The 288,358-nt window shown below is 38.6% G+C and overlaps 1 non-coding gene and 1 pseudogene across 1 annotated transcript; both read right to left on the reverse strand.

Moving 5' to 3' along the window:
- Positions 1 to 38,353: 38,353 nt before the first annotated feature.
- Positions 38,354 to 160,407, reverse strand: LOC118988781 (metalloendopeptidase OMA1, mitochondrial-like; annotated as a pseudogene).
- Positions 86,065 to 86,171, reverse strand: LOC118988994 (U6 spliceosomal RNA). The gene has a single exon (XR_005066898.1). It is a non-coding gene; the product is annotated as a U6 spliceosomal RNA (small nuclear RNA).
- Positions 160,408 to 288,358: the final 127,951 nt, after the last annotated feature.

Genomic DNA, 288,358 nt, shown 5'->3' on the forward strand with positions numbered 1-288,358 from the left:
TTTTTACTTTGCTAGATTACTTCAATTTTGTGTGTTTTATGACCAAAAATAAAACCACACTGCCATAGGATTCTGCAAGTTGAGCAAACAGAAAGAAGACTTAGTTGGAGATTTGGAAGAGTTCGGATATGTTAACAGCTATTCTGCTGAATTTACTGGAATGAAAAAAGCTCATGTTAATACAGGGAAATTTAGGGCACTTGTCCATTCCTTCAACAAACACACATAGAGCACCTACCACAGTACGGGCGCTGCTCTAGGCTCTGAGGGTACAGCAGTCAAAAAGGTGGAACGAATTCCCACCTTCATGAAGCTTATATTTTAACGAAGATGTAGAAGTAAAAAGTAAGGTAAATTCAATTACGATAGAGCAATGGGACAGAAAGGCACTAGGCAGGGTGGGGGCGGGGTGCAATTTGAGATAGGGTCTTCAGCGAAGGCGGTTCAGTGACTTCTCAACTAAGGCCTAATGTTCCTTTCCTCTGTTTAACCCCAGTTCTCCCTGCTTGTTCTGACACAAAACTCCTTTGTAAGAGCTTTCCATTCTCCCCCAGGTCATTGAATAATTCATCATTTTCCTCCATAGTTCACAGTGTACACCTTGGGGAAAATCCAAATTTTGCAGAATTTGATACATGCTCACTCTGGAGGGCCCTCTGTAGGAAAAAATAACACAATTAAAATTAGATACAAATATTTGCTTGTACTAAGAAAAATACAACAATGGGAATTTTAAAAAGCTGACAAGTCGCAAAGAAATCAGAAAACCCAGGAAAGTCACAGGCACTATTTTAATTAACTAATTGAGTAACACCCCTCTATAATCATTTCTTTTGGCTTTCCATATTTTTGATTAACTTGTCACAAATCAACAACTCTGTAATATCGCTTCTAGAAAGGTAATAAAAAGATAATTTAGCCTTACAGCTAGATAATTTTGTCTTAAAAGATAATTCTAGCACGAGAGGTTGATTTTTATGTATATTTAAAACGCATGAGAATTTTAAGTTCCCATAAATTTACTCTCACTTTATATTATAGATTATATTGTACAAACATAAAGCAATCTTATTATCATGAACATTAAGAAAGAATACACACAGAAGAGAACTTTGATTTTGATTAGTTATCAGATAACTAAATCTTCTCCTTATACTTCTAGGCATCTGCTGATTGAGGGATTGCCACAGACTAGTTTCCAGAGCTGTACCTGCTAAACCTGGCTTACCCTCTCATCCCCAATCTACTCCTCGTGTCTGGTGCCTTACGTCTATGTTAGAAAACTAACAACATCTACATTAACATTAGCAGTGGAACTTCTGGGCCTGCATGTCTGTGTCACAAATGAGCCAATCCCATAGGGGACAGCCTGCAAGAACTATATACCAGTGAGTAATGTTTCAAAAATCACATAGTTGTATTCCACTAAATTCAATCTATATGCGTCTCCAAACCAAATTCCCTTTAATCATATCCCACATATGCTAACTTGTGTTCTAATAGCTCCTTGATATAAAGGGGATTACGGCAGAAGGGAAAAGCAGTGTCCTGATCTTACAGTTTTTCCTTGAGCAAAGCCTTCCTTCTGTGCTCATTTCAGGTAGCAGAAGGTGATATCCCTATCTTTTGGGGGGCGGAGAGAGAGAGAGCCCTGTAGGATCCGTAGAAGCCCCTGGGATGCATATCTGACTCCTTGGCATTCCCTGCAGAGCCCTGGTGAAGAGGTGAGCACAAAAATGGGCAATTCACTCAGATTCCTTTGTTCTGGTGTTTGAATGAAAAAAAAAATAAACTCAAGTAGAGTCAATTACCTTCCCTTTCAATAAACTAGAATGTTTTGGATGTCAAGAAATAGAAATCTCAAATCAACTGGCTTAAAAGTATAAAAAATTGTTGTAAAGTATAGCAGGATGGAGCATTTTTAGTTTGTGTCTATCCAGGTGTCAGTGATTTTCTTGGCTCCGCCCTCAGGGTGCGTGACTTCGATTTTAAGCTGATTTCCTTCATGGTAGTAAAATTGTAGAAGCTTCAGGTTTTATGTCCACACCCTGTGCAATCTCAGAAAAGAGAAAATGTCCAGGTCCTAGACCTGCATCATGACTATATCCAGGAGAAAATTCTGTGCTAATTTTCACAGGCCCAGATATGGGCTGATCCCTGAACCAGTGTCTGAGGGAAGGAGAGGTACCGTTTCACTAATCAGATTAGGCCATCCGCTGGCTTTACAAAAGGGGCCACGGGAGTAAAATCTAAGGATGCAGACACTATTTCCTACATGTTTACAGGGCACTTTAAGCCCAATTGACAAAGTATCTTCATGTACAACTTGTTTGAGGCACATTTATTATATGCAATTAAAAAATTTAAAACTTAGGTGTTGTATTCTACCAATAATTCTTTGGGTCTCTTGATGAAGGATTTTAAATGATTTCCAATTACATCAACTTGAGCAACAGACCCCAGGAGACTACAAAAATGGCTTAAAAGGGGAATAGGGAATAAGGATATTTGGGGCAAAAGCTTGGCTTTTAGCTCTAGATGTTTGTCGCTTTCTGCCCAAGTCACACAACTTACCTAGGTCTCTCTTTTACCATCTTACAATAAGCAATAAGGAAATGCCCTATAAAGTCCCTAAGTTTTCAAACCTGGAGGTATACGACAGTGTTGACCTCGCTGTGGTGGAATGCAGTGAGGCTGAGAAGAAAGCGGAAGTACAAGACTGATGGATAGACAAGATAAAACCCCCTATTGACAACCACCCTTCTCTTCCTCTTTGTGGAAGCCCTGACAGGTACATGTCCTCAAAATAGATCATCCATCTCAGAGCTGGTTCCCAGAAAGCCTCATCCAGAGAGAGACTTGCTGCGCCTAAAGCTAAAAGATAAGAGCAAAATTGCATCCACAGTGATTGCCAAAAATTAAAATACGAAGAAGGAAGTTGAAACATGTCAAAATAACATGGGTTTACCAGCCCCCGATTCCCCTCTCACCCCAGCCTCTGGCAAACACTATTCTATTCTTAGCCTCATGAGTTTGACTATTTTAGATACCTCATGAGAGTATTTGTCTTTCTGTGAGTGGCTTATTTCACTTGGCATTATGTCCTTAAGACTCACCCATGCTGACACATACTGCTTTCCTACGAAAGGAAGAGTTCCTTCCTTTTATAAGGTTGAACAGTGTTCCAATGATACACAGCACTGTGCCTACAGATAACAATACTTAAAAACCAGTTGCAAGGGCAGATCTAATGTTAATTATTCTCACCAAAATATTTTTCAAAACCATAATAAGGGCTTAAAAGGAGACATTGCAAGGTGGATTGATGGGAGATATTAAAGAAAGGTGGAAGTGAACCAATGAGAGAGGCGGGAATCTAGATTGAGCAGATTCAATGGCATGTTGCATGGGTATTTTACATATACTTGCCAGCATGGGATATGGTATTGTTTTCTTAAATGATAAAACTGGAGGTGTTAGTGAAGTCAGCGTTTTATTGGGACATTTTGATATTTTGAATCATATTCAGTTTTCAATAGCATGCCTTTCAGTAGGTATGCAAAAATATATTCTACTGAGTTCAGAAAAGGAATTAATTTATATTGGGTTTATAATAGACAGACCTCCCCCAAAGTAGGATAAAAAGCAATATCCATTTGTATAGTTTTAGACCTTATATTAGATAAAATTTGTCAAGTGGTAGGCACAGCGTTAAATCTTTGATAATTTTTTTGCTTATGGTAGGTATATAATAGGAATTATGAAAATATGAAGCAAATAAGTACTCTTTATTTTTGAGGAAGCCACTGACAAGGCAAATAACCTAAATTAAGGTCCTTCAAAGTAAAATGTAAATAAAATCTTCAGCAATATAATCTGGTTTGCTAATGTAGGTAGAACTAGGCAGAACTATAATTTTTTCTTAATATTTTCTTTATTACCAAATATGTATGTTTGTTTGCCTTTAGTGGTATGTGTGTGTGTGTGTGTATGTGTGTGTGTGTGTGTGTAAGAGGCAAACTCAGGACTGGTCTTTCCTTCACAGTGGAGAAAAGTATATGAAAGAAAATGTTAGAGAGCAACAGACATGAAGCTGTTGTGTCTCACATGTTTAAGATAAAATTGCCCAGCCTTTGAGATGCGCAATGAGTCCATTGGTGGCTCCCGCAATGGACTGTATGGTCCCTGACAACAAAGAACATGTTTGTTCTTGTTGTCATTGTTTGTAATCACTGAGCACCCACCAACTCCCACAATGCCTGGTGCTGGAAATGATTAGATCTGTTGAATAAATAGATGAGATCATTTCCAATGAGCGAATACCCACCAGAGTATCTGCCCAGAGTAAATGGATATATTGTCATTGACATTCATCCTGGGGACAAAAATGAGTTGTTCCTGAGCATGTGGAAGGAAGTTCTTTTATCTCAGGGATAGAAGGAACTTGTATATGGACCTTAAGTAGTAGAAATTAAAACTGAGTCATCTTACTGGGAACTAGCTGGCTTCCAGTCCCAGAAATAGCAGGGGTTTGGAATGGACCTTGAGGGTGGAGCTGGTCTTTATTTTTAAGAATATCCCTTTGTGGTAGCACTGAGTTCAACTAATTGATTCATTAGTCTGTTTGTTAGTCTGTTTGATATATACCAAACTATACAATTATATACAGTTATAGTTATATATAATAGATATTTAAATATAGTTATATATTTATGTTTTACAACTATTACCCTAAGTAAGAATTTCTAAATACTATAGCCTTGAACTAGCAGCAATAACCTGAAGGCACAAATGTGCAGGTGATTTCAGAGAGCTGGCTCAAAGTAGGGGGGGCAATTGGAGAGACAAGTGAAAGACAAGATAAAGCCACAGAGATTGTACATATTTCTGAGCAGAAATGTCAGACACTCTTCTGGACGAGGAAGCTGGTAGAACCAGAAAGGATAGGAGTTTGAAGTTATTAAAATTTAGGTATAAAAAAGGATACCTTGTTTCTAAATACAAGTTGATGAGATCTGTGGATACACCCATTATATACACTGCCTCTCTAGAAAACCAGTGTTGAGCATATACCAGACTCTCCTACGGTGGTTATCAATGTTACTATTATTATTTTTATCATTATTGTTCGGATCAGTTACTCTTTTTTAATTATTACTCTGATTGGTATTGTGCCCAATCAAATAACACATGTAAAAGCACTTCTCGAATGCTCTGTACTTTTGTAGGTGTGATGGACACTGAAACTAGATAACATCTGAAGTAAGAATTGTAAATTCAACCCTTCAGTTAAGGCTCATATTCAGCAAAGATGTATTCAACAAAGAAATAAAGCGTACAGTAAAATAGAAATGTATTTGGTACTAACTGCTCAGGAAGCTCAGTCTGTTTCACTTAACGCTCTGAGTTGTGACTAATCCTGGAAGCAAGTGGCTATGGGCTTCCAGAAAAAAAGTCATCTTGTGCCTAATTGAGGCTAAGATCAGGATCAAAAGATTGATCACAGTAGTTTTGCTGCCCACCGAACCTAAGAGTTGAAGGAGGAACTAATCAGTGATGTATGAAAGGCAGAATATTGTTTTCAGTGTTTTTTGGTTTGGGGGGGGGTTGGTTTGCACCAAAGAAAAATGTCATTGTGGTTCCCCTTGTTTTTTATTTTTTAAATTATTTTTTTTAACAGACACAAATTGTAAGAAAACTATTATTGCTGCAGAGGGATTCAGATAGTGAAAATACATGGAAAAATTAGGTGTCTTTTTCAGGGGCCCTAAATTGCCAGTTCCTTTTCCAGGAGTTGAAGACAAAGGTAGTTCTTCAACGTGCTGGGTATCCTAATTAGAAAATGAGCTCACATTATCCTCTTGAGTAGCCCCTGTGTCACTGTTTGTCTGAAGCAGAAACCTTCAGGGAGGCCAAGTCTATGTTCATACGCCGTCGGAAATGACAACACAGGAGATAGTGTTTTGGACAATAAATTTGGGCCAAAACAATTTTTTGCATGAATAATGCAAAGAGAACATAAATCTTCTGCTTCCCTTAAAGGTCTGGCCAGCCGTCCTTGAACAGAAATATTTTATGTCTTTCTTTTGGATCATAGGTTTGTTCATGAAAAGCCAGGAAGAGACTCTAGAGATACAAAGCTTAGTATCTTTTTTCTAGTAAGGCTGATTTAGTGGTTTTTATGAAATTGCGGTTATGCTTCTTACTATCCTAGTATAAAAGGGAAAAATGAATTGACTTTATTAAGGAATGTTTTAAGAATAGCAAAGCTTTTCTAAAATGCAAGCTTTAACTTATGAATTTCCTAATGGAAAATGTGTTCTTCTCTGGTACCTAACAGGTGCTCATCACAAATGCTTACGCTGCGAGCTAAAGAAAATAGCTTGTATGGAACTGGAAATAATAAAAGGGAACCTATGTATAAATGTTGAACTCTGATATAAATAAGTAGTGGGAAAAAATTTAAAGGTAATCAAATGAGAAATTTGTATAAACAACTAAGGGAGAAGAGCAAGCCTCTCTTTCTGATCTAATAAGTACGAACTGAAACAGAAAGTTTTATTTAAATAGTTAGTAGGGAGAGAGTACACAATTTATAAAGAAGCTAATGTAAACATTAAAGAAGTATGGTTTACAAGAGGGTAAGGAGAGAAAATTTACAGTCATTTATTTACTTATTCATTCACCAAATATATCTTGGTACCTACTAGGTACTTAAAACTGTCCTAGGTTCTAGGAACAGTCTAGTGTGCCAAAATGATAGAAGGAGGCATTTAAAATTAATATCTAGGGCAAATAAGCTTTCAATGACTCTTCCGTATCTATACTGACTGTGAAAACAGAATCTAATGAACACAAGATGTGTAGTATAGAGGCATTCAGCCCTTCTCTTTCAAACTGGTAACCTGCTGAATACATCATATTTGCAGTTTGGGGGTTCTGTGACTCCAAAGATCTCAGAAGCAATGATAAATCAAAACTAAACTCTGGGCCAGATGCAAAGGGCAAGTTCTGTGTTCTCTTGGCCTAATGCATCAAAAGCATGCCATCAGGGATCTTTGACCTACGTTTGTCCACTTAAAAACAACAATGATCATAGAAGAAAACACACTATTATGCATTCTTCATAGCTACCAAATATTCTCCATATTACCTTATGGCTACAAGATTCTTGACTTTCTACTGTAATGTTGAATTTATTGTTACCAGATGCTTGGCCATGTGCCTTGGGTTACCCAGGTTCATTGGCCCAACAAACAAAACACAATTGGAATCATACTGAGTACATACATTTGATGAAATAATGATATGCAAAAGAAGTGAGAAGGACAGAGAGAAAAGGAAACAAAAAAATGAAGTGTTGTCTTGGAGGGTAGAAACACGAATGCCAAGAACCTTTAAGAACTGAACACAGCGTTCTAAAGAAAACTTTCATGTGCTAGCAAATTCCAGTGGCTACCAGGACAAACTGTGCTTATGGATGTATGAATCACCAAGCGTTGTTTTATGAGACTGGGAGAAGGACCGACCGTGTAAGTGATGAAGTACACGTTTCCCCCACGTTCAAAAACTTAGTGCCGTGATACGTGTCAAAGTTCGTCTGCATGAAATTAGATTTTTAATTCTTTTTCATATTTATGGTGGGGTGATCTTGGCAGATGGGTTTTAGTAAATCCCCACATTCTGTCAGCCATGCCAAACAACTTCCCTTACAGCACAGAATTCCCCCTTGCTCAGATAAGCAAGAGCCATGCGTTTTGTAAATTAAGAGAACACTCAGATGGTCCAAATGAACTTCACCACACAGTTTGCCATCTTTCCTGGCTCCTGGGTGCTAGCACTAGCAGCTAACTTCTTCAACTGGATCTCCCCTTGAGATCCTGCCTCCTTAAAGATGACAGATCGGAGCAACCAGCGACATGGGTAGGGTCATGGAAAGGAATGTGTCACTGGAGCCAGGAAACCCCAGACAGAGTAACAGCCCTGATATTTCCAAGGTGCAGGACCACCCTGCGTATCAGCTTCAGTATTTTTTATCTATGCAGAGGGGAATATAATGTATTCCTTGTCTGTCGAACAAGGCAGGTGTGATGACTCAACGGGAACTCGTGTGGAAGGGCTTTGTAAATTAGAAAGTGCCTCGCCACCGTGAAGTATTTGCAATGTGGGAAAATAACTTTGAAATCTGAAACATGGAACTCGAGTACATTTGATGGTGCACTATTCATATTTTGATAGAGATTTTAGGGGCTTTTGAACACATCCCGTCACATCCCTTAATGTGTTTTCAATTCCATCTGGTTTGAGAGAGCCCCGACCCCTTGTCCTAATGCCCATGCAGTTGCATACTCAGGAGACACCAGGGGCTAAGAGCAAGTGTGAAGCCCCTCCATGTTTCCACTGAGGGGGATTTCTGGGGAACAAAACGCACAACAAAAGCCAGAACGACGGCCTTTAACTTCCTGATTACACAGTCCATTTTCTTAGCCAGGATTTAGAATGGTGCTTAAATAATCTTTTTGCAGTAAAAAAAAAATGAGCATACTATTTTAACCATTTTAAGTGTACAGTTCATTGTGTTCAGTATATTCATATTTTTGTGCAAAAGACTTCTGTAAATGTTTAATGTTGCGAAACAGAAACTCTGTACCCACTAAACACTGATTTTCCCTCCCCTGTGCCTCCTAGTTCTTGGCAGCCGCTTCTCTACTTTTCTTTTCCTTTTTTTAAATATTTTATTTATTTATCTTTAGAGGGGGAGGGAAGGAGAGAGAGAGAGAAATATCAATGTATGGTTGCCTCTCATGCGTCCCCTGGTGGGAACTGGCCTGCAACCCAATCATGTGCCCTGACTGGGAATCGAACCGCGATTGTGTGGTTCACAGGCCCATGCTCAATCCATTGAGCTACACCAGCCAGGGCCACTTCTCTACTTTCTGTGTCTATGATTTTAGCTACTTCAGATACATAATAGGTATGGAATCATAGTATTTGTCTATTTGTGACCAGTTTATCTTGCCAAGCATAATGTCCTCAAAGTTGATCTATACTATATTTTGTGACAGGCTTTCCTTCTTTTTAAGGCTGCCTTACCAGATTTCTCTTGTCCATTCATTTATCTGTCAGTGGACACTGGGGTTGCTTCCCCTTCTTGGCTCTGGTGAAAAATGTTGCAAGGAACACAAGTCTGCAAGTATCTTTTTGAGACGCTGCTTTCAGCTCATTTGAATGCACACTCAAAAGTAGGATTTCTGGATCACATGACAATTCTCTTTTTAATTCTCTGAGGAAACTGTGCTGCTTTCCATGAAGGAAAGGGCTACACTGTTTCACATTCGCAGCAACAGGGCACAAGGGCTCCAACTTCTCTACATCCTTTCCAACGCTTGTAATTGTCTGCTTTTCTGGTAGTGGCCACCCTAGAGGGGGCAAGGTGGTAGCACATTGCTTTGATGTTCTTTCTCCTCTGATTAATAATATTAAACATATACTTATAGGTTTGTTGAGCATTTCTATATCTTCTTTGGAGAATGGTCTATTCCAGACCTTTCCCCATTATTTAATTGGGTTATTTCTTTATTTAGTTCATTCTTAATCTGCTGTTGAGCTGGATGAATTTCTAGAATATTTTTGACATTCATTTCTTTTCAGATAAATGACTTGCAATTATTTTCTCCAATTCTGTGGATTGCCTCTTTACTCTATTGTTTTCTTTGATGTGCAGAAGTTAAGTTTGATACTGTTAAAATATCCATACTACCCAAAGTTATTCACAAATTCAGTGCAATTTTTATATATCAAGCTATATCTACACCTATATCTATATCTATATCTAACTCGATGGCATATTTTGCAGACATTAAAAAAATAACTAGCCTAAAATTCACACAGAATGTAAAGGGACCCTGTAGCCAAAAGCATCTTAAAAAGAAGAACGAAATTAGAGGCCTCCTACTTCCTGATTTTGAAACATATTATAAAACAACAGTAATCAAGACAGTGTGTTTTTGACGTAAAGGTAGATACCTATGTAGAACTGCATAGCGAGCCCAGAAATGAACCCTGGCATATATGGCCAAATGATTTTTGACAGGGGTGATGAGACTACACAATGATGAGAGCATAGTTTCTTTGATAAACGGTGTTGGGAAAACTAGATATCCACATGCAAAAAATTAAATTGGACCCTTACCTTAGATCATACACAAACTAATTCAAAATGAATTAAAGACTTACATGTAAGACATAACTATGAAAATCTTAGAAGAAAACACAGGGGAAAGGTTTGGAACATTGGATTTGGCAATGATTTCTTGGATATGACACCAAATAAACAGGCCACAAAAGCAAAAATAGACAGATGGTACTACATCAAACTAATACACATTTTAAACTAACGAAATGCAGTGTCACGAAGACTGTGGTAGGAAATCTCACAATATGTCAAAGAACCTCAGTAGGAGGCGCTCCAAGTTATACAGGGGCCTGTTGATGAGGCGTGGGGAGAAATGTTTGTACTAGCTAAGTGAAGGTAGAGGGAATGGACAGAGGCTGAACCTGTATGTCATGGTTGAGACCCAAGTTCATGTGACTCAAGTGAGGAGGTTTAGGTAATTTGGTTTGGCTGGAGCATAGCAAGTTTGTGAGAGACTGCAACTTGCTCTACTTTTTAGGGGACACAATTTATCATGGCCCAAAGTAAGTACTCTGATTTTTGCTTGATTACTCTTTATCTTTATGACAGATAATGTAAAATTTTTATTCATTCTAATATTTCTCAAGTGCTTATTATATAGAAAGAGAAGGCTAAGGCTTTACTAAAATATAAAGGTTACAGCCCTGGCAGGTGTAGCCCAGTGGATTGAGCACGAGCCTGCAAATAAAAGGATCGTGGTTCGATTCTCAGTCAGGGCACATGCCCTGGGTTGCAGGCCAGTTCCCAACGGGTGATGCACGAGAGGCAACCATGCCTTGATATTTCTCTCCCTCTCTCCTTCCCTTCCCCTCTAAAGATAAATGAATAAAATCTTTTTTAAAAGATATAAATGTTACAAAATTCATGTTCCCTATTATGTCTATTTTATTAAATAAAAGCCTCTTTGTGTGGTTATATTTAGTTTATTCAACAACAATGTGAGTGTCTGCTGTCTCCAAGGCCACGTGAAAGGCACTAGGAGTACAGAGATAAATAAATGTAAGTTTTTTTATTTGTTTCCATAGATTACACTTGTCAGTGTTTTTTCTTTTCTCTGAGTCAAACTCATAGACTCTTCATGAACATGTTATACATCTCAGAACCAGATATAAGGCCCTTCTCAATGTCTTACAAATGGGGTCTTTACAATTGCTGGGTTCAGTACTCACTGGCTGAGCAACCCTGGATATGAGACATCAATGTAATACGTGCAGATAAAGAAGGTACAAGCCTTCCTCTCAAAATATAAGAGAACAAAACGAAGGTACAGGAATTTCCAGGGCTTGCCTCCCCGCCCCACCAACATCAGTTTAAACAACTATTTACATGCAAAAGTACCTTCGCAAGAGCCAAGGATTCGGGGTGAGAGATTACAGTCCCTGGGTGAAGCACAGTAATAAGAAAAGAGGCATTGAAGCAAGCAGACAGAAAAGTTAGATCCACACTAGTCCCATCAGCCCTTTCCCAAGCCAGGCAGGGCCCTGTGCAGACACCCTTCTTGTGGAAGAAGGAGAGTAACATGAGACCTGGCCTGGGCAGTAACAGGCTGACCCCTGTAACCCTAGGTGGTTCTCTACAGGCTCCACAAACCCTGACCCCCATCACCCCTAGGTAGCCACCAGGGCTCCAGGCATCATCCCCAGCACCAGACTCCCAATGGCTCTTGGGAAAACAGGCCCCCAGTTCACCCTAGTGCCTTCCTTCTCCAATGGCCCCAGGCAACTCTAGAAGCCCAGGAGCTCCTACAGCACCAGGCCCCCAGGGCCTCCTGTGAACGCAGGCTCTTCCTGGCACCTGGAGCATCAGTGGTCCCAGGAGGCCTCCACAGCTCCAAGCCCACCAGAGGGCCCCCATGAACACAGGCCCCGGCCCACCTGGGCCCTGCACACCTCCAGCAGCCCCAGGAGGCTTCTGAAGCCCAGGCACCTTTCACAGCACTAGACTCCTGGCCACTGCTGTGCCAGCCACTCCCATGACCCAGGGAAGCTTCTGTAGTGCCAGGCTCCCTGTCAGCCCCCGTGAACTCAAACTCCAGGCGGGCACCTGAAAGCATAGCCTGCCAGCCAGGCCAGGCACTAGGCGAGTTAACAAGAATGCATGCTTTAAAGTCATCCCAGCCCCACGTGGGTCTCACAGCTCCGGGTCTGCAGCCCACCCCAGGGCCAGGCCAGCCCCATGTACTTAAACTTCAGACTGGACCCTGGCTCCTGGCCTGCTCCATTTCCAGGCCAACCCCATGGTACCAGCCTTGAACTAAGCTCCTCCAGACACAAACACTAGCTTGCTCCAGAGTCAGATTGGCCCCTGCAGGCCCAACCTCCAGCTCCACGTCACTGGCCTCCCTTTCACAGTCTGTAAAGGAAAGACAATGCAGAACATTCTCTTCTCAGATAATTACACAACCAGCTGCTATGTATAAAGATTTTAGGATGGTGTTGGGCACTGCTAAGTGTTTGATGAATGTGCGCTATTATCTATTCTATGTGTGATTTTTTTCAAATTTAAAGGTTTATCAATGCAGGGATATTGGATATAAACACATATATTCCTCACTTTTTATTGCTGTCAGAGATTTGAAAGCTCATGCCTATTTTATTTGTTTAACACAGTTGTTTTTTTCTTAAGATTTTATTTTATCTTTAGAGAGAGAGGAAGGAAGGGAGAAGGAGAGAAACATCAGTGTGTGGTTGCCTCTCGTGCACACCCTACTGGGGACCTGGCCTGCACTGCAGGCATGTGCCCTGACTGGGAGTGGAACAGGTGACCCTGCTGTTTGCAGGGCGCTCAGTCCACTGAGTCACACCAGCCAGGGCTCGTTTTCTTTATAAGCACCATCCAGCTCTTCTCTTCACTATGAGAACCACTGGCCCAGAGGTGGAGTAACAGAATTTGGTACAATGCATGAAGGCTGAGACGCCTGGGATGATGTTTGGGTGATGACTATGTGTTTATTCACGTAACTTAAAGGAAATAGGAGTGGCAGGTTCCCTGAATGAAAGATACGTGACCACACAGGTGACATTAATTCAGATCAGGTGACACAAGAATACTTGGGTGCTAAATGGGGACTGGGCCTCGGCAGCTTCAAGACAAGTGGTAGAGTCCTGGGGTGGCATGGAGAATGGGGTGCCAGTGGGCAGCACAGAAGCTGGACACCAGTCCTCAAGCAGACCGCACATGCTTTGACAACACCACTCCTGTGGCACCAGAATGGATAGAGACACTGTAGGCTTTGTCTCTAATGTGCACTACATAAGGTCTAGCACTGATGTGCCTGTTGTGAATCATAGGGTTTGTGCACCCAGTGCATACATATCATATGATTTCTTCATTTATTTTCTGAAAGATCTGAGAAAGTTTTATTTTAATAAAGCAAAATAATACAATTTTTTTGCATCTGAGGATCATAGAGCATAATTATACCCATCATATTTAACTACTCAATTAGGCCTATGCCGACATCATGTTGTAGAACATGGCCAGCTTCTCTTTGTGTGTCTGTTTTTTATTGTGGTGGTGGGGTAAATGAGTGGAAATAAAACTAATAACATAAAATGTTCTTTCCACAAACACCAAAAAACAGAGATTCAATAAATTGAAACCATGTTGGGTCTAAGGTCATGCTTAATTAGCATAAAGAAAGCCCTGGAAGATGAGACAGACCCCCATATAGATGAGCAATGCAAAATTAAATGGTCACATGTGAAAAAAAAATTGACAACTCCAGCAAAATGTAGTCCTAGTGTACCAGGAAAGTGCTGCTGGCTAGGAGGAGAGAGAAGACCAACATGACACAGGGCCCTTCTAGTGTGAACGGGCGAAGGTGGGCAGCGTGCCAGAGTACGCCCTGGGTCTGGGTTCCAACTCTGTCACTTACATCTTTGGGTAAAAATATTTTATCATAGTTAGCTTCCATTTACTTTGTAGTAAAAATTGTGATAATAACCACTGGGGCAAGATTATTAGAAGAATTATATGTTAACCCACATATGAGAGTCCCTCACTTCACACATGGCCCATTTTACGGGTTCAGTTGGTTTGGTTCTGTTCCATGCAGAGTATTCAAATGGGGGGTAGAGTTTTTCAAACGTTGGTCAAACATCTGGCTATTGGGTGCTATCTAGACATGTTGAATTGACTCTCACTTTCCCACCAGATGTAGAACCTGGAGTCATTCGTCCGGATGTTTGACATGATGCAGCCACATTAGAACTGTGTGTTTAATTACGAAAAGGCAGCCAGTAACACAGTCAAGTGGACATGCGTGCAAAGACAAAACCGTTAGACCCAAAGCATTTTAGAAGCTCTGACTCCTTTTCTTTTTTTTAAAAGATTTTATTTATTTATCTTTAGAGGGGAAGGGAAGGAGAGAGGGAGAGAAATATCGATGTATGGTTGCCTCTCGTGAGTCCCCTGCTGGGAACTAGCCTGCAACCCAGGCATGTGCCCCGACTGGGAATCGAACCACGATCGTCTGGTTCGCAGGCCCGTGCTCAATCCACTGAGCTACACCAGCCAGGGCTGACTCCTTTTCTTACACATTGAAGTGTACCAGGAAATTTAATTTGTGGAGAAACCACAGAACACAGTTTGGTTTTAAAAGTTACTTGTGTAACATTTCTCCTGATAAACTCCAGGAATCCAACAGGATGGATGATCTGAAGGTGTATACTAATGGCTTGAAAGAAAAAAATACACATTGGCAGAAACTAATCAATTATAAAATGGCAAGCAACACAATCTCACCTCAGACTGGCTTGAGCCAAAAATAATTTAGTGCTCTACCTAAAAACAATAAAAAATTAAATGGTAGCCTTATGGTCAGGGTTGGCAGAAACCAAAAGCTCTATTACCATCACCAGGACTTGATCTTTTTCTATCAACTCTCTTTTTTCCATTTAGAACTTTACTTTTAGACATACCCTCCTTTTATTTTGTAAGATGACTACCAGAAATTACTCTCATATCACCAGAAAACCAGAATGCCATTTCTCAGTAGTTCCAATAGAAGTACTGGAATGTAGCTCATTGTCCAGATGCCAGTCATCTGCCTCCTCGCTCTGGGAGGCGGGGCTTCCTAACTGACCAGCTCTGATATTGGGTGGCAATAGATTGTTACTAGAATATGATGTCCACTCATACCAAATGGACTGAGAGTAGGGGGAAAAGATTCTCTAAAGAAAAGATAATGGTGTTATCACTACAAAAGGAGGAATAAATGTCCATTATAAACCTTTAACTCAGACAAAAAATCTTGGGTAAAACTTAGCATGTAAAAGGTACAGAAGTCCAGAGGAAAGGATGGAGATCAGGCATTCTGCCCATTGAATCTCCAAGATGCCCTTCTGACATCCTTGTACCTCCTCACATCAATAGAGAAGTAACTGCAAACACCTTATTTCACCTTATACTTCTGGCTTGATAATATTTGCCCCCAATTAAACAAGCTTATTCATGTAAATTGTTCAGAAAAATGTCTGGCATATAGTAAATTTTGAATGTTTACCATTAGTGTCATTAAATCCACATGATTAACTATATAATTAATTATAATAATCCTTCATAATAATAATCATGTTGTTTTATTATTATTTTACTCAAATGTCAATTCCAGTATTTCTATGAGTAACAGGTCATTAAGAGCACTCTTCAGCATCTCGGTAACCATCAGAAAGATAATGCCAGTTGGTGCCAGGAGAGCATCTTTTGAGAAAATACCGTCTAACCTTGACTCTACAGGTAAAATTATGCACTTGATCATTAATACAGGTCTTCATGTTTAAAGTTTTAAAGACAGAAACCCTAAAACACAATGCCTCTAACCTCCCTAAATGTTCATAAATACCCCATATTTTGTTATTCTTTGCTATACATTTTCCTCCAAGATCCTGTGCTTCAGTATACCTCTTCATAGCTAGCCTTGATCACTTCACAGGAAAAACTGGTTTATATCATTAAATACTCTAATACCTTCTGTTACCAGTTCTGCTGTGACTCTATAAAATAGTCATACTCATCAACTCTCCATAGTCTAAAAGGCCTATAAAAGCAAGAGCAGATGTTAAACAAAAGTTTTCCTGTTGTCTGGAAGTTCTGACTGAGGTCCCACCTTGGAAAGAAGTAGCACCAAAGTCTCTTACATTCTAAAGAGAAGCTCTCAACCGACCATAGGGACGGCTGAGAGGCGGCCCGGACAGTCAGTCTCTTTAGCCCAATACCGATCACCCACCTCTGTCCTATATACAAGCCAGGCCTTGCCATTCACAAAAATTTATGAGTAAGTATTTCTGGGGAAAATTTTTCAGACTGGTAGGAAATGCTCTGTTTCGGTTTTCTCTTTCCTCTGGGAGGAAGAATAGATAGGGCTTACCCCACCATCCAGAAAAGTAAGGGGCAGAATAGAGACTGTTAGAAAGAAGAAAAGTGACCATCTCCCCTCCTGCCTGGATCTTCGGTGATAAAGGAATTTGTAGCTCTGTTTCAAGTCACCAACAGAAAATCATAGGAAGATATTTCAGGGATCAGCCTGCACTTACAGGATTTTATGTGTAATAAATGTCTCTTCTTGGACTAGAGTAATCATGATAGAAATTACAGTGAATGAGTTTGAGGCATCTTGAAAGGACTTTGACCGAAAGGCCTGCTTCCATGTCTGGGTCACCTGTGCAAAAGGAGTCTGCACGTCCTGTGTCGCTGGAGTAGAAGTTGAAGGGGAAGTGAAAAGCATCGGTCAGAAATAGCACCTCATCTCAGGGGACGCTGAAAGCTCTCAGCTATGGCGGTGGTGTGGGCAGAGGGGCTCCACGGTGCAATGACTGTGCCGGTATCTGGAAGTCTGCTTGGCAAAAGTCATTCAAGAGGTGGGGGTGGGGTGGGGGTATGAATGGCGCCATACAAATAAAAAGACACGTTATCTTTTTACTTCTCCTTCCTCTTCCCTGCTCAAGACTCAGAGGAGAGTGGAGGAGTGTGAGATCAATCACATCTTCCTTCCCCACAGCAAGTGGCTGAGCTTGGATCAGATACATGCTGGGAAGAAAGTGGAGCGGGAGGAGAAAAAGAGAAGGGAAATAGCAAGGGCAGGAAATATACTAACGGGCGATTGAAGTGTAAGGATTAGAGCACGATCTCATAGGAACGTATTCCTTTTTTAGGACATAAAATGCAATTGTAACCACAACAGAAAGTGACTTGAAAACCTTACTACATTTTCCTGATATTCTGACCCAGGACACAGGTTAGGTCTAAGGGGCTGTATTAAAGAAAAGTAAAACCATGCTGATGAAACCTCATAAAGACGTTTAATAGCCACATGATGCCATTTACAAATATATTCCAGAAATTGTTTCAGAACTCCTCACTGCCTTCATAATTGTTTCCCAGGGATTCACATTCGCCCTGAACAACTTGGGCACATATCCAGTAATTCAGGATGATGGCAGGTTTTTGTGTGAAGCGGTGAGATTTAGCCATACTCTATGTCTTTAAAGCATGAAAAACATTCACCATATTTTAATTCAGTATTTGCTAAGTGCCAGACACTATTCTCAGGTACTCTTGACTTAACAATCAACTGGGTTGTCAAGCTTTCCGATTTCTTTGCACTTATATTTTAAATGGAGAATGAAACAATACATGAATAAACAAGAAAAAAGTCACATGGTGCTCAGTTCCAGGCAGAGAATTTAAACAGAGGGAAGTGAGGCAGAGCCACAGTTGGCTCCTTCACGTGGGTACTCAGAGAGGTCTCTGTGCACGTCGGAAGTCCTTTAAGTTGATAAAAGACAGTGATGGGTTGGGCGGAGTGTGGCATGAACCACAAAGAAAGATGGTGCCTGGTCCTCCCATCCTGCTCTGCCAGGATTCATTCCAGGAAAAATGTTCTGCCCTTCTTTTCTAAGAAAAGCACCAGCCAAAGCTGCTTAAGTCTTGCTTAGATGTGAATAAGTTTATATACATACCATTATGTTCCTAACGGAGTGAGACTGGATGACCCATTACACTTAAATTAAGAAGAGGAATAATTACTCAATCTCTTTAGAACTCTAGACGCCTACACCACAGCAAGCCGGGCACATTTCCCATTAACTTTAAGAGATGAGGAAATTGAGTCCCTGAAATAAATGAGTCATTTAAGGCTGCGTGTTGATTCTGGGGCTCAGCCCAGGCCAAGGTTAAGCTTTCTGATTCTAGTTTAAAGCATTGCAAGGGTCTAACTCCTCTAACTAAGCCAAAGTGACACTGCTGGCTGATTTTAAATTACATATTGAATGTCCACATTACAGTGGCCATTGGACAGACTGACACCAAGAAATTAGACAAGCTGTTAGAATACCCAATGACTAACCACTCAAATAGAATCAAGGAAAACAACATAAAAAAACACCTAGAAATACATAATTTGGACTACATTTTAAAGGCATATTGTGGGCACATTTCACAGAACCAAAATGGCAGCTCACGAAAGGCATACTTATTTGGGCTTTAGTCATCGAGAAAAACCTGGGTTCCAAATGCAGCGCAATATGGTGTTTTTACTCGAAGCACAATAAGGTTTTTTCTTCTTTGCTTCTAACCCTTTTCACCATCTGCTTAGTTATCAAAGGGAGCCGCCACCAGCAAAATCAAGGCCTTAGATAATAGGGAAATGCCAAAATTGTGCTCTCCAGATTCTTTAGAGATGGTGGAGGCAAAGACGATCTCTGCTGTACCAAAGGCAAGTAGTGCTTCAGGAAAGTTTGTGATGTCTGCTAAGAAAGTAACCTGATCACTAATAATCTGCAAGCCTGGCGAGAGGCTTTGATGGTACCATGCAGGTGCTCTTGATGTTTATTTATGCAGATTTCAAAGGGTGTTTAAAATTATTGACAAGGGTTTTGATGTCCTTGAAACAGACAAACAAAACCAAAAATTGGGCATTACCTGAAGCCCATCAGTATTATTATTATTATTAATTATTGGTTGTCAATGATCTTTAACTGGCAAGGCCTTCCACGGTCTTCCACAAGGGTGGCAGCCATCAACATTGCAGCCCCCAGACAGGGCAGTGCCCAGGATCTCTTCAATGGTTCCAGAAAGTTCTCTAGCTAAAGATCGATGCTGCATCTGTCAGGAAATGCTGACAATCTCATCAGAAGTGACATTTCTAGTGCGCTTGGTGAGTTTTTGCTTCTTCCTGTCTTGTGGCAGTTCTTTGAGGGCTTTGATGATCCGAGCAGAGGCAGAAGGCACTGCATCCATCTGGGCTTGTGTGTTCTGAGTGGTCAGTTTCACCGTCATCCTCAGACCCTTCTAGTCGCCTGTTGCTTTGGTGATGTCATCATCAACCTTTTTTGGAGACAGGCCCAGGAGGCCACGGAAGATGTCGCACCGACTTCCCCACGGGTGCACCTCAGGTGTATGACTTTGATCGCCTTGGGCTCAAACCTTAGCAGCCTGGTGGAGGTGGCTGGTGTTGGGTGAACCCAGATTCCAGAGACAACCTTGAGAAACTTGGACCTTAGCTTCCTCTGAGCCAAAAGCCAAAAGAAGCCCTTCATTATTGAAGAGAGTGAGAGATTTAAGCTGGTGATATTAGACAACATCGGATAACCCCAGCAAAAGGTATTCATGTTCCCGATTGAAATTATTTAAGCACCCTAAAGGAATAGAATTGGGAAGACAAGTGGTCAGCAAATGTATAGTCAGGGTTTATTGTGTGTTTATTTGAGGGTTTGTAATAATCAAAAAGATAAGACTTCACCTGCACCCATGGAAGCTTACAGCTGAAAGAGGAAGACAGGCTCATAAGGAGATACTTTGGATTACAGGTGAACGTGGGGCTAACAGAGGTTTGCTGAGATTGTTAGTGAAACACTGAAGGGAAGACATCGCTTAGAGAAATCAGGGAACATTTCCTTGGGAGGCTATGCATTATCATGAGGTCATTTGTTTTCCCTCAAGCTGTTCTTGTATATGTGATGGAAAGTAAGTTAAAATGAAATCAGAACGTTGGTCAGTATTTAGAACAGGAAAGAAGCTTCGAAATCATCTGTTGTCCTCACATGCAGGGGTGCTAGGTCCATGAACCCAAGAGAGTTGGTGACAATGGCCAAGACAAACTGAGCCATTACAGGTCACATGGGGCTCCAAACCCATGTTCACAGGTCCCTCAGGGTCGCCAGGTGAACTGCTCAGCAATGCGCTTTGTCTGATTAAATTTCCTTAGCACTGTTATGGAAAGTCGGGGAAGCTAGTGAGGCGAGAATTATCTTTCCCCACAAGGGGCTGGTTTCAAATATTTACTGGGGCACTTTGACTACTTCTTAAATGTGAATTTTTTCTCTTGTCCCCCTTAAAAATGTCCCTGTCTGCAGCCCTCAAAACTGACTTCACTCAGTCTTATTTATTTAGGTTTCTGTTAAACGCTCCCAAGTCTATCGGTCAACAAGTAATATTTTGGCATAAAAATTTTTTTTCAAATGATCTTGATCTAGGTACAAAGGAAAGCTTTGCAAATTTGGTTAAGATCAAGTAAATATACACATATTTTTTCTCAGTATACTAGTTCCCCAAGGATGATGCAAATGTGTTTAGTATTTGTGGGAATAAAGGATCCCTTCAACTCAAATGGTCAGGTAAAAAAGCTTGGTGAGAAGATGTGCACTTAAATGAATCAGCCCACTCTGATGCTTAAGGTACATCATTATGGTTTTTTTGACTTTGGAAACAATACAAAAAACTTATTTTTTAATACACTGCACTAGTGTCACATTGCTGCCATAATAAATTATGAAACACTTAATGGCTTAAATTAATACAAAGTTCACGTATAGTTCTGGAAGCCAGAAACCTCAAAAGTCTTGCAGGCCTGAAACCCAGGTGTCAGAAGTCTGTTTCTTGTCCCCAGGAGAGAACCAGTGCCTTTGCTTTATTCATCTTCCAGCCCGCACCCTGGGCTCCTGGCCCTCCCTCACTCCGAGCTCTGTCTGAACGACCAGTTCTTGGTCTTTGAGTCTGCGCCTCAGGCTTTCCTTCTGATTAAACCAGTGCACCCAGATCTTCTCCCCATCTCAATGGCCTAAAATTAATTGCATCTGAAATCTGGGGGTTTTTTGGCCATAAAATATAAAATATTCATTGGTTTTGGGGGATTAGAATGTGACCTCCTTTGGGGGTCCATTACTACAACACGGACCACAACACATACCAATAAATAAGAGAAAATAAGACAAATGAATAACTTTCAACAAACCAATAAGTTTGAAAGCAATAGCTGTGAAAGATTTCTTCTTTTCCTTTTTTTCCCTAAAAAACAAAAACAAAAAAGGAAACAAAGGCATCAGGGTATCTTTATGACCAAAATAATAGAAACACAGTACAAATTAAATGTGGGATTTTAAACTTCTTCCAAACGTTAAGTGAACTTTTGCCAAGAAACTCATAGTTTCAACTTTCTAGCGTGGTCAAGGGCAAACAAAAAAGTCACTCTGCTATATGAGGAAACTATTTAACACACACACTGAGAAGAGCTCATTTAAAAACATATTATCTGCCAAAAATAAAATTGCAATTTTAACCTACCAACCTGAAATTACACAGAAATTTCAAAAGTAATTGAAAGTCATGAGCTGGGAGGGATTAGAGGCAACGTAATACCCTAAATGTGCAAGGCAGATGCTGGTTTGGGCCAGAGGTCAGCGTTCAATTATGCTCCCTGTGTCATCAGCTGAGCAAGATAAAGAGAGGACGCTTCGGGGGTGGGGTGGGGATGGAGTGGAAGAGGAAAATCAGATATTAGGATACACACACAAGAAGGGGAAAAGTCAAATAAAAGGATCTCTAAAAGAAACCGGAGAGAGAGGGGAAGAAACACAGAACGAACCAAACCACCGATCTTTTCCGCAGGGCCAGTTTCTGAGTGTGTGAAAGCAGGTAGGACGCCGACACTTGCTGAGCATTCGGCCAGCATCTGACACGAATGCTGCATTATTTAATTTGATTCTTTTGAAAGTCCTGTGGGGTAGAACCTACTGATATCTATTTTATAAATGAGAAAGAAAAGAAAAAAGAAAAAAGAAAAAGAAAAGAAAGAAAAAGAAAAAATATACATGGATGGGATGAGGTTCACAGAGTAAATTCAGCAGTGGAGGAAAAGTCATAAACTGAGTCCTTCGCTTCTAACACCTCCTTTTTAGCAGGCTGTTTCTTGCTGCCTTATACTTTCTAGGGAAAAAAATGCCTCTATATTACATTTCCTTTACACCAGAAGACACAACTAAAACATAGTATTTTTCTCAAGGTGACTAAAACAACATTTTTAAAACTCTTGTTAGAGACGATATTGTGCTCGGTACACAAGATATACAAGATAATACGTCAAAAAAAAAAAGCTGACTCTTGCCTCTATTCTCAAAACAAATACAACTGTTCAGGAATAAAACAATAAAGCTTCCTACCAAGTGCCAAGCACTGTTTTAGGAGCCAGAAATTTCATGACGAGCACAGCACACAGGGCTCCTGCCCATGTGGTACCCACTGTTTAAGTGGGGAGCAAAGGCAAATGATTATACTAAAATTGATAGTAAGGACGGATGATTATTAGGACAAGACTGTTGTGGTGCTGCAGAGCAAGGGTGCCTAACCAATGTTCTAGAGAAACAGGGGTAGCTTTCCAGAAGAAACAAGGTTTGCACTGAGACCCAAATGATAACTAGGAATTAACTAGGAGGAAAGGTGAAAGTTGGTAAAGGGGTATTATCTAGTAAATCTTTGTATCTCAAGCATCTCTAGTCCAGAGCCTGAAACATTTAGGCCTTCAATGAGTACTGTATAAACTGATTTTAAGGAGGAGATTTGAAAGGACGAGAACAATGTATGTCGGTGGTGAAGAGGGTATGTGATGGGGTCCTGTGAGGACTCTGCAGCTATGCTGACAGGAAACTCAGAGTTCCTCCCACATCCTGGGGTAACAGAAATGGGGAGGGCCTGCGACAAAGCACTGTACAAAACACACAAGCAAAAAACCCATTTTTTTCTGTTTTTAGTAGCATAAAATAACTATAAACTTTGAGACACTATAGACCTTAGGCTCAATGAGACATACGTTATATACTTAGTTTAAATGTTTAAAAATTTTAAATTCCCTCTGCATACCCAGCACATAGCCAAGGGCTTGCTCTGGCTCTGTTGTGGTGTTTGCCGGCAGAACTTGTTGCAATGACGGAAATGTTCTGTAAATCTGCACCATCCTGTATGGTAGCCACTCACCACACGGAGCTACTCCACCCTTGAAAACTGGCTGGTGTAAATGAGGAGCTGAATTTCTATTTAATTTTTTAAATGTACTCAAGAAATGGCTTATTGAACAGCACATATCTGCAGTGTGAAGGGATGATAGAATGTAATCTTTCTAGGAATAGGCTTACATTAAAAATGTAAAGGCTATCAGATGAATTCATAGTTTTATTGTTAACATATTTGTCATTGAGATCAAGGGAATGAAGAGTCATGTTTTTCTATACTGGATTCCAAAGCATCAAAGTCAATGACAGAGAATTACCTGGAAGACAGAGTGTACGCAGTTCTTTGGCAATTTAGGAGTCCTACCACTTATCGAAGTGCAGGCAATGAGGAATCATCTTGGGTTGCACTCCGCAGAGACCCTCCACTTAGTCTCTATACCTTCTTAGCAAGTCTTTTAGTCTCTCTGAATATCAGTGCCCTGACCTAAGCATGGGGATATTAACAACCACAAAATATAGCATGTGTTATTTGACTAGTTTAGTGTCTGTTCTGTATTAGGCCCTTAAGAGAAAGAAGTCGATTATCCTTTCCAGAAGTATCTAACTCATTTGGAAGAAGGAGAACTTGACCTCTGGGCCTCATTTCACGTTGAGGATTCATTTACTGGTACTTTCTGACAAGTCAATGAAACACAAATAGGAGTCACCACCGAGACGTTGACTGTGAGGAAAGAATAAGGCAACTGGTTAATTTCACACTACCCTGAAGAGCCAAAATGGAACAATAACTGCATTTATCTATTACGACTCAGGACTGAAGGTAAGCTGCTGCTAATCCTTGGAACTATTCAGACTTTCCAAGGCCGGGGAGGGGGTGGGGGAGGATAAAGAAAGAGAAAACCCACACAGCTCTCGCTAGGTAAATCTTTGCAACTGTTTACGAGGCAAAAAAGAAATTCTCTATAGAAACCAAATATAAACAGCATATGTTATTAAACTCAAAACACATGAGGAAACAAAAGAAAGTCACATATATTTTCTCGGTGTGACAGGGTCTGAGGCAAGTTTTGGGGGAAGTTGAATAAGGCCACAAAAAAGGCCTTCGCTTCTTTTAAAGATCATTAAAATACCCTCCTCCCCCCAAGGGGTTTTGTCTCTTTAATATGGGTGCCTATCAGAAGCCCACAGAATACATTAAACCTGTAGAGCACACATGCGTTGTCATGTGGTGGAAAGCAACTATAGAGGCATCATGTAAATTTATACTTGGATAATGAAGAGCTTCCCCACTGAACCCCTTCGAACAGACGGGGACTCTTCCCCTAAATTTACATTTCATTTTAAAGACTTCATTACAACCTCATTAAAGAGGATAGTCAATATTGATTAATTTAGTATTAGTTCTCATAAAAAAGTTAACCAGCCTGTACATCAGTTTTCTACTGTTGTGTGACAAATTATCACGAACTTAGGGGTTTAAAACAATACCCGTTTACTAGCTCACAATTCTGTAAGGTTTTCTGCTTGGGGTCAAGGTTGAAGTCAAGATGTTAGCTGACTGCGTTGTCATCTTGAGTTTGGGGGTCTTCTTCCAAGCTCATTCCTGTCGTTGGCAGAATTCAGTTCCTCCCAGGGACTAAGGTCCCTGTTTGCTTACTGGGTGTCAGCCAGGGAACTCTTTCAAGTTTTTAAAAATATTTTTTTTATTTATTTTTAGACAGAGGGGAAGGGAAGGAGAAAGAGTGTGAGCGAAACATCAATGTGTGGTTGCCTCTCATGTGTCCCCTACTGGGGACCTGGCCTGCAACCCAGGCATGTGCCCTGACTGGGAATCGAACCAGCAACCATTTGCTTCACAGGCCCATGCTCAATCCACTGAGCTACACCAGCCAGGGTCTCTTTCAAGTTTTTAAGGCCCACATATCTTCTCATGTGGCTCCCTCCATCTTTACACCAACATTAATGAGTTAAGTTCATCTCAAGTTTTTTTTTAAAGATTTTATTTATTTATCTTTAGGGAGAGGGGAAAGGAAGGAGAAAGAGAGGGAGAGAAATGTGTGGTTGCCTCCTGTGTGTCCCCCACTGGGGACCTGGCCTGCAACCCAGGCATGTGCCCTGACTGGGAATCGAACCAGAGACCCTTCACTTTGCAGGCTTGCACTCAGTCCACTGAGCCACTCTAGCCAGAGCTCTTCTCCAGTTTTGAAACGCTCTGTTCTGGCTTCCTCATTCTACCACTGGCCAGAAAAAACTCTCTGCTTCTAAAGTGGTCTACATCATTAGATCATAATCATCAGACAATCTTATCTTAAGGGGATCTCTGCTATATAATCATATATAAACATAATCATCAGAAAGCTATCTCATGATATTTAGAGGTTTCAGGGCCCAAGGCATTCAATCTTGGGGATCATTTCGGCAATTCTGCCGGCCACACCCTGGAACTCACGAGTCATCTTCTGTGTATTTCAAGTAGTAATGTTAGCAGCATTAAACTACTGTCTACAGGGGTGCTCTTTCCTTTAAGCGAGCGTTGCTAATGTAACCTTCTGTTCTGTGCCACATCACTCCCAGAAAACTGAAGGTTGGCTCTTGGGTTAGTTCTTCTTTTCCTAAATATACTCACTTAATCAAAACATATCGAGCCACACGAGGGGCCAAGACATGTGCTGGGTTCTCTGATGCCAACTGGAAAACGACAAGGTGGGCTGCACATAAGGAAGCAACATTTTAGTGCGGAAACTGGCACCAGCCACTGTGATACAATGTGGTAAGTGTTGTGCTTAGGGTTTGCTCTACGGTGAGTACCCTTGATACCATATAATGGTGTATAAAAACATGCACCTTGGAGAGTGCAGAAAGCATTGATAGCTAAGTTCCACCACTTATTCAACCTTCAGGTGTTTATTTGCTTAACAATTGAGAGCCTTGATTTATTCAACTATTTTGTGGAGAAAACCAAACACACCTCATGTGCTCGCTGGAGAGTTCTGAATAAAATAACACGTAAAAGCACACGAGCGGCTCTTCGCACGTGTACGTCTGTTTGCCTTTCAGAGGAAGTCTGTATGACCTCCACCTCAGTGTCAGCCCCAGGAGTTCAGAGCGCAGGTGAGCCGAACAGCTATATTTTACGGCTCATGATCATTAAGGGGAAGATCTTCCCCCAGAAACCGCCCTACCTGTTGGCCTCTGGAACTTCCACTTGTGGGATTTTGACTAAGATTTAATAAATGGTGTTGCACAAGGTAATTAGAGTATAGGTACGGAACCGTATACAGTTGTACTGTTTTTTCTTTCAGAAGCTTGAAGATTACTCACAGATAATTACCACTTAGTCTGTGCTGACAATTATCTTGAAATCGCAATATACCAATTAACAACACAGATCCTAGAAAGGGACTTAAAAATAGTTGGTCTGTTCTTATATGCCGAATATCTCTTGAGAACTCTCATTTGCCCTATTGATTTGCTTATCAGGATTTTCTTCACAGGCAGATGAAAAGGTGTGTTTCACACCAAACACCTGAAGGACCCCAAGATTCTAAATGAATGGGCCTGAATCAGTAACAGATTCAACGGTGTACATGTTCTTTCAAGTACTTTTCACCAGGGTTCTTTGTGAAACTGCAGAATTCATCCCACTGAAGTTAGGCTTAATTCTAAGAATTCTGAACTTCCTGTGTTTATAGTAAACATTGGGAATTTGAGAGTACTGAGCATTTTGTCGATCTCATAATGAGTGACTTCGAAAAGGTGGACAGATCCAAGTGTAAGATAAGGCTAGGAGAGCTGGATCATATATCCTGGTTGCTAAAACTTTGTCAGTCTGTGAGATTTAACTATAAAGGTTATTCACAGTTAACCACAGTGGGAAGCTAACAGTAACTTGTGGATCCTCAATTCAGAGAGAACCTCAATTAGGAAAAAAATCTTGATTTCAATGCTTTGTTTTTCACCCATAATCATGTTTGAAAAAACCCAGAATTTTTCCAGTAGTATGTGCATGATCTGTGAGTTCCACTCTTAGTCTTAAAAGCTCCCCACAAGCTCACAGTACAGTAGTCTCCCCTTATCCAAAGGAGGTACATTCCAAGACCCCCAGTGGATGCCCAAAGCCACAGATATAGTGAACCTTATACATACTATGCTTTTCCCCCGTAGGTCTAAGCAGTACATTTATATATCAGTCAATCAGCCAATCAATCATACATATGTATAACTTCATTTATTTCTATGTGACCCAGCTTACTGATACATCTCTGAGTTCCAAAGGGAAAAATATGTATATCACCAATGTTAATTTTTATTGTAAGCCTGAGAGGCATGTTGTCCCAGCTGAGGCTGAATTTTAGAGAAAAATGCCCAGATTCTAGCAATGCTTAGTTATAGTTACTTTGCTATCAGAGGTTGAACATATCAGTGTGGCTTGCATGAGCCAAAAGCATCCCCCTTGCTTTTCTCTCATAAATTACGAGCATCTCACTGATAAGCAGAACATTTCCCCATAAATGTCAGTACTATCAATTACAAATATAAATTGGTAAAATTGTAAAATAACTTAGGAAGACAATGTGTCATACAACACTTAAAATGTCCTAGGTAATTTATCTGCACTTGACCATTTAGCAATACCAGAGATTTTCAACACAAATGTATATGGGCAGCATATTTGTATGTCCATAAAATGAGTTCTCTAATAGACTTCACATTCACTGCAATTACATAATTAAATGCTTTTCTTTTTGAAAAACATCACAGCATCACTCCTCAACCTAAAACCCTATAATTTTAACTCTGTGGTTTTAAACAATACCTCATAGCTTTCTATACTTCAGGAAGAAAATCAATTATTTATAATCACAAAGTTACAATAATGCTTTAGGGTAACTATAATTAATCTCTATTTTAAAGCTTAGTCATGAAAGAGCTGTGATTCAAAGAAGTCTGTTTTATATTTCAGCCTTCTCTCTTTCCACTGTACCAGCTAGAATATGGCAATAGCTAAGCTATTAACCTACTCATAAATTAAGATCTCACAGTTTTCAAAATTAAAAGCCATACAAATACATACTGCACACAAATCTTATTTTAGTTTCTTGGAGAAAGTAGTTCTTAAAGTAGTTTTCAAAATATATATTTGATGTTGAGATGGATTAAATATTCATCCACTAAAGATTGCAAACTCGGTAAGTTTGTCATATATTACTAGGAGTATATTTACACATTCCAATTTGAATTTTTTAATTTGTTATCTTAATTTTTTATTTTAATTTTCAATCTAACAATCTTTCAGTGACCAAGACACACTGTTAATTTAAAGCTACATTAACAGGAGCAGGGACATCAGTGCGTATTAGTCTTTGAAACGTAACAAACAAAAACCAATGTCTTCACCAGAGTCCCTGGTTCTTGCAGGAACTTTGTTGCCAGAGAACAGGAGATGAATTTGGTGGTTTTAAACACGCGTGGGAGTGGGCCCTTGACCCCCAAAAGGGGGGCAATCGTGATAGAGAAAGAACCTCTTCCGAATGGTTGGCATCTTCCCAGTCCAGGTGAAGACTAGCTCGTGAGAAGATTCAGATTCATCAGCAGAAAGAAGTGGGTTTATTTGGGTGGATAACTGTCTTCCAAGCAAAATAATTTCCCCACGGGGTTAGGTGGTATAGTGGTTGGTGCCATGGATATAGGTAGAACTTTGAGAATTTCTATTTTAAAATATTTTTTATATTCACGATGTTTACAAAAACCAAGTCACCATCTTTTTGAAGCATTTACATCAGTCTTATTCTACAGCTTGTTGTGGTTGAGCATTGTGGAGGAGGGGTTGCAACTGTTCCTCTCTTAACTCAGCCCAACTTCCCATTATTTATTTTTGAAAAAGCCCTCAGGACTCTCTCATCATTAAATATTATTGAAACCCCATGTAAAATAACTGGAACATTTGTATTCGGTTTCTCTATGGATTATGCAGAGGTTTCCAAAATAATGCCAAATACATTTGGCTAGCCTGTTTTGCACTTTGCGAACCTAAGATTAAAACAAACCAACAAAAATTAACAGTTTCTTTAAACAATATATAAGCCTAGTAGACATCTGCTTTGCCAATTAAGCCACTAATAAGGAAGAGCTATGGAAGCAAAAGCCCAAAGAATAGATCTTCTTTAAAAGAAAGCAAAATACTCATCTACCAAGTACAGAATGGTCACAACCAGCAAAGCACTTGTAAAACAAAGTGTGAGAAGCAAGGCTTGCTCTTGGGGTTAGAGAGTGAGTCATCGGAACTGCTCTCCCTATTGCTAACCATACCCCTACTAAATTACTTGTCTTTTGTAGCATCACTGTTATTTTGTTTACAAGTATAAAACAGGAATCACGGCAATTCTCATTCACTTAATTCCATGTCTGAGTGCCTATTATGATCTACACACTCTTCTGGTGCCAAAGAACTAGCAATGAAGAAAATAGACCAAGAGTCTTTGCCCTTGTGGAAACTAGGCATTAGGCAGGGTGAAAAACAATATGAACACAATAAATAAATGCATCGTATAATGAAAGATGAAAAAGAGAAAGGGTATAAGAAAAGAGTACTAGGGAAAGATGTTTTAAGTAGTATGGTTAGAAAGAGCTGTACTCTTACAGTAACATTTGAACGATAGCTTTAAAGGTGAGGGAGTGACTGTACCTTTCCTAGGAGAAGATACCCCAGGGAAAGGGAACGTGGGTCCACTTTTTTTGGCAATTCTATGCTGCTGTTCTCCAAGATGCAAACACTTTGCTCTCAAATGCAGTGTCCTATTGGGATCAAGTTGGAAGTGAGCCTCAGCAAGCCTGGATTCAAGGTTGTCTTTCCAACAAGGAGTGGAGGTAGGGGTTTTTTTATGTGGGAGATAGCATGTCGGTGTCAGAAGGAAAAGTCTTGGCCTGCGACCAACATAGCCATCATGTGCATCACAACAGAGAAACAGTTTAGAAATACCATTTCAGAAATGGCGAAATTGGATTTGAAATTTATAGACTGGCAATTCGCCTAATGGATAAATCAGTCGTGAGAACAGGAGAAAGAAGGAAAAAATCCAAAACTTAGTAATGCTATTCTGAAGAAACTGTTTAAAATGAAACAGAATCTCAAACATCAGGTTCTAGTGATTCTTTTTCCAGGTTTCCTCCCACACAAATAATTTTTTTATTCTCCATAAAAATCCATACTAAAAGAGGCCACATGCTAGAAAGTCTAGTTAATTAAAGTTGAATCTTAAATCAATTATTTAATATACCCATATGATGTAGTCATACTCTGTTTTTTACCTTCATTTTTGATAGGGAAAGGTTATGAAATGCCCCTTGACTTACATATAAGCATTCAATAAACTTGTTTGGCTATTTCCCCATTGGTTATTTCATGGGAACCTTCTATGAATGATTTTGTAAAGCAAATCAGTTGCAAGTCCTCTGAGTGCTTTGATATTTATATATAGGATTTTTCCAGTATGGGGAACACCTGTTTCTCCAGTAGGAAGGGCAACTCAGTGCTGCAGAAAAAGTAAGAGAATCGCTTTCTTTCTTTTCTTCACCCCTTCTGCTAAGACTGGTTCTTGTGTGGCCCAGGGAGGAGCTAAGTTGAAACGACAGTTGGAATACATTGCACCCATCACTGGGGAAGTGAATGAGGGTTGACCTGCGAACTGCTCTGTTTCAGCATTCTCATAGAGCCACTCAGGTGAATGGAAAGGGTAGGTAAGCTGTCCGAGTTGAACAGCTTGTGTTTACGACCTTGGGAACCCAGAGGAAGTCCACCTCTCTGTCCCACACGATTCCACACGTATATGGATTTTGCTTCCTGCTTCCTCATGGATTTGTCTTCCACCTATCCCTAGGATTATTTTTCCCTCCAAAGCATAACTACTTGATCCTGTCCTCCTCAACCTTAGACAAACTCTCTTTCCCTGTGCAAGCTAAATTTCAGGGAAGCTCTACTTGTGTGTGCAAATATAACCAAAGCCAAAGCAGAAGCCATATTCAAATTTGTACTGGACCATTTGTTGGCCCATGCATACAGCTCCCTGTCCACTTACACTTAATACATATCTGGCCACTTTTCACAAAGGATGAACCACAAATAGCACATCAACCCAGAAAACGCAGACTTGTACGAGTTACTATATGGATTGCTGGGCTGACGGCACATCCACCCATCCATCCACCCCACCTTTTGGATTTAAATGAGCCACTAGTGGAAAGCCAAATTCCATCCATGGACCGTGTCTCCAAGATATTACTCCAGTTTAAGCTTATTTATAATTTCAGGTTATAAGAATAATGCATGAGTGCAATTCTTAAATCTGACAGCTATGGTTAGAAGATTTTGTCCGTACTTGCTCTAGCCAGGGAAATGACACAGGATGCTAATGCCTTAATTTCGCCTGCCAGAAAGCTCATTTGAAAACAATAGATTGCTGGGAATTTGGGAGAATGACTGCTGGCTGTGAACTCCATAGAGAACGAATTTCCAATGCTGACACACAAGAGTTAACTGCGCAAGCAATATTTACAGTGTGAATTCTATTTCCAATCCATCAGAAAATGTTTTAAAACAAAAAGCTAAGGCAAATCCCTAATCGATTTTGAGTAGCCATTGAGTGTTCTTATTTCCTTCACGTCCTGTTTGGGCTTCTCTGGATGCAACTGATCTTTGTGATGTGTTGTCTACTGAGGAATTTGCAAATCCCCGAGGGACTTTGGTCAAAGCAGTGGTAAAAACGTGGCTAGTGCCAGGAGTAGTGATTTGATTAAGAAAATATTCAGGAAACATAAAAGGGAAAGAGAGAAGACAAAGCCAAAGGTAGCTGATCCATTTTTCTGTGCCTCTCCAGTTAGAGGGTCACGTATTTTCCCAGAGTGACACCCAGGAGAAGAAAGGACACTTTTCCGTTAGGTCATTAGTCTTTCTTCATAATTCTACTCATCACTTGGCTTTTGTTTGTATGCCTGTGTGCCTGCGTGTTCCCTTTTGAATGAATTAAGCTTAGTAAGTAAGGGAAAGGAAGGAAGCAGCAATGCTGCCTGTGAAGGGCAGAGCAAGCTCAACAGGGTAGGTGATGCTCAGGCTGGCGTCTAAAAGATGATGCTTCTAGCTGGCTACCACCGGGGAGAGATCATTTAGGCCGAAGGACTAGAGGTGGTGCGGGCACAAAGCGTGAACTTTCTAGGCTCATTTAAAAAAAAGGAAACTGAGCCTGAAAATATGGCTTTTAACTTTGTTGTCACTAGAGGAATAACTCTCTATTGTAATTTTGGTTTCGCCAAAAGAAGATCCTGAGGCAACGGTAATAGTGTACACAGTTTATGCGGCCAGTGATCCCAGGAAACACATTAGGAGAATATGGGAGTAGATAAGGAAGGGGAAAAGTCATAAAAAAAAAAGGATGAGCTATGTAGTCACTTATCACTGTGGACAACTGGAATCCTTGATCCTGTTGGCACACTTTAGAAGAACACATAGAATATACTTCAGAGGTTGCCAAGAGCTAAGCAAGCTGAGACACGAATTGACTAATCGCTCTCTCGTTGTTTGAGAAAAGTACCAGCTCTGGCACTTCCGGCTTGTTCTGTGCGAGGGTCAAGTATTCTGTAGCCCTTGGTCAGGGTCACAGGGGTGCAGTAGGCAGCTTCCTGTGTTTAGAAGTAAATCTGAGAGGATAGGAGTGAGGCACCTTACAGTTTCTGTCCAGCCTTCTTTCTTACTATCTTAGTGTTACTCTACTCCTGCCTTCCCCTCCCAATGCCAGCTCTCCACACCACTTAGAAAAGCCATGGTCAGGGTTCGGTACTGCACTATACGCAGATGCAGAGATGTTTCCCTTGGGTCCCTCAACACACTGGTCTCTCTCCGGAGGAGATGGAAAGACAGGAGTCCAACACACCCTAAACACTCCCCAGCCCACAAATTGCTTTGATTTTAAATCCTGCTACTGGATCGCCCCAAAGATCTGTTGGGGATTAAAGTAATAAAGTAACTGGTGAATGAGAAACAAGTAGAATAAGCTCCTCCCTTTATAGAAGGAAGGCCCCAGAGACTCAGAACTTCCTTTCGATGTGGTTTTTGACAGTCCTCTTTGAAACAACGTCTGGACAAAACACAGCAGCCCAGGTGCATGGTCTTGCAAAGAGCAAGGTATTTTATATCATTGTTAGATTTTAAAAAATCAAAATGAGAATTTACATTAACTTTAAATTTTGTTTTCTAGTCAAAGTGGGGTTGGAAGATTAAGGGTCCCTGCTTCCCTATTTCTTGAACGGGTGTTGAGGGACACTTTGCTAAAACACTCAGGAAGCTACCAGCTTATGTTTACTTCAAGTCACTGTCAACTGAGGTACACCCCAAGTTGAGAGTGTATTACTGAAGTGGACAGAGATTTAGAGATCTGAGTTCAAGTCACAAGTGGATCTCAGATCCTTTTCTCTTCTCCAAGTGAAGTTATTTACAAGTGGGAATACAGGTAACACACAAGTTAGTTGAAAACACAAGATAAGGTGTTTTATGTGTGTACAGAAACATGTGTGTGTTTACATACCTTTTATAAGTCCTATCTTTGATGCAATCACTGGCTTTGTTTACCTTAAGTAAATGATTTAACCTCACAGTTACCGAATCTGCAAAGTGGACTGGATTAGATCAGTGGTTCCTAGTTAGGAAATGTGAACATTTGTCATTGTCCAAGACAGTTTCGTTTACCACACTGGAAAGGGTGTGCCACTGGTATGGAGTGGATAGAGGCCAGAGATATTGCTAAATGTCCTACTATGCCTGGGACAGCCCCCACAAAGTAGACTTGACTTATTCAGGATAAAATATTAATAGTGCCAGGGTAGAAAAATCCTCGATTTGATGATCATTGAAAATGTGTATCAATAGGATTTTTCCCCTCTTTGAAATGTTACTGCTTCGATAAGTTACAAATATGTATTGAGTACAAATGGTTTCCCATTACAGTTGAAGAAAATCTAAAATCTTGGCCATAGCCTAAAAGGTGTATGTGATCTGACCCTGGCCTGCCTCTCTGGCCTCATCTCAAACTACCCTCATCTGCGCTCACTCTGGTTTGGCTATACCAGTCTTGACGCTGTCCCTGCCACACAGCAAATGCCTCAGGGATTTGGATGTTTACTACATTACAAATCTTCTCCCCAGTTGTCTGCCTAACTTTCCCATTGTATTCGCTTCTCTTCTCAGATCTCACTTTATCTGAATGAAGTTCTCTAACCTCTAATTTGAGATGCCACCATGCTTCAAGTTTATCTCCATATGTTTGGGTCATTTTATTTTTCTTCACAGATTTGTCTCTAGTGTCCAGTACAAAGAAGAGACTCAAAAGACTTTTGTCAAATGAATAAACCACTTAGGGCATCCTATGTCAAACATTTCTTTAATGGCCCATAATATTTTAATACTTTTCCATTTTTAAATATTGGTTGTAATTTTGTGATTGTAACACAGAAGATAGCAGACATTTTAATATAAATAAAATTTAAAGGAAAAAAAGAGCTTATGCTCATTAAAAAGGTTGTTGATTTTCTTCTCATGGAGAAAAAAGTAACAGTTCTTTTTGTACAATTTTCCTATCTGCAAGGATAAAGATCTTTTCATTAGGGAGATAGAAATGTGTAGGAACAGGCTAAAGGTTGTGTTTATTTGGAGATTAGTGATTGACAGAATGATAACTCTCTGTTGGTTTACTTTGCTTGTTTTATTTGGTTTGGGGTTGTCTCAGAGTGCAAATCTCTTTCTCTTTCCCTCTCTGTCTCTCTGTGGCATAGTATATAGACTGCCCCTGACTCCTAACCAGGGCCTGGCAAGGTAACAGTTCTGCATGTGTTAAGCTCATGTCCCTAAGGCAAGGATTTGACAGGATTAAAGAATTTAACAATCTTCCAAATCAGTATGATTAATTTGGTGTTTTATTTGCCTGCGTTATATACATGAGCTCAATAAGAGCTGCTGATTAACACACACAAAATTCCTGAGTGCCTGGTTAATAAAATAGTCCCAAATTATACTGAAACTAAAGTAACCCCACTCTCCCCTCCCTAGTTTTATTGAGAGATAACTGGCATCCACCGCTGTGTAAGATTCAGTCATACAGTACAACGGTTTGACCTACACATAGTATAAAATTGTTACTGCAATAAGTTTAGTTAGCATCTGTCCTCTCATAAAGATACAATTAAAAGGAAAATGAAAAGGAGGAAGACAATTTCTCTTTGTGATGAGAACACTTAGGATTTACTCCTTTAACAACTTTTTAAAAAATATTTTATTTATTTATCTTTAGAGAGGAAGGGAAGGAGAGAAGGAGAGAAATATCAATGTATGGTTGCCTCTTGTGAGTCCCCTGCTGGGAACTGGCCTGCAACCCAGGCATGTGCCCTGACTTGGAATTGAACTCCGATTGTGTGGTTCGCAGGCCCACGCTCAATCCACTGAGCTACACCAGCCAGGGCTACTCCTTTAACAACTTTTATGTATATCATACAGCAATGGTAACTATAGTCATCATGTTGTACATTACTTCTTTAATATTTATCTTCTAACTGGAATTTTTTTTGCCACCTTCCTCCAATTTTCTCTCTCCATATCCCACCTCCACATAACTCTGATAATGACAAATCTGATCTCTTTTTCTACCAGTTTTTAAAAAGAATCTTTATTTGGAGATTTTGTATATTCTCTGAGGTTTTAAGCTTGAATTTTGTATGCTATACATGTCTGACTGTTTTTATCAGTATTCCTAGAGATGTCAAGAACCCATACTCATCCAGTTTATTCCTCCAGATTAAGCCAGATCTACATATAACTGTAGGAATATCCTTCTGTATTATGAGATCTCCTAGCCTGGTTAGGTTTCTAGACTGGCAGAAAGAGACATTAACTAACTTCCTTTAAACTCAACAATAAGAAAATGGACAAAAGATCTGAACAGTTACTCCACTAAAGAAGATATATAGATGGCAAATAAGCACATAAAATGTTCTTCAAATCACATATCATCAAGGAATTGCAAATTAAGACAATGATGGGATCCCACACGCCTATTAGAATGGCCAAAATCCAGAACACCGACCACACCAAATTCTAGAGAGGATGTGGAACAGCAGAGGCTCTCACCGATTTCTGGTGGGAATGCAAAGTGGTACCGCCTCATTGGAAGATAGTTTGGGGCTTTATTACAGAGTTGAGTAAACTCTTAAATCATACTATCCAGAAATTGCCCTCTTTAATATTTCACCGAATGAGTTGAAAAGTTGTGTCCACACAGAAATCTGCACACAAATGTTTGCTGCAGTCAATGAACATACAGATTGTTATCGCACAAAATCTATAGTTTACCTTGGGATGCACTCTTGGTGGTGTGCGTACGCTGTTTGGACAAATGTATGATGACCTGTAGCTACCATTAGGGTATCATACAGAATAGTTCCACTGTCCAAAAAGTCCTCTGTGCTCTGCCCATTTATCTCTTTGTTCCACACCCCCCACCCGACTCCCAGGAACCACGGATCTTTTCCCCATCTCCACACTTTCTCTTTTCCCAGAATGCTCTATGGTTGGAATTGTATGGTATGTGGAACCATTTCAGATTGGCTTCTTTCACTTAATGATATGCATTTAAGTTTTTCCATGTCTTTTCATGGCTTGAAATCTCACTTATTTTTACTGCTAATTTTTATTGGATAATATTCCATTGTCCGGAGGTAACGGGTTATTTATGCATTCACTTACTGAAGGGCATCTCAATTGCCTCCGTGTTTTGGTAGTTATGATTAAAGCTGGAAAAAACATTGCCTTGTGGGTTTCTGTGTGGACGCAACTTTTCAGCTCATTTGATGGAATACTGAAGAGGGCAATTGCTGGATAGGATGATGTAAGAGCCTGTTTAACTTTGTAATAAAGTGTCACACTTGTGTGAACCTATATCTGTTCTAAAAAAGAAGGTCAATTTAAAAAGTGATACATAAAAAATAAAGAAAGGTGTAGAAATGGTGTTTCCCTTCCCCCCTCTTTATGCACAGCATTTGGGAGAGAAGAGCTACCGCCCATTGAAAAGTAATGCAAAAGGAATTTGGCAAACATAAGACGTAAGGAAAAACAGGTTCTGGTAAAAACTCCAATTAAATGATAAATATGGTCTCTTGAAGTAGTATGTTTTCACTAAGGTGGTCTGGTAATTGATTAAAAGCTTTAATTCTGAATGTTTTCTTAAATATCAAGCCAATACCCCAAGGTATTTTCAATTTTTCCTCCATTCTCATGCCAGATACATGGCATATCTTAAATGGGGGCTGTAGGCTGCGTTGCTTGATTTTCATGGCCATTGAGATGCATTCAGCAAGTATGAATTACTTTCTGGCTCACTCTCCCCTACAGACTTAGGGTAATGACTTGCATACAGTAGGAATACAATTAGTGATTTTTTAAACAATGTGTAATATAAATTTATTCTATGACATTTCCCTCATTGAAGATATTTTCAAATAGCTAATATACAGCAATGTTGCTTGAAAAATAAATGCCTAGCAGAGGAATTTAGACAATACCGGTAATATCCATGATTTGACCTGGATATCCATGTTTGCTTTCATTTCAAACATTATTTTATGAAAGATTTTATTTATTTATCTTTAGAAGGGAAGGGAAGAAGAGAGGGAGAGAAATATCAATGTATGGTTGCCTCTCGTGTGTCCCCTGCTGGGAACTGGCCTGCAACCCAGGCATGTACCCTGACTGGGAATCGAACCGCAATCCCTTGGTTCACAGGCCCATACTCAATCCCCTGAGTTACACCAGCCAGGGCCAAACATTATTTTTTTTAAAAGTAGCATAAAAATCATGAAGATCACTATGCTCTTCTTATGCCATATTTTTGTCATTTTTAAATCAACTGCCAGTTTTCCCCTCAGCTGTATATGTTAACGACATTGGTTCCTGATTTTGAACGGGAAGAATATCCATTTTCTGTTTCTTAACAGTGTGTGTTTAGGTCTATTTTCTCTAATTCTTTAAGAAAATGCTTCATGCTGAGTTTAAGTAGTCGTCAAGGGTCTAGTTCCAAAAATGGTGGGAAATTACGGCTCCATCTATTTTTGAGAGCCTGAGGTATGAGTCAGTCCAAGTGCTCAGCTCCATTTCCAGGACCAGGGTGTGTGAATACCCATTCTGGCAACTCACAATGACCATGGAAGCTTTCTGCGACTTTCTTCTGTCTATTGCCAAGACGCTGAACTGGCTCTGCTGAGCACACAGGCCTTTGCAGCAAGCTGCAGTCCAATTTTGTCAGCTCCAGCCTCCAGTGTTCTACTGTCTGGTCTATCAAACTCACACTCCTGCCATTTACATTATAGTTGCCATCCCGAAAGTTCCTACCTATCTCAAGGGCTAACGGCCCAAATCATTGTGGGAAAAAAAATCAGACCTAGGAAACTCAGTAAACGAACCAAGCTTGTCTTTTCTGTACCATGCCCTAGAAGTGCATGTGCTATTTCATAGCACAGAAAGAAAGTAGACAAATATCAGTTACACTCTTTAAAAGCCCAGGGAAGATAAACACATGTTTTATTTGGAAGCATAAAACATTTATATTTGGAGAAACAACCACATGAATATCCCAACTGATCTCAGAGACCTCTGGGATAGCTTTATTACACTTAATTAGATGATAAACCCCTTCATTAACAGTCAGTCAGATGTCGGTCTACTCTAAGAAGACAAGCAACCCAATTAAAAAGTGGGCAAAGGACTTGAACAGACATTTCTCCAAGGGGGATATACTGAGGATCCAGAGACATATGAAAAGATGCTCAATATCACTAGCTATTAGAGAAATGCTAATTAAAATCACAATGAGACTCCACTTCACACCAGTCAGAATGGCCATCACAAACAAAGCAACAAACAACAAGTGTTGGAGAGGTTGTGGGGAGAAGGGGACCCTAGTTCACTGTTGGTGGGATTGCAGACTGGTACAACCATTATGGAAAACAGTATGGAATTTTCTCAGAAAACTAAAAATGGACCTGCCTTTTGACCTAGCAATTCCACTGCTGGGATTATATCCTAAGAACCCTAAAACACCAACCCAAAAGAACCTATGCACCCCAATGTTCATAGCAGCACAATTTACAATAGCCAAGTGCTGGAAGCAACCTAGGTGCCCAAAAATGAATGGATCCAAAAACTATGGTACATTTACACAATGGAATTCTATGCAGCAGAAAGAAAGAAGGAGCTCCTATCCTTTGTAACAGCATGGATGGAACTGGAGAGCATTATGCTGAGTGAAATTAGCCAGGCAGTGAAAGACAAATACCATATGATCTCACCTTTAACAGGAAGCTAAACAACAAAACAAACAAGCAAGCAAAATATAACCAAAGATACTGAAATAGAGAACAGGCTGACAGGGACCAGAGGGGAGGGAATTCCAGAGGAAAAGGGGAAGGATTCACAGGAACAAGTATAAAGGACACATGGACAAAAACTAAGGGGGGTGGAAATGGGAGGGAGGTGGGGAGCACTGAGGGGGGCGGGCTGGGATGGGAGTAAAAGACAGAAAACTGTACTTGAACAACAATTAAAATAAATTTTAAAAATTTAAAAAACAGTCGGATGTCGGACATCTCTGTCAGTCAGCATATCATTTTCAAATTCTTCCATCCATGCTTCATATTCCAGTTCTAGTAAAAGTCTCAAATGTTGTTCCCTCAATAATAGCAGCTCACTCGTTCTGTGACTGGACTCAATTTTGGGTGAATGAAATAAAACACTACACACAGCAATCCTGAGCTACTCAAAACAAGGACCAGATCCCATTTGTTTGTTCTTTCTTTCACTCCCTTTCAATAGTTCCATTTTAAGTGGTAATGAAAAAAAATACAATAAAAATTTAAAAAGGGGGGAAATGGTGGGGGAGGGGTGTGCAGGGTGGAGGGGAGTAAAGGGGGGAATGGGACAACTGTAATGGCATAACCAATAAAATATATTTTTAAAAAAATAAAAAAAAATTTTAAAAAAGAACTTGTTCAGAAAATCACAACTATCTATGGTATATGTGAAGTCCCTGAGCAGCAGTGGGATGGGGGTAGGGGTGGGGAGGCAGTAAATAAGTACATAGATAGATAAATATGTAACTAGTTCCAAATAGTTTCTTTTTTTTTAAGAGAAGTGCCCATACCATTTTCGAAAGCCCCTGGCCCCAGTGATTGCAAGTTGTTACTGCCTGCTTTGAGAATTATCAAGAGAATGAAGGAAGCAGCTTGAAATTGTTATAGAACAGAAGTCCAAGTGGGGACAATATTTGGCCCACCCAGGGATGCCAAAAACTGTTACAGAACAACAGAACCTCCCAAACCCCCAAGGATGGTATACTAATACCATCCGGACTACCTACTGGGCTCATCTGTCCACTGCCAGAGGAAAGATGTCTCTCAATGCCAGAGATTTGTGAGAAGAAAAGGAAAGGTTTATTTAAAGCTATACACAGACTTAAAGTAGTGACCCAATGTCCCCATTAAAATATCAAAGTCCTTTTGAATACCCATAGGCACCCACAGCGCATCCTTCTCCACCTGCCCTAATTTGGGGTACTGTAACTCAGGAAAAGAAGCACATGTCTGTGTTTCAGGCCACTGGCACCGTCAGCTGTACTGCCATCCAAACAGGATCTCTAATTACTCCAAAGCCATGTGGCACCTTCTCATGGTCAACTGGCAAAGAGTTCTTTCCCCCTTCTTCCAGGCAAAGTCTCTTCTTTCCTTCACCAGAGCTGTGGAGAGGGTAGGGTCACCACTCTGGCAAAACCAAGTGGCAATTCTCTGCTAAAGCCGCGTGGTGATCCTCTCTACCCCCAGCTGCAGGGGTCCCCGCTCTGTCCAAAAGCGTGTGGCTCTCTCTCTTTGCACTGCCAACAGCCGCGTGGCTCCCTCTTCTTCTCACATGGCTGCGGGGTCTCCACTCTGGCAAAGCCGAGTGGAACTCCCTCAATGGCTGCCATGTCTAGGTTTTAAATCCCCATGCCAGTCCTCCTTTGCAGCCCCATTTCATACTCCTCCTACAATCGGCTACACTTGCCAGCATTACTGTATATTCCAAGTTTTCTGGGCTGCCGTCCTGAGTCTGGGCAGGCGTGGTCCCATGGCGTGGCCCTGTGGCGTGGCCCCACTCACCTCCAAGCTCTCACGCAGGCACTTGCAACAGGGGCTGGGAGTTGCCTCCCAGTTACATCTTGGGTGGAAGTCACTCCCTTCTCCCTGGCTCAAAGCATGGCCACAGCTATTTAATATATCCACGAAACCAGTTAAAGGTTATGTAGATATGTTAACTGACCATGCCAGAGGTTAGCGGCAAAGCCTTTGCTATACAAAACAACTCTCAATGGCCCTGCTTCATTTGTCCCTTCCCCAGCTTACACCTGTGTGTGTGTGTGGGGGGGGGAGGGTGAGACATCTTAATATTTCCTGGACACCTTGAGTTCTAGACCCCATTCCAAATCCCTTTTTGGGGGCCCCCTCTCGGCTGCACCTTGTTACAAAATCATGAAGTGTGTGCAAACTCCTGAAAGGAGAGGCATGACTGCAACTTTTTAAATCAGTAGCCATCTTTAAAAAGAGTCGTTCCATGTGGTACAGTGCTGAGCGATCATCTCGATTTCCTTACCTCTGGTACTCATGAGGCATTCTGTTCTTTTGTAATTAAAAGTCCTATAGAAACGAAAGTTTCCAGGCAGAAAAGCCAACCCATCACCCTGAGTTACCTGTTTGGTTGGTTGGTTGGTTTTTACATACTATACAGCTGGTTTGTGCTTGATAGTTTGATGAAGTTAGAGTTAGTGTGTTACATTGTTCTCTAGCTGGTCAGTGAATTAACTTCGAATAAAACACAGTTACTAGTAACAACCACAGACCAGAGGTGAAGCTCATCTTTCTTGTGCTTAATTATCCCAGAAGTGGCAAAAGAGAAGGTAACTTTTCTCAATTAGCAACTCTGTGTTTATTTTCCTTTCTGAGTGCATTAGTAAGCACCGCCACTGCCTGCATTACTAATGCCATTAATAATGCCAAGGACAATATCTGCAAATAATAGATGTGCAGTAAATATGTTGAAGGGAAAAAATGCATGAGCAAGCACAGCTGTTTCTTAAATGTCCAGTAGAGCACTGTGGGGTGATGAGCCTTGAACTAGAAATCAAACACTCAGGTTCAAGGCCCAATTCTATCCATTTTCATTATCCTTTCATAAGTCTGGAAAGTTCTGAGACTCAATTTCCCTATCTGAAAAATGAGCAGAAATCAATCTGACTTGTCATTTCAAGACTGCGGGGGCTTTAACAAGATTAACGCAGATAAAGGCATTTCGAGTTTTAAGCTGCTGTGTAAATGCATGATCAGGCATGGCACGTCACCCTGACACTGATCAGGGAAGTGATTTATAAAGTGAGCAGGGAGTGGAAGAAGTGGGAGAATGCTTAATTTGCCAGAGTTCTCAGGAAGTATGACACAAAGCTGGAAGAAACAGTTGATAAACTACTGGTGAGTGAGACCCTTGCTACTTCTACCCCCAGAGGCACGCTCCCCTTCCAAACGATGCTCAGTGAAACTCTTCTGTGAGAAGGAGGTGGCCACTTAACTGAAGACTTTTTGAAGGTGCAGAGGCAGAGGACTATGAAACCAGAGGTGCGTTGCTTGCGGCACAAAGGATAAGAACGTTTTGGGAGTTTTTTTTCCAACAACTCTTCCTGGAAATTAATCAAAGGGACAGAATTTTTTTTCTGCATGTGAAAACTTTGAGATGATGCCTGTTTCCCAAGGACACCGAATGAAAAGCCTGGCTGAGATGTACAAGTGTTATAATCCAGGCTCATGTATAATCATGTTAGAATCATACTGGATGTTACTGAACCTAAAGAAAACCTGGCCTATGTTCCATTAAGTCAGAATACATTAAAGTAGGTGGGACCAAGCTCCATCTACTTAGCCAAAAAAGTTAATTTCATACAGCCATGGCGGGGCAAACCTGGAGCCAGAACTGAGGATTCTACCTCTGGATGCACCAAACGCCTTATACAAAATTGCACTTTAAGTATTGATTCAAGGGCATTGAACAGATCAGTTATTTGCATCACGTTCTTTCATTCCCGTTCTCCAAATGGATGGCCTACATTCAAAGGAGGCAAAGGCAATCTGGTAACAGCTAATGGATGTCAGAAGCTTAGCTCATTGGATCCAAGGGTTCCTTCATTTCTTCCTTAATTCATCAAACATGTATTAGATGCCTGAGCGGTCTACACATCTGGAGTTTCATAGGGAATTAGAGTAAATACAAACAAACATTGTGTGTATGTGTGATCTGAAATGTTTACTAGTTGTGGTATGAGAGAAGAAACATACCATTAAAATAAAACATTTGGCTCTTGGGCTAATTTCCAAGAGAAGTTTGGAAAAAAAGTCTATTTTCTGTATTCCCTCATCTTGACAGTGCTGAGTCAGGACTACAAAGCCACCGGAGATCTGACCGCAGTGTCTCATTTCTCTTGTACAAATTAATAGAATACTGACATTCAGACTGTGTCTCTACTCATCCTGACAGTTTCCCAAGATTACCTGAAAACTTCAAAACAGTTTGACAGAGACTCTGCTATACATGAATTCATTCATTCAGCAAACACTTATCACTTCCTATTACGTACCAGGCACAGTGATTAATGACTGGGTAGTTAAGACATTAACAGACAAGACTGCCCAGGCGAGCCCATTATTTGAAACTAAGCAGCAGTTCTATAAATAACTTACCAGTCAATGTAACAGTACAACAGGATCAGTTCATTCAAGGTGCAGAGGATGCCCAAAGACAAATGGGGGGAAATGTGGTTAATTGGACCTGAGTGTTCAGGGAAGAGTCCCTGGAGAATGGTGAGCTTAAGTTACATTTGGAAGGACAGGTCCGCATGCCCCAAGGTGCCAAAATCTACAACAAAAGGTGTGCCCTAGGAAATGTTACCAATTCACAATGGCCGAAGCAAAAATCGATAAGGGACATTTAGAAGTTGTTTTATATACCACCAACCTGAGTACGACAAATCCATCTTTCTGTGAAAGATAAATTCGTTACTTGAAATTCACATGAAATCTTCTACATTGTCTCTCTCTCAGACTGTGTTACCTTTGTGACCAAATACCATATTTTTTGGACCATAGACACACCCAGGTTTTAGAGGAGGAAAATAGAAAAAAGTTTTTGAAGCAAAAATTGTGGTGAAATATTTAATAACATAAATAGCATAATATTCCACCAGTGTAAATGTAAACAGAGTTCAACAGCAGCGTTAACAATCATTATTCCTCCCAATTTGGGAAGGGGGAAAAAAACAAACAAAAAAGAAACAACAAAAAAAACCCTGTGTTTTATAGTGCGAAAAATATGGTAGTTATGATATGGTTAAAAATAACATGTCCTTGCTGAAGTGTTTGCTGAATGAATGAATTAATGTATAGCAGAGTCTATACATTTTTTGTCCTTGTAAAAAAATCGCTAACTTTGTATTAATATAAAGTTGGGAGGCCTCTTTGAAATACTGTGCTATGGCCTTAGCAAAATTTCCCCAAGATCTTTGACTCTCCTTACCATTCCTCTCCCCAGTGTCTCTTATTTTCTAATAAGCTTTTTCATTTCTTCTTCTTCCCCTCCTCCTTCTCTTTCTTCCTCTTTTCTTCCTTTCTTTCTCCTTCTCCTCCTCCTCCTCCTCCCCCTTTTTCATGGATGATCCTCTCTGTCTAGGTCTACGTACCACACCTGGCCTTTCATTTAGCCCAGTGGTTTTAAATCTCTGTTTCCAGAATTCTTTTTTTAAAAAAATATTTTATTCATTTATCTTTAGAGGGGAAGGGAAGGAGAGAGGGAGAGAAATATCAATGTATGGTTGCCTCTGCCGAGGACACACAATGTATCGTGTGTCCCCTGCCGGGAACTGGCCTGCAACCCAGGCATGTGCCCTGACTGGGAATCGAACCGAGATCCTCTGGTTCGCAGGCCTGTGCTCAATCCTGTTTCCAGAATTCTTTAGCACTTCCCATGGACACTGCTTGGGGATGACACAAGTCGGGGCATTCGAGGCTCTCCTCTTCCCCACATCCCTGGCAGCTTCACAGAGATCTGCCATTTAAATCGGAGTTTAGAGAAAAAGTTCATATGATAAAAAAGGGTTCACATGCTTCATGAAATTTTAAAATCACTCCTTCTTGTCTCCTTCTCAGAGTTTCGAGGATCAACTGAGGCAAACAGAGAAGGGACGGTACGGATACCACCTGTATAGGTACGGCCACAGAGACGGCCACTTTCAAACATGAGTCTTCCAGCAAGGATTTCTTGCTGCCACAGGGCCCTCAGCAGGAGAGGAGGCCCCTCTGGAAAGCGTCGTGGTGGAAAGGTCACCACTTGCCTGCATTCCCTCTCACATGTAGACTTAGCTGTGCCTCTTAGCCTCCTTTTAGCTCTAACCAGAAACCCTCTGTCTATAATTTTCCATATTTAATTCAATTTAGAACACAGTAACTATGAATTAACAATGCTCAGTCTTGGAAACATAAGGTTGAATTTGTGGTTCAAGGAATATATATATATATATCCCCCATCCTCAAAGAAGTTGATGGTGGGGGACTTCTCTGAGGGTGGGGGACATTGACAGGCATACATACAACTGACTCCTTCAGGGAAACTGGATCTATATTAGAGATGTGTCGCTTTGGGTTGAATTGTGTCCCCCAAAAGATATGTTGAAGTCCAAACCTGTAGTACCTCAGACAGTGACCTTATTTGGAAATAAGACGGTTGCAGATGTGACTTGTTAGCATGAGGTCATACTAGAGTGGCTCCTTGACCCAACATGACAGGTGTCCTCATACGAAGGTGGCCATGTGAACAGACAGACACGGACACACAGAGAGCGCCATTCGAGGATGGAAGCAGGGATTGGCGCGATGCATTTACAGTGTAAAGAACACCAAGAACTGTAGGCACCACTGGCACCTAGGAGGAAGGCTGGGAACAGATTCTGCAGCAGATGCCCCCGAAGGAACCAGCCCTGATTCCGACGGCCTGATTTTAGACTTCTAGCCTCCAGAACTGCAAAACAGTAGACTATAGTTTCCAGCTGCCCAGATCCTGGTATTTTGTTACGGCAGCCACAGGAAAGGGATACGCAGGCATGCAGTTCACAGATGAGGAGACGTTATGAACTGTGCTGCGTGTCAGGCACGCAGCTGGGAGCAGGGGACATTTGAGTTGGGTGACAGGTCACTTGGAGTTGTCCAGAGGGAAAAGGGAGGGAGTACATGCACAGCAGAGAAGGAAGCAGGAGCAAAGGACAGGCTTTGGAAAGGTCTCCTGGTGTTTGAGCAATCCTGAGTGGTCCTGGGTAGCTTCCGCCTGGAACAGGGTGGAAGCTCCCCGGGGTGCTTCGGGGAGAGACTGTTGCAATGCCCTGTGCAACAAGCAAGTTTACTTAAGTCAAGAAAAACGTCAAGTTTTGGAATCACTCTCTCTCTCTCTCTATATATATAGTGTGTGTGTGTGTGTGTGTGTGTGTGTGTGTGTTTAAATACGTTTCTATCCCCAGATGGTTTTTCTTTCTTTCTTTTAATTTCTTTTTAATTATGGCAGCTATCCTCCAAACATGTTTTTGTTTATCTCAAACTAAGTATACAGTTTCAACATATGGAGCATATTTCGTTTTACTTCAGTTTATCTTAAGAAATCAGCTTTCCTAACTCTTGTTGGCAGTGGACCCAAATGATTCCTAACTTTTTATTTCTCTCTTTATTTTCTTTTCTTTCAGTTATGGCTTATCTCTTATCTTTTATCTCTACCTCCCCTTCTGCTTTCTCTCTTTTTTTTCCTTTCCTCTCTCCCTCCCACCATTCCTCCCTTCCTTCCTTCCTTCCCCCCTTCCTCCCTCCCTCCCTGTCTTCCTTCCTTCCTCCTTCCCGTCTCTTCCTTTTCCTTCTGAAATGTCACAGAAGATTTCCCATATTGAACTGGCAGGAACCAATAGTGGCAGGAACCAATAGCTCCTTGGCTGTTGGACATTTAGTCAAACTAGAAAATACACAACCTGGAAATCATGTTAATGAACAAGTCAAGGGCATTATTTGCTTTTTCACTGATAGTATCATGAACATGGCATTCACCTTTCTTGGTGACCTGTGTTTAAGCTACTTGATGAGCCTGGCCTTGTGTGATGCATTTGTCCTTGCACACCTCACCCGGCTCCTCCTCTCCTCAGAAAGTTCCTTTTCATCCACTCAGCCACTTACCCTTCAAGATGGAGCTCAAATGTCCATCCCTTTTAATACATTATGCCCCCTGAATGAATCATTATCTCTCTGATTCTCCTAGAGCTTTGTACAGCTTTGCATTAATGTGATTGGTACTTAATTTCATGTATGTCTCTCTCACTGGATGGAAGTCAAACATGGTTCCTCATTGTCCCCAAATCTGCAGTGTCTGATAGAGTGGCTGACAGAGTGAGCACTCCATGAGTTCTCATTAAAGACATGCCTGAGCGAAAAGAGATTGCAATCCTCCAATGAAAAGTGAAATAAAACCGTTGTGACCAGGAAGAAGCTGGGTCCACATCCTCGTCTCCTGCTGTCTAGAGAGGGTGGGGTCCTGTCCTCATCACGAAGCACACCTCGAGAGAGGCAAACCCCCCACATCAGAATGCGTTATGTTTTTATCAGGACCACTCCGTCCTGACCCATCAGTCACCAGCTTACTGGTTTCTTTCCCTGTCTTCCTCCGCTCTCCCTCTCCAGTGGGGAAATTGCTCTGTTCTCTGGCTTGTGAGACAATCTGGGTTTCTGTGGCTCCCCTGTCTTCAGCCAAGAAGCACACATTTACAATTAATCAAACCACAGATGCGTGTTGTCTTCTTTAGACACAGCCAGGAGCTGCGTATTTAATGCTCTGGAGCACATCTCCATCCCAGGAGTTAAGCTAACTGTGTCTCCAGCTCTGTCAACGTGGAAACAGAAGCTCCTCTGTAAACCCCAATTTCACGCCATGAAAAGATCCCACTGCACTAAGACTTTAAGAACAGTTTGGGGGAAATGTTATAGTCTTTTGAGATGAGAAACCAGCAAAACCCCCATAAACTTGCATGTTAACACAGTGCTTTCTAGTTTACAAAGCACTCTCCGCTGGCTGGCCCTGCCTGCCTTTGACTTTAAAGCACAGAACAATGGCATGGGTAATGAGGCTTTGTCAAGGAAATCTCCCACACACGCAGTCCAGCTCCAGGGGCAGCCTTCACTGCCTGCAAAGAGCACTCCTGACTCACCACCAGCATCTACCCCAGCGATTTTCTCTGCTAGGATTTATCCCCCTGCTGATCATTGTGTTGCCATTCAGCTGTCGTCTCAAAGCAAATTTTTCAGGCACGTCTTTCCTGACCATAACAACTCCCAAGCGCCTTCCTTATGTCCATAGGAAGGAGACATAGAAGCGTGTTCCTATTTTCCAGAGTATTGAGCAGTTCTTTATTTTTCAGTATAATTATTTTTATATTTGTCACCGATTAAGCTGAACGTTATTTCTACGTTTAGCTTACTACTATACCTATAGCATGTATATAGAACACAATAACTTGATGAATACTTGAAAATGAAATGAATGATCACCACCCATCTTCCTTTTCAGCTGAGAATCTTGAAGCTCAAGGCAACATGCTGAAGGTCATTGTTAGTAAGAGTTTCTGGAGTCAGAGGGACTTGAAATGTCAGATTACAGCATTGCCATTTACTCACAGATGATATTTATTGAGTCTCTGGTTCTCTTTTCTCTTATCTGTTAAGTTCAGGGGATAAAAACTAAGAGGATAGTGGTACATGGTACAAGATGGAAACTGTACACAGTGCATGTGTACATGTAATTCACTCTCAGTGAGTCCACTCGTGGCTGTCAAGTCTGTTAGCTGGAGTTCTGATTCTAGTCGATGAGATGACTTCTGTAGTGTTCAAAAACATAGTATCTCTTCTTACAAGTGGAGAACTCAAAGCAAAAGGAAAGTCAGTGCTGAATTCAATTATTTTTCTCTCTTTTTTTTTCCTTTAGCTCATCATGCCATGACAGAAGAGACTGGGAAACAACATTTTCAAGACAATATTTATTTAGTTTACTTAGCATCTTCCTAAATGCCTTGTATCATGCTCCTTGCCTTCTCAGTTACTCCAATTAACAAGGATCATTTGAAGGACAGGCCCAAGACAGACATGCAAATGTTCTGGAGGAAATAAGGTTTCTTAGGGTGAAACCAAAGAGCAAACCACAGTGTTTTTACTGGTGGATTTACTAAGGGAGGAGTTGATAAAACAGTGAAGACAGTAGTTAAGGAAGTTGGAAGAGAAGACTCTGTGAGCATGGATGAGACATATGACTATATTGGGATTTCACTAATTATGCTACCTATCATCTCTGTGTGTTAGGTGGCACAAGGGAAAATGCAGATGTAAGTACGGCCCCGAATAAGTGTACTCTAAATTATTCCGAGGGCGATGACCGTGGGTGGCCCTGTGTAATCAGGAGAGCCCTTTGAAGGCAGAGATAATTTTCTGTGCCTGTGGAAGAAGCCAGTGATTATTGAGTGGGAGTGTCTGTGCAGGAGGTCACATGCCAGGACCCAAGGAAGGCCTCAAGATGCTGAGATTGCTGCTGGCTGACCCCCAACAGGGGAACAAGGATCCAGGTCCCACAGTTGCAAGGAACTGAATTCTGCCATCCCCAAGTGTTGTATGTGTGTACACAGGGTGGAAGAGGACCCCGCGCTCCATATGAAACGGTACCTCCGGTTAACATCCTGGTTTCAGCCTGGTAAGACTTTGAGCGCCTGGCCCAGTCAACTCAGGGCCAGACTCCTGACCTGCGAAAACTGTGAACCAAGTTGATAAACTGTCCTGGTTTAAATTGTTAAATTTCTGGATATACGTAATGCAGAAAATTTTTTAAAAATACATTTATCCACAGTTACTCTCTATCACATTGCATTATTTTTCCTTCATAGCTAAAAATTCTTTGAAATTATCTTGTATATTTCTTTTTTATTTTATTATTTACCCCTAGAATACACGTTTTTCTAGAAAATCAACTTTGGTTGTCACTTTGCCAGGTTGATTCTGGCTAATCTGGCCGTTTGAGAGGTAGATTGGAAGGAATGACAAATCTGTTTCTATTTTCTAGGAAAAATGGAGGAGCTAATATATATTGTATAATATTAAAATTTTCTCACTGGGACAAAATGATCTTTCCTTGGTATTCTTCAATTTTCAAAATAATTCAATATGAGGGAAAGACAAACAGTCCTTCAAAACAAGAGAAGCCCTTGGCCAAACTTTCCATAAATCAGAGGCATGCAGCTCTGTTATTTTTCAAATACTACAGCTGTTTATGGAAGCCATGCTACATTTCAGCACAGAATTTTATTTTAGATAGTAAATATATTTGTTCTCCCCTCTCTAGTTATTCTGACCACATGTGATGACGGTGCCCAAACACTCCTCCCTCATGTATCTCATGCCCAAAGTGGTCCTCCCGCTCGGCGGATCTGACTGGTGAATCCTGAAGAGGTAACCAGCAATGGCCTGTGCCCAAGAAGAAGGGATGGCTGCACTGCTGTGCTTTTGATACAGGGTGCAGCCAAGGAGGGGGGCCCCCCCAAAAGGTTTGGAATGGTGTCCAGAACTCAAAGTGTATAGGAATATTGGAGGAAATATTATTAAGATGTCCTCACCCCCGCCCCCAGGTGTCAGTTGGGGGAAGGGACGAATGGAGCAGGGCCATTGAGAGCTGTTTTGCATAGCAACAGTTTTGCAGCTAACCTCTGGAATGGTCATTGAACATATCTATAACCTTTAACTGGTTTCATAGATATGTTAAATAGCTGTGGCCAAGTTTGGGGCCAGGGAGAAGTGAGTGGCAGCTAACCAGGCGGGAACTGGGGCTGCTTCTCTGAGATAGTGCCTGTGTGAGAGCCATGTGGCCTTAGCAGAGTGCGGACCCCCTCTTGGCCAGGTGAGGGGGAGAGCCACGCTGTTTTGGAAAGATGTAGACCCCTGTAGCCATTAGGAGAGAGAGCCACAAGGTTTCAGCAGAGTGCAGACCCCCTCTTGGCCAGGTGAAAGGGAAGACCACACAGCTTTGCCAGAATGGAGATCCCTTTGGCCAGGTGAAGAAGAAAGACGCGCTTTTGGTGGAGTGTGGCTTTGGTAGAAGAGGCCCACGCAGCTTTGGGGTGCTCCCTTTTGGCCGAGTGGCCTGGAAAGCAGGAGAGACTTTGACTGGAACTTGGTACAAAGAACTCTTGCCAGTGAAAGGTGCCGCATGACTTTGGATTAGCTGGAGATCCTACCTGGACAGGCGACACAGCTCACAGTGCCGGCAACCTGAAAAATGGACGTGTGCTCTTTTCCTGATTTACGGTACCCGGAGTTGGGACAATGGGAGAAGGGAGCTCTGTGTGTGTGTGTGTAGGTGTATACCCTGAAGGACTTTAATATTTTGATGAAGGCATTAGGCCTGAATAGCATTAAATAAACATTTTGTTTCCTTTTCACAAATCTCTGGCATTGAGAGATGTCTTTCCAATTGGCAGTGGACAGAAGAGCCCAATAGATATTAGTATACCATCCCTGGGTGGGTCAAGTATTGTGTCCCCCCCCCCCTCGGACTCCCTTTTTCGGTAACACTTTGTCCTCCTGCAGCAAGAATTGAACTATGGGGCACGCTTCTCTACTTGTACTGGAGGAGGAAGCAAAAAAAAACCCAAAACAAAACTTCATTGTTTTTAAATCAGCATATATTTTCTAAAGATTTTATTTATTTATCTTTAGAGGGGAAAGGAAGGAAAGAGGGAGAGAAATATCAATGTATGGTTGCCTCTCATGTCTCCCCTGCTGGGAACTGGCCTGCAACCAGACATGTGCCCTGACTGGGAATCGAACCCTGATACTCTGGTTCGCAGGCCCTCACTCAATCCACTGAGCTACACCAGCCAGGGCTAAATCAGCATATTTTTAGGTAATATATTTCCCTGGGTAAAAATTCTTCAAGTCTAGAACTTTTGGCCCACTACAGTCATGTTCAAAATCTTAGAAGCAGAAAAATGTTGCATTGAATTCAAATGAATTTCAACATCCTAGCTTACACTTGCTGACTGTCTAATATTTATAGCTGTTAGGAACTATAAATTCGTATTATACACAATGTTACCTTCACTTCTTAGGTCTTCAAACTGCTATGAAATTATTGAAAGGGTCAGGCCCGTTTTCCAACCTGCTAGGCTGCCCATGACTCAGTTATCCCCATTCGAATGATAGCCCTCAGCTCATTGCAACTCTGTCCCACCACATACAGTAGACAACTGGCACCAGCCACAATGGCCAGGGGTCAGACTGACCTTCCTGTACCTGGGAATAGCCCAGCCCTTTACATAACCCATTGTCCCAACTCACATCCTGAAACCCCGAGGCAACCACCCAGAAGAGTAATAGACTAACACCCTTCCCTACCTCCCCAAAACCCCATGCTTTAAAAAAAAAACAAAAAACAAAAAAACACCACCATTCTTGCTTCCCCCCAGGGCTGCCGTCAGTCCAGACTCAGCCCCAGGTAAGTGCAGCATCAAATAAAGGCACTTGGATCCGATCATCTGGCTCCTCTCGCTTTTATTTCTCATGCATTTCTAACAATTATATTGGATAAATAGTTCTGCCTTCAACTGGTCAACCCACTCAGTCAAGGCCCTAAATCCCAATCTCTCCATTTAAACCAGTTTCAATAGCATCACATCTGAAGCCATTCTAAGATTGCAAATAAGGCAGCTTCAGACATGTGTGTAGAAGTATTATTATCTTTTCCATATGAGTGTATAGATTCTAGAAATCACTGTATTCAAAATAAATATATCCTGCATTGATATCCATTGGCTCCTAAAATTTTACCATTCATATATTTATTTCTTGAGCTCAAGATTTATTGCCGACAAAATGATGGGGATAATATACCAAATCTCTTGTATGTTTGCATTTTGTTCTCTGAAGCAGAAATCCAGTTTAAGCCAGTGGTAGAAAATCTTCCTGGGCCCTGACTGGCATGGCTCACTGGGGTGAGCACAGGCCTGTGAGCTACGTGATCGCTGGTTTGTTTCCCACTGAGGGCACGTGCCTGGGTTGTAGGCCAGGTACCCAGTAGGGGGACAACCCATCAATGTGAGAGACAGCCACACACTGATGTTCCTCTCCCTCTCTTTCTCCCTCCCTTCCCCTCTGTCTAAAGCTAAATAAATAAAATCTTAAAAAAAAAAAAAAGAAAACAGAAAGAAAAGATTCCTGGGAGGAGAACAGCCAAGTAGTCCTGGTTTATATCATGCCTCCACGTTAAAACAATTGTTAAAACTTCTTGGCCAGAGTATCCTCAAATGTTAATAAAGCCAAAAACACACTTACCTTACTAGACTATCATAAATATAACAGATAAAGTAAGACAAAGACTGAAACATGATTATTAGTAGCTTTTATTGTTACTATTTCAGTTGACCTGTTTAGGCATTTACTGACTTTTACTGCAGTATAAGTACTTCACTATATATATACATGGAGATGTAACAGGCTGGTTTTATGTGTCTTCCAAGACACAATTAAGAATCAAATAAGAAAACTCTAGGGAAAGACAAAACACTTCATTCTAAAGAAAAGAAAAAGTAAGTTATTAATCATTTAAATATTATACATGCTTTTATTGATTGACTACTTACTATAGGCAACATATTTTGCTAATTGCTGTCATCTGTTATCTCACTAAATCTCTACAACCGAATATTCATTACTGTTTTATGAAGAAACACACCGACCAAGTTCACAAACAACAATGGAGCCATGATTTGACCTCAGGTGTGTTGCACTACAGACGGGTAAACAATGGGATTTGTAGAACAGCTGACTGATGAGTATGAGCTAACCCTCAATGAGACTTTGCATGACCTCACTTAAGTTGCTAAAGATTTATTAAAGTACATTGTGTGAATTAGATGTCATGGAAGTCCTGCCTTATACCATGACATTTATTCCATGTAGACATTTGGAGAATTTTGGAAATGTCATGGTAATCACATGGTGGTGGAATTTGAGAGTATTTTGTGATATTACCATTTACAATGAGAAATATATATTTGGTCTTTGTCCCCATTTCTGGCCCAGAGCTCCTAAAACCCTTGGGATTGCCTAAGTGGTAAGGGCTATTGAGGTGTCTTTTGTTATGTTAATGACATGGCTTTTGGAAAGCACTAAGGATGAGGGCTGGTTGCCAGCAGAACCAATATTGTGATTAGTGGGTTGGAACTTTCAGTCCCACTGCCAGGGAGGCTGGAGGGGCTGGAGATGGAATCAAAGCCCAGTGGCCGATGATGTCACCAGTGGTGCCTACATAATGAAGTCTCCCCCAAATCCCAGAAGGACAGGGTTCAGAGAGCCTCTGGGTTGGTGAACCTGTGGAGATGGGGCATGTGCACAGAAGACACGGAAGCTCCTGGCTCGCTCTCCCTAGCTCGCCCATCCATCTACCCTGAGTCACATTATTTCATAATAAACTGGTAATCTAGTGGTGGTGTTTGTTTGTTTGTTTAGTTCTGTGAGTGGCTCTAGCAAATTAACAGAACCCAAGGAAGGGGCCATGGGACCCTCTGATTTATAGCTAGTAGATCAGAGTACAGGTGACACCGAGGTTTATGATTAGCTTCGGAAGTGTGTATGAAGGAGGCAGTCTTTTAGGACTGAACCATGAACTTGTGGAATCTGAGGCTATCTCCCAGCACATGGTATTAGACCTGAGTTGACACAGCTGGAGTCGGAGAGTTGTTGGAAGTGTGGGGAAACCACTCACACACTCACAAGATGACCACACCAACAAAAACAGCTGGGAATACATATGCAGTGACATTTAAAATATCCCATTAGAAGATTAGTTCAAGTGACTTAGAAAATTATACATGAGATTATAGGAATTATACTCATAATAAACCTCTGCCAGAGTAGTTGAGTTTAAGTAGATAAATAGTAGGTAAAAGATAACTTTAAAACATGTCATGTGGAGTGAGACTTGGAGTTATGACTTGTTTTCTATGTGCTGTCAGCTGTGTTATGCTGCATCTGTTTTGCTCATCTGTGATCTTAGACGACACTTTTCACATGCCGTGAATAAGTTTCCTCTCCTGTGAAATGGAAATATTGTCCTAGGTCATGTAATTATTGATGGGGCAGGGGGAGAATATAAGGTAGCATGTGTGAAGGTGCTTTACAAATAACTCAGTGATTGGCAAATTTATGGAATCTTGAAGACATAGATGATGGTGGCAGTGGTAGTGATACTGGCTAACCAAGACAAACCAACACAACCCCATGAAATTAAATTTATTTGCATCTATCTATCTATCTATCTATCTATCTATCTATATTTATTATCTATCATCATCTCTGGGGCCAGAAAATTTTTTATGAATGTTAAAGATTGGAGCCGATTCTTCCTTCAAGTATTTAGTCAATCCTTAGTCAAACTTCATGCACAGAGGGCAAGATATACCTTGTGAGTCTCTATTTGGTGCTTATTCCAGATTTGACCTGCACGGTCCTGCCTACAAAGGATAAACTTGAGCGAGATGGTTTGGGTACTTTTCTTGGTGGATCTTGGGGCTTTTTGCCTACCTGAATAGATTGGGTAGGGGTATGAACCCATACCTTGCAGATAGCCTTCTGGTCTTGTGAAGTGGTGGTATTAGAACTATATTCATGAAACTTCTATTTTTAGGCCAAATTGCTAATTTTAATCAAGATGGATCAGCTTGATTGCTCTTCTGGCAACAAACAGAGATTTCACTTTGAGTTTTTGTTCCTTTGCTAAAAACCATTTTTGTTAACAGAGTAATATAAACATCTGGTAGAGAGGGGAAAATTGGAAGAAGGGATCTGGCACTTTCAGGATATAGGTGTAGGTTGCTAAACAGAAGTTTAGTGGAAAGAAAATACTTGAATCAAAGTTAGCACTTCAACTCAAGGATTCTAGGGCTTTTAGATAGTAATATATCAAAATGGAAAATTGTACATATTTAAAATAAATAATAATACATATTTTATTTCATTTGTGGAGATCAAATAAAATAGTTTATGAGAACTACCTTCTGCAAAATGTCAGTTACTCTACCTTACTCAAGATTATTTATCTTCTTCTTAATTCTGCCAAACTGAGAAGTTATTTTTATGGTTCCTACATTTTTAAACATATACTTAATTAAAATTAAAGTATGAATTATGTGTGTATTATAAATATATTGATCATATTTTCCTATGTTAAAACTCTTTTATTGTTACCATTTAATTGCTTAGCACTTATTGGTTATATACTAGGTATTGTTGTACTTGTATATGAATTTAGGCTATGAGAACAGGAAATAAAACAGTAGATGTTTTGGAAAAATGTGTTTTAGTTTGATGATGAGATACTGATAAGGGCTAAACACTCCTCTTAAAGCTTACATTTGTTACTTAATAAAAATAAGTCTAACATGTTGTTTTTCAGGACATGTTTGTGAGTAATCTGTGAAAATGTATGAAGTCATAAGATTTTGATCTCAAATCTGAAAGACACTCGAGGGAACATTTTGTGGAACCCCTCAATTTATAGGTCAAGGAACCAAGGCCCTTTACTTATGATACTGTCTATTGTCTGAGTTTGAAGAGAAAATATGTCAGTTACTGTGTACTTGTGTGTGAATAATCATAGGTGGTAAGTGGGAGACAGTGTGCAACCTGTTACTACAAGGCCAACACCTGGAGCACTGCTCCCCACGCCTCCTTTGCATTCTTTAAACAAACAAGTAAATAAAAAACTCCACTCCTTTAAGACTATTGCTCAATTGTCATTCCTCAGAGTAGTTGTCCCTGAACCTTCGGTCAGTGTCTAACCCCCACGAGGCTCTACAGAATGGAATGCACATAGAACTTCTTTTTTTAAAATATATTTTATTGATTATACCATTACAGTTGTTCTGTGCCCCCCCCTTCATTCCCCTCAACCCGCACACTCCCTCCCCCACCATTCTCCCCCCCTTAGTTTATAACCACGTGTCTCAAGTTCTTTAGGTTCTATATTTCCCCCACTATTTTTGCCCTCTCCCCTATCTATTTTCTACCTACTGTCTATGCTATTTTCTGTACCTTCTCCCCCCTTCTCCTCCTCCCACTCCCCTGTTGCTAACCCTCCATGTGTTCTTCATTTCTATGGTTCCACTCCTGATCTAGCTGTCCTCTTGGTTTGCTTTTGTTTTAGGCATGGTTGTTAATACCTGTGAGTTTGCTGTCCTTTCACTGTTCATATTTTTCATCTTCTTTTTCTTATATAAGTCCCTTTAGTATTTCATATAATAAGGGCTTGGTGATGATGAACTCCTTTTACATAGAACTTCTTTAGTTTCTGGTTTTACTTTGTTTACTGAGCAACTGATGTTGCTCAGCACACCTCCAGGACATATTCACCTGGCAGGACTGAAACATCTGCCCACTGATCACAACTTCACCTTTGAGTGTGTGTCTGTGTCCCCTGCTAGGCCACACACCCCAAAGGACAAGAGCGCTGCCAGATGTTTCTCACCATTGAATTCCCAGTGCTGAGCACAAATATTGGCTCATTGTACATGCTCAATAAATATTCACTGAATTAATAATAAACAAGCAAAATTCAATTGATGCCATTTAAAAATATTCTAAAACTTCTAAAATTTGCAGACATTTTCCTGACATTTGTCATCCTAGTGGTCTGTAGAATAATGACAGTCTTCAGCTTATTCCTAATCATAAATATTTCTGGAAGAGAATACTGAGATTCCTGTTGTCCCTATATTATACAGCAACTGTGTATGTGTGTGTGTAGTGTGTGTGTTGAGACAGATGGAGGGGAAGGATGGAGAGAGAGAAGGAAAGAAGGAGGAGGAGGAGAAGGGGGGGTGCAAGAGGAGGAAGAGGAAGAGAGGGAAAGAAGCAAAGCATTAAGAAGCAGACATTAACTTGTAAGGAAGGGGACAAGTTCAATGAAAAAAAAATACCGCTTGTGGCAAAACCCTAACATTAAAGACATAAAAACTAAAAGGATGGGGAGTATGGGTACAATAGTCATTTTAGCCTCACACATGAACCTACAGCATATATGACCAAAAATGTGATAACACTGCTTTTCCACATATAAAATACAGTAACAACTATATATTTTTAAAAGTGTACTCAGTGGTGCATATCCATTCTTTGATTCAAATCTCTATTCTGATTAACCCAACTTTAAACCAATAAAGTGAGGTTTATAATAACTTAGGCAGTGCTTATTTATAAAGTTAGGTACTCTTGCTAAAATGTATACATGTATTAACATTTATAATCTTATAATGTAGGTATACTTATTTTCATTATCTTGAAGTAGGAACTGAGTCTTAGGTAAATTTGCATTAATGTCACAAAGCTGCTCGGTTGCATACCCTAAGTTTCTTCTCTGCCTCTTTCCCTCCTACTGGGAAGTGCAGGGTGCCAAAGCAGGCACCGGCCTCCCTGAATCCACAAACACAAGCCACATTGTGAGGATCGCAGCGCCACTGCACAGGCCTGGATCCTCAGATAACCCCATGGAGTGGAAAAATTACCCGCATGTGATCAATCACCTCATTTGCGGCTATTACATCAAAGGAAAGAAATCTTGATCTTATTTAAGCCACTGTAATTAGGAGTGAATTTATTTCTTCCCTGTGCCAGAACAAACCAACAAACAAATGACCCCTACAAACATGGCTTCTACCTAGTACTTTGGGGACGGCTAAAAAAATTCTTGAACCGGATGGAGCTGAACTAAAGTTTCAGATAAAAGAACATCCTCATAGGTAGCAATGAGGACTTGTTATGATGGCAAAATCCTGACTTACCCTCCTGTGAGGGAGAGATATACACACTCTGGTGAAGGTTTTGTGTCTCAGAACCTCAATGTTGCAGGTTCACACAGCCAATTTTGTCATCATGTGAGCAGATCCACCTACTGAAATAGACTGAGATGTACCGAGATCATTAGGCTGATTTATAAAAACAATGTCGATTTTTGAGTTTATGATGAGAAGTCATTGTTACACAGAGATACTCAAGTTGATGCAACCAATTTACTTCCCTCATGTAAACAAGGTATACAGGGTGCCAAATTGTAATCAGAAGCTAGTGCACAGTTTTATTGGAACTGGATACCCTTAAAGGCTGTATAATCAGCCCCTTGAGTCCCTATAGGCAGATGTACTTGGGAAGCCAAATTTTAATCAGAGGTTGCATCATGAATGTGGAATCAGACACAAGGAGTCTGATGACTCCCGTGTCACACAATGCATTGCACAGCCGTGGTTCTCTTGGCAGTGAGCTCAGATGTGCTATTGTGCATCTTTCACTAAGATCACTGTCACGATGCTACGCCATCTGCATTTCCAGATCTGGAGTGGCTTTATCTTGAGGATCAGAAACACTCAAAGTCAAAACAAAGGCTGAGGGTTCTCCAGTCCTTCCACACTGTCTGCACCTCATTTATTTGGTGTCAGGGCTGGGTGGGGGGTGGGTAGCATGCTTTTCCTATGATTCCTCTTCTGATCCACTCCATTTTAGCTTTACTACTACGTTCCTTTAAACTAACTTGTCATACTTCGGCTCCAGTCAACTGAGTTGATTTACTGTTTAGTTCTCAAAGAGCCATCTCATTTCAACCATTTCTGCATTTTGAAGGCCCATTATTAGAGCTGCCAGGTACTAACAATAAAAGGAACTTTATCAGAAGTTGATTTTCAAAAGAGAAACAGTAAGGTCAAGTACCATAGATTACCAGAATTATCCTTCTGTACCATACTCTGAGATTTCACTTTCTTTTCAGGTTTCTTGTGGCATTTGATCAGGTATTGCTTTATAATTTGGTAATTATTAGGCCTTTACAGCTCGAAGTTCAGTTTGCAAGTGAAGTAGCTATTCGTGATTCATTGCTGCAGTCACTCCACCACTCATGACACTCTCTTACAAAGATAAATTTAATTAACTTTTGAATAATTGATTTAATAAAAAAAGTTAATGAGAACGATGGAGATGAAAAGTCTGCCAAATTCCTTCTGTTCGTATCTTGTGACCAGGGCAGCCTGGTTACCCTGACAGCAGTATCTCTTAGTCAATATTCATCACATTATACAATACACTTTAATTCCTCAGAGGATAATAAAAAATCATACCAGTGTGTTTCAAATTTCCTGAACAGTTAGAAGAAGTAGTGGTGATGTTGGTTGGGGGATTGGTATATTTCATTTTACAGCAAATTAAATATACTCTTACATTTGCTATTAGAAATGCTTTCTAAGGCCAGAAATGTAACAGTGAGCATTACAAAAATCCCTATGTCTGGGTTCCACCCAAACAATAAAATCAGAAGTTCTGGAGGTATAGCTCAAGCATCATTTTTTGTTGTTTTAAGTCTACCTAATATACAGCCAGGTTTGAGAACTTTTGTATAAGTCCATTAAATCATTGTAAGGGTGTGTTGTTTTTCATACTGAGAAAGGTCACCAAGGTATTTTTGGAAATAAATGCAGTCTCTCCACCACAGAAACAGCCCTCTCCCCTGACTTCCTGACTGAAATGAAAAGCAACCTACTATATTAGGTTGATTTATTGTTTCATTTCTATTTCCTTTGGTAGATTCTACACTCCATGAGGACAGGATTAAGAATATTTGTCTTGTTCATTACTATTTCCCAGGAGAAAAAAAATCCCACAGTGCCTGAGACCTATTAGTCACCTAATAAACATTGACTGGGTGAGTCAATGAACTTGGGGTTCAAGAAAATGGGTAACAAAGGAAGAATATTTCTGTCTACTTAAAAATGATGTGGAAAGAGCAATAAAAGGCAATACATTTTTACACTAGTAGATAATACTTTTATTAGATAAAATACTTCCATGGGAGTTTAGGAGTATAAATTTATATGATGACCAACTTGGATTTCTCATAAAATTATCATACTAGATCATTAAATGTAATCACAGGCAAAGAATCTAAAAGGAAATAAACTGCCTTTAATCTTCTCGTCTTTAAAACACTGACTGTCAGAACGGCTGGAATAAGAAAAAGAATTTCGGACAGTGGGGACTATTATCAAACAGACTTTCCCAACAGGAAACAGGGAAACAGATTTGGAACCTTCGGCAGGAAGCGTCTAGGAAAGGTTTGCTGCCACATGAGAACTGGAGAAAGGACACTGGGCTAATGCTCATCTGACACTTGCATGGGTATCCTTAAAAGGGAGGGAGGGAGGGAATGGCCTTTTTCCACAGCTGAATTCCAGATGTATCTACAGGAACACATTTTACTCTCACTGATGTCAACCGTCTCCTGACTCCTTTCACTGACTGCTACAGATGGGGCATTGGAAACCCCTGCCTTTTCTGGCAACAACTCTTGATTCTCTCTGGTGCACAGTGCCAGTCTGATCTCGGTCTCATAGCCTAATAATAACAATGATAAAAAATAATTGCCATGGAATGAGTGCCTGTTGTTTGGCATGTCTTTGCATGCAGTATCCACTGTAATCATCGCAGCAATAGTTATTACAATCCATTTAAACCTGAAGAAGTCAAGGAGCAAAAAGTATTAAGGACGCTGTTTGTGTTCACACAGGTGGTCGATACAAGTAGTTTCACAGAGACTCAAAAAATGGGTTTTCCCTCTGGCAGTGTTTTCTGCAAAACCTAAGGATGAAATCCTTAAAAATGAGGGGAAAGATTAGGAACATGTTAATTCCAGTTCTATTCTTTTTTCAACTTTTTGGTCTACATAGTGTCCAAGCAAGGGCTCCATTCAGGTCAGTCTTTGAACACAGGAAATACCAAGTTAACTGACTAATCAACCGACAGATAAATGAATTGTCAGTTTGATCTTCGTAGGGTCAAAACATATGGTTTATTAACAACATAGTCATCATTTTATTGGTCTTAACACTGCAGTTGATATACACGTATTAAATAAAGTAGAACTATAAATGGCGTTTGTGCCTTCTATATCTTATTTGGTCCGCTTTATATTACTTCAGGGACTTGATGGTTAAAAAGTATATTTATCTCGTCCGGCCAAGAACATGTTTCTAACCTACTATCTAAGAAAGGCTGCAGACAAAAGAGGCAGGGAGATGGCCAATTCAAGCCCTCTTCCAGATGTTTGGGTTTTGAGACAGCCAGTGCGATGTGCCAGCTGGAATGCAATTGCATTTGGAAAACGATGATTTCCGCCATGAAACTTGAATAAGTCATTATTGTAGTCGCCGAGATGAGATCCCTGATAGAGATCTCATCCTAAAATTCTAGAGGAAAGAACAGTGCTTCTTCTGAAAGGAAGATGAAGTACACTGGAGATCTGATTGCACATAGGAAGTGATTCTGAAGGACTGATCAATGAGAGGTAGAAAATGCCTTATGATATGATGATTCTCTAACTGTGGATGGACCACGGTCATTTTCATACTGCAACATTCACAATATCAATCTCCTTTGAGCTTCTCTTCCTTGCCTACCACTGCTTTCCCAAGCCAGAACAATTGAACCTAATTTACAGGCTTGACCTGGTCCTAGTCCTCACAGATTTTCTTATCTCAAGATACAAGAGATATAACCGGTACCCTAGAACTCAGCCTCAAGCTCCGATTGCTACTCAGTGCTACCCTATTTTTGAGGCATGGTCCACATTTGAACTGCATATTTGGTAACCAGTTCTCTGTTTTGGTCCTTGTACTTGGCTTTTTAGTTGGGATTCCATATCTCTAAAACCTGGATCTGAATTCATTCTTTATTGTGAAAGATGTTTTATTAATTTATTTTTAGAGAGAAGGAAAGGGAGGGAGAAAGAGAGGGAGAGAAACATCAATCAGTTGCCTCTGTCATGCTCCCAACAGGGGACCTGGCCCACAACCCAGGCATGTGCCCTTACCAGAAATCAAACCAACAACCTTTCAGTCTGTGGTGGGACACTCAATCCACTGAGCCACACCAGTCAGGGCCGGATTAATTCTTTTCAAGCCAGTTGCCAGGAACTAAAATTCTGGCCCTAGCTCCTTGACTATATGCCTGAGACATCTTTATCCCAGTGCAGATTTTCCCCGCTACCTTCCAGCTACCTAGATTCTTGACTTTCACTGGCTCCGAATTCCATCCACTCAGTAAGCTCAATATCCACTTTCTCCAGTCCCTATCTCAGAAAAAGTGCTTCCTGATAACAGTTTGGTCCCTAACTCTTTGCTTTTGGGGGGTTACGTTGATAAGCCGCCCTTATTCCTTTTGTCTGTGGCTCCTCTGTTTCCTGCTCCCATCTCCCCCAGAACCCTTCGGTTCGCACCACCCCGATGCGTCATGAACCTTTGGGCAGACTGATGACACACAGCATCTCATAAATCCTAAGCGCTGGATATGCAGACAAATGCCTCATGCTGGTCAGCGTGTGGAGCTGCGTAATTCCACATGCCATGCAGCGCTGCTGGCACCTTTCCTTGCAGGAACAATCCCTCTTCCTGGAAATAATCACAACCAGAAGCATTAAATTTTGCAACACCCTGGGAAACCACTTGAATTATTCCATGAGAGTGAGAAAGATATCAAGTGTCAGTCCTGGATTCAACTTGTGGTAGAAGAAGAAAACTAAGTTTGTAGTGTCTTGATCACAGCAATATTTTCCCGCATATTTTTTAAAAGCATATGTTTAGATTGTTTTATATATTTAGGTGTGTAGTGCCTAAATCTTCCAATTCCAATTGTGAGGATATCTGAGCAATGGGAGTGCTGACTTCTTTAAAGGTCTTTAAAATTTGGATGGGGTCTTACTTTTTGGGAGTCTAGTTCAAAGGCAAAATTCTATCCAAATTCCTGGCTCCGTATCAAGCCCTGTATCTCTAGGTTGCATTTGGTGGTATCATTATGGCTCCTGAGGGCCTACTTTACATACAGCATTTATCATTAAAATTAAAATTTTGAGAATGATAAATAAGTACATATATATACAGAAAGACACATAATTGTGTGTAGTCCCTTGACATTCTGCAAAGTATGCCTACATGTAATATTTCATTAAAATACTCAAAAAACAGTGTAAATTACATGTCATTTTCATCATATAGCGGTAGAAGCAGAAACCTTAAGCGACTTGACTAAGACACCTAGGAAAACTGGGAGCTGAATTTTGGTCCAGTGGCTTCCAGTCTTCCATCATTTTACCAGATCCAATTCACCCAGTTCAGTGCCTGGGCTGCCCCCTTCCTCGTGCTGGTTCCCAGAATGGAGTACATTACACTTTGAATTGTCTGCCTAAGAGGAAGCCACAGACCAAAAATTTTGCCAAAGCACCCAGTCTGGCAAATTTGGAATGGAAAATTCTGTTATTTCCATACCTTTACCTAGAATGGGGGAGGGAAAAAGCAGGAAATCGATGATATTTTATTCTTCTGGTCGTTCAAACAACATATGTTTGATTAGACACCTCTTCCTTCTCAGGCTGTGCTAGAAATTAGGGACACAAAGAGGAAAAAGACAGTGTCTACTTTGGAGCTGCCCCTACGTTACTGGCAAAAACTAGAAATGCTTTTGATTAAGGTTACCCACAAAATGCTATGTTACCTCAGAAAGAGAGCAGCCTGCTCTATTTCTGGAGCATAAAAGGCATCACTGAGAAAACGTCGAAGCAGGCAAAGGGGAGAAATATCTACCTGTTAAGTGAGGAATGCATATTGGAGGAAATCTATATATTGAGGTTTAAAATAAGGAAATCATAAAGAGGATTCTGGACCTGTTGTGTTGTGGAGAAGGAAGGATTGTACATGTGTCCACATGCTAGTTTAGGATCACGTTAGGGAGAATTACAGATGCTACCCGGAGACCTCCTACTTACTCCGCAGGCAGTGAGGGGCCCACTAAGATCTGTAAATGGCAGTATTGAGAGAGATCTTGACATCCCCTAACTCCCTGAATTCGATTTCCCTCAAAAGCAGTGTCTGAGACCAAGATTTTGGTGCCAGTGGTTTATCTGGAATATAATTTCTGGAATCAAGGTGAGGATCTAGAGAGGGGAAGTAGGAAAAGAAGGAAAGCCACTGGCAAATGTGAAAATGGTTGGGTTATGTGTAAGATATTCCACACTGGGACATGCAAGGCTTCAGGTGGGGGTGCACTGAGATAGGCAGAACATAGGCTGCCCTACCAACTGCGAGGAATCTGGGCCATTTATCCAAAACATTCTACTCCTCATCCACGAAGGTTGCATGTTAGGCATTAACTCCCCAGAATTGCTGGCTTGATCTGTTCAAAGAGCGCTTTCATGAGAGAAAGCCTTGAGGTGGAGAGGTACAGGAAATAATAGCTTGTCGGGGAGCGACATACAGGTGACCCCCTAGGTGGACCTAGTTTGATAGGACTAGAAAGAGGATCTTTTTTCCCCTACGAAGTGTGAAGCTAGCCTGTTCTACCTGGGAGGCACAGGGAGAGACCCCCCTGGAGGAGACTGTGCATTTTAAATCATTAGGGGTTTCTCCCTTGTCATCTCCTTCAGTGAGACTGTGCCATGGTAAATCTGAAACATGCCCAAACTGTATCCCACTGCCTGCTGAGAGGGTCGGCCTTTAAAAGCTGGGGTATCCTAATTGCAGTCAACAGGCTGCTTTTGAATGCCTATGGTGGTTGGGAAAGCAAACTGTGTGTTTGTTATTTGTCTTCCCTGGGATATACAGTATCAAGAAACAAGGCCTACCTTCCAAGGCTTCAATCCCTTTTGTTGCCCCAGATTGCAAATGACATCTGTGTGTGGGATGCATTAAAGCCCTTTGTGTCCAAGTATCAGCCGGAGGCCTGCTCAGTGTTCACCCTGGCAGCTCTCATTAGGAGGAATAATAGGCAACATGTTTCCTTAAGATTTGTTATCTTTTCTCACTCGGTCCCAGCCAACGTGTCTGCTGGGCATTTTCTGGGACCTGCTTTGGCGCAATAATGTGGAAGGCGAGATAGCAGAACAGCATTTGCTATGGGATCCCAGCTGCAAGCCTAACATCTGCTGAGGATTCTGCAACTTTCTTTGAACATAATTAAATACAACCACCAGTCTCCCCCTTGGCCTCCCACCATAGACCCCATTAGAAGAGGGGAAGAATCTGACATCAAACCTATGTGGGAAATGCTGAACAATGAGACTGATTCAACTCCAGTTCAGTGTCCATTTCTGCTGAAGAAGCATTTGAATCATTACCGTCCTAAAATCTTCTCTGCTTTTCTTCTCTTCTTGCTTCCTGTTTTTCCTTCTTCCCTCCACCCCTCCCTACCATTTCCCATTCTCTACCCACTTTCTCTCCTTTTTTTTCATTTTAGTATGGCTTACATGGTTCAGAAGTCTTTATTATTTTTCTCTCTCTCTCTGTCTTTCTCTTTCACCCTTTCCTAAGACAAATAATTATTTGAAACATCCCAGTACATATGCAAGATAGACACCTGCCCTGATGAGTTTCAAATCATGTAAAACAAGCTCAGAAACATGGAAGCTCATTTCCTGGGGAAAACATTGCCTTTGGAGTTGGACATACCTGGGGGTAAATGCTTCTCAACTGCTTCCTAATTATTTCACCTCCTTAGGCCTCTTTTCCTCATCTATAAAATCTCTAGTGTTATTTTTTAAAATTACAAGGCTGTGAGGTATAAACCAATTAGTAAGCCCTAGTACCTAAGGCAACACCTTATAGCTTTCCTTTTGCCCTGCTTGTCCCAGGTAGTCCCTTGAAAAGGGTCAGACAAAAAAATGTTGCAAGAAAGAATATATGACTGCCAGTGGCCAGAATACATATTTCTATACTCACAGAAACATAACATTTCAGAGCCAGAAAACACAGTCACTCTATGTAGATTAGGAAGTTAATAACATTAAGAAACCTGCCTAACAGAGAGTTGAGAGTTGGCTGAACCAAGGCTCATGAGTTCTCTCCCGGGACTCCATCCAACTCATTGCTCTTCAGAGTGAATTTGAGAACCTGGGCAGCCTGAACACAGTGGCAGAAGTGGAGATTCCGCCACTCTGTTCCAACCTCTAGTACCCCAGGATGTATTCAGCTCTAGAATCATTTACTTTTTCAAACAATGTCTACAACATAATCATATTTTTGTGGTAGAGAACACCGATTGCTTGCACAGCACTCACCCCCTACCTCTTGTTCTTTTCTGCAAAAATCTCCATTCTACATAGAAGGTATGTGTGATAGTTACTTCCTTTCCCAGCCTCTCCTGGAGCTAGGCCACGGTCATGGAACTCATAAAGTCTGAAGGTACATGAGGGGGCGTGTTCTTTCACTTGGAACTTATGAACTATTCATTACAAAAGATATGTGAAAATAAGAAAAGCACTCTACAATCTTACTATCATATTTGTTTACCTGTCTTTGCATACACACACATCCCTGTGAGCTCACACACACACATATACATACTCATTCATAATTAATATTCTGTCATTCCTCATGTAGAATGGCAAATTGCCCATATCACCGAACATTCTTCTACATCATTATTTTGGTTGCATGACTGTCTAATTTATGACTAAATGGGTATTTATTTAAGTGGCTTTCTATTGTTGATCACTCAGCTTAGTATGAACATTTTATATTATAAATAGCATTTTTATGACCGTCCATGAAGCTACAGTTGGTCTTCTTTTCCAGGGCATATGAATTTTCTCAAAGCATTGCATTGATAGTGGCATCGCTTTACCAAAGAGCCTAGAAAAGGCAAGTGGCTTTTGTGTAGTTTTACACTTTCCAAAGTGCTAAATTTATATTCAACATCTCCTTTGAGCTACAAAGTTATCTTTTGATGATGACTGAAGAGCTATTACTAAATCTATTTTTAGATGGAAATACTGAGGAGCATAGATTTGACTGGCTCTCCTAAGAACTAAGCCAGTATTCAGCATGTCAGAGAGGATTCTGTTTTTATTCTAAAGCCTAATATCTTGCATCATTTTTTCTTATTATCTTCCTACCTATCTGCCTGCTTCCGTTTTAAAAAAAAGTGACGTACGTTATCTCCATCTTTGTGTTGCTTATTGTTTGCTTGGGGAAAGGGGAAAATAATTTGACATGTATGTTATCTTGTGAAAAATGTCACCAAGAAAGAATAAAGAAGTGGCTCTGAAGTCAAAAAGGAATACTATGCAAACTTTCCTAGAAAATGCACAATTTAAGGAGAGGTTCTCCATATAAACCTCATAATTCTAACTGAGATGTTTAAACTTTCCTCTAATGGATTACAGCCTTTTTATCTCTACTCCTTTAGACTTATAGTATTACATGCAAATAAGGCAGTGTTTGTCCTCGTCTTTGGCTAGGAACCCCTACCCTCTCTGTAAACTCCCTCAACACACCCAAGCTCATCCATTATGTGTGCAACCTTTTGTTTTAGGGGCACTTACTCCCACTTCACGCTCTGCTCTTGGAACTCATTTCAAGATTTGTGTCTTTCATGAAATCAGAATAAACTCGTATTAGTTGTACCTGAGAAACAGAATTCTCCCGGCATGTTGGAGAAGATTACAGACTCATCATTCTGTAAAATTTTCTATTCTTGGACCTCAATGAAAAAAGTACCGATGGCCTTCTAATGGAAGTTACTGTGTTTTGGACAAGAGCTATGAAAACATTTAAGACAGTGCCAAGAGAAGGTCATTGTACAAATGACCCAGGAACAGTGGGATGGTAACCTTCTGAGAAAGGAGCCAGAGACATGCCCCCTTTGTTCCTTCCTACATAGTTCTGTCTTTGTAGCTTTCTGATGAGTATTAAATAATAATGGTCTTGTAGCTGAATTGTCTTAATCTCCTCAGAAGCTCAGAAGAGCCTCACAGCTGGGACAAAATATCAGGAGGCAGAGGTGATGACCCTCAGGGATGAGGCTGAACAAACCTGGAGCACGGGAGAATGTCCTTCAAATATGAGACGGAGAGGTGCTCCTCGAGAAGGTGTTGATGGACAAAGAGGTCCACTCAATGGGCTTTGTCTTTGGAAGCCACTTCCTCTGGATTCTCAGAGATTTCTGATCATGCGTGGCAACACTGTTGCTCTTGGAAACGGCATTTAGCTCTATGCTGGTAGACTTCACTATAATTAAAGTCAATCAAAGCATTCAGGGGATTTTAGGAACCTTACCATCTTGGCACAAGATCAGTGCAATGGGGATAAGGCATTTTGGTTGACAACTAAGTCATACTTCTAGAAATATCACCCAAGAACTCAGGATTTTTGGCACAGAAAACAAAAGTACTTAAATATACTGCCGAGGGCAATTTCCATAAACTGGATCTGAGTTGCCAAACCATTATTGAAGGCCAAAAGGCGGGCATGTTAGGCAAGCTATTTATTAAAGGTCAAGTTGGCAAATGTTAAGTTGCAAAAATTAGCTGAAGAACTCTTTTGTGTTTGGAGGACTAGACCTGTCCCCACAGAGAAATGCATTTAATTTTATACTTGCATTCATTATTTATTGTTGTATAACAAATCAACACAAATTTAGAAGATTAGAACAATACACATTCATTATCCCAGAGTTCCTGTGGGTCAGGACTCTGGGCGCAGGTTATGTGGGTTTTCTGCAAGACTGTAATCGAGGTGTCAACTGAGCTGCATTCTCATCTGGAGAAATGACTGGGGAAGAATCTGCTTCCAAGCTCACACGGGTTTTTGGCAGAATTTATTTCCTTATCGCAGGACTGATGGCCGCAGCCAATTGCAGCCATCAGCTGGTGGCTGTCCTCAGGTCCTAGAGGCAGCCCACTGCTTCTTGACATGTGTTTTCACCACCCCCCACAGGGCCTCTTTATTTTTCACCCTAGCAAGGACCATCTTTAGAGCCAGTTGGCTAGCATGGCGGAGACTCCTATATTTTAACAGTCATGGGAAGGATGCCAGGTTCCTCCCCTTGGCCATATTTTATTGATTAGAAGCAAATCAAAGGTTCCTCCCACACTCAAGGGGAGGAAATTGCACCAGCTGTGACCACCAGGAGCTGGGGATCACGGATACCAGCTTTGATCTGTCTGCCACTGCAAGAAATAAATAATTCATAGCTGAATATGAATATACTGAGCTCTAAACTCAGGAGTCATCTTTATTCTCCACCTTCACTCTCTGGACCACAGCCCCATCTTCCCACTGGTCTTCTGAGCTCCACATGACTCCTAAAAATTATCCTCCAGAAAATAAATTTTATTTAAAATCTAATTTACCATGTTACAGACCTGCAGCCCCATCCCCCTACACACTGCCTACAGGTTAATTCTAGAATTTTTAGGATGGACCTCTTGAATGGAATCAGTATAGCTCTTTAGTTTTCGTTTATATTCACTTTAGCTCCGCCTTTTACCACACTTTCTGTATTTCCCTGAATACAGTTTTCTTGTTCTCGACTTGGATGCTGGGCCCACTTTTCCTCACCTCTCCTGGCACTTGATTCATCTGGAAAATTCTAACTTTTCCTTTGGGAAATTTCTAGCTTCATCTCTTGTAAGAAGGATTCTCTGTTATTTCCCTTGGAGTGTCTCAGATCCTTCAATACTCTTGCATATCAGAGTACTCTTGCATACTCTTGCATACTCTTCAATACTCGGGAACTTAGTACTAACCTGGTACGTTACACTGATCATTTGTTTTTCTGTCTCCACCTAGCTCTGGACTAATTCACGTAAGGATTCTGTTCTGTTTAGGTTAAGATTTCTGATATTTAGCATTATACAGTGTCATTTGAACAAATTAACAAAATGGTTCTGGTCAATAAATATATAATGTCAATTTTTGCTCTGAGATTTTTACTTGAGTAAACATTCTTTCTTAGATACCAATGTATTGCAAGTTCAGTAGCACTATCTTTTTCTATTTTATTGGGTATTTGAATTTTACCTATTGCTCTGAAAAATAAATTGAAAGTTTATGAACATTAGATTTTGAGATATAAGTTGCAAATATTCTTTGCAACTTACTTATCTGCCATTGAATTTTTCCTATTGTGTGTTTGGCAATAGTTTTTAAATGAAACTTTTAGGAAGGTAAATATTTTATTTGGAGTGTTTTTGTGATGTTATCTTCTCTGGTTAACACAGAAAATTAAACTGCTCATGAGGCAAAAGAAGAGGAAAATTTACTTGTTTTTTGGTTAACACTGGTAGAATAATCAGAATAGCCACATAAGATGTTTAATTAAACATATATGTCACAGCGCCTTGCACAGTCAGGTCCTGAATAAACATTAGTTGTGTTGAACTACTCTTTACCCTGTACTCACACATAATACCCATATCTACAAACACACAAATGTAGAAGCACATTCATGTAGCCTTAATTCACAAACTGACCATGTTTAGGGGCTCTCTGAAACTCCTGTGTTGTGTTTTTCCACAGATTTAGCTTAAAGCTAAAATTATTGATCAAGTCTCACCATTCAGTGGGTTGAGTTTGCTGAGTGGTTGCCCTGATGGGGTTGGCCAGGGTCACGCATGCGCCTGCAGTCATCTGGCTGTTTACCTGCGGTGGGATGGCCCAAGAAGGCTCCACTCCTATGTCTGGTGATCGGTGCCAGCTGCAGTCTGGCCTCTCCCTCCACAGAGTTTCAGTGGTTCAAGAATGCAAGTGCAGAAGGTACAAGTGCCTTTGTATAATGCTAAGTACATTGTGTAACGCTAAATATCAGAAATCTTAACCTGAACAAAACAGAATCCTTCCATGAATTAGTCCAGTGCCTCTTGAGAAGTTGTACACAATCATGTCCGCTGTATTCTACTGATCCAAGCATATCACAAGGCCATCCCTAGTCAAGGGGTGGGGAAAATAAGACTTCTTGTGGGGAGGAGGTGCCAAGAACTTGAGGCCAATTAGCTGGATTTAAGACCAAGTCCTAAAGAGATTCCATTCACCCTTTGAGCAAGTATCAGAATATAAGAGGAGCTTAAATACATCCCTAAGTGAGCCAAGGAAGCTCTTTAGAAAGAGAATATTCTGTTAATTAGTCATTATAGAAATATTTCATTGTGTTGGGTACACATCACAAATATGGGGCTGTCTCCATAGCTTTTCCATCCCACCAACTTGTTCCTTTTCAACTCCTAAGTTTGCTTTCTGTAGAGTTATGTGTATGCTCATATACATAAAATATGTAAACATATGTATTATTTACATATAAGCATGCTGTTATTCACAGACTGTATATAAATATATTTCCATGATGAAAAATATTTGAGAGTTTTTGATCCAACTCCTTTATTGTGATTACATAAGAGAGGAAAGTAATTTATATAAATACGGCCTGAAAGGCTTTCAAAAATTCCCGATGGCACAAGTTTTGGCATCTTTCGTCGTTAGGTGATATGTTGTGTGTAATAAAGACCACACAAGATTTCTATCTATATATATTTTAAAACTCGCACACACAGAAAGTCAAGTTTGCAAACTCTTTCAACCTTCAGCATATGCCTTTTTCCCCTTTCTAGTTTCAACTGCCCCAGCCCTATAACTGTGTCCTTCAACTTCCTAGAATCCCTAGGTACCACCTCAAAATACTTTAAAGTGCGTATATTTTCCTTAAGAGTCAGGCAAGTACAATTCTGCTGGTCTACAGATCATTGTAAGTTACTGTGAGATATAGAATAATGTTAAGGATGGAGGCTATTTTTTAATGATCGGTCATAAGAATTAAAAATGCATCAACCAAGGAAGATTTTTAAAGAATTATAGGATAATAAAAGCAGTGAATTTCGAGTTGTATTTATCACAGACTACACATGTAAATATATCACAGATCATCGCGTAGATTCCCTCCATTTTGAGAGCTGCCGTTGGTAACCTGTGACCCATGCTCTGAATCTAGACCACCTTCTCCTTTTGTAAATAAAGTTTTATTGTAACACATTCATCTATGAATGTATTCTCTACTAGGGCTTTTGCTGTACAGTGTGGGCTTGGGAGGTCACAATGTAGGTTAACCTCAATCTTTTCTTCTCTACTTCTTCACAGAAAGGTTTCCTGACCCCTCCCCCAGCGTTTCTGAGGGCCTGTGACTGTGAACAAGGAGTAACAAATGAAGGCAGGAGGTATTTGTGGTTTACTGGGCAGAAGGTTTTTATCAGCATATTGTCAAAAGTTGGGGGTTTGAATCTTGAGTGGCCATTTGCTAGCTGTACAACTCTGGACAAGCTATTTAACCTGGAATTCTTCTGTTTCAAAGTCCATGTGACCCTTATTTCTGACCTTAAAATAAAAAAGATAACAAATACACTTGAACAATTCTGTGAACTATAAAGTTGTGAATTGCTTTAATTATCATTAGTATTTCTTTAGCCTCCTATCAGCTTTGTGGAATTGCAGTTCTCTGCCTTCTGAAGTAAGGCATGGCTGTAGAACTTGCTTTGTCCAATGAGATGGTGATCAAAGTAATCTCTGTCACTTTGCAGGAAGAGCCATTTGCGGAAGGATCTAGGAGCATATTAGCTAAAAACTAAGAAAATCCAAATTAGGTGTTTAGTTAATAATTCTGTATCAATATTGGTCTTGGTTCATTAGCTGTGACAAATATACCATAGTAATGTACAATGTTAATGATAAGGAAAGTTGAGTGTAGGATTTATGTGAATTCTGTTCTACCTTTGCAACTTTTCGGTAAGTTGAAAACTGTTCTAAAATATAAAGCCTTTAAAAAATTACCTTCACAAGACTTCTTTAGGACTCATACATTATCTCAATAATCAGGGCTTTCAAGTTCATGTCAAGGCTTAGAACAAAATGTTTCCTTTTCCGTTCACAGGCATGCCCATTTTATTAATTCAGCATTAATCCATTTAAACAAATATTGTTGAATAGTTGCCTTTTAACAGACCACTTATGAAACATCATTCTAGATACGGGAGCTATGGTGACAAACATCTCAGACTTCAATCAAATTTTATATTTTCTCTTTCACAAAAATAAATCCTTGGGTCCTTCTAAATTGTACGTGTCTTTCTTCTACCATTATTATTATAAATTATTGAAAGAGTAAAATCCTCAGTTTTAAAAGGGTATACTGATTGAATTCAGTCATCTCTGTAAGAGGCGTATTTTTTAGATTTTCCTCTTGCCAAAAGGTATGGACAGAAACCTTAACTGGCCATCTTGGCTCAAAAGCAGAACACAGAGATTATTGTTAAGAGATGAGGGTGTGATGCAGAAGGAGAGAGAGCAGCACCGTGAGGCACTGATGTGTAGCAATGTAGTTCCCTGGTAATAAGTGATTGGCAGCAGACGTGGTCTGAATGCATTGAAGACAGAGAGAACCTTCTTACACTTCGTGAATTTTAAACAAAGAGCCCAGAGTAGCTAAAGACAGAGAATGAAGACTGAACTTTGAGTGATTGCAAATTAAGGGACTGAGCATTCTTGTAACCCTTCGGTATGTGCTCTAGTACATGAAAATGGCTAATGCGGTGCAAAAAACGGAAAAGAAGTGTAGCAGAATGTGCAAAGCAGAAGATAACAGGGGTTCAATTCTTAGTGCTGAGCTATTTGAAACTGTTATTTCTATATGCTATTGATACTTTGTTTTGTGAACACGCACATTTAGATGGACTTTGCTGTAAACTATAAAATCCCCAGTCCATAGTGAAAAGTGAAAAAAATATCTGCACAAAATATTCTGCACATCTGTCTACTGGCTGAAACACATCTGACAGTTTCTTTTAAAGTTATCCTTTAGGTTTGCCAGATAACGTACTATGTGGTTTTATATACATTCTCACAGGAGTTCAGAATTACAACGGTTCCGACTTACCTATGAGGAACCCAGTTCATATAAATGAAATAATGATATGGCAATTAGCTCTGGATCCAGGTTCACACCCATCTTCCTAACAGGTCCAGCCAAGATTTTGATTATACATGTAGGCCAAATGATCTCCTATGGAATGCTGTTTTAGCTGTACTTATCCCTGCATGGTGTAATAAAAATAAAATACACATATTCTCACCAGTGAAATGAATCAAGATGAGCTACTTAGAAACAGAATGGGAGTCTGATTCTTTGCTGGGGTTTCTTGTGAAAGATTAATGTCTTTAACCTGGAATGCATGGGGCGGGGCAGGGGGAATGACTGGACCACAAAAGTACTTCCTGGAGCAACAGCAAATACACTTGATTGAGCAGAATGGTGTCTCAGTCATCCAGCAGAAGAGATGCGTATTTATTCAATCTGGTTTTCCCAATCTACCATTTGTGTTACTCTTTCTCTCCTTCAGTTTCCTGATCTTTTGATACTTTATATTAAAATATATCAAACATGAAAAAGTATATAAAACATATACGAGTGGTTACATAATAATAAAATAAGAAAAGAATCACCTGTGTAGTCAATGCCCAAACAACAGCTTTGTGGCCATGAAGTGACCTTTAACCCATCTCTTCTTCCCTGCAACAGCTAACCTTAGTCCTGAATTTTGGCTCAAGGAGTTCCTTTCTTCTCTCTAGTTGTTACTCTACTTGTGTATTTGTACTTATTAAGTTACGCAGTTTAGGTTAGTATTTCATGCAGCCAGGATAATTACATATGCTTATTTTATCCATCATTATATGTGTCAGACTCATCCTTGTTGATAATGAATGAATTCTTGTTTCCCGTGGTTACTATTTCATCTCATAAAAGCCTCAGAGTTTGTTTACTCATTGAGCTGGGCAGAACGTTTAGGGTCTTTCCCACTATTTCACTAACGTTGATCGTGTTGCCAGGACTACAATAGTGCCTATCCCTTGACCTGGTACACCCACGTAAATTTATGCAGGATACGCACCAAAGAGGCATTGCTGTGTGTTCTAGCATGAATATGGCTGAAACTTGCTAGGGAATTCCATTTCCCCCGAAAGCAGTAGACGAGTTTATATTTCCACCAGCAGTGGATAAGAGTCCCCACTGGTGTCCACTCTCACTGCCTTTTTACATAGTCCAGCTGCGTGATTTTACCAAACTGCTCCGTGCAGAACACCGGCTTAGTGGTTAAATTTGTATTTCTTTGACAATGCAAACCGAGCAGCATTGCTTATGATCCCTTGTGTTTCTACTTCTGAGAAATGCCCATTTGTCTTTTCCCTCTTGATTATACTTTCATTTCTTTCTCTTTTATAAATAGGAATTCTTTATATTCTTTAGATCTAAAATGTGTGAAAAATATCTTCTTCCATTGTGCAGCTTATCTTTTTCACCATCTATGTGGTATCTTTTAATGATTAAGAGTTTGTGTTTTTAATTTTACTGCGGTTTAATTTCTCAGAATTTCCCCTTATGGCTTATATTTTTTTGTGTCCATTATAATTCCTTTAAATATTACTTCAGGGAAGTTGTTTCTGGCTTGTTGAACTGTGTTCCTTCATCATGTAGGTGGTATGCAGACCGCTGAAGCCTACTTCAACTCCGTCTTCAAGATTTAATCCTTCTCGAAAGTTGTTCTGGCCTTCACTTTCCTGTCTGAACCTTCTTGGTGAGCTATTAACATAACTAATTAAAGTGTATTCTAAATAGTTCCAAAGTCTAAATTAAGAATTACTGCGTATTGTCTTCAATATCCACTTCTTCCCACCAGCTTTCACTCACATCCAGCATCAATCCTGAAAGGCCATGAACTTCAGGGTTCTGTGCTTATCCACTGGTTCCGGTCTGAAACCAGAAGAATCAGACTCCGAGTTCCTCCATCTCAGTTTCAGAGGAACGTTTTATGGAGGGTGAGAGAGATGTTCTTTCTAATCCTATACGGAGATACATTTCTTTCCGTAGCCAGAACTACATCAAGATGCAAACATTTGCTCTGATTTTTCAACACACCTGAATGATCAGTCTACCTTAAAAATGGTGCAATTAAAGATATTTTTAGGTTTCTATTCAGCCACGCAATGTGCTTCTTGGCCCAGGCTTGCTCTTAACCACAAAACCTCCCACCAAACAATAAATGCACAGAGATATTTGCCATCCTTATAAAATATTTAATAATCTTCTAAAGAATGTTTTCTTGTTAGAAAGTAAAAAGCAGGCTCTGTTTGGTGTGGCTCAGTGGATTGAGCACCAGACTGCGAAGCAAAAGGTCACTGGTTCGATTTCCAGTCACAGCACATGCCTGGACTGTGGGCCAGGTCCCCAGTTGGGGGAGCAAGAGAAACAACTACATATTGATATCTCTCTTTCTCTCTCTCTCCCTCTCTCTAAAAATAGGTAAATAAATAAATCTTTAAAAAAGAGAAGTGCATTCACTTAAAAAACTAGAAAAGAAAAAGCAGTAATCTGGAGAAATCTTTCGTTGGAAATTTAGGACTTGTGTATTCTCGCCTGAGCTGTCATGTTACTAGAATCACTCTCTGTGCCTCAGTTTCTCCATCTATCAAATGAGAGTATTGAGCTAACGATTTCAAAGTCTTGTTTTTATTTAAATATCTATTTATTATTTTAACACTTCTTCTGGAAGGAAAGATCCCACTTTTTCTCTTTGCCAGTTACTGTATGTCCTTCTGATTGACTATGCAGACTTACCACTGGAGGAGCAACAGTAAGGCCCCTGAAACCCTTGGCATTCTCAGGTAGGACTGGAAGCAGTTTACCAGGTTGACTAAATATAACTGAACACGGTATCTTTCTCTAGACATTGACCTTGTTTACCACCATGGAAGGAAATAAACTTAACTTTGTCCAACTGTACGTTCCAGCCATATTTTCACTGCCAGTGAGCTCAGATAAAACTTACAAGTACAATTTCAGTATAAGCTGGCCTTGACTACAGATTGGCATACTAGATGTTAGCTTCACTTTCAAGAAAGAATTTTGATTAAAGCAAGTTTGAATCTAAACCTTCCAATAATTTATTTTATTTTATTTTTTTCCCTTTCACACACACATATAAAACAAATTCTCAAGTCCTTTTTTTCATAGGGGAAGTGCAGTGTGAATTATCATATGAGTGCTTGCTATGGAATAAGAAATTAAATAACTGCTTTAGTCATCAATATAAAATTGGTATCGATCAATTGATGAGACAGGTGTCAGAACTAACTCTTGTCACAACTATTAGAAAACATAAACTCTAATGGGAAATGAAGACTATAAAACAGTTTGAGTTGGCATTATCACCCAGTCTAGAGATGTCTAAAAATGAAACTTCAACTTTTAATAACTTAATATTTGTTTCAAAGTCCCCATTCTCCTGGAAGAAAATGACCTCAGCCTTCTGAAGATTTTCTGTGTCTGGAGTTAGGGCATTGATCGTGGGTCATCATAGCGACACCACGATGGTCCCCAGCCCTGGTATAGGCAGCCCCAGGACCACCCTTGTCGGAGCTTTGTGGCTCCTTCGTGTCTTGAAGTTTTCTCTGTTGTTTCCATGTCATGTTTGAGGCAAAGTAATCTCATATTGGATTTCCTAGTTGCCGAATCATCCTGTACCATCATTTCGACCACTAGGTCTTTCCTGTTAGGAAGCGGTGCCCTGATACCTCTTCCCCTCGCTGCTCTCTGTCGACACAGGAACAGAGCAATCGGCAGAGTGGCTGGAATTTCTGCCTATTCTTAGAGGTATTTTTTTTTTTTACTTTCTGTTTCCAACCAAGACACCCATTCTCTGAAGAGATCATGTTTACCCCTGAGATCTAAAGAAAGAGAAGGATCAAGTGATGCACAGATTGAGAGGAAAATATTTTTGAGTGGGTTCAGCATGGTCTGGTTGTGTTTCAAACAGTTCTATTCTAAATGTAATACTTCAATGATTTTTCCAATAACCCCAGGAATTAAGCATTTCTGATTTTATTGATAAAAATGAAAATTCACACTGGGGGGTAATGACAAACGTTCTTAGTTAATCTATACAAAATAATTCTAATTATGGTTCCTCATAAAATCAAAAAGAAAAACATATGGGAGAGGATAGTCCAGGGTGCCTGAGCTTGGAGGAGAGGAAGAGATGCCCTGAGAAACTGATGGGTGAGTCCCAAAGAACAAAAAAGAAGCAGCTGAATAAAAAGTTGAAAGAAAAGCTTCAGATTAAGAAGATATTGAGTGTGAAAACCCCTAAGTGGTAAAAAGGTGAAATTTTTGATGAAGCAAATGAATGCTAGAGTTACAGCATTGAGCATACATGTGAGGTCTAAATTCACCAGGAGCATGAAACACGCTGTGGAAGAAGGATCATCTGAGTCTCAGGCAGCAGTGGAAACAATTCGTTCCTTGGCACTTGCATCCGAGAAGCCCCAGCCTCCTTACTGCCAAGCAACTCATGTAATCTAAGCATTCAGTTTGGCACCTGTGAGTTAACCTCGTTGCTTAGAAGGGGGTGGCTCGCAGTGAACCTTGACATCACATCTGGAAGATCTCCCAGCTCCAGCTCTCTGCTCCCAATTTTAATGTGTCTAAATTAGTTGTGGATCTTGATAAGATGTAGACCCTCGCTTAGGAGATTTGGGCTAAGTACCAAGATCCTGCGTATCTAACGAGTTCCCAGGTGATGCCAACATGGCCATTCTGTGGACCACACCATGTGCCGCAGAACTGCAGTCAACACATTTTAGTGAACTGTCATAACTGTAAGTAAACCAGAGATTGAAGAAATATTTTGAAGGTAAAAGTCTTGTGAACCAAGACAGCAGGTCTCATTATGGAAGTTAAATAAATCACAGATAAAGTTTGAGGGTTCTAAAGCTGATAGGAACCTGACACACTGTCTAATAGATTAACTAAAATTAATAAGGGTGGCCCAGCTAATCTGTCACAAGTCATGGCTATGCAATGTCCTTGTGTCCTAAATTGTCACCTGTGATTCAGGAAGGCTCGGTACCTTGAGAAAGGTTGCTCAAACTGTCTAGGGACAGAAAGGACTGCTGACATTCTTGACAGTTTCCACAGAACTGATCAAAAATGCAGAATCATTACAGTAATACGTTCACAACATTACTGCATATTCTACTCTGGTTGTAAAGGCCTCAGTGTATCACTTTTTAGGATAAAGATCTCACTTAAGAAAAGAGATATGACATAGCCACCATCCTGTTTTGGCAAGCCACCTATACTGCTCTCTATTGCAGGGAATTTAACACGAGGTAACAAGTCTCCACCTGGCCGTGCATATCTGTCACATTCTTTCCCATCCACACCCTTTGCCACAAGCTCCCTACCACTCTGCCCCTTAATTAGATGGGAAAATTGACTTGCACAGAATGTAAGAGGATCTTATATTAAGATGTGTGTACCTATCTATCTATATATTCATCTATATATTTCTATATCTATGTACAAACATATAAAACAATTTTTAAAAGATTCTGGAATCTGAATTAGATCACAATAAAGCAAGAGAAGTGACTGGGAGGCATTTCAGGGCTGGTTTAAGGAAAAGAGATTTTTCTGAGGGACTTTAATAGGAGAATCAGAATTTTGGTTCAGTCTGTTTTTCCCAGAGCGAGGCTGAGGAAATAAACCCCTCACTACTCAAGTCTATTCATAATGGTGCTCAGCTCTGGTTACTTGAAAAGGATCTGATCTGAGGGCTGGTTTCAAAGTGCAGGAAAGGGAACTTGCTTCCCAATACTTCCTCTCCTATTACTAATGCTAACCTTTCATCTCACATTAAGCAACAAATCGCAAATGCCAACACCCCTGTTGATAGCTGACTTATTTTACTTCAAAGAATCAATCTAACTTAGTATTTGTGAATTTATCAAGGAGTACAATGTGCCCATTGCTGCACTAGCTACCACGGAATAGGGGTTGCTAAGATACGCTCTGAGCCTTGGTTCTCCAAAAGCAAAACTCAGGGCAAGGATAAAAGCCCTGACCCCACATTTGGGGGCGGGGTGCCAGCTCAGTTGATGTGCATTAAAAATGATAATAGAACTGAAGCAGGGAAAGATGAGAAATGGTTCGTTGGGTTACTCTGCTGACCACTTCTTTACTTTGGTGAGAAAGTACTGGATGCTGGAAGATTGTTTTCTAGCACGCAGTGCCTGCCCTGGAGGGGCTATATGGGAAACTCTATCTCAGAGTGGTTCACAGAAGAATGGAGGAGGAGGAATTGGCCTGCCTGCCTCCCCCGCTCCTATCTCCTGCTACACATTGGTCACATAGGGTGCATAGGGTTTACCCCATGGAGGTCTGATTCCTTCACATGTTCAGTTCACATTGTCTGATCCTTCGGTGGCCACTCAGTAAAGCAGAGGCCATTCCACCCAGTTCCAAAGAACAGGAGCACATAGCATGAACACAGATCAGCTTAAGATTTTAAATTACACTCCATACAGTGAACACATGAAGCTCAGTTAGGGTGCTGGACCAAGAGGCGGGGTAGCAGTCTGTCCTGGGAGGCAGGGCCTGTACTGGAAAAGTGAAGCAGCCAAGGGCATCTGGGGCGGAGTCAAAAAAGCTCCTGTCAAACACTGTGGACTCCCTACTGTACCACATTTCATGCCTTCCAAACATCTGGCTGCTATACTACATTATAAGACATCGGTTTCATTTATCTAGATATCAATGTATTTACCCATTTATTCATTTATTCTGAGAGAATGAAGACACCTTCACTCTTTCCCCAAAAGGAAAATCATAAGCCTGGTCAGATACAGAACTTCCTTCAGCATGTGAGCTAGCTGTTATGTCCTAGAGACCTAAGGGGACAAGATGCTCTAAAGAGATATGGTGTCGGCAACTCACCTATGGGAATAAGTTTATCTAGAAATCAGGGTGTGATTTGAGAGTGTCCTAAACCCAGTGACCCGAGGCTGTGTGAACACTCAGGCTGTGAGACAGCACTGAAGCTCTATGAACCTCACATTATTTATTATTCATGGTAAATGGGGATATGAAACCTCACTGATCGTGTAGTAGGCTTCCCATTGACCACAGAAATAAAAGTGTTCGTTAGTATTTCTGAGTTTGTCAAGCTGTGCTGGATTTTCTGCTCACTGGCTCCCCGGAATCTCCTTGTGTAAGAAACACTGATGACTTGTTCTGTGAGGGCACTACTTGGAATATATGAGATTAATGTGAAGTTATTGTTTATGTTCAGGAATATCCAAACTAAGGAGGCCCTATCTCTTGAACTGTACAGGAGACCCACTCTCCTGAATGGGAAGTCATTTTTGTCCATGTTCAGGATAAAGAGAAAACCCTCAAAGAGGAAATTGGCTCTGAGAAGCCAAGTTCTTCATGGGCCACAAGCAGGAAGATACTTGTAAATAGCTGAGGTATTTACAAGTCTAGGGAATTTACATTCTCTTGTTTTAAGGAACTAAGTTCTGCCATGTGGAAGACGACCAGGACCTATGAAGTAGGGATGGATCCAGACAGGAGCAGACTTGCTAGAGATTAAAGTAAAGGTATTTATGCTCATAGCACTCTCTGGCTTTTCTTTTACATAGTTATCATAGTTATCCATCCTTTCAGGGCTGTCCTAAGAAAAATAAAGAATTCGGTTACAATAGCTGGTCCACTAAAACTGAAGGCAAGCTGCAGTAAAACAGACAAATTATAAAGACTCATACGTCTTCCCTGTTTCTATCACACACAGGCTGACCCCTTAAAGCTGGGTAAAGCTTATTCTGCTAAGAGGGTAAGTAGCCCTCAGCGTGGTATCTGGGAGACAATCAGCACCAGGAGCTGACTGAGAGTTCTTTCTTAGTTCTTTCTTTTCCATTCTGAGTAGAAAGACAGCCCTCATGGCTTCAACCATAGCCTTTTACAAGAATTTATCTCATAAAGGCAGTAAAGATGTTGGTTTTGGGCCCTAGCCACTGACTAAAACATAATTACCTCACCAGAAAAACCATTGTGTATCTGCCAGGAAGTCATATAAAGGATAGCAGTCAAAGAGCAATGAAAGATGCGTCGTATTTTTCCTCTACGTAGAGCAGAGTCGGAAAGATAACTAAGAATGGAGATCCTTAGTGAAGTTCTGGGCAGGCAGTCTGATGTCAGATTGGAACATCATGATTCCACTTCACTGGCCTCTTACATTTTTGAAATCCACAGAACACTCGGGTAATCTCACCCAAGGCTCACCACAGCTTGTCATGATGCCTTTTTCAGAGGAGTGAATCAATGCTAAGGATGACTTGTCAAAGTCATATATGTATCTCTTACAGACACAGAACGAGAGGCCAAGCCTTCTGATTCTGGGGCATACGACTTTCACTTTGGTAACAGCTATTTCTATGGTGGTAACTGGATGGAGGGTAAGAGAGAAGACCAAAATCTGGGCAGCCACTTGCTATAAACCTTTCCCTAATGTTCCCTAAGGGACTTGCAAGACATGCCCACTCCAAGCAATCTTTCTCCACTGAATAGAAACTGTGACAGATATGAAATAAAGCACAAAAGATCCACCGCAAAAATCCATGCACTGACACTGAATCCAGAGGCCCACTGTACATGGTTGAGACCCCTGCCTTGAGCAGAGATTCCCCTGTTTCTAGATGCCCATACATAAAGCAGGGAGGGAGGACACCTGGGGAAATGAGCTGATTTCAGATTCCCTTTTCAATTTGGAATGAAAACTCTGCAAGTCTGTACTGGATGAGCCGTGAAAGATCAACATGGGGAACCAAGAAAGGGAGTGCGTTGCTGTTCAGCTGCAGTAAGTTCAGCTATTGGCTGCCGTCTGTTGGGGCCCTACTACAATCCAAGCTGTGTTCATGTGTTGATATCATGCACGCCCACAAAGCTTTTCCCGACCCCAGGTGGGGGTATTGGAAGCACAGAAGAGGAACAGCACTCTGTTCAGGGGTTAGGTGTGAATCAGTGACTGACCGCACAGAGTTTCACAGAAGAGACCTAGATGCCACTCAAAGACCCTTTAAGACCCCTTGGCTCTGGCTCAAAACCAAGCAGCAAAGGATGTAAACATTTTAAGAGTAGTTGGAGCAGAGACTATCTTCTGGTAGGGGAAAAAAACATTTGGCAAATCCAACACCCACAGAATCTTAGAACAATATGTTGTTAATCAGAGAATTCCGAAACAGATGCTAGCTTTGGCAGGCACTGGGGTCAGTGACAACTTTGTCCCCTCTTCAAGTCCCTCACCTGTCTTTGGGCAGTGGGTTCAGTGAGTATATCAATCTTGTTGAGTTGGGGTTGTGTTTTAGTTTTCATTTAGTTTTGAAGAAAATTATTCAAAATTTTTTGAAGAAAATTTGGAACCTAGCATCAACATGATAAAAGCTAATAAGTGAGAAAGCCAGCTACTCATTCTTTTTTAGATGGGGAATTAGAGACTCACAGGTGTGAGCTTATTCTCAAAAAAATCTACCAGGGGTCTCCAAGCTTTGGACATCTCTGGGCCACAGTGGAAGATGGATTGTCTTGGGCTACACATGAAATACATCGCAACAAGTACAAAGAAAAACTCCTACAATGTTTTTTAGTAAATTTAGGATTTTCTGTTGGATGACATTTATAGCTATCCTGGGCTACATGCAGCCTGCAGGTCACAGGTTGGACACCTCTGATAGACCATTACTGGGAGAGCTAATACCCAGAATTACTTATACAGAGTCTTTCTTATGTAGTAGGCACTGCAAAGCACTTCACAGAATGTTCTCTTAAAAGTTTATTGTAATTCATTTACTTCTACAAACATAGAATAGGAGAATTAGGGAAGTGAAGTGATTCGTCTAAATGACGGTAAGTGTCTGTGATGAGTTACAGTCCCAAGGATGAGCTAGTCATCCTTGACTCAGTTTATGTTGTAAGTTAGAATTTCAGACAAATGTCCTGACTACTGTGGCCTCTCTCTCTCTCTCTGTCTCTCTCTGTCTCTCTTTCTCTCTCTGTCTCTCTCTGTCTCCAGAGCATCCTTAAGCTAGCTTTACTTCACTGAAACCCCTCTAATTCGTATGTGATCTGAGATTGTACTATCTTCTGTTTAGAGCCCTTCCTTATTTTAGTTCCTGGACCATTCTCAGAATGCACAGCCTGTGTTGTACGGCTCCTCCACTAAATCACCCACCCATGCTTTTCCCCTCCCTCTCTGATCTAGTGCCTTGGACCTGGTTTAGGACCCTCCATTATGTACATGCATCCTCCTTCTCATCCTGATCTTGCACTGCCCTGTGAACGGGAAAATACACCCAACCTCTCTGAACATTCCTTTTTAGACTCACATATCTCAGCTTCTGATCTCTGAGTCTTGCTTATTCTATTCCTTGTCAATACAATAATAACTACTTTTCTCCCTACTTCCTCTTCCACCATCTCTTCCAGTGAAAACCCACACATCTATCAAACTGCTTCACAAACACCATCTTCCACATGCAGACTTTCCTGTCTCATATCCCCAAGGCAGGATTTGCTTTCTTGCCTCTGAATTCCCATAGCTCTTTTCCTTTCCTGATTAATTACTACAACTCAGGTTCCCCAAGAAGCAGACTCTGAAAATAAGCATAAGGGATTTTTTTTTCTTAATTTAGATTTTATTGGTTGGAAAATATGGAATGCTTCACGAATTCGCATCCCACCCTGGTGGAGAGGCCATGCTAATCTTCTCTGTATCATTTCAGTTTTAGTAGATGTGCTGCTGAAGTGAGCACAGTGAGAAGAATTTTACTGGGGAGTTCTTCAGGGATCAACAGATCTGGGGAAGTGAAGGGAACAGGTTGTGCAAAGGACAAGTTGGACTGTCATGCTGTCTCTATAAGGGCAATAGCCAACCACATGGGGAGCTCTGGAGATGGGATGGCACTCCAGAATTGTGCTGGATTATTCCAAGAGGGTCAGGACCTTTACATCTCCCTCTGTACCTGTCACTGGCCCTGGAGATCTGGCCCAAGGACCAGGGACAGTAGAGGATAAAGAAGATTTATCTCTGAACTATCAGCTTTCAACACCGCTGGGAGAATGGGTACTTTTCCCTGAGGAGGATGGAGAGCAGGGGTAAAAATGTGAATTGTGAACCACAGTCTCCATACCAGCTTCTAAGGAATCTGGCATTGTCTGCTTTGTAGGTCATGGCTTTACCTCCTGGACACTATAAATTGTGTCCCAAATATTTCTTGAACTCCTCACAACTGTGACTACAATCAGTAAGAGATGCTGGGTAAATAATTTGCTGAGATGCATTTACTTTGTGCTCATTCTCAGAACCTCCAGTTTAAAGACATTAATGAGGCACATCGGACTCATATCTCTATTTTACAGAGGAGAAAATTGAGGCAGAGAATGATAACTGAACTTGATCCATGACACAATTAATTTAAAAGTTTCAAAACAAAAACAACCACCAATCACTAAGTCTCAGGACTCTCAGGCCAATTGTCTTTCAAAAAATTTACCCAATTAACTAAACAGAAATAGTAGCTCAAAAAGGAGCCCCAGTCAGGTCAGGGGTTAATAACCTTGCTCTCTAAACCACTTCTCAAAAGTTCCTGCTTCTGAACCTCCCTGAGGTGCCTCAACTTGATAAGTTATTAGACTTCCTTTTGGCCCACATTCACATGAAAAGAGCCAGAACTTGCAACTGAGATTTAAAACAACTTTGGCCCCCTGCCCAGGGCTCACACTGTGAAGAGTGCCGAAAGCATCCTCTGAGAACTTTTAACACAGCCACCACGAGGAAGATGACCTGCATACCATTCCTGAAGTCATTTTCAGGCCACTTGCCACAGTCATCAAGTCAGGTCATGAAATCACAAAGAAACCCTTAAAAAAAAAGACAACAAGGTCTCCTTCTCTCTCCCATCTCTGTTGCCTGCCACACACATCCCCGTAATTACACATGACCCTTCCCTCCCCTAAAGCTCAGTGTCAGCAGAGAGTCACCTGTGATGTCACCGATTTCTAGAAAAACACTGGCAAGCATGCTGCTGCCTGACCCCAGCCATGTGCGTGGACTGTTTATGTTGAACAGATGTGGCCTGTTACTTAACAGGGTTTCTTGCACACCGCCACACCCGAGAATCCCAGGGGACTGGGACAGAGAGCAGGTCTGTTTCAATGACCTGCAAAACCCCATTCTGTCATCTTGGCTAAGTTACCTCCTTCTCTTTGGGTTTATTGATAGTGGACAGAGACATGCACATAGAAATCCTATACAAGCACTTGTGTCCTGGCCTTACTTACTGCATTGTTAGAGCAGCTCGATCCTTCTGTTCCACATCAGGTCAATGGTCCCTAATGTGGCCCTTTTCTATAGCATCAAACACTACCGATCACAAGTACAACACCGAAACCTTAGCCTAGACTGGCTCTAAGTCCTGTTTCCCCTTCTCCTTAGCCAACAGCACTGCATTCCAGCAAAGTCATCCTCTTGGTTCTTGTGTTAGAGCCTTTCCCCCAAGGTCCCCAAGTCTAGTGAACTGGAAACACTCTGGTGCTGACAAACACTTCCTGATGCCCCGAACCATGAAAAAGCAACTACCGAAACTGTTAGCAATGTATTGGCATGTTTCTCTGTCAATTAATTCACATGGTCAACTGGAGACGATTCTCACAATTGACATAAATCATATTCATACTTTATATTTTCAAATAGATGACATCCTTCACATTTTCACACTTGCACAGCTCTTTTATCTTATTTATTATCACAGTTTGCATTCAATACTTTTTTGGTATTAGCTTCAGGTATACAGCACACTGGATAGATGTTCATATAGGTGCCAATATGTTCCCTACAATAATTTGAGTGCCCACCTGGCACCATTGATAGTTATTAAGTATTATTGACTCTATTTCCTATACTTTACCTTACATCCCATGCCTATTTTGTAACTCCCAATTAATATTTCTTAATCCCATCACTTTGCACATTTTGGGGATGTTGTTTTATTCCACCCCTGCACAGAAATGATTTCTTTTTTATCTACACTAGTCGAAATCCTACCAAGTTGGACTTTGAGAGCTCGAAGACCAACTCAGATGCTCTCTCTTCTTCCAAGGCTACTGGTGGCCCCTTTGTAATCCATATATGGTTCACATCACTTTCTGCCTTGTATTATTGTTTGTGCTCATATCTCATCCTGTCTCTATTACATAGCAAGCTGGACCAGAGCAGAAGCCAGATGTCAAACTTTCTTCTGTTCCAACAATATCTGGCACAATGCACTGGATCAAGTCAATGTTCAATGAGGAACTGAAAAAGCACCAGGCATATCTTCTAAGTCCCTGCAGTATACGACAAAACAAACTTGAGGACTACTTCAAAATATTTTTATTACCTTTTTATTGAAGTTTAGCACACATAGAATGTTCGACCATTAAGCATATAACTTGAATATTTGTAAAAAGTGATTAAAGGCAGGCAACTGTCTCCAAGATAAATATATAGAACATGGTTTATACTCCAGAAATAACTACCACCCTCTGCCCCACAGTCAGCTCCCAAAAGCAATCACTATTCTGATTTCTAACACATTAAATCTTTTTCATCAGTTTGTATCAGTAGAATCATATAGTATGATCATCTATGTGTCTATTTTTATTAATTTTTGCTCATTACTGTGATAATAGATTTAACCATTTGGTTGCCTTGTAGCCTACTTCAATTTTTTGTTGCTAAATATTCTAGCACATGAATATTTAATGATTTGTTAACGTTGACGACTATTTGGGCTATTTCCAATTTGGGCAATTATGAATGAAGCCACTATGAACACTCGCACCCATGTCTTTTGGTTCAGTGTGCATTCTGTTACTTATTTAGCGAGAACTGAACCTGCCACGTCAGCGTGTACACACGGCTTCAGCTTTTGTTGATATTACCATAGTTTCCTAAAGTGGTTTCACTAATTTGCACTACCATTGACATTGTGTCAGAGGTCCTGTTGCTTTTTTTTTTCACCAGCACTTGATATTTTCAGATTTTTAAAATTTTAGTCATTCAGGTAGGGGTGTAGGCTTAGCTTCATGTGGCTTTAATTTTAATTTCCCTGATGATAAATAAAGAAATAAATGATACAGAAAATGCATGTGAAGCCCTGGCTGGTGTGGTTCAGTGGTTTGAGTGCCGGCCTGTGAACAAAAGGGTCGCTGGATTGATTCCCAGTCAGGGCACGTGCCTAGGTTGCAGGCCAGGTCCTCCATGAGGGGCTTGTGAGAGGCAACCACACACTGGTTTCCCTCTCTCCCTCCCTTCCCTTCTCTCTAAAAATAAATAAATAAATCCTTTAAAACAACACATTTCCTTATGCTTTTTGGCCACTTGGATAACCTTTCTAGTGAAATGCCTATTTATGTCCTTTGACATGTGTTTAAATTATATTGCTGTATTTGTCTTTTTCATTTGTAACATTTATTTATGTATTCTAGATACAAGTTCTTTGTCAGAACTATGATGACAAATATATTTTTATGGTTTGCATAATAGCTCTTTTAATTGTATTTCTTGATGAATAAAATCATCAATTGTAATTGAATGTAATGAATTAATCTTTCACTTCAGGGTCAGTGACTGTGCACGCGTGTGTGTGTTCTTTCAGGAATCTTTGCCAAATTCGGGATCATGAAGGTTTTCCGCTATATTTTTTTTTGAAGCTTTGTAACTACCTTTCAATTTAAGACTGAGCTACAGCTGGAATAAATTTTGGTACATGGTATGAGAAAAGTATCAAATTAATTTTTCATAGGCTATACAATTAATCTCGGGGCTTTTATCTACAAGACCACTCTTTTCCCATTGCATTGCCATAGTACTTTAAATCAATGGCAATTTACACTTTTGTTTATTTGATAGTATTTTTAAAAATATATAGTTTATTGATTATGCTATTACAGTTGTCTCAATGTTTTCCCCTTTGCCCCCCTCCACCCAGTACCCTCATTCTCTCCAGCAATCCCCCCACCTTAGTTTTAATTCATGGGTCATACATCTAAGTTCTTTGGCTACTCCATTTCTTATACTGTTCTTTTTTCCCCCTTATACTGTTCTTAATACCCAACCCCCCTCCTATTCTATAACTACCTATTTTTATTTCTTAATTCTTGCAACTTTTCCCCCCACTCTCCCTGCCAACTGATAACCCTCCAAACGATCTCCATATCTATAATTCTGTTCCTGTTCTGCTTGTTTGCTTAGTTTGCTTTTTAGATTCAATTGCTGATAGTTGTGAATTTATTGCCATTTTAATGCTCACAGTTTTTTTTTTCTTATGTAATACACTTTAACATTTCATATAATAATAACTTGGTGATGATGAACTCCTTTACGTTTACCTTGTCTGGGAAGAACTTTATCTGCCCTTCAATTCTAAATGATAGCCTTGCTGGATAAAAACCCCAGGTTGGACGTCCTTGCTTTTCATCACTTTGAATACTTCTTGCCAGTCCCTTCTAGCCTGCAAAGTTCCTTTTGAGAAATTAGGTGACAGTCTTATGGGAACTCCTCTGTAGGTAACTCTCTTCTTTTCTCTTCCTGCTTTTAAAGTTCTCTCTTTATTTTCAACATTTAGCATTTTAATTATGACATGTCTTGGTGTGGTCCTTTTGGGGTCCATCTTGTTAGGGACTCTCTGTGCTTCCTGGACTTGTATGTCTATTTCTTTCACCAAATTAGGGAAGTTTTCTTTCATTATTTTTTCAAATAAGTTTTCAATTTCTTGCTCTTCCTCTTCTCCATCTGGCACCCCTGTGATTTGGTGTTGATATGTTTAAAGATGTCCCGGAGGCTCCTTAGCTTATCCTTGTTTTTTAAATTCTCTTTTCTTCTTGCTGTTCTGATTGAGTGCTTTTTTCTTTCATATGTTCCAAATCTTTGACTAGATTCTTGACTTCATACTGTCCACTGTTGGTTCCTTTAAGATTCTTCATTCCACTTAATGTAATCTTCATTTCTACCTGGGTCTTTTTTCATGCTGTTGAGGTGCCCAGTGAGTTCCAGGATCATCCTGAAAACCAGTGTTTTGAACTCTGCATCTGATCAGTCGCTTATCTCCGTTTCATTCCGTTCTTTTTCTGGAGTTTTGTTCTGTTCTTTTATTTGGGCCATATTTATTTGTCTACTCATTTTGGCAGCCTTCCTGTGTTTTATGGAGAGCTGCTTTGACTCCCTGTCTTAGTAGCATGGCCTATCATGGAAAAGCACGTGTGTAAGTTGTACGGGACAGTTGTACACATTGCATGTGCAATTAGGTAATTGCCAGGGTGGGGCAACCCGTGTCCCTGCTCTGTGGCTCTGTGTGGGGGAGGACTCAGAAAGGGGAAAACGCCGCTGCCTGGCCTCCAGAGTTTTGCTTAGGGACAAGTTGTCTCCCAGCACTGGCCCTGTTACCATTACTTTAATTTCTCCCTGTATGCCACCGGGGGCCCTTCCAGCTGTTGCTCTGGTGCTGAATCCCAGAGGGGTTGAGTCTGTATGAGTCTTAAGTTGACTGCAGGCTTTTTAAGATGAGTCTCCTGAGAATCCTGCAGTTTCCTCCACCACCTCAACCCTTACTGGTTTGTACAGCCAGAAGTTATGGGGACTTATATTCCTAGCACTGGAACCCTGGGCTCGGTGGTCTGGTCTGGGGCTGGGATTCCTTGCTCCCAATTTTGTCCACCACACCTGAATGTGTGACTGTCCTTTCTGCATCTCTGTGCCTCTCCATGCCTCCACTTCTCCACACCTCTCCAAGTGTCCCCTCATTGCCACCTCTCCTACCTGTCTGGGTGAATGTAGCTTTTTTAAATCTTTGTTGTTGGGCTTCCATACAGCTTGGTTTTCTGACAATTCTGGGTGATATTCGTTTTGTAGTCTAGTTGTAATTTTTGCTGTGGTTGTGTCAGGATGTGAGGCATGTTTACTTATACTTCCATCTGGACTGAAAGCCTGGGGTATTTTTATGTATGTTCCATTTTTCTCTATGTCTACCTTTATGCTAAAACCATAGTTTAGAATTACTGCTTTATTGTTGAATGTCTTCCAACATTGTATATTTTCTAAATTTTTTTTTGATGCTATCAGTCTTTGGGATTTTTATATATATATTTTAGGATCAAGCTTGCCAATTTCTATAAGAATGGTCATATGTAATTTAGAATTTTATTACATAAAATTAAGAATTTTATCCATCTTATAAAGCAGTTGGGGCAGAATTGACATTTTTAAAATATGAAATCTTCAAATATATAAACCTGATATATATTTCCATCAATTTAGATCTTTTAAACTTTTTCTTTCTAGTAACATTTTGTAGTTTTCAGCATAAAAATATGGAATAAGTTTTAAGTTTATTCTGAGGCATTTGGTATTTTTGGTGTTATCATAAATTAAATGATTTCTATTATTCATTTTCTACTTGTTTATACTAATATATAGAAATAATAATTAAATCCAGCCAACAAAAAGCTATATTCAATTACTACATTTAGTCTTTTCCCTATAGAATTCCAGTGCATGTATAACATCCACAATTAAGTTGCACATGAATAATGACGTATGTTTCTTTTTGAATCACAATTTTAATTTATTCTTCTTGTTTTATTGTATTTGGAATCATAAAAATATTAAACATCCTTATCTCTTGTCATATCTCAGAGAGTACCTATAATATTAAATAAGTAAATAAGATTTAGAGGGTTTTTTGAGGCTATATCTTATCAGATGATTAAGGCAGTGTCTTTCTGTATATTTTTTATCATGGGTTTATCATTGGATGAATTTTATTAGTTTTTTAATGTATCTACTGAGGTCTTCATATGTTTTTTGTCTTTTATTAATTTATGATTTCTTTCTAAATATTAAACCAATATTTTACTCCTGAAACAAACTCAATATGCTTATAATACAGTACTATTTTTCTATATTTCTGGATTTAATTTTCTTATATGTTGTTAAGATTTTCTTGCGTGCATGTTCATGAGAGATGTTGGCCTATAATTTCTTTTTCTTTGTTACATGCTTTTTGTCAAGTTTTGTGTTAAGGTCATGTTGGGCCCATAAAACAAGTTTGCAAATGTTTCTTATTATTCTGTTCTCTGGAAGAGTTTGTTTAAGATTTGTGTGTTTTTTTTCTTAAATGTTTAGGAGAATTCACCAATGAAGATATTTGAGTCTTAAGTTTTATTTGTGGAAATGTTTTCAATTAAGAATTTTCAATTTTGTTCATATTTTTTATTTCTTAGCTTAGCTTCAGTGAATTGAGTTTTCATTTAAATCATCAAATCTGTTACAGTGAAGTTTTCTCAATATCTTTATTTTTTCAATCTGCGATATTTGTAGTATCATGTTCTTCTCTTTTTTTAATGCATGAACTAAATTTTTTTTGGAGAACTTTTACGTTTACAGCAAAATTGAGTGTAAAGTACAGAGAGTTTCCATATCCCCTTGCTCCTGAGCTGTGCACAACCTCTCCCCCTATCGACATCCGGTGCCAGAGCAGTGCGTTCGCTACAGGCCAGGAACCTACACTGACGCACCATTATCACCCAAAATAGACAAATTAATTAGGGTTCATGCTAGTTATTACACATTGTATGAATTATGACAAATATATAATTACTTGTACCTCCCATTGTAATATCATGCAATAAAACATTGTTTCAATACCGCAAAATCCTCTGCACTCCATTTGTCCTTCCCGCCTGGCAAACTCTTGACAGTCGCTCATCTTCATAGTTTTGACTTCTCCAGAATGTCACATAGTTGGAATCATACAGGAGGCAGCATTTTCAAGTTGACTTACTTCGCAGCCTCCACAGAGGCAAAGCTGACAATGTCCTATTTTTAAAGGGATTATTCTGTGACTGTTTGCATATTCATCTGTAATAGTAGCATTATAAGAAAAAATAATAGTTGCATTACACTGTCCGTATAGCCACTTCTGAAACAGGGCTCCCTAAGGTATCTGTGATAGAGGATTTTTAATAAAATAAAATAAATTTAAAAAGCACAAAATGCATGTGCATTTTTAATGATTAGATGTAACGGACATAATTCCCTTTAATTTTCTGTGCTGATCGTTGAACAGTAACGCTTCACGGGTCAGCACTGTCTGTGAGCTTGAGTGAACCTGCTCCATCACACTCACGCGTTTAATCCTCAACAACCTTACAGGTAAGTTCTTTTATTTCTGCAATTGTACAAATGAGAAAAACGAGGCACATGTCTTCATGTGACTTGTTCAAGGTCATGTACTTACGACTGTTAGGGACAATATACCCCAGATGCAAAGTTTACACTCTTAATGACTATACTTGTATTGGAAGACATAAAGGTGTCTAATATGTTTCTAATACCAAATGGTTATAGCAGTCCTTTATATTTGTGTTACACCTTGTACTGTCCAAGTACTTTGACATATATTTTGTCCCTTGCTAGTCACAGAAACACGGTAAGTAAATAGGGCAAGAATTATTTCCCCCATTTGTTAACTGAGCTGAAAGATAGGACTTGGGCTGAATGTCTGCATCCACCATCCCTTTTTGTATAAGAATCATAGAGTAGGAAACACGTGACTCAGACAAGACAGACTAAGGTACCAAGAATCTCTTCTACAAAAAGTAGCAAAAAAATTGTGTGGGAGAAAATAAAACATAACATGCATAGCTATGCTTATAATAAAAATTGTTGTAAGTCATAACGATGGCATTTTAAGAGAGAAAGCTAGGGATGTGACCTGAGGCTTTGGTTGCCTTGATAAATTTACAGTTGGTTTACTCGGAGGCCCATGTTTGAACGTGGCCCAGGGAGCAGGAAACATGGAAACGATCACTATAGGCAATGATGGGGCCTTCAGAGAACTGTAATCTCAGTAACGTGTAGTGGAAAAATAAACCTAACAATTGTACGAATACTTGTCTGTGCCTACTATGGTCTGGGTGAATAAAAGTTATTCACTTAAGACATCACATTTGGGGTATATTTGGCATGAAAGTTCACACGATCTGCGAATTTTGAGAAATGAATATAAAATGTCATTCTAGATAGGCAATATTTTTGATATCTCTAGAGAGGGCACATGAAGCCTATTTTACATGTATATTACCAAGACTTTCCCAGAAGAAATTGACACAAGCAAAATAAACAAATAAAAAATCCACTAAAGGTTTGAATTTTTATGCTTAAAGAAATAAATGGACAAATTTAAACAATGAAAATTCAATATTAAAAAACCTGAAATTTAGTAATAAAAATAACAATGACATGTTTTTATTTGGTAGCATTGAAACCTCAATGGGGTGACTTAAATGTAGTTGCGGAAGAAATTAGTGAACAGGAAGATGGATCTGAGGGCAGCAGCTAAAAACAGCTTAGAGAAATTATAACAGCCTAAGCGACATGTACACTAAAATAATAATGCTCAACGAAATCATAAAATAAGTTTCAAAATGAGCAAATACAGAAATTGGGGGAAGTACAATAGTCAAGAGTGATAACTATGGAAACTTTTCAATAAGATAGTGTCTTGAGCAGAACTAATAAAATATAAATCATCGCTGCAATGTACTTTAATGAACAAGCAAAGTGCTGAAGATGAATAAATTTTAGAACAGCCACAGGGACAGATTGCTTTCATTTGAATTTGCTCATACAATAGTAGCTAAGATCTCAACTGAGACCATTCAGAGATGATTCATGTGTTCGATTTCCATTCTGATTGTAAAAAGGCTTCAGGTGATAACAAGAGCCTAATCGTTATCCTGGACCAACGGGAAGCCCCTGAAGGGTTCTGAGTGAGAAAGTCACGTGATATTTGATTTTTAGTTAGATGACGTTGGATTATTGCGACACATTAGAATGCTCTTTATACATACATTCAGGGAAAATCTATGTCAATTTGCCAGCTGAATGAGGCTGGTTAACTTTCTAAGTTCTTCTGAGTCGCTTTTTCATTTATAAAATGAAATGATTTTTTTAAAAGATCTGTTCTTGTAACATCACGGGTTTGTGTTAACCTTTAAATATATATAGAATTCACTGTTAACTCAGAAAAGACAGAAGCATTATTATTCATACCTTGTTTAGGGAAGAAATAAGCAGCGTGAATACAGTGAAAGGGAATGAGCCTGCCAATCCAGAAGACTTCTTTGTAAATTTAAATTAGAATTTGGACAACAGGTTTGCATAGTGGGTCCACTATTTTACGGAGAATTTTGTGTTCATAACTGGTTAAGTTATTGCTACCTTTCCTGAGGGGTTGTGGGATTTTCAGCAAAGCCTAAGGGATGTCTCTCCCAAACTTACAAAAGCAATATTCTTAAGGCAAAGAAATGATGCCTCTAGTCTCTTAGTAGTGGGAAAAAGCTACTAGTTTTTTAATGTTTTAAAGTTTTTGAAAGTAGTTTCCAAAATTAAACACTAACACCTTCTAATTATAGTTGGATCACTGCAACTTGATGGCCAAGATTTCATCCTGGCTAGGAAGTTGGCTCAGATGATAAAATAAAACAAAATTAACATTATTAAAACAAAGCATAAAGAACAGCATAAAAGATGGTGTGTTTGTGTGGAATGAAAGTGAAGTTTCATAGACATTCAGTCAAGGCACGGGTATAATGTTAAGACTCTTTGTTTTCTCACAAGACCTTCAACTTGTGTATATTACTTCCCTGTTCATGTCAATTAACTGTTGCAAAAACAATATTAAGTAGAGTTACTTTTTCTTTGATACAAAAATGCTGAAAATTACAGGGTTTAGAGAAAGCCCCAAAGCTGAGACATGAGAGAGCTGGGATTGAGTTGTTTTCTTTTGGCTTGAAACCTCACATTTTTATCTCAATATTGTAGCAGTGTTGACTGAGACTTCCTATTTTACAGATACTTTGATGATCTCTGGGGTCATGAATTGTAAAGACAATGGAGGTAATGTACATGGAAGTTAGAAATGTATTAGTTGTATTTCAGTTTTCATCAGACAACGGTTTAAGAAAGAAAAATCCAAATAATAGAAATGCCCTTTACAAGGAATATAAGACCTACATTATAGCACAAATGTTCCCATCAACTAATTGAATAACTATAGGCCAAATTTTAATTTGTTCATTAAACGAAACTTGAGAACTTGTTGCGTGGCAACTTCTAAAATAGGAGAGGAAATAAGATAAATGGGGCACGGACTTTGTTGTTTTCACAGGACTAATAGTTCATTGCTACGAATCCTTCCAGGGGTGTCCAACCGGTGGCCCGTGAGCCACTTGTGGCCCAGGATGGCTATGAATGCCGCCTAGGACAAAATTGTAGATTATGCATGGAACCTTTTGTTTTTGCTCATCAGTTTTCATTAGTGTTTGTGTACTTCATGTGTGGCCCAAGATAACTCTTCTTCTTCCAGTGTGGCCCCGAGTTGCCAAAATGTTGGGCACTTGTGTGGTTAGCCTTTATGAATAGCACACTCCTTCAAGAACCTATTGAAACGTTTGGATTCTGTCCACAGAAAACTGTGGAGGTGACATAGACTTGTAAATACAATTCTGTTTACAGTTTCAAGGGCTTAGGCAAAGCACCCCCTTTCCAAAATGCAGGACATCCCCAAACCTTCTAGAAGATATAGACCTCACCTCGGTCAATCACCTCACGTTGAAGTGTCAGAAAGAGAAATACACAGACAAATTGGTAATATCAAAGGTGTGTACTAGTCCCATTGGTGGCCAGCAGGAAAAATGTGAGCTCTGCTAACTGAAGCCCAGGGGTGGCTTCCAAGAGGAGGGGATGCTTGGGCTGGGTTCCCAAGAATGAGCTCAGGGGTCAAAAAGTCTCTTTGGAATTTCAGTCTCTTAAGTTGTAAAACATGGGCCTAGAACATCTTTGAGGTTCTCTTCAGCCATGATATTTTATAATTTTGTGGAGTTCCTGGTGCTGATAAGCTGATGTCCTTCTACCCACTGGCACTGGTCAACCTCAGTCTTTAACACATCGTGCTACCACTTGCTCCAAATAGACAGAGTCAGAACTAGTTTAGATGAAAGAGGAGACATGACATAAGACTTTCTTACACCCTTGCAAGAAAGAGGCCATGACTCCAGAAAAACTTGAAAAACTTTTTCTCTACCAGCTTCTGCCTTGAGGATGTCCCCAAATATTTTATCATAAAGTAAGGGACGCCTTCCATCTGAGCTGAATGAAGTGTTGGGCAGGGCCACCAACAAGTGACCACGCAGGGCAGGAACACATGTAAACATTTCTCAGAAAACCACGTTTCTCCCTTTTCAATTGAGAAAATGTTTTGTTTTTGTTTAGGAATCATAGAAACCACGAATGAGCAAACTGAATTGGGTCATCGAGTCTTCCCTCCCCCAGGGAGCAGATGTGTTGCTGCACCATAGCCATTCAATTCTTTCCCAGTTTCACATGGAGACTCCACTGGGGGCTTTCACCACCTCCCTGCACAACGGCTCTGTTCTCCAAGTCAGCGTTGCATGGGTGTTAGGGTAATAATGGAAGCAAAAGGAAAAGGACCTCAAAAAATTGTAAGGGGGTGATTTAAAAAGTTAACTATGTATAAATCTTTTTTTCTGGCCTCTATTTTTTTTATTCATTGGTTCATCATTCTACTTATGTGGCTTAGACTACTTACACTCTAGGTTTTTTCCAGGTTATTTCTTTTTCTTATATAATTTTTTAATTTAATTATTGTTCAAGTACAGTTTTCTGTCTTTTACTCCCATCCCAGCCCACCCCCCCAGTGCTCCCCACCTCCCTTCCATTTCCATCCTTCTTAGTTTTTGTCCATGTGTCCTTTATACTTATTCCTGTGAATCCTTCCCTTTTTCCCCTGAAATTCCCTCACCTTCCCCTCTGGTCCCTGTCTTCCTATTCTCTATTTCAGTGTCTTTGGTCATATTTTGCTTGCTTGTTTGTTTTGTTGTTTAAGTTCCTGTTAAAGGTGAGATCATATGGTATTTGTCTTTCACTGCCTGGCTAATTTCACTCAGCATAATGTTTTCCAGTTCCATCCATGCTGTTGCAAAGGGTAGTAGCTCCTTCTTTCTTTCTGCTTGCCAATGATACTTCAGAAAAAGGTTTAATCTCCAAAATATACAAAGAACTTACATGACTCCACTCTAAGAAGATAAGCAACTCAATTAAAAAATGGGCAAAGGATTTGAACAGACATTTCTCCAAGGAGGACATACTGAGGATCCAGAGACACATGAAAAGATGCTCAATATCGCTAGCTATCAGAGAGATGCAAACTAAAACCACAGTGAGATACCACTTTACACCAGTCAGAGTGGCCATCACAAACAAAGCAACAAATAACAAATGTTGGAGAGGTTGTGGGGAAAAGGGCACCCTAGTTCACTGTTGGTGGGATTGCAGACTGGTACAACCATTATGGAAAACAGTATGAAATTTTCTAAGAAAACTAAAAATGAATATGCCTTTTGACCCAGCAATTGCACTGCTAGGATTATACCCTAAGAACCCTGAAGCACCAATCCAAAAGAACCTATGCACCCCAATGTTCATAGCAACATAATTTACAATAGCCAAGAGTTGGAAGCAACCTAGGTGCCCATCAGTAAATGACTGGATCCAAAAACTATGGTACATTTACACAATGGAATTCTATGTATAAATATTAAAATTGAATAAGTACAGGGAAGCTGAAACAAGTAGTGTTTCATCAGGTCTGTTAAACTAAAATAAAAAGGTCATCATGCTTCCATTTCCTAATTGCAAGTGCAGTATCTTGTGTGTCAAAGACCAAGATTTTCAACTTCTGTAAGTATCTTTATGTTTTTTTTTAATTTTGGGTTTTTTAAACATGTTATTTTTTTAGTATTTTTAGCTTACAAGGAGTCTATTGTCATGTGTACATTCTAAGAGTATGTTCATCTCCAAAATCGGTCCAGAAAGTATTCAGCCATGTGACATGAAAAACAGATATTTTTTGAAGAAGATACAAGATACAAGAAACATTGTACACAGGAGAGTAATGCTTCAGTCCCCCTCTTGGGACCACCTTGTTTACTGTTGGATTTTATGTATTCAATACTTGCTTTTGTCCAGAAATGTCTGGAGAGTGTATGCTGCAGATTCCAGAACATCAGTGACTTGGCTTATATACCTGCTCCATTTTTTTGACCTTAGGCATGATATATAACACTTTCGTGTCTGCCTCAGTTTCCCCATCTCTCACATGGAAATTTGGTATGTCCTTCATAGAGTTGTGATGATTTAATGAGTGGATTTATGAGAGGCAGTTAGAATACTACCTGCAATCTAATAAATTTAATATTAACTATAATATATTATATTAGTACATGTTTATAATTGTCCCAATGTCTTCATTCATTGTTCAGTATGTTTATTACTTATACTAGATTTGTACGCTTTATTTCATTAATATTAATTATTATTATCATTATATGTCTCACTGCTGGCCATTTCTTCTGACATCTCTCCATTATATACTTATTTCTTTAGATCCCAAATTGCTTTAGTTTTATATGGTCTACTAAATGAAAAGAAATGCCTCTGAGAAGAATATTAATATGTCATTTATTTTCAGTCTTGTTGTGAATTAATATGCCAAATTGCGTCCTCTGGCCCAGAGTCTGGAGAAGGTTGGGTCTCATGGGTGTGACTAGCTGCACGTGGTGGGCACTTGGATGGAGATCCAAAGGGAAACAGTGAGCTCAAATTACAGTGCATAGGCTGCCCAGTAGCCTTCTTCACAGTTCAGTCTGAGCATTCCATGGACGGGCTGCTATTTAATGTGTGGGATTGCTTTCCTCCCACAGATAAAAACATGGCTTCCACTCATCCCCTCTGAGTGTAAAATTTTTTTGTTTGTTTTTTTAGCAACTTCTAAGGTCAGACCATTATCAAAGCTAATCAGCTGACAATAGCATGTTTTTGTAGTTAGAATTCTATAATTATATATTGTACCTATTTTTCAATGTTATTTTAAAAATTTAATTATTTTAATTTAAAAATCATATTCACTATTTGCATTTAAAGTATATGCTCATGACAAAATGTTTAGAAAATGCATTAAATGGAAATAAAGTAAAATAAAATTATTTCTAGTGCCAATGTTCCCAGATAAACACACTCACCATTTTTGCTTTTTTATTTTATTTTTCTTTATTTAAATATCAGCATTTGTAGACACATGAAAAGATGCTCAATATCGCTAGCTATCAGAGAGATGCAAATTAAAACCACAATGAGATACCACTTTACGCCAGTCAGAATGGCTATCATAAACAAAGCAACAAACAACAAGTGCTGGAGAGGTTGTGAGGAAAAGGGGACCCTAGTTCACTGTTGGTGGGATTGCAGACTGGTACAACCACTATGGAAAACAGTATGGAATTCTCTAAGAAAACTAAAAATGAATGTGCCTTTTGACCCAGCAATTCCACTATTAGGAGTATATCCTAAGAACCCTGAAGCACCAATCCAAAAGAACCTATGCACCCTGATGTTCATAGCACAATTCACGATAGCCAAGAGTTAGAAGCAACCTAGATGCCCATCGGTAAATGACTGGATCAAAAAGCTATGGTACATTTACACCATGGAATTCTATGCTGCAAAAGGAAGAAGGAACTACCACCCTTTGCAACATCATGGATGGAACTGGAAAGCATTACGCTGAGTGAAATAAGCCAGGCGGTGAAAGACAAATACCATATGATATCACCATTAACAGGAATCTAAACAACAAAACAAACAAGCAAGCAAAATATGACCAATGACACTCAAATATGGAACAGGCTGACAGGGTCCAGGGGGCAGAGGGGAGAGAATCACAGGGGAAAAGGGGATGGACTCACATGAACAAGTATAAAGGACACATGGACAATAACTAAGTGGGGGGCGGAAATGGGAGGGAGGTGGGGAGCACAGGGCGGGGGCCAGGCAGGGCTGGGAATATAAGAGAGAAAACTGTACTTGAACAAGAATTAAATTTAAAAAATAATGAAAATATATAATTTATATTATTAACATCTTGTAAAAAATGTATCATGGGTTAAATTCATAGATTTAGAGTTTTAGAATGGCTTGGAAAAGCACCCAGAAATTTAATGAGTATTTGTTATTGTTTTAACTCACAGATCATCTTTCAAATCTTGACAAAAATTGCTATTTAGCTATGCCATTTATGGTTATCCTGTTAATTATTTTCTCCTGTAACTTAAAAAAAATGACATTGTTCACTGTTGATTTCTCTGCTTCTTTTTTTCTAATTTCTATTGCAGTTCTGGCCATTCCTCAAATAAATTCTCTTTCTCCAAAACTTTTCAGAAATAAAATATTTTCAAAGCATAAATAAATAAATAAATAAATATTAGCATTTGTAACTATCAGAAAGAGAAAATAAAGAAAACAATCCCAGAACTGGAAAGCATTATGCTGAGCGAAATAAGCCAGGCCGTGAAAGACAAATATCATATGATCTCACCGTTAACAGGAATCTAAACAAACCAAACAAGCAAGCAAAATACGACCAATGACACTCAAATATGGAACAGGCTGACAGGGTCCAGAGGGGAGAGGGGAGAGAATTATAGGGGAAAAGGGAATGGACTCACATGAACAAGTAGAAAGGACACATGGACAATAACTAAGGGTGGGGGGTGGAAAGGGGAGGGAGGCGGGGAGCATGGGGCCGGGGGCGGGCAGGGTTGGGAATATAAGACAGAAACCTGTACTTGAACAAGAATTAAATAAAAATTATATTAAAAAAAAGAAAACAATCCCATTTACTATTGCAACAAAAAATAAATAAAGTACCTAGGAATAGATTTTTACCTAAGAATAAGTTACCATGAATGTAAAAGACCTATCCTTGAAAAACTATAGGACACTGAAGAAATTGAGGAAGATACAAGTAAGTGGGAGAATGTACCATGTTCATGAATTAGAAGAATTAACTTCATTAAAATGTCCACACTTCCCAAAGCAATCTATAGATTCACCCTAATGCCTATTAAAATATCAATGGCTTACTTCACAGATGTACAACTAACATTAAAAAAATTTATGTGAAACTAAAAAAGATCCTAAATAGTCTGAGCAGTCTTGAGAAAGAAGAACAAAGTTGGAGGGATCACAATACCTAATATCAAACTATACCACAAGGACACTGTAATCAAAACATCCTGGTACTGGCATAAGAACAGACATATAAATCAATGGAACAGAATAGAGAGCCCAGAAGTACACCCATGCATGGTCCATTAATATTTGATGAGAGAGGCAAGGCATACGATGGAGCAAAGACAGTATCTTCAATAAATGGTGTTGGGAGAACTAGAATGGTACATGCAAAACAATGAAACTAGACCACCATCTTATACCATACACCAGAATAAACTCAAAATGGATAAAAGACTTAAACATAAGTCATACTACCATAAAAATCCTAGAGGAAAACACCAGCAGATATCTCATATATTTTTGCCAATGTTATCTCCTAGAGCAAGGGAAACACAGGAAAAATAAACAAAAGGGATGACACCAAATTAAAAAGCTTCTTCATGGCTAAAGAAACCATCATCAAAATGAAAAGAAAACCCACCATATGGGAGAACATATTTGCCAGTGATACATTGGCAAAGGGGCTTAATCTCCAAAATACATAAAAAGTTATGCAACTCAGCACCATGAAGACAAACAATCCAACTAAAAGTGGGCAAAGGACCTGAACAAACCCTTCTCCGGGGAGGACATACAGGGGGCCCAGCCACACAGGAAAAAATGTTCCCCATCAATTGCACCTCCTGAAAGAGGTGCAATTTTTGAAGTGATACGAGTTTTTTAGAAAAGAAATGGAACGATGGCATAAGATAAAACTAAGATGCTTTCCCAGGGATTACATTTCTGACTAATTCATTCACACGAAACTCTAAGAGTCAGGCACAGTCATCGAAGCGAATGTTATGGCCATTAATTGTTACCACCCAAAATGTATGCTATTACGGATGTGCCGTGTGTCCACTTTACAACTGATTGTTCTCACATATAAAATACACTTAGCGGAAATGTCAACCAGTCTAGACTCCACAGGAAAGATGGAAAGCAATCACCAGGAGCTGCATTTTTTCTACCTCTGTGAGACTTGCCTCAACTGCCCTCTTGTAAGAAAGATCATTTTGTAATGATAATTGCTATTATGTGTTGAGTAATTACACTATGTCTGTTGATATGCTGAGAACTTTACATGAACACCCCCCTGTAATTCTCATATCAAATATATAAGTACCATTGCATCCCCTATCTTCAAGGGGAACAAAAAGAGCCCCGAGGATCTGAGGATGCTGTGCATTGCATAGCAAAAAGCTCGGTTGCAAGTGGAACCCATTCAGCTGCCGGATGCTGTACTAATAGCTCATATGCCATGCGCCTGCTGCTAAGTTTATTAACGGAGAGGTAAAGCTTGTGTGGTGTGATCGTAACAAGTGTAACTGGGGTCAGGGCCTGAAAGCCACAGAGGGACGCTTCCGCTTAAAAACAATAAAGATGGTTTTAAAAACTAGAGCTCTCCAGACTGTTCTCTTTCTAGAATAACACCCAGTTCATTGTGGGTGCTCAGTAAAAGATGGGTTACATGGCTGCCTCCAGATGCAATGAGCTGAGCCTCTACAACTCTTGAAATCAAGGTTGAACAACTCGGAATATAATGGGGAGGGGTCCTTGCATCATGAGATTGAATTAAATGATCTCTAAATTCTTTCCAAATATGTAACCTAATTACTTTAAAAATCTATGTATCTTTTTAAAATTTTTTATTTAATTATTTTTCAAGTACAGTTTTCTGTCTTTTACTCCCATCCCAGCCCCACCCCGTGCTCCCCACCTCCCTCCCATTTCCACCCTCCTTAGTTGTTGTCCACGTGTCCTTTATACTAGTTCCTGTAAATCCTTCTCCTTTTTCCCCCTGAAATTCCCTCCCCTCTCCCCTCTCCTATGTATCTTTAGAAAAATAAAAGACAGGAGTAAGGGAGAGCAAGGGGGAGGAAGAGAAGAAGAAATAAAAAAGTGGGGGGAGTTTCAGGATCTAATGTTCAATTATTTCTAGGAACTGGCAGTAAATAGCCTAACTTCTCGTAGATTAGCTGGACCTATTATGCGGGTCACCCTCCCTTGAAGAGAGGGAGCAGGGGATACCTCCCTAAGTCACAGAAGGAGAAGTTCAGGCAAGAAGGGAAATGGCCCATTCTCCCATGACCCCTTCCAATGGATCACGAATAGCTTTTCCACAACCCCCCCCTCACGGCCACATGTGACACAGTGAAAACAGGCACACAGCCTTACGAACCCCCAGTCAGGTTGCCCCACCCTCCTGCGCAAGAGTGTTTTCTGGATGGTGTTCTTGGAGTCTGAGAGTTTAGAAACCAAGTCAACTGTCAGCAAACTTTCTCAAATAGGGTTGAGGTTACATTCAGTGAGCCAGTAGACAACTGTGAATCGGCGATCACTTCGCTACTCCTTTGCCCAAATGTGAAACAGATACCTGCTTGTGTACTGATTAAGGTAGACATTTATTTAGAGCTTTTGGATCCTTTTCCAACAGAAGAGGGTCTAGACTTTTCCAACAAAGTGAATTAAGCTGGCTAGTTTGGCATAGATTATAAATATTTTTTCTTACTCAACAAATTCATTGGCTGCTTTTCTTGTTTGGTTTTGTTTTGATTAAATTGTCTTTACCAGAGAAAACTCTCTTTGATTTAGACTTTTGGGAAGAGTTATCATTCACTCTAACTTGGGCCTCATCCCAGGAACTCCCAGCTAGTTAGCATATAACGCCACTTCCCCTTCACTGTTATCTTTGTCATCAGCCAACTGCAAATGCCTTGATCATGATTGATTTCTTTGGGATCATGACTTAATTAAAATTCTGATTGCTGAGTGATACAGGCAGGGAGGCCTTGCCCATCGACTGGCAAGACGCATCATATGAATATGAATCTTTCCCCTTAGTTCCCTACAAGACCACTCTAAGTGTCAGTGAGCGCAGAGCTGAAGTTCAGAAAAGAACAAAGAACCCAGTGCTCAGATAAGACTATGCACACTGGCAGTGAAAAAATAAAACTCTGTAATAATGAATGCTAACACAGAAAACAAACTTCTACCAATAGGTACTGAGCAGCCGTCATGTGCTGGGTGCCACTGCGGCTCCTGTGATGTAGCCCCTGGGTTTTCCTTTAGCACATGGCTCTCACTGCCAAGCTGCTTCGTGTAGAAGTTACTGATAAATTCACAGCTCACTGCTGCTCTGGGAATTGCCTCAGTGAAAGGAGTTTGTAAGCCCAAGTCAACTGGCCTTCTGAACAGGCCAGCCCTACCCAATAAGTCATCCATTCTAGGGTACAAATGACCTCGTCTGCTCTTTGCCTCAAAGCAAGACGTCTCTGAAGAGCCAACTCAACTCTAGCACTCCCTAGAGATGAGTGAGGTCACCATTAAAATTGTACCGTAGCTCAGCTTTTCCCTCTGATCCTGTCGTCCTACCCTTCAGAGGTCTTACTACCAAGAATACTCCCCAATAATTTCTGCTTATAAATCCTCATCTCAGAACTGCTCCCTAAGGAACTTGATCCAAGAAAAATACTCTTCTTTGTACTGAGTGGTGATGGTTGGTTTTGGTTATAGAGATGGATACCCACTGCGTCTCTGCTTTACTTCCGATGTAGTGAAGGTGCTAGAATGACAAGCAACTAACTATATTATAAAAAGGAACACCATTCCTCCCTCTGTGAACCAGAATTCTGTTGTCTCATGTCTTCCCTTCCATGGTGCTCCATGCAAACTGCTACTTTGTATCATGTTACATTATATCATTTGGTTGCTGCTATAAGTCTCTTGCAAAAAGTTTGAACATTTTGGAGAGATGGATTTAGTCTTCTTTACCTTTATGTCTCTGGCATGCTGCCTACTGTATGGGAGACACTAAGTGATTTCTGTTGAATTGAGGAATGAATTCGTGAACAAAGAGAAGTAACACAGTTTGGAAGTTTAATGCTTATGGAGTGACAAAAATAAGAGAGACAAAATGAAATTTGAGTTTGGCCTTGAAGAATTTAGTGCATTTGGGCATGGGGTATTTTCCCTAGAAAGAAATGTTGTCTGTCCCATTGAAGTGGGGACCAAGTCATGTATTTGCAGCCATAATAACAGAACCAAGTCAAGCTAATTGAAGAAACAAGGGCTCTTTACTGAAACACAACAGTATATTTCTTGGAACGTTCAGCCAGTATTTCAAGTGTTGCACATGAGGGCGTCAACCAGGCACTCAAACACCAGTTGTGATGACTGTCTCTGCAGAATCAAAGCTCCCTGCCTCTATTGTCTGCTCACTCTTGTGTCTACAACCCTGCACCTTCAGGGAGCATTGACCTCGTCATTCAGTAACTGAAAAGAGATTACGTGAGGCTGTGATGTCAAGAGGAAAGATAATGGCCCCGGGAGTAGCCAAGTATCAATTTCCAGTTCAGTCTTTGTGATCAGCAAAGGATGGGGGGAGACACCTTAGAAGTTTACCTTAATTATCGTATTTACTGCTCACAGCAATCTTGTGAGTGAGGTAATATTATCCTTGTTTCATAGATGAAGGAACTGAGGCACAGGGTTTTGAAGAAACACGCCCCATTTAGTTATGAAGTTCAGCAACTGGTACAGCCAGAATGTGAATTCCTCCAATCCCTGAAGACTGAATCCACTGTCCCCATGAAACTGCCATCCCAATGCATCCGTGGGTAAACCAGTCTTTCCAGAAATGTATCATTATCATTTCTCTCTATACGGTTGTTCTTATTGTTCTCCTGACAATAAAGGGTTAGATTAGCTCTATGTCTACCTTTTGACATCTACTACTACTATTTCACCCAATTCCTGGCCTATATACAACTCCACATTATTTTAAACCTTCAAAACTATTAGTACTTAATTAAATACTTTTATACATTGCTTTTATATGTTCTCCTAACAGTTTTGTTTGCAGGCTTATCTCTCTGGAAATATATTCTTTTTTCTTCTACTCAGCAGCACTATGCCCAGTGCTACACCCATATTCAACCCTCAGCACAGACTTAAGAAACAGTAGCCACCCTGAGTACCATTGCAAGCACCCTGGTTTGCCAGAGCTCTGTGAATCAGGGAGACGTGCACAAGTGATGGGCATTTGATTAAATGCCCCCTATAGCAGCATGGCACATAAGGTTCCATGGAAGTGAAGAGAAAAGAAAAATCAGGGAGGTTTGGAGAGGCTGTATCTTCTCCAATACTCATTCCAACATAAAGGACAGACAGGCTGGAGAGGATGTAACAGAGCACTGGCAGTCACAGTGAGCAAGGTATACAGGCCATCTCTAGAATCAGTACCCAAAAGTTATTGAGCAGTCCTGTCCTAAGCGTTAGATCTCTCTCTTGGCTGTAGTGGTAAAGGTCTGAATTTCATAACTGTACCACCACTACATCCAACATGCCTGTCAATTCCCTTTGGTAGCAATTAGTATTTATTGTACAAGCCTTTCTCTTGTTGGGGGAGTTTTGGCTGGAATAAGCTATAGAAGTGAGTGGGGCAAAAATAACCAGATCCAAAGTTGAACAAACAATGAAAATCTAGGAAATTGTAAAGCAAACTAATCCATGGTGGAAATGTTTCTCAGAAGCTCCCAACACTTCTCTACCTACTGTTTGCAATCTAGCCTCCAGGCCACCACGGAAGGGACTCTCTGCTACTCTTAGTCACTGATTACTCCATGCAGAATAACAAACACACAAAATAAAAATTCAGAGTCTGCTCTGTAACAAGGCTGATGTTGTGGTTAATCAAGTTTAATGTGGGTTAAATAAATAAAGTATGTACAACCTGCTCAAAAATAACAAATGAATGCATGTCAAGAATCAAACAAAAACCAGAGCTGTGGAAGAAAGAGCAGAGATTCTCTCTTAAGTACATGTATGATAAAGAGGGTTAGGTTAGACAAAGCCCTGTCTGGTGGGCTTTCAATGGAATTACCGTTTAGTCCAGAGCCGAATTCTTTGCTTGCCTACTAAAATGCTCAGCTCTGTCAGTGAGCCTTGTGCCACTTAAAAGGAATTATGGAGCACATTGGGGGATCAGTTTATTGAACACTAGTTAGAGGCTGGCCTTGCTCAGCCATTAGGGATTCAAACAAGAGTGTCAATGAGCAGGGAATTTTAAAAATGGCCTGTGGGCTTTGTCACTTGGCATGATACCCTGATTTGATCTCTTTCTGTGGGTTCTCCACCCTCAGGCCCCTTTCCCTGTAAGCTCTGTTCTGCACTTTTGTGTTTTTAAGCCACCTCTGCTCTCATTTTGTACTACATAATTGGGAGCAAATAGGAATGAAGTCAGAATGATGTAAAATTCTTGGGTTTTTTAAATGTTGTATATAACAGGAGCCAAACACATTAGCACTAACACAAGGATTCAACCCTAAAATTCACAGAATAAGAGCCAGCCAGGAGAGGTGTGGCTTTCTGAGGAAAATAACTTGCATTCTGTAAAATGCACTGCTAATCCTTTCACGCCATGAGAAGTGGCCTGTGCCCTAAGGATAGGTCACCTACTCTTTCAGTAGGAAGAGTCATTCTCACTCATGACCCTGTATCTTTGTGGCACTTCATTCTGCCCGTCAAGCCACCCACCCTTCCTGACACTATTCCACATTCCATGTCTGTGTGAAAGTTGGGATGTTACCAAGGTTCTGCCTCCTCTGGAAAGCTGCATCCCCTACTTTTGTCCATCTTGGATGCCTCTGGATTTCCAAAGTACATGGCTTCACATAGAAGATTTGACTTCTGGTGCTGTGGATGCCTCACATTTTGGTATAAACTATGGGCCTCTCCTAGAAAAACGTAAAATGTTTCTTAAATGCATGAAATAACATAAATAGGATCACAATAGAAACTGCATGATAGAAATTATATGAAAATACAGCTATCAAAGTATTAAACAAATTTGTGCTATATGGCTCTTTCCTAATGCATTAAAAATAAGACCTAGTAGCAGTCTGATTAGTATAATTTCAAAGTAATGGTGACAAATGATATTTTGAAATATTTACAGAAGCTCCCAACACTTCTCTACCTACTGTTTGCAATCTAGCCTCCAGGCCACCACGGAAGGGACTCTCTGCTACTCTTAGTCACTGATTACTCCATGCAGAATAACAAACACACAAAATAAAAATTCAGAGTACAAAACCCACTGTAGTGAGTTATGTACTCACTAGAAATCTGGTGACAATATAAAAATGTTGCTAAGATAATTCTGTGTGTGTGTGTGTGTGTGACTATGTGGTGTGTTTTCCTACATTTATAATAGAAGGAAACGCTAAATTTTAGCTGGAGGCTAGTGAATATTCCTAAATTCAACCAGGCTGAGAACCTTTAATTTACTACTTCATGGAATCCTTTATCATCTGTCTTGTTATTGCAACTGGCTGGTAAATCAGGGCATGGACACACATCCAATTCTCTCCTTATATTCCTTCAGAGAATAGACTAGTTCTGAGGCCTTTGCAGTAGCTGAACCAGAAGTTGTTAAGCAAAATGAAATGAAATCAAACAGCACTTTATGCACAGCTGAAATGTGCCAAACTAACACCAAGCATTCTCAGAGTTCGTTATATTTTCATTTGGCATAATTTCTATTTTGCTTTATAATATGCTTAGTTATTTGCATTTCTGTGTCTTCCAGTAAACTGCATATTCTTAAGTGTTGATTCAAAGTCCATTTATCTCTGTTCAGGCCATGAAAGTCTACACTGAAGTGTCCAAAACAGTACATCTGTGGAACAGGTTAGCATAATATAATGAGGAGGAAAAATTGATATGTTTCTCAAGAGAGTAAGGAGAGCCAAAGTTTGATGCAAGATTTTGAACTAGTGATTCTTAGAAAATTAATACAAATAGAAAAGCTAAAGTACAATGAGTGCAGTTGGGACTCACAACATAATGTCCTTTCATTCCTCTTGGTATTGAAATCACAACTCCTTCCCCATTTAGAATACAATGCAATCTGACCCAGGCTGGTGTGGCTCAGTGGATTGAGTGCTGGCCTATGAATTAAAGGGTTGCTGGTTTGGTTCCCAGTTGGGGCACATGCCTAGGATTTGAACCAGGTTCCCAGCAGGGATGTGTGAGAGGCAACCACACATTGATGTTTCCCTCTCTCCCTCCCTTCCTTTCCCTCTAAAAATAAATAAATAAAATCTTAAAAAATATAACACAATCTGTAATTATCAAACATGTGATAGAATATGAAATAGAATACATTAAGTCGGGCCTTGAATATTCTAAAACATAACTTATATTTCAATATATTCTGAAGAACCCATATTTTCCCCCCTTATAGAAAGTATAAACATCAACTAAAAATATCATTTTGTGGTGAGATTTATGCTCATACATTGTATTTTCCATCTTTATTTCTGGGAGGTGGTAGGTAGGCAGTTTGGGTGGGACTTTAAGACATAGAAGAAAGGGATGTTGTGGTACTTTCTCCATGTAATATGTAATATGTAATATGTAATATGTAATATGTAGGATTGTTCATGTAGGGCAGTTAGAATAAAGGAAAAATATGTGTTTCTAGGGAGATAAATTTATGAGTGTTGAGTTTGCAGTGCTGAGGCCATATGCAAATCACTGGGAAGATAGAAATACATGACTGGAATTTCCACAAGAATTACACTATTGTTTCTTTGCTCGGGGACTTAAAGATTTTTCATTTGCCATATTATGCTTAGTGAAAGTTATATTAACTGGAGTTTCCACAATATAGCTGTTAAGAGCATGGACTCTGGAATTAAACAGACTGAGTTTACATTTCAACTTACTACTTATTAGGTGAAACATAATATACATACTATGATACCTACGTTCTTAAAGATACTCAATAAATATAAATGTGTTATGATTGAATAGTTGAATAAGGCCATATGTTGTGATAACATTCTAAAAACCTTCCTTTCAGAGAATGGGTGACTTCTATGAGAAAAAGTAAAATAGTAACAAGTAAATTTGCTGAGAATATTAAGAAAGGAGAATGTCATAAACTGATTATCCTTATAGAAGAATCCAAGAGTAAGATAAAGGAAAAGCAGAAGAGAAATTGTAGGAAAAATATAGGAAAGTAGAAATGGGATTATGATAATGTGGTAACAGTTAAGTGTTATAGAAACAACCATTTCAAGAAAAATTAAAGCTGAGAAATTTCACTGAATTTAACAAATGGAAGATGGATGAATGTGTCAGTTTACTAGAGTGTGGGAAATATTGAGGAAAATGTAAGAATCAGAAAGAGTAATTATAGGAAAATGTAGGAATCAGAAAGAGAAGAAACTGTGTTAGTAACTGAAAGTAGAAATGTTTGACAGTAGCTGGTAGATGTGGTTTTGCTCTAGTGTTTGATTTTTAGATAAAGCAAAGGCTAGACAAACCTTGAGAGTACGTATGGAGATGACCAAGCAGACAAACACAACATGAGCTCATTGATGAAGCTGTTGCAAAAGGGTTGGGAAGGAACCAATGTTGGATTCAAACTGAGAGATAAACTTTAGAAAGGAAGACAGACACATATTTCTCAGTCAAAAAAAAAAGATAAAAAAATAAGTATACTTAGAATTAAAGGTCGCACATCAGACCAGATTGACCTGAATACATTCATTAAGGTGTAAACTGGGAAGAATTTACTGCTGTCTCCCTTAGTCCAAAAGCCATTTTGCAAGGGTCAACCTTAGTACCCCTATCCACAGAAATCTCTGAAGCCAAAGACACCAGGTTGGCACTCAGGTCTCCTGCTAAGGATAATGGGCATGGGCAAAGAAGGAGTAAAGGTTAAAGGGACCATGTGTGAGGAAGTACTCCCAACTCAGAGGAGCATCCTAAACAAATGATGCACATGTGTGGCTCAGTTAAATCAGGTTAACCTACTTCACAGTTAAATATAAATTCTACGAGTTCATGGATAGAACCCATTTGGGGTTTGAAGTTAATTAATTGCATTTGACCAAATGGAGGATGTGATGAAAAAGAGCTCCTTTGCTTTTGTACTTTGGCATGCAGAAGATTTGCAAGATTTGCAAATGCCCCAGATGAAATCCAGCTTTAAAAATGCTGAGATCCCTTGGACTTCAAGCACGTTCTGACACATACGTGTAGAACAATTCTAATTCCATCCGGTTGCTCATTCCTTTCCTTGCATTATGCAGTGCTGACAGGGTGGCCACGCTTCCCAAAAGCTCCCCTTTCCTCAGCACAGATGTTACTCTAATGGTGATTTTTTAAAATTAAATATTTCAGGTTTACCCATTTCTTTTCATGATGTGACTGGTTTAAACTATGGCCAAGGGTTGACCTGGTCCCTACAGCAGAGTCACATATCTGCCCTCTGTCCATGGAGAACTCAGGGACTCAGGGGGACATATCTCAATTACTAGATTTTCTTCTGCAACTAGCCAAGTACCATATGAAACACACCTTTAAATACAAGTTTATTTTCTTATTTTCATTATTCTTGACTTATGCATCAATCCTTAGGGGTAAATACATTCTATTAGATATGTGCACATTGTGAATTTTGCTTCATAGAGCCTTTTCTCAGATTGAAAGAATAATTCTAGTGTATTTGTGATGACTCTTTACAGGGAGGTAGAGGCATTTTATTTCTGGCATCTCACTGAGTCATGTAGATGTGCCCCCAATCTCTTTGCTGAATTCGGGCTAGAGGTTTGAATGTAAAATGCTGAGATATTTACATCCATTCAGATGACTGGTTTTAGAAAAACATAGATAATAGAATGACTAAGGGCATGGGGGAGGGTAAAAAAAAAAACTAAAGGAACACAAATGCAGACCAGATGTTGGATGGCAAGTTTGCATTCTGAGAATAATAAATGTAGGCACTGGCTTGCCAGATGGGGTTAAAGAGCATGGGTACCAACCTAATAAGGAATCAGATGCTCTTCAGGGGGAAGGCCAGTGCCAACTGAGATAAATAATGGTATATAAAACTGCGTTTTCTTTTCCTGTCTATCCCTGTTCTTCATTTTTGGTTGTGGAAAACACATATTCTTACACATAATCAGGATTCACAATGACCCCAATTTCCCTAGCTTTAAACATCTGAGGAATATGGTAAATAAGTGCCCCAATATCTCTATGGTTTCACTTCTCCAGGGCATTTTACAAGGATGGAGGCTCAGCTCAGGAGCGCCAAAGAGAAGAAAGAAAATGAAATAAAGGAGAAAACAGTACATAATTAACACAAGCTCTTGCATGTCCTGCTGAGCTCATGCTATATATTCAACAAGTGTTTTACTCAAGCATGGAGAACCTCTTCGAGTTAGTTACATTGCTCAGGTTCTAGATGGGAAAACATGAGTGCAGTTACACTATTTGATCTGATGAAAATCATTGTTCTAAGTGACAGGTGAAGATTTTGGTCACCAGCCCCTGTACTACAATCCCAGTGTATTATTCTTCTTCCTACAGTTACCACTTAGCTGGTATCCGCATTGTATTACTAGCTGTTGAAAAATTTACCACGGACTTAGTGGATGAAAACAATGCATTTGTTGTCCCACAGTTCTCTGTGTTAAAAAGCTCATACGATCTCATTGGGCTAAAAGTAAGGTGTCAGCAGTGCTATCTTTCTTTAGGGAGACTCTAGGGGATAATCATCTGTTTCTCTGTGTTTTGTTTGTTTTCAGTTTCTTTGGGCCACCCACATTTTTTTGGCTGGTGACTACCTCGTTCCACATTCAAAGCCAGCAGTGTTGCACCTCTCTGAGCTTTATTTAGTTATTTCTTATTTTCTTTAGATTCTACTATCTGCCTGTCTATTCTACTTTTAAGAACAATCGTGATTCCATTAGGCTCATCTTGGTCATTCAGCATGATCTCTCCATCTCAAGGTCCTTAACCGAATCACATTTGCACAATCCCTTTTACCATATAAGACAGGTCCCAGTGTCGGACTTGGACATTCTCGGACTTTTGTCTGCCTACCACAAACATACAACCTCTCCACGCCTCTAATGAACCTCCTCCCCACCCCATGTAACATTGGTCCTAGAATTCATTTTGCTATATTGTTCATGTCTTCTTTTCTCATTTCCGCATACCAAATACCATTCTTTAGTCTCGTGTTCTAAGATAGATCCATGGTTAAGGACGAGTCCTCTTGATTGGTCCTTTTTATAGCCGGTGAAGGTGAGTGTGAGAGAGGGATGCAGACTGATTTCTCTTCTGTGGATGGTTAGTAATGCAGACAAGATACACGGGCAACACTGTTGTAGCAGATTGACTGTAGGGAAGCAGGCTCCGACATGGAGTTTAATGTGAAAGGTATATATTAAAGAGTGGAAACCAAATCTGAGGAAGGGAAGAGAAGGGAAATGGGAGATGGGCTTAGACAACCCAGTGTGGTGCTCCAGACTAGAATGGTTCTTCAGAGACAACCCTGCCAACCAGCGCAGAATCAGGAGCCAAACACTGCAGCTCTCCGCCTTTTACGTTTCTTGCCTTCAACTGCTGTTTATACCCACTTTCCAATGACCCAGTTCAATCTGTGACCCTCTGACTTTCCAATTGCAGCAACCTCTTTCCACTTCCAATTTCTGCTTATCGTTCCTCAACCCTAATCATTTCCATTCTAAAGTTACCTAAATGACAATTATTCTGTTCCAGAGTCGAGCATGTTTGAAAATCTTGAATATTTTTTTCTGGCTATTTGACTTTCACAAAATACTTCATTTCCTTGAAATGTTCACCAAATATGTGACTTCATCAAATACTAGTTTATACTATCCAAATGTATCTTTGGTTGTCTTATTTCCATGTCTTAGTCTACGTGGTTCTTTTCGCTTGACATGTTCTCCCTGCATCTCTGAAGTATGAATTCTTCTTATAATTCAGACGTTTTCTTCACAATCCCCCCTCTCTAAATCCTGCCCCTTTTCTCTCTCCCAGGTAGGCTTTCTCTTCCCCACCCCGTCTCTCTGTTTCTCTGTTTCTCCTGCCCTCTTTTGCCTCTCTCTCATAAATGCTTGCTTCTACTCTTAGGTAGATGAGAAAACATCCTACTCTGTATTATTATATCAGCCAACTCAACCGAAATGTAAACACCATGAGGACAAGGACTCAGTGTATAGCACACTCTCCACATGATCTTATAAAGGGCTCTGGAAATACTAGGTATTGGGTAAATTACTGTTGAGTTGCCTTTAAAATATAAATATTCCTGCTGATAGCATCAAGCTTAGTTTAAAAGGAGTTGGGAGGGGATAATGGGGGGAAAGAGGGAAAGGGCATTCAGGAACATCTATAAAGGACACATGGACAGAGCCAAGGTGGGGGCTGGGATGGAGGGTGGGAGGTGGGGATGGCTGGGGTGGGGGGGAAATGTAGACAACTGTACTTGAACAACAATAAAAAATAAAATTAAAAAATTAACATGGTTAAAAAAAATAAAAGGAGTTGGAAATTGTGAAATATAGTCATTAAATATTCAGAAAATCACCAGAGAAAATGCTACAGCCAGAGTATTTCCCTCAGAGGCCATATTTAAGAATTACTTGGTCCTTTTCTAAGAAATTCATTATTTTTACAGCTGGAGAAGCCGAGAAAATGTTCTAGTTTAAGAGATCACCTTTTCACAGGCTGATGCCAAGCTAAAATAATGCCCCCCCCAAAAGAAATATTCTAAAATGAACCAGGCAATAACAAACATAAAATGCCCTCTTTTAAAATCCTTGTGAGTTTATTTTCTTAGCTTTGATCTTTTCCCTTTCTCATAGTTTGGTGTCTCCTGTTATTTGGAAAGATAGGCACCAAGTGTACAGTTTATTCTCTACAGATGCCCATTTTTCTTATGTTGCAGACTTCGTAATGTGATTATCATAAACACTGCTTGCAGGAAATCTCTTTTCTCCCCATTTTTATTTTAGTAAAAATTGGGATGCTTCCCCACCCACCCACCCCACCCCTGCCTCTTTCTCACATAACAATCTAACTGGGTATCTCATGGTATTAATGTCCATATTCTTTTTTATAAATGAAGTAGTGTCTGGTGACAAATAATATTTAGGACAACAGTAAGAAAATGATCATTGAAACTATGAACAGTCTAGTGTATTGGTATAGTTTTTATAAACTGTAAGATAGTGCTTCCAAAACTCTTTTAGAAATGCCCATCCAGATAAAAAGACTCCACAATCTAATGGCAAATGTGGAATGCTATTTATTTCTTAAAGTCTAGACATGCTTATTAGCATTTAAGGTTCTGAGAAGTTTTGCAAAGAAAAAACACGTTAGAATGATTTTATAGCCAAGATTTTTTTAGCCCTATACTATGCCTTTCTTTTGGAATGACCAATTTATTACATTTATAAATTTATTTGAGGTCAAAATATATTTGAGGTCTATAGACCTATACTAAATTAGATTTAGCTTCAGGTTAAAATCACAAATAATTATAGTGTCTGGAAAAGTTTACATTTCATTTCTTTTTCATGGAAACACAAGCCCAAAAGTAGCATCACATATCTAATATGGTGGCTCTGTAGCATTGTTCAGAACACAAGCCTTTATTTTTCCATTCTGTTACTATAGCGTATGATTTTCCTCTTCACGGTTATCTCATAGCTGATGGAGCTCAGAAGAAGGAGGATTGGCAAAATGGCAAAAACATGCTGAAATCCTGCTTAAGGGGTCTTTCTAGAATTACTACTGGACATTAGTACCTATATGACTTTGGTACATGGTGATGTGGTTACTCATAGAACCAAAGGTGGAAGGAGCAATAGTCTTTAATCCTGGGTGGGCATATTCCCACTCAAAATAAACCTTCTGTCACTCAAAAGAAAGGACAGTTTAGATGCTGTGGTAGAAAACTATCCATCTTTTAGACAATCCCTCTAAATGGAAAGCTTTGAATTAAATGACCATTGTGTGGATGGACTTTCACTTTCCAGCCTTTCTTTATTCGTGTCTTCTAGTAGTTCCTTTCCATAGGGACTCTAGGCTGAACCACATTAGTTGCTTTGGCCCTTAGGATAACTACAGACTTGCCACAGTACAGTTTTAAAAAGGTACTTGGTGTCTATTCACTTCCTCTTTTGGACACCTGCTATCTCATGTGAACAAGCCCAGATATGTCACTTGGAAAAAGAGAGACCATATGGTACAAGCCTCGTTGAAGATATCCTAAAAGAGTTAAACCTTTATCCAGCTGACGTAGATGAATGACCTAGCTCAGCTGAGATCGGCCCCGCCTGGCTCAGATGGGCGGGGCCACTCAGTTGACTCATGGACTTAGGGGAAATTATAAAAAGGTGTTGTTTTAAGTCACTACATTTCAGGGTGGTTTGTTACATGGCACAACTAATCGTAGCTAACTGATAGAAAACATCTGTCTGTGTTCATTCCATTTGCCAAACAAAGTAGCTGAGCCATGATTAAGTAAACTATTAAAATAAACACCTACTTGGGATATGTTTGAAAAATCTGAAAAATAGTGCACTTCATAGTAAAAGGCAGGGAAACTTGGACGCAGACAGTGTCTGTGATTGTCTTTGAAGAGGACAGCCTCTCTCTAGTTCTTTATTCCCCCATGTGATTCAATAGCTCCTTGTACCTGAAGCTTTGTGTTGTTAAGTCAGGGTCCCATCTAGAACCCTACACCCCAAAATTTCAAATAAATATTTACAATATTTATTTGAATTTTAGGTAACCCTATTTATTTCTCATGGAGTCATCCACTCAGGTCAGAGTCACCTGATTAATCAAATGAAATACTCTCTTCAGTGTAATGTTATTAGACTGAAGGTTTACCAATGTGTAGTCACATGGTGTTAAGATTTAGGCAGTGATTTCCAAGCTATGATATATTTCAGAATTATCCATATAGTCATTTTATATATTTAAATCTTAATACATTGAATATTTCTAAGTGTGTACATTTGAAAAATATTTGCCAGAAAGTATAAGGAACACTTAAGAGAGAGAAACATTGCCCAAAGTAGTGTTAATTTACACTGACATTTCCACTGTGATCAGAATTTCCAATGATCAGAATTGAAAGATGGGGCACTTTGGAACCTTAAATGACTTCAAAAGACAGATGGTTATTGAATATACATAACAGATCATGACCTGCTAACTGAAAAGTCAGAAAAAATAATGCAAATTTACTCTTTTAAATAAAGATAAATTAAATGTGCTTCTTTTTTACCTTGACAATTGTTTGATTTCAGAATGCTTTTAGTTTCAAGTAAATCCATCCGACAGTGGCTGAAACCAATATGGGTTTGCCTTCTCTCTCCCTCTGTCTACAAGTAACAAGGAGTCTGGAGATAGCTAGCTGCTGGCATGCGTTCAGCCTCATCACAGTGACTTGCAGGTCTTCTTGGCCTATTACTCATGGTACAAGGTGACTGCTCAAGATTAAGGTATCGTATCCACAGATTTTAAGGCAGAGAGAAGGAGGAACAGCTGCAGTTTACTCTCTAAAGCAAACATTCTCCAAGAAGCCCCTGCTTATGTTTGATTTGTCTAAAAAGCTGTACCTAAATGAAAGAATGGGGTCCTGGGGGATGACATACAAACCTCATAGGATATCATAAAGACTGAAATAACATAACAAAAATAAAGTGCTTAGCAAACTGCCCAGTACATAGTAAACCTGCCAGAAGTGTTATAACACAAACACGTAATGAACAAACAAAAAAATGCACTCAGGATTTTTATCTGTATTGCAGTGATATTTTCCATTGTGTTTTCATGCAAATTAAAGAGGCAATTTTAGAGAGAAATGCATTGAGCTCTTACTGTGTCAGGTATTATCATCGGCTTTGGGGACAAGTTAAAATACTGTGGCCATAGTTTCTCCATTCACAGAGCTCAGTTTCTAACAGACCTCAGTGTCTAACTAAGCATCAGTACACAAATGGCTTCAAGGACTGGTAAGTCCATGAAGAAGACAAGAGCAGGTTAAGTTGTAGAAAGTGATTTATGGTTACCAGATGAGGTAGAAAGCAAGCAGCAAAGGAAGATCTCTCTGAGACAGAAATGGACTGGATAATTAGAAAATAGAACATTCTTCCTAAACAAAAGTTTCAGCTAGGAAAAGGTCTTGAAGAGATGTGAGTTTTGTGTGTCAAAACAAATTTAAGCCAGCATGGCCAAAAATCAATGTATAGAATGAGGGATGATGGGAAATCATTTGAGCCAGTGTAAGAAGACACTGCTTACTTTAGGTCCTTATATTTAGGTATTGTATAATGGAATACTACTGACTGGTATTTTAGTCAATAGGGTTTATAATTTAATTACTGCTTTTAAAAGATGATCATGGCTTTCACGTGGAAGACAGAATAAAGGGATGCAATGTTGCAGGCAGGAGACCAACAGGAAGTTTCTGTGCTGTTCTAGGTAAGAAATGTAAATGTCTTTCATTGTACCAGTGGCAATAAAGAGAAGTGAGCAGATTCAAGGTGTATTTTAAAGGTACACACTTCTGGATTTTCTGATTTATTATACATATCACATGAAGGAACTAGATGAATCCAAAGTAATTGCTAGGTCTTAAGACAGAAAAAGAGATGGAAAAAGAATGCAATTTTTTACGATTAATGAAAGCTTGTAGGAAGAGTCACATGGGGGCACGTGGAGAAAAATAGCTCTGTTCTTGCCAAGCTAATGTTGAGATGCTTATTAGGCACTCAAAAGCAAACACAAAAACAAAGCATGTGCGTTTATGCCTGTGCACCTCAGGATAGAGCATTAGACTGTAGGTATAAGTTCAGTGTCACTAGTTTTTGTATATCATTTAATTACATAGAACTTCCAGAAAGAAAATGTAAATAGAGAAGAAAATAGGGTAGAAGACAAAGCTCTGGACCAAGCCAAAATTTACTAAGGAGGTAGAGAAGAAAGAGATAGAAAAGGACCATGAGAAGGAACATCCAGTGAGGTGAAAACTAAGAAAGGAAAATGTTTCTAAGGCAGAAGGATCAGATCATTGACTCTTAAATGAGCATGAGAGGTTTGATAAGGTGAAGACAGAATATTAACCATTAGTTCTGACAGTAATGGGTTTCCTGGGAGCTTACATGAGAGATTGTGTAGTGAGGGTTGTAATTAAAAGTCCAGTAGCTGGGATGGGACTGAATGACAAAGAAGGAGACATGGAGAATAGGTGATATTTTGAAGAGTTTGTGTTGATGCATATTGTGACATCAGGATCCTGGCTAGAGCAATCAGGGGGCCAAGACTTCTTTGCATTTGTGTTTTGTTTGATCCATTGATTTCAAAAGCAAGTTCTTAAGGCATACCCATAGAAATGACTGATTAGGAAGAGAATAAAAAATGACATAGAACAGAGTAAAAAAAATTGGTGTAGTGGTATCTCTCACAAGATAAGACCAAGATAAGCATGGCATTATGATCAGTCTGTCCAAACCAGAAAAACTTAACTTAACAAAGTGATAACAGGTTGGATTTCAGGATAGGGTACAATTGCTAAGACTGATTTAACTCTATGGCAATGCACTGTTAATAATGATGAAAAATTTGCTGTAAGATATTAAACAGAGCTTAGGAGGACAAAAAAGTGTTGTCTTCAGCTACTTCTTACAAAGACAACTGACAGAATTTATAGAGAAACAGACCAAAGAGGTCATGAAATACTCCCCACTTCTAAAATTCCTCTAGGGGGCACAAGGGTGAACAGAAACCTGTGATTGAGATGACCTTGATCAATAAAAGATAAGGGGTCAATAACTATAGAAATGCAGGCAAAATTCTTAACTGTAGGTTCTGTTCTTCTTGAAATCTGTTGTGTGAAACTAAAGATGAAGACAAAAGGGAGGTCAACCCCAGTTGGATCCCATAAAAATAAATTGGAAAAACGTAAATTATGTGTGAAAACACACAAATGTTAACTTTGTACCCAAAATGCAAAGTTAACATTTTCCACTGAAAGTGATAGAATGGTCTTAAGTGAGTTAGAAGACAAGATATTTCAGTGTTGTCCAGCCCTTTCCCCAGTTTTGAACAGTCAATGCCCCAAATTCCCCTTATGTTGCAAAGGGACACCATTTAATGTGTGGTATATCCGTGTCACCAATCTGACAAGTCATGTCACAGATTCTATGCAAGATGCTTGCTCTGATGGTTTCTCTGTAGTTTTTCATTTAAGGTACCTAAATTGATTCAGGATAAAATTGGCAAGTTACCAAAAATATTTGGGAATGATGTGCCAACTAATTCCCAAACTTCTGTTCAAACCACTTTGGCTGACAATTTTATATTCCCAAGTACACGGAAGTTTCCTCAGGAATCATTTCTATTTAGTGTCTGCAATTCACAACCTTTCTTAGACATCTGTCACACCCTTAACTCCCCCCGCTCCCTAGAGTAGTTTTACATGTGGCCTTGCTTTAGATTAAGGACACTTTGGGGAGGTGGGGAAGATGACCACATTCATACGTATTTTATAATCCGGAAGCTTCTTCAGAATGGGAAGTTCTTAACCTCCAATAGCCACTGAACCCTCCTCCATAAACAGCCTGTGAAGGACCCATCCTTCTTTTTGGAACTACCTGCATCCAGTCAAATCTGCACTCTTTGAAAGCATGTTCTTGGGCAAGACTACTTCAGATGTTAGGGATCTGAAATTTCAGCCAAACGTTCTCACACATGCAGAAACTCTGACTTGGCAGACATGTCACAGGAAGTGGGCAACATGGAGACCATACAACAGCTGTGTCATTGATGCATGATGCAAGACCATGCATTTCTCTATAGAAAATAGAGAAATGGTTACTTTAAAATACCCTCAAAGATCACACTTTATTAAAACTAACTGGGCTTTTAGTTTATAAATGTTATCCTATACAACAATTAAAGGCTGCTGCTGCTAAGAAAGAAAGAAAGAAAGAAAGAAAGAAAGAAAGAAAGAAAGAAAGAAAGAAAGAAAGAAAGAAAGAAAGAATGAGGTGGGAAAAGGGGAGAAGGAGAAGGACAAGTAAATAAATTTAATAGAGATTTTGCCTTCATTTACACATATTTGTGGTGTCTTTAATTCTGAACTTTTATTATGATGGTAAATATAATCCATTTCTCATTATTGTTTCACAGTCCTAATTTTCTTTATCTACTTAATTATAATTAGTTATCATTTTGTTTCCTTTTACATTAACAAGAGAATGAAATTTTGAGATCTTAAACTACGACACCAAAGAAGTATCTGTTGCTTATCTTTGTCGTATAAATTAATATTAAAACAAATTGATCCAGACATATAGTCTGAAATATTTCCCATTTCTTTTTAAAAGTTCACTGACTCTTGAGGCCCCTAAGAATGAAGTTCCTGAAGCAGGGAGCTCATTTGCCCATTTTGCAATCTAAAAACTTCTACTGCAGAAAAACATAATTAATTTGCTCCTCTTTGATCACATTGTGCCTGTGTTTTAATACGGAGCCCAGTTGTGACATAATATGTGTTTTGTATTCTCCAGTTTGGTTGAAGAGTAGCCAGATGAATAATGTGATGTCAGTGTCTTGTCCTGTGTCTGAAGCCTGGGGTTAGCAGTTGAACAGTTAGTCCATTTAAATCTCTCCACTCCGGCTTCAAAGACCGCAGACCTGACCCCAGTACCGAGGGCTACTTAGTTGCCAACAACAAACAACAACAAAACTCTTTTGCCCAGAAAAGCTCTATTTGTCAAAAAATACACCTAAATGCCATCATTTCTAATAACGGTGCCAACTGATATTTCGGGAACTGTGTGGGATTTTTCTGGCAGGCATTACCCTCCACAAACGTACTGGGTGCTGCCTTCCAGATGTCGAATCACATGGAAAAGGAGGGCAGGCCCAAGTTTTAACAGTGCTGCGTGTTCTGGCCAATTGATGAAACAAAGCCTTTTCAGATTAGACAGAAATGATGGTATTTCAAAGCCCTTTCAAGGTAGTTACATTATTTGCACAACCACTCTACAGGGGGAGGGTCAAACAGATGGTATCATTCTTATTCTAAAGATGGGGGGGACTTATGTGCAGCTCCCCATCTCGACTTCCTTGTTCCCCCAATGGCACCCCTATTCTCTCATACACAGAACTGTGGTGTTTCCTTGAAGTTCATGTATGCATTACCTCTCAAAAGAATCCATGGAGTTATTACTAGAATTCATTCTTTCCCCTCCATATCTGCCCTTAACCTTCTAGACCCCCAATTCTTTCCACATGTCTAGAAAACTTCTGTAACTTTCCAGATGTTCTCTTTTTTTTTTCTAGGTGGTATTCAGAAGTGAGACAGTTTAGGTGAGACCTACAACATGTTTGACATCACCAGAGATTGGAGTAGCAGGCAAGGGTTTCTGAGAGATGAGGCTGGAGAAGAAAGTAGGAGCAGGTCATATGGACATGCATATTCTATGCCAAGGAATATTCTAGGACATTCCAGGACATTCATATTCTATGCCAAGGAAGGGCTACTCTCAGAGCAAGGGTGTGTAATGCATTTTATGTATGAAAATAGCATAATCAATTTAGAAAAGTTGATATAATTTTATTAGCTAATGTCACCTCAGTAGATAGAATTTGAAGAGGTTAAAAAAAGAAATATGGATGCTCCCCAAATTAATCCCAGTCAGGCTATAAGGTAGAGAAGAGATAGCAGTGCATCAGGAGACCAGTCCAGTACAAAGGATGGGTAAGCACTTGGAAGCCTGTGATAGTAATCTAACCACATGATTATGGTATTCTTTAATGAAGTACTCACAGCAGGTAAGTAAAGGTAGATTGCTTAAAAAACAGACAGGAAATAAACTTAAAATACCAGCAAACAATCGGAAGTGGAAATAGAAGTAACTATTGAAGAATCAAGAATGATTTATAATCTCTCACCAGAGAAATAGTTTATGTGTTCTTCCCTGAATAGATAACACAAGAATTAAGTTCCACTTTAAAAATGATGAGTTTTGGGTGTTCAGTTACATCTAAGTGGAGATGTCACATGGACAATTCAACATACATGACTGAGGTTCAGGTAAGATGTAAACTTATATGTCACCTGTATCAGTGGAGCAGCTATTGAATGAATACACAGTGTGTGGCTGTCATAGGACCTTGTTCAAGCAGGATGCCAACAAAGAGTGTTGTTTACAACTATTCTCTCTACCAGTTAGAGGTCAAATCTATAAAATAATTATTTTATCCAGAGTGTCATTGTATCTACCCAGAAACTCATTAGTGGCTCTCACTTACTCTAGCTCAAGAACTTTAAGGATAATCAAGGAGAGTGTGATGGGGATGGATTACAGAGCAGAGAGGCAAGGGAACAGCCCAGAGACTAAAGAAATGCCCCAAACACAGAAGGATCAGCCAACTATATAATGAGCCCTTCAGGCCTTTGTTGGTAGATCAACCCAAGGGAGAAAAATTGAGAGTGTAGAACAGAATAGTACAGAATAAAGTGAAGGAGTCTGGGTGTTAAGTCTAGATGACATGTGCAAATCAGCAGTTACTGAAAAGAATAAATAAGCCTAGCTCAAGGAAAGCAAAGTGACACCCATCAAACAGCAATATATAAGGAGAATTAGAACACGAACCACAAGAGCCCCACTAAACAAGACTGGTGAGGGAGTAGCATGGGTATCAGAACTTCAACTTTAAGAAGACCATTCAAGAAGAATTACCTTTAAAATACAATGCATAATATAAAATTATAAATGTTAGCTTAAGGACTTACTCAATTAGAAACCAAGGCATGAATGAGAGCAACATATTATTATTTTTTTTTAATATTTTATTTATTTATCTTTAGAGGGGAAGGGAAGGAGAGAGGAATAGAAACATCAATGTATGGTTGCTTCTCGTGCATCCCCTGCTGGGAACTGGCCCCTGCCGGGAACTGGCCTGCAACCCAGGAATGTGCCCTGACTGGGAATCGAACCTCGATAGTCTGGTTCGCAGGCCCGTGCTCAATCCACAGAGCTACACCAGCCAGGGAGAGCAACATATTATTTTTATAAACTTTGTTCAGTGTTGCAGAATTAACTTTTCATGTACCACAGGTCTGGGCCAAGGGCACTGGGAACTGAAAATATACTGAGGTTAGAAACTGAAAATATCCTGAATTATAGCATACTATGGGTATCTGCATGTAAGAGTCTAAGTTCACATTTAATAGTTCCATTTATTTTATTGGGTTATGTAATGCAGCCTAATGTAATATAAATAAAATCAAGATTTTATTGCACAGTATATAGATGCATAATAATCATTAATAAATGTGAATTAACCACATTGTTTCAGAAAATTTTGCTTGTAATTTGGCTCCATCCCCAGATTTCTAAGTAAATGAGGATCCTTTATTTTATGAGGTATTTCCAGAAAATATACAGCCATGTAATATGACAAATAGAGACATTTATTGAAGAAGATACAAAGTCTGTCTGGAAAAAGACCAGCCATTGTTAATAAAATGAGAATGATTTGCACATCAGTGTAACTTGGCAGCCAAGGAGAGTGGACTGGAATGTGCATGTATGAACAATGGTGACTTCACTGTACTAGTTAGTGGGGGTGGTAAATGCCTGTTGAGAGAGCATGTGTACTGTGTGGGTGCCACATTCAAAATGACTGAGTGAGTAGAGCAAAAAATCTGCATCAAATTTTGTATTAAGCTTGAACATTCCTCCACAGAAAACCATTCAGATGATTCAGAAGGGGACAATACAATGAGTGTGGCACAAATGACAGTGTGGCATAAACACTTCAAACATGGTCAAGAATCTATTGAAAGTGATCCACGTTCTGGAAGGCCTGCAATAAGCAAACACCTGAGAACGTGGAATGTGTACAGGCAACAAGCAACAAAGATTGGAGGATGACAATGTGAGAACTAGAAGCTGATCTGGGGATTCCAAAAACTACAATGTCCGAATTTTGGCATAGGATCTTGGCATGAAACCTGTCACGGCAAAATTCATTCCGTGGCTCCAACCGCTACCAATGAACCAGATTTCCTCAAGAAGGTCATAACCAGAGACAAATCATGAGGCATCATTTCCTACGTAAAAGGTTTCTTATATCTTGTATCTTCTTCATTAGATGTCTATTTTTCATGTTCAATGGCTGGGTACTTCCTGGACAGACCTAGTTTTCTTTATACTCTTCTCTTCCTATTTTCTTAGGTTTTCCTCCCTACCTCAGGTTGCTTTCACTTGTTTACTTGTGTTTGTTATTTATTTTCTTGCCATATTTCATACTTTTGTATACTGGACTGTTTGGTTTATATCATATCTAACATTTGTTAAGATTTCTCAGACTTTGCATAAAAAGGTTAGAATTTTAATTTTGTGCATACCTTTTTGCATAGTAGATGTCAATTTATATTTTGAGTCCAAATCTGTTTAATGTGGAAAATACCACTCTTTGTCTGCATCCATAGCATGGTGTACAAAATTGTTAGCTACAGCAAATACTCAAGAACTCATGAGTAGCTTTTGGATCTCTGCTAAAAGGGTGGCTTTTATTAAACTCCTTGGCTTTCATAAAGAAAAGATTCACTTCCAGTCAGTCTTGATTTATCATACTATCCACAGTCACACACACACACCCTACAAAACAACACCAAAACATAATTTTTTTCTCTGTCTGCGTTTTCTTTCGCATTATTATTCATTCTCTCTACTTGGCTTCCTGTGGCCAGCCACCTGAGGCATCCCTTTACATGGGATGTAGAAACACATATTACACCCGATCTTTCAATGGAATTTTGTTTCTTTTTCTTCCTTTGTCCACAAATAATAAACTTTTAGAGACCTTAATCACATTTGAGAGTCTGACAGTCCTATTAGAAGACTTTGCATACAGTAAATACACAATAATTGTCAGTTGAGTAAGCATAAAGACACTGAAATGCAAAAATGTTTAAAAGTCAGAAGTAATTTGTCTCTAGAAAATTGTTAGCTAATTTTTTAAATCTTTCTTCAGTAGACAATGCTATGAGGGCTCTAAAAGTAACAAATACTGTCATACTTTCTGCTTGAAAAAAGTACATGGCTCAGATTCCATGAGATCATGATGGAAGTATCTTCCAGTGCAAGACTTGATACTTTGCAGGAGGTCAACAAATTAGTGCTGGTTGAAGAAATGAATTATAGTCTCTGAGGCTAAGTCTCATTCATCTTTATAACCTCTGCTTCATTCATATTGTCATCCTTTAGAATTCTTGACACCAAGTATTTTCTCAATATGCTTTTAAAATTTGAATGGATAAGATAATTTTTAGAAATTGATCCTCACCTGCTTTGATTGTCTTGGAGTCTAACTACAAACTGTCTTGGTGGAAGAATGGAAAATACCATACCACTTCCTAGGATGTATTATGAGAATCCTACCTTGTCATAGTGTGTTTTACAATGGGATTTTTATCATAGTGTTAATAGATGGCTCATGATATAATTCCTCTCCTTGGAGCACAGGTAAGACTCCAGCACATTCAACAGACATGTTTTACCTTCTACATACAGTTTAGTGTCAGCATTTTAAGGTGGGAATAGGGTCACACTCATTTTTGTCTTCGAGAGTTTCAAGTCCCACCAGACTGCTTCCATGGCACTCTCTGCCTCAGGACATATAATAATGCCAGGAATATGGTTGGTATTTAATAAATGTTTACTGAGTGAATAAACAATTTAAGAAAGTAACATATTCATGCAGTTGCCCCAAAAAGCAAGGGGACAAAGCAGCCAGCAGTATTCCAGGAAGCAAGTGAGGAACACCCATTGGCACCCACCATTCAATCATCTCAACATCAGTCTTAAAGCTTAAGAAATAAAATGTAGGGCCAAGTCAGCACAGCTGAAGCCAACTTCTTCCCCATTCCCCAGGCCACTGCTTGCCTCACTGATTCTCTCACTGTGCTGACTATGTGGAATCAGTTATTATTATAGGGTGTGAGAAACAGAAACTTTTTGGAAAAATTGTTTTGATTGTTAATAGAAGACTACTATGTCAACGCATGCATTACCACCATAAAAACCTACATTTAGGCATTATTTAAATTCATCAGAATACAGACAGAAGTAGGTTTGACAAATGACATCTGTAATTTGTGTCTCCCATAACTCTCCATCATGAACTGTCTATCTCTTTATCTGAACCAATGGCATGTTCTCCATACTTGTGTCCTTACAATAGGGCAAGGTGGCCAGGTCTTACAGAAAGATCTGACTTTCAGGTACCCCCAGACTCTGAAGGAATTTCTCCAGATCCAACCTCTTATTCACTGTTGTAAACTTTCTTGCCATTTTATTTCTCTGATTTCTGTTGTTTCCTGTCCCCTGATTTTGGTCCTTCAGACCAGAATACATTGATGCTTTGTTCAGTCTCTCAGTCCTTGGCAGGATGCCTACCTTGGACACCGCCTTGAAGATTTTCCTGATTTGATTTCCAGCTTGAGAATTAGGTTACCTCTGCTTTTATTCTTGTGCCCGCCTCTGGCCTTTAGAATCTCCAGCCTAATCTAACAAAGACCCACTGCCCTTTCTCTTCCCCGAGGAGAAATGTTTACACAAGCAGATCAGTCACCTCATTCTCCTGTAAACAGTCATCTGTGTTCTTTTACTTACACTCTTTCCCAGTTTGACACCTCTCTCATTACATATGTCATCTGTCCAGTTCTTACTGTTCAAGACTTAGTTCAACTGGCCTTTAGGGACCTTCCCCAATACTAACTTACTGAAGCCGAGCATTTCAAATCTACTTTGCCCGTGCCTCTAATTTGTCTCTTATCTCCTCTTGCCTCATACTTAATAATCTTTTAAAATAAAAATAATTAAGCTCACATTAACTTTATGGGTGATTATTATTTTTTGAGGATTCTAATGGAGCTATATAAAATGCTTTGCACATCAGTAAACTCTAGAATGATTTATAAGTGAATATATAAATGTTTGGCTATTTTGACCAATTATTCTTACTATTAGCTTATAAATCATATGACTTACTACCTTATGAAATCTCTTGACATTTGTATAGAGAAGATGGCAAATTCAGATTAGCTTTACCATTCTAGCATAATTAAAATGTCTTTTACAAATGTGCAATAATTTAAAGGGTACTTATGAGTACTTAATTTTTGATTTGGTCTATGACATAGGTTCCTGCCTAGGTACTCAGGAAGTAGGCTCTTCTGTATAGTTTTGCCTTCGTCAGAATTTCATTTAAAAGAAACCCTATAATATATGCTTTCTGGCATAATGCCTTCAAAATCCATTTATAATGTTTTGTGTATCAATAATTCATTTGTTTCAATGGCTAAATAAGCACCCCACTATATGGATGTATCACAATTTGTTTATATGTTTACTAAGTCATTGGACCTTTGTATTGATTTCAATATTTAACTATTACAAATCAATTTATAGAAATATTCACACACAGATCTTTTTGTAAAGAATGTTTTCACTTTTCCTGGATAATAATGCTAAATGAAATTTCTGGATTATAAGGTATAAACAATTATTTACAGATGTTAAACAATGTAAAAATGCCAATGGATTTTTAAAAATATTTTATTTATTTATGTTTACAGGGGAAGAGAAGGAGAGAAAGAGAGAAGTATCAATGTATGGTTGCCTCTCATGAGTCCCCTGCTGGGAACTGGCCCGAAACTCAGGCATGTGCCCTGACTGGGAATCAAACTGCGATCGTGTGGTTCGCAGGCCCGCAATCAATCCACCGAGCTATGCCAGCCAGGGTGCCAATGGTTTTTGAAAGGACCTGCACTATTTTGCATTATAATTAACAATGTGTGAATGTTTCAGTTTCATCACACAATCAAAGTTGGTATTGCCAGTGCTTTTTTAAATTCTAGATATCTAGGAGATACATAGTAACATATCATTGTGGTTTTAACTTGCACTGTCTTAATGACTAATAATGTCAAACGTTGCTTCCTGCTATCTATACATCTTCTTTGGTGACACGTCTGTTCAAATATTTCACCCATTTTGGATTGGATTGTTCAAATATTTCATGCATTTAAAACTGGACTGTTCATCTTACTATTGATTCCTGAAAATATATGCTTTACTTTCTTCTGCCTCCCTAATCGATCACCAATGAATTTTATATAACCTTCCTTATGCCTCCTCCTTTGATTATAATGTATTAAATGTATTTGTAAATGTATTACAAAACTGCCATTCTCTGGAACATTTTCTCAGTCCACTGAGATTTTGCTTCCTGGAAACTGTCATCAGTTTGGTTCAAATAAACTCATAAAAATTCTCTACAGGTTTGGATGTTTATTACATTGACAAGTTCAATTTATCTTTATTTTTCTTGTCTGGGTTTTCTTTGAGTGCTATTTAGGAAATCTTTGCCCAATCAAAAGTCAAGAAAGCTTTCTTCAATAGAAAAGGTGTAACTGTAAAGGGATGCTATGAGGTAAGTGCTGAAGTTTATTTTTTTCATGTGGATGTATAATTGTTTGAGTATGATTTGCTAAACAGATTATGCTTTTCCTTTTAATTACTTTGGCCCTTTTCCCATAAACCAATAGATATACATATATGAGTGTTTACCTTTCATTTTGGATTAGTGAAAAGATTATGATTTTGAAGTTGTATTAGAATTTAAATTCAGTCCTTATTTTCTAGCTGTGTTTTCTAAGGTCATTTATTATCAATCAGATTTCTGATCTAGAAAAGCTGATTATAATAGGTAACTTTTGAGATTTCTTTAAGGATTTCATGAAATAGTAAGATATACTAAATTTCCAGTATCTACAGATGCATGGAAGTGGTAATTTATTTGTTTTTAACAATTTGTTAACCTTTGCTTCCTAGTTAGATTGGTAGTCTCTTTAAGTGAAGGACACTTTTTCTTCTCTTTTTCTACTTCCGCAGTAAGACCCACAATCTCCAGCACAGAAGTTTTGTTCTATGCCGAACAAGATACTGAGGGGGGTTTGAATACTCAGAGAAGGCAGTGAAGAGCATGATGACTGGCTGTGTAAACAAATTCTTAGGCTAATTCACGTTCAAAGAAAATCACAAATGTTGGAATAAGATTACGCTCCTTGACCATACGTACACTGCTTTGTGCTAGCCTCTCCCAGGACAAGAAATCCAACGGGAATCCTAGTGGTTTAGACCAAGGATCAATAGCATTTTATTCTCTGTAAGCCGCTTCATTACTTTGCAGGGTCTCATCTCCACGCCCATGGCCCGAAATTAAATGTTTATTTGAAATGCCAACATTCTGATTTATACATTGAGCAATGCTTTTGACTCCTTCAGAAAGGATTGTGGGAAGCTAAGATGAGGGAGAATTACATTGCTCTCATGGAATTTTCAATTCAACTGAATGCAGCTCTGTTTCAAGGACAATTGTTGAACAAAGAGTCAAATTATTTTGGTTCAAATTCCACTCCTGCTTTTGAATAGAAAGCAAGTTGCTGAACGGCCTTAACTGTCAACTTTATCACCCATCAGTTGGAGCTAACTTACCTCCAAAGGCCTTTGCATGCTTGAATGAGATAATAAATATGAAAGCTTTTTGTAATCACTGATGTCCTATACAAATATAAGTCATTATTGTTACTAAGACTCAAAGCCAGCTTTAGAAAAGAATATGTTATTTGTTGATCAATGAAAGTGGCCCCTGGTGACCTCTTTCCTCCAATCAACCCACATTCTACTAAGATGTAATACTACCCGTCATTTTTACTATGTGTAATGAATTGCTTTATGCTATATAAGCCTTCTCTGGTTTCCATTTAAGATGGAAATGTCTCCTAGAAGAGTAACCAAGTCACAGCTCAGAGTGCATATGTCTTAAGGATCTCATGTTAAATACCTGACTCTAGGCAATACTTACTTTTGTCTTTTCCTCCATTCTTTCTGACTTGAGTAGTATAATATAAAGACGTGAGTCCTGTAAGACTTAAAAAAGTGTAAAAGAAAAAAAAACTTAGAAACTGGACAATACATTGGAGAGAAGTCAAAAAGAACAACTCTGCTTTTCTAATTGTCCAGGGTAAACCCTATAAATGGCAGATATTATGGATATATTGTACTGATGCTTATCACCATAGCTTGTATTTTCAACAGCTTTATTGAGGTATAATGGACATAATGTACTGCATGCATTTCAGTATACAGTTTGATGAATTTTGGCATGTAGACCCCCACAAAACCATCACTACAATAAAAAAATTAACAAATCCATCACCACCCTTATAAATTTTATGCCCTTTGCTCCTTCCACTCCCCTCTTTCTAAGTAACCACGGATCTACTTTTTGTCTTTTTATATTACTTTGGATTTCCTAGAATTGAATGTATATAAATAATATAGCATATATCTTTTTAAAAATCTGGTTCCTTTCACTCTGTATGATCATTTGATAATAAGAAATATATATCTGATCTTTAACCCCTTTCCCAGCATAGAGCTCCAGAAACCCTTGTACTTCTTGTGACAAGTGCAATAAAGGTGTCTTTTGTTATGTTAATAAAGCTACTTTTGCGAAGTCCTTACCGTAACCTTAGGATGGGGGCTGCTAGCCAGGCAAGCCAACTAGTGATTACAGTGTTGGGTCTTTCAGTACCTCCCTCCTAACTTTTTGGGAGAGGAGAGGGACTAGAGGCTGAGCCAATCCCCCAAAGCCAAGGATTCCATCAGCTGTAACTATGTAATGAACTGCTCATAAATATCCAAGAGTGCAAGGTTGGAGAGCTTCCAGGCTGGTAAACATGCGGAAGTGCCGGGAGAGGGGCACATCTGCAGAGGGCATGAAAGCTCCACACCCTTCCTCTGTGCCTTGCCTCACGCGTCTCTCCCATCTGGCTGTTTCCGAGTCATGCCCTTTTATAATGAACCAGTAACCTAGGAAGTAAATCTCTGAGTGCTGTGAGTTGCTCTAGAAAATCAGTTGTACCCAAGAAGGAGATTATGGGCACCTCTGGTTTATAGCCAGTGAATTGGAAGTACAGGTAATAGACTGGACCTGCAACTGGCATCCTGAAGTGGGGTTGGGAGTAGTTTGAAAATGTCCCAGAACGAGCTGATGTTTTATTCATTTTTTTTCTGAGTGTTTTTTTAAATTATGAATTGCTTCTATGTTGTGTCTTCAGGTTCACTAGTCTTTTCTTTTGTAATGTTTAATCGACCCTTAATCTCATCTAGTGCAGTTTTCAGCTCATTGATTTTAATTTGCCATCAGTTTTGTAGAATTTCAGTTTGGTTTTTCCTTTTAAATCATACATGCCTCTATTTAATTCTTGAATATGTGGAATATTGTGATATTGTTGCCAGTGAAAATGGGGTCCCTGGGGCATCACAAGAAAAGTATTTGAGGGGGATGCTCCTGGGAGGACTGAGGTCTAGTGGTAACATATATTGGGGTGGAAATAGAAGGCTGCACCCAGATTCCTGATGTCCCATTTCTGTCCATCCCACCATGTAAAAAGTCCAAACTTGCCTTCATCAGGCCCAGAACAAAGGTCAGTGTTCATAAATTCTGTGTCATTGGTTCAGGCCAGCTCAGTTCCTGTCCTTCCAGCCAGCTTAGTATGTTTCCAGCTGCGCTCCGACAGGCTCTGCTAGCTGCACCCATGCTCATACTTGGAGCCTGTCTTTGGAGTCCTCTGGGTTTCGGCCACATGGTTGCTAGGTTCACATGGCTGCTAAGGAGAGAGAACACATGACTGCACAGGCAAGCATGTGTGTTACTGAGGAAGAGACAGAGTGCGCTCTCTGTTAGATTACCTTGGGCTTGGGAAAGACTCGGTGTTTTTCAAAGATTTTATTTATTTATCTTTAGAGGGGAAGGGAAGGAGAGAGGGAGAGAAACATCAATGTACGGTTGCCTCTCGTGGGTCTCCCGTTAGGAACTGGCCTGCAACCCAGGGATGTGCCCTGACTGGGAATCAAACTGTGATCCCTTGGTTCACAGGCCCGTGATCAATCCACTGAGCCACACTAGCCAGGATGGGAAAGACTAGGTGTTTTTCAAACTAACCAATCAACTTGCCAATTTTTCGTGGGCTTCTGCTGGTTTCTCACTCTAACCAATCCATTCTCCAGATCTTCTGGGGTTCTGTGTCCCTCATTCAATCCAATCCTTTTCCCAGGCCAGACAGACAGGCCTTTATGGTCACCATCTTGGCTTTTACTGTACATGTACTTACCTCCCCTTTATTGTTTTAATCCTCCCCCCTCATAGCTGGGCAAATGGACCAGCTGTACCCTGGGAAGCCTGGGAAGCTGGTTCTTTCTCCCTGTATGGCAGAGGGTAGGGTGTCAGCTCCCTTGGCCAGACAATGCTGTGATCCTCTGAGAAGTGCATGACTCTGCAGCTCTGAAGTAGATGGGGCTTCTTAATGTCTGATTCCCTCTGTTACCTTCACTAATCCCTAGGTACCTATGCTAACAATACTAAAGTTTTAATGTCTTTATCTGCTAATTCTAACATCTACCTGCCTGTCCTAAGGCATTTCATTTGATTGATTTTTTTTCTTATTTTGTGGTGCATTTTCCCACTTTTTGAAGACCTTGTATGTGTGTATATGTGTATATGTACATATTTTAAAATTTGATGTTGGATATTGTGAATTTTACACTGTTTGGTGCTGGATTTTTTTTCTAATTGTGCTTTATAGTTTTAAGCTTTGCTCTGGGATGTAATTAAGTTGCTTGAAAACAATTTGATACTGTCAGATCCTGCTTGTAAGATTTGTAAGGGGGTAAAATATGATACTTCTGTGTATTCTATTCAATAGCGTGTGAATCATGATTTTTTTTTTTCCAATCTGGTTGGTGGCAGCAGGCACTGTTGCTAACTTTTTGATCACTGGTTACCTTTACCTCTAATTCTTTCAGGTGGTTCTTTCCCTCCCCTCATACACAAGTGTTGGACAGTATTCAGCTGAATGCTGTTGAATTTGGGAGTAGACATCCTCTTTAGTTTTCCTGAGTTCATCTCCCATGTAGCTCTTTTTTTTTCCTGACACCTTGCCATGTGAACTCTGCTGTCTTGGTCTTCCAAAGCTCTTAGCTCCATCTCATCTTAGAGAGTTCAGTGCGACACTGGCAATCTGGAAATTCTCTCAAGGCATTATACTGTGGTAGGTAATCTCATGGTTACCTTATTTCTTTTCCCTCCCTCAGAGATCAGTCTCTTCAGTGATTGAAAATCAGTGTTTTACAAACTATCCTTTCATACATGCCGTGTATATTTCATTGTTTCAGGTGGGGATAAACTTATTTCCTGTTGCTCCCTCTTATCTAGAAGCAAAAGTTCATAGACTGTATTAATTAGGTAACTCTGATTAGAGTATATAAACTCCGTATCTCTTTAAAAATTAGAAATTCTTGTTTTATTACATGACCCAATGTGCTTCCTGAGTGGTAATTTAGAGATCCAGAGAATGCCTGTATCATTACCTAGATTCCAAGGGTATTTTGTATCCAGTTAACAGGCAGAAAAAGTGATCACAGATAGGACACACCGTTTCTTAATTACCTGAGCCTGGAACTGACACCACTCCTGCTCACTACTCACTGAGGACTTTAAGGTCCCATGCAGATAAAAGGCAACCACAGAATGTAGTCCTGAACTGGACATTCATTCCCCGTATCAACTTTATTCTACGGAAGTATTTGGGATGGATATACAACATGCCTATACAACATGGTCTCTTACTTTTTCTAAATACCGAGAGTTTATAAAAATATTCACATACATTATTTTGCCCTACCAATGTTTTTTGAAGTATAATATTCCCAATATCTAGCTATAAGAAATGAGGCTCCAAGATTGAGAAAATTCCTTAAATTCATTTAGCTAGTGAGTGGCTTTGTTTGAGACAAAAGCAATCCTTCTCACCCCAGTTCAGGCATTGTTCCATGATGTCAAGCTATTCTCAGTGAATCTTGGGGAATTCAACCAGATTTAATTACTTACACTGAAACCAATCCCCCTGACCAAAAAAAATATTGTGGATGAACTTGAATAAAAATTATAAGAAAGTTATAACCATAGTTATTATAGGATTTTTTTCTACTTCCTCTTGACTGAATTGGGACAGAAAGTAATTGAACAAAGTTTGCATATTGGTTTTAGATATAATAAACCTTTTCATAAATTCTTAAAGTTCTGGGACAATACTACCTAAGTTTTGCCTATTTTCTTAATACTTAGCACAGTGGTTGGGACAAAGTAGACTATTTATATTTGAAGGGTTATTATTGGGACTGAGATTGGGTGAGAGAAGAAAGCAAAGGTAGGGAAAATTAAGCAACTGTCCCTGGAGTTGGCTGGAAAAACTTACATTTTTTCTTTAGTACATTTGGAGCCAGATAATTTCTAAAACTTCATGAATATATTTAAAGTCCAGTCATTGTCAATATGACAACAATAGTTTACACAACATAGATGTAACCTGACAGCCAAGGAGAGTAGACTGGAATGCACACGTGTGAACAATGACTTTACTGTACTAGTTAGTGAAGGCAGTAGACACTATTGAGTGAGCATGTGTACTGTGTAGCCATCACATTCAAAATGACTGAGCAAGTAGAGCAATGAATCTGCATCAAATTGTGTGTTAAGCTTGTACATTATTCCTCCATGGAAATTATTTGGATGATTTAGAAGGCTGCAGCTATGGGCAACTGGTGATTGGCAACTTCATTATGACAATGCACCCAATCATGCATCACATCTCACACAGAGTTTTTCTGTGAAACATCAGATCACACCAAGTGACTCAGCCCCCCTATAGCCCAGATTTGGTGCCTTGCAACTTCCAGCTTTTCCCAAAACTAAAATCACCTTTGAAAAAGAAGAAATTTCAGACCATTGATGAGATTCAGGAAAATATGAAAGAGCAGCTGGTGGTGATTGGGAGAACTGTGTGAGGTCCCAAAGTGCCTGCTTTGAAGGGGACTGAGGCACCATTGTCCTATGTACAATGTTTCCTGTACCCTGTATCTTCTTCAATAAATATTTCTATGTTGTATATTACATAGCTGGATACCTTCTGGACAGACCTCATATAGGTTGCATATAATCTTCACAATAGTTATTAAGCCAATTAGGAATCTATGCTCTTGCACTTGCTGTGAGATGATAGAGCTGAATCGGGAGCTGACTGTCTCTGTGCTGGTCTAGAAGCTATTTGGGGGGAGCTTCCCATCATCAGGCTATTTGAGAAGAAAATGTTCCTCTGTCTTGGCTGACTCCTCCAATTTAATATTACGGTTCCCACTCTACTGGAGAGAAATACGACTTAACAACAAGCCCGCAACCAAGAAACATCATGGTGCCCATCCAAGTTCTCAAGTGAGAGTAACAAGTGAGGTACCCCAGCATGTCACCAGTCTAGGCTTTAAGGACAATGGCACGATACATTTCATAACAATGAACAGACTAATCAATTGCCAAAATAATTTCATTGTTAAAGTAGTCGAAACCCATCAGATTGAACTTATGTAGCCTAAATAATGTGGTCTCTTTCAACAACCCAAGTGGCATCCTCTAAATTATTATATGCTATACAGAAGCCAATGTGTACACTATTCTTTTATTTGTCCCATGAACCTTCCGATTCTCTACATATGTAATATTCTTTTTTAAAATTTTATTTGTTATTTTTAGAGATAGGGGAAGCAAGGGAGAAAAAGAGGAAGAGAAATATAAATACGGTTGCCTCTCTTGCATCCCTGACCAGGGATCTGGCCTGCAACCCAGGCAAGTGCCCTGACTGGGAATCAAACCAGTGACCCCTTGGTTCACAGGCCAGTGCTCAATTCACTGAGCCACACTAGCCAGGGCCATATGTGATATTCTTAAGGTATATGTCCATTAAGCAATTAATACTTTACCTTTATATTATTCTATACCTTTATAAGGTATACCTTTATAAGGTATACCTTTATATACCTTTATAAACTGTACCTTTATATAGTTTAGAATAAGTTTTAAACAATTATCATTATTGATTGCTTGTGATACTATAGTAAATGGGGCTCCAGAACAATAAATTTGGCTTCTGGATAAGATAGGAATACCAAGCAAAGGATTTACTCTGCTACCTAAAACAGACAAACATTCTAAACAAATACAACAAACAAACAAAATCCTGAAGACATTGGAAAGCAATAGACGAAGGTTGATGATCCTTGGAAGATGAGAACCACATGATTGCCTGGCCTATTGCCTTGAGAAAATCATCAGGCTTCAGTGCAGGGAGCAGGAACCCAGTCAGAACCCAGAGAACTGTTTTAATTAAGGAGAGAGTGCTGAGTCCACGAGGACCGAAGCGCTGGCATTTCCAGAGCAAACTATCAGAGACAGGATAGCTACACAGAAAGCTCTGGAAAGTCTGTGTGGCATTGGAGAATGACAAAGAAATGAAAGGCAAACAAATGAAACAGAAAGGGGGGTGTAGAATAAACTCACACCTTTGAAGAACTGATTTGGAATAAGTACAAAGGTTAAAGAGATTAGTCTTTTCTACAACGTTACTGAAATGACTAAGGAACCATTTGCAAAAACAGTAACTTGTTCATACTTTGCAATACTTAACTGAAAATAAATTACAGTATTAATTGTAAAACTCAAAATGACAAAACTCCTACAAGAAAACATGGGAAAAATCTTTGTAATCTTCAATGGTTACATAAATATTTTACAGGTATAACCCCCAAAGCACAGACCATAAATGCATGCCCCCCTACAGATAATCTTGGTAATTCATTGAAATTAAAAGTTTCTACTATTCAAAAGACACTGTTAAAATAATAAAGAGACTAATCACAGGCAAGGAGAAAATATGTACAAATCGAATGTCATAACTGACTTATGTTAAGAAATCCCGTGATTCAATAAGAAAAAAGCACCATTAAAAATAATAAGCAAAAATTACAGTGGCCTTGTAGTATAGTTTGATATCAGGTATTGTGATCCTTCTAACTTCGTTCTTCTTTCTCAAGATTACTCAGGCTATTCAGAGTCTTTTCTAGATCCACATAAATTTTTGAAATATGTGTTCTAGGTCTGTGAAATATGCCATTGGCATTTTAATAGGAATTGTTTTGAATCTGTAGATTGTTTTGGGTAGTGTGGACATTTTAATGATGTTAATTCTTCCAACCGTGAACACAATATATGCTTCCACTTACATGTATCTCCCTCAATTTCTTGTCTTATAATTTTTCTAGTATAGGTCTTTTACCTCCTTGGTTAAATTTATTTTTATGTTGCAATCATGAATGAGGTTTTCCTCCTCAGTTTCTATTTTTGATGTTTCATTTCTGGTGTGTAAAAATGTCCTTGGTTTCTCAATACTGATTTTGTATTCTGCTACTTTGCCAAATTCATTTATTAAGTCAAGTAGTTTTTTTGTGGAGCCTGTAGGGTTTTCTATGTATAACAGCATACCTGCAAAAAAAAATATGGCAGATTAACTTTCTCCTTTCCAGTTTGAATGTCTTTTATTTCTTCTTGTCTAATCACTGTGTCCAGGACTTCCAGTACTGTGTTGAATAAAAGTGGTGAGAGGAAACACCCTTGTCTCTTCCTGATCTTAAAAGAAATGGTTTTAGTTTTTGCCCATTGAGTATGATGTTGGCTGTAGGATTCTTGTATATGGCCTTTATTATGTTGAGGTATGCTCCTTTTTTCCCACTTCGCTGGGTATTTTTAACATGAATGGTGCTGGATTGATTTATCAAGTGTTTTTCTGCATCTATTGTTATGATTATATGATATTTGTCTCTTATTTTGTGTATATGATGTTTCACATTTATTGATTTGCAAATATTGTACCATCCTTGCAACCCTGGAGTAAACCCCACTTGCTCATAGTGTATGATCTTTTTAATGTATTGCTGGATCTCATTTGCTAACATTTTCTTGAGGATTTTGGTATCAGCATTTATGTTCACCAGGGATACTGGCCTGTATTTTTTTTTTTGTATCTTTATCTGGTTTTGGAATTAGGATAATACTGGCCTCATAAAAAGAGTTTTGAAGTCTTCCCTCTTCTTGAATTATTTGGAATAGTTTGAGAAGGATAGGTGTTAGTTCTTCTTTGAACTATTGGTAAAATGTGCCTGTGAAGCCATCTGCTCCAGGGCTTTCCTGTGCCTGAGTTTTTGATCACTGCTTCAATTTCACTAGTTGTTATCAGTCTATTCAAGTTTTGTGTTTCTTCTTGAGTCAGTTTTGGGAGATTGTATGTCACTGTGATCAAAACAGCCTGGAACTGGCATAAGAACAGACACACAGATCAATGGAACAGAATAGAGAGCCCAGAAATAAACCCATGTCTTTATGGCCAATTAATATTTGATAAAGGCAGGCAAGAGCATACAGTAAAGTAAAGAGAGTCTCTTTAATAAATGGTGTTGGGAGAACTGGTCAGGTACATGCAAAAAAAAAATGAAACTAGATCACCAAGTCACACCATAAACCAGAATAAACTCAAAATGGATAAAAGACTTAAGTGTAAGTTATACTACCATAAAAATTCTAGAGGACAACACAATCATTAAAATTTCAGATATCTCATGCAGCAATATTTTTGCCAATGTATCTTGTAGGGCAAGGGAAGCAAAGGAAAAATAAACAAATGGTACTACACCAGATTAAAAACCTTCTGCACAGCTAAAGAAACCATCATCAATATGAAAAGGACACTGACTGTACGGGAAAACATATTTGCCAATGATATATTGGACAAGTGTGTAATGTCCAAAATATATAAAAAATTACACAACTCAACACCAGGAAGACAAACAATCCAATTAAATGGGCAAAGGATCTGAACAAACACTTCTCCAAGGAGGACATGCAGAGGGCCCAGAGACATATGAAAAAATGTTCCCCATCACTCGCCATCAGAGAGATGCCCATTAAAACCACAATGAGATAACACCTCACACCTGCCTAAATGGTCATCATGAATAAATCAGCAAACAACAAGTGCTGGTGAGGATGTGGAGAAAAGGGAACCCTAGTGCACTGTTGCTAGGAACGCACACTGGTGCAGCCACTGTGGAAAACATTATGGAACGCCCTCAAAAAATTCAAAATGGAACTGCCTTTTGGCCCAGTGATTCTATTTCTGGGAATATACCCTAAGAATACTGAACACCAGTTCAAGAGACTTTATGTACCCCAATGTTCATAGCAGCACTATTGACAATAGTCAAGATTTGGAAACAGCCTAAATGCCTATCAGTAAATGGGTGAATTAAAAAAACAACAACTGTGGTACATTTACATAATGGAATACTATGCGGTAGTAAAAAAGAAGAAATTGGTGCCTTTTACAACAGCATGGATGAAACTGGAGACTATTATGGTAAGTGAAATAATCCAGTCAGTGAAAGACAAATACCGTATGACCTCACATATATAGAGAATCTAATAAATAAAATGACTAATGAGTAAAATAGAACTGGAGGCATAGAATCATGGAATAGACTGATAGCTATAAGATGGGAGGGGAAAGAGGGGACCAATCGAAAGAAAGTGAAAGGATTGGTCAAATAACATACACGCATGACCCATGGACATGGACAATGGTGTGGGAGCTGAGAGTGGATGTGGGGGATGGCCTGAGTGGAGGAGCTGGGAGGGGCAAAAGTGGGACAACTGTAATAGCACCACCAACAAAATATCTTAAAAAACAGGAAAAAGATACAAACAGACCCCTCACCAAAACACATGTAGCAATAGCAATTTAGCATGTGCAAAAATACTCAATATCATTAGTCATCAGAGAAAAACAAATTAAAACCATGTTGGGTTACCATTAAACATTATTAGCACAACAAACATTCAAAAGACTGAGTCTACAAAGTGTCAGCAAAAATGTGTAAAAACTGAAACTTGCAGAAACACTGGTGAAAATGGAAAACGAAAAGCATTTTAGAAACCAGTTTGGTAGTTTTTTAAAAATTTAAGTCTATACCTACCACATAATACAGTATTCCATCTTGCATATTTACTTAAGAGAACTAAAAGCACATACTCACACAACTTGTACATGAATATTTATACCAGTCTTATTTTTTTAAGATTTTATTTTTATTTTTATTTAGAGAGAGAGGAAGGGAAGGAGAGAAACATCAGTGTGTGGTGGCCTCTTGTGTGCCCCCAAGTGGGGACCTGGCCTGCAACCCAGGCCTGTGCCCTGAGTAGGAATCAAACCAGCAACACATTGGTTCGCAGCCCGCGCTCAATCCACTGAGCTACACCAGCCAGGGCCCGGTCTCATTTTTAATAGCCAGAAACTGAAGAAAAGTCACATGCCAATTATAAATGAACAAATAAAGTGGCATATCCACCTGAGATACACTAGTCAGCAGTAACAAGAAATGAAATATTCATACATATAACATATTTTAAAACGCCCCAGTAATTAGGCTGAGTCAAAAAATAATAGTATTCAAAAGAGTTCATACTGCATGATTATATTTGTAAAAATCCTAGATAATAAGAAATACATAATGACCAAAAAGCAGACCAGAGCTTGTCTGGGGATGGAAGGTGGAGGCGGAACTGGGGGCGGGGCAAGAGGAAAGCATTCCGAAGACGCGTGAATTTCCAGGGGCGATAGTTACACTCTCCTGCTCTTTACCTTCAGAGGGATCACTGCAGCTGTGTTCCTTAGGCGGTGGCTGGGTCGGGGAAAGGGCCAGAACAAGCAGTCCATGTAGGCTATGTTTGCAGTAATCCAAGGTGAGAACGAATGATGGCCTGACCCCAGTAGAAGCATTTTTAGTGGTAGAAAGTGGTTGAATTATGTATTTTTTGAGTGTAGATTTAAGTGGTAATAATGATTGATTCCATGTGAGATATTGGAGAATAAGAGTCAACAGCGACATGACTCCAAGTTTTGTAGAATGATGGACTGGTTATAAATTACAATGAGAGAAAGGATAGGAGAACATTTTTTGGTGGGGTGGAGGTGAAATCAGAAATTCAGTTCAGTGTGGGGTTCAATTAGACATACAACTGAAGATGTGGAGTATTAAAATCTTCAGTATAAGAGAGATCCTGGGTAGAAATATACATTTGGAAGCTATCAGTAAGTAGATAATTACTTAAAGACATAGAATTTGATGAGATCATCTAGAAAGTGGGTGAAGATAGAGAAGTTATGAAATGTAAGGAAGTTCCTTGGAGCACTCAGCTGTTAAATATTTTAAGAGATGAGAGGGAAAAGCACAGGAGACTAAGAATGAGAGGTTCATCCTTCAGGGAAAACACAAGGAGAGCATGACGTCCAGGATGCCACAGAAAGTGTGTTTCAGGAAGAGGAATAATGAACAGCATTAGATGGTTTGGGCAGGTCAAAGACGTTGAGGCACGAGAATTGGCCATCGAGTTTACAATGTGGAGGCCACTGTTGACATTGACCAAGGTCATTTTTTGTCCTGGAGTAACAAATGCAAAACCCTTCTCTTCGAAAGGTGGATTTAGGAGAGAATAGAGATGAAGAACTGGACACAGCCAATCCAGACAATTTTTTTCAGGGAACTTTTCTTTCAAAAACCAGAGCATTAGGGCGATACCAGGAGGGGGAGAGTAAAATCAAGTTCCTTTGTAGTAAAATCAGAGACACAACAGTGCATGTGATGACAGCATTAATTCAGGAGATAGAAAACTTGATACAAAGGAGAGAGGGTAATCGATGGAGCAGCAAACCGGAGGAGAAGGGAATAGGATCTAACCCACAGAGGAAGGGATTAGCCTTAAGGAGGGGTACGGACACCTTGCGGACTACGAAGTGGGAGGAAACAGAGGGTGCAGACATTAATACTGCAAAGTAGATAGAAGTGAGAGTAGGAGTTTATACAAGTTTTATTCTAAATGATTCTTTGGGAGGCAGCGGTGTTTTATGACTGCTTTTGCCCTGCAAAGAAAGGCCGAGTTAAATAGTTGTAAGACAGATCGTAAGGTCCACAAATTCTAAAATATTTACTATACGGTCTGTTTTGTTAAAAAAAATGTTTTTGCCTAAGAGACTGGAGCTTCTGAGTTCCAGTTTAGTCACGCATGCAACCGATTTTGCACGTGCCTAACTTATATCATGACCTTCGCAAGGCAGAGTGATAAAAAGAGGTAGTGAAACTGACCATATCTCATTCATTTCCCCGCTCACGCTCACGGTGTCTGCTTATCCTCAGTACATCAGCGTATTAACACATAGAGAGGTTGGATGCATCCATCTTCTCAAGAATAGAGAGCCATCATTCTATTCTTTCTACGTGGAAAATTTCAGTTCTTCTTTCGATAAACAGGGGATTATCATAGATGATTTACAGATGACCATCTTGGGAGTTTAGAAGGCATTCCCTAAGATCGAACAACCCAGGAAGTGTTCGGTCCATGGCAAGAAGCTAGGAATAGTGATTGAAGCCAGAAAGAAATGAAATTTTAAGAATCATTAGCATATAGATGATAGTGGAACCCATGGGAGTAGAAACAATGAGAAGCTCATGGGTTATTTGAGGAAATTAAAAATAATGAGAAGACAACAGTGTAGTGCAAGTCATTTCAATTCATTTAACCGATTTCCCCCAGTGCTCACTATTTACCAGGATGGATGTAGACTTTGAACAAAGTAATAGAGTCAAAAATCAAAGATGCAATAAACCAGCCCCAACCTACTAGATTAGGAAAAAAATGGAACATGCTAACTCATCAAATGAATTACAAAATGCATGCAGTTAGCCATATTTTGAACACATTTCTGACTGTAAATTTTAAACGCCCTGCCCTTTCATTTACACAGCCAAGTCACTAAATCAGTATTTTTACGTAAATTCTTGCATACTTTTTTCATTTTCACACAACTTATTTACAACACCACGTTTCTTATCTGAATTCACTGCCATTGGATGTACCTCCAGAGTTGCATCTTTGCTTCCTTCAGACCACTTTTTGTATTTCACCTCTGACTCAGAACATGTCAAGTATGGCCATATTTGTTGAAGATGGCCTATTCTTTTTAAGTTTACAACTTTCCTGCTTACTTTTTAGCCTTAAGACACTGCTTCCATGATAACAGAATCAAAGCAATGTTGCCCGGTGATCATCTTTCCATCCTCTTGTTTCAATCCATAATGAGCAATAAAATGGTCACCTTCCTAATTCTTCCTCTTCCCACCTCTCTCTTTATGACCCTGATGTCCATGGGTAATGGAGAAGCTGTTAGATGCACTGTTGGTGGGCTGGGTTCTCAGAAGCATACAATTTCACAGAGAAAGCAGACCTGGGCCGTTTCTGTCCTTTAATTTTCTAGAAGCTGTGCTTTTAACGAAAGGCAAGAGCGGCAGCTAAATAGGTGGCTGATCTGATTAGAAATTTAGAAATCATGGGACTCTGATTCCAAAAGATTTTGTAAAATAATTTGAAGTAAAACACAAGTTCTTATTTTGACGAAATGCATTTCGTAAATGAAGCTTTTTCTAATACATATAAATACTTTCATAATTCCTTATTTTCGTCTTAGTTTCCCAGTTGCCATCGGGGAAGACCACCAGCTGTCATCTCTCTCTACAGTGACACCGGTCTAGATCCAGGTTTCCCAGTTTGGCACTGTTGCCACTGTGGGCCAGACGTGCTTGTGTGTGAGAGGCTGCCCTGCCTGTTACAAGATGTGGAGCAGCATCCCAGGCCTCTCCCCACTCGATGCTAAATATCCCCCATGTTGTGACAGGTAACAATGTTTCCAATATTTGTTGTGGGTGACAGGGGAAGAGGGATGAGAATGACTAACCCAAATTGAACAAAACCAATGTGATTGAAAGGAAGATAATTATCGAAGGAAGACTTTAATGAAGAGGTTTTAGAGTTTTGGCTTATTTTGGTTTCATTATTCTGTTCTTTGCTCAATCTTCCCTTTTTCCTTCCTTCCTTCCTTCCTTCCTTCCTTCCTTCCTTCCTTCCTTCCTTCCTCCCTCCCTCCCTTCCTTCCTTCCTTCCTTCCTTCCTTCCTTCCTTCCTTCCTCTGCCCTCCTTCCCTCCCTCTCTCACGTCCTTTTTCCTTCTTTGCTTTAATGGATAAATACTTATTCAACAAAAATTTTACATGGAAGTGTAATGCATAAAATTTCACGTAAAAGACTGATATGTAAAAGTCTAACAGATGGGCTGTATTCCTACAAATGAGAACCATGTTTTTTATTTTCTGTATTTTGTGGTATCTTGACATTTTAAAAAGTTTGCTGGCTGGGGAGAAACTGCTGCTCCCCGGGCTTTGTTAAGAGAGAGCTCAACCGACAACAATTTTCTCATATACAAACCAACTAGTCCCGAATCTCCAGCGTCACCACCTGCTCTCGGACTCTCGCACACCAAGCCAAGTTCTCCTTGCCCTCTGTTCCAGGTGTCAGCCAGAGATCGCCCTATAGTCCAACGCCTGCTGGAACGATTGAAACCAGCCAGTCTTAAATTCCCTTCCTAGCCTGCCTCGCCCTTCCTATGGAATCCCCAAGGAAGGCTGTGGCCTTGATCCCCCCCCCCCCACTGTTGCCTTCTGCCACCTGACCAAGTCCTGGCGCTTCCCCATGGCCCTTAGTGTGTAATGACCTGCTCCATGGGAACTGTGAGTAAAATGAACATCCTCCTTCCAGGCCTCATTATCTTTTATTCCTGTGGCTGCCCTGACTTTACCACATAAGTAAATATCCACTTACTTTCACACAGAAGTCCAATGTGTAAAATTTTACGCACAAGGCATTAGTGTACAAATATCTCACCAATGAGCTGTTCTCCTTGAAATGGTGTGCTACAGAGATGTCCTACAATAACCTTGTGTTTTATTTCTGTATTTTATGATCTTTCTGAGCTATAACCAATATTTACATTCCTAGGACACCCTCCCTCTTGACTCTGCCTTATCCTCCAACTATCCAGCCTAGTGGCAATTGAACAGGTGCTGTCTATACTGTGGCTTCTTTGATTCTCAGGGGTGAGTTAAGGAAGGTATCATCACCCCCAAACCACAGAAGCTTAAATTTTAAATGATTGCTTAAATTTATTTTTTCCATTGCAATCTACTTTCTTAAATTGAATTTTATTTTTAATTTTTTTAATTTTTTAATTTAATTATTGTTCAAGTACAGTTTTCTGTCTTTTACTCCCATCCCAGCACCCCCACCAGTGCTCCCCCCCTCCCTCCCATTTCCATCCCCCTTAGTTATTGAACATGTGTCCTTTATACTAGTTTTTATAAATCCTTTCCCTTTCCCCCCTGAAATTCCCTCCCCTCTCCCCTCTGGTCACTGTCCCCCTGTTCTCTACTTCAGTGTCTTTGTTTTTATTTTGCTTGCTTGTTTGTTTTATTGTTTAGCTTCCTGTTAAAGGTGAGATCACATGATATTTGTCTTTCAACACCTGGTTTATTTCACTCAGCATAATGCTTAAACTGAATTTTAAATAATGATGAGCCACTATATTAGGCTTGTGCTGTGAATGGTGTGAACACCAATATGAAAGATTAAATGTTGTCATCATTTATTTTATGGATTTAGCTCCAACCTCATCTATCTCAGCTCTGCCTGCCATTAGTTTGCTTCCCCACAATTACTGCATTCAAACTAAAATGCAAGTATAAATGTGCCACTTCTGCTTTTGCTCAGAACACCATGACTTTGCATCATTTATCATATATGCGTTAAGCGTTTTGAGTAGCACGTGGGGTTCTCTAAGACATACCCTGCCTACCTTTCCTGGTTTATGACTCACTCCAATAGCATACAACAGCCCATCACTTTCCCTGTGTCTGCTCCCCCCTTTACATAGGTGTGTTTCTGACATGGGTGTTTATGCATCTCTGCTTGGAAGAGACCCTTCCTGTTAGCTAATTCCTTTTTATCCTTTACAACTCAATTTATGGATTGTCGGCCTTGGTAAAATTTTTCTTAATAATGCTACTCTTAACTCTGGGTTATATATCCTTCTATTCCTAATATCTTTACTATTATCTGTTATCTTTCTATTATTACTCAGTGCCTAGCAATATAATTTTGTTCTGATGCTTGCCTACTCTAATATCTGATACCTTTTAAAAAACAAGGTTGTGGAATTGACTATATAATCAATTTCTTTTGTTAAGATTTTATTTATTTATTTGAAAGAGAGGGGAAAGGGAGGAGAACAAGAGGGAGAGAAACATATGCAAGAGAAACATAGATGAGTTGCCTCTCACATGCCCCCAATTGGGGCCCTGGCCCACAACCCAGGCACATACTCTAGCCAGGAATTGAACTGGTGACTTTTCAGTCTGCAGGTTGATGCTCAATCCACTGAGCCACACCAGCCAGAGCTAATCAATGTATAATCAATTTCTTTTTTTATATACATTTAATATATTTTATTGAGTATACCATTACAGTTGTTGTTCTATTCCCCCCTTCATTCTCCTCCACCCTGCACATCCCCTCCCCTACCATTCCCCCCCTTTAGTTTATGACCATGTGTCTCAAGTTCTTTAGATTCTATATTTCCCCTACTATTCTTGCCCTCCCCCTATCTATTTTCTACCTAACATCTATGCTATTTTCTGTGCCTTCTCCCCCCTTCTCCTCCTCCCACTCCCCTGTTGCTAACCCTCCATGTGTTCTTCATTTCTATGGTTCTGTTCCTGATCTAGCTGTCTCTTGGTTTGCTTTTGTTTTAGGTGTGTTGATAACTGTGAGTTTGCTGTCCTTTCACTGTTCATATTTTTCATCTTCTTTTTCTTATATAAGTCCTTTTAACAATTTCTTAAATAGAGGTATAAATATAAGAATCATTGAATAGATCTTTGTTGGGTACATAGATTAATTTCATCTCAGTATCCTCAACTTACAAGTAGGTTAAGTTTTTACAATGATATTGAAAAACGATCTTTTGAATATAGGACAGTCTCCCTAACTTGCCTAGAAACTTCTATTGAGTGCAAATATCAAGATGAGAAGGTGTGAAGAGATCTTCAGAAATTCATCACCTTTTTTGAAAAACAATTAGATGATACCTTTTTTCTTATTGATTGCCACAGGCAGAATCATCTGCCTAAGAAGGCAGAAAGGTGCCTTCTTAGCCTTGGAAGGCACCTTTAGGCTAAGATCACTAAAGCCCTGTATGGCCACAGTATCTGATGGTGATGTAATGTGTGAACAATGATAAAATGAGTCACTGTGATCCTCCTCCTTTGCAAAAGCATTTCTTTTTGAAAACTGGTGTTCCAAAATTATCTTTCCTCCCTCCATCCTTATTCTTTGAGAATAAGGATGGCAAATGATATTTCAGATAATTTTAATAATATTGAGAAATAGAACATGACTCATTGAGCCTTTAAGTGGAAAGAAACATAGTTTCATGTTGCAGTTTCCAATTTAGATAAATTCACGAGCCACCTGGAAGGCATATGTGTTATAAACTCTGAAATTAAAGAACAAGAATAGGAGAGGAGAGACTAGTTTATGACCGAGTGTCTCAAGTTCTTTAGATTCTATATTTCCCCTACTATTCTTGCCCTCCCCCTATCTATTTTCTACCTACTGTCTATGCTATTTTCTGTAGCTTCTCCCCCCTTCTCCTCCTCCCACTCCCCTGTTGCTAACCCTCCATGTGTTCTTCATTTCTATGGTTCTGTTCCTGATCTAGCTGTCTCTTGGTTTGCTTTTGTTTTAGGTGTGTTGATAACTGTGAGTTTGCTGTCCTTTCACTGTTCATATTTTTCATCTTCTTTTTCTTATATAAGTCCTTTTAACAATTTCTTAAATAGAGCTATAAATATAAGAATCATTGAATAGATCTTTGTTGGGTACATAGATTAATTTCATCTCAGTATCCTCAACTTACAAGTAGGTTAAGTTTTTACAATGATATTGAAAAATGATCTTTTGAATATAGGACAGTCTCCCTAACTTGCCTAGAAACTTCTATTGAGTGCAAATATCAAGATGAGAAGGTGTGAAGAGATCTTCAGAAATTCATCACCTTTTTTGAAAAACAATTAGATGACACCTTTTTTCTTATTGATTGCCACAGGCAGAATCATCTTTGAGAATAAGGATGGCAAATGATATTTCAGATAATTTTAATAATATTGAGAAATAGAACATGACTCATTGAGCCTTTAAGTGGAAAGAAACATAGTTTCATGTTGCAGTTTCCAATTTAGATAAATTCACGAGCCACCTGGAAGGCATATGTGTTATAAACTCTGAAATTAAAGAACAAGAATAGGAGAGGAGAGACAGCAATGAGAAAGTTAAATGGTTTGTAGAAAGTATAGATTTAGGTGATCCTGTTGAAGTAAGTTGTGTTCTTATAAGACCTAAAATGATTAAGTTCATAGTATATAAAAGCTTAGGATGTCTGTTGGAAGTAGTGGTTCGATGGAAGAAAAGTTTGTCATCGGGTGGCACAGATTTCAAGGTGGGCTGTGTTTGGTAAGTTATGATTGTTCTAATCCAGGTGCTTTGTCCACTATGAATCCTCAGAAGCTCTCGCCCACACTCTCATTCCCTAAAACTCTTCTTATCCCATCTTTCCTCCCAGTATGGTCAGATGACGGCCTAGACTGCACTGGAAGCTCAAAGGGAAATTATGCCCTACCTGAACCAGGTAAACTTCTTTCTTCAACTCAAAATGAAATCTAAGCTCTCAGTTGATGATACCTGTGAATTAAGGCTGATGCATCATTCATCAGGGATCAAGGTTAAATGATCTGCTCTTGGAAGGCACCTTTAGGCTAAGATCACTAAAGCCTTGCATGGCCACAGTATCTGATGGTGATGTAATGTGTGAACAATGATAAAATGAGTCACTGTGATCCTCCTCCTTTGCAAAAGGATTTCTTTTTGAAAACTGGTGTTTCAAAATTATCTTTCCTCCCTCTGCTCCAGAGCCTCCAGGCTTCAGCATTCTCCTGCCAATTTTCCATGAACTCAAAGTAGATGCCTGAACTTTCTCAGCTGGTCATGCTTGAACTTAAATGAAGGACACCTCTGTTATTGTACAATGACATGGGAGAATTGGAACTAGCATTTCTTCCTTAAAAAAAAAAACAAAACAGAAATAATCGCATACACAAAAATGTGCCTAAGCTTGTATAAACCCGTTCCTGAAGACATGTTTTGCAATTCCAAGTTAAAAATTTTGATGATTTTTCAGATTTTGTAGTTAAAATGCAATCTCTCAATTCCCAACACAGACACCTGGATTAAATAGATGTACAGGGCACTCCAGAAGTTGCCACTCTGTGTATGTGTGTGTGTGTGTTTAAACACCTGCATGTTCCCTATACTGGTGACTTTCACACTGCATTTTAAAAAATGCAAGTCTACAAAAGTTATCTGAAGATTGAAATATAAACAATGATGCATTTTTAAAACCATTTTGGTTATAAGATAAATACTTTATTAGGATATAATGTATTTACAATCGCTAGCAATACAGTTGGGAAAACTGGACAGATACAAGCAAAAAAGAAATGACCTTATACCATGCATAAGAATAAACTCAAAATGGATTAAAGACTAAATCATAAAGCTCTTAGAAGAAAACATAGGCAGTAACTCTTTGACTTTTATTGGGTCTCTGAAATGTGAATTAACTGATTTTTTGTCCTCTGTGATTGGATGTTCGTCTTCTTACTGACCCCTCCTCCTGTTCATGTTGGTGTCTTCTCTCAGCGGAGCTGCCACTTACCTGCCAGGAAAGTAAGCCTTGGTTCCCACACGCTGCCCCCTTTCCTCTTCCGTCCCCAATGTCATTGTCTCTGACCTGACTTTGGTTACTCCCATTATACTGGCTTTTCTCACTATACCTGGAAATAGGCACGCATGTCTCCTATGCTGAATAATTGACAAGAATCATTAGGGAAAAAGTTACTTTTCTACTGATCTTTTAAAGCGTGGCTTCAATTTTTGCTTTGTTCCACTACCATTATACACACCTACTTGTGTCAAATCTCATCTTTTGTTTTTCATTATTTATTTTGTTTCTTTAAACTCTATACCCTTAAATTTTGAGGCAAAATAGCATGATGATCAAAAGCACCAATGTTGGTGTCAAATTGCTGAATTTCCGATTGCATCTTCTTCTCTTTACAGCTGAGTGATATTAGACACTGAATATCAAATCTTGATGCTTTGACAGTTACATTGTCCATTAACCTACGACAAAAGAGGCAAAATACACTGGGGGAAAGAAGGCCAAATTCTGCCCCCTACAGAAAATTAGTTCCTTATAACTCTGTACATGGAGTTGGCTCAATAAAAATGCCTTCAGTAAATGAGTAAAAAATTTTAATTAATTAATTAGAACTTAACTTACCCTTACACCTTTCTCCTCCAATTCAATTATGAGAAAAACTTTTTTTACATTAAATTTCTAATAAGTGAACTTTGTCAAATGTAGGCAAGTTTCTTCCTGGTCTAAATTAGAAACTCTTAGAAGCATTTTTCTTTTCTTTATCAGCAGTTCCCAGATGTACCTACACTGAACAGTTGCCAAGCAGAATTGGGAGGCAACAGCAGAACAGGGTTGACGGGGTAAGAACGTCATAAGGAGGACGAAGTCGTCACCAAGGCATGAGCACATGTTGTTCTCCACCACGCTGAGCACACCAGCCCTGGGGCATCTCACTAGGGACATATGGCTGGCTTCATCTGGGAGAAGAAACAAGATGACAAACAGTCTCTACTTCCTCATGGCAATGAGAGACTTGCTGAAAACTGATATCATTTGGAGGGTGGGGAGTCGTGGGGAGTCGTGGGGAGTCGGTGGGGAGCTCTGCCTGCTTGGCACAACCAGTTATTCAACAGGAAGGCAGCAGAGTTTTGCAAGTCAAGGGAGCTGAGGGAATGCTCTGAAAACCACACCTCTGTGTTTTGGCACTTGAAATCAGCTGAGAAGCATCCTTTGGGGACTGATTTTGGAAAATGTTTATGCTCGTGATGAAAGCACAAGTTCTAACGGAAGGCCTGTAGCAGACGAGAGCTTGGGAAGTAAACCGCAAGAGGACATTCTTAAAGAAAAGCCAATGCTCTCAGGAGATGGCAGCCCACTTGGAACAGATGAGGAAGGCTATGCTGGGAACAGAGACACTGCCAATATGGAATTTGCAGTAGAGCAGGGAGGTAAAATGTACAGAAAAATAACCTTGGTTAAAAAAAAAGTACATGCTGAAAGCAAGGTACAGATAAATTGCTCATGGGGGGGTCAAAGAATGGAAGGAAAATTACTTCCATTTGGGAGAAATTACCAAAAGCTTTACAGAAGTGATGGATTCTAAAGACAGTATAAAGCATAAAGATGGTGTTCCTAAAAAAAAAAATGCTGGAAGGATAAGCCTGAAGCCTTCTCATCTCAGGGAAAACAATTGTGTGCTATGTTGTTTTACTTTTATTAAATTAAAAGTAATTAGAATCCATTCAGCTAGAACATTCTATTGGTATTTTAAATGGGATTATATTACATTTATAAATTAACTTGGAGAGAATGGATATCTTACAAATATTTAGTCTTAGTCTACAGGCTTATCTCATTGAATGAACCCACTTTTTTCTCTATTTGACCAAGAGGAGTGTGTTGGACTTTTGCTTTCTCATGCAATCTCCATTTCCATTGTTCCATCATGCAGTTTGTTTTGTCTTGGTAAGTGTTTGGATTTCTTGTCATTAAAATTTATTGGGATTGGAGTATGGGATAAGATCATAGAATGACCCTGTCCAAAAATAATGTCTGCCTCTGGGGTGGGTGTAATAAAGACTACGTAGGCTTGAGACAGAAAATGTATTTTCCAGTGAGATTCACTCTTGTGTTTTCTTAACCTTTGCCACACTCATCTTTCTATACACACTATGCCTTCTAAAGTCTAAAAACAAAAAGCTAAGACTCCCTGATTTAGAGTGGATTAAAGGGATAAATTTGTGTTGACAAATGTATTCTCCACTGAGAGAATGTGTTTTTACCCACCTCACAGGGGCACAACCTTTGAGGCTAACCATTCCTGTGAGAAATAGTGATTATAATCCATTATTAAATTTCAACTAAAATATGCTTAAGAGATAAAATTATTTTTCTGTAAACTAAGAAACCATGTCTGAATTTAGGCATTAACACCAAATCATCATAGTCTCTAGAAAAAAGTTAATGAGTCATCCTCATATTGCTTAAGCAATGAATTAATATACATATTTTCATAAGAGATTATTAACAGCTGCATGGACACTTAAGAGAAATGCACAGGTATACATGATTTTGGAGTCAATTTAAGGGATCATACCACAACCTAGATGTCTGTTATTGGACCAAGGATCAATAGATACCAGGCCAAGAATCGTGGTCTATTTCAAGACCTTTAAAAGTAGAGCTATGGGTAAAAGTGACGGAGCTAAGCCCAGATCCAACGCGAGGTGATCAGAGCAACTGAAGAAAACTGGCAGGGTTTGGCAATACATTATCTATGACAAAGAACTCAGGAGACAGTGTTTTCCCAAACTGCCCTTACCCTGCCAAAAACCAAGTTTTTAAACAAGTTAATTAAACCATATTTACATGTTTTGAGAATGAACATGTAAAAGACAATAACCTACTTTGTCAGATGAGCTGTTTTATATCTTGTGTTCAAAGTCTGAATGAATAATCATTGACCAATGCTAATTTTAAATGAAAATAAAGTTTTATTTTACAGATTCACCAATATTCTCCACGAGAGTCATGATTATCTATTGGTCAATAGCAAGCCCAATGTATAGCTGCTTCAAAAGAATATGGTATAAATAATTAATTTTGGTAACATATAAAAATTCATGTATTTGATATTCTGAAATTTCAAATCATCTTTCATCACTACTGTTACCATCAGTGCTGTACCTTTAAGTGGAAATGACAACATGCCCTAGCAATAAGTGACAGGGGTAATTCTTGGGCCAGAACATAAAGCCTCCCACGGCAAACAGCATTGGAAGAGAAACCCGGATGAAAGCAGTGGTTTCTTAGATGGGGCAAGACCAATACGCTGAGAGAACCGCTTTCAAGTCTTGCTCTCACACCCCGAAGGTCAGAGGAAAGTTATTGGAAGCATTTCTTTGGTGTATAGGCCAGTTTTCTTCACACTCTACCAATGCGCTCCAGCATGGTGATGAGGTGAAAAAAATTGAGGCTGAAAACCTAGAAATCTTAATCATGAAAAGCCCCTGTATTTCTGTCCTGAAAAGTAATGAAAGTCCTAGAGGAATAGTTATCCAAACCCAATAAAAGAAACTAAGCGTTCACCCCAAACTTTGATCAAATTACAGGAAAAATCAGTGAACTAAAATTAATGTTGGCTCTCACTTAAAGCCAGTGCCCAATTTGCACCAAGCACAGGGCCAATATCAAAGAATCTACAGCAATAAATTAGCACCAGAGGCAGATTCAGGTTTGGGGGAGTCTGAAAGTTGGATAGACTGTGGATCCTTCTTTTTGAAAACTAATTTTAAACACTATACTTCCCAAAATGTACGTATACAAACAAGCACACAGTGTTATGGGCGTGGCAAGAATCTCGGAAAGAGCCCATGCAAGTTAGCAGGTCTGAAACTTAAGTGTCTTGGCCTTCACAACATAGCTACCTTTGAGACAGCTACCTAGGGGAGGTATACACGAGTTCAATGCCTACCTCGTGCAACCGTTATGAAAATTGTATGGGATAATATGTCATCCAGAACGGGCCAAACTTTTTAGCATCTCGGCCGCAATGGAAGAAGGAGAGTTGCCTTGGGCCATACGTTACATACATTGAGATATAATCATGCACAAAAAATTGCACAGTGTTTTAAGTAAATTTACAGTTTTGAGTGGGGCTGCATTCATAGCCATCCTGAGTCACGTGCAGCCTGTCAGCTGCGGGTTGGACTCCCCTGTCACACATTTCAATAAACCTCCGCTTTTTCTCCCACCTTTTCTTTCCTGTTTTACATAGATATCAACAATTGATTTCAAAAGATAACAGAATGCTAAGAAGACTCTTTGAGGTAGTTCTATAGAGAAAAAGTCCATAACATTTTTATATATTCAGTCGGGGGTTTTTTGAAATAGTAGATATTTTGAATTAAGTATGTGAAAGTGGGCATTCACTAGCAGACTGGGGATTCCACCATATTGTTAAAAAGCACTCAAAGATTTATTTCACTATGTGTTTGCTTACTTGATTGATTGATTGATTGTTACTACTGGAGATTCAGTTCCTGGGGATTCAGGCTTTGAGATTAGCATGTAGGAATTTATTAGAGTGCTCAGAGGATTAAATCTTGTAAAGGGAAGGTAGCATCATTGGGCAGAGGGCAAGGCCTGGCAATGATGCAGTCACACTGAAGGCCTCAGCCAAACCCACAGGAAACACTGAAGTTACTGTTAATCCTCCGAAGTCAGGGTGAGGGAGTTTTAGAGTCCTGCATCAAGCAATCACGCTGCGCAAGCTGCCTCTGGGACATAGATACGGCCCTTATGAGACTGTTCTTTTTCAGCCATGGCAACTTCCAGAGAGTTAGTAGATTAGGGCTGTCAGGCAGCTGCCCTCCCAGTACCTAGAGGATAGGTCTTTTACTCCTGCACGCTGGATCTGGGAAATACGGAGCAGGGTCTGCCACATTCTACTCTTTGCACCATCCAGATCCACAATGCTCCTCCAGGATACTGGCTGGTCTCTTGATCTATCATGTAAAAGCAAGTTTATGAGAGCCACCTACTCCCAATAAAGGTCCTTGCCCCACAAAGGCTGGTACCTTGTTGCTCATGATCTTTTTGCTCATCTAGCAATTCTAGATTGATCTGCCCCTCACCCTGCACCTCTACCAGTCAAGGGGGCTCACCTGGCGGTGTAACGTGGATCCTTAACCCTGAAGGGTCACCATGCCATTCTCAGGCTGTAACCACTGATCTCCTTCTCATCATAAAGACTGGGCAAGGGTATGAAAAGAGACACTGGAATGGACCACTTCTGTGCCAGCTTCCCTATTTCTCTTCCTGTGTGCCATTCTCTCAGGCTAAGGAGCCCCCAACGCCCAGGCAGCAGATAAATCTTAAATTCAAATAGGACTTTTGCTGTTTCACTTAGTAGAAACATTCCTCGTGTTTACAGGGATGAAGACCTCTAAACCCAGAAAGCCACATTTGTGGGTATGGAAATTATAAATTATTCTTTATATAACTGGAGGAATGACAAATGTGTCCATTTCCACTTTCATACTCTGGTCCCTAGGCCTATGTCTTATATATGTTAGGGACACAGTCCAAACGAAATGAATGCAAGTATGAATTTAGGATGGCTCTCAACCCTCACAAGGCGCATTATAATGAGGCACATTATATCAGGTGCCTCATCTGTGCTTTCAACAGGTTATTCTACCATTCTATCAGGCCAAAAGTTTGTAGGCTGTACAATTGGATTCCACTGTCAAATGTTCATTACTGCTCTTTTACTGTTGTAAAATGGAGTCTATAGTCTGCCACAACAGTACATGGGATCCTGTGTGGGTGGCTCAACTACTGTGCAAGCCCTGAAGTAATGGTAGTGGAATATCTGAGAGTAGCGAAAGTAAACTAAGGGTAGGAAATGGAACCTGTTGTCCAGAATATGTACCTATTTCAGTCAATAAAATGAATCGTCGCTTCTTCCATAGTAGAAGAGATTCAATGCAGTTAACTTGTCCTCAAACAGGGAACTGGTCTCTTGAGGGGATAATGCAATGCTGGAGAGTTTGTATGGTTTCTGCTGCTGACAGGTGGGACATTTGCCAGGGACAACAATTAACCCAACTTTTTGTGAGTGAGATCTCATGTTTAGGGGCACATGCATAGCCTCCATTCGTGCCCAAATAACTAGCTACTCCTTTCATATTGTCATTGTGCCAACACCAGGGTGGTTGATGACAGAGGATAGCAGGTTGAGTCATCGGCAGATTCATTCATTCTATCTACTTGGCCATTTCTGTTTAACAGTACTCGCTCGCTGTTGGCGTTAACTTGTGATACAAAGACCTCCACACAATGTGACTACTCCTGTGGATACATCCAAATACCTCCACTCTAAGCCCTCTTTCTCTTGATCTTTCAGTTCTCCTAGGCCCCTGACAAACTGGCCAAGACATTTGCCATTGCCCATGAGCTTACAGGGGCTTTCTTTTTACAGAGCTAGTGTTCTCTTTTCCAAGCACTCTGCTGAACTTGGACACCCGCAGCGCCTTAATTCATATGTCTCCCACCAAAGTCACATTGCTATGGAGACTAATTAAAACTGGATGTCTTGATTTTAAACTCCTAGGGCAGAATTTAATGAATTTAATTCATCCTGAGGAAACTCTGAGTGGAAATCCTTTCAACCCAGCTTCCCCACGATCACACACGGGCATTAATGACTTTCCTTGTGGACGATCCTCCAGCTAATGGCTAAATTAGTAGACGCTCATCAGCATGCCCTTATAACAATGTCAGAGGTGAGAATGTTTAACATTGAGCATAAGTAGAAATGTGGAATTTAGACTCTATCGAGTGGCAATTATTATGAACCTAGTTACGCAGAGTTGACCTCCTAAGAAAAAAGCACTGTGTTTGCAGTCCTGATCTTTCTGTATGGATACTGCCAGGTGTTCTCAGAAATGGTTTCTCTCTCCTCACCGGAAGATTAAAAGAGTTGTCCATGAGACCCACCCATTTCCACTCTCCACTCTAACACTCTTTCTTCTCTGTTCGTGTCTATCAGCTACTGAAGGAGGGGATTCTGGGGCTACTCCCTGCTGTTGAGTCCCGTCTATTTCCTTAATGGCCGACGTATGAAGTCCAAGTACAGACCTCTGGCCATCCCCGAGATGCTTTGCTTGGACTATGCGCCCATACATTGTCTGTTTACCAACAGCCAGAAGGACAACGTCACTCATTAGAAACAACAGCCCTTCAGAATGGCTGTGCTTCTAGGAGGGCGGGCAGAGTCACTTCCCAGAAAAGCAGGGCATGGAACAGGAAGACAACCAAAAAGAGTGTCTACTACACAAGCAAATAAATCGGAAAGTAAATCATAGCAATTTCATGGATTGAAAACAAATCCCCAGCAGGAATGGTAAAAAGTTAGGAAAGTCAACAGCATATAAAATGTTGGATCCAAATGGCAATTGACCTCTGCTAAACTCAACCTTTCTGCCAGAGAGCTCCAAAAGCTGGCTCAGAAAAACATAACTTTCCAGAGTATTGAAATCCTTTAAGCACACTACATTTATATTTTAAAAAAGTCTATACAACATTGAAGATTGCAGTGTTTTGCCTTTCACTCACACGTATTTGTTCGGTATACATTTATGAGTAACCGCTACATTGCAGCCTCTGTGAAGAGGAGGAGCGGACGCAGCCGTGAAAAAAATTAGGCTCAAGCAAGACTTTTATAGCCAAAGGGCAAAAATTAAGATGCTGGCTACCATCACGCATTGGCAGGGATTTGGAAAGACATTAGTAATCTCTTGCACTGCTGGTAAAAATTAGCAATGAAATTGGTAAACAATCTGGCAAAATTTAGTGTAAATCAATATCCACAAACCTCGAAGCCCAGTGACAGCACTCCTGCCTCAAAGACACAGTCTCTGAGGGGGAATAGACAAATACAGTCACGGTGGCATTAGTTATACCGGGGGGACTTGGAGGCAAACTGGGATTGTATTAGTGGGAAAATGTGCAATGCTTGGAGATACCGATGTGTATCCAATGACAAATCTGAAAGTATCAAGCTGAGTGGGAAACAAGTGAGAAATGTACACCACAATACTCTACCTGTGTATTAAAAATCATACACACATAAGATACCAAAAATTATTGTGTACACATACCTAGGTATATAAACATATACATATACAATATATAATCTATTACATGTATTCGGTAGATACAAACATGTATACATACATGTGTATGTATTTACATATGTAAAACATTTGAGTAGTTATTTCTTATGAGGCAATGGTACTGGAGATTACAGACGAAGAAGGAAAACCAAAGCAAACCACCCTAAGACAAAGAAGTGCCCTGTAGAGACCAAAAACAGCAGAAGCGTAGTTGACTTTCTGTATCAGTAAGAAAAATAACATAATCATGACCTCCTGGAATTCTCATTCTAGAGAAGCAAATTCATTGACTGTGGGGACTGGAAAAATAATGTCACACTGCCAACAGGATGCTTACCTATCTAGCCTGGAATTCCCTTGAAGTATGTTAGTAGAAAATCCAAAACTAGAAGCATTCGCTGTATCTGCCTGTCTGCATTTGTACTTTTTTTGGGGGGGGGGGNGTAAGAAAAATAACATAATCATGACCTCCTGGAATTCTCATTCTAGAGAAGCAAATTCATTGACTGTGGGGACTGGAAAAATAATGTCACACTGCCAACAGGATGCTTACCTATCCTGCCTGGAATCCCCTTGAAGTATGTTAGTAGAAAATCCAAAACTAGAAGCATTCGCTGTATCTGCCTGTCTGCATTTGTACTTTTTTTTTGGGGGGGGTAGGGTGAGAGATACTGTTGTTTTCTAAGTTCTCTTCTGCATTTTCCTTTCTTGTGCCTCTTCCTGTGGTCTTCAAAGAGTGTGGTTCCCTCGCACAAAAACAGATAGGGGCTTAGGGAACGCTGGTCCTCATTGCCCCAGGAGTACTTGAACAGACACACTTGGAAGCAACTTTATTTGGTTTTATGACATTACAAAGCCGTTTTTATTGAGAAAAAAATGAACTAGAACTGTTTTGTGAACTGTTAATTTATATAAGGTGGACAGGTAAGAGGGGCCCTGTGATAAGGTGACAATTGTCAGGCACTCCCTGTATTGCCCTCATACTCTGAATATCCCCCAGCACGTGGTATTGTGGTAATTGGCTGAGACTGCCTCTAATGCTTGAAGATCTAGTAAAAATAGCCCAAACTTTAGTTTTAGGTTCTGAGACATCTAAAGGGTCTTCTCATGAATTCTGCATTCTTCATATTTCTTTCAGCTTCAGTGTTCTTACTTCTTTGCTTTATGTCTTGGTTCATTCCCAATTCAGTGATAGGAAAACTTGGCCCCTTCTCTGTCATCCATCAGAAATCATAGTTGACTCTCTCTGGTTCAGCAACTTTACTGAGAAATTCAGTTTAATAGGACAGGCTTTCAACATTTTGTTGATACTCAATTTACCCTTTTTCAAAATTCAAGCTCCAGAAATATCACTTTTACATTTTATGTTCACTCACCTGGAAACCTTATCCCTTTGTTCAAATAACTTCTTATGTATTATTGGCAATGTAGTTAACAAATTTTTTATCTTATAATAACTCTGTTTATTAATATGTTGATACCCTACAGTACTGGGAAACCCCCTTGGCACAGAGATCTTTCTATATTTGCCTTTGTAACCCCAAACCAGAACAATAGGTACTCATAGAGAGCTTGTTGGATTCATAAATAAATTAATGAGCAAAAGAGTGCTGTCAAAATAAAAAGGTAACCAAGAACAGTAAAATATCTCTAACATGAAGTATTATAGCCACAAACTTGGGGAAATGGTCTCTGAATTAAATTGAAAACATCATAAATGAAATGAAAGGAGGGGCATTGAAGTAATCTGTAAGAAGCAGTTGAATAAAATGAAGTACTAAAGGCAGTGTGGCAGCTAGTCTCTGAGGATGGTCCCCAGTGAACCATTCCTAGTGTATTAATATCTACCTCCATGCGTAGTCTCCACCCCTTCCATCTAAACTGACCCTTTGCTTCCCTTTTGACAACTAGAATGTGGTTTAATTGATGAGGCATGAGTTCTGAGACTAGGTCTTATGATGCCTTGCAACTTACACCTGGATCTCTTGGAGCACATGTTCTCGGTGAAATTTCCACCATATAAGAAGTCTGACTACCCTGAGACCACCGTGCAGTGAAGAAATCCACGTTAGCCAGAGGCAGGGGCTCGAGAGAGAGAGGGAGAGGCATGACTTGGCCCCATTTCATATCAACTGACGTGTCAGACCTGAAGGGAGGAGCTATCTTGGACAAAGAGTCCAGTACAGACTTTCAGTAACTGAGTCAACCCCTGATATTAGGAGACTTTTTGGATGATTGGCATTCTAAATTCAAGTATCATTCATCTTGAATCAATATTGTATTTGGGCTATAAAACTCCTGATAAATCTTCCGATTCTTAACTTGCCTTTTATGTGATTGAATTTCTTTTTCTGCCGTATATATCATTCTATTCGGTCTTAGTTTTTCAATTCGGTCTTAGATAATTTCTTAATAGATTTTTATCCCTAACTTTGCATGATTTTTTTTATTTTTTGCCTTAACAGGTAAACTTCTAATACGGTATCATGCTATTTTCATGTCCTAAATTTCTTTTAAAGATTTTTTATTTATCTATCTTTAGAGGGGAAGGGAAGGAGAGAAGGAGAGAAATATCAATGTATGCTTCCCTCTCATGTGTCCCCTGCTGGGGACTGGCCTGCAACCCAGGCATGTGCCCTGACTGGGAATCGAACCACGATCGTGTGGTTTGTAGGCCCACACTCAATCCACTGAGCTACACCACCCAGGCCATGTCCTAAATTAAAATGTATCATAAAGTTCCATTTCAGTATAAATGTATTTTTAAATTCAGTTCTATTCTCACCAAAGTCATCTAATTAACTAGGCCTTTTATAACAAATAATAAATCCCTTTTCATTAAAATCATCTTTATCACATTCCTAAGGCCTGAGAAATAATCATAGACACTGTCAGTGAAAAAAATTTCGTAACATTTTAAAGTTGTAAATAATTAATTAATGTACATGCTAAATAGTATTTGAAATAATGAAGACTATGGGGAATTACTGATAAACTTAAATTTTGAACATAGTGTTTGCCAGAATCTACTTTGTGTTTCAGTATTTTGCTATTATGTTTCTGCTTTAGAGAATAATGACCAATTTTAGCCATTTCCTAGTTTAGGATCTTGAGGTGTCCACAGCCCAATTTTCTGATTGTAACCTTAATGTATAAGACTCTGGCTTAGAAAAAGGTTTTTTAATCTGGATTTACTAGGTACATTTTACTCTAGTTAAATAATTTCCTCACAGCCTATCTTATAGCACATACATATACTTTTTTCCTCCTAAAATAAAGTCCATGATAAAAAAAATTATGCTGATTCAGGAGTTTGATTATTTTGGCAAAAACTACTGTGATATGATAAGATTCTTGGCTAAATTTACTGCAATCAAATCTGAAGAAAACAACAAAGAATATGCTGGCAATTGTACAGTTTCTGCTTATAATGCAATGGGAATTTGACCTACATTGTATATTTCCATGTGTTAATGCTTTCCAAAGGAACTAATTCTTCTAGATACATGTGTCCTCTGTACTCTGATTCTGGCCTGAGCCCTGAACATTTAATATAATTGAATTATTTTTCAGAGGAACCTTACCATAGAGACAATATTGAAATAATGTTCTGTGCCCTGCCTACGTGCCTATGTTATGCTTCTTTCAAATGGTGCTCAGTTTGGGAAGCAATACTCGTTTAATTTTTGTAGTGTTTTAAAGACTATACTATTCATAGCTGCTACCTCATTTTTATTTTTCTCAGAGGCCTTCATGCCACAGTTGAGTCTGTGACTTGTCTCAGCTTTCAAGGTCAGTCCGGAGCAAAATGGGAACTTTTCTTCTAAGCACCACGCTCTATCCAGCAGAATCCTTTTTCTAGCCCAAAATTCCCCAAGTAAGATTGCCTAACATATCTCCACTAAGAAAACTGCATTTCATAGACCTTTTAGACTGAAATGTCCTGTCTTTTTGACCTCATTGGTTTGTGTGTGTGGAATGCATGTGCATAATTCAAGATAGTCATTCTATCAACAGCAAAGTATGTCCCTTCGGCCCTTTGCTACTGTCTTCTGTTCTCCTTGGCCTGTTATCTATTTATTTTTTTAAGCATTTGTGTTTCTCTTCCAGTCCACTCATAGACTATGCCCCATGCTTATCTGGAATCATGGCTCCTCTCTTATCATTGAGGCAGCTTGTTCCAACCAGAAGGTGAGCTCATGCTGCTTCCTGGACACTGAAAATAGCCCAGTGTAGCAGCAGGCCCACGTCTGCTCCGAATGCTTTCCCAGTTCCTCCACTGTGAGTCCTTGGGAACGGGGAACGCTTTCTTTGTAATCACAGGGTGATTGAGTCCTAGAGTAAAACAGAACCCGAAATGAAACAAGCTTTCTCTGACTCTCCTATGCTGAGTTAATTACCCCTCCCTTGAGTTCCTGGAGCACGTTCTGCCTACATACATTACATTGCATTCATCACATTGAATCCAAATACATCTTTTTATCTACGTATTAAACATATATTTATTGTGTGTCTTCCATGTGCCAGTATTAAAACAAAACAAAACAAAACAAAATCCCTATTTTCAAAGAGCTTCTAATCTAGCAAGAAGAAAGAAATAGTAAACAGGACAGAGCCTAGAAGGGGTTATACGTGCCCCGTATCATGTGTTTTTTATTAAAGAACATTAAGAATCACGGTGCTTTCTGAAAGAGCACGCTTCAGGCCCATCTGGGGCTCAGGAGAAAATTCTCCAGGAACAAATAATGAGAAATCTAATGAAGCTACAATCGTGAGCTTCAGTAGGGCAGCTAACAAAGATTCTCTCACGGATTCCTTAAAGCAACCTCGTCACAAGTTTTTAAATTTATTCACATTGTAGAAAATAAATAAGAGGCTCAGAAAAGTAAGGGCACATATGGTAAGTTTGAAAATTATTTTGAAAATCAAATACCCTTAACTTGAACAATAGAATGTTGAAGTCTTCATTAAAAACATTTAAAAGTCTGCTATGTTGGGCTATGCCATGTAACTCTGGACATAGACAGTCCAGTATTATGAGTGATTTCTATTTCCCATGGTATATACAATCTTATTCTTACTTCCACTTTACCAAGGAATAGGAGAACCAACTTGTGAATTTTCTCTTTCTCTCATGCAAGCAGCCAATCTCACCCCCACCCCTCCCAGCTCCACAAATCCCAGGGGGAGAAGCAGAGAGAAAACATACATTAACATCTTTACCAGGGTAGGATTTATATATATAAACTTTGTTGGCATGTCATTTGTATATAAAATCATATAGGTTTTAATGTACAATTCTATGAAATACCACTCGTATATTGCATTGCAATTTTCTTATGTTGAGAAAAAATAGAGGAAAAGGTTGTGTCTGGGCCTGACACTGAGTATGCTTCCAAGGTTGGTTAGTCTTCCCCTCTGCCACACACAGCCCCCCATTCATCCCTGGTAGGGATAAAGTGGGCGGCATCAATCCAAACCAGCCAGGCACTTGGGCTAAATGGAGTGGGAACCTTTCCCTGGGAGGTGGTCCAGGTAAATCAACCAGTTTGTCAGACTGTCAGGGTATCCCCATGGCACCAAGTGGGTTGGGACATTTGGACAAAACTGTCTGTGCATGTGGAGAGTCGGTAATATTTCTCCTCAGGCCTCACATTTTCTGCTACAAAATTCAACTCGGATGAAGAGTCCCGGCTCTTGCCTGCAGTGTCGGTAGCTGGCAGAAACGTCACCACATAGGACCCAGTGATTCTTTTTTAGATGGTACATGAGACCAAATACAGCCCACAAGAGAAGGCCTTTGGGGATGTCAGGGCACTACCCTGTGATACAAAAAGTAAACTTTTTTAAAATGCAGAAAACATAGGTTCCATTTTAAATTCTCAGTTCACGCACACATCTTATTGATCAACAGTTTAAACATACTGTCACCACCATATCACCGGTCATCTGCAGGGCCCGTTGTTCTGTCCATGTTCCTGGCCTCACTCTGCACTGGTACTCAGTACACCGGCTTCTCTTCTACATCGGCTTTCCACCTCAAGGCCTCGACCAGAAACATCACGCCAAAGGACTGACCACCTGTGTAGACCATTTTTTTTCTTATTCCAAGATTTTATCAAAAAAGGCAAAATTTAGGCAAAAAAGGAAAGGAAAGGAAAGGAGAATCAGCAGTAACACAATCACCTATATTATCAATTAGAAATACCAGTTACAAATATTTTGCTTAACAATGAGACTGCCACTGATGTCCACTGTGGAATCATGGTGGACGTGGGGTTACCATTTGTCAGTGTTCAATATTGTTTTCTTTACCTTCTCTGAACCAGATTTGCATGGGATTCTGGTGATGGTTAAGTCATCTTTTATTGAGGGTTCAACCAATAGTATCAGGAGGAGAGGGGAAGGAATTGAGAAATGAAGCCTCGGTCTAATCCTCTTACTCTCTCATACCTAATAAAGTGAAAAGGCTCATGGGGGCGTCCAACCTTTTGGTGCCTGTGGGCCTCACTGAAAGAAGAAGGATTTTCTTAAGCCACACATTAAACACAAAAACACTAATGAAAACTGATGAGCAAAAAAGTTTTAAGTAAGTTATTTTATTGTTGGGCCACATTTATAGCCATCCTAGGCCACGTGTGGCCTGCAGGCCACAAGACGAACACCCTGGAGTCCTTAGAAGAGAAAAGCCCACACAGGCCATGTCTTGGTCTTTGTCTTCCTTTGTTCATCATGGCCTATAATCCTCTGACAATATTTTCTTTCTTATTTGGTACCTTTATATTATACTCTCTTCTGGGATGTTCCACACCTTCTTCCAGAAAAAGATAATATTCCAGTTCCCTATTTATTATCCATTTTTCATTTTGTCAATCTCAAATGCTACACAAATTATTTGAATGTCAATGACTTCTGCTGCCTGGTTTCTGCTGGTTTGTGGGGGAAATGGGGTAAATCTGTGTTCAACCTCATCTCACCTACTTGGGAAGAGTCAGTTGGGAATTTCCCCAGAGAAGTGTTTTGAGTTTCCCTAAGTTTTGGAAATCATATGCCTTAAAACCGCTAGGATTTATTGTGTTGTGAAATGTACCTATCTCCCACGATGCAAAGCATTTCATCTACTGAACACGATCCAATCGTATTTTTTTTGCAAAATAACTCTGACCCAGGAAGACACTTTCACTATCTCCCTCACCTATGCACATTGACACACACACTCACACACACACTAGTAAAGGTGAATTCCTACAGCTCTCTCATTATAACTGGAATCACTTGCTCACACTTTCTGGTTTCCCCTCGACCACCCAAGAAGTTTGCAATTCACCTGCTCTTTTCTCCTTTACAAATGTTCATCAAAATAATCATTACTGACTGTTTTATATGCCACTGTATTGTTTAACCAATCTTAAAATTCTCAACATTTTGACAGTCTCTCCCCCTGCTCTCTCCTATTCTAAACAATGCTATGATCACTCTCCTCGTAGTTAAATCCTTTTAACTATCTTCAATTTTGGCCTTCGAATACTGCTTCGGAAACAAAATTGCTACATCAAAGAATATAAACTTTACCGGACTATTAGTCCACATGGCCAAATTACTCACTGGCAGTTGTATCAATTTTCACTCCTAAAAGGTGTCACTGCAGAATACTGGTGTTTTGGACAACATCAGAGATTTTGGCTTATTAATACTTTTGTCCATTTGATGAGCAAAAATAGCATATAATTATTGTCATCTCTTGTGCATTTATCAGTAAAGAAAATGAGTACGGGTTTGGGAAAAGAACATTAAAATAGGAGTTAAGTAATGAATCTGGTACATATTATGTGCCTAAGTGAAGTAGAAGCACACTTTTGACATGTTTTTCATTTTTTAAAAAATTCAGAGTCTGAAGATTTTTTTCCTCAAGCACCCTGCTTTTCTCATATCTATTGTTTTAACCTATAGAAGCACATTATTGTTATTGTTATTTTAGAAATCCTGGTAAGCTAAACTACACTTAGCATTTTTATATGTTAGTACATTTCAAGGCCTGTGTTTAGTTGTGGCACATTTATTGAAGTGGGTGATTTTGCCCTTATTTTAAAAGGACAGAGGGAACAGTGGGGTCCCCCAAAGTTCTGTGACTTCACCAGAGTTACATATCTAGTTAAGTGTCGGGTTCCTGGGCGTATAGGAAAATAAAAGAATCAGTGCTTTTTTCCTCCCCTACCTCCTGGGAAATTCCCACATTAACACTGGCTCACTGGGTAATGAATAGATCCTTTCAGAAATAGAGTTGTCACAGTCTGATCTAAGTTAGCAAGCTTTCATTTTGTGTAGACAAAGAAAACAAAACGTGGAGCTGGCTTCCCAGCCTGAGGGCCTCGGAGAGGAGGAAGCTGTCTAGGGCAGGCATCCTTTCAGCTACAGTGAGCATGAATTAGCGACTAAAAGTACACATTCTGCATGAATACAGGCACATCCGCATTGTTATTTACCTTCCCTGGAGGTAACCCGATGCGACTACAGATTGCAGATTTTAACAAGCAGAGGAGAAGAATGTGGATTTGGAGCTTATAATTGTATAGCATCTTTCAGGCGAGAAATTCCCAAAAGACTTTGGGAGACAATAGTCAAAACTAGGATGAGGCTATGGAACACTAACTGTCCATCAGTAAACATACATGAGATGCTGGATACCAGAAGTCCCCTCTACCATTTGCAGCTGAAGAGGAAATATCATGAAGCAGCATGATATCCTAAGTAAATACCCATACTTGACTTGGGAGATAAAAATCTCCTGGAAATTATGTTTAAGACCTGAGGGCTGTGATTGAAAGTTTTCTGCAGCCTGTTTTAGAGGACGAAAATCTTTGAGATGGTTCAGTCATAGTCAGGATCATTTTAGTGCTTCGGGGTTATGTCCAGCTATGCCTAATACAAGCACTACTTGTGAGTACTATCGTCCCTGTTTTCCAGGTGAGTGATAGGCACTTAGCACTATTGAAAAAAATCATTGTCGATACCATTACTTTCTAATGGCGGTGGATCCTGGTAAAAAGGAGGCCCTTTGGTTTTAGTTGCCTCTTGAGGGATTTGCATAGAAGAAGAAAAATATAATAGTGGTTGTCAGGGGCTGGAGAGAGGGACTAATGGGGAGCTGTTATTCAATGTGAATAAAGTTTCATTTATGCAAAATGAATTAATCATAGAGACCTGCTGCACAACATAGAGCCTAGACAGTTAACAAAAGAGTGTTACACATTTCAAAATTTGTTACGAGAACTCACATTAAGTGTTCTTACCACAAAAAAATATACCTAAGTAAAGAGATACAGGAAAACTTGGGAAAGAGTTAGATTTGTCTATTCCCTTGATTTTGGTGACAGTATTAAGGATGTTTGCATATGTCTAATCCTGTACACATTAAATACATGCAGTTTTTGTAAATCAATTATACTTACAAAGAAAAAACAATATCAAAGAGAATAAATAGGGCCCTGGCTGGTGTAGCTCAGTGGATTGAGCGCGGGCCTGCGAACCAGAGGATCGCGGTTTGATTCCCAGTCAGGGCACATGCCTGGGTTGCAGGCCGGTTCCCTGCAGGCCAACTCCCAGCAGCGGACGCATGAAAGGCAATCATACATTGATGTTTCTCTCCCTCTCTCCTTCCCCTCTAAAGATAAATAAATAAATAAAATCTTTTTAAAAAAAGAGAATAAACAGGAGAAAAAGAAGGAACAGGAGGAAGAAGAGGTTTCTAGAAACAATCTTTGAAATTTTTTCTCTGATTGGCTGGTTGAAGGTCCTTTTAAGCACAATGTGCAATTAGCATGTATCTGTGTTTCTGTTTTGCTGTGATGATACCACCCTATTCTTTAGGGAACCTGGGAGATTTTTTGAGAGGTTGATTTAGAAACCCAGGGAAAACCAAGTGAACAACACTTTCCCCCGCTAAATTCATAGATATCTTTGGGAGAGATTTAGGTTTCACAATATTTTGAACTGGTTATTCAAAATACTACCACCTATATCTCTGAAGACAAAAAGATCCAGGCAAACAACTGGGTTACACTCAGAAAAGCAGTGTGCATGTATACATAGGATGTCTGAAGAAAAAGAAAGAGTGGGCTGTTTCACAGCTTTTCCCATGCTTCTGAACCTAAGGCATCCTATATATGTGGAAATCAATATTCCATTTATGGTTTGAGAAGGTATCAGGGCATGTGGGCAATGGGGGTATCTGATTTAGTTCTTAAAGAATATTTAACTGAAGGGAAGCCACTGGAGATGAAGCAATAGCATAAGCAAAAGCACAAAAAAACTAGATTAACGTATACCCTCTAGGCTCTGCAATCTAATATTATTTTTAGTTGATATCCATTTTTATTTCTATAAGTAGTTATAAGTGCAGTTATATTTTGGGCATTGTGCTATGGAAATGTCAAGGTATTTACATGCAGTTCTTTCCATTAGTGAAACATTTGCTCATTCAGATATTGATTGAGAAATTACTTTGTGTTTGACACTATATTAGGGTGATATAGTGGTGATTAAGATTATGGAATATTTACGGTTATTAGTGGAATACCCTAAAGGAGCATCTTCCAAGAGTGGTATTGGAGGTATGATAAAAAGCTTTAGGTAGGAAGTTATATCTGAGCTGAGCTGTGCATAGTGAGTAAAGTAAAAGTGATGAAAGTCATTTTTTGGTAGATCAGATATTTCTTGAGTCTCATAAAGCCTGATCTAGATCCGCCTTCATGTAATAAAGACAGTAAAGCGTGTCCTGCTGTTGGTTTTGGACAGTACGTTTCCAAAAGACATGGTTTAGCATCAGAATTTTGTCTGTGCAATGGGCCATTTTTATTAGACTTGTAAATGGAGATGGCCATAGTAAAGGGGGAAAAAAGATGAAGAAGAAGAAGAAAACAACAAGGAGGAAAAAAACCAGGAGGGTAAGGAGAAGAAATTGCATTTTACAACGTAGAATTTTGGCTTTTGTAGCCAGGACTCAAGACGACCATCTTCGGTTTAACTCCCCCAACATAAGATGTCATCAAAGAGAACTGGCTGTCAAATTACTTTGCAAATTAAACTGCAGCCTAACATATCTCTCTGGGAACTGAAGAAATGAGAGACCTAATTTTTTATGACATTAGAGATCATTTCATCCAACTTTCTCATTTTACAAATAATAAAAGTAGGGCTGAGAGGGTTTAAATGTCAGTTGCCAAATTCCACAGTGGATTTGCAGTGAAGTCTTATTGAAAAATAATAATGGCATTCTGAGGAGATGTAGTAAAACTCAATAAAAAATGAACTCCGAGAAACAGAAAATTTGCAACTATGCTGCCATTCTCTAATATTTTTCTGCAAACCACAATATCTTTCAAAACGGTAAATGGTCATGTGTTTGTATAGTGTTTTCCTTTTTTCTCTTTTTATTTGTTGCCCACGGTAATTTAGAATACAGCTTTCATTCCACACCCTTTTATATCTTTCCCATCTTTGTTTAATGAACCTCAGTCACCCATAAAATTTAAGGTAACTTGTTCTGCAGACAGTAATGTGGAAACTATTGGATCTTATAAATCACTGAATATTAGTTGAGATAAAGGACATGAAAAACTCAGCTTATTTGTGTACTTTCTTGGACATGGTGCCACAGGGACTGAAAAGAAGTTGAAACACTGTAGTATTTTAACGTTAAAGTATTTGTAAAAATTTCTCTCCTAAATAGGATATAGTATGAGATGTTACCTATCTAGCAAAATTAATGCCAAACACACACACACACACACACACACACACACACACAAATAACCCTAAGATTTTTCACACAATCTGAGTCAACTTGGTCTTTTAAGTTACCCTAGAATTAAAAAAAATCATGTTCACTAAGGAAAATGGTGAGATTCTGGTATTGAGGTTTTTTGGTTTTATGTTTTGAGTGGTTCAGTAGTATGCTAAAGTTTTTACATGCCGCATTTTATTTAATTCTTACAATGACTTTGGGAAGTGTTTTCATTTTAAATAAATGGAAATTGAGGTTCAGAGACAGAACCATCTTACATTAGGTCACGCAGATTCTTTCCACATTTAAAAATAAATATCTTTAGCTTGGTTTCTGTGGTCTACACGATTTTAAATGACTCCAGTAGGAACCTATGTTTCCCAGCTCTCTCATTCCAGACTTCACTCTTCTCTGTTTCAGTTGCACTGATTTTCTAGGTATCGAAGCTTTTCCATTTCATGGCCTTTGTGTCTGTTCTGTACCTTGCTTTTTTGTACAGCAGACTTCTTACTCAGGGTACAGCTTTCCTGCCATCTTTTCAGACGGCCTTTCTTGAGCTGCTCATCTAAAACAGGCTGGAGGAGTTATCACTGCCTCAGCAACCTGTTACTTAATACTTATCACCATACATAATTACATATTTCTTCTTTTATTATGTAATCTCTAGAAGGTCATGGGTCTTAGAATAATATCTGGTAAAAACTAGGTATACAGAAAATGTGAACAAATAAACACAATGAAAAATTTTTTAAATAACAAAAGGAATTGAAACAAGGTTTTTCATGGTGCCTGTGCCTCCCCCGGCCCCCACCCATTGCTCGGTTAAGCTGTACCTATATTTGGACTCACAGGGATATCTCTTTTTTCTGTATCACTCTGAAATTTATTATGAATTAATTAGACTTATCAGTATATAATTCATGAGTTTATATTTCTCTTCCAATCTAGATTGTAACCTCCATAAAGCCATAGTTTGTGTCCATCATGGTGATTTCTTACCAGTGACACCTTCCTATTTCACTGGCGAGCCCTGGATGCAGGATCCAGCACAGGTATCAAATGACAAGATTGTGAAACCCATTGTCTGTCCAGGAAGGAGGAAAAGCAGACATGTGCAGCGACACAGTCATGAGACCATGGAAGACTAAAGGAAGAGAGGTAAGTAGAGAAAGAGGGAAGGAAGCCAAAAGGTAGAAAGGAGCTAAAAGGAAAGAGTGAAACAGTAATTGAGAATTACAATTGTGAAAGCTTTTCGGACGTGTCAACATAGTTGAGCTAAAGTCTCCAGTTAGTCAAACACTAATGTAAGAATTGCTGAGAGGAGCCTTTGCAGATGTAATTAAAGCCCTTAATCAGCTGACTCTGAGAAAAGGAGATTATCCTCAATAATCAGAGGGATCTCAATCAATTAGGCTTAAATGCTGGGTTGAGGTTTCCCCTAATCAAGATTTATAACCTGCTATCACATGTTGAATAAAATAAACTACTTGCCTTCCATAAGGGAGGGACTTTGAACATTTAAAATGAGTGGAATCATTTAAAATGAGTGGAATCACATATTCCATTGAAATCACTGAATAATTCCAAACTCCAAAAAGTTGCTGCGAATGGAATACTTAATCACAATATGTGATAATATTGGTCAAACACAGTACTATTTTTTTAAAAAAAGCAAAAGCTATAAAATAGAAAAGATGGGAGAGCCAATCAGGGAAGCTGAGAAAATATTTCCATTCTCTTAAAACACAAAAGCAAAGCAAAAGCAAAAACAAACAAAGAGCGACATTTTCTCAGGGTGTTCGGTGAAGCTCAGGAGGTCAGTTACCGAAGTCCCCACTTCCCACGTACAGAGATCTGGCTTTGGGGGACTGTAAATGAAGGAGCTGCCAAATTTTGATTCATTCATCTTGGCAAGCACCATGGAGATGAGTTCCTAAGACAGTAAACCCTACTGTTTAACTCCGAAGTAGATTGTCGAGTTTAAAGGAGAGAAGGGCCCATTGGTGCCCCTTTCCCAGGGGTGTTATAAGATGCGGGTCTCCAAAGTCTCGTGCCTTCTGAAATTCCGCTAATTTTAGCACCAAAATGCTACTGCATTTCGCATTGCCAGAAGAACAACAAAGCAAAGAGGAGCTTGAGGAGCAAGAAAGGATGAAGGGCCAAGTTAAGAAAAAAACAAGAAATAAAGACATCAGACCATAGGAAATTCTTCTTTCTGTGAGCACATCTGGGAAACATAGCAAATTAATCCAGAGCCCCCACACTCCCTACTCCCAAGCAGAGAGTTCTGAGACGTGTGCTCTGCTTAGGGTCAGCCTCTTAATGTACCTTCTGAGGTGCTGGCAGCCACACTCATTTAGTACAGTCCAAAAATCACGTATTCCCTGGGCCCTGAGTTGTATGCAGAAGAAAGCTGGATGTATATGGGTCGAATAAGTACAGAGGAGAACAAAAATAGCTTGGTTTGTTTGTCACCAAACCTTGTAAGAATGAAAGCCCAGATATGTCACGGTGTTAGAGAAAAATATGGAAGGAATTTGAAGACAGGTAATTTCTTCACACACTAAGGCCAGTTTGAATCTGACTCGTGTAAAAGGAGAGACTGTAAGAACATGGATAACAGTCTTTAGGAGGGTGTTCCACATAATGGGTGTTAAATGCCTTAATTCACCACCTGTGTTCTGCTAGACATTTGCCAAGATAGATATCAGCAAATGATGGGCAAAGGATCAAATCAGGCTCTACAGTCTTTTTGTTTACATAATGTTTTATTGGAACAAAGTCATAATTATTTATATCTGATATATGATTGCTTTCTTGACACAACAGCAGAATTAAGAACAGCCTGCAAAACCTAGATACAGAAAGACAGCCACACACATATATGAATTTTGAAGTTGGCACTTCAAAGGAGGGCTCAAGGATGGTGTTTCCGATTATGAAGGTGAGACGATTAATAATATACGTGGCCAAAATTAATGTTAGACCTCTACCACATCCCTTTCACAAACGACTACACCTGTATATGAAAGGCAATCCAACACACTATTTACAGCAATGTAGAAAGTTATCTTCATGATCTAGGAGGAGGGCAATATTTTTTGAAAAGACACTAAAAATACTAGATATGAAGGATGAGATTGCTAAATTTTATTGTATTAAATTTTAGAATACCTGGCTGGTATAGCTCAGTGGATTGAGCGTGGGCCTGCAAACCAAACAACCATGGTTTGATTCCCAGTCAGGGCACATGCCTGGGTTGCAGGTCAGTTCCCAGCAGGGGACCCACGAGAGGCAACCATACATTGATATTTCTCTCCCTCTCTCCTTCTTTTCTCCTCTAAAGATAAATAAATAAAATCTTTAAAAATATATATTAAAAAATTTAGAATGACTTATTTGAAGAGATCATTAAAAGAGTAAAAAGAAGTTTATGAAGTGGGAGGAAATAGTTGGAATATATGTAAGTGAAAAGCACTAATATTTAAAATATAAGAGCTTCAACATAAAACTTTAGAGAAAGACTGACAGCATAACAGGAAAATAGCATGAAAAAGATTAAATTTGAATCATCACTAAATATATAGAAAAGATTCCAATCTCTTTATTATTATTGATAAGAGCAAGTTAAAACCGCAAGGAGATGGCATTATATACCCACTACATGGGCGACCTGTTTGAAAATAATACCAAACATTGCCAAGGATGTAGAGCAAGAAAAAGGCTCACGAATTGCTAATGGGCATGAAATTTGATAAGACCTGTTTGAAAACGTGTCTCCTTCGCTTAATAAGTTTGATAATATACGTGTTTTATGACCCAACATTTCCATTGCAGCTATAGTTTCTACATAACACCTACTCTTTCAGATGTATCCGTGACCCCAACATCAATACTCATGGCCCTTTCACATTCTTCACTGACTGGAGTTGCAAAGAGGTGAAAAACTGAAAATCAAAATGTGCAACCCATTCACAGCCCATCACATGGACAGAAACGTCACAGCAGCACTGATTATTGTAGACAGACCTGGAACCAGCCAAATCTCCATCAACAAAACAATGACTCAGTAAGTCACGCTGTATGTCTATTTAGCAATGCAATTAATGAAGTACAGGTAACACCACTGGTGAACCTTCAGACATAAATGTAAGCATAGCATACACAGAAATAGACAGGGTGGGGCACAAGTAGGTTTACAGTAACTTGTATGGAAAGTAATAAAATAATTCATAAATAATAACTCAAGAATCAACTGTTTTGTGTACTTATCACTGTAAACCTACTTGTGCCCTACCCTATATATATATATATGAAATAGAGAGCAAAAATGTCGGATCTAAAAGATAAATAACACATAATGCAATTTATATGAAGCCCAAAAGTCATTCTTTCCTTGAATAGATGGGGTACCTCTATTCGATTTAGTTTTGAATCATATATATACATATATATATATATATATGTATATATATGATTCAAATATATATACACACATGTATACATACATGTATACATACATATATACATACATATATAATCTAAATATATGTAATTTTATATAAAGATTTGGCAGTTACTGTTTATTCTCTGAGACCTAGTTTATAATTTATTTAAATATCATCATTTTTAAAAATTATACTCATTTATTATTTTTTCTTGGTTTATAGGATCAATTTAGTTTTTTAATATTGTATTTATAGTCAGCAAATACCTCTTATTGTTCCAATTATTTATGTAGATTATTTACTTTTTATAAATGGAAGATAATCTCTTTAAAGAATAGGTGTTTTACCTCTTCATTTCTAACCCATTTCTTTTATTTTGCCTTATATTTTATTTAGCTTTATTTATCTATACATGTTGTCTGAGATGTTAGAATGTTAAAGCAATAGAAAATTGATATGGTGTTAGTATTTTGATCTTTTTATTAAAATATTTTTATTTTTCGCCCTGGCTGGCGTAGCTCAGTGGATTGAGCGCGGGCCTGCGAACCAGAAGATCGCGGTTCGATTCCCAGTCAGGGCACATGCCTGGGTTGCAAACTGGTTACTTGCAGGCTAACTACCAGCAGGGGATGCACAAAAGGCAACCATACATTGATGTTTCTCTCCCTCTCTCCTTCCCCTCTAAAAATAAATAAATAAATAAATAAAATCAAAAAAAATATTTTTATTTTTCTAATCTCCATATTTAAAAATTCTTAACCTTCAGCAAACAAGTGAAAAATAAAATATATTTCTTCTGTATTATTTTATTTGTTCAATTATTAACAACTTTGAGTAATTTTTCAAATGTTTATCCACTCTTTGTATTATTTTCATGAGGTGCCTATTTATTTCCCTTGTCAGTTCTTTTGTTCTGCACATATTTGATTTATTTGAAGTCAACTGAGTTTTTTTTTCCCCTTTCTTTTTTTTGGTCTACACATTTTGCAAACTGTGTGATAGGATACATGATCAATATTGATGATACTATCACATACAACTATAATTCATAATTTTATGGAGCTGAAAGTCTAATGGTGAAATTTGGAAAATTGCCAATATATTTATCATAAATAATATCCTCAATTTGCCTTTTGATGTTTTTTATGTCTTTTTCTTTTTTCTCCCTTCCACCTGCCCTTGTCCTTTCTCCCTCCCTGCCTTCCTCCTTCCTTCCTCCCGCCATCTTTCCCTCCATTTCTCTCTTCCTCCCTCCCTTCCTTCTATCTTTTCTGTCATTATTTTTTTCTCCCTCATACTCAACCCTTCTTTCTGTCTATTTACTTCACTTATCCTCCAGAGAGTAACGCCTATCTGACACAAATCCTCCCTGGAGAAATGAATTTTAAAGTCAGAAGTTGGAGATAAAGTTTCAAGAACTATTAACTCACAATAAATACACAAGGAACAAGCACACCGGACTGAGATAAAATTTTAATATTAAGTGACAGAATCAGAGACAAAAGCTCTGCTGATGTTGGAACCACCAAGTACAGAATATAAAATAATTTGTATAATTATGTTCAAAAGTTTATATTGGGTATGTAATACAGAGGCTATCAGTATTAGCCTTTTAAGAAAATAAACAAAAAAATTCAAGAAAGTTTAAGAATGGGAGAAAGAATTAGAAATTTAATAGCTAAATTAGACATCGAAACAAAATCCAAAAGAAAGCAATTTAAGATAGATTCCTAGAATAATGCAGCACAAAAGGATAAGTGACAGAAAACACGAAAGAGGGAGAAAATGGGGGACATCTGTAATAGTGTCATTAACAAAAAATGTTATAATGAAAAAGAAACTGAAAGAAATATTAAGCCAGATAATAAAGTAATAGGTATTTTTAAAAATGTCTGTTTCATTGGAATTCCATGGGAGCCAGAATACTGAGAGCAAGCACATATTTAAAATATAATAGAAAAATTTCACTCATGGACAAAAATAGGATTTATTATATCAGAAAGCTCAATTACATAAACATTGGCAACTCAAAAATGTTAGAGTAAACCCAAATAATTATGCCATTAAAGACATAAACAAAAAAGCAGTTAAAAATAAAAAACAAATACCAGTGATATTTTGCAACAGTGAAAAAGAAAAACCTTAGAAAAGTATCATAAGATCTACAATGAGACCAAAAAAACTACTCAATTTTTATATATTTCAAGAGCCAACTAAAAATTCAGCCATATAAAAGTTAGAAAGGTTTACTAAAAGACTATTTAAATATACTCAAGAAAGGAGACAATATACTTTATAAAATTATTATTAAAAATATACTGAAGGGGAAAATATCACAACAAAGATGAGATGAGAAAAGGAAGAACAATGAGAGAAAAAAGTAAATATGTGGCTAAGTCAAGAAAAATCAAGTTATTAAACAAAATAACAATTGTAAATATCATGAGTAATATTTAATTCCTTGGACCTACACTTTACAAGATGGAACTTAATCAGTCAATTGCAATAGCATACCATTCAGGAGGAAACACAACCCACAGTATTCCAACATCCTTCTGTTGTTTGAAAAAATAACAAAATTATTTTGTTAAACTATACACAAATTTTGTTAAGCTGAATGCTAATTTAAATGTAACTAGTACCAAAGTGGATTGAGTATGTGAACTTTCAAACCAACAAAGAGATAAATAATGAAATGAAAAAATTCTACATCTAATGAAAATGTGTATGAGAAGACATCATTTTCTCAAATGTTTCTGTTGGGCTCCCTTCCTGGCAGATAGACTTCCTCTTGGTTTGTTCTATTTCCTTTGGCATCTTCAGCCTAAATTAGGGTCTACAAGCTGTATCCTGCAAGACCCCACCCGTGAAGCTGGTTTGCTCATGAGTTTCATTTTTCTTCCAAGTCTCTGTCCAGCTCTTGAGTGAAGCTTAAATCACTAACGTTGAAATCACTTGGCTTGGGTGTCACCAAGTATAAGATACCAGACAGGCCTGGAAATGTAAAACCCTTTTATCTCTCTCTCTTTGAAACACGCAGTCCCAACCACAGAATGAGTCCTACTGCAACAGCTTTGAAAAACTTGCCCATGAGGAAATGACGCCCGGATTTATTAGGTAACACACTGAAGGAGTCAGAGCAGCTCCACCCTGAGAAGAGCCAGCCTTAGGTAGGACCATTTGGCAAGCACCAGCTGTGCCCGAACGTGTTGATGAGCCACATCATTATAACAGAGTGAGGTTCCCTGCTGGGTCGCATGGAGTTTTGTGTCTTCCACAAGCAAGAAGAAAAACAAACTCCATGGAAACTCACTAAAATGCAAGCCTAGTTTCCCAAGTTTGTTTATTTTCTTGGCTCTGCTGACTTTTAATATAACACAGTCATTCAGAAATTTTTACATCAAATTGTCTTTGCTTTCCCTGTTTTCCCCCTAGATTTCTGACCCAGGGGCTTCTCCCGGAACAGGCTCCAAAATCGAAGCTTTATTTCTTTGACTGTCTACCTTGGTGTTCCAGCTCTCCTGTTAAGTCTTCCCCTTCCCAGCCCAGCAGTGTTGGTGGTATCAGCAACGTGGCAATGAGTTCTGCAGACAGAGACAAACTGGGTATAGATATGACCTTTGCAATAAACTAGCTGTGTGTATAATATTAGAGCAAACACTGAGTCTCTTAAATGTTCGTTTTCTCATCAGAACAATGGAGAAAAATAATCTGAACCAGAAAAAACAATGAGAAAATGGAAAAACATTATAAACATGCAGTTTACAGAAGAAAAACTGCAAATGCTCAAAATGTATGTATAAATTAGAAAGAGATGATTTTTTTAGAGATCCAATTTTCTCTTTTAGATTGTTAGAAATGACAGATATTGGTAATACCTCATGTGAGGAAATAAGAACATCAATGAATTCTTGTTAAGAAAAAAAAATAATTCTGACTTTTGAAAATAGTATTTCTTCAAATAAATATTTTTTAAATATGCTTTTAAAAATATTTGTACATTTGCAATGCATTTGTAATAGGTTACTAATTAAATATTTTAATATGTTAACAAAAGTTTGAGACTATCCTAAATTTATCAAGAGTGAAATAATTTATATAATTATATTTTCATAATATACTATAAAGTGGAAAATCAGGTGACAGAACAACATATAAATACCCAATAGGCCTCATAGAAGAATATGTAAACAAGACAAGTCATATTTAGTCATTCTCAGCGGTACGATTAAATTGTAGTGGTTGGTAAATAGCAACTTTCCTAAGTTATTGCAGGTCTAAGGAGGGTTGGGTACTGGCTCAGTTCTTTAAGTCAAGCTTTTCAAGCCGTCACTAGTCAGAAATGCCACAAGATAAATGAAGACTGACATAGAGTTGTCAAAATTTATTTTACCAATAACTATATACCTACCAATAATCAGTTGATATATACCTATATCAATAATCAATTTAAGTGTAAATGGGTTAAATGCTCCAATAAAAAGACTCAGGGTAGCTGAATGGACAAGAAAACAAGACCCATACCTATGCTGTCTACAAGAGACCCACTTTGTATCAAAAGACACACAGAGAATGAAAGTAAAGGAATGGAAAAATATATTTCACGCAAATGGAAACAAAAAAGCTGAGGTAGCAATACTTATATCAGACAAAATAGACTTCGAAACAAAGGCTATATAATAAGACACACAGGAGGACATTACATAATGATAAGGGATCAAGAAACAAGAGAATATAACCCTTATAAGCATTTAGGCACCCAACACAGAAGCACTTAAATATATAAAGCAAATATTGATGGGCACAGAGGGAGACACCAACAGTAATTCAGTCATAGCAGGGGACTTTAACACCCTATTGACGTCACTGCACAGACCTTCCAGAAACAGCAGGCTTAAATGGCACACCAGACCAGATGGCTGTAAATGATGTTTTGAGAGCATTATACTCTGAAGCAGCAGAATATACATTCTTTTCAAGTGCTCATTGAACAGTTTCCAGGATAGACCACATGTTAGGCCACAAAACAAGCTGAAAAAAATCACTTTTAGAAAAAGCAGAGAATTTTATTCTAGTTTTTTTTTCTGTTCTGATAGCAGGCTTTTGAAAGTTCTGTCATAGAGGTGCAGCTTGTCATTTATGAAACACTGATTTAGATATTTTTTTTCCTATTTGTGTCTATTTCCAGTAAATACAAAAAGAGGAAAAGGTATTTATGCAACTGAAGCAAGGGTAAGCTGAAAACCAAATGTCAACTGGTGTAGAAATGAAAGCAAAGCCTAATGGGGAAGGTGAGTTTTAATCTTAGAACCCAAAGTTGCCTTGCCAATAATCCATGCCAGTAAATCTCAATCCAGGCTGTCCACTGCAATCACCTAGACAGTTTTAAAAGGAATATGATATACTAATCTGCCTTCTGGAAATCCCTACACAATTGGTCTTGTGTGGCGCCCAAGCTTAGGTATTTTTTTAAGAACTTCTCATGAGATTTTAATGAGCCACTGGAGTTGAGAGTCACTGGTCCAACACTTTTTCTTTAATTCTCACCTTAGGACAGGCTTATTGACTCTAGAGACCCATTGTCTGGAGACAAGGTCTAGGGCAGTGCGCAGCTCCCTTCACATTTCTTTCTTTTTTTATCATCTTTTTTCCAATTAAAAAATTTATTGTGGTAAAATACACATGACATAATACACATAACATCAAAGGTACCATTAAGCATACAGTTCATTTCTGCCATCCATCTCCAGAATTTTTTATCTCCCCAAACAAAAACTCTACCCATTAAGGATAACTCCCCAGGCCCCTCTTTACCAAGACCAAGGTAACCAGCATTTTACTTTCTGTTTCTATACATTTGACCACACAAGGGACCTCGTATAAGTAGAATCATACAGTATTACTCTTTTTATAACAGCCTTATTGCACTTAGAACAATGTCCTCTGTGCTGTGCACCTGAAACAAAATTTTAAAATGTTGAATATCGACAGTAATTAAAAAATAAAATAAAATTTTAAAAATAATTTAGAGGACTCAAACAGATATTTGCACACCCATGCTCCTAGCAGCACTATTCGCAATAGCCAAAAGGTATAAACAACCTAAATGTCCAATAGCTGAGTGGATAGCATATAGAATATATACACACACACATATACACATATCACAGTGGAATATTATTCAGCTACCAAAAGGAAGGAAAATCTGACCCATGCCATAACATGAGTGAACCTTAAGGATAATATGCTAAGTAAAATGATTTTCTTCATGCTCCTTATTCAAACCAAAATGTAAGAACCATTGCTCTAGGTGTGAAGCAGGTGGTCTACATGAGACATTGAAAAGCCCTTTATGATACTTTATTTTCTGCTTATTTATTACAACTAGCCTATTGTGTTCACACAGGAGTTTGATGACATAGCACAGGGCTCCATTTTTGAACAGGGTTTTAGCCAAGTGCCCACAATATGATTCGTATTCAGAAGCCATGTCTTAGAAATCTCAGTCCCATTACATAAGGTGGCTGGTGTTTACTGAGTAGGGAAATTAACAGAAGAAAACACCATCTTTTATATTTTCTAGACTTTCCGGCTCCTACCACCCAGAACTCCTCCTCTCCTGCCAAAATAGAGATAAAGAAGCTTAATTGATGCACAAGTTGTATTCCTAAATTTCCCATGGCTTTTAAAATTCATATTAAGACTTGGTCCATGAGTATCTGTTCTCTAATCTAGTGGCTGCTGTATTTTTAGATGGATCCCTAAAGTTGCAAGTTTATCTTGCAGATACAGCTATATAAACAGTAAAAAATTGTTACTCTAGGAAGGCATGGTTATAATGGAAAGATCAAGCCAAATTTGATTCTAATTTTGCTTAGAATCTGTAGAATAACTTAGTATTTGTAATCTGTGACATTTTGGATCCTGTTACCAATAACTGCATCCAATATAACTTGTTATCAGACTCAAGACAATTTTGCTTTTTGCCAAAGTTGGGCATTTGTTCTGCTCCAACTTTTAGTTGGAAGCAAAACTTTCCTGAAAATTAAAAAAAAAAAAAAGCATGTCTCTGATGAGACTCAGAAATAAAATGTATTGAATAATGTATGGTTTTAGTTAAGTTTCTACCATTTATTCTTCATGGAAAAATGACCACACAGAATTTGACATATTTGTATGACCTAATTAACAGCACCTGCACCAGGAAGGGTTGCCCAGCAGATCCCATCATGGTTCATACACAACACGAACTTGAAATGTTGACTGTCCCCACGGAAAAAAGCCAATGAAGACTAACAATACATTTGGAACATAACTTCTCTCTGACATTTGCAGTGAGTCAAGAGAAAAGCCATCAGAGGAATGACTATACATTGAAATCACTGGTAGAGACACTTTCATCATTAAGAAAATTGATATTATAAGGAAAGAATAGTTTGAATAAAATCACATATTTTGAATGTCTTCTTTGAGCAGAGTACTAAGCAAAAGCTATAGAAAGGAGGAGAATATTAACATTCAAAACCATTGTGAACAAAGCCAGAGGGGGGCAGGATTGAGGGTGGGAGGTGGGGGTAGGTGGGGACAACTGTACTTGAACAACAATAAAAAAATCGTCATTAGAAAAAAAGTGTGAGAGGCAGTCTCTGACTCCATGGGAATTTCAATCCATCGCTAACTCCGTGCCTGCTATGTTTCTCCCTCACTTCTCATTCATTCTTTAATAGATCTACTTTTGGTCCCTGTGTGATGGTAAACGCTGGTACTTGCCTACTTTAATGTCTATTCTGCCTCTCTCCTCAGTATTGCTAGAATTTTAAGTTTTACCTGGCTTACCATCAAGGAAAAAGAGGATTATATTCCTAGGAATGTTTGGGACAGGAACAATTAGAGATTCTTTAAAATTTGATAGATTTTCTTTCAAGAGTGGCTAGTTGAACTGTAGGTAAGGTAGGTGATAGACTCTGTCATTTGATATGAAGGGCAACTCTTAGGAATGGCACCCATCCCTAAAATTCCCTTTGTGCTTTCCAGACATTACATCATAGTCACTGAAATGTTACCACTGTTGATACATTCCACTGACTGTAAAATAAAATGTGTACTCATTGTCCAAATTCAAATAAATATGGGTTTATTATTTTTCACTTTTACCAGCAATGACATAAAATCCCTTAGTAATACAATGGAAAAAATAAATCTTATAGTAGAATAGAAGAAAATCAGAGATGTTCTGAGCATTTCTAATCCCACTGAACAAATTAAGAAAATAAGATCAAAATATTCCATAACGCTCTTTCTGAATTGGAAATATAAGATCTTGGCTCAGTCATGTACTAAGGAAAAAATCTAAAATTGGAATGAAATAATAATCCTTTCTAAAAATAAAATCTGTGCATATGCTTTGAGGTATTAGCAGCAGTAATGAGAAAAATGGGGTCTCAAAATGAATAATAAATAACATTTTAGCCTGAGAATCCAAGAAAAGAATGCCTACTGAGGAATCTCCTTTCAGTATAATCTTTTAGAACAGGAGGGTGAGCAGAGTGTTAAAATAGAAGTCCTTTCTATTTTAGAGGTAGGATTTCTTTTTATCACATTATATTTAAAGAAAAAAATTAGCAAAGATGTATTGTGGTATCATTTTAAGAACTAAAGAGTGCATTCATGAACTTAAAAATATCCATTGGAATGGGGATAAAACCTACACTTAAAAGACTGAGTGGTGAGTAAAAGACCACACATCTTTATGAGCTGAGTGGGCCTCTTTCAGGCAAAAACAAGATTGAATCAAGCCAGGCTCTCCTGTCCTCAAAGGTTTTAGACTTGTTGAACTCAGGAGAGATGGTTTGAGGGTATTTTTTCAGTCTACTCAATCTCTTTCATGACCTTTCAGAAGTTCCAATGGGTATATCCAATCATTACTGTTCTTCACTAATATACATTTTAGCCTAAATAATATCAATGTTCCTATTTTTCTCTGGCAGAAAACGATCATCTGAGAATCACAGAGCAGGAATCAAGCACATTTTTTACTGAATGTAACCTCTGTAAAAAGAATGAACATGAATTCTTCAGGACGTCTAGAGAAAATTCTGGACTGTCTTGTTCTGACAAACACACGTATCTGTGCATACTTTGTTCACAAATTCCCTGAAAACCTCAAAACCCCATGGATTACTAGAATGTGAAGGGACAATTCTAAATTGGGGGGTTTTCCATCCTTTGAAAGTCTTCCACTGTTATTTTATGACTGAATAGTCTCAATCAAGATGTTCTCCTTTATTTCTATTGCAATTTGAATCAGACATTATTGAAATTTAAAATTGCCCCTTAGAAATTAAATTTGATTTTCCCACTAACTTTTAAAAAGCTTGTTTTTCTTGTTGATGCTGTTGGTGTAATTTTTTATTTTTATGTTTTCTTTATGATTTGGCAACTATGGCCAAATAACTTCATAGCAATAACTTCTGTAATTGATAATTTTTGATTACACTAATTTTCGGGAACAATCAGCAAACCATATTAAATTAGGGAGAGAACAAATTTTAAAATAAGAATCAACTCATAATTTCTGGAGTTTAATAATTGAATGAAATAATATATTACCAAAAAATAATCAGAGGACAGAGAATCAAGAAATCAAACCATTACTCTTAATCATATTGCCGCACACTAGCTAAGTCTGTCTAGAAACCCTAAGAACTGGAAATACTTTTTTCTCTCTTCCTTTCCCTCCCTCCCTCCCTCCCTCCCTCCCTTCCTTCCTTCCTTCTCTCTCTCCATTCTTTTCTTTCTGGCTTTTGTTTCTTCCTTTTCTAATTTTTTTCTTTCTTTTTTTGGTCAGCCTGTGAGAGTAGCCTTAAATATATTATACAGAAGCCCAAGACATGAGATTAAAGTGACCTTTTATTAGTATAACTTTATTCTGTATGTATTAAATCTATCACTATATTATAACATTGTTTTTTAAATATAAATATTTGAACTATAGAATTATGGAAGGCATTGTAGTTTTAGGCACCCTTAAAGTGATGCCCTTAAAATAGGAGGTTAGCAGATTCTCTGAAGCACTTGGTGGACTGATAAAAAGAAGTGTCCAATTTGTCAAATCTTTTACATTACGGCCAAAATGGTGACAGCTAAATCAAATGGATCTGAATCCCTAATGAGGCCCTGCCATTGGTGAGCCATATGACTCAGACAAGTTATTTCAACTTCCTAATTCTTCATTTTGTGTCTTTCAAACTAAGAAAATACTATTACCTTCCAAGGATTATGTTAATGTTAAACAAATGTTAAAAGTTTTCAATTCAACATTTAACACATAGGCAAAAAAATAACACTTCCTTTTCTTTCTGAAACAGTCACTTGTATTCTCCAGGTTGAAATTTCACAGAATGTGAAATTGACATATTGCATTAGACTGAGTCATCTAAACGGAATTCTATGAATAGTTGACTCCACGGCTATTTTGGGCTTTTGTACCTGTCTTGCATCGCTCACATACATACTGCTTCCTCTAGCGTACCAGTATCACTAGAGACAGAGAGCAAATCAAGTTCCCATGCATTTTATCAGAGTCTGTAGATGCCAGGAAGAACTGCAGAAACTGATACTAAAAACTAGACAAAGCTTTGGCTTCTTTAACTGTCTATGTAAAGGAAGAGGTTGTTGCAGAATCAGGATGAAACACTTTCCATCTCTCCCTCACTATTTCAGCAACTCTCCAGTAACACACAGCATTCCTTACCACCAGGACTCAGTTCCCTTTAGTCAGAATATGCTCTTGGACTAAGTTTTTACATGCTGAAAATTCGTTTTGATCTTTAATCTTTGTCTTCCATGATTCAGATATCAGCCTGCCCTTTAGAGAGTCTAGAAAGAATGGTTTCCCAATACTGGAAACTAGAGAGGAGATCATTCATGTCTGCCTAAGGCAGGGTGGAAATCTCGTGGTAAAACCCGTGTGGGTTGGCAACAGGTTCTCATGGGGGTGCCATTTCCCTGCTGATTCTTTTGGGAAATCTATATGACTCACTGCCCTGATAGAACATTTCGAGCACTTACCAAATAGCTGGTACACAATGATAAAAATAATTAAGTACCATTATTGCCTGATTTCAAAATGAGGAAGATGGCATGGGAATACAACATAGAGTGGGAAAAGAGTAGTTTTGTATGGGAACATCCAAAACTTCACTGGAATAGAGCACTCATAAAACCCAGAACCAATGCGTCATCAGCAGAATGGCTCTGGATTTTAGACTAAGTATGGAAGATGAGGAGGCATGTACCATCCAAAGCAGGCCTAAGAAAATCTTGACTTCCTAAATGAATAAGAGGCAGAGGATGAGAGAGAGAGAGAGAGAGAGAGAGAGAGAGAGAGATGGAGAAATTAATAGTAGAAATTTACCCTTTGCATAGCCTTGGGAAGGTAGCCTTCTTGCAGTTCAAATTAATATTAATTACTCTATAAATTTCACAGCTATCCCAGGAGGATTGTTTCTGTTTTCTCATTCTGCTCAATTTCACCTTATTTTAAAGCTCTAGTATGTTGATAGAAATTCTTCCTTTCTTTTATCTGAAAATGTTTATAGTTGTGAGTACACAAGTCACAGAGTTTATCCTTGCGTTATTATTTATTACTTATTGTACTATTTTCCATATGAACAACTGTAAACCTATTTTTGCCGCACCCTGTATTATGTGGCTATGAGGAGCAACAGGGACAATGAATGCGTAACGCTCAAACAGAGTTCGATTGCAATAGAGAAATTACGTCTTTTCCCCAGGTTGGCCATCAGCACACGCGCGTCCTGTACTCTAGTGGGCTCTAGTTTTCAACCCTCAAAAAACAAATGATCAAAGCATCATTTTGTTGAAAATCCAACTTAAAGAATGTATCAATCCACCAAGATCCTATTGATGATGATTAATACTCTCACGGATATAAGACAGTATTCTTAAAGGAATGTTATTGAACAGATTTAATAAATATCACCTGTGAAATCCACTTTAAAAAGGATGTTCAATTTGCTTAAGCTTAGAAGAACTAAGTGATTACTTGAATTTTGTCCTTATGACTATAACTAAAATTTCATTTCATATGTGCTACCATTTTATACTGATTTCTTTTTAATCTTTTTGCAGCATCCTCCTCATTTCCCCAACATTTTAGCATTTCCAGAATTCTTCCTAAATGCTGCTGATTGAAAAAAAAGTCCGTGGCTTTATATTTACTTACAAAAACAAACTTGTCTATTGTAACAGTTTAGGCCTTTACAATGCTTAAGGTTAATCTCGATAGGTTTATCTGTGCCTGAAGCTTTCTGTAAAGGGTCAACAGGTCAGCTTTTATTTTGCTGTTACAATAGGTAATTAAGAAACATTCACTAGTCTCTGTGCCAGCCCCCTGATACTGGAACTTGAAAACCAGGGCAGAGCGAGGGGCCCCTCTGCCGGCAGAAAGACAGACAGGAGATTCAATGCGAAACATTGCCAGCCTCTGCTGCCAATTCCAGAGACTCTATAGTGCAGAGCTGGCTGGGCAGAAGGAGAGGAGGCAACAGACCAGAGGAGGATTTGATGGTATTGATATCCTCAGATCAAAGTCCCATGAACCTTGCATGGGCTTTGCCAATCCATCCCACCTGCAGCACTGTAGGCTGGAAACAGATTAAAGTATAAATTGTGGTAAACTTGGTGAACTAAGTGAACTGGTTGCTTGGCTAAATGACCCTTTGGGCTTCTCAGCAAATCAGTGTCAGTACTAATGTTAGTCATAAAATACTCTCTAGTATTTTTTAAATTTTATGATTCAAACCAGCATCTTTTAAGAACCTATTTCATATTTGCTAAAATAGTAATTTCATCACCTTTCCTAATAAATTCATTTATGCGGTCAGCAAATACTTCCTGGGTACCCCTCATGTGCTAAGTATTATTTTGGGTGATGAAACACATTTTGTTAAGAGGTTCACCAAAGCATCTCAATATTACCGGTAATATGTCCAACCACCATAAAGTGCAGAAAGAGGGGGAAAGGTGGTTTGGGGTAATTCTGCTGTGCTGGTAGAAGTGAAGTTGAAAGGGGTGGAATGGTGTTTAGAAAAAAATTAAGAGGCACCTTTTGACATGATTACTGCCAGTTGAATCTGGAAAAGTGGGTTCACAAGGAAAGAACATGCAGGATAAAGGATCCAATATGTTGTCTGTGTGATAAAAGGATGGAACACAGGGGACAACGTGCTGAGAAAATGGACTAGAGAGGAAGGCAGTAGCCCCCATTAGGGAGAATCATGGGCAAGAATGCAAGGGTTTAGGTGGGAAAAAACTAATAAGCGACTCTGATGGTAGCAATGCAATGTTTTTAACCTGTGGTAGATGATTGGATTGGGCCAGAGTATGATTTTAGGTAGAGACCAGTAAACATGTTAATAGTTCATCAAGGATGAATGACGTGATTTTTTTTAAAATGTGTGCATGAAAAGAGTTTTCATTTTGCCACAGGATAAGAAAGATATATTTAGGAAGTGTTCAAAGATGGTTCATAAAATAATTTGTAACACCACAAAGAAAAGAATATAACAACAGGAGTGAGTTTCCTGGGTGAGAAACTATTTCTCCTTTGGATATACTGATTACAAAGTTCTGGGGTATGCTGGCAAAGCCCATGGCTTACCCATGGGTTAGTGACCTGGTTACCGGACTGTCTCAGATGCTACTAACATTTCAGCTCTGATTACTGAACATAATCACACCTTTTGAAAAGAGAGACTTACTGACTTGTATTGCTGATTTTTATTCCTGCCTCTCACCTGCTCTTGATAATAAGGGAGAAAAGGAAGAACCTCCTTGGAAGATAAATCCTTTCCCAATAGAAATATAAAGGAGTTTTCCTGATATGGTAACAGAGGAAAGATTGAGAGCTAAATTCAGTGATCTGTGAAACCTCAGGTTAATGGGATGTATTACTTCCGGTCAGAAGAGAGTCTTCAGTTCCATAACAGATCCTGAGATATCCCAACAGATCCCAGCAGATCCCAACAGATAAAACCAATGATTTGAGCCAAGCTGACCTTTTCCTCAAGCAAAGTGTGTGCAGTCATGGGTTTTGTCAGTTACCACAAGGTGTTTCTATCTGGGTCTTTCTCCCTCCCATTCCAAACACTAATGCCACACACATTTCTGTGTCATAAACCAATCATTTCATTATTCTAGAGTTCTAGTAACTTAGTCAGTAGTCTGGTGACCTTTTATGGAGACTTATTAAATTGGCAAGAAGAAAGTATATCAGTTAGGGTACAGGATATGATGCTATAAATTACAAAGACACTAAAATAATCGCACAAACATGATGGAGGTTTCATTGATCACTCATGTAATAGCCAAAATTGTCAGGGATCCATGCTAGGGAAACAACTTCGTCCTACAAGGTTATCCAGGATTCTGAGTTAATTCTGTTACTCCATCACTTTTTAGGGTTTTAGCCTTGTCTGCACAATTAAAGCAGCCAGCTTATCATTACCCTGTTAGAGTTCCAGTGCTATGGAACATAAAAGAAAGCCCATGGCCAGGCATTTAAGGAGGTGACCAGGAAGTTGTACACATCAATTTTGTTCACATCCCATGATTCAAACTTAGTCATATGCCCCACCTAACTACAAAGGATTCTGGGAAATGTTTTCATCTGACCAGTTACATACTCAGCTAAAATCAGAGAATTATATTATTAAAACTAAGAGAGGAAGAGAGACATAGGAGGGATTGAGCACATGTGATATTTATGAGACTGTATAATTAGAAATAGTAAGTAGTCAGTATTTCACAACATTAAAAAAATCCATATCAGAACTTTTCATGTAATGTTACATTTCAAATTAAGTTAATTAGTGTAACCAAAAAAGCAAAAAAAAAAAAAAGAAAGAAAAACATTTGCCTCATTTTCAAATGACTACCCTACTGTGTGTAACGTTGTGATATATTTCTATTTCACATTGATCTAAACATTATTAAGAAATTATAATATTGTACAGGCTACATGCAGTACCAGAAAACAAATATGGTCCAGAAATATGTAATATGTATTAAAATATGTTTTATGTATAAGCACAAGCATGTAAATTTATGTGTGTACATATATGTATATAGTCATACATGTAACTATATAATGTGCTACACATATAAACATATTTATACATGTGATAGGTGATGTGTTTTATATATACATATATAAACCATAAGTGAAACTGTAGGACTAATCAATAAATCCACCTATGGAGATTGTACAGAGTAAAAAGAGAAGAATATCAAATGTAGATTTTAAAAAGGTTAGCTCTCAGAATATCAAATCTAGAAAAAAGTAAGAAAAAACAACGCAGAATAATTGTGGTTCATGGAAATAAAAAGAATAAAAGTTATAAGACATTCTGGATACCATTATAAGGCCAAATAAAATGTGAACTGAAAGGGATCTACCAGGTTGACCAGTTGGGTAATTATTAGTATTTTGGTAAAAGTAGAGTCAGTGGGGTGTGGAACCGTAAGTTAGAAACTTGAAGAGTGAATATAAGATGATTGCACTGGACCAAGCCTGTGTAAGGAGAGCTAGGGAATGAATAAAGTCAAAGGGGAAGAGCTGAATTAAATGCAGTAAAGTGTTGTGGCTGTATATTTGATTTGTAGTGTACAAATCATGACAGATTTGTCGTGTCAGGTTTTACCATTTTCTGGCATCAACTTATTCTAATGAAGTTTAATTTTATATTGGAGAAAGGACTTGGAGAAGTTAGTTTTCCTTGGGCCTTTCCTCATACCTAATTGAGTTAGAAATGATTTTGCAATATAGAGATGACCTATAGAATTGTACACTTCCAACTTATATAATGTTACTAACCAATGTCACCTCCATAATTTTTTTTTAAAAATAGCCCATTTGTGATGCCTTTCTGTATAGCAGCTATCCCGTGAAGACTGACTTACCACAGTTAATTGAGGGTAAAGTTCCTTGAAAGTCAAAGGCTACAGGGACCTTGTAATAGAGTTTGATGTCAGGTATTGTGATCCCTCCTATTTGTTCTTATTTCTTAAAATTGCTGAGGCCATTCAGTGTTATTTATGGTTCCATATAAATTTTTGAAATATTTGTTCTATATCTGTGAAATTTGCCATTGCTGTTTTAATAGGAATTGCAAAAAAAAAAGAAAGTCAAAAAAGAAATAACATACTGGAACAAAAGACATAAAATTTGAAGGAAGAGAGAGAAGGAAAATTATTTTAAAAAATAATTCTTAATTATTATTACTTTAGAATGACAGTATGTTCATTCCCTGAGAAAACAGTCAGTAGAGGAGAAATTAAAAATTTATTGGGCCAGCCAAAAAGTTCATTTGGTTTTTTTTCCTTACAATGGCTTAGTTGTCTTTAACTTCATTCAAAACAGTTTTGTGAGATAGTATTATGGCAGCTGTCATATCAGTGTACATTTCAAAAATTATCAAAACTGGTGAACTTTTTGTGTAGCTACTTTAACATTGAAGATGGAAGAAAATATGCAACATTTTTCATCATATTATGCTTTATTATTTCCAGAAAGGTAAAAATGCCACTGAAACACAAAAACTTTTTCAGGTATGTGGAGAAGGTGCTGTGACTGACTGAATGTGTCAAAAGTGGTTTGCAGAGTTTCATGCTAGAGATTTCTCACTGGACAATGACGCTCCTATGTTGGGTAGAGTAGTTTAAGTTGGTAGCAAGCAAATTGAGACATTCACTGAGAACAACCAATGTTATACCACATGGGAGATAGCATGTTCAAAATATCCAAATTAGCAAAGTTATTGGTGAAAATGAAAAACGTTGTCTTTTAGTTTTACAGAAAAAAAAAACATATGGTCTTTTTGGCCAACCCAATAAGAAAGACAGAAATAAAGTGAGAAGAAAAGGGAGAGAGAACAAAGAATCAATGTCCTGAAGGGGATTGTTGGAGTATTGAGCTGAAAATTCTATTGAAGTGGAAAGGTTTAACAGTTTTTAAAAAGGGAAGAGATAGTTCTTTCTCTAGAATGATATGAATTTTGCACCCAAGAAAACCCCACCATTCACCTCAACCCCTTCAGTCACAGGTGAGAAAGCTGATACTCAAGTAGGTGGGTGCAGCAACCAGTCAGTATCTTGAGATAGATTTTTTTAGGTTCTTTTTGTGATTTATACATTTTAAACAATTTTTTCACTTTTGGTTGAGTTTTTTTCTTCAGGTCCTCCTTGCCCTACTTAAATGTCTGTGTCCTGGGCATCATGATTTCTCTAATTTGAAATTGAATCAAACGTAATGGAGCAGGGGAACCATACCTCCTATGGCATGCAAGCTAAACACATGTGTAGTATCATTCCAATCAAAATGGTGAAAAAAGGAAATAGTGTCCTCTGTATGGTCAAACCAAATTTTTACTTTTAAGTACAGTGAAAGGTTATTTTCCCCCTTTTTTTCCCCAAAAAAGAAATCCTAGTCCATTTTATTGAACTTCATCCCAGTGACTCAGATTTTTTACAGGCTTGCTCATCAGTTCTCTGTTTCTCCCCATTCCCCAACGTCTGAAACACCAGTTACTCTACCCCTGAGGGATTTCTCAAAAAATATCAGGGGGCAGCAGATGAAGAGCTATTGGGACCCAACCTAGACTCTGTTTTTCCAGAACACCACTTGTAAAACCTGGAGTGTCATGAAGAGAGTGGAGGTCTCTTATGTTTTACTTAAGATAAAACCATCATAAAAGAGAAGGATATTGACCACAAAATATGCTCCTGTATTTGGACAGTTACACCATCCAAAGCCACTAATGTGTCACCAGAAGAAAAATCTATAACTGTTTTCAATTAGCATCTAACATTTTTATAATGCTTGACTTTCATCTATCAGCCATGGGGTGAGGTTGGCTTCATGCACAATTACAGCTGGACTGTTATTCCTGGGGACTCTAGGCATGGCTTCTATAATGTGCAATTTGTACTTGAAAGAGGCCCCTGTAAGAACTTTGACAAATGACCCATAGACATATACCCTTTTCTACTATTTCTCAGCACCCCTGGGGACATGTCAACACGAAGCACCTGTTGTCTCTTTTTCCAGAGAAGGGCACCAGCAGAACTAGCCCATGCCATTGATTTCAGCTCTTTGAGTATTTGGATTTTTTTCTTTTTTAGTCTATTGACTTTTATTGATTATAAAATTTACTTGATTTTTTTTATTTTGTAATGATTTAAAAAAATTTTTCCATTACAATTTAGTCCCCCTTATACTCTACCCTGTAATTGCCACACTGTTGTCCATGTCCATGGGTCCTTTTTCTTTTTTGCTCAATCCCTTCCCTCCCCACCATTTAGCCGTCGTCCTGCTCCCTATCTCAAGTTCAGTTTATTCATTAGATTCCACATATGAGTAAGATCATATGATATTTCTCTTTCTCTGACCAGCTTATTTCACTTAGCATAATGCTCTGTAGGCCCATCCGTACTGTCACAAAGGGTAAACCTTTCTTCTTTTTCATGGCTGAGTAGTATTCCATTGTGTAAATGTCCCAAAAAGATAAAGAAGGAAATTAAAGTTACCCCAAATCCAACTACCCAGAAATAACCATTTTTAAAAAGTCAGCGTATTTTCCTTCTCTCTTTCTCTTTCCCTTCTACGTGAAATGAGAGAGAAATGGTACTTTACAAGAAGGACACATGGTTCATGGTGGTGTGACAGGAGTTTGGAGATATGGGCAGGAACTGTATATCTAAATGTTCTCCCAAATAACAAAAATCTTTATGAAAAAATATCTTTTACTTATTAATAAAGCATAAGAGTTCGAAGTAATATTTTAAAGCTCTTGAACCATATCATTAAAGTGTTCATAATAATATTGAGGAGATTTTAATGTGACAAAAGTAAAATTGGTAAGGTACATAAATATACAATATATGGAAGCACACAAATAAAATTGATAAAGAAGTACTTTATTCAGATATCTACTCATCATCAATGAAATACAAATAAAACCCAATATTATACCATACATGCATGTCATATGTAATAAATATATATGCTACATGTAATTCTATATATTATATACATGTGATCTGTCCAGAAAAAGTCCAACTATTGTTAATATAACAAGAACAGTTTACATGCAACATTGATGTAACCTGGCAGCCAAGGAGAGTGGACTGGAATGCACATGTGTGAACAGTGACAACTTCACTGTACTAGTCAGTGGGGGTGGTAGATGCTATTGAGTGAGCATGTGTACTGTGTGGCCATCACATTCTAAACAAGCATAGCAATGACTCTGCATCAGATTTTACATTCAGCTTGAACACTCCTCTGCGGAAACTATTTAGATGATTCAGAAGGCCACAGCTATGGGCAACTGGTGGTTGGCAGCTTCATCATAACAAAGCACCTGCTCATGCATCACGTCTTGTGCAGTTTTTTCGTGAAACATCAAATGGTCCAGGAAACTCATTCCCCCTACAGCCCAGATTTGGTGCCCTGCAACTTTTGGCTTTTCCCAAAATGAAAATCACCTTTAAAAAGGAAGAGATTTCAGACCATTGATGAGATTCAGGAAAATACAATGGGTCAACCGATGACGACTAGGAGAACTGTGTGAGGCCCCAAGGTGCCTACATTGAAGGGGACTGAAGGGTCATTGTGCTGTCTACAATGTTTCTTGTATATTGTATCTTCTTCAATAAATATCTCTGTTTTTCATTATTACATGGCTGGATACTTTCTGGACAGATCTAATTATATATACATGTAATTGTGTGTGCTTTGTTCTCTTTACAAAGCAAATTTTACTTTTTTCGCATAAAAATGTTTATATACTTTGAGCTAGTAAAATCATACTTAGAAATTTGTTCTGAGGGAGTATTTATTATAAGGTCCAAAATAAAAATTCAAGCATATTCATGAAAGCATTATAGTGATAAAAATGCAAGCAGTCAAATAAAGAAAAATTGCAGAATAATTTTTAAAAATTCATAAAATGATTTTTGCTTCTTAAGCCTTTTCCTCACTTGTACTCACTATTCTACAGGCCCAAATTTACTTAGTCTTTGGAGGAAGGACCAAGTTCCTTCCTCCAAGTTGTGGTGACAATTTAATTTCCAACACTTACCCAGAATGAGGAGCTTTCATTGGGTAAAGGAAGAAGCCCATCCCCAAACTTCAATTCTTGTTCATTGATGAAGCATTTCCCATATTAATCAGAGAAAGGCTCATTCCCTTTCATTGTCCTTATAAGACACCACAAAGAGAGAGAGATCAAAGAGGTGAGATTGTATACCTATAATGCAGAAATAACTTCAGTGGAAGCTTAAATGCAGGTAAAGTTTATTTCTATCTTCCTTACCCTTTCTTTATGCTCTGCTCCCTTACACTCTTCTCGTCTAAATAACCCCACCCCACTACTTCGACAAAGGAACTTACTGCCTCTATGTTGACTTGTTGACTTGGCTCACAAGGTGCCTTCTAAAGTACATCATGACTCAGACTAGTTTTTCTTCAGATTTGTTCCATAGACTACCTGCATCAGAATCACTTAGTGGAATGAAGCCAGCACTTAGAAGCCAGCAGAACAAGAGGACATTCATAACATCATTTGTGTCTCTGCACCCAACTGACTCTGAACACTTATCCACTCCTGAACTTCCAAGACAAAAGAGCTAATAAATACTCCTGTTTTAGTTAGCTTAGGTTAGATTTCCACTGACTTTCAAGTAAATTAACAAAATACATAGAAATTGAGACTAGGATGTCAGTGTTGAAAGTAACATACTCCAATACAAGGAACTGGTTGAGATCAGATAAATTAAAGATCCTTTGAGGGGCAAAGAGAGAGCTCCACTGGTCACAATTTAGGAAAAGAGATGGTTAAACTTTTATCTGGACTGCAGTCCCCGTGCATACCAAACCTCGAAGGCTAGAGAACATGGTAGGGAAATCTCAAGATGTTGAAATATGTTAGTCGCTTATTATAGTCTTCAATGGAATCCTGATAGAAAAGAACCAACTTTCATCTAAGGTATCATGTCTGACATTATAAAGCATAGTACATATACTATGTGATACCCTTTTTATATAAGTTATATATATATACATGTATAAGTTTGCATTTCCTAAACTCACATATAAAGGGTATACCACCCCATATACATTTCAAATTATAATAGTTGGCTTATAAATGTGCCTCTCCATGTTTCTACTTAATTTTGAATTGCTTTGTGGCAGTGAAAAAGAAATCCATATTTATAGTTTCTGTTTTTATTACTTCACTGGATATGTAGCAGTCTTCTCATAAATATTGGCTGCATTATTCAATTCCTAAAAGGTAGTGTCTTCCAAATTTGTATGAACAAATAATTCACCTACTGCCTTCTTAAAAAGAATCCAAAATCTATTCCATTTAAACATTATTTCAGTTAAGGCAAACATTCAAGGAAATAACACACTTTGCTACTAGGAAAAGAGAGGCTCTTATGGGCAAACTGAGGATGAGAGTTGGTCTCACTTACCACTTTCTATTCACTCCTTAATTCATTCAAATATTGAATTCCAAACTTTTGGGTTTTTTTCCCTCTCCCTCATAGAAATGCCAAGATGACAGTGTTGGCTATCTTCATTGGTACCCAAGAGACTCTCCAAGATTCTCTGACACTACACAGATATGCACACATGCAGGCTGCTGATGCAAATACCAAGTCTTGTTTGTGAGACAGGGCAGGATTGTGGATGCCACAGACCCATCTGTGCCTTTAGAATGACTGTTGTTTCAAGAACTGGCCTTCTCTGTGACCCCCGGCTATTTAAAGAGGTGGTATGTCAGTCCCCATTGAGAGGACTTGGCATTAATGTAAAGATGAAACAGTGGAGACAGAGAGAGCGAAACTAGGAAGCACTATGGTGAAGTGCTCCCCAATCCAGTAAACAGGAGCTTTCAAAGAAGACTGTGCAATTTGCAAATCATGGTTGGGAATGTGCCCTCTGAGATTCTCCTTTGAGCTGAATTTATGACTTGCTGAAAACCAAACACCGAATAATACTTGGGGTGATCCTAAGAATTTTTTGCCCCTAACTGTACACAAATTGAATTCTCGTTGCCATCAAATGGGCTCATCTCTCAAAACGTCCTCAGTTTGCCATTTCTGAACACCAGGTTGGTTCTTCTTCTATTTTTTGGGGGGGTATTTGCATTGATATTGGAATATTTAAAAATATTTTAAAGTAAATAGTAACAAGATGGAGCTGGCAGCATGGTATTGATAAAAATTATTTTGAAAAATTATTTTTGCAACTCCAAATTTAAACTCAGGAAGCGCATCCGTTTACTTATTCATTCATTCAACCAGTGAGCAAGGCTCTGGGATGGTTTCTAGGGATGACACAGTGACAAGGACAGTCCTGGTACGTGTCTGCGGGAGCCACTGCATTCTAGGAAAGGAGGTTAATATTAATCAACTGTTCACACAATTATTTAATGATCATTATTTAATGTGGAGATATTATGAGTGCATATCCCTGTGCTCACTACTGCTTTTTATTTGGTAATCAGTGGAAAGCAATTTTGTAATTAAAGACAGGGCCTGCCACAATATTTGCCTCTTTTAAGGGATCATCTGGAATATCCACCTAGTGATATGATCATATGAAGAAAATTCTAAAGTGCTGGTATAGAAGGATCTCCAGGATACACTGTTAGATGAGAAAATGTGGAACATTGTGGATAATATTACACAGGAAAAAAATAAGATGATGAAAAGTAAAAAATAAATGAGTAAGAAAAAATTCAAATACAAGGGCCTTCATTCATATTGAAGATAAATATTTTTAAAAGAAAGACGGATATTGTGCAAGCCATCTGTCTGGAAAAATTCTAACATACTTACAACTTAACAACTATGTGCCACGCACTGAGATACAAACATGTTTACTGAAGATTTACCATAGCAAAGACAGGTGGTCAGGTAAATATATGATTGCTATGGTATGGGATCTATAGCATTATTTTGTAGAAATCATAGCAAGATACACAAGAATAAGTAACTCTCACTCATGCGGCTGGAACCCAGAAAGTAGGACATGGAGAAGGGGGTGTTAATTGTTTGGAGACCCAGTAGGATATAAATTCTGAAGCATCTTGAATGTCACAGTAAAAAGTCTGTGCTTATCCAAGGTAAAGGAGAACCACAGAAGGATTTTACATGAAGATAGTGTGATATTTTTACTTAGAGACTTCTATCTGGTGATAGGATAGAGAATATGCTAAGAAGGTCACATGTAGCTGGGTCATGGGTAATGCTACGCTGTATCTTCAAAGGCACATCACCAATATGGATTTAATGCTGCTTTTGCTTCCTGAAGGTAAGAGTCCTGCACTCTGTTGTGTTCTCAGTCATGGCCAAACTCTTTTATGTGGTTAAGCTAAGGAAATGCTGGGACTTTTCTACTAGTTTTTTTTTCTAATAGAGAAAACCCTGAAAAATTCCTTTTTTGTATTTTCTAGAATACGTAAAAATAATATCACGGAATTATTTATTCACTCCACGTGTGGCAAGGGTGGAAAGTTCAGTTAGTCCCATATTTGTGAGAGCTACAGGTAATGAGGAAACATTATCTATTTCTATAACTTTCAGAGATGTATAGATCCTATACATCTTCCTTAAGATGTATAGCATATGAACTCGATCAGTAGAGATTCATAGTGTCTGGCTGTTCCTTTTCTGGAAAATGGGACAACACTTTCTACTTTGCAAGACTATTATTAAAATTGTAAAAATACCTCCAAAATACACAGAATCATGCCAATTTTATAGTGAGTCTAATAAATTATTATTTATTTGTAAAAACTAGTCTTTATATTCTCTAAATTATTCTTCCAAGAGGCCATGAACCACAGAAACACCTGGGATAGAGAAATATATGGAAATCTAAAGAGGAAAGGGATGTGAGCAAGGAGGATTCAATTATGTTATTCATAATATTTCATAAAAGTTGACAGAACTTCCTGACACTCTGGAGCAGATGGTTTTTGAAAACATTCAGTAGCAAAGATCAGCTGGGCGGAGCTGGAGCAGATCACGGTCTGTGTAGAGAGCTGTGGTCTGTCAGGAAGGTAACTATCAGCAAAGATTAGCAGGCATCTGAGGAGGACAGCAGGGGCTGAAAGCACCCACAGAAGGAAGATAAGCGTCAATAAACTTAGAAATGAAAGGTAGAATCCCATGTTATCTTATCAGTAGAGTTGCTGAAAGACAGCCACAGTCTTCCTATGAAGAAGGGTCCAGAACTGAAGTAGTCAAAGGGGGCACATGAGGAAGTCTGGGAAATCCTGTGTCACAACAGACATTAAAGAAATCCACCTTAGGAATCCCCTTGGGCAGATGAACTGAATGTGAGGCAGACCAGGGGCGGAACAATAGTCCTCCCCAAACCTCCAAGTTTGGCGTGAGAAGTTTGCAACTCGTCTGTGTTTATATTCAGGTTTTCTCCCTTTTCATATCGCTGAGATTTTTCTGTACAAAGTCAGTCTTTTCTACCACCATGAGATCAAAATCTTTATATAGAAAATTCTCATCTACTACTTCCTTGGCAACTCCAAATTTAAACTCAGAAAGCACATCCGTTTACTTATTCATTCATTCAACCAGTGAGCAAGGCTCTGGGATGGTTTCTAGGGATGACACAGTGACAAGGACAATCCTGGTACCTGTCTGCAGGAGCCACTGCATTCTAGGAAAGGAGGTTAATATTAATCAACTGTTCACACAATTATTTAATGATCATTATTTAATGTGGAGATATTATGAGTGCTCACTACTGTGCTCACTACTGCTTTTTATTTGGTAATCAGTGGAAAGCGATTTTGTAATTAAAGACAGGGCCTGCCACAATATTTGCCTCTTTTTTTTAAAGATTTTATTTATTTATCTTTAGAGGGGAAGGGAAGGAGAGAGGAAGAGAAACATCAATGTATGGTTGCCTTTCGGGCGTCCCCTGCTGGAAGTTGGCCTGCAGTGAACTGGCCTGCAACCCAGGCATGTGCCCTGACTGAGAATCAAACTGCAATCGTCTGAGTCGCAGGCCCGCGCTCAATCCACTGAGCCACACCAGCCAGGGCAATATTTGCCTCTTTTAAGGGATCATCTGGAATATCCACCTAGTGATATGATCATATGAAGAAAATTCTAAAGTGCTGGTATAGAAGGATCTCCAGAATCCATTGTAAAATGAGAAGTGTGGAACAGTGTGGATATTACACAGGAAAAAAATAAGATGATGAAAAAGTAAAAAAATAAATGAGCTGTTTTCACCTATTTACTGACTGCAATTCACTTCACTGGGTGCCTGCCGTTGTCACACTTCATTATCCCACCGTTCACCTGGGAGTCACAGGTGTTCCTGCTGCTACGCTGGAATCGAGCGCTCTCAGCTACTGCCACCTCCCTTCCCTACCCCCATCTCCCGTGCTCCAACCATGTATGTGAGAGGTTGTAGTGAAATGGGGAGGGGCCTTCTCAAGGGTGCTGTGACTCACTCTGGCTTGTGCCTTGAATCTCATAAACCCTCCTCTTTCATCAGAAACAAAACCCAACCAGAAGACAAGAACGGGACATGTGGCGCGTCATGCCTCTGTTCTTCAACTCTCTGAATTTTGTACCAAGGACCCCACCACAAATCACACACACTTTCTCTGTAGATGTATAGATTAAAAAAGTATCTTTCACGCATTTCAGCTTATATAAGTGATGTTGTATATTTTTGTGTTTTATTCCATTCCTTGTAGTAAAAGAACTTCTAAGGGATACTCATAAACATAGACATAAATAGAGATGTTAAATATATTTAAAGTTATCGCTAAAAAAGTAAAATACTATAACCAAGTTGACACTGCCTTTCAACTATGAAGAATTTCTATTTACTTTTTTTTAGAAATCTGTGAAAATACCCCTTCAATTTAAGAGTACATTTACCAATTCTATCCTAGGTAACATATTGATTTCATGGGTACTTCAATGATAAGAACTTAACATATCAATGAATAAGGGGTTTGACAAATGGAAACAGAACATCCTGCTTTACTTGCATCTAAAGCCTGACATCATTCTTATGTCAGCAACAAATAGAGGGTGCATCCCAAAGAGATATTATTTATCATAGAATTAGCTATATTAGATACAAGGTAAATATGTAATTAATTTTCTCCACATCACTTACTGCTGTCTGAAATCATATACACATACACACATATATTATCTACCTATCTAACAATTCTCTAGCTTTCATTTATCTAGTGGCCTATCTCCCTTCATTTATATTGTCAGATCTATAAACTCTCCAGTACCTGCAAGTTTTGGGAAAACAACAGAGAGTTATAAATTGAGTCCTCTGATCCTTGGACACAGTATATTACCCTATTTACTGAAGTCTTCTTTAACTTGTCTCACCAACATTTTATTGTCATGGCTCTGCTAATAAATTTAAATGTAAGTATTCATAATGTTGATGCTGTTTTTTAATTGGCAGTTTCCAATTATTCACTAATAGTATATTAAAATCCAATTTATTTTGGGCACAGCTCCATCTGGGCACTGATCTTAATTCCATTTTTCTCTTTCTTTTTGATATAGTTTGTTCTTCTCCTAGTTTCTGAAGATGAAAGTTTAAATCGCTAATTTGATAACTTTAAAGATATAAACTTTCCCTAAACACCAGTTTAGTGTTATTCTGTAAATTGTTTATGTTAGATTTCAATTTTCCTTCAATTCAAAATATTTCTATATCCTTTCATGATTAGCTATTTGTTCCATGGTTTATTGCAAATCCCCAGGTCAAGTATAGATCCCGGGTATTTGGCCATTTCCACCAACTTTTGTGTTTGTGATCTCTAGCTCATTTTCACTCTGGTCAGAGAGTGAAATACTTGATATTATTTCAATCCTGTTTACTGAACATTATAATGGCCTAGGAAATGATACACACCATTGATTCTACCATGAACAGTCAAAAATTATTCTATAATTGAAACAGAATAATGAGTCTGTTTCAATTTTCCTTCATTATTATTTTTATAACTCAAAAATAATATTTTCAATGTGAACAGTCAAAAATAATATGTATGCAGTTTATATATCTATATCTATATTCAAATTGACTGATAGTGATGTTCACACTTTTTATACACTTACTGGTTTTATATTATTTATACCAGTTTCCAAAATCAGTGTTGTAATATTCATGTATAACTTTGGATTTATTTAATATTTTTAAAAAGCTCTAGGAGTCTTCACTTAGTGTATTTTGAGTTATTTTATTAGGTACATAGCTATGAACTGACCCTTTTATCATTATATTATATCCTTATTGATCTTTCTTTATCCCTGATAATATTTCCTATTCTGAAGCCTACTTTTCCTGAAACAATGCCACTAAGATTCTTTTTAAAATTTTTATTGTTTTTAGTATACCTTTTTAAAATTCTTTTATCATCCTTTTAACTTCTTCATAATTTTATATTTAAAGCATCTTTTCTATAAATAGTACATAGTTGGTTCTGACTTTTTAACCCAGATTAACAATCTGTTTTTCTCATTGATGTGCTTAGAACAGAGGTGGCCGAACTGTTCTGCCAAAGGCCAGATAATAAATAGTTTCACGTTGTCAGGCCTTTAGGTCTCTGTCACAGTGAATCCACTCTGTCAGTGTAGTGCCCACGCACAAACCAATGGGCCAGGCTGGATGTAGTCCTTGGGATGCAGTGGGCTGGCCCCTGGTGCAGACCACTGACACTCAATGTGATTATTAATATGGTTGGATTTAAATCTTCCCAACTGTTTTCTATTTATCTCATCTATTGTAGGGTTTTTTTTAAAATTTTTTTCTGCTTCTTTTGGAATGAACATTCTTTTATTGTTTCATTTTATATTTATAATTAGCTTATAAATCAGAACTTTTATAATCAGCAGGCCCCCCAGTAGAGGCTTAAGGGTTTATTTACAATATATGTACTTAATTAATTGTGCCAAATAATATTATGCAACTTTAATTGTACTTGAAGGACCTCAAATCATATATTCTCAAGGCATCCCTCCTATTCATCGTACAAATTCTGTATTACATTTTACTTTTCACATGCTCTGTATAGACAAATGTTGCTATTTTCCATGAGCAGTTAATTAGAGGAAAATTATTTTATTGTTTCTTTGTTTCATTTTAGACATGGTGAATTTCTTTGTGCAGATTCATATGTGTCGTCTATCATTGTTTGTAAGAATAATTTGTTTTAATATTCATTATAGTATGGACCCACTGGTAGTGATAGCTATGAACTTCTTTTTAATCTTGAATGTTACTTATTGCCATTTCATATTTGAAAAATATCTTTCCTTTTTATAAAAGTCTGGTTCTGCAGATGTGTTTATCGCCAGTGTATTAAGAATTCAATCCACTTTCTCCTGGCAGGCATAGCTTCTGATGAAAAGTTTGCCTATTCTTTTTCTACATTTTACTTTTCAATTGCAGTTTGCATTTGATATTATTATCAAAATAATAATGGTAGGTTTCAGGTGTACAGCATAGTGGCTAGGCTATCGTGTACCTTACAAAGTGCTCCCCTCAACCCCGGTATTTGTGGTGCCCACCTGGCATCATACTTAGTTATTACAATATTAGTGACTATATTCCCCCTGCTGTACTTTACATTCCTGTGTCTGTTTTGTAACCAACTATTTGTACTTCTTAATCCTTTCACCTTTTTCACCCAGTCCTCCAACCTCCCTCTCCTTTGACAACCACCAGCCTGTTCTCTGTGTCTATGAGTTTGTTCCAATTTTCTTGCAACATTTATTTTGTTTAGATTCCACATATAAGCGAAATCATCTGGTATTTGTCTTTTGACTTATTTCACTTAGCAGAATACCCTCCGGGTCCATCCATGTTGTTTCAGAGGGTAAAATTTCATTCTTTCTATGGCCGAGTAATGGGAAGTCAGCTTTTTCTTATCTCAGTTCACAACTCTACCAAGTGTCCGCTTTTTCCCCTGGCTGTCTTCTAAGTTTTTCTCTTTGTCTTTCATTTTTTAACAGTTAAATATAATATATCCAGGTGCTTTTGCTTGAATTGTGGCATTTATGCTGTTTGATGTTCTCCGATCTTCTGAGATCTGTGTTTTTGGTCTTTCATTACTTTTTGGAAAATTCTCTGCAGTTATCTTTTCAATTATATTTGCTTTGCTCACACTCCCTCGCTTCTCCTTATAGATAACAATTAAATGTAGATTAAACAATTTGATATTTTCCAACCTGTTTAGATCCAGTATCCCATTTTTCTCTTCATACTTCAGTTTGGGTAATTTCTGTTCACCAATCTTTAAATTCTCTGGAACTTTCTTCAGTAGTCTCAAGCCTACTGATTGCCTATTTTTATAAAGATGTATACACACCTGGGCCTGGGTACATCTCATCAGTTGCACAAACTTAAGCCTGGACTGTAAGTCGAGACAGTGCATATTCTCAGTTTGAGCTCTGTCGTACTTAGGTTGCTCTCAATGTAACAACATTTTCAGAGTCATCTAACATCATTTTGTGTTTTGAATGGGACATGGTTTCTCTCAATGTTGGCTCCAACTTCAGCTTTAGTTCTTGTCTTTGAGATTGCCTTACACAAGGTCTGCATTCACCTTTTACATGCTTCTCCATCCATAGATTTGTTTTTGTTACTTGATACACGCTAGCTGAGGTAGCTGGGCAGGGAGGAAGCTTTCTATGTTTCTTTAGTTCAACACGAATCTTAGCTACGTACTCTTTCGAATGCATTAGTCAGGTTCAGTCAATAGAGACCTCAGAGTAGTATGAAATGGGAATTTTTAATGTAAAGAATGATTACATATGGACAAGGAATTAAATATTACTAGGAGAACTCAAAAGAATAACCTTGGGTTGAGAGGAGTACAAAAAAGCGAAACAGGTATTGAAGCATGAGCTCTTCCCAAGATGGAATTGAGTCGTTGTTGAAGTTGGTGTGACTGCACCACACTGGACAGTGGGGACATCTCCTGGGTTACTCCCAGATGAGAGGTTTTCCATGGTGCTTTTAGAATGAGATTGGTGGGCGATGAAGTATGGACTGGGAATGGCACGTGGGAAGTTCTCACTAGAATGCCAGAAGACCACATTTGGTGAGCCAGACCCACTCTCTAGGGTGCTGAAGAAATTTGCTATGACTTTGCCTTCAGAGGTAGTTTTGAACTTGCTGGAAAGCTAGACAGAGCGCAAGTTGGGTTCAATAGAAAGTCAATGGGAAGCAGTGAGCTGAGGAGGAGAAGGACATATGAATTTCTCTTGGAAGCTAGCTGGGCACTTGTAGAACCAGGAAACTGACCACGGGAGATAGTACTGCATGTGGTGAAGGCTGGTGGGCCACCCATGGAATTCCACAGGAATCTGTCCACATGGGTGGCTGCTCAACAGGAAATTGGGTGAAGGACCTATAGAACCTGCTCAGACACTGCTCTTGGAGACAGCCATTGGACTTGCCTCAGGGAATCAGGTGAGGCACCTGTGGAACTCTCCATTGTGTGTGTGTTGGGGAGGGGGGGATGCTAAAGGACAAGGAAGCCAGTTGAGGCACATGTCTTTTTGGGAAACTCTAAGTGGTGCTCCTGAATTGTCCAGAAAGCCAGATGGGCTACAAGTCTGAGTGGGAGAGTGCTGCTGAAATTCACTGAGCTCATGCTCCCTGCTGTGAGCACACTTGCCCCCCCTTCCCAGCAGGAGGATACAAAGCGCTTCAGAACCAGGAGGAAAAGACCCATTCTCTCAGTGTCCCTTCAGTGCCCTCTGCTGTTAAAACTTTTCTTTTAAGTTCAGTATCACAGGGCAATTTGGTGAATTTGGAGCTGAAAGGTAAGACATGATTAAATGCCTCAGTGTATCCACTGGGCTCAAGCCTAAGAGCAGGACCCAATCAGTCCCAAATCTCATTTGCAAATCTATCTCCTAGGACACTGACAGTATTAATTCGGTATCATTTAAGGTTCAGTCAGGAGATGGAAACCACATATTAATATGAAAGAATTATGAACTATGTCTGAAGACTGGTACTACTAAGAAAGAAAGAAAAGAAAACTCTAAAGAATGATTTATTGCTGAGAGAGTACCTCAGGAAGACAAACTTCAAATGGGAATAACTCTTTCCAAGCCTGGAATTCTGATTTGTGTGGAGGGTGTGGGGTACTAGCACATGTTTGCGAAATTGTGTTTGGTCAGAGCTGATGCACAGTTGGTGGGCTGCAGTCGGTAGGCTGCAGTCGGTGGGTTGGAATCATAAGCTGGGACTGGCAAACTAGAAACCTCCTCCTGGAGCACTAGTGATCCAAGGATGGTGGACAGAGAACTGTGGACCAGGAGTGGCAGCCAAAGATTTTTTTCCCCCAAAGCCTTTCAGCAGGCTGAGGTGGGTGGGCAGGATAGTTACCAGGAAGCTGTCAGCTGTCAAGCTGTCAGCTGGGTGTGCTGTTGAACTTCCAGGGAACCTGCCTAGACAATAGCTAGACTCACCAAAAAGTCACTGGGAAGATACCAGCAGAGCGGTGGGTGCTATGACACTGGTAAGCTGCCTGGGGGTCCCACAGAAGGATACATAATTGGGCCTGTGAGGGCATTTTACACAGGCAGCTCCCAATGAAGACATCTGCAGAATGCCAGTGACACTCACCTGAGTGAGCACCGTGCAGGGTGCCCTCACCAGCCCCTCTACTGAAGCAAGAAGGCGTGGTGCATCTTAAACAAGGAGAGAGTAAGTTCCCTCCCTCTTCCAGGGTTCTTTTAAGGGAAGAAAAAAAAATGTTTCCATAACACTCAGGATGGGGAAGGGCAGATTTGTAGCTGAGAAACCATGAATCAATGATTGGAAGACTCCGTGTGAGGTTTTCACGGTGATTCTCTCCATCAGTGATCTGGGTCCCGGATGGATCCCCGACCCTGCTCTAGGCCTAGGTTTTCTGCCCCCTTCTGTTAGCTACAATGGGTCTTCCCTTTGTCCTGAGGGTTAGAGGGGTTAGATGCTCGTCTTCCACGTGCTTCAGGATAATAGACCTGGCTTCACACTTCTACCATGGCTCTTAATCCCATCCACCAGGCCTGTCCCAACAGCAGCCTTTCTCAGCTCTCTGCCCTTGCCCCCCATTTGTCTTATGGACATTCAGTGAGTTCTGTGCAAAAGATGCTGCAAATGGGGGTGAGGGTGGATGCCCTTTGTGCCTTGCAGCTCTGGGTTCCCATACTTGCACACCGGTCCCCAAACGGCCATTCTGTTGACAATTTTACCTCAATTTTTTCTACTGTCTGGAATGTCCTCCAGAAGGTAGCAGTCGCTCCAGGGACACAAGCCCTGTTGTCCAATCCTGCCGTGGCTGCCTCACTGTCCTTCAATTTGGGATGATACTTGGTTTCACTGTGACCTCGGCTCTCAGACAAATTCAAAAGAAGTGTGGTGTTACAAATTTTCCAGTATATGTTAAGTTGGGAGCTGTATACTTTCTTGTTCTTTACAATATAAGGAGAAATTGAAAAACCTTCCCATGGATGTGCAGGGTGGGCAAAAGTAGGTTTACAGCTGTGAGTACACAAAACAGAGTTTACTTTTGGATTATTACTTATTAATTACTGCATTATTTTTCCATATGAACAACTGTAAACCTACTTTTGCCACACCCTGTATGTTTGAAGACAACTGGAAGAATAAACACAAATAACACTTTTTAAAAATCCACCCCAAACTAAACCATTTCTTTCTCTTCAAAACTGGAATTTTGGGGGATCACCATGATTTCCTCTTTCTGGGCACATACTAGTTACTTAATATCCCTGTTAAAATGTACTCTTTTAAGTTTAATACAGTAGGTTTATGTTTAATACTACAGGTTTGACTAAACTAGAATCATGATACTCATTTAAATTTCCCTCTAGAACATCTTGTTTGAATTGGAGATTGTATCATAACACTATTTAATTTTTGGTTTATTGACACTATTTATTATTAATTTTATTTATGTATTCACGTATTTATGCACTCACATACCTTATACTACATGACAGTAACAATATTAAATATTGAAGAAATAAAAATAAACAAAAAAGAAAGATAAGCACATAAAAGTACCTATTCCACATCCCTACTTAAAAGTCTGAATACTCCTAAAATATATTTTTTCATATGATCTTTCTCTTTTATCTTGGTCCTCAAGTTATCTTCTGCTCAGTGCTAGGTTCTTTATATACTTTATTCATCAAAAACTTGGCAAGCAGTTTGTGCTTTAAAAATGTAATAAACCTTGCTTTTCCTTTTTTTTTGTAATCCAATATGGTTTAAATTATTCTATAATTTAGCACCGTAATAAATGGATGACCATAAATGTTTTCTCTTCATTGTGTGAAATTAGTCAGATCTTCCAAAATCCCCTACCTTAGAGAATGTCTTTTAACTGGTCCCTATCCACTGTTATCTGGTCAGTTTATTCCATTTTGTTCTAGCTAATAGTTCTATAAAGAAAATGCAAATTTGAACCTCTTTAAAGTTTTGCATAATAATTAAAATAAAGCCCGAAGTCTGGAAGTAGTTCTAACATTCCCTAAGGATCTGCTTTCTACATTCCACCGTCACCCTTATTCTGTTCAGGCGCTGACACTTCTTTCCGTTTTTTGAAGGCTGTTATCCTCCTCGCCCGAGGATCTCTGTGAAATCCGCACTTTCTGGCAACAACGCTTTCTCCTCGGCCAATAATCAATATTTTCCCCAGTTTTCCTCTAGTCATCTTTCTCTTCTCAGACTAAACAACAAAATCCTGTTTATTTTCCTGGCGCTACACTCCCAGAGTTCTTCCTTCTGGCAAGAACCCGTGCGTCACTGTCATCCTCACTAGATTCCTGGGAAACTGAGGGCAGAGACACTGTCTAGTTGTCCATCTTCGATCTTAACTTACTCAGATCCAGTGGGTGGAGCGTGGTCAAAATTTGAAAATATAACGTTTAAAACAATAAAACAAACTGTCATCCAAACACATTTTTGCCCTTCCTTTTCTAATTGGCTGAGTTTTTAAAATCTATTTTTAGTATTTTAGATCTTTTGTAACCCTTGTTGTTCCCTATTATTTCTTCATAGTGTGACTTAGCCGGTGAGTCTCAGTTGCTCAAATTACTGTCTCCGTTCATTTTCATGTCAACGATTATGTTTGGTCACTGATAATGGGCTGTTTTTCTGATAGGTGAGCCTCACATATGGCAATTAAAAATATATAGAAATATTTCTAAATAAAAATAACTACATTGGAATACAAGGAAGCACAAAAGAGATTGTTGAGAAAATAGAATGTTTCTATATCTGTCAATAGGTGAGAATGTATCAATGGAGGTGTAGAAAAAGAAACATTTCTTTCCTAGGAAGAAGTATATAGACTTACGTGGGAGGGTTTTCCAAAGAACCTGAGAGAAAGAGAAGTCTAGACCCACTTAATTTCAGGCCAGCAGGACACGTTTTTGTAAACACGTACAAACAGGTGTGCTCAAAGTAGAAAATGAAAGGGCGATGTAAAGAACAAAAGTTGGAACTTTTCATGAGTTTATGATAGAAGCTCAATTTTAAAAGGTATTCAATTTTGTCAAGGTATTAACAAATTTTGAATGTGAAACAGGAGTTTGATTTAATTCTGTGGCAAAAATATACAGTAGAAAATGACTGATTTCTCAGTGGCATATAAAGTAAGCTGAGGTTGAATAGAAGTGCTGGGTTGAGGCCAGCAAGCAGATGGGGGTGTCTGAAATAACAGCACTCAAACGGAACGTGCAACTTACACAGAGGCCAGTTTGAAATCTCAATGCACTATACTGAGCTTCAGGATGACTACAGTGAGGGTAGAGAAAATAAAATTGAACAGAGGTGGGAGAAGTTTATTTTGAGTTCAGAGATGGAATACAGTATAAGTGAAATTTGGGTGTAGGGCAAGGTGACATTGGTAACATTTTAAAAGTGACAAGAAAGCCCTGCCTGGGTGGCTCAGTTGATTGGAGCATCATCCCGTACACAAGAAGGTGGTGGGCTCATCGCAGGTCAGGGCACTGGCCTGGGTTGTGGGTTAGATCCCTGGGCGGGGCACATACAGGAGGAAACTGAAAGATGTTTCTCTCTCCCTCTCTCTCTTCCCCCACCCCTGCCTTCTCCCCTCTCTCTAGGATCAATGGGCATATCCTTGTGTGAGAATGAAAACATAATAAGTAAGAATGCATTGTACAGTTGCATAGAAGATGAGTTAATACACAGAACATAATATGTCCAATGAAATAAGATTAGGAGTTTTTCTTCAACAAAAGAGTACAACAAGTATTTTTTAATATCCTTGATATACACAACGCTAGGCTAAATACTAAAAATATGAAGATGAAATATAAACTTTCCTGACTATAAATAGATCACTTTAGTAAAGCAAATGGATATTTATTCGAATATTTTATTTTTAAATTAAGTGATACATTTCATTATGTGTAGATGACAAGTGTATGCTCTGAATATTTGCGGCTTCCAAAGTGCATATTTTGAAACCTAACCCCCAAGGTGATGGTATTAGGAGATAAGAGGTGATTGGGTCAAGAGGGTGAAGCCCTAATGAACGGGATTAGTGCCCTTATAAAAGCCTTGTGAAGCTCTGGGAGACATCTGTGACCTAGAAAAGAGCTTGCATCTGCTTCTCACTGAATAATGAGTTGAGGAAATGATCTCCTTATTTCAAATATATTCCCATACTAACACTTGGATAAGTGTGTTGACCAGTCTGGTTCAAAATGTTAAATTGTGAATTGATCTTTAAAGCAAATTGGACGCTTCTTTTTGGAGATGTGGGGTAGCTGACAACAGATGAATAAACCCATCTAAAGAAATAGAAAAGCAGCATACAAATACCATAGCAATGGCAGGCTTAAGGGGGCTTTAAGCACACAATAGTTTTTGTCCTCAGGACATTTGGCACATGGCATGGGAAGTTAAAAAGAAAGTAGATAGCATTCGGGCAGGGGGGGGAGCATTATTATCTCCAGAAACCATACTACAGGTTAGGACACAACAGGGAGAGATGTGAGGCAGATTACAGGAGGTCCTAGTGAACAACGATGACACGTATCACAGGTGAACATCTGAGGAGGACCGAGGCTCCTGGTCGCAGTGCAGACTGCGCATGCCCTAGACCTCAGGGCACACCTTAGGCCCTAGTGGGTTTGACTGCAGTCAACGCTGCACCTGCCTGGTTGGGGGAGAATAAATCCTCTGAAGAAGCAGGTGAAGTGATACAGAGCCCATTCAATTTTTATGCACAATGCCCATATTTTGATTTTTAAAATGCACTAGACATGTTGAAAAAAATAGGCAACCATGACTGAAAATAAGGAGAAATCTAGACATTAAATGCTAAATCCGGTTTGATTCAGGTATCAGAGTTAGATCACCAGGACTAAAAAAATCACTAGGATCATGTGATGCATAATAAACAGAACACCAGTGGGGACAAATAACTGAAAGAGTGGAGAAGTCACTAAGAATAAAATCTATAAATAATCAAATATTAAGAAACAAAACATTCTGTTAGAGGGGGCAGAATTGGAAAGTTTGATGCAAGAGAGGAGTTAATACAAATGCCAATTATGAGTTTATATCTTATTTTTGTCACTGTTAGAAAAGAATTAGGATTAGTCAAAGACCATGAATGAGTGACCCACAGACATGGAAAGCAGTGTGGGGATTGATGGTGGGAGCAGGGTGTGGGCTGTGCAGAGAAGCACAAAGGGAGAAAAATTCAGACAACTGTAATAGGATAACCATAAAAAAATTTAAAACGAAAAATAGAAATAGGCAGAACTAAAAAAAAGTATTTTAAGAAAACTGAAATATGTGGTCTGGACATCATATTAAATATTAAATAGAACAAAAACAATTAGCTGTATACATATGAATGCAGTCAGAGCACACATCATGGGGAGGTTTTTCTGGAGGACAACTTCTGGAACCCTCAGCACATGAGCTATGAGCATATGACAGCATTATATTATAAATTGTGAACAAAGAAATTAGAGAAACAATTTATTTGTTATTAAGAGTTTAAAAATAGAAATGGGGTTTCACATCTAAAAATATGAATGAAAAGGAAAATATCTATAAATTAGGGTTTGAGAGAGGAAATGACCCTGAATGATCCCTTCTGAATCTCTAGAGAAACACCTCACCCTACTGAGAGGAGTTGGAACCCCACAGATTCTAATCCAGCTGTGGATGCGCCCTCCTACCTGATGTTAATATTCCTGCCTCTCGTCACACAGGAGGCCTTCAGAGTCTTTCCACTGGCTGATTGCATCCAGAAAAACCGCAAAAAGCATTAAAAACCCCCGAGAATGCAGTCAATTTCAATGAGAGAAAAGATGTTGCAGAGACTTTGGACATTAAATAAGAAAAAATAAATAAATAGCTATACCTTAATGTTTATTCTCTACAAATATAATCTGAACGAATAAACCTTACCACCACAAAATAAGTATATAAAAGTCACAATAACCAAAAGTGTCAAACCAAAATATAGTCAATAACATTGAAGTTTTGGACATGTAATTAATCCTATCAGTAAAGAATGAAAAGATTATACTGTTAAGACATTACTTGACATAATCTGTGTGGGATGGAATTTAGTGAGATAAGAAGGAATCACAGTAACTCAATTTAAGGATAATACAATTAGAGATGATACTCATCAGTCTAAGAAATTTCTCTCTGTGGTTAGATTAAGGGACTGGTATTATCCACCCTAAAATCTTTAGCATTTCTAGTTAAATCTAACCAGGGCTGAAACCACTCTGTGATTTAAAAAGACAAAATAGAAAACCTAGCCTACATGGCTGCCTGCAATGTTACTTCGAAACCTGGAATAGACAGAGACCTGCTGATGATTTTAAGAAAGCATTCACGATGGAGTAACTGCGATCCGAAGAGCTAGGGGCCCATATCTCAGGCTAAGCTGCAGTGAGTACACTGCATGCACAAGCCACAGGCAATCCCAGCCGTTTCCCTTTGTCATCATGGGACAGCTGGGCTTGGTTCTGTCACATAATGTCTCCCAGATGAAGACGATGGCAAAAATCTGGAGAAGAGCAGGGTTCCCCTATTTCCCTACCAGTGTTCCTAGGGTGAGGCGATTTCTAGGTACTACGGGAAAATGAGTCAATTCAAAGATATCAATGACCTAATATTTGGAAACATAAAAAAAAACATGCCTCCAGTGTAAACCTTGTGCCAGGTACCAAGTGTAAGTGTGCTGAGAAAGCAAGATATGACTAACTCTGGTCAAATACTCACAAATACATAAGAAAATTAGTACTAGATCCCTAGAATGAAGGTGGCTCTGTAAGTAAATAAAAAATGATTCCATTGAGGGGTCAGTGAGAAGACTCTTTTTGTGGTTGGCAATAACTTCATTGTTGTGTGGCTACTTAAGCTTTCTGAAGGTTATATTCCACATTGTAAAGTGGGAATGATATTAATAACTCCACTGAATACATCACAGAATCTATACCCAACTAAAATGAGAAGAAAAGTGTGCAAAGTCCTTGTTGTCCAATAGTAATATTAGATGAAAACTATATATTTTCTTTCCATTTTCTAGTGGTCATATTAAATACCTATAATAAGACACAGGTGACAGAAATGTAGATATTATTTTATTTAACCTAATATATCTCAAATATTATCAATTAACATATAATTAATATAAAATATAAATTAAATATTATACATTCTGCTTTTCATACAAAGTCTTTGAAATTTAGCACACATTACATCTTAAGTTTCCAAGATGGCTCGATTCAAACAAGCCATACTTCGAGCACTCATGGGCACATGCCATCAGTGGCCACTGGAAGGGCTACTATGTCTCTAACGTGTGAAGTCACAAAAGGGTTCAAGGGCAATACCAATATGAATCTAGAGAGAAAAATCATAGCAGAGTTGGTCCTTAAGTAGGGGTATGAAATGATGTGGAGAGAGAAAAAAGTGATTGTAGTCAATAAACTCAGCACAGTTTTTCTTTTCCCTTTTCCCCCCATTTTTGGCACATACTGAAATGCAGTATCATGAGGGTGCCTCCATTTCTTTTCCCTTTGAAGATTAGGCAATCCACACTGAAGGAAGAGCTTACGTATCTCACACACGGTTCCAAGAAAACGGAGCCCATTGCCAATCCTAACATGTGCAAGGTAATCCGTTGTCTTTGTATTCTGAGGTTTGTTATCTTATCTTAATTCTTTAACTTTCAGAGCACTCTACCAACACTGTGAGCCTAGACTTTTATTCTAAGATGAAGCAGATGTGCAATTAAAAATAATAATAAAATCAAGAACTTGTATTTGAGAGGAAATATGTTTTGTAGACATTGGAGGAAGCTGAAGCTCCAAAATTATTAGCAGAGACTAAGGAGTTTCATGGAAGACTTTTGGGCAACATTTTAATAAAATGAGAGCTGATGGTAGCTTTTTATATCTATTGTGAAACATTTCAGACAGGAAGTTCAACCCTAATTACATTCAGAAGTAATAGTTTATTGTGGCTAAAAGTACCCTGTTTCAAACCACAAGACTACATTATAATTTTAGCTAAATTATTCACTAATGCTATGACACTGGGTGAACTGCTTAGCCTCTTCAATTATTAAAAAAATGAAAATAATATATACTTCTCAAAAGTTGCTTCCAACCTCCAATAAATATGTGACACTGCTGTTCACGACTCTTCTAGACAGTGTAAATCCAGAAGTGAACAACACAGATCAAGACCCCCTTCAATGAGCAGGCCTTCTAGAAAAAAAAAGGCAGGTAATATGTCAGGGGCAAATGTCATAATAAAAAACAAAGACATTATGGGAATAAACAGCATTAAGCAAAAGAGAGAGAGAGAGAGAGAGAGAGAAAGAAAGAAAGGAAAAACCAACACAACACAAAACAAAAGCCTCATAGACAGACCACAGTATGGTCATCACCAGAGGGAAATGGGAGTGGAGGAGGTGGAAGAGGGTAAGGAGGGACAAATGGTGATGAAATGGGACATGTATAGGATGGAGAACACATGATACAACATTCAGTTAGTGTATTATAGAATTGTACCCCTGAAACCTATATAATTCTATTAACCAATGTAATCCCAATGACTGGGGGGAAAAAGTCTGGCATGACATTAGACAAGATGGTTAGGAAATGCCTCTCTGTAAAGACAGAAAACTTGAGGCCAGGGCATTATAATATGAGTGGCACTGATAGGGCCTTGAGTTTCACGCCCTGGGAAGAAATTCCCTGCAGGTGAACATCTGTTCCGCCACTTAATGGCTATGCACACTGAGGGAGATTCTATTGTAACTTCGCCGTGATGTCATTTCCTGTCCAAGAAATATAGACAATAATTATACCTCTCTCCATGGCTTATTCCGAGGATGGATTAAATGTTTGATTACGAGAAAAATCACTCAGGAAATATCTGTCACAGAGTAATAGCTCATATCAAATATTATATAAATGAAATCACACCACATGGAACCTTCTGAAGTTGCCCTTTCTCTATTCAGCATCGTGCTCGTGAGATCAAGTTGTCATATGCATCCATAATTTGTTCCTTTCAAGGCAGGGTGTATTGTGTTGTATGTATGTACACAGTTTTTTTCTAGCTCTATTGAGGTATACTTGACAAACTAAATATTGTGCACATTTAAGGTACACAACATGATTTTTATATCTATTGTGAAACAATTAGTATAATCAAACTAATTAATGTATCCATTGCCTCAGATAGTTTCTATCTGCAAACAATTGAGATAAACTCTCTTAGCAAGTTTCACGTAAGAAAAAAAACCCACAGTATGATTAGCTGTAGTTACCATCCTCTTCATTAGATTTCCAGACTTACTCATCTTGCGCAACTGAATACTTGAACCTTTAGACCAACATTTTCCCACTTCCTTCAACCTTCAGCCCCTAGTAACCACCAGCATACTCTCTGGCTCTATGAGTATGACATTTTTAGATTCCACATATAAATGAGATCATGCAGTATGTGTCTGGTTTATTTCACTTAGCCTAATGTCCTCCAGGTTTATTCATGTTGTTGCAAACGACAAGATTTCCTTTCTTTTAAAGACGGAATAACATTCCACTTTGTGTGTGTATCTATTATTTATGACTATATATGTAATATATAATATCTTCTTTATCCATGCGGCTGTCCACAGACACTTGGATTACCTTGATATTTTGACTATGGTGAATAATGCTGCAACAAATATGGGAGTGCAAATATCTCTGTGAAATACTGATTTCTTTTCCTTTGGATGTAGTTCCAAGGACAGGACTGCTGGATCACATAGAAGTTCTTTTTAATTTTTCGAGGAACTTCCATACTGTCTCCCATAGGGGGTGCACCAATTTATTGATGCACCCCCATCCACCGTGCCCGAGGGTTGCCTTTCTTCCACAACTTCACCAAATTTATCTTTTGTCTTTCTGATAATAATGTAACAAGTATGAGGTAGTATCCCATTGTGGTTTTAGTGTGCATTTTCCTGATGATTAGTGTATAGAGGTGTTTTTTAATCCATTCACCATTTGAACGATATTTATGTTGTTTCCAGGTTTCGACTATTGAAAACAAAGACGTTATCAAGACTCCTGTATGGGTATTTGCACGTCTTTAAGATCAATATCCGGGAGAACTCCTGAGCCAATTGTTAGTACATGTTTAACTTTATAAAAAGTGCTGAACTGTTTTTACATTGGTTGTAATTGTTCAACATTACCACCAATAATGTGTGAGAGACCCAGTTGCCTTGCATCCTTTCCAGAATCAGTATTTTCTATATATTTTTTACATTTCCCATTAAATTTGGAGAGGTATCTCCTGATGACTTTACCTACATTTTCATAATGACTAATGATGTTAATCATCATTATATGATCTTGTGGCACTCACATGTCTTCTTTGATAAAGTGTCGAAGACTTTTGTTCATTTTCTGTTTGAATTATTTGTTTTTTTACTTTTGGGTTTGGAATTTTCATCCTATACTCTAGGTGGAAATCTTCTGAGAGACATGTAATGGAAAGTATTTTGTCCCAGTTTGTGGCTTACTTTTTAATGCTCTTCATAGGAACATTTACAGGGCAAGAGTTTTTTTATTTTAATAACATTCTGTTTATTGTGCTTTTTTCTTCATTGTCTATGCATTGTTATCTTGCTTAGAATACTTTTGACCATCCCTACCTAGATCAAAAATATTTTATATACTGTCTTCTTCATTAAAAATCATTATAGTTTGAGGATTTACATTAAGCTCTGTATTCCATTTTCAGTAAACTTTGCATAAAGTATGAAGTTGAGTACAGTACAGTCTTTTGCTGGCAAATCAATAATTTAGAAAATTGAAGAGAACTTTGGTAGATCAGTAAAGAAACACACCAGAAATCAGTCTTTGGGGTCCAGAACTAAGTTATGGGCAGAGTGTGGTATGAAAAAATATGTAATTCATCAGATTGGCAAACTAGAGCTGAGCACACGGCACTTTGTTATATTAAGAGGGGGAACTGTATTGAAATAATGAAACACTTCTGTACTGAATGACCAATAAAGAATACTATTATTTCCTAAACAAGTGGATGTTGGTAAAAATAAAAATAAAATAGAGACAGCGGAAATACAACCATGAGTGTCTGAGGAAATCATAATTCTCATTCAGGTTCAATCATGCCCTTTGAACATCTGCTGGAACCTGGCATGGTAATAAGACTTCAAACAATTTAGCATCGAATGTCTTCGTATTTGGAATTTGAATGTATTCAAATCAGCGGCCCTGTTAGAGGAGTTCCTTTTCTGTCCACCAGACTAGTGATCAAAGGAGTGCCTCTGTCAGTAGTATCCAGCCCTATTGATCAGATGTGTTCTTGCCTCATCAAATAAAGTTCTCCCCCATCACAAATCAGAGGAAACCATATGGTCATTTGTTATTCATTTTTCTCAACCAGAATCTAAACTATTTCTATGAAGGGAAGAGCTTCCCTCTCCCTTCCCTTTATGCATTGTGAGTCTTAAAAAGGAGCAGAGGACAGCACACATTATAAATATTAACACTGGAGGCTACCTACTTTCCAGGTCACCCTTGCAGACACCCTCAGGTTCCTGCAACCAGACTCACTTCTCTGGAATTTAAATGGTTGTCTACATGCACGAGAAGAAAGGAACCCTCGGTCTTTTCCATCTTCACTGGCAGAATAACAGGAACAGTGTTTCTTTTGATGGAACTAGTTCTGAAGTTCAAGGACAAAAAAGGTCAGTCAAATCCTGACAAGAAAGCAGATATTGTTTGTGAAAATGAAGATTGTTGTTGATTAATGTAGGCAGAAAATAACTGTATAGGGACATGAAAATCCTGATGTAGGAAGAGTTACCATAGTACTTGATTAAGTGTAACAGCTCTAGAACAGGTTGTAAGTATTTTCCTTGGTCAATTTATTTTATAGTGTATGTAATGGTGGTGTTGTAACAAAAACAATCCTCAGGATTGCCAGAATTTGCCCTTTAATCAAATTGCTTTGTGTCTATGAATACACTCCATCTTTGAAAGTAGTTAAGACAATGAATTCTCCATTGCAGTAGCTAAAATCTGACCTGAATCCAGCAAACATGGAGGTCCCCTCAAACTGCTACCCATCCACCAATGCCTGTGAGTGCATCCACTGGATAAATAGCAACCTTCAAAGATCCTGCAAGAAAGCTCTTCTACGATAATGCCAACTCTCTCTCTTTTGACCATTCAGTATCTTCCATGACAGGTTTCAGTCATCCCTATTGAGATTTAAGAGCCCAATTCAATAACATTGTTATACTTTAATTATCGGACTGAGAGTCTATTTTAATAATTTTCAAAATTACTTGCATTTTACTTTCCTATGCAATTATTAATGATTGATAAAATAATTGTGCCTTGAACATTCTCAGGATATGTGGTAAAAGAATGGGATTCAGGATACATCACTTTAAAGGTCTTTAAAATCAGAGTGCATTGTTGATTTCTGCACAATGTTGAGTATTAGTGAGAAGAAGCATCCTTGTTTATTCCTTATCTTAGAGGGAATGAAACATGTACTCCCTCATCATCAGATGTAAAGTTAGGTATAAGGGTTTCAAAGATGTCATTCACTGGGTTGAGGAATACTCCTTATGTTCCTCGTTTGCTAAGATACTTGGATCTTATTTCAGCAGATATTGAAGTGGACACTTGGGGGAAATGTTTACATGGATTTCTCTTTTATTCTGTTGATGTAATAAATTTACATGTGGAACATGAAACCAAGTGAATTTCAGAGGTTAACACCATCCTTTTGTGATAAAGTATGATTTTATACAACGCCAAAATTGATGTAAGGTTTTTTTGACATTTTTTATGTCTTTCTTGAAATATTTCCATCAAGTTCTGCTACCAGGAATAGGCTGATTTTGTTGAGTTGTAAAGTATTTTCTCCTTTATTTTCTCAACAATTAAAAAATAAAATTGGCAATAATTCTTAAATGTTTAATAGAATGTATCAAAAAAGCCATTTGGGTTAAGAATTTTTTTAATACAAATAATTTTAATTATAAATTTAATTATTTTCCTAATATAGAATATTCTTAATTAGTATGTATCTCTGTCAATTGTTGTAGATTTTATCTTTCAAGAAATGAGTCTATTTCATTTATGTTGTTGGAGTTCCTAACACAAACTTGTTCATAACATTACCTTATTGTGTGTTTAGTGACTGGAAAATATGTAGTGATGTTCCCACCATTGTTCATATGGACCATCAATCGTTAGGTGATGTGTTGTTTAATTTTCATGTATTTATGAATCTTGCAAATTTCTTTGTCATCAATTTCTAATTTTATTTTATTGTGTTTGCAAAACCTACCCTGAACACTTTATATATTTTAAATTTATTGAAGTTTTTTCATGGACAAAATACAGTTTAAATTGGAGAATGTTCAATGTATACTTCAGCAGAACGGGTATTTGCTGCTGTGGGTAAAGCGGTCTACAGATGTTTGCTCATGCTTCAAGCCATTTAATCCATTTTTCTCGTGTGTGCATTCGTTTGAAGTGTTTAACACATTTATATTTAATATAATTACTTGCAAGTTAGGATTTATGTTTATCAAATTTCTATTTGATTTCTATTATGTCCTGTGTACTTTTTTCACTATTGCTCCATTGCTGCCTTCTTTTTTGTGAAATAAATACATTGTCCTGAACCATTTTAATTCACTTGTTATTTATTTACATTTTTTGTTTTAAGATTTTAATAGTTGTCCTACTTTTTAAAAAGTTAATTTTATAAACTAATTTGTTTTATAAAACTCAAGCTTTAATTAATACCAAAGTATTAATAATATAGGCATAGTTGTTAACTATACATCTTTATTCATTGTCTCTTCTATGTGTTATTGGGAAATAAACTGTATCTCTAGTCATTATTTACACATCAACACAAAAATCATAGATATTTATGCAGTCTTATAAATCAGGCAGAATAAGCAAAAAAATTTTACCTATGTAGTTATCATTATTATTGCTCTTTATTTCTTTATGCAAATTTGAATTACTCATATTGGTTTTAAATTTCAGCCTGAAGGATTTTCTGAGGTATTTCTTGGGGGGAAAATTTGCTAGTGATAATCTCTCTCAGTTTCTGTTTGTCTAAGAAGGTCTTTATGTCTCCCGAATTTTTGAAGGACAGTTTTGCCAGACATGGGACCATTGCTGACAGTCTTCTATTTTCAGTCCCACAGGCTTCCAACTTCCATGGTTCCTGAATGGAATCAATTGTTAATCTTATTTTCCTTTTTATATAGTATATTTTTATTAGTTTGTACTAACACATTCTCATATTAAAAAGGCAATTTAATACAAGAACCTTTCTTTTGATATTTGAATCATCGGAAACAACACAGAACTGTACATTTAAAAATCCCTCATTTGGATAATGAAAATAAATGTTAAAAAATTTTTCTTTCTTATGGGTGGACATTGAAGTGGACCTAATTTGGTTTTCTTTTTAAAAGCCTCCAGACAGAAGCAGCCCAAAACTTAATTTTAGGAATTGAAAAGTGGTTTACTAAACTACCAGGCTCCGGCGCCCTTTTCTGTTGCTGCTCCTTCGAGGCAGGCTCTTCTTCATCTGTTTCTTCTCTTGCTCTTTTTACTTATCCAGATGCACCATTTTCATCACGTTCATCATCACTATCAAATGTAGTTTTCTTGCCCTGAAACTTTATCTTTTCTTTAGCAGACCCAGTCTGGGCAGCTTTATTTCTCTTTCCTATTCCTTTCAATCTGCAACCTTTTGAGTTCCATTTGTCTAAGGATTTCTGTTCATCTCCTATTACCATAGGAAGTTAAAGAAGAGTTAAAGACAAAAATGACAATAATTAGATTTTATAGACTCTACCAGGTACCAAGTATTATTCTAATTATACTGCATATTTTATTTACATAATAGCTCTTTTGGATTTGTATGATTATTATACATACTGTTTAGAAGAGGGAGCTAGGGTACAGGGAGAAAAAAATAACTCGACAAATTACCTTTCTTAGGATCTTAATCAATTTTATTGCAATAGTATGAAGTGTATTAAATATGGACTGATTTTAAGTGAACATTTTGATTAACTCTAATTCACTGTAGTCAAGATTTGAAATATATAGAAAAAGATAACCAATGTTCCAATCACTCCAGAAAGTTCTCGTGTGCCCCTCCACTGTCCATCTCTTTGCTTCCCAGAAAACCACTAATAATTTGATTGCCCTTGCTTAATTTTTCTCTTCTAGAATTTAAGTATACATACGGTAAGTATTCTATTGTATTTTGTTGTGTTTGGCATCTTCTGCTGAACAAAATGCTTTAAGATTAATCCACATTTGTGTATGCATATTGTGTATAGTTTGCTTTTTTAATTGCTTGGTAGCGTTACATGTTCTGCACACCATAGTTTGTCTATCCACTCATCCCTTGATGAACTTTGAATTTTTCCAAGTTTTAACCATTATGAATATAAGTGCTATAAATATTTTTCTAAGACTTTCAATTGAAATATTTAACCTAAACTGTTTACATCTCATGGACAAATGTCTGGGATTGGAATTGCTAGGCCATAAGGTAAGTGCATTTATAAAAATGTATTAAGTTCCAAATTATTTCCCAATATGTTTATGCTATCTTAAATTCTCAGCAGCTAAATGAATATTATAGGTACTCCACATCTGGGCCAATGATTAGTATTGTTTTAGGCATTCTAGTGGGTGTAAATGATATTTTGCTTGGTTTTAATTTGTGTTGCCCTGATAACTAATGATGTTCAACAACACTTTATTGCTGGCCAAATTGGTCATCCTTCTTCTTACTTATTCTTTCAAGAAAGGTCTGCTCAAGTCTTTTCTCCATATTTGGTTGTGCAGCATCTAGTTTCCGGAAATGGTTCCTAATGAAACATCCTTTCCAGTATTTATATCTTTGATCATCTCCTCCAACATTGACTTGGGCTGGCCATGTGACTCATCTTAATCATTTCAACATGTTAGAAGTAAGGATGTACTGGCCCTAGGTCTAAACCTTAGGAGGCTGAGAGCTGGACTTTTACTCAAGAATTCTGGGAATTTTAACACAGGCATTTTGGATCCAGAGTCTCTTCTAGTAATTGCACCTTTTTTTTTTTTTGCTCCAAAAATAGGACTCTGTGGGAAGAAATCATTACACACTATTCTTGGATGTAAATTAAGAGCTTCATACTTGTGTACAATTTATTTAGATTTTTTAAGCATGTAGGTCCTTATCTGTGATGAGAATAATTTGCCAGCCACTTCAACAGATGGCAATGGTGCTTTATAGCTGCCTAACGAGATACAAATAAATTGTTATGTATTTTCCATAGTCAACACAGTCAATACTTACAATGAACTCTGCCATCCCTTTTTCTTTCATTTCTGATACAAAAAACTGCAAGAGAACAAGTGCCAAGGAAGAAGAGATCAATAACTTCCAAGATACCACAGACTGTCCATTAACATTGCCCTTGGACTGCTTCCTCGAGATCAAGAGCTTGCTCGCATTCATCTTCAGAGCAAGTCCTGAGACATCTCCTTCTTATGTCGATTCGTGACCCACCTTTTATGGTTTGGAAGAGCATTTGGGATTTCCTCAGGTGCACACACAAAGAAAAGCTCTGGATTTAAAACCAGAAAACACTAGTTCCAACTCATTGTCAGGACCTTACTAATCATTAAACTGAACCAGCTGTGTGACTCCTCGAAGGCTTGTTGCTTCTGTTGAAGTGAGATATTGGAATCTGCCATTGTCACCTTGCAGGGTTATTATAAAGACAATGTGAATAAAGAATATAAACATAATTGTGAGATAAAAAATTTTTTTAAAATGTTACTGTAAAGAATTAAATGGGCCTGGTGGTGTAGCTCAGTGGGTTGAGTGTGGCCATCACCAATTTGATTCCCAATCAGGACACATGCCTGGGTTGCAGGCCGAGTAGCCCCCAGTAGTGGGTGTGTGAGAGGCAACCACACATTGATATTTCTCTCCCTGTCTTTCTCCTTCCCTCACCCTCTTTCTAAAAACAAATAAATAAAATCTTCTTTAAAAAAGAATAAAATGTTTCAATCATCTCAAACTCTTTTTTTTTGCCATTTTGTTAGAGAGATTTTTTAATAGAACCATCTAGTGTTTTGTCATGCAGATAAAATTTCATATCTTGGCTGCATGTCCCTGTCTGCAAATCAAAAACTGTATCTAAAAGCCCCAAATGAGGACCATTTATGTGCAAATAATGTGTGGTGATGGCCAGCGGAAAGAGGGGTGCTGAGGCTGGGTAGAGGTGGGCTTTTGTCTTGCCAGCCTTTATTTTACTTCAGAAAGATTCTTTTTTTAATATATTTTGTAGATTATGCCATTACAGCTGTCTCATTTCCCCCCCTTCACTCCCCTTCACGTTGCACACCATTTTCCCCCACATTCCCCCCTCTTTAGTTCACGTCCATGTGTCATAAGTTCTTTAACTTCTACATTTCCCACACTACTCTTGCCCTCCCCCTGTCTATTTTCTCCCCACCATCTATGCTACTTATTTTCTGTACCTTCTCCCCCACTCTCCTCCTCCCACTCCCCTGTTGATAACCCTCCATGTGATCTCCATTTCTATGGTTCCTCTCCTGATCTAGCAGTCCACTTAATTTGCTTTTGTTTTAGGGGTGGTTGTTAATAACTTTGAGTTTGCTGTCCTTTCACTGTTAATATTTTTCATCTTCTTCTAAGATAAGTCCCTTTAACATTTCATATAATAAGGGCTTGGTGATGATGAACTCCTTGAACTTAATCTTATTTGAGAAGCACTTTTTCTACCCTTCCACACTAAATGAAAGCTTCGCTGGAGAGAGCAATCATCCAGCAATCTTGGCTGTAGGTCTTTGGATTTCATGACTTGGAATACTTCTTTCCAGCCCCTTCTTGCCTGTAAGGCCTCTTTTGAGAAATCTGCTGACAGTCTGATGGGAACTCCTTTGTAGGTGACTGTCCCCTTATCTCTTACTGCTTCTAGAAATCTCTCCTTTTTTTAATTGTGGGTAATGTTATTATGATGTGCCTTGGTGTGTTCCTCCTTGGGTTCACCTTCTTTGAGACTATCTGAGCTTCCTGGATTTCCTGGAAGTCTATTTCCTTTGCTAGCTTGGGGGTGTTTTCCTTTATTATTTGTTCAAATAAGTTTTTCACTTGTTGCTGTTCTTCTTCCCCTTCTGGTACCCCTAAATTCAGATGTTGGAATGTTTAAAGATGTCCTGGAGGTTCCTAAGCCTCTCCTCATTTTTTGAATTCTTGTTTATTTATTCTTTTCTGTTTGGTTGTTTCTTTTTTCTGGTCCACTCCATTGATCTGAGTCCCAGTTTTCTTTCCATCACTATTGGATCCCTGTGCATTTTCCTTCATCTCACTTACTTTAGCCTTCATTTTTCATCTACTTTGTGACCAAAATCAACCAGTTCTGTGAGCATCCTGATCACCAGTATTTTGAACTGTGTTATCTGATAGGTTAGCTATCTTTTGGTCACTTAAAAGTATTGGTTCTGCAGCTTTGACTTATTCTTCTATTTGAGCCATAATTTTTTTGGTCTTGTTGCACCTGTTATGTATGAGGGGCAGAGCCTTAGGTATTCACCAGGTCAGGGCAATCCAGTGGCTGGGTTGTGACGCTATTTGTGGGGGTGGGGTCAGAAAGGGAATAAGGGTGCTTGCTCCACTCTTTCTTGGATTTCAGTCCCCTCTGCCACTTCCCACAAGTAAATTGGGCCCTTCTGGTGCTGGTTCTCAAGTGGACAGGCTTGTGTACATTCTAGGACCCTGTGGGTCTCTCCAACAAAATCTCCTGTGAGGCTTGGACTCTCTCCCGGCACCTCAACCCCTGCAAGGTTTTTCAATAGGTGCTTTTAGGCTTAATTTTCCATCACTAGAGCCCTGGGTTGCACTGTCTGTCTCACTGTCCATTTTCTGCCTGGTTTATCTGTGCGTGAATGTGTGTCTGCGGTCAGCCAGCCGCCTTGCATACCTTATTGGGTTTGCTCATTGCCACCCTGCTCCAGGGACTGCCAACCACCACTTTTTCCTGCTGCAGCCCCTCTCTACTGGCCACCAACTCCGCCCCTCTTAGCGGTCTGAATGGTTCGTTGTTGCCGAACTTCAGTACAGTTCAATTTTCTGTTTGTTCTCATTCTGTTTTTGTTTCTAAATCTTCGTTGTCCTTAAATTTGGCTGTGCGAGGAGGCACAGTGTTTCCACCTACACCTCCATCTTGGCCAGAAGTCTAGAAAGATTTTCTTGACTGACTGCAAACACCACCCCTCACCCCTTTAATCTCTGCTTCACCTATGTCTTTACTTTTAACACCATTTACTTGTTTGCAGTAGAAAAGTTTGTGATCTAACATTGTTGCAAAGATGTCTTAATTGCTTAGGTGCTTTTAAAGAAGATTGGTATTTAATAAAATTCTAAATGCATTCTTTTACTGAGTGAAAGAACAATCTGTCACATGATTTCTCCTATGGCCACAAGAGACAGGAAGGACTCTAGAGGGCAGTAGTTAGGATTTAATAAGTTAAAAATACACACGCATGAAATGGTTGCTGTTATTATTAGAAAGAAAAATATCTTTCCCCAATGTCCCATTGTTATATGCCATGTGGCAAAATATCTCCATTTCTCAAGAAAAGTTCCACTGGCACTTAGTTATTAACATTTACCTGTTCACTTGTTTACCCAACCTATTTACATGTTCTTGTTAGTGCCATTGATCTTTTGTTGTGTTGCAGCAAAGAATACACGCCAAACTACAGAGTTTGTTGGCAGAAAAATCATATAATAAGTAAATTTAGTTTTAAAAAATCCAAACCATTATTTAATGAAAGTTAGCTGAGTGATTTTCTCACTAATGTCCAAGCTCCTAAAAGATCAAAAGTTTACCTGGAACCAGAGATTTTATACAATTGAAATGCAATCTACTGAGAGCCTAGATTTTAAATTTATTCTACATGGGACCAGGGCAATCCACTGAGATACATCAGGGAATGCTCCTGAGGTGACAACAGTGACAAGCAGGCAAGATTTTGAACTTCTACCTTCACATTGAGCAAAGCAGCTCCACTTTAATCTTTTTTTATTAATTTTTCTCTTAAGCTTTCACTTTAAGAAATCTGGAAGGGGACCAGGAGCATACAGGGAGAAACAGGAGTGTCTGGCTTCAGGGTGAGTGCAGAAGAACAGTTTTCTCCTGGAAAAAACTCCAGAGGCCAGGCAGTGTCTCTTTTCTGAACCCTCCCCCACACAGAGCCACAGAGCAGCACCACCATATCTGAGACTCCATCAACCTGGTTCACACAGGTTGTTCTGCCCTGGTGATTACCTAAGGCTCAGCCTCATATAACTTACTGGCATGCTTTGCTACAATAGGCCACACTACTAAGACGGAGTCAAAGCAGCTCTACCTACTACATTGAAACAAACATAGGGAGGCTGCCAAAATGAGGAGGCAAAGAAATATGGCCCAATTGAAAGAACATAACAAAACTTCAGAAAAAGAACTAAACAAAATGGAGATAAGCAATGTATTAGGTACAGAGTTCAAAACAATGGCTATTAGGATGCTCAAGGAACTCATTGGGTATTTAAACAGCATAAAAATACCCAGGCAGAAATGAAGCTTACACTAAGTGAAATAAAGAAAAATTTATAAGTAACCAACAGTGCAGGGGATAATACCAATAATTAAATCAATGATTTAGAACATAATGAAGAAAAAACAATCAGAACAACAAGAAGAAAACGGAATTTAAAAAAACAAAAAACAAAGTTTGGCTAAGGAACTTCTGGGACAAATTCCAACATACCAACATTCAAATCAGAAGGGTGACAAAAGGAGAAGAGGAAGTGCAAGAAATCAAAAGCCTATTTGAAAAAATAATGAAAGAAAACTTTCCTAATTTGGAGAAGAAAATAGACATACAAGTCCAGGAAGCACAGAGTCCCAAATAATTTGCACACAAAGAGGAGCACACTAAGATACATGATAATTAAAATGTTAAAGGTTAAAGATAAAGAAAGAATCTTAAAAGCAGTGATAGAAAAGCAGATAGTTACTTACAATGGAGTTCCTATAAGACTGACAGCTGATTTCACATAAGAAACTCTGCAAGCTAGAAGGGACTGGCAAGAAGCATTCAAAGTAATGAAAGCAAGGACAAATAACCTAGATTTCTCTATCTAGCAAAGCTATCATTTAGAATTGAATGGCAGATAAAGTGCTTCCCAGACAAGATAAAACTAAAACTAGTTCATCATCACCAAGGTATTATATGAAATGTCAAAGGAATGTGTTTAAGAAAAAAATCAAAACTATGAACATTAAAATGACAATAAATTCACAACTATCAGCAATTGAATCTAAAAAACATACTAAGCAGACAAGTAGAACAGAAACAGAATCATAGCTAAGGAAATCTTTTGGAAGGTTATTAGTTGGGAGGGGGAAGAGAGAGAATGGGGGAAAGGTGCAGGGATTAAGAAGTACAAGTAGGGAGGTACAGAATAGACAGGGAATGTTAAGAGTAGTATAGGAAATGGAGAAACCAAAGAACTTATATGCATGACCCATGGACAGGAACTAGGTGAAGGGATTGCTGGAAGCAATGGGGTGTACCAGGTAGAAGGGAACAAAGGGGAAAATTGGGACAACTTTAATAGCATAATCAATAAACTATATTTTTAAGAAGCATAGCATAGCCTTAACAAAGTTTGAAAATCAGTGATTGCCATTCTTCTTTAATTTATAAATGACATAATGTAAAGAAATGTTGTATCTTTTCTAATGTTACATAGCTAATTATAATCAGCGGCAAATGTTTAGTATCACTTTCTGGTGTGGCATCTTCTTACAATTATCTGCCAACAGCTCCATCGACATTGTTCCAGGTTTTTCCATGTAGGATAACCCCTGAGTAATAACTGCTGAGTAGTACATGGCAATAATGGCAGGATATCCCTGAACTAACTTAGTTCAGGAATAAGTTAGTTCAGGCTGTTAGCCTTTGAACAGGAAGAGTTGAAATCTATGATGAGAAACCAAATACAAGAATAAGAAAACTCCAAAAAACAACACAGAAAATCAGGGACTGGGCTGGAGAATTTCTGTCTGAATACACAGGACTAAAGAAATATCAAACGATGGTGGAAGAAGAAAAAAAAGTGATTCAAGAGACAGAGTCAAGATTAATTTCAAGAAAGCCGTTTTATGATATGATGAAAGGACAGGATGCAAAATCCAATGAGGGACTGGACTTAGTATCCAAACTCCAACCACCAAAATACACGGGGGAAACAGTCTGGAAAGGAAATCCGTAATAATGAATGGTTCAATACCAGCAACACGGCAACACTTCATCGGAGAGCCCAGGATCAAGGTGAATTTCTGTTGGTGCTGATTTTATTTGGAAACCCAAAAAGCNCTCCAAAAAACAACACAGAAGATCAGGGACTGGGCTGGAGAATTTCTGTCTGAATACACAGGACTAAAGAAATATCAAACGATGGTGGAAGAAGAAAAAAGAAAGTGATTCAAGAGACAGAGTCAAGATTAATTTCAAGAAAGCCGTTTTATGATATGATGAAAGGACAGGATGCAAAATCCAATGAGGGACTGGACTTAGTATCCAAACTCCAACCACCAAAATACACGGGGGAAACAGTCTGGAAAGGAAATCCGTAATAATGAATGGTTCAATACCAGCAACACGGCAACACTTCATCGGAGAGCCCAGGATCAAGGTGAATTTCTGTTGGTGCTGATTTTATTTGGAAACCCAAAAAGCTAGAGCTTACTCTTCTGTTAGGTAGAAAGCCAGACAGAATTCACTCCTGGATTGCCAGGTGGTCTTAGGGTGGAGATCCTGGCTTGTGATAGATATGATAGAAGTCAATGTCTTGATTCCAACAAGAGCAAAGAGAATCCTTGGAGAATAGTAAGTACCTTCATTAAATCAAAACATAATAGTTTGATTTCCACATCTTGGCCCCAATGAATAATTTTCTTACTTATGTTGAGACAGGTCAACTATCTGAAGATCAGTTTTGAAAGGCTGAGGAGCTGCTTAAATGTTCAGAGCTCAGGGCCACTTTAGGCAATAGCAGGCTCTCTATTTTTGAAAAAGGAGAGGGAATAGCAGAGAATGTATGCTCACTATAGACAAGAACTGTAATTTACCTGTAGCTAAATATTATTCTGAAATAATTTGGCAAGGTCGTTTTCTTAAGGTGGACTAATTTCCTCAATTTTGCTTGGCTTTTATTGCCTTCTGAAAATTTGGACATATAATATCAAACAGATGGCTTGAACCAGTGAATAAATAGGTCATAAAAGAGTTTTGTATACTTCATTGTTCTGGTTTATGGCTAAACACAGCAATCAAGCTCTGTTGAAACCTGGATAAAATTGCTAGTTTCACTTTGTTTGAGTTCCAGATGATCTGGAAGAAATAAAACTTCTCCAGGAGCAAGTGTTCTTGGAATTCCTTCTTTATGTAATTTGCCCAAGAAATCAATTCAACCTCTTTGAGATTTTCCAAGCTATAGCTATTTTAAAAAAGTCCTAAGAGAATCATCATGTCTTTATTATTATTCATCCATAGCAAATATGCTAACTAATTAGTTAGCTACCATGAATATGCAATGGAAAGAATTCATATGACAGAGTGGGAGATAAACTTATAAAAACTAGGGAGAGGTTGTGTGGACACTACAAATGTGGAGCTCAAATCAATAAAAACATATGATGAGCACCTATCGGTCCAAATTCATTCTTCCCAGATGGCAATAGACCACATTCAAATAACCTTCTGTAAGGAATCATATTTCCTTATCTTTCCATTCTGAGAACCAGATTCTGTATTAAAATTGTCAACCATGGTCTTCCTATGTCTAACTGAAGAGGTTCTTTACTGGGATTTTATGAGGACCATAGAAGACTGAGACACAAACCCATACTATACATTAAGCTATCTGAAACAGGCCAGTTGGGTAATATAATGAATTATAAGATATTAGGGAAATGCGATGACAATGGTAACCAGGAAAGTTCATGTTCCATCTAAAGCAACCGATGCTGCTCACCTAGAGGTGATGCCACACATGTTGTATCACAACTTCTGGTTTTTCAAGAGAAACCAAAAATATCAGTTTTCATATTCAGTTAGGTTAGAATAAGAGACAATATGATTGACTACCCTTTAATTTTAAGTTAAGTTACCCACATGCAAACAGGTTATCTGAAACCTAGGCCTTGGGAGTCCCAAATCACTGAGTGAGCTCTGAGAAGAGCAATGAACCAAGGAGTATCCAAGTCTGAAGGAACCTGTGTGGTTACCTGGTTTGACAGTTCTACCCCGCTGCAATGCAATATCCCTAAAAGGTAAATTGACTGCTGGACCACTGTGTATATGCCCCCAAGGAAATTTACTGTTGAACATATGAAATGCTTAGGTTTATACACATGATATTCCCCTTGAAGCAACATGAACCACCATCAAGCCCTCTATTCTGCTCAGACATAATGCGATAGAACCAGAAATTGATGGTTTTTGTATTTTTTCAGCATTTGTATGTTCCTTGGAAAGATCTTTCTATCTGAAAAATGGTCACTAAAAGAAGTTTCCACTGAAAACCATATAATAAACTATACTTTATATACTATGTAATATATATTTTAATAAATACTATAGTAAATATCAAAATATTTATTTAATGCAATGTCGCAGCTGCATTGTATCCTGGGACAGTCAAAAGACTGTTCAAAATCCAAATAACATCTGTATCTTAGTTAATAATTTTGTATCATTATTAATCATTAAATTATTGTGATTATTTAAGGTGCTGATATTAAGGTAGATAAATGAGGGGTATATGGAATCTTTGAAATATCTTCACAACTTTTCTGAAATCTTAAATTATTCCATAATAAAAAATTATATTTACATACAGTAAATATATGCAAATACCACAAGAATGTGGCATTGATTAATGGGAAAGTAAATGAAAACAAAACCTGGGTTGACACAGAAACACGAGAAGAGGTTACCCCAATAAGATAACCTGAGCTGTTAACCCCTGGCCAAATAGTGGAAGCACAAATTAATTAGACTGATAACTTCAACCAGGCCACTGTACAAATTTCCAGCTTCGCCATTTACTAATGAAAAAATTTCTGAGGTTATTTACTTTCTATTTTTAAATCAACCATTAAGGGTGGAATGTCTACTATTTGTCAAGATTTATTCTAGGCCCTGGGGGATTCAGAGATGACTGACCTAAATAGACATAGGTTTCTGCCTTCATGGAGCTTAGAGCCCCAAGGGACAACAAAGACATTGAACTAATAAGGATTCAAGTCAATTTCTGTAAAAACTAGCCCTAACGTTAACAGGATAGCCCATGCTCCAACATGCTCCTCCCCTTTCCGTTAGTGCACCTACAGAATCTGAAAGAAAATGTAAACTAGACTATTCATCTCTTAATCATACTTTTCAAATCAATATATAGTCCACAAGGAAAGTAGGAAATTTCAAAGTGCATTATTCATTCTGTCCTATGATCTTTTCTTCTCCTGATTTTTTTTTCACTATTCTTTAGAAAAGTTATGCAACTCCATTCTCCCAATAGTCAGGGATTGTTTCCTCGTGGACTTTTTGTTACAGGTTTTTCATATGGAAGGAAAGAAAAAAGGAAGACAGGAGGAAGGAAGGAAGGAAGGAAGGAAGGAAGGAAGGAAGGAAGGAGGGAAGGAAGGAAAGAAGGAAGGAAGGGGAGAAAAAGAAAAATGATAAGATCCTATTTATATTGAAAGCCATACTTCTGGGGGGTTTTTTGTTTTGTTTTGGTGTGGTCACTCTTATCACCTACTTTAAATTGGTTTACCCTGTCTGCATTGTTTGTATCACTATAAGCTTCTTTTTTTAAAGATTTTATTTATTTATTTTTAGAGGGGAAGGGAAGGAGAGAGGGAGAGAAATATCAATGTATGGTTGCCTCTCATGAATCCCCTGATGGGAACTGGCCTGCAACCTAGGCATGTGCCCTGACTGGGAATCGAACCATGATCCTCTGGTTTGCAGGCCCACGTTCAATCCACTGAGCTATACCAGCCAGGGCACTATAAGCTTCTTTAAATCCTTTTTTTGAAAAAACTGGGAGGATGTCACCTTATCTACTACATTAGTTGCCTAGATTTGATATAATAAAATACCACAACCAGTGTAGCTTAAAATTTATTATCTCACACTTCTAGGGTCTAGAAGTCCAAAATCAAGTGTACACAGGCCTGTGCTCTCTCTGGAGGCTCTAGGGAAGAATCCGTCCCTACCTACCTCACTCCTGGTGGTTGCAGACAATTCTTGGAATTCTTGACTTGTAGACACATTTGCTTCCATGTCTGTCTCCGTGTTCACATGGCCACCTTCCCTTTGCATGAGTCTGACTCTGCCTCTCTATGCCCAAACTTCTTTCTCCTTTCTCTCATGTTAGGGCCCCTCCTAATCTCGTATGACTTTGTCTTAGCTTTATTACATCTGCAAAGACCCTATGTCTCAATCAGTTTAGACTCACAGGTACTGGAAATCAGAACTTGAACATATCTGTTTGAGGGGACACAATTCAACCTACAACATTCAGCTACTCAAATGAGTGCATAACAGCCAACAAAGCCTTTCAGTTTTCATTGTTTCCTGTCTAAGCCGAACGTTTTCATTCTGATGTCATGCAACAATCATTTAACGTCACTGAAAGGGAAGCACTTATTTAGAATGTTTTGATATAATACAATGAAGTGAAAACTGCAGTGGACTTAGAGGCAAAAAAATGGGTTTTCTGTCTGAATTTCCTATTTGCCATTTATCTAAGGATCATAAAACATAAACCATATGTCAATGGAGTTAAATTTGGCCTGAACCCCAATCCCACCTTCTTTCAAAGCCCAACGCCCCCCGCATAACATTGATTGATTCCCAGGTGCTTAGTTCCTCAGGTTTTTCTCCAACTTAGCATGCATCCTTCAAGGTTGTTGCTTCAGTGCCTCTCACTGTGAGAAAAATTTGTGAAATATTTTCAAATGGGCAAAACGATCACCAGGTGTCCTATGTAGTGTACCCTTCTGGGTTACTGGGTCTTTCTCATCTTTCAGCTGTTTTACAATCTGCATCCCCAAGTTCTCACCACTAGTATGTAGTTGAGTCAAAATATATCACTGTTCTACCTGCCTCAAAACACAATACCTTTAAGAATTAGACCAATTTTTAAAATTTGAGGAATATATGTGAAATGGAATTCTGACATTGCACATGCTGCTTGTGTACCTGTGTGCATATAGGTACATACAAGAAGGGTGTCTTGTCATCAAGTATTATGGTTCAATGGCAAGATCAGTGATTTCCTAGAGTTCTCCCAACTCCAAACCATCAAGAAGCTCCTTTATCAGTAGTCTTGGGGACACTAGTCCTAAGATGTTTAAAAATGTATGTGTTTAGTATTTCCCAACATGGAGTGTCTCAATCCATGGTAACCCGTGTAGCTCTGTCCTAAACCCCAGGGACAACGACACCTCAAAACATCTCTGGGTCATTCCCACTGTCAAGTTAGCACATTTTCACTCACAACTGGTTCAATACTAAAGATTTTTTATGGTATTTGTTTGCTGCTTTCACCATTTTATTCTAGGGGATGAGGGAAAAGGCAAAATAAGTCTCCTGGATCTTCTGGGGTATTCTACTGATCCATATCAAGTGTCTCTGTCTTGGAGCACTGTGCATTATTGACATTTTCTTCCATCCAAGCCCTGAATTCCTATTGTCCTGCGGAGAAGACTTCTATTTTGGTCCGGTGAATGGCCTTCATCTAGCAACCGCTACGAGTGGTCTAACCTACCCTTGCACCCATCAAAGTATGGAGGCTAATTTCAGCCCTAACCAAGGCACTAAAAAAGTATGTAAAGGTAAAACATACTCATATTTTAAAATCTTAGGAAACTAAAGAGATGGAATGAAGGGGCCTGAAAAGTCAGGCTATAAACACCTGGCAAATGTTCATGACCTAAAATAAATCCCTAGAAGTTTATGTCCTATGTTTGAAGAATTAAAACTTAAAATTTAACTGACCAATCACTTTGTGGCTCAAGCAGTTAAATAGTTTTATGATAAGATTTTTTTAAAAATTTAATACCAAGAACTCTTTGGCCAAAAATCATTTTGGCACCTACTATGGGGAAGCTGAAAAGAATTCTCCCCAGATGCATGTCTGACAAAATGAAAAAAAAAATTATTGGGCTCTCCACCAGGGAGGCACCCTTGAGAGCTGATGAGAGAATCTAATCCTCCGCCTCCACACTGAAATGTAACAAGATCTGTATGACACTCAACTGTTGAGGGAAATGAAAGTATAGTGAACCACAAGGAACTTTGTCTACTTGACATCAACCATCTATATGTTTTAAAAATTCACTCTCCCATTTTTTTCATTCTCAGATAGATTTCTTTTTTTCCTATGCAGCACCTTTATTCAATCTTTTCAGTGGTTGAAAAGGTGAAAGCATTTAAATTCATTGCAACTCTAACATAAGAATTCTGTTGAGGAGCAATTCCTTGGAAAGTTATTAAGGTAAGATCTATTTCCATGGGTCTTCAAATATCGACATGTTTGGCATTATTAAGAAAAAAAATCAGAATAATTGTCAGCATTTTCCCCTAAATATTAGATCTCTTATTTAACCCATTCAACGATCACTTGTCAAAATACAATACATAAAATTTTCTAGGTATCTCAGCGTGTAAGGCCAGAATGACTCATTTCTTAAGGAAAAAAATATATACTGTATTTTGCCATGTATAATGTGCACTCTTTTGCCTGCGTTTTTTAGGGAAAGATAAGGATGTGCATTATCCATGGGTAATATCGACTCCATATCCATATAAGTGTTTTTAATTATTTTATTTATGCTTATGCTTTAAAAGCATAACTCTAGAAAGCAACAACAATATCCGTATGCAAAATATTACCTTGGAATATAGTAATTGGTTGTGTTTCTAAATATAAAAAAATTAAAATTGAGTTAAAAATTAAAATGAAGAATTTTTTCCTGAAACTTTGGACCAAAAACACGGTGTACATTATACACAGGAGTGCATTATAAATGACAAAATATGGCATGTCCTTCAGCAACAGGGACTTACCAAGTAATTCCTCCTCATTCAGAATCCTGTGGAAGTCAAGTAGCTAAAATATTTTACTGATAGAGGATAGAACTGAAGAGAGTAAATGCTAGACTTTCATGTTTTTACAATAAACAGTTTGATATTGTCTCAAAACTATCAATAGGCATGAATTATTTTCATAATCTTAAAAGTAAAAACAACCACAAAAATAGCCTTTTTTAGGAGTTTCCACCAACTATGACAATCACCAAGGAAAATTTGCCTTTTATGAGCTCTTCTTGCTCTTAAATTTTATGAGTTACCTAAATTGCAAAATCTCTTCTAGGTCTAGTACACCATGATTATTAGCTGTGGTAAGACAGCTAGTAACTTAATACAATTTAATGACCATTTATTGAGCTTTTACTATTATTAGACAAGGTCATGTGCCGTTTGGGAGACACAAGAACCTTAAATAAAAACAGAATAAATAGGTGCCACCGTTGATACTGATGTAGCTGGTTCCCTTGGAAAATGAGCACCATCATTGATGGAAAGATTCTCCACCTGTACCAGCTTCCCAGGTAAAATCCAGAGGCAGGTCATTTCATTGTCTAAGTCTAGATGACCAGCCCATGCCCTAGCTGTAAGAAGCCTGGGGAAAATGGCGCCTGGAATTTCCAGCTTCTATAGTTGGAGTTAAGCTTTATTTTTTACTAAGACCACTATGAATTGCTCTAGCTGAGGAAAGAAATCCAGATGTCAGCATATTAAAAACTGACAGACCATCACCATAGTCATTTCCTTCGCCTGGCCAACATCAAATACGGCCCTCTTTCTCAGATATTTTCAACACATGCGTACACACACCGACACACTATGCCACTAAATTATATTCCTAATAAATTCAATCATTCACCAAAGAAAGCAACCCATTTTTTTGCAGTTACTTAATCTAGCGTAAGACCTAAAAATAGAGAGAAAAAATATATACTCTGAAAAAAAGCAAAAAAAATTTATTCAATCTCCTCATCAGACTACCCAATTATTTCTTGAAGGATCTAAAAATATATTTATCACAAGGTTCTGAGCTTTGCTGACAGAGCTAACAATGACCAGGAAGAGAGACGTAAGTGCTGGGGAAGAGATGCGTCAGACAATAATGCGGTCCCCTCAGTTAACCTCTGCCCTTTCTACCTGACGCCTCCAGAGGAGCATGACTGTTCAGAGCTGTGCTTACAACACAGAGGAAAATTAGGGAGCAAGTGGACAGATGAATTCCAGGAGCAGGGGCAGTGGGGCAAAAAAGAGGTTCATGTCTTGAACTCTAAAAAAGACTCCAGTAAAATAAAAGGAGGGAAAGGGAAGTGTGCAAGAATCTGTAAAATGCTATTGCTCAAGGAAATCAGACCCAAACGGGTTTAACAGGTGTGACGTCTCCAGCTGAAGGTTGACCCCCATTAGAGCCCAACATCCAACATTGCGATTATAAAAAAACAGAGTATATTGTCCCCTTTTCCTCAAAAATTAAACCCAGGCAATGGCACTAGGCACAGTGGGCAACAGCCACTAAGAGAAACAGCCCAAAGGATAAAAAGACCTGACTTTGTAATAATTCCCACGAGAGATTAAAAAACACACAGCTTTTACAAAACATCTATATGTAACACATAGACACAGACAACAGTGTGGCGGTAGCCAGAGGGTAATGGGGGTGGCGGTTGGTAGAGGTGGGCAATGGGGGGGCACTGTAAATGGGGACAGAAAGTTACTTTACTTGGGGCAATAGGCACACAATGCAGTGGGCAGCTGATGTTTTGTTGAGTTGTGCACTTGAAACCTGTATGGCTTTTTTTAAAACTTTGTAGACAGTTTTTTTTCCTTGTTCTTTTTCTTGTTGTTCAAGTACAGGTGTCTCCGTTTTCACTCCACCACAACCCCCTACCCACCCACACCCACCCCCACCTTCCACCCTGGGACCTACATCCTTTGGCTCTGTCTATGTGTCCTTTATACCTGTTCCTTGATGGACCTTTTCCTATTTCCCCCCATTATCCCTCTATCCTCCCCCCTCTGTTTTTTGAAGCAATATCACCCCAACAAATTCAATTTTTTTTTAAATGGAAATTTCAAGAAAGACACAGCCTGGTGCTATCTCAGTCCCCTAGAGCAGTGGTCCCCAATCTTTTTGGCACCAGGGACTGGTTTTTCCATGGATGGTGTGTGAGCAGCATGAGACGGACAGGAGGCCGAGCTCAGGCTTCATGTGCCTGCAGCAGCGGATTTCCCTCACGGCTGGGTTCCTAATAGGAACCAGTACAGGTCCAGGGCCAGGGTTTGGGGACCCCTGCCCTGGAGGAAGGAGATCCTGATTTTTCAGAGAGCAATGAAGCAGAGGACGAGGCCTCCCCATGTCCTGATCTGGGATTCTTGTGTCTAAACGGACATTTTCTGCTAAATAGCAAAGTAGGAATTTGAGACACCATGGAAAGGAAAACCCGAGCACATAATGGTTCGCTCCCTGGGAAAGTGGACGAAGTGTTAGTTTAGTGCTGCCGTCCCACGGGACTGGCTTGTCCATCCGAGTCCACTTAGCGTCAGCTCAGAGGATGATTTCTCTGAACCCCCGTAGCCAGAGAAATGAGGAAATGAGCCCATTATGGTTCACACTCTAAGGAAAGAAGAAAAGAACCTGAAAGTTTGGGAAGAAGGGGCTTTTTCAGTCATCAAGCCTAGCTCTGGGTGTTGGGCTCAGTCATCTTTTCAGAAGATCTACAAGAATCTCACATAATGTTTTTTCTCCCAAGTAGATTTTCTTCTTATTTTAGACAAAATGCATTTAATTCAATGAAAATAGCCTTCGACGTGGAATCAGAAAACTTCAGTGTGACTCTAATGCCACTCACTATTCAATTATTTTTGGGCTTTGAGATCAACTTTTCAACACTGCATTTTCACACATTAACAGACAAAATAATTATGATAATGTGCTAATTATTTATGTGCACATTATGCTAAAATTTTTTCGCACTTTCTATGTACCACTGTGTTAAGGTACTAACTATACACACAGCATCTTTATTTATGTGGACTATGTAGCATGACCGAGCTCATTTGACACGTGAGGAAATGCACAGAGAATCAAGTAATTCACCCAAAGCCATACAAATCAGTGGGTTTGCCAGGATTGAACCTGAGTTATGTCCAATCTCTCCAACCCACTTCCCTTGTCTGCTCCGCTTATCTCATAGATGTTAAGAGCCAAAAGATATAAGAGAGTTGCCTTGCCAATTATCATTCAAATATTAGATGTTATCATTAATATAAATAATTGTAGCAAACAAAAATGAAAATTATATTCTGTTTAGAATAAGTCCAAAAGAACAAAATGACTACATTTATTCAGGCAGTAAGCTGAATAGTAACAAAGCTACACAATAATAACAAATCTAGAAAGTACTGGAGTCCGACAGTCGGAGACAGAGAAACTTTGCTGAAAGCCCCAGGTGTTCAGTTGGATTTCAGAAAGGCTGCACTTGACAATGAGGTTCACTTTGTCCTTACACAATGGGCTGCTGTTGCTCTTTCCCAATAAAGCCCAAAGACAAGCTTGGCAGGAAAAAAACCCATTTGTCAGCAAATTAACTACATGCCAAGATGAAGCTCAAATTCACTAAAAGTAAGTCCAGACTACCAATAATGAAATAATTACAATGTCTCCCACATAATAATTTAAAGAATTATTTAGACATTGCAAAAAAATAGAAAAATAATTGTCATCATTTGGAGAGGGAGAAAAAGTCATTTAATACTGACTTAGCCCAGAAGTTATAATTAACAGATAAAAAAATTTACATACTATTATAAATGTACTCAAAGATAATTTTTTCAAAAGGTGGACATTATGAGTGAAGACATGAAGAATCTCAGCAGATAAATGAAAAGTATAAAAAAATCAAACAGACATTCAAAGCCTGAAAATAAAATATGTGGAATGAAAAACTTACTGATGAGTTTTAACAGCAGTTTAGGTATACAGAAAAACAGATTCTTATATTTAAAGACAAGACAATGCAGAAACCATACTCTACAAGTTACAGACAGAAACAAGACTAAAACATACATGTGTATGGAATGAGTCTCAAAAACACAATACTGACCAAAATACCCAGACCTTAAAGCATACATACTGTGTGCTTATAGGAATAATTAAACCAAGAAAATGAATTTATGGTGATAGAAACCAACAAAGTGCTTATTTCTGGTGGAGAGGAGATTGACAAGGGTGGGCCCTGGGACACTTTTCCAGGGGCTTTCAATGCTCTGTATCTTGACAGATGTGTTGATTATATGTACATATTTATCAAAACTCATCCAACTATGCTCTCAAGGTCTATGCATCTCACTGTATGCAAATTATATCTCACAAAAATTATAATGAGAGAGTAACAGGGATGTGAAGTAGGTCGTATAAATTTAATTGGTTTCGAAGAGGAAGGAGGATGTTTTGATTATTTCTGAGCAACATATATATTACTGATGAATTCTTAGGTTCCCCCATTTGACAGAGGAAATAAGTCTAATACTAAACTGAATATATGGGTAGGTGGGGTTTGTCTTTGAAGTAACTGTGTACTTTCCAGACAGATGAGGAGCAGGCTATGGAGGGATGTGAAGTAGTAGCTTTGGAATCCCCATCTGCTCCCCACTTGGTGTCCCCAGAAACATAGCAGGATTTGGCATCCGATGGACACACAGATGGAAGGGAAGCCCTGAAAACACTCTGAGGGGGGGAGAGCCAGCGTGAGGCTTCTCAGCCCTGCATACAGGATTCCTGGGATATCCCACAGTCTCTTTAGCCAAGATTCCCCTTTAAAGGTTTCTCCTGTGCAGTCAATCCTATATGTTATGATTCATGATACTGCCCTTCAGAATGATGCCTCAACTCCATGACTGCGTTATTGCCTAACAGGCCAGATTCTCATGCTCTGTAAAAACTCTGGGGGAATCCAGGATGGCCTGGAGCCCATGTTAGCAGCGCTGATTGCTGCAAATCTTTGTCCAAATGCCTGTGTCAGTTTTAGGGCTCCCACATGACGTGGGTGGCCAGAAATACATTCTTTCGTGGCTACTAAGCCAACTAACTGCATGATTTCCCATTAAAATGTATTCCCTTAGTGACCGTGAGTTGGATGCATCTAGACTAAGCTACTGTAAGTACATGTAGCTGGTCTTGTCTACTGGTAACATGTGGCAAGTGGTGTCCACAGAAATTCTATATTACAGAGCAAGGGGTAACTTGCTCTGATCGACTGGCTGCAGCTTCCTGGGTTGCATCGTTCATCATACTGGCAAAGTCTGTCCAGGCTTCCAGCAAAGGAGATTGATTCACAGCGATTCCCATGAGGTAAAGCGGTGAAGAGAATGGCAACGTGCCCTGCTACCTACCTGCCATGTCTGGTACTATTAAGAGAGCACTGGACTTGGCCATGAAAGCACCTGGATTCTAGACCTGCACCTAACACTGAGTGGCTCTGTGACATGGGAAGTACAGCATCGCTGTGGGTCTGATTTTATTCTCAGGAATAACAAACAGATAAAATAATAGTTGGTATCTAAACACCATTCCCCCTATACTATTCTGTGAACCATCACATTAGCACCTCGCTCCTGCTAGGGAGGCCCATGCCTTCCTGCCTATCCTTTCATCCCATAATCCTGATTAAGTTGATATAGGAACAAACTCAATCAATTTTTTTTATAGTTTATGAACTTTCATATAATTACATTCACTCAATTTAAAAATCAATGTACTTGGGTGAAATCAATATACATAAGGCTTATAGTGTGTAAATTAATGCTATTATCAAGAATTTGCAACTGCCTGTTATGCTTGTTTTCTGAATAAGCATATAATGAATGTTTTATCTATCGTAATATTGCCATATTACGTTAGTCCTCAGTTTTATTTCAATCATACAAGTCTATGGAGTTGCATGGCAAGTTATTACTATATCTCATTCTATAGGTAAATAAACTAAGCTTTGGAGTAACAAAAGCCATTTGCTTCGCTTGTTTTGCTGATTAATTCAACTGGTAAGTGGTATTTCCAGGACCAGAATGCAGATCTCTTGCTGACCAACCTAAATGTTCTTTGCTCTGTGAGGATAGGATTTCAAGCCTTCTAACTTCAAAGCCAGTGGTGTTCCTGCCTCTTCGACTGCACTAGTTGGCTGAAAACCTCAAACGATTGGCCACAGGTATGAAGTGATCAGAAGCCAAGGAGACACTGGGTAGAGATTTGATAAAGGGAATTCAAGCACTGAGAGAAAGGTCAGATAAATGACCTTTAAGGCATATTCAAAACCTAAAATGCTATCATCAACTAAATAACAAAAATAAATATGCTTTCTTTCCATGTTATCCAGGTCATTTTTTCAAAGTTTTGCAGCCCTTTACTTCTGCTCTTTCTCTCTTTGCATTTACTTTTCCTATAAGGCAGAGAAAGATAAGTTCAGCAACTCATATGTAAAAAAGCTTGGATCATCATGGCAAAGTCACTGGTATTGACCATTCCCCCAAAAAATGAAACCACAGAGAAGTTAGGAAGAATGGGGAGCTTCTACCATCACCTATTGCTCATTGCTACCATCTGCCTCAGGGCTCCGACCCTCCAGGGTACAGAAGCAATGGCCTCACAGAAATAAGGTTTGTATCTGTATGAATGGGCAAGAGAGGTAAGGTCTTTTAAAAGTGCTTATTGTTCCAAGACAACACAGGCAGAAAGAGGGAGTGATATTAGGAGAGCAGTGATTAACTATTTAGTATTTAGCATTGTCTGTATTACTCTGATCAAGTACATTTTGCTGAAATACCAACATTGCCAACATTGTCTAGATACTAAATAATGCCATTTCCTTGAACACAAATGGAAGATGGCTGAGACATTAGAAGACATTTCAACAGCTACTGCAAACGTATTTGTGTGTGTGTGTGTGTGGCCACGGGGTGTGTCTATGGCTGTATGGTTATTTTGATTTTTTCCTTCAGAAAAATAAGTTATTAGATGGAAGCCCTTATGGATTTGAACAGATACAAATCAACTCTCGAAATGTGACCATTCTTCAAATGTCTGCTAAGATAACAATAAAGCTATCAAGATTATGGATGTTGGGTCTGAAAGAAAAGATTTCTAAACCTGGGAAAGGCACTTTCAAGAAGAGGAACCACTCTGCTGATGAAGTGAAGAAACACTGTCTTCCAGCAAAACGCAAGAATGGCCCATTAGGACGCCAACAAAGAGCGTTCTGCAGAGTGATGGAAGTGTCCAGATGTGTTACGGGGATCAGTTACCACTGAGCTATATGGTGGGAGGAGGTAAAATCTGAGACAATATTTATTTTCTTATTCATATTTTTCCAGGTATAAATAAAGTCAGTGTTTAGACAATGTCTACATTGAAAGCTGACTTCCATATTCACATGATTGTCGATATTGTCATCACATATGCTGGTTTTCATGGACAAAGCCAACCCTAAATATTATGTCATGTTGAATGAGCCATTATACACATGTCATTATTTCAGCAAAATGTAATTGATCAAAGTAATACAGACACTCTTTAAATGGAAATAAACCTAAATCAAAGAGATTAATAGCCCCAAAATGGAGACACATAACGAAAAATACCTCTATTATCGATAGACATATGTTCACAATGCAAACACACACAACAGTTGCATTGTATATGCCCCTAATTATTAGTGTTTCACAGGTAGTGCTTATCTAATCACAAAATCTGAGCCACACTAAGTATAAATATTTTCATAACTGTAACTTCAGTAATTGTATTTAACATGAAATTGTATACTGGAGGCTTTTTAACAGCACTATTTCGCTCAGTTTAGCTTCAGTTTAAAATTATTTTAAATATGATTTAAACGGAAAGGGTTTCCAACCTGTGGCCTGTGCATCCCTCGAAGGCTATGAATGTGGCCCAACACAAAATCATAAATTTCCTTAAAACATTGAGGTTTTTTTGGTGATTCTGTGCCACAATGTATTTAATGTGTGGCCCAAGACAGCTTTTCTTCTCCCGGTGTGGCCCAGAATTAAAGCAAGAAAAGAGATGTATCATCACTAAGGCTTTCAAATGCATTATTCCTCTTCAGAGAAATGCAGAAGTCCACAGGAACATTTTTGCATTTAATGTTGCAACAGAATGGACATTGCTCAGCATGGGAAAATAGCACCTCCAATAATCACAGACATACAGTGAGTAATCTGACAGCTCTGTCGCATCCAGAACTCCAAGAGACAATTATTTCTAAAAGACTATTTCTTTAAAAAAAATAGAGCCTAAAGTAAAGGAATCATTATTTGAATAATATTCTTTAAAAACTGAATGAGTTTTATACCTTTGATTGAATCTTGGTAGAAAAATGAGACAATGGAAAGAGAGGGGCCTAAAGATGTCACTGGAGCCACAGAATGGAAAAGTTTAAGTACCATATTAACAAACATCAAGTGCCAGTGAGGTTGTGGAGAAAAGGCAACCCTAGTGCACTGTTGGTGGAATGCGGACTGGTACAGCCACAGTGGAAAACAGTATGGAATTTCCTCAAAAAATGAAAAATGGAACTGTCTTTTGACCTAGCAATTCCACTGTTGGGATTATACCCTAAGAATCCTGAAACACCAATTTAAAAGAACCTATGCACCCCAAAGCTCATGGTATCATTATTTACAATAGCCGAGTGCTGGAAACAGCCTACGTGCCCATCAGTAAATGAGTGGATCAAAACATTCTGATATATTTACGCAGTGGAATACTACACAGCAGAAAGAAAGAAAGAGGTCCTACCCTTTGTGACAGCATGGATGGAACTCGAAAGCATTATGCAAAGTGAAAGAAGCCATGTGGTGAAAGACAAATATCATATGATCTCATCTATAAGTGGAAACTAATCAACAAAACAAACAAATGATCAAAATAGAACCAGAGACATGGATAAAGAACAAACTGGCAGTGAACAGAGGGGAAGAGAAAGGGGAATACTAAGGGAAAGAAGGGAAAGAGTCAAGTCAAGGAACATGTAAAAGGACTCATGGACAAGAACAACGGGAAAAGGATTAAATGTGGGAGGTGGGAGATGGGCGGGGCAGGGGAGAGTAATGGGGGTGGGGGTGGAATGGGGACAACTGTATTGAAAAACAATAAAAAATGTTTTAATAAGAAAAAATATGTACTTACTACTTTCATTCAGTCATTCATTAAAAGATTTATTGAGCACCTACTATGTGGCAGGTACTATATGCTAGGGTGCTGTGGATGTAGTGGTAAACATGTTCCACTCAGTCATAGCCTAGCACTGCTTTCCTGGAGCTTTGTAAGTACGGAAACTGTAAAGTCTAAAAAACTTTCAGAATGAAATCCTAGTGTCAACATCAAGTATTTTGTATCCGAACATCCAGTCAATCAATATTTCCTGCTTTTGAGCCATCCTTAGCAGATACAGTAAAAATGTGAGCTGAGGGGTGGCGGGAGGAAAATTCTGTGCAGTGTTTTCCCGAGGCGGTTATTTCTGCTCACTATTAAAGTTTTAAATGAATAACTTGAGACCACACAATTTTCCTGTTACATTAGTTAACTTGAACTCTAAAATTAATGAATAACTAATCATCTACCATGTGCCAAATTTATAGCCACTCCAAAATGACAGATTCTAAGATTATTATAAAATTGACCTAAAATTACTTACAAGAAACATGATCAAATTTCTAGCTTTGAAAACATCTACTCATCCACTGAATCAGACTCCAGTGTTCAACATCTGATATGATAAAACAGTTAATCAAGTGATGTTCACCATTAAAAACAATCCCAGGATGCAATGCTAACAATAAACAAATTTACAGATCACAACAGAATAAGGATGCTCCATTCTTTAGCATAATAGGAACATGTTAACAACCAACACTTTCTATGTGACTGATTGGATGCTCTTCTCCAGAGTAACTTCTGTCAGCACAGCTTTTGGCTGATGGGTTTTACTGTCCTATGAAAAAGCTAGTTTCTCTCTGTGGGCCTGAAGTCTCAGCATCCAGACTGATGGATACATTTGCTCAAAAATAAGCAACTCCATTACTGAGCAGGATACTCCAAATGGGATTGTGGGTAATGACCATTTTCCAAGATTCCAGAATCTGAAGTCATCTATCAAAGCATCCTTGGAGATTTCCAAATTTGGTAGTTACCCACAGCAAGCCTCTTGTACACAAGTCACCAGGAACTCCATGGAATCAGCAGTCAGTCTTTGTTGTGGCAAAGACCTCAAACCTCAGGCTCAGACAGGCTTGAGTTTAACTCCTGGTATGCTCCTCACATAGTTAGATGAACCTGAATAAGTCACTTTAAATCTTTCAGCATCAGTATCTCCATCTTTAAAATAAGAATAATACCTTCCTTGCAGGGCTGATACAAGATTTAAGTTACATAATGAAACACACTTGGAACAATGTCCTGTGCCATGTGACTCTTTCTGGAGCCAGCAAGCAGGGCTGCCTCTGGCCTCCAACAGCCCTCTGTCTTATGAACACCTTATAATTGTACTTTATCACCCAAGGTTTGCCACTTACCCAAGACACCAAAATAAAATCTAAATAAATAAAGTAAATGGGATACCTCTAATGATAAAGAGTAAAAAGAATTTTAGGTGGATAATTATGTGATTTCAACATGGTGGTGAGATTATGGGAAGAAATTTCCTTTGCATTATTTCCTATATTTTAGTGTTTTCTATAGTGCATTTCTTATTTTTCAAAATGAAGAAAGTTATGCAAAGACAAAATTGCTACTAAAAACACACTGCCTAGATTATGGAAGGATAATAACATTTGTATAGTAACCTCTAGCTCTTTCTTTTTCCTATTTTTCTCACCTAATAGGTAGTTCCCTATTATCTGACATATTTTTTGCCATTTTAGTCCTGTTACTTCTCTAATCCTCTGCACAGTAATGTTCATTTTCTTCTGATCATTCTCTAAACAGAGAAGAGAGTTCACATTTTACTCTAAACATTGCGCCTTGTGCCTCAAATGACCATGAGAAGTGCCAGTTGTGGTGTCTTTCTTCCAGTGCCCTCTAAATTACCCACATTTCTGGTCTGACATCTCTGCCTCAATACTAGCACATTCCAGTTTCTGCAGATAGTACTACACTTGGATATATTCTCTAGCTCCCTTCTAATTGACTGTAACCCAGAAATATTTCTATCAATAATGATAGAATGTCTAAAACAATCTTTCTAAGCCTATATTTAAATTAGGTACAGGAGGCTGTAACCTATGTACCCCTGCTATCGGAACACCTACCAAAAAACCCCATGGAGTAAGCAGCTTCCTAATCAGGGGTGCTCTAGGAAACACACATTACATAATTAAATCTTAATGATAAATTAGTTTGTTGGGCAATTTTCCTTGAAGCAAGCACGTTCAGGGACAGGAAACACACATACACAATCAGGTGGAAAATATAGATCATCACTGAGAGTAAAACCAAACCAACCTTACTTTTTTTCCTAGATATTTGTTTATTTTCAATAATATTCTCATAACTAGTTTTTGAGTCTAGAAATGTTTTAGAACAAATAATTCTGCTTATTAAAAAGTTATTTGGACCTAGAACTCAGCTCCAAATGGAGAAAGTCAATGAAGGAAGTCATAGGATTTTGGTCTAGGCTTTACCACACCATCCAACATCTGCCTGACATAAGTCAAAATACCTCCTTAATCCCTGGGTTACTTATGGGTACAATGAGAAGTTAACGAAAGCTCAAAAGGCCTTTGACAGCTCAAATGTGCTGTGCTTCAGTAGCATACTTATTTTAAATGACACACAAGCAAGAGTTAAAATTAAAATGTTATATGTGATTTATAGACTCATATAATAAGAATTGGAAGACACCTTAAAGATTATCTAGGGATCATAAAATCTAACCTTGGCATTGGAAGATACCTGTTTTAAAAAATGTTACACAATGAATAAATGTAGTCAAAGAATCTTTAAAATTAAAACCATGTAAGAAGAATAGTTTTTCTTCTTCACTATTTTGTTTCCGTAAAATATCAAAATGGGGAGAAAGAAGTCTTGTCTATCATTTCACAAAGAGAATTATTATTTACTTTATGCTCATGATTATATGTGTATTTTCCCAGGTTTTTGACACATTTTAAGAATATAATCAATTTCAACAACTTTTGAGGTAGATGTTAAACTCTCCATATAATTGATCAGGAAAGTGAAATTCAGAGATGTAAGATAACACATATAAGGTTTTTTAATCCATTCAAGGTTGTATACCTAGAAGTGAAAACCCTGGAATATTCAAACCCAGGTCTGTTTGACCCTAAAAATCTATGCTTATTTTACTCAATGACATAACTTATCTTACTCTGAGATTTTCTTAACAATCATGCTTTCCCTCCATATGCACCCTAGCTATGGCTTAGCTTTGAAGCCCAGAGCTAAGCCTCATTTTAGATGAGGCAGATGTCATTGCATTTTATTTTATTTGTCTGTTCATTTCTTCTTTGGAAATACAAACCAGTTCACAGGGGAGATGGTCTATTTAACTAACATTCAAACCTCCCTAACTTCAAAGGTATGATTGTTTCTATAAAAGCTACTTCAGAGTTACATTGAAATCATCTGAAATTTTCTGTCATGTTTACCCTTCATCAGTTATTTCAAGTGTCTTGGAATTTCACAGTTATGTCAGAATATTTATAGTCAAGAGCCATAAGGGCATAAAGCCATATCCTTTAACTCCAGGGGATTTATATATACATTTTGCTGCAGTTAGTGTTTAGTGTTTTAGTGTTTTACTTGGCATGTCCTAATAGCACAAACTATACATAGTTCTGAAAATATCTTTGTGGTCATATGTGGACTAAGAGAAATCTATATCTCTGTTTACAGTCCTCTTAAGTCTGTGTTCTTTTTTCTTAATTATGTGGCTATTGAGAAGTTTGGGAATATAAATAAAATTATACCCAACCTTGGAATACAAAGAACAACAGATCTGAGAATGAAAAATAAAAAATTCTTAGGACCACATCAAAACACAATAAGTTATCAAATTAAGATACTTGTAAGTGAAGAATTTGAAGATTAACTTCTGGTTTTGGCAGTATGGATACCCTTGGATATTTGAATGCCCATCATGAAAATAAATAAAGTGATGAAGAAAATGTGTACATGTATTTATGTATGTGCCCATATATATGTATAAAAGTTAATGGATAAGATTAAAGAGATAATTAACATTAAATAAAATACACACACAACACATTCCTACACATATTATAGAAAATATAGAGAACTCTAAAAAAGAAAAGATATTTTAAAAATAGAGTACAGATCACCTAAAATCTACTGGTTATTATATTGACCGCTGACTTCTTATTAGCAACAATGGAATCTAGAAGATAATGGAATATTATTTTTAATAAGTTGAAGGAAAGTGATCCTACACCAATAAGTCTATACTCAGCAAAACTATCAAGAACAAAGTAAAAATATTATTATAAAAAGTTAACAATGATTATTTCTGAGTATTGTGATTGTCATATTATGCTTATAAAAATATGTATGGTAATATACAAGCAGTCAGTCCTAGCTTTGCACAATGATGGAGGACCATAAAAATATTCTAGCTGAATCTCTGCAAAGCAATCTTAATAATCAATAAAAAAAATTGTAACTGTTTCATGACCTTTAACAAATGTGTGTCAAAACACTAAATACTTTCTTACTGTCAGTCATAAATATGTAGAGAAGTGAAAAAAATAGTAAAACTAATATTCAGTACACTGTCATTGAGTACATTACAAATATTGAGAAATAAAATGTTTTATTTTTTATAAAAACTTATTAGGACTAGTTTGAGTATTGCTTGCCTTCTCATTTTATAAATTGGCCAAACATCTCTCTATGACTTGCTGAATTGTAATACTCATTTCTAAGTTTACACCAACTTCCCAAAGTATTCTTTGTCCTTTCAACATCATGAATTATCTCCAAAAGTTGGAGAAAGAATTGTGCTTCTGGCAGAAAGAAAATGATTCCAGATGGAAGGTCTGAGATGAAAGATGAAAAGAGAAAAATATTGGTAAATATATACATGAATATCTTTTCTAAATGACCTTACTAAAATGTGTAATGTGGAAGAACAAGACAGAATTATAATAGTTGATAAAAATCATCTTAATTTAAAAGGGTCATGATCATAGGTAAATTGTTTTAATATCTGTATTGTACAAAGTAAAAGTATCAATTGTTTTTTAAAATATTGTATGTGTGCCAAAATAGCTTGGGTGAGCACTAAAAGAATAGGTATAGAGCATGTACATTCCAAAAAATAGAGAAGAGAAAACAAGTGGAGAGAAATTTGAAATAATCTAAAGAAAGCAAGAAGGGAGGGGATAAATATAAACCAAAAATAAAATCAACCATAAAATAAAACTAACAATATCTATTTCACACTGCATGAAGACTAAATAATATAATACATATAAAAGTGACAATTGCATCCCAGGCCTTTATCAGCTGTTTCATAAATGTAAGTTGAATCCGAATCAGAAGTTCACCATGCATATGCGCTAGAACAAGGATCTCCCTACTTCCATATGTCTGAGATAGATATTGGACCCAGACCAAGCTTCCAAGTAAGTGAAGGCACCATTTGTTCTACAAAATCAAAATGTGTGAATGTTTGTGTGACAAGCAGGATCTCTGTTCCATGTACAGTTTTCCTATATAGTGTATTTATGATGCATTCATTGATGTTGGACCAGCTGGCCATGATTATAATATTGAATTCTTAAAAATACACAAGACTCGGACTCTAAAAGTCACCGTGAGTACTCCTCACTAGGCTGTGCGCATATCCAGTGGGAAAATGCATATGTAGTGTCTGTCTGCCCTTTCTTGGAAATTTAAGATTTGGGGCAAATAAAGTTTTATTTCTCTTTTGGTGATGACTACAGATTCCCACTTTAGAGTACACAAAATGACTTTAGATCTGGTAATGGGACTAAGTTTAGAGTAAGTTTTAAATAATCACTCAGCACAGCAGACTGGGTTGGAATGGACAACTGGAATAAGGCCCAGAGAAGTTAAAATTATTACAATTGGGAAAAATCGCTGCCATGAGAAAGACAAAAGAACTTTGTTTGCTTATCCTTGGAAAAAAGGAATCAGCATGGAATGTGAGAAATTTAATAAAGATTCTCCACCCCACTGAGGGCTCTTGGTAGATATTAAACAGCTTTGTATTCTCATTTGAGAATTTGCATGGCAGTGATCTTTATAAGGCACTAAAGCATAAATTCCTTGATGTAAAAATTAGCAAAAGAAGGAAAGAACATAAAGCTCCTTCCTCTGAAGACTTCTAGGAAAAAAGATAACTACTTTCCCTTGACTACCTGTTCATTATGTGGCAAACTTTGCCACATAAGGTAGAGAAAGAGATATGTTCTTATCTTTGTATTTGCCTATCTCCCTATCTATTTATCTTTCTATCCATCTGTACCTATATCATTATTTCTACCTTTATATAACTTTATCTATTGCTGTCTATATAGATGTATATACAAACTGAAGGTTTAAAACAACACTTTGGGAATGAAGAATTATCAATTTCATTTTACAATAAAGGAAACTGAAAACCAAAGATTTTAGCACTTAACATTTTGCCTGAGTCAATACTACTAACCAATGGAGAATCCAAGATTCAAACTTGTATCTCTGGTGCCAATTCCTCTGCCTGTGACCCTGACCAATCCTGAAGGTCTGTTAGGGCTCATTTTACTGATTTCTCACTTCCCAGGGAGAGGTCAAGTGGTGGACAACTCATACTTAAGGTTCTTCTAGTACAGGAAGTGGCAAACACATTCTGCATTCTGTAAAGAGTCATTTACGCTTCGCAGGTCACGTGGTCTCTGTTACAACTACGCTGCCATTGTTTTACAAAAAGAGCCATACAATCGTACATGAATGGGCAAAGCTGTGCTCCAATGAAACCTTACTTATAGACACGGAAACTTCAATTTCAAATCATTCTCAGGCACCATGAAGTAGTATTCCTGTTTTGATTTTTTTCCAACTATCTAAAAAAAACACAATACATTCTTAGTACATTAGCTATACAATAAAAGGCCATGGGTCACATTAGGCTCATGGGCCAGTGTTCATCAACCCCACTCTGGAACAAAGTCTACAGAAAGACATTGGCCTCTGCTGTTTCTATTGCCCAGTTTGTGGAGAATCAAAGCAGTTATTCCTGATAAGACAGTTGAGAGAAATCTGGACCAGAGCCTATTGGAAAGCAAACCATTTTCATGAATAGTCTCCCTTAGGGTCTGGCAAGACTGTTTGCAGTCAGCCATGTTCCTTGAATTAAATTTAGCTATTGGAGAGTAAACACACCAGGCATTGGTTCATTAGCTTCACAGTGAGACTCTCTTGGCATCAAATATTTAACAGTCTGATATGGCCTCTGCTAGAAAGAATGAACTTAGTCTTTAATCCTAAAGTCTTTTGAAAAATCAAAATGTCTATCCAAGTAAATACACATAAGAACTCACTTGTCATAGGAAAATAGTGCCTGAGTCAATACGAAATTCATGAAAATGAAAGTTGGACAAGTATAGGCATATCCTGATCTTCTGGGAATTTAAAAGGAGATAGGCTGTTTTTCTTGAAAGGTTTGGGGATTAGGGAGAGGCCCATCATCAACAGAGTCCAAGTCCTCCGTGGTTTTCAGGTCTTTCAGCTCTAATTCAAACAAAACCTAAGACATGATTCAAGCCCCATGGGGTTTACATCAGGAAAATAGTCATTATAAGTCTAGGTTTTACCAGTGTGTTCACATCACAAAAGTTTTGGTATGTAATTATTATATAAATCCCCCAACTCCTATTTAAGCGTCCACCTGCTGAATAAAATCACCTACCAAGTACAGCGTGAGATGTGCTGCTTCCTCTAAAATCAGAGTCCTGAGCCTGACCCAGTTTTTGTTCAACACCTATGAACAGCAGCAACCCTGATGACCTAAACCGGGAGCTACCTATTGCTTATGCCTCTGGAAAAAGGCACGAGACTAAGGCCTTAAACATCCCAGCTATGCATTCGATAAGCATTTGTTGAACATCTACTGCACTAGTTCAAACATATAAACAGATAATACACTTTATTAGTGATACACAAAGAGCTCATTTTCTTGCATTTGGTAGGTGTTTAACATTAATTGTTTAAATGAATGATTTGATTGAGTAGATTTGTGACTTCCCAACAAAAAGGATTTTGTTGCCAAGGCTGGGTATTTGGCAAAGGGCATACTTTTAATGCTGGCGAAGCTCCTTTTCTTACCGGAATTCTTGTTCTTATAAATTGCTAGCAACCTCCTCCTTTGTGCCAGAAACTCATTATCCCTGCGAGAGAGGTGCTAATATCGTCTTATTTTACAGATAGGCAATTGAAACTGAGAAGATAGGCAAAGAAGATAAGTAAATTGGCCCAGATTACACAGAAGGGATCAAATTAAGACTCCAAATTTATTTTTGTTTGAGTCAAAACCCTAGGGACTACTCTTGGTCCATAAACTTGCTGATTTTCTTCATTGGAGAGAAATACCTGCACATTGATTCTTTCACAAAGCCTGTTCACCCCGTTCACCTTCAGGGCATTTCTGTAGAAAACAGATGATCCTCAAAGACCTAGTTAAATCCAAAAGCAGGAGAATATAAATAATTGAGCTAGTCTCCTGGTAAATAAGTCTCTAGAATGCCTCTCTTCACTTTTAATGTTTTCTTCCATGGTAGTAACTATATATGGATTCCATTTGCCAATTTCCAATCCAGGCTTGTCCTCACAGCTTTTTCCAAACATGCCTTTCTTTATCTTCTTGGAGTTTAGTGGAAGCAATTTGCTACTTTAAAATATTCCTCCTGGGCCCTGGCTGGTGTGGCTCAGTACATTGACTACCTGCCTGTAAAGCTAAGGGTCACAGGTTCGATTCCCAGTCTAGGACACATGCCTGGGTTGCAGGCCAGGTCCCACATGCATGAGACAACCACACATCAATATATCTCTCCATCTCTTTCTCCCTCACTTCCCCTTTGGAAAAAAAGAAAGAAAGAAAATCTTTTTAAAAATTCCTTCTGGAATGTGAATTCTAGCTACTTTTTAGAAAAGGAAAATCTCAGACCTTCCTCTAATTGCCTAAAAGAATTTAGGTAGAGGATTTATTGCAGGAAGGGAGATATCCTCATAGATAACTATAGTTTAATCTGGAGTAGATAGGATAGACAGGGAGGAACCAAGCAAGGCCCATTTGATCCAAGTCCTCTCTTTGTCCCAGAGTTAAAGACGGTCCAGCAAACATTTATTTACCAAACACTTGCTTTTCATCTGCATATGAATTACCTTCCTGCTCTCTGATGTTCAAAGCCACAATCTCCTTAGCTCAAGTTGGCATATAAGCCTTAAATGACCAATGTGTCCTTGGGTCTCATATTTTTATGGAACCCCTGTATGTACATAATAAATTGGGTCATTTTCTTCTGCTAATGTGTCCAATGTTAATTTGGTGATTAGTTTAGCTAGATAATGTAGAAGGGTATAAGAAAAATTAATTTTTTTCTCCTGTACAGAGTTTAAGTCTTTCTTTTGGGCACTGTAGGGATAGTGGTAGAAAATAAAGAGGAACCATGATTCATTTTGCACTTAGACAAGGTCTAGCCAAGACTGGGATCAAAATCCATTGCATGGATTAGCCAAACATGCGATACATTTTGAAAGCAAGAACTATTTTTTATGTTGAGGGTGGAGTGTGTGAAAAGCAGTAAATGTCTCCTCTGTTCCTAGGCATTTTTTTTCCAGAAATAAGCTCATTCTTCCACAGAGAACAATCTGATAAACAGGGTGGGGTCAACACACCCAAAGAAAGATACATTAGGCACCAAAGAATATATGGCTTCAGCCAAACACAACATTCAATAGAGATTTTTAATAAAAAATGAATTTAAAATATTGCTCCCTGTTTCAGGCTATTATGTCCTCTGAATATTTTTTCTTTGAAGTATCTGTTTTATAGAATCTATGTGATTGTTTTTGTACATTCTATGGGTTTGGACCAAATGTTAAAGGAAAAAGAAATAGTCTTCCTCAAGAAAGTTAATAATAGTACAATTATTCACTATGCATTAATTAGGTAAAACAGAGGTCACAAATAGGTAACCCATGACCTTTTTGGACTATGGGCATGCTTTTTAAAGAGCATGTTATTTTTTCTCATCTGAGTTTCTAATGTTTAAAAATTACACAAAACTTCAGTTCTGACTTTTAAAAAAACTCTCAAATGGTGGTTGCTGTGTGGCAACAGGTGGCAGAACTGAACTGAGACTGCCCCCTGCAGACAGAGTGGACATAGTGCAGGTCAGCATGATGCCCCGCCCAGTGAGCACATGCCCATCACATGCCACGCCCCTGAAGAGTTTGAGTTTACAACCTCTGATGCCCAAAACTTAGAGATTTCTCATTAAATCACAGTCATAGTGTGGGGGGAAAGAGAAGATATCATTAGAATTTTAGAATAAGTGGAGAAACTTTTACAACATAAAAGATTTTTCTCCCCATCTCTATCCTTGCCATATTAACTCCTTCCTATGCTGAAATTACTTCCATAAAGTGGGTCATATTGTTCAGGCTGATGGGAAAAGAATGAGAATATCTTTAGATACCCCAATCAACTGAGAAATGGGTACACTTTCATATCTGTTCTTTATTCAGAATATTTACCTCAAGGATTATTGAATAAATTTCAGTTTGTGCTCTGGGTTTACATTGGCTGAGATGAGTTAACATGATTGCCGGGCACTTTGGACTGATTCTAACACTGGAAAAGTAGCTTTTTCATAATAGAAAAAAGTGAGTCAGAGTAATTGTTTGGAAATTTTTTCTAACATAGGAAATGTTTTCTCTTACAGAATCTTGTGTAGTCCAAAATGTAAGACAAATAAACACACATCTGCTGTACTTGAACATGAGGAGGGATTTCCCACCTCTTTCAGAACACCTGCACAACTCCTATGCTTAACAAGTAACAGTTTGAGAACCATGGGAAAAGAGTATACATTATACTTTTAGGTCACTTTCGGTTCTAAATCTACAACTCATTAACACTGGGATCACATCTGTTTTGCCTAAAGTCCTCTGTCCATGTAAGAAACGTCCAAACCTTTAGAGAATTTTTATGAGTTTTTTGGAGCCAAACTGATGACATATGCCAGACAGCAAGATCTCAAGTGCTCCCAAGAATAACAGTTTTTCAGCTTCTTTTGTGCCATTGAAATGAAGGAGGGAAGTAAAGAATATGACCTAAAAGTGGGAGAAGGCAAGGTAGGGACTGGATTACAGGCTAGTTACCAAGGTTATTGTGCTTGTTTGATGATGGTTATTTCAAAGTTCTGTTACCTGGATGCAGAGGAACAAGGGACAAGGCTTGCTTAAGGCAAAAATAAACCTCTTACAGAACAGGTACATGCCTGGGGCATGACCACCCACCGTGACATGCCCAGCTAGAAATTTATGATCAACCTGTGAGGTTACTTTCCATAGGACTCCCCTTTCCATCCACACCTCTTACTACTCATGACACCTTAGGCAGGTAATTTAATGTCAGAGTACCTCCTTTTCATAAAATTAGAATAATAAAACCTGACTGTAAAATATACATACACATACACACATATTCAGTGTGTAGATATGTGTGTTGTATGTATTGGGTCCATTTCCTGCCCAAATAAAGCTTTTGGCTGTCATTGCTACCTAGAAGGGTTGTAAAGCCATGGGTATTCCCTGAGCAGTACTGTGGCAGAGCATCAGAAATTTTTAAAAATTGATATAAACTTAACCAAGGAGGTGAAAGACTTGTACACTGAAAACTACAAAATATTGATTAAAGAAATTAAAGAAGACAAAAATAAATAGAAAAAACATTTTTAAAATTCTCATCTGGGGATATATTTACTGATTTTATAGAAGGAAAAGAGAGGGAGAGAGAAACATCAATGTGAGAGAAAAACATCAATCAGTTGCCTCCCATATATGTCGTGACTGGGTATCGAACTCATAACCTAATGCTCTGATTGGGAATCAAACCAATAACTTTTTGGTGCAAGGGACAATGTTCCAACCAACTAAGCTACTTGGGCAGGGCAATAGAAAAACATTTTTATTTCATAGATTGGAAGACTTAATGTTGAGATGTCCATGCTATCCAAAGCAACCTGTAGAATCATTACAATCTTTGTCAAAATTCCAATGGATTATTTTTTGCAGAAACTGAAAAATAACCCTAAAATTCATAGGGAATCTTGAAGGACCTTGAATATTCAAAATGATCTAAAAAAATCAAAATTGAAGGCTTCATATTTCCTGACTCCAAAACATTGCAAAGCTACATTAATCAAAATGCTATGCTACTGGCAGAAAAACTGTAATACATATAAACCCATAGAGCAGAATGGAAAGCCCAGAAATAAGTCTTCACTTATATGGTCAAATAATCATCAAGAGTGCCAAGAATACACAATGTAGAAAGGGTGGGCTCTTCAACAAATGGTATGGGGAAAACTGGATATCCACCCTCAAAAAATGAATATGGACCCTTACCTCATGCCCTATACAAAAATCAACTCAAGATGGATTAAACACCTAGCTGTACAACTTAAAACTATAAAACTGCTAGAAGAAAGCATAGGGGGAAAGCTTAATGACACTGGGTTTTTGGCAATGATTTTTTTTTATATAACACCAATAGCACAGGCAATGAAAGTGAAAATAGATAAATGGGACTCATGTCAAACTTAATGTCTACAGAACAAAGGAAACAACCAACAAAGTAAAAGGGCAACTTATGAAATAGGAGAAAATATTTGCAATGCATTTATCCGATAAAGGGTTAGTATCCACAATATTAAAGCACTCAATGCGTTAATTTACCTTTCAAACTCAATAACAACTAAAATAATAATAACATGATTTAAAATATCAGCCAAGGAAGGACTTGAATAAACCAAAAAAGATATACAAAAACAAGCATATGAAAAAATGCTCAACATCGCTAATCACCAGGGAAATGTACATGAAAGCCACAATGAGATGTCACCTTATACTTGTTAGAATGTTCATTCTCAAAAGAACAGAAAATAACAAATGTTGGAGAGAATGTGAAGAAATTAGAACCCTTGGTCACTGTTGGTAGAAATGTAAAATGTAGCTGCTATGGAAAACAGTGTGGAAACTTTTCAATTTCAAAAAATTGAAAATCAAATGACCATATGATTGAGCAATCTTACTTCTAGGAATATATCTAAAAGAATTAAAAATGGGATCTTCAAGGGATATTTGCACCCCCAGGTTTATTGCAGCATTAGTCACAAGAGCCAAAATATAGAATCAGCCTGAATCTGTCAGTGGATAAATAGATCAAGAAAATGAGATACAGACATACCATGCAATATTATTCAGCATTAAAAAAATAAAATCCCGTCATATGCTACAACCTTAATGAATCTTGAGTACATTATGTCAAGTGAAATAAGCCAATCACCAAAAACAAAGAAAGAAAAATGCATAAGTTCACTAACATTAGGTACCTAAAGTAGCCAAACTCTTAGGACCATAATGTAGAAGAGTAGTTTCCAGGGGGGAAGGGAGTTGTTCAACGGACACAAAATACCAGTTTTGCAAAATGAAAAAGTTCTAGAGATCTGTTGAACAACAATGTACATACTTACTGCACTGTATACTTAAAAATGTCAAGATCATCAATTTTGTGTTATGTGTTTTCTACCACAATAAAATAGAAATACATAAAATAAAATAAGGTAAAAACAGCAGTAGTGTTAGAGTCTCCTGGGACTAACTTCCTACTCCTGGATCAAACTGTTGAACATGCGTTCTCTGGGTCCTGGTGTGAAGGGGAGCTGTGGCCACCGGGCACCAGGGGCAGCATAGCTTTAGCCGCAGTCTCAGAAGGGCTCCCCTGGAGCAGGGCTTCTCATACAGCAATGTGACGCACACAGCGATTTCACTGGGAAATTTCATGAAAGTCAGATTCTGGTTCAGCTGGTCAGGGGTGGGGCCTGAGGCCAACAAGCTCCCAAGTGATTCAGTGCTCCTGGGTCTCAAATCAACTTCATTTTCATTATTTTTAAAATTTTATTTACTTTTAAATTTCATTAAATTTTAGGGGGTGACTACACAGGTTTCAAGTGTACAATTCTATAATACATCATCTGTATTGTGTTGTGGGTTTACCACCGAGTCAAGTCTCTTTCCGTCACCAGGTATTTGGCCCTTTCTACCCTCTGTTACCTCCGCCCCCTTTTCCTCTGGGACTCACCGCACTGCTGTCTGTGTCTATGAGTTTTTCTTTGTTTGTTTGTTTGTTTGTCATATCTGTTGTACCAACTTTGAGTATCAAAATTCTAAGATCAGTTCTGAGTAGTTCTGGAAGGCTACAACCTGTTTTTGTGGCCCTTTCAATTGTACAAGCATATGATTATCTGTATTAAATTCTTTCCTACTTTGAGTACCCAAAGTGATTTCTATTTCCTGACTGAACCTCAAATGAACCTGGACAATAATAGTCCGGCTATTTTAATTAACATATTACAGAGAATCTCCTATATGCCAAACTTTATTCTAGAAGTTACTACTAGAGTGGTAAACAAGGCAAGGCAAGATCTGTGTTTTCACGAAGCTTACCTAATACCAGTGAAAGACAGTCGATAAATAAATAAATGTATCAAGTAGCCCAAAGCACTTTTAGGCAAGAGGTTGATAGGCTGACAAGGGACACGGCTTAGTCAATCTCTCAACCCGATGCACACATGGAATGATGCCTGGGCCTTAGAGAAGAGACCAAGTAAGGCTCATGTGATTTCCATGCTGGGAATGCCAGCCTCCCGTGCGCATGAAAGGCCCACATTTGAGAAACCAGTAGAGAAGGGCCAGGGAGAGATCTCCTTCACTCTAAAGGTATTGGTCAAGGGAAGAAAGTCTTAGGAAGCTTCCTAAATGCCAGGCAACCCGACAGACAACTCAGGGGTCTTTGAAATCTGGCATAACCTTTACAGTTGTAGGAAATGGGCAACATGACAATAAAGTCAACACAAAGCAAGAAAGAGGGGTGAAAATTTAGAAGGTAAAAAAGAGGAGGAGGAGAAGTTTTAAAAAATGAAGATTCAGAGGGAAACAGAGAGAAGAAAACACTTATCTTCAAGTCATGAAGCTTCACCTGCTAATCAGAGCAGGTTTTGCATTAGTCCTTTCTTCCCAAGGTAGAAAAATGACCCAATGAAGTCAACTGGATTTGGAGGCAGGGTCCCCATCTTTCACTCCTAAGTGTGCAGCCTCGGGCAAGCCACAGCTTGGATGAGCCTTGGTAGCACAACTAGCGTAGCCAGTGCCTCCTGCAGAAAATTTCAGAAAGTGTTCCTTGAAGTGGCAAGTGTGAAATTCATGACAAGTGAGAGGGCTCACTAGGATCTACATGCCACTTATCCTGTCATTTGTCATTCTTCGGTGATAATTTTCTAGCTGCTGTTGGCTTCAGAAGACCCTTCCCATGAGATAAAGAGTTGATTTTTGTATTGTCAGCAACCAAGTTGGGCTCCAGTCCACATTGTTCTCCTTCTCACCCACCTAAAGCCCTAAATTGTAACTGAAGTTACAATTATGGCACAGTGTATAGTGTAGCACCTAAGATTTCTTTTTTATAGTTTCAAATGGAGTATGATTAAATTTTATTTATTAATTGCATCCTATCTTGTTTCATAAGTATTTTGAGTCTGCTTAAAAGCCATATATAGTAATAAAATCATAAACTTAAAGTTAATATAGCCTGAGAGTGGAAGGAAAGCCAGGAATAGGGTTGTTGAAGTAGAGTCGGGAATGAAATAAAAAATTATTGTTATCACAGTCCTCCAGGTTTCAGTTCTGAGCTTTCTGACAGTCAAACGTATGGCCCACCATCTTCCAAAATGGGAAACCTGTCCATGAAATGAGAATGAAACAATTACCTACTGGAAAGAAGTGGTAATTACCACTCTTGCTCCTAAGATCAGACATGAAAATCTTCCCTGAAAGGACACTACATGAAATAATGATCGATGTCATTAAGAGAAACACACTTGGGAGCTTCCTCATATAGTCATCAGTGCAGCCTGTTGAATCATGCCCAAATTAATTCAATAAAATCAGTTCTGAGATGATGGTGGGGGTGGGCCCATATTTTCATGTGCACTCAGATTATCTGTCACACTTAACTGGAATTCTATATCAATCTATATTCTATATGACCTCTTAACTGAGGTCATATAATGGCACTTAGGGTGAAAAATTAGAGATTTGCAGTGAGGCTGTTCTGAATTTAAATACCAGATTTTAGGTTCTCTGTAACAGGCAGTTTCTGGAAGGGCCCCCAGTGATCCCTGCCTGCTGCCCTTGTGTAACCAGCCCCCTCCTCGAGGGAGTGGTACCCAGGGATTTGTTTCTAACGGATAGACTACCGCCAAGGTGACGGGATGTCACTTCTGAGATTAGGCTGCACACAGCTGGTTTTCGTGTGTCTAACACAGTCTCTATTTCTCTCTTCTCCATCCCCCATCACTGGGATGAAGAAAAGGTTTGGGGTATGATAGTGGTGATAGGTAAATGGCCTTGTGAATGCATTTAATGCCACCGATTTATACACTTACAAGTTGCTAAAATGATAAACATTGTATACATTTTATCACAACTTAAAATAACTTAAAAAACTACTAATGTACAGCTATCATTTATATTCAGGGAAATTAAAAATCAGCTCAAAATATAAAGTTCTATTCTTTTTTAAGGTGCATGGCTTCATGAGAAAACTATTTATTTATTTATTGTTAGAAGATGGGATGGTGGGGAAAATCCCTCATCTAAGAAGCGAGGAGACCTGGCTTCTAGTCCTAATTCACCATGTGAGCTTAAACACCGTATTTCACCTCTTTTATCCTCAGTTTTGTCTGTACTTTTATCCTCAGTTTCATCTGTACATTCTAAGATGTTCACTAATAACACTAGGACCACTTGCAGTTGTAAATTTCCATGTTCTGTAATTCTGAGAGTGATACTGAAAATCATTATCAAAGAGTTTATGGACAACCCAGATACACATATCATGGCCTAAGACACGATTTTTTAAAAGTACTTCTTTATGTAGAAGTACCAGAAAATGATTAGGCATGGTATTAAATCTCACAAAGCATACTGATCTGTAAACTATAGTCATAAAACAGTACTGTTTTCACTGTTTGAAAAAAACATGAAGATTTCAGCTTTTCTTGGGGGGAAGGTGTTAACTTTACTTCCCAACTTAAGGTATAAGATGATTTAAAACAACATCTGTGTTTTCTCTACTTCCTTTCTCCATCCCCTTCCTCATTTCTTATTTCCTAGTCTACCTTTCACATAATAGAAAGTTCAAACTCTTATCACATGGTCAAATAAGTTTTAGGACCACTGTAATGCTGTACTTCCTCCATCTCCTCCTTAAATTCACAATGAACACCAGCAAATTACAGGCTCCAAAATTTCTAGTTGTTCTTTAAAAACTTCATTCATTCACTCAACAAGTATATAATGGGCATGCACCATGCCCAAGTGCTACTACATTAGGCAACAAAAACAAATTCTAGCTAGAGAAATAAGACTTAAATTATGTTATAGAGTGATGCACAATATATAACAGAAACACAATGTGTAAAAAAAAGTATATTAGAATATCATTTAAAGTATATATATTGGAGATAGATGGAGTACATGCAGATAACAAAAAGTATGAAAATTACGCATAATAGCTAACAGTTTTGTGAACTTATTTGTGTGGCAGTTACTGTACCATTTTTTTAATGCAACAACCAGTTTAGACTTCCCAGCCAACATATCAGTAGATACTATTATGATCCCCATGTTACAAATGCAGAAGCTGATCTCATAGCTATTAAAGTACAGGATCTGGGGTTTAATAACTAGATATTGCTGAATACAGAGCCTGCATCCTTAACCATTTCTAATATTTGCCCTGTTTCAAGCCCGTAACCATCCATCAAGCAAGAAGTCAAGAGCTCCTATTATAAGTGGAAAGGAAAGTAGTGCGTCCCCGTACCTGTTACTAGGGAATGAAAAAGAAGATGGCTTCCTCGCTTTCTTGAATGAACAAATTAATAAACTAATGAGTAATGGATGGCTAAAACCCCACAATGGGCAGCATTGTTGTTATCTTGAAAAGACCTGTTATTAGAAGGGGCCTCACTGGCTACTCACTGCCATGCTCCTTTACCGACCAGAAGATATTAAAAGCAATTGAGTATCAAAGATTACTTCAGACAGAGATAATTTTTGGATTCTCTGGAATGAATTATTGTCCACATATAGATAGATGTTTCCCCTGATTTTGCTACTGAGGGTTTTGCTTGTTTGGGTGGGGTGGGAAGGGGAGAGATTGGGACTCAGACCTAGGAGAATCTTTTCCTGTCCCTTCCTAGATTTAGGTTGTTTTTTTTTTTTAATCACAGTTACTATCCCAAATGGCCAAGGCAACCAGGTTTTAAGGCCCTGTGAATTAAAAAATATTTAAGACAATGGGAAACTCAATAAACTAAGATAAATTAAAGTTTCTGTGTTGCACAGAAACTTTAGGTAGGAGACTACTTAAAAATGGGGAACTGTGTGAAAACAAGAAGCACACACCACTTTCTTCTGAGCTGCCCTGGGGACCCTGGCTACAGTGACACAGGTGCGGGCTAGGAGATCTCACTCTGTTTCACTACAGGTCTCTAAGGCAGGATTAACATTAATTTTATAGATAAGATGTAAAGTTTCAGACTTCGAGAAAAAAATCTCCCTAGTGTTAACATAACAGTAAATGCCTCTTAAGCAGTTTCTGTTTTAAAGCAAATGAGGGCAGGAGGTCGGGGTGGGTGTGGGTGTGGGTGGGGGAAGTGGTGGTGGGAAAATGGAGACAACTGTACTTACACAATAATTTAGAAAAATTTAAATCAGAAAAAAAGAAAAATTTGAGTGTTAAATGAGAAAATTGAAGTAAAATAAATAAATATCTCAAAGAGAAGAAAAACATTGTTGCAACTCAATGCTCAGTAACTAGGGTATGGCAGGACCTGTATGTGCATACACACATCATACACTTCATAAATTTAGTGATTTCTATTGCCCTGGTTCCAAGCACAGTGTTTTTCATATAGGAAGTGCTCAGTAGGCATCTGCTGAAAGAATTGGAAACGTCACTTAGAGAGAAAGAAGAGAGAGAAGAATCTTCAAGCAAAAATTCATAAATGCATCTGGCAATGCTGGGCAATGAGGTGTAGGGTATGACATAAAAAGACCAAAACTCAACATGTGGCTTTTCCAATCAGCTATCCCTTTTGTCTTCTGTCTTTTGCATGTGGAAGTAACAGTGGTTTCTGTGGCCAATGCCCAGGTTTCCTGAGTGACTCAAGCTCTGCTGCCCCAATTTGCTGCCAAAAGCTAATTGCCTTTCATGCTGCTCTAATAGTAATGACAACCACTGTTTTTTTAATGCATAATATGGGCCAAGTTCGAAGATGGGTGGTGACCCTCCTCAGTCTGTTCCCTGGACAGTAAACAGAGCCAAGGAGCGCACCATCATATGGCTCCAAGTTATGAGCAATAAGTCAAATTCTACCACAAAGCCTTTTTCCTAGTCACTTCACATGGACTCAGTAGTGTTCTCTGCTTAAATAGCTGAAGTCAATGTGGTAACTTGCCAGATGCTGCCCACTAATAATCAGCATTATCTCCATCCTTCTATGGCCCTATTGTACTTGGAGTCTGAGAACCCAGGAAACACATCTCCTTGTTCCCTTTGGCAGGTGACAGTTGGTTAGATTTAGACAATGAGAGACCCTTGTGTGAGATTTAGAAGGTGAAAGAGATGGAAACACCATTCTCACCTCCTGACATTTCCAATGCACACACAACACACACACACATACAATTACACACAGCACACACACACCTCACTCCTCAGAAGCAAGGTTTTCATTGACTTGTTTCTTCAAGCCAATGAAAGGCAGGGCGAAGTAGCAAAGTGGATTCCTAATGATTCCTGAATCAATTGCTTTATTTTACTGATCAGGGCAAATTTTGTAAGTGTAACCATAATTTTGGCCAAGATATATTGATCTACACAAGGTTATCCTTTTTAAAAATTTAGGTAAAACCATTATATGGCATTATATAGGTTTCAGGTATAGAACATAATTCAACATTTGTGTACACTACACAGTGCTCACTCTCAGAAGTCTAGTTCCAACATCATCACACAATTGATTCGCTTCACCCATTTCACCTTCCCTCCCACCTCCCTTCCCCTTTGGTAACCACCAACCTATTCTCTGTATCAATGCATTTGTTTTTGTTTTGTTTTTCTTATACAAAGCTATCTTTGATCATCAAGGGGATTTGAAACACAAATGTTGATTTCTGCTTTATTATTTTCTTCTAAGGTTACAGAATCACCAAACCCCCAAACACTTAAAGGACAGGGAGATGGTGAGGGAGAATAAGAACATTTCAGTCTGAGTAACTATATTGAGTAAAGGCGTGGAAAACAAAAAAAAAATAGGAGGGGTTTTCCACAGGCAGAGAGAATAAATGTGCATCCAAACACATTCAGTTTCCTTAGGCATTCTGGTCTTTTGACTTATGGCTCAAAATTGAACATCCCAGTATTGTAAGAATAGAAAAGAGAATTTTAAATGCAACTTGAACTCAATAAAAGTCACATCTCACTTGTAAAATAAGACCTGTAGTAAGGAAACTTAGCCATTCTGCTTTGACCAGGATGGAAGGGTTCCCAAGACACAAATTTTCAGTGCTGAAGCCAGGTAAGAACTAGGAAAACCAGGACACGTCTGTCACCCTACCTGCAGGCATGAAACAACAAAGGCTCCGTGATGTTTTGTTTTACTTTTATAAAAAGGCTAGAACAAAATTATGTTCGTGTAACCCTTTTTCATCTGAGTATCTTCGTGCACCATAGCTCTTAGGTTAGTAATTCCCAGACTTGACTACATAACAGAATCACTTGTGGAGCTTTTTAAAATCTAAATGTCTGGAAATTACCCCCACAAATTCAAATCAGGCATCACATTTTGTGAAACTCCTTGCAGAGTACAACATGCAGCTGAGGCTGAAAACCCTGACTTTGGTTTAACACTAAAGACTTCAATTTTGCCCTGGCTGGTGTAGCTCAGTGGATTGAGTGCAAGCCTGTGAACCAGAGGATGGCGGTTCGATTCCCAGTCAGGGCACATGCCTGGGTTGTAGGTCAGTGCCTGGCAGGGGGCGCACAAGAGGCAACCATACATTGATATTTCTCTCCCTCTCTCCTTCCCTTCCCCTCTAAAGATAAATAAATAAAATATTTTTGAAAAAGAGTTTAATTTTACAGAACACAGAGCTTTAGAGTGACTAGGGTCACACCTTGATTTCATACCAGAATTGGAACATGATTCTTACTCTTCTGCACTGACGGAGTTGCACTGACACCTAAAATTGCTCTGATTCGGATAAATAACTGAAAATCAAAATCTCTCTCCTGCCACACTACAGTTTGTCTCAGAGGTAGATAAGAGGTTAAAGAAAGAAGTTCTCCTTTGGAAGGGATTTTAGTAGACGTATAAATTACACACTTGAGGTAAAGTGGTAAGATTCCTCCCTTCCTTCTCACTACCCAAGAGCATACTTCAGGGAAAACAAGTGCAATTCTGCTAATGACCATGTTCATGTTTTACTGTGTGAGGTTCACAAGCTTAATTCAAAGCTGACTCAACTACACAAAATTGGAGCTTTCAGAAAGGAGATGCAGCAAACAGAAGGAAGACAGGAGTTCACAGAAAGAGCCAAGATGAGTGATGGTCATGGAGAGGATCAAGTTGAAACACTGGTTGTGGAATCTGCTTCTGCTTCTCTGTCAACCCCTGAAAATCCTGCAGTAAAATCTTGTTTCCTTTTTAAATGAGTTATAGAGTTAAATCAGTTTGGGGGATGCAACTATGTGGATGGGAGAATTGTCCCCCCTAGGTTACATTAGGAATGCTTGAACATTTCTATACCTATTTAGTAAATAGTTATCAAGCACCTACTATGAGGCTCCAGACTAGTCTCTGGGAATAGGAACAAACTAGTACATAATCATTCCATGTGAAATGAAAGGTTCTTAGAGACCTGCACCACAGTTTCTGAATAAACCAAATACACCTCAAAATGAGTCATTGTAGGCAATGCTGTTTCCCTGCCTTACTTCCATGTGCTTACCATGTAATATTAGAAAGAATTGGTCCATCAGCCAATCAATCCACTGAGGTAAACACTGGCCCACTGAACCCAGAACTTCCATACTTAGCCTGGGAAGCATGTGAGTAACACTCAGCATGTGCACAGATTTCAAACAGAAGCTCCATGACAGCATAACCATGAGGATTGTGCTGTCTGTGCACTATCCAAATGCTGGGATGCAGCCCAGCCCTGGCTGTGGAGCCTGGTACCCAGGAACAGGACTGCATCTGGCCTGTTGGGGTTTTTTTTCCAATTCATTTAATTCACATGAAGGCTCAGTTTGTTGACAGTAGTTTCTGGACTCTGGTTTAATGTAATGTTCTGTGACAAAGATCTCTAAACATAATCCCTGTAAACATGAAACAGTGCAGAAAAGATGCTTCAGGAGCACAGCTGCCTGTATTAGTTAGTAAGACATTTGAACTCTAGAAATCATCTCATGGAGTTTAAATTAAAGGTTATTTAGGAGCAACTAAGAGAAAGAAGAAACATTCAAACACAAATATCATTATTATAAAGGAAAGTCTTTATTTCTAAAAAAGCACAACAACAACCGTTTATACTATGAAACAAGAGTAAAAGAGTTATGGGTCTTCAGGAGCTTCCTAAAATATACAAGCTTCTTGTTTTCAAAGATAAAGTTTCAACTTTAGGGGGTACCTAGAAATTGGATGCACAAAGTTCAAATTTTCCCAGTAGTCAACAAAGCAACCATCTATTTAGACATGCCACTGGCTTGCAAGTTACTCAAGATCCTGAACCGCTATGGTTACAGATGTTTTAAAATCTAACCATAGAGAAAGAAATCCTGGAATTTACCAGCCTTAACAAAAGTATATCCATCATCAAAGATACAACATTATAAAAAACCAGGCACTTCATCAGAAAAGACTGCATACAACTATAAATTGGCAGAGAGTCTTTGCTGGTCAACTTTCTCTGCGTTATGCTAAAAAATTGTGACAAAGAACTAGAGACCATAAATGTTGAGAACACAAGAGCAGGAATGCTTGGAGACTTACTAAGTCAGAAAATTATTCTAGAAATGGAAAAGGGGAACATCCTCAGCAATGTACAAGTTGTATATTTGACTCAGGTACTGCAGATGACAGAGCCCTGAGCTGTCACAACTGGTAGGTAGACAATGAAAGAGTGAGAAACTATTTACACACCAGGTAAATAAATTATGCCCATAGTTATTCTACATCTTGTCAGCATGGAGTAAGTCAATGTCTTAGAACTAAGGTTTTTTAACAGTTCCAAGGATGTGTAACCTTAAGGCTACAAAAAAATCACAAAAAACTATAATTGTTAAAACATTTGTCCCTTAAAGAAGTAATGTCATAGCAAGTTGACTTACCAGATCAAATAGGCTATAACTAAGCCATTAACCACAACCTTCCTGACTGAGATCTAATTATTTCAACCAGTAGGCAGGGGTCCTTAAAATTAGGAACAGAGTTAAATACATTCCTTTTAACATTTATTTTTATAAGTAAAGCTAAGTGACTCTAGTAAATAAACTTTAAAACAACCCAAAGTCTCAATTTGCCACTACACTACAGTTAGCACCATCCGTACTATTAGAGGATCAAATGAGATAAAATGTAGAACGTGCCCCGGGACAGTGTGTGACACACACAAGGCAATTAGTGTTACGTTGCCAGAATGTTGACCCCTTGACTAAGGTACACTCTCATCTTCAATGTTCTGTATCATCAAATTTTCTTTTCATGATACCCATCATTTTTACTGTGACATGTTTAATGACTCAACTAAATAAACCCTTAGCTTTATAAAAGTTGGGGGGGGGCAGGTTGTAGGAGAAATTCTTGCTCACTTGGAACCTTTACAAAGTTTCCTTGTTGCTAGCCATGCAGTGCCAGCCATTCCTTCAAGTGGATCCCTGTCTCACTCTAAGTGGTACGCCCATTCACTGACAGAGTACAGCCTCTCACGTGTCTCATGGTTGGGGTGAGAAAGTTCTTTGGAAGAATTTCTAAACTGCACTCTAGGGCTGCAGTTGTTTGGTCAGTCATTTGTTATTTTCATTTCTTGTTCAATACATTGTAGGTATGAAATCCATGAGGGAATGAAATATTTTAAAAATCAAGTCTTGGACACTAACAAAAATGCATAATACAGGATTACAATACATACTGCAAGAAATGCAGAGTACACTATGACAGAATGACATAAGCTAAAACCTCACAGGGTGCAAAGAAGACCTTCACACGAAGAACAAGGCTGAGATGAAGACGTGGGGTGGTGCTCAAGCAGAAAACCAGGTTGTGCATAGTTTCTGCATCAGGGGAAAGCCACGGGTATTTGAGGAACTGCAAGGAATGGACTGCTCCAGGAAGGGATTAATATCTAGTGATGCTGGAGAGATCATGAAGGGCTTTACAGAATAGAGTCAAGACTTCTTTTTCGTTCTAACTGGAAACATTTAGGAACTTTAAGCAGGAGCATAAATCTGTAACCAGATTTATGTTTTTGAAAGTCACTCTGGTTGCTGTGTAGAAAATGAGTTGTTGGAATAAGAAAATAATTTTGTTACCAGACAGCAAATCTGACCAAAAGTCAGTAAGAGAAGTGGGTTTAAATGTTTTCCTATCATTTACTAGAGAATTTTTAAGTCAGGCTTGAGTTCCAAGTGGGAAAAGAACTGACAGAAATATAAACTCATAGGGCAGCTCATGTCTATATCAATGTATATTCAAAAACTGTTGAAAAAGGTAAAGAAATTAGAATCCCTTCTTGTTCCATAGAGCAGAAAGACGTCATTTTCTCTCCGTGTTCAGCTACCCCTTGAGAATTGGAGTGAGGTGGACTGTTGCCATATTCTTTCCTTCAATTCTACATTCAGAGTAAATAGGAATTTGCAATAGTCACATGTGCCATTATTAACAGACATTATGTGTATGTTCCAGGAACAATGAGTAGTAACACTGGAAACAACTAAATGACTTATTCATTATAATCCCCAGAGTCTCAGACACACACACCCCGAGACTGGTACTTTTAGTCTCTCTGACCTACAGTTTTTCAGCACATCCTATGAGTCAGGAGTTACAGGACCCATTCATTACACATGCACCCCACCATGCAGCACCTGGGGTCCAAATCCAAGACCAAGCATAAGCTACAGTATTCCACCCAGTAACTTTTGAGCACGTCTTGAGAGTTTGTGACGTATTCTTCTGGGTCATAATTTTAATGAGATTCTTGAGAATCTTCACCTTTGAATTTGCAACAATCTTTGTCCTTAAAAAAAATCAAGGATTCTTTTGTATTGGGGTTTATTGTGATAGATGTATATAATACTGATTATTACATAAGTGACACTTGAGTTTTGAACAATAAATTCAGCACACGCCTTCCTTTTCCCAAAGATTTTATTTATATATTTTTATTTTTTATTTTTAAAAATTATTTCATTGTTGTTCAGTTACAGTTCTCTACATTATCCCCTCACCACTCTCCCTGACCCCAGCCAAACCCACCTCCCTCCCTGGCTTCCACCCTCCCCCTTGGTTTTGTCCATGTATTCTTTATAGTAGTTCCTGAAAATCCTCTTCCCCATTATTCCCTCTCACTTCCCCTCTGGTTACTGTCATATTGTTCTTACTTTCAGTGTCTCTGGTTATATTTTGCTTGTTTTTTTTCTTTTGAAGGACCTCCTACCCTTTGTGACAGCATGAATGGAACTGGAGAGCATTATGTTTAGTGAAATAAGCCAGGTGGTGACAGACAAATACCATATGATCTCACCTTTAACTGGAATAGTTACATATTTTTAGAGATAGGCAAAGGAAGGGAAAAAGAGAAGAGAAATATCAATGTGTGAGAGATACATTCATCATCAGTTGACTCTCACATGCCCCGCCTAGGGACTTTGCCTACAACCCAGGCATGTGCCCTAACTGGGAACTGAACCAGTGACCTTTCAGTTTGCAGGCTGGCACTCAATCCACTGAGCCATACCAGCCAGGGCAGCACATGTATTCTTACTTCTAGACTTAAATAACTGTTCAAATGACACAGGAAGTTTTGAATTATCTCTCTGTACTGGGAAAGTCATATTTTTCATATTTTTATTGTTGTTCAAGAACATTTGTCTCCATTTTCACCCCACCATGCCCCCACACCCCACCCATCCCTGCCTCCCAGCCTTGAACCTACCCTCTTTGGTTTTCTCCATGTGTCCTTCATACATGCTCCTTATGGCCTCCCTGTTACTGCCTATTATCCCTCTCCTTCCTCCTCTCTGATTACTGTCAGATTGTTCTCTATTTCAGTGTCTCTGGTTGTATTTTGCTTGCTTGTTTGTTTTGTTGATTAGGTTTCACTTATAGGTGCGATCACATGGTATTTCTTTTTCACTGCTTGGCTTGTTTCACTTAGCATAATGCTCTCCAGATCCATTCATGCTGTCACAAAGAGTAGGAGCTCCTTCTTTCTGCTGCCTAGTATTCCATCATATAAGTGTACCACAGTTTTTTTATCCATTAATTTACTAATGGGCACTTCGGTTGCTTCCAGCACTTGGCTATTGTGAATGGTGCTGCTATGAACATTGGGGTGCATAGGTTCTTTTGAATTGGTGTTTCAGGGGAATTGGTGTTTCAGGGGAATTGGTGTTTCATAGGTTGTTTTGAATTGGCGTTACTGTGGGCATAATCCCAACAGTATTTTATTAGAAGATTTGAGGTTGACAGAGAGACTAGCATAACCAAATTTACACATATAGCCATGCAAAACAGAAGAGCAACTTGTAAATTCTTATAAATGTTTTGACAATTGTTTCCAAGGTGAACTATGGTGAAGTATTATAAAATAATTAGAGTGTTATTTTCTACCAAAGTCCACATCAATTGTGTTCAGTAATCACTGATAGACCACAAATATTTAATAAGTGATCAAATAGGTCTTCAAAATCCCTTTTCAACAATTCCTCTGTGTAAAGTATGAAATCTAACAAAAAGATACTATAATAAAAGTTCAAAAAATCAGAACTCCATCAGACTTACCTCCTAATTTTATTTTCTCTGTTTAAAATTTTTATTTGTTGACAAATACACTAAGATTGTATTTCTCCTTAGGGACAATGCCACCTTCTCTCTGTTAATTGCATTGAATACAGTCATACCATAAAATTTGTTTAATTGATGGCTATTAACAATATGATCTCTGGGTGTCTAAAGTCATTAAAATATTTAGATTGATTCCAAATATTAACTTGAGAACTTGAAATTGTCAAGAGATGTTTAAGAAGAAGCTTTGATTTATAATTTTTTAATTGCTTGTATCATATATGATAGGTAGAGGGAAAGGAAGGGAATATGAAAAGAAAACAAGAAAGTGAAAGAAAAAAATAAGATAGGCCCTGGCTGGTATAGCTCAGTGGATTGAGCACAGGCCTGCAAACCAAAGGATCATGGTTTGATTCCCAGTCAGAGCACATGCCTGTGTTGCAAGCCAGTTCCCAGCAGGGGACGCATGAAAAGCAACCATATATTGATATTTCTCTCTCTCTCTCTCGTTCTTTCCCTTCCCTTCTAAAGATAAATAAAATCTAAAAAATAAATAAATAAAATTATTTTAAAAATAAGATATATAGTAATTCCGGGGGGGGGGACCAGAAAGAAATTTTTAAAAAGTATTGAGGAGATATGGCTATTTGGGACTAGCCATAAATATTTTATTTAAGAAATAAATAGCTTTAATACCAACTGTCATAACAGTAAAGATTTTAAAAAGAAAAACTCAGAGGAAAAAATAAACTTAAAGAAGTCAATGGAATTATCACTAATGCTAAAGAACATATTTGCCAAGTTATTAGGTTTCGAATTAATTGACTTTGTATAATTCTAACTTGGCCTTCTTTTTTTGAAGACAAAAATTGAAAAGCCAACTTACTAATTATCTATTAGCAATAATCAGCCAGCATAAGAACATTTCCCATTAATAATTCTTACACCATAGACCATTACAGGAGAGAGGAATAATACCAATGCAAATTATTTCCAATTTAAATGTACCTTGAAAAACTTGTCACCAGAGGCAATTTTACTGTCTATCACTGATGGTTATTATTGGCAGATACTTTCTTCCCAACCTTGAATCTATACAACAGCTCTCTTGCTTTGAAATATTAAATCAATTATGAGGACTAATGTTCTATTTTGGGTTTTGTAACAATGTTACCCAAATGAACAAGAAGGAACTTTTTTGAGACGCTCATCAGATGGATAATTACAAAAGTGGGGATGCAGAAAGAAATGTAATGTTGGAGTAAGAAGAGCAGCCTCACACAGGAGTCCCTGACAGGCAGAGGCCCAGGGGTCAGTCCCTGCCTCCTGCCATGATTTGACACGTGGCCCACACAGATTTCCTCCTGGCAGCTGTGACACCACCCAGAGAAAACAGGTCCAGGAGAAATATCTTACAATAGGCTTAGTCAACGTTAGTCACAATCGTACCAATCACAGGCTGGCTCATTTCTATCCAATGTAACAGGATAGTTTTTAAATGATTTTTATTATATCAAAAGGAACCTTTCCGCATTTACTTGAAGCTCATTTCTCCTATTGTCATGTATTTGTTCTTACTGTAAGATAACTGTCATCCCTTTGAAAGCAGAATGGCTTGGTTAAAATCAATCACGGGATGATTTGTTTTGATTTTGACCTTGTCAGACTTCTTCGGTGATTGACATGTCATCATTTGTGCCGTTGGATAATTTCTCTATATTGAAAGACCAGGAAATTGGATTTGGCAGCCTCCCTTTGAAGCTTCTAGCATAGCTAATATTTTATGGGTATATTAGGTATAAGGAGAAATCTCTTCTAACTCAAGGCAGTACTAGCACCCTTGGATAAAAGGACTCTTCTTGTATGTCAGAGACTTCCTTAGTATGTAGAAACAAATGAAGAAAACTCCCAGGATCTCCAGGTTTCTGCAACCTTGTTTTTCCCAAGAGCTGGAAAAAAGCTCATAAAGCCATGCACCCATTTTCCTTTGCTGGTAAGACCCTAATCAGAGACTTGCTAAACTCCTATTATTAAGGCAATTATTATATAAACAAGAGAGTAGGGGATGCTTCGCCATGTTTTCACTAATTCATTTAGTCAACAAATACCTTTTGAGTTTCTGTTATGTGTGAAGGGCTGGAATAGGACCTGGAGATACAACAATAGAGGAGATAGAAAAGTTCATTTCACAGAGTAGAAAGATAACTAGGTAATTTTAGTGCTGTGTGATAAAGGCTATACCAGAGGAAGTTCAGGGGCAACCAGCAGGAACATCTAGCCCAGTCCAGGGGTGGCAGTTAAGACACGTACAGTCCATTCTCGTTCTTAGTGGATTCTGTACCTGCAACATCCTCTATCGCTACAATGTATTGTAACCTTCCCAATCAATATTACACTTTCCTGGTCATTCACAGACATGCTCAGGGCAGCAAAAGTTTTGAGGGTCCCAACTCACACATTCCCAGCTGAGCCCTCCACTTCCCACACGTCTCATCTCTTTTCTGGTGTGCTCTTCCTACACCCCTCTCAGCGCCAAAGACTACACCACGTGTGTGCGTGTAGGGTGAGGACAGGGTGGCCAGATGGTAGAGGGGCCTGACCCGACAGCTCCACCGAACCGGCAGGGAGAGAACAAAAGAAGTACCGATTGAAGAAGACATTTTTGACATGATTGTCATCAGCAATAAAGTTAATGTCTAACATTTTCTCTCATCAAGATTCCTTCAACTTGATTTACTTTGGAGGAAAATTACACTAAAGAAGGCTAATTTTCCTTTCAGTTTCTTGTCATTTGAATGTCTATAGCAAAAGGCATTTGGGGACAGAAACGGAACTGAAAAGCCAGGTATCGGGGGCTCTGTGTTGTGGAGGTTTCAGTCTTCGTTTGTCCACTCAATACACAGTGGCTGGGTATTTCCATGAGCCAGGCATCGGATTGGATGGGGGTAAGCCACGACTTCTTAAATTTAAGAGGTTCATGCTTTATGAGACAACAAATTGGTTATAGTACAATGAAAACTGCCATGAAAAATGTTTGTGCTATGACCAAGACAACCTTAAAAATCCCCTCAGACATTTGGGCTCCTGGTCTCCTTCTTCTTAGAACATTTACTGTTAGGAATTACAAAATAAATTCATCGTTAGCTTTCATTGTAAATCTTTTCTTGGCCCCTTTCAGATGTAAATCTCCTCCCAGTCCCCAGTGTTACACTCAGGAAAGTCTTTCTCAACAATTCTGGACTGCAATCAAGAGGGTGTCCCTATCTCCTAGTTTCTGTGGGAAAATGGGAGTTTAACTTCAATAAGCAATAATCCTCAAACATGATGCCCGAATCACATTGACCAGCCTCCTCGGCTAACATCGTAGCTCACTCCACTACTTAAAAATCTTCCCAGCTTTTGATTCGGTGGAGGGGAGTTCATTCTCATGCCCCTGTCTCAATAGTCCCAAATAAAGTCTTCCTTGCCTACCAACTTCGGACCAGTATAACTTTTCTTTGACAGCTACCAGCTTGGAGGAGGAACAGCTAAGTCATTGGCGACTGTGGAAGGAGAATGCAAACTTCATAGGACAGGCAGTAAAACCAGGAACTGTTGAAAGATGGATGGTGACCTGCACTAATCCGACAGGCTTGTACAAGTATGCCAAGCAGGGGGTCTCCCCAGCAGCTTCACAGACAAGCCTGACACTATGTTTGGAAAATGAACTGAAATACTGACAGGCTCTACCACTGTGAAAGTTTTTTGTGGCTCTTAATTCTGTTCCACTTTTCAATTCTGGCTTGAAGTTTTCCTTTTATTTAACAGCTATCTTAATTGAAAAAAAAATACTGGATGTGCAATGGTCAACAGTGCTGCCCAGAACTTGGGTAATCCAGTAATTAAACAAATGTTTGTTGAGTACCTACTATATGCCAGGCAAACAGATGCAGGTGTCCTTGTTATAAAAAGGATGGAAAGCATGGCTTCTGAGACAGCTGTGTGACTGTTTGACCTTGGGGAAGGGACCAGGCCTCTCATGACTTAGTTTACTCCCCTGTTAAACAGTGTACATTATTTTCTTCATTGTTATAAAAACTAAATGAGTTAAAATGGAAAAAGCATAATAATGCCTGGCACATACTAAATGCTTAATAAATCCTAGCTATGATTTGAAATTCATTAAAACCAAGCTTAAGACTTATTTATGGCAGGATCGTGCTCCTATTTTGAAAAGCACTAGTATTAATAGTAGAGGCTTCAGAGAAGTCACTACATTTTCTTTTCAATTACAGTTGACATTCAATATTGCATTAGTCTCGGGTGTACAACATCCTGGTTAGACATTTATACAACTTGACAAGTGAGCCACTGACAAGTCTAGGACCCACCTGTCACTGTGCATAGCTATTACAATGTAATTGACTATATTCCCCACTCTGTACCTTATATCCCCAGGGAAGTCACTATTTTTAAAATCTGCCTTTTGTACACCTCTTCTCTCAGTGTTCTCACATTAGAAGAAGAGGGAGAATCCCCTGCCAACGGCTATCCCCAGCTCTCTCGGCCATAGACACGCTCAGTTCAAGATCTTGTGTTAGCATTTCAGTTTCTTCCCAACTCTCCTCAGGGTTTCCCCCAGCTTCCACTGAGCAGGCAGAGCCTTGCTGCCTAGCCTGTCACAGTTAATTAAGGAAAAACCCAACCTAGCCTTCTCAACTCCTTCTGATCTATGAAATGTCCTACTCCTTCATCTACAGTATTTTCTCTTCCATTCTACCATGGGAAGACAGGAGAGAGAGCATGAGAGAGCAAGGTGGGGTGGACAGAGTGGGGAGCACAGAACCAGCACGAGCAAGCAAGACAATGCTCTGCTTGGCCCGGGAGCCCACCTTGCATTGTGCTTATTAAGCTCATAGGCTCTGCACAGAGCCAGGCTGCCCAAGTTGAAACCCAAGTCCACAAGCTATGTGACCCTGGCCATGACTGACTTCTGTGTTCCTTCATTTTATGATCTGAAAATCATGGAAAGTAAAAGTTCCCATATCGTGTGGTTACTGCAAAAAATAAGTAGCTATATCATATAAAGCTCTTGAAATTGAACCAGACACATGTAAGCTTTTATCATTAATCTAATTAGAGTTCCCTGACAACATCCTTCCCTTCTTCATACAAGCCTCCCAATCCTTTCTGATGATTTTTTCATTTGAAATGAATATTTTGAGTACCTTGCACTGAACTCGAATCTTTGAACTTTTTATAAACCTTCATACAGACCAAAATGAATGTTACTTCATAGTCATTGTTTCCCCCACTAAACCTTAAGCTTTTTACTAGACGTGGTAGTCTCATGCCTGGCACAAAATTGCCAGTAACTGCTGATTTAATTATGCAAACTTCTATTAATACAGATTTCTAAACTTACTATGCAAATTGTATATGTGACTTGATAGAGGTGTGAGCTAATGCTAATGGTAGTAAACATATTGCAATGTACAAATGTATCAAATCAACATATTGTATACCTTGAACTTATACAATGTCATATGTCAATTATCTCAATAAAAATTACACTTCAAAAATATTTTAAGACGGCCCTGACTGGTGTGGCTCAGTTGTTCAGGGATCCTTCCTGAAAGCGAAAGGCTGCCGGCTCAGTTCTTGGTCAGGGCACATGCCTGGGTTGCAGGTTCTGTACCCAGTAGGGGCAAGTATGAGAGGTGACCAATAATTATATCTCTCTCATGTTGATATTTTTCTCCCTCTTTCTCCCTCCCTTTCCCTCTCTCTAAAAATAAATGAATAAAATCTTTTAAAAATATTTTAAGACATATCAGACTCATTAAAAATTTAGACGTTACAAAAATGTAAAGCCCAAAATTGTTTTCATTCTAAGGAGTTTACCAGAAACAGTATACTGCATGGTACATATGTGTGAACTTAAATTTAAGAACCATATACACGATACAATGCATAACAGGTATTAGTTTATAACACTGTGTGGAGAGGAGCATTTTATATGTCATTGTTCCTGGGTCTGGTCAGTTCCAGAGGTTTCCGTTGTATTTAGATGTTAATGGAAGCTTTTCTCTGCCAGAACTTTGTAAGGGGCGAAATGAGGCCTGCTCCCGTGAGCTGAGTGCGTGATGAGGGCTGCCGTCGGAGCTGGTTCAGTTTGTGTTGGGCCTGTGAGGCACACATGATACACCACAGCAAGAGTGTCAAAGAGATTACACAGTCCTTTTTAAAAAGTGTTTTTTCCATTACGGTTTACATTCACTATTATTTTGTTTTAGTTTCAGGTGTAGAGCATAGTGGTTTGACAGTCACATACTTTACAAAGTGTTCCCCCTGATTTTTCCTGTACCCACTTGCCATCCTGTACCCAGAAGCCATTTAATAACTGTACACAGTTATTAAATAATATGCTATAATTTACATCACCATGACTATCTAGTAACTACTATTTGTACTTCTCAATCCCTTCAGAATGTCTTGATACTCTCTTGAAATTAGCAGAAGAACCAGAAAGGTATGTGATTAATTAGAATCAAGTAGTCTGAATTGGCAGAGCTGAATACAAGATTCACAAAATCTAAAGCTTCCTCTTAACTGTCCATGAGTCAGGACTTTGGGAAGAATCAGAAAGATAATGGGAACTGGAGAAGCTTCAAATTGCATAAAAAGGCAACTGAAAAGATATGCCTGCGAAGGAGACTTCAAAAGGGTGACATAGAGATAGAAATGAACCAGCCACATGACTGAGTCCCAAACATCTGGATGGAAAGCAAAAATTATAGTCAAACACCTGTAAGTTATTAAAGACGAAATTATATTAAAGGAGACAAATGTCTGTGAGAAAGAGCCTGTGTGTAAAAGTGATTATAAAATCTACTGGACTGTTGGACCATTAGACCACACAATTATGAGTCTTTAAGACTTAACAAAACAGTGACTACTGTTTTTCACCAATTTACCCCATCCAAATAATTTTTCCAAGAATAAAAAATTTAAAATTTAACATATTACACTTCTTTGTCAGCTTTTTGTTCATTTCCTTAAAGAAAATGAGATATAAAGATCTAAACCCATAATAATGAGATATAAATTGACCTCGTAAATTATCTACTGCTTTATTTTATAGGAAAAAATAACCTGGGAATCTAGAAAGTTTTACCACCTCTAGGTCATAAAAGTTATACATGAAAACCTAACACTTAGAATCCAAGTCTCCTAACTGTTACACTTTTTCCCTTTATAATACAACCAATGATTAAAATTTAACACAGTCATTTTTCTTTTCACATATTTATTGAGTTTCTAAAACAAGCCCTATACTGTGTGTGCCAGGTATTGAGCTATCATCTAAAAAAGACAAAACTCTTCCTTCATAGAGTTTGTCTTCCAATGAGAAGACAAACAATACCAATTAAAAAAATACTGCCCATGTGCTATGCCCAGAACAATTCTGAAACAGAACACCGGGTAGAGACCCTATTTAGACAGAAGAGTCTGTAGAAATCTCTATAATTTAACCTCTGACCTAAAAACTGAAGGCATGTCAGGGTGTGGGGAAAGAACACAATGGGGAAAATTTTGAAAAAGTTTCAAAGACAAGATGGAATTTGTCCTCAATTTGTTCGAAGACTAGAAAAAAAGCACATATGTCTAGACTCTACTCAGCTGGAGACAACCAATGCAGAGGCTTCTAGGTCAAGATAAGGATTTGGATTTTATTCTATGATTTGGGTGTCAACTGATTTGAAGCTTGGAAGTGTCATGGTCATATTTTCTCCTGTAAAGAACATTCTGACATTGTACACAAGATAGTGGAAGAGGGAAAGTTTATTAAGAGGTTACAGCTGATTTGGTCTGTACGCATCATCACCAAGCCCTTATTATATGAAATGTTAAAGGGACTTATCTAAGAAAAAGAAGATAAAAAATATGAATAGTGAAAGGACAGCAAACTCACAGTTACTAACAACCACACCTAAAACAAAAGCAAACTAAGAGGACAGCTAGATAGGGAGCAAGCGGAAACATAGAAATGGAGATCACGTGGAGGGTTAGCAACAGGGGAGTGGGAGGAGGAGAGGGGGGGAGAAGGTACAGAGAATAAGTAGCATAGATGGTAGGTAGAAAATAGACAGGGGGGAGGGCAAGAATACTATGGGAAACATAGAATCTAAAGAACTTGTGACACATGGACATGAACGAAAGGGGGGGAATGGTGGGGGAGGGGTGTGCAGAGGGAAGGGGAGTGAAGAGGGGAATGGGACAACTGTAATGGCATAATCAATAAAATATATTAAAAATAAAAAACAAATATCGAATCATTATGTTATACTGCTGAAACTAATGTAATATTAAATGTCAATTATGCCTCAATAAAAAATAAATGTGTTACAAAAATTTTTAAAAAATGAGGTTATTGCTGAAGTCTGGGTGAGAGGAGATGGTAGCCTGAACTGTGGTAGATATGATACAGATGAAGGAAATTGGACAGACTCAATAAGAATTACGTAGGTAGAACTGAAAAACAATACTACAAGAAGTAACTAACGAGAATAAAGAAGAACAAGTCAAGAACGACTCCTCAATTTTTATCTCCTTCCAATCACAGTTGATATGCAATATTGCATTAGTTTCAGGTGTACAACATAATGACTAGACATTTGTATAACTGATGAGGTGATCCTCCAGTAAGTCTAGTACCCACCTGGCACCACACATAGTCGTTACAATGTTAGTGACTGTATTCCCTGTGCTCACTTTACATGGCTGTGACTATTTTGTATCTGCCAATCTGTACTTCTCAGTCATTTCATCCGATTTCTGTCTTGATTTGATGAGCCTATGATGACATTGACTGAGTTGGAGGAAGATCAGGGAATAAAAGATTTCAAAAGAAATCAAAAGTTCACATTTAGAGGGGTTAAGTTAATGGTGCTTGCTATTCTCCCAAGAAGACATGACAAATATACAACTGGATATATGAAGCATGTACAATGTGAGGAAAAATCCAAATTGGAAAATAACTTTGAAATCCATGTTAATATGTAAAGTCTTACAACAGATGGGACAACCTCATGACAGTGTGCAGAGAGGGCAGGGGGCCTGATTTTGAGCTCAGAATAGCAACATTAATAATTTTTTATTTCTTTTAGATATTTTAACTTCATTAATTTTTAATAAATTATTTATTTAACCCTGAGAATATGCAATTTACTTTAAAACCAAATAAACCAAATATGTCTTATTTGAATTCTATTAATTTAGAAATCATGATAACTAGAATATTTCTGGTAAATATTACTTCTGTATTATATAATATAAACATGAAATATTTATCTTAGATAAGTATTTTAAGCCTCTTTTATAATCTCTAGCATATAAAATGATAGCATTTTATTGAGGACTTACTTTTGTGCCACATACTATGCTATTTTCTATGCTTGGTTTATTTCATTCTTACAATAATTTTATTGATAATGGAATTGCTATTATCCAGAGTATACAGATATAGGAATTGGCACTGGGAAATCAAGAAATACTATTTACGATTGTCTGGCTAATATGAGAGCAGTTGGAATTCAACATATGATTTATAAATCCAGATTCTTACTTGGGGTGAATTTCAAGGTAGTTTCATATAACCCTTAAAACTTTTGGGTGAAGAAGGCAATATTGAATGTAGACTTAAAAACTTTAAAGCTCACAAATGGTATGTAATTTGCCAAGTGTACAATGTGAGTGCTGAGGAGACTATTACCCTCAGAGATGCTCCTTATCCACACTCAGCTGGGCAAAGATTTCCATGATATCAGAAAATAAGTATGGTTGGAGGTGCATCCAAGAAAGGCAATGGATTATGATTAAATAACTGCAGCTTCAACCTACCTTTGTATGACCAGAAAATTCAAAGGCCTACCTAAGTACCTTAGTGGTATAAATAAAGATTTCCTCATCAAGATAAATACTTACATACCACTGTGTTTTAAAAAGCAAACAACTTCACTCAGCAATGGATGAAATGAGAAAAAAAGGATGGAAGAGAAGAAGAAGAAAAAGACTTGTACTTGTTTGATTGAAAGATTTATACATACTCCTTCCTTGTAATAATAACCCAACTTCATTTTTCGTTTCATGCAACACAGTGTTTTCTTAAAGAGACATGAAATGGACATTGTTCAATAATAAAAATCTCATCAAAAGTGTTGTTTGGTCTGCTGAAGGCCAAATAACCAGCTGATGAATGAACTCTTCCAAGCCCCATTATTTATTTAGGCATTGTAGAGATGAGTGATCCTCATCCCCTTTGAAGTGTCAGCTTCAAACAGTACCTTATTCTTAAAAACTACATTTACCTTAATCATTAAAAAAATCAGTGGGTGAAATTTTGTAACACGCCTGGAAACCACTGGAAGCAACAACAAATTGGGAAATCCCTGGTGTAACTGCAGCCTGAATCACTCAGTTGTTTTTTGCTGTAGTGTAGACGTTGCCTGTGGGGCCAGTGATAGATGAATGATGGAGTCAGCCTGATTCTTTACAAAGTCCACACTTGGAGCGGCCGCCAAGGTCCAAAGATGAAGTTGGCTGGATCTCGGCACCTCATGTACTGTTCCTGTTCTTTCAGGGGCTCTGGGGAGGCCCTCCAGTGTGTGGGGGGTGGTGTGGGGGCACAGGCTGGAAACCAATCTACTCTTTTCCTAGTCCCCCACTCAACATACACTGTTATCTCATTTTCGGGATAAACGCATCTGTCTGGTCACCATGTCAAACAAGTCACTCAGGTTCAGTGCCAGGATAGAAAGCAACTTTGGCTGAGTTAATATAAATCTATTCAAAAAACCCACAGAACAAAAGCAGTCTGAGTGAATCATTTCATTTCTTCTTCATCTTATTTACTAGGAAGCATAATTTGGCTCAAATGTGTATAAATAAGGAAATCTATGTTTGTGGAGACCTGCTCTGAATGGGCCCCATTCTTACAGAAAGTCTATTATGCCAAAACAAGGGGGGTGGAGGGAAGCCTGGTAGGTTGGAGAGTGGTTCCTGGAGAAAGATGTGCTGACAGCCCTGAATGAATAGTTTTCCTCTCCCGAGGCTCCAACTCCAGAGCATGCCCCCAGGCTCCGGGAGCTCACTCACCAGAGTCCCAGAACCATAGTCACATCCAGCCAGGTGCTGGAAGTGGTCAGAGAGGAGAACTCTTTCCTGAAAAAAAAAAAAAAACAGCCATTCAACTACCTACATGCAGTTGTTGTTGTTTTTTTAAATAGGAAGAAAAAGAAGTTTTAGCCTCCATGTTTAAATGTCTCTGATTTCTCTATCTACAGTGGCTTCCTCCAGTGTTTGGGTCATGATGGGCCAAAGGGAACCACCACATTGAAGCCATTATGAGCTGTTATTCAAGGGCAGACCAAAAGCCTGAACTGGGATTGGGTGTTATCCAGATGTTGTTTACCATGACAACAAAGATCAGGGATGGAAATACAAACTCAATATCAGGGCCATTTCCCTGGATGGGGACAATTAAGCTCTGGAGTGAAGTCCTGTGTTGTTGAAAAATCTGGGTGACACATAAGAAATCATTAAGATTATCTAAGCCTTCGTCCAAGGGAGCAAAATAGGTGGCTTCTTACTGAATCCAGGCTGCTGGCTTTTCACTCACTTCATTACTTTATTTTCATCTTCCATTCTCTTTAAAACGTGGATTTGAATGCTTTAGGGTCGTAAAACCTTCCCTCTTCTCCATAGGCCCCACCACTTCCTTTCAAATTTCATCCACTCCACCACACGTCTGTTAAACAAATTCTTACTGAATGCACACTATGTCCCAGGCACTACTGCAGACACTGAGCACTCCGACATCAAGAAGAGACAAAGTCCCTTCTCTCATGAAGCTCGCAGTCCTGTAAGGGAGGGCAGTATCAGACAATAAGTAAATTAAAAGGTAACATATCAGAGAAAGAATGTGTTACAGGGGAGAAAGAACAGAATGACGACCAGAGACGAGGGTCGCAACTGAAGACAGGGTTGTTCGGAGAAACTGGCAGATACATAGACCCGAACACACATTCGCCCATTCCACAGCAAGCCTTAAAACCCTCTTGCATTCTAGCATCAGAAAATACCTAAAGCAAATCATCTTTCTGCAGGTCACAGGAACAGAATTTTCAGTCTAGTCATATGGCAGATAGACCAACTGAAGTCCCCCACTGCTCAAGAACTTGTCAAGAAGGACACAGTTTCATTGATGGAGAGATGGGAAGAGAATAGGCAAGGACCACTATTGTATACTGATTTTCACTTGTTGATCATCACTGAGCTTTAATTCAACTGAGATTCCTCTATCGAAATGGCAAACTTGTGAAGAACTCAGATATAAAAATAACATACTCCCACTTATTCTCAACTGGTATCTAAATGCTGCCTATTTACAGGATGCTTTTTAGGAATCTTCAGACTCTCTAAGCTCTTCTTTAGTGTTTGGATGACAGATGTCTCGAGCCACTTCAGCTACAGGGATGCTCCAAGCGCTGCTCCTTCCTGAGCCTTCAGCCTGTCCATCATCATTGCCCTTCACTCTGTGTCCTAAGAATGCTGTGAGCCTTTCTCTCTTTGTTTCCTTGGCCAGTAACTCAATTTCAGCAGGTCTGCCTCCTTCTGATTTAGCTCTTCCTGGAGATGGTCCTTCAGCCAACTACTCCTTTGCTTCCCAGTGAGAAAACGGCACATGCCCCCCACATCCCAGGTCCCAGTGTTTTCATATTATATCTAGTGAGGAGTGTGGGACAAAGTGCTGAACACAGTTTAGCATTCTTCCTTGTGCTCAAATTGCGGCAACACTTCTCAGCATCTCAGCTGGCTTTTGCTCACTGAGACACCCTTCAAATCATCTCACAAGTTTAATTCCACCTCCTCATCCATCCTCCTCCTGATGTGATACAAAGTGCATCTCAGATTCCCCCTCTGGGTATGTGTTTCTCCCATCAGCCTTCAGGATAGACCCTACCCCAAGCACAGTGCCACGGATGACTGTGCAGCTTATGATGCACATTTGTGCAGGTTGCCCCCTTCACAAAGGCATCTAACTAACAAGGGGGCCAACAGGAGTCAAATCCTAGCTCTCCGCCTGCTCCTCAAACTCTGTGCCACATGCTCAGAGAAGATGTCATGTTGTCATTTGCATGAAGGCACACAAATGGGCCAACAGTAGCACTGTCCACTAATCGGAATCACTAAATTCTGATCAATTTCCCTCGTAGAATTTTCCATATTTTATTATTATGACTTTATGGGGTTGCTTTCTTAT

This window comes from Sturnira hondurensis, unplaced genomic scaffold (genome assembly GCF_014824575.4).
Source record: "Sturnira hondurensis isolate 20B ecotype Veracruz unplaced genomic scaffold, ASM1482457v3 Scaffold0006413, whole genome shotgun sequence".
Taxonomy (NCBI): domain Eukaryota; kingdom Metazoa; phylum Chordata; class Mammalia; order Chiroptera; family Phyllostomidae; genus Sturnira; species Sturnira hondurensis.